Raw genomic sequence first — 288,358 nt, forward strand, 5'->3', positions numbered from 1 at the left:
TAGACGCTATAACTTTTGCGAAAACCAATAAATATACGCTTATTGCGATTTTTTTTTTTTACTAAAGACATGTGGCTGAATACATTTTGGCCTAAATGTTTGACTAAAATTTAGTTTATTCAATATTTTTTACTTTTTGTAAATCGCAGAGGCAATCAAATACCATCAAAAGAAAGCTCTATTTGTGGGAAGAAAAGGACGCAAGTTTCGTTTCGGTACAACATTGCATGACCGCGCAATTACCAGTTAAAGCAGCGCATTGCCAAATTGTAAAAACACTGTGGGTCTTTAGACAGCGTATTGGTCTGGGGCTTAAGTGGTTAATTGAATAAATGCTGAAAAAAACATCAGTTGCCATTTAAAAGCACATGCTAAACAATAACCATATACCAATTGTAATGTGTTACTAAAAATAAAAATTGACATCAAATTCAGTGTGTATAAATACTATTTTGGAAAATAAACAAAAATGTAGTCCATAAGTACTATATCAATGAATGCTGTACACCCGTGCTCTGTGCAAGGATCCAAAATCTATGGAAAACGTGTCCAAACAAAAGTGATGAATCCTCCACCAGTGAGTAATAATGGCTCCTTACCGACTTGCCATGATCCCTTATGACAGGTGCACCTTGCAGAAGGTGTAAGATGATTTTTAAACTGGTTCTGGTGCTGTCCATAGCAGCTGCTATTAGAGGGTACTTATGCTGGTGATTTGCAACTTTCGCTGGATGAGATCCACTGTTTCAAAGATTTAGTCTGCCTGAGCTACATAGTGAGATTCTTTGTCACACGCGCTTAACGATCCCCTGTCATAAGGGATCATGGCAAGTCGGAAAGGAGCCATTATTACTCACTGGTGGAGGATTCATCACTTTTGTTTGGGCACGTTTTCCATAGATTTTGCATCCTGGCACAGAGCACGGGTGTACAGCATTCATTGATATAGCACTTATGGACTACATTTTTGCTTATTTTCCAAAATAGTATTTACACACTCTGGGCCAGATTCATCAAGAGATACGACGGCGTATCTCCTGATCCGCCGTCGTATCTCCTGATCCGCCGTCGTATCTCCTGATCCGCCGTCGTATCTCTGAGATCCGATGGTCGGATCTATGCGACTGATTCATAAGAATCAGTTCCGCATAGATCTCCCTTAGATCCGACTGGTGTAAGTGACTTACACCGTCGGATCTTAGGCTGCAATCTCCCGCCGGCCGCTAGGTGTCGCCTCCATCTTTTACGCGTCGGATATGCAAATGAGGAGAACCGCCGATTCAGTAACGAACGCCCGCCCGTCGCTTTTTTTTCACGTCGTTTGCGTTCGGCTTTTTCCGGCGGATAGTTACCCCTGCTATAGCAGGGGTAACTGCGGCGTTTCCTATGTTTAGTATGGCCGTCGTTCCCACACCGAGTTTTAAATTTTAATGTCGTTTGCGTACGTCGATTCAGAATTCGGCCTGACGCAGGTTACGCTCACGCTGAAACCACTGACGTCCTAGCGACGTCAGTGTGAGCAATGCACGCCGGGAAATTTAGCCGGCCGCGCATGCGCATTTAAATCGGCACGGGGACGCGCCTGATTTAAATACTACACTCCCCCTGGCCGCGGAATTTGAATTCCGCCGGGGGAGTTACGATCCGCCGGTGCAAGTTTGGAAGTAAGTGCTTTGTGAATACAGCACTAGCCTCGCAAAAGTGCACCAGCGGATCGTAAATCACATAGATTACGCGGATCTAAAGATCCGCTAATCTATGTGAATCTGGCCCACTGAATTTGATGTGAATTTTTATTTTTAGTGACACATTGGTACATGGTTATTGTTTGGCATGTGATTTTTAAATGGCAACTGATGATTTTTTCATCATTTATTCATTTAATGGTAATACACTTGTTATGTTATCATAAGTTATTGGTTACATATCTATATATTACTGATTTTGTTCCTTTGACATTGTTAATTTGGTGATGTTTTTTATTTAAGTTTTCGCTTGGTTAAGGGGTCCTGTACATCTACCCAGCCGTGGGTCGCGGCAGGCGCGCGCCCGCGACCCGGTCCAAAGCTCCGGGACCGGGACCGTGGGGTGATCGGGTCCCGCGGTCCCGGAGCTTCGGACCGGGCCCCGGAACTGAAGAACGGGGAGAGCCACATCCCCTTTATAGGGAGACACAATCGATGACGTCACTCCTACAGCCACACCCCCTACAATTGTAAACACACACTAGGTGAAACATAACCCCTTCAGCGCCCCCTGTGGTTAACTCCCAAACTGCAACTGTCATTTCCACAATAAAGAATACATTTTAAATGCATTTTTTGCTGTGAAAATGACAATGGTCCTAAAAATGTGTCAAAATTGTGCCAAGTGTCCGCCATAATGTCGCAGTCACGAAAAAAAATCGCTGATCGCCGCCATTAGTAGTAAAAAAAGTTTTTTTATAAAAATGCAATAAAACTATCCCCTATTTTGTAAACGCTATAAATTTTGCGCAAACCAACCGATAAACGCTTATTGCAAATTTTTTTACCAAAAATATGTAGAAGAATACGTATCGCCCTAAACTGAGGGAATTTTTTTTTTTCAAAATTGTGGCTCTATTTTTGTTTATAGCACAAAAAATAAAAACCGCAGAGGTGATCAAATACCACCAAAAGAAAGCTCTATTTGTGGGAAAAAAAGGACGCTAATTTTGTTTGGGAGCGACGTCGCATGACCGCGCAATTGTCAGTTAAAGCGACACAGTCCCGAATCGCAAAAAGGGGCCTGGTCCTTTACCTGCATTTTGGTCCGGGGTTTAAGTGGTTAAATGAGCAGTATTTACTGATGCTTAAAGTAAAATAATAAAAGCGAAAAATTCCCTTAAATATAGTGCCTGGGGGGTCCCCTTAGTCTGCCTGTAAAGTGGCGCATCTGTACTGTGTATATAACCTGCTGCAGCAAAAATTACATTTATAAAGCCAAAAAAGGGACCATTTTCCCTGCAAGCTTACTTTATTTTAAACATTGGCTTAGAGAGCCAGTCTTTATGATGAGGCCACAATTTAGTGCACTCGGAACAAGATTAGAGATTTTTTGGATAAATTCTGCTGTCTGTTTCACAGACTTTGGATAGAAATAACAGTTGCAGAAAATTGGGCTTTGGGTGTTGGTGGTGCTGGGCTTGCTGTAAAAAAATTATAATAATTTGATGCACCTATCAAACAGGTGCGGAAAAATCGGTCCTTGTCAGGAAATGCCCTGCAGAAGAAATCCTGCTACTGGTGCACGTCTGCGAGCGCCAGTGTGATTGCACGTGTGTGTGCAGGAGTTTGGTGCGGATTATCTATTTGAACTGGACTTGTAAACAGAGCCAGTGCTGTCTGATCTGCAGTTTCCCGTGACCCCTGCTACCTGTAACCTGCTTGAGATCCTGTTCTTGTGTTCTGATCTGGCTTGCCTCTGACTATTCCTGCCTCCTGCCTGTACACGACCCTGGCCTGTCCCTAACTTTGATCCTGCCTGCTCACCTTGTTACTATGCTGTCCGCCTGTTGCCAACCAAGCTTTTTCATTGTATTGGCGTGATACTAAAACCCCTTTGTAGTAAACCTGCTGTAAATACATTTCTGTTGAGTAAAAATGTCAAGAAAACCCTTTTAAGATGCAGGTTGTGAAACCTCACTATATGAAAGATCCAAAATTTCTTTATCTAGTTGAACATTTCAACTAGAGGATAAAACACTTATATAAGTACATTACAGCTAAATATGTTGTTTTATAGCACTCACCCTTGAAAGAACCGTTGATTTGTCTCAGGTTCTTTGCCCAGATTGGTGCAATAGCAGCCAGGCACACTTCAACAGTCACTCCTCTGGCTCAGTAAACAGTCTAGGGGGTTGCCTAGACAGGCAGGCTGATCAGACCGATCATGTGAAAGGGTCCTAAGGCTGTTTTCACACTGATGCACATCGGTTTACCTGAACCTCAACTGACCTCGATCTTCACTATTTCCTCAGAATTCCTGCAGCTGGTTGCTGCTGTCCCCCAGGCGGTTATGGCTGGTGGCTGCTGCAGGCTGTCCTCCAGGGCTGGTAGTGCCAGTGGGTACTGCTGGCTGGTACTGTTGACAGGTGTTGGTGCTGCTGACAGCTGCTGCCTGCTGGTACTGCTGACAGGTACTGCTGGTGGGTACTGTTACTGCTGGCGGGTACTGATACTGCTGGCAGGTATTGGTACTGCTGTCAAGTACTGCTGGTTGGTACTGTTGGCTGGCACTGGTACTGCTGGCGGGGTTCTGGAGGCTGGTGTCCCAGGTCACGGGTTCCCATGCATTAGAGAGCAGAGCCGATTCTTTCTGTCACAGGCGGAGTACTTTTGGTATCCAGAGCATCGGCTCTGCTTCCTCTAGCGGCATCTCCTTTCTTTTTTTTTTTATAAATTCTTTATTTTAGTTTTTCTTTCACAAAGATATTAATACACCATTCATAAAATAAATCTATACAACAGTTCTGTTATTTTAAGCATAACATCTTCTTTTCCTTAACATTAGATACTCTTTCACCAACAATAACAGTTTTTTAGTTCTACTTCAACTATCTCATCATTTTAATCAAACTTTTATATAGGTCTACTATAGTCCCAGCTCTTTGTTCTATTTTCATTACCCTGTTCCTCACCCTGGTTACCCCCAGAAAAAGTATCATAGAAATTAAAACGTAGAACATAAATATAGAAAGAGAAGAAGAAGAAGAAAAAAAATACTCCACATCTCCCCTCCCTCCCTTAGCTCCTTCCCCCTCACGTCAATTGTTCTCTATATATAATATAGGGAGTCCAGATTTTGTGATAGTTGTCCTCCTGCTGCCTTAGGCCTTGTACACTCGATCAGTCCAAACTGATGAAAACGGACTAAAGTTCAGTTTGATCAGTTCAAAAACCGATCGGGTCAGAACGCGGTGACGTAAAACACACGACGTGCTGAAAAAAATGAAGTTCAATGCTTCCAAGCATGCGTCGACTTGATTCTGAGCATGCGCGGGTTTTGAACCGATGCTTTTGTGTACTAACCATTGGTTTTGACCGATCAGGCGTCCATCAGTCCGATTTTAAAGCAAGTTCTAAAACTTTGGTCTGAAGAACAAAAGTCCGATGGGGCATACACACGGTAGGTTTGGACTGATGAAACTGAACTTCAGTCCGTTTTCATCAGTTTGGACTGATCGTGTGTACAGGGCCTTAGCATCATTGTGAGATTTTCCATTTGTTGAATTTCTGTTATTTTAGCAAACCATTGTGGTCTAGTAAGAGAGAAAGTACTTTTCCATAGAGCTGGATTACATGCTTTAGCTGTCGTAAGTAGATGTCTCAGCAAAGATTTTTTATATTTTTCGGATGATAAAGGGATATCAAACAGCAAAAAGGCAGCAGGATTCTCTCCAAGAGACACATCTGTAATTTCTTTAATTGTTTCAGACACCATTTTCCAAAAATCTTTTATACCCGGGCATTCCCAAAAGATGTGTACCAGAGTGCCCACCGATCCTTGACATCGCCAACAAAGATTTGACACCTGTGGGAATATCCGATTCAATACTTCCGGGGTTCTATACCACGGCATCTCCTTTCTTCACGCTGATGCAGAGAGATGGCAGGTCTGGAACCTGCTATCTGGGCTTGCCAACCCGACATCTCCGAGAAAGATGTGACTACATCAGAGGGCGCCGCGGGCCACATGTAGCCCGTGGGCCAGCAGTTGGGCACCCCTAAGGCAAAGCAAGCCTTAAGCCTGGTACACACTAACAGTTTTTAAAACCTAAAAGCTCCAGGCGGAGCCACTGTACTAACAGTCCAGCGTTAGTACAGCGATCTCCCTCCCTGAGCTGTTGTAATCTGATAGGGGACACTGATCTGGAGGCAGTCAGCTGCTGGTTTTCCAGCATGCTTGTTCAACAGAAGACGGCTTTTGGACTGGCTGACATACACGCAAGCCAAATGTCGCCTGGGTTTTATTAAACTGGTCAATGTCTCCAGACATTCAGCTCGCATTAGTAATAGTGCACCAGGGGGTTAACAGCAGCAACAGTCACTCGTGTCCTGAACCAAATCTATACTCACAACCCCTTTTTGGATGACTCAGTGTCAGGCAGATGTTTTCCTTAGTTGACTCCTTCAGACTGGATCCTAGGTGAAATCCCCCTCCTTTAACTTCAGAATTTCTTATCAAATAGCGCCCCCCCCCCCCCCCCCCAGGTTTGGCATAGCTGGGACCTCAATGACCTCCTGGTAAATGTCAGCTGGGCTGCCTGAGAGGGCAGCAGTTCTACAGGTAGGGAACTTCAAGTCTTGGACAAGAACAGTGCAGCTCCAGGCTTCAGACTATTTATGCTCACTCCCAGCCACCATTTGGGCACCTTCCCCCAGGGATTGGCTGAGATAAATTTTCAGCTATTGATTTGCCTCATCCAGCCCACTACTTCTCAGAACTATCCAGAAGGCAGGGGGAGCAGTCAAATCCTTAGCCAGAGAAACTGAGAGCAGACCAAAGCAATCCCACACTGCTTCACTGTTTACAGAGGAGCCCCCCATAAAATTACCGGACAGCCTAGCACCTAACTCGGAGGATGCTACAGTCTTTTTAAACCTTTTTTCTTGACACAGGGTTTGATTTATATCATGATTGCTGAGTGCTTGGCATAATCTTCTTTGTTGCCAGTCTGGGAACTAGAGTAAGAGTGCAGCCAAGCATAAGTGTCAGCATAAGTGTCAGATTCTATTACAGAATGCCTCTAGCTTTGAAATGCAAAATTCCAAAAGCTTTTGGGGGGTGGTGGGCATTGTGATGTGGATCTGCATAGTTGAATGATATGGTGGATGTACAGTACATTGTGGGACATTTTGCTAAGGGCTTTGCTAAGAGAAGTGTGCAGTAGCATTGAAGCCCAGAGAAAGGAGAGAAAAGAGAAGACAAAAGACGTAATGCCACGTACACACGATCATTTTTCGGCATGAAGAAAACAACGTTTTTCGGCATGTAGAAAAAACGAAGTTTTTCCAACTTCATCATTAAACTGACGTTACCCACACACCATCGTTTTTAAAAAAATGCTCTAGTGACGTACAACACGTACGACGGCACTATAAAGGGGAAGTTCCATGTGGATGACGCCACCCTTGGGGCTGCTTTAGCTGATTCCGTGTTAGTAAAAGTTGATTCACGCTTTTCTCTCTGTTACAGCGTGATGAATGTGCTTACTCCATTAACCAGAACGAGTGCTCCCGTCTCATAACTTGCTTCTGAGCATGCGCAGGTTTTTAACGTAGTTTTAGCCCACACATGATCATTTTTTACAACCCGAAAAACGACATAGTCGTTAAAAATTGCAGCATGTTCGAAACAAAATTTTGTCGTTTTTCAGAACCCGAAAAATGATGTGAAGCCCACACACGATCATTTTAAATGACATTGTTTTTAAAACAACGTTTTTTTCATGCCGAAAAATGATCGTGTGTACACGGCATAATGCTTTTATAGCCTAAGATGAGGTTCAAGAAGATTGTGTTTTTCAAAGAGAAACCAGGAAATGTTTAAATTGTGGTAAAATTGGGCAACTTGCCAAGAGGTGTAGATGCAAAAGAACAGGATGATGGAATAACAGAATTGCAGTTGTGCAAGGAAAATGGAATATGTGTCCCACCTCAAACAGAGAAGACGATCATGCAACTAGCCCATGGCCCAGGTCATGTAGGCCCTAAGGCAATGGAGGGAAACATAAACAAGGCTGGTTGGTTTATTCAATATTCCAGAAATACATGTCAAGACTTTGTTGAGAGATGCATAATCTGTGCTAAAAATAACCCAGAAGAACAGACCAGAGTAACACAGACATTTGGCCAAGCCACTATTCCCTTTTCAAAGACTTCGGATTGATTACATCCAATTGCCCAAATCAGGCAAATATTGATATGTTTTGGTGTGCGTAGACATGTTTTCAAGCTGAATAGAAGCCTGCCCGGTGACTAAAGCAAATGCCAAGACAACAGCAAAGAAGCTCATTTTCTAAATAATATGCCGCTTTGGAGTCCCTGAAACCATAGAGAGTGACAGAGGAACACATTTCACCAGACAGATCATACAAATTATATGCAAGTACTTGGGCATTGAGCATGCCCCTATCATCCTCAGAGTTTAGAGAAGGTAGAAAAATATAATGGAATCATTAACTACTTCTACCCCGGAAGGGTTTACCCCCTTCATGACCAGAGCACTTTTTGCAATACGGCACTGCGTCGCTTTAACTGACAATTGTGCAGTCTTTTTTCACATACATAAAGCTTTCTTTTGGTGGTATTTGATCACCTCTGCGATTTTTTTTTTTTGCGCTATAAACCAAAAAAGAGCAACAATTTTGAAAAAAAGCTATGGGCCAAATCCACAAAGACCCGGCGTAACGGCGAAATTCTAATTTAAGTTACACTGCCTTAAAATTTCTACCTAAGTGCCCGATCCACAAAGCACTTACCTATAAATTTCTGGCCGTGTAACTTAAATTCCGCCGGCGCAAGGCGTTCCTCATTTCATGGGGGCGATTCCCATTTAAATGAGGCGCGCTTCCGCGCCGGCCGTACTGCGCATGCTCGTGACGTCATTTTCCCGACGTGCATAGCGCGAAATTACGTTACGCCGGGCTTTGTGGATTGCGACGGGTCAATAAAGTTGCGTCGAAAAAAAAAAAAGATACGGCGCGAAAAAAAAAATTCAAATTCGAAAAAAAAACGCGTCGCTAGACAGAAGGGTCTGCTTTTACATGGTGTACTAACTTTACACCATGTAAAAGCAGCCCTAATTTTGCGTATGCAACTTAATACTTAAGGAGAAAAAACGAAGCAGAAAAGCTTCGTGGATCTCCGTAAGTGCTAATTTGCATACCCGAGGCGGCATTTCAACACGAAATGCCCCCAGCGGCGGATGCGGTACTGCATCCTAAGATCCGGCAGTGTAATTCAATTACACATGCCGGATCTTCTCCCTAACTATGGAAAACTGATTCTGTGGATCAGTTCCATAGATAGAAACAGGGATACGACGGAGTAACAGTAGTTACTCCGTCGTATCTCTTTTGAGGATTTGGCCCTATATTTTTTGCTATAATAATTATCCCCCCCCCCCAAAAAAAAAAAAAAATATGTTTCCCTGAGTTTAGGCCGATATGTATTCTTCTACATATATTTGGTAAAAAATAAATAATAATAATAATAAAAAAATAAAAAATAGCAATAAGCTTATATTGATTGGTTTGCGCAAAAGTTATAGCATCTACAAAATAGGGGATAGATTTATGAAATTTTTATTATTAATATTTTTTATTAGTAATGGCGGCGATCTTTGATTTGTATCGTGACTGCGACATTGTTGCGGACACATCAGACACTTTTGAGACTATTTTGGGACCATTGTCATTTATACAGCGATCAGTGCTATAACAATGCACTGATTACTGTGTAAATGACACTGAATTCAGAAGGGGTTAAACACTAGGGGGCGATCAAGGGGTTAAGTGTGTCCTAGGGAGTTATTCTAACTGTAGGGGGGTGGTCTTACAACACAATGACACAGATCACTGTTCCCGATGACAGGGAGCAGTAGTTTCCTGTCATGTTGCTAGGCAGAACAGGGAAATGCCTTCCATGCCACGATCGCAGAACACCGGCAGACATCGAGTCCACAGGACCCGTGGGCACGGTCACGCAGTATGCTTGCATGCCCACTAGATAGCAAATTAAAGGAGACGTACAGGTACGGCCATTTCCCCACCGCTGCTATTCTGCCAACGTAGATCGGCGTGCAGCGGTCGGTGGCTAGCTAAATGAATACAGGAAAGGGAAGACGAGTCAGTAAAGAAACAATGGCCAGAACTGTTGCTTCTGGTTCTTTACAGCATCAGGATTACCCCTACTTATAGGTCAGAGAACTTTAGCCCTTGATTTTGTTTGGGGGCCCATCTAAGAGAGGGTTGTATTTTTGGATTTTTCATATCAAACTGCTATAAATGTATAATGATTTCGTTTTTTTATGCAGTTGTCTAATACAAGCAACTAACTGCAATGCACAAGCTTGTTTTTTTTACTTCCAGACCAAGTAACTGAAACACGTGGATTTACAACCAGGTGATTGGGTCCTAGTAAAAAAACATGTGAAAGTATCTTTGGGACTAGGGATGAACTTCGTGTTCAAGTCGTACTTGTTCAACTCGAACATCATATGTTCGCTCGTTCGTCAAATTACGAACGTTATTGGCCGTTCACGGCAAATTCGAGTGGCGCATCGCGGCCCATAATTCACTGCGGCATCGCAGTGCATTGCTGGCTGATTATTGGCCAAGCATGCACTATGACCCGCATGCTTTTGCCAATCACAGCGCACAAAAAAACAGAGAGCCATAATTGGCCAAAGCCAGGGTGGCTTTGGCCAATTATGCCTCAGGGGATTTAGTACACGCCCCACACTATATAAGGCCACCTGCATGGCCGCCTTGTGTAGTGTGTTGCGGCGGTGGTTAAAGATAGAGTCAGAGAGAGAGACAGTGTCATTTCAATTGAGTTAGATAGAGCAGGCAGGCAGGCTAGTCAGTTACAGTGTGCATCCCAGGTGTTGTATATATATTTATACATTGTATTGAGTTTACCTAGATCCGTTCCTGTATGCTCTTCCTAATATACTGACAGGCAAGCAGGTGATTGTGCTAGCAGTATTTTCACTTGTTGTACTGTGTCCTCTGCACAGTGTGCTCCTAAAGCTATGTGAATACAATTGCTGGTGTTCTCATATTAATACCACAGGCAGGGATCTGCAAGTATTGTCAGTATTTGTGCAGCTACATCTCCCTGCAGGCCATTAGTATGTCTGGAAGGACAACAAGGAGAGGCAGAGAGTCACGAGCCGATAAAAAGAGGGCAAGCAGGCTCTGCGTCAAGAGGCAACAGTGCTGGTCGTGGAAACGGTGCATCCTCATCAGCACGTGGCCATGGCACACGCTCGTCCTTTTTTTTGGCAGCTGGTCGTGTTGAGCCGCAACATGCCAAACACTTGGTAGAGTGAATGACCAAGCCGTCCTCATCCTCCTCATCCTCTCTCACCCAGGCTCAGGGTACCCCTGCAGGGATGCCCTGCAGGGGCCAGCTTAAGGGCAGCACACCGACTGCATCACACCGCAGAGCACCGCAGGTGCAGGGCGCTGCTGACTCTCCGCTTTATTCCAAAAGTTCTTTGGTGTGGGCCTTTTTTGAGACGAGTGCATCAGATCGCACCGCTGCTATTTGCAACATATGTCGCAAGCATATCTCGCGTGGCCAAAACATCACCCGCTTGGGCACCACATGCTTGACCAGACATATGTCGACCTGCCATGCCGTACCTCAAAGACCCACACCAAAGAACAAAGCGGACCTCTCCTTGCTCCTCATAAGCTGAGATCTCCAACCCCACTATACCTTCAGTCCTCTCTGAAGCCTGCACTGATAGGACTGAAGGTGTAGAATTAGGTGTGTCACAGCCAAGTACTTGCGGGCAATCTACTATCGGTACACCAACGTCAGATTGTACCAGGCAAATTTCCCTGCCCCAAAATAAGTTCATTCCCAGCCATCTAGCTTAGCTAAATTGCTAGCACTTTTCAGTTGGTAGACTCTGCCTCCTTCCGTGAGTTTGTGGAATGTGCGGTACTTCAGTGGCAGGTTCCCAAACACCACTTTTTCTCACGGAAAGGCGATTCCGGCTCTCTACCGGCATGTGGAAGGCAATGTCCATGCCTCGCTGGACAGGGCGGTCAGCGGTAAGGTGCATATTACCGCTGACTCATGGTCACGGCGCATTGGGTGACTCTGCTGGCAGCTGGGAAGGATGCAGGACAAGGTACAGTAGTGTTGGAGGTTGTTCCGCCACCACACCTACAAAATGCTACTACTGGTAGATTGTGACACACCTCTCTCCTCCACCTCCTCCTCTTCTTCTTCCTCTGTGTCCTCTTCTTGTGCTGATTTGTCTTTGAAACCAACGGTGCTTCTTAGGCGTTCAAGGAGCTATGCAGGTACGCAGTCAAAAAGATGTCATGCAGTGCTTGAGTTGGTGTGCTTGGGGGACAGGAGCCACACTGGGGCAGAGGTTCTGTCAGCTCTGCAGGGGAAGACTCAGAGGTGGTTGGCGCCACGCCAGCTTAAGCCAGAAATGGTGGTTTGCGACAATGGCACCAACCTCCTCTCCGACAGGGACAACTGACCCATGTGCCCTGTTTTGCTCACGTCCTTAACTTGGTGGTGCAGCGGTTCTTGGGCAGGTACCCAGGCTTAGAGGATGTCCTGAAGCAGGCCAGGAAACTCTGGGCCTAATCCACAAAGCAGATGCGCCAACTTAACTCGAGATACGCGGCGTAATAAAAATTTACACGGCGCGTATCTTTGCGCCTGATCCTCAAAACGAGATACGCCTTAAAATCATGTTTTTCCGTCCTTCCTAAAATAATTACACCGGGTGCTTTTTTCGTGTGCAAATTACGCTAGACACGCCGCTGTTTTGATAGGCAAAGATGCAAATGAGGGAGATAGGGCGATCCACAAAATTAAGTGTGTGCGCCGTAGATTACGCCCTGTGCGCTTCTGCTAGTTTCAATGTGTAAATTTACACTTTATAAAAGCAGCCCTAATTTTACAAATGCCGTGTAAAGGTCAGCTAAAGCAACACCATTAACCACTTCCATACAGGGCAGTTATACACACATCCATTCCAGGCCTATTCTGGCACTTCTCTCCTACATGTACAAATCATATTTTTTTTGCTAGAAAATTACACAGAACCCCCAAACATTATATATGTTTGTTTAGCAGACACCCTAGGGAATAAAATGACGGTCATTGAAAAGTTTTATCTTGCACGCCATTTGCGCAATAATTTTTCAAACGCCTTTTTTTTGGAAAAAAAATGTTTCATGAATTAAAAAAATAACAAAACAGTAAAGTTAGGCCAATTTATTTGTAAAATATGAAAGATGATGTTACACCGAGTAAATAGATACCTAACATGTCACTTTTTAAAATTGCGCACACTCATGGAATGGCGCCAAACTTCGGTACTTAAAAATCTCCATAGGCAACGCTTTGAAATTTTTACAGGTTACCAGTTTAGATTTACAGAGGAGATCTAGTGCTAGAATTGTTGCTGGCACTCTAACGCACGCGGCGATACCTCACATATGTGGTTTTAACGGCGTTTACATATGTCGGCGGGACTTGCGTGTGCGTTCGCTTCTGCGCGCGAGCTACTGGGGACAGGGGTGTTAAAAATAATATTTTTTATTTATTTTTATTTTTTTACATATTTATTTATTTTTTTACACTTTTTTTTTATTTTATTTTTTTTATTATCACTTTTATTCCTATTACAAGGAATGTAAACATCCCTTGTAATAGGAATGTGTGTGACAGGTCCTCTTTATGGAGAGATGTGGGGTCAATAAGACCGCACATCTCTCCTCCAGGCTGGAAAGCATGAAATCGGTGAAAAAAAATTCACCGATCTCATGCTTACGGTTGCTTAGCAGCCGCAATTGCGGCTTTGTTTACTTACGGGGACCCGGGCGTGACGTCATCACATCGCGCCCGGGTCCTACGACGGTCATAGAGATGACTGGTGACCATCTGGTCACCAGTCATCTCTATGCTTCCTGCCAGCGCCGGATGATTCGTTCTCCGGGCCCCCGATGGCACGGGAGAGCCCGGAGAAGCACCGGATGGCGGCGGGAGGGGGGGATGTCCCCTCCCGCCGCCTGTAAGAACGATCTAGCGGCGGAATCGCCCCTATGATTGTTCTTATGTTGTGCAGAATCGCCGGCAGGAGAGAAGGATATCTGAATGATGCCTCTAGCTGCAGGCATCATTCAGATATCCACCCGCAAAGCCCAGGACGTCATATGACGTCCTCCTGGATCGAGGAGGGGTTCCTGCCGCCGTCATTTCACAATGACGCGGTAAGGAAGTGGTTAAGGAAGAGCTGAGCACACACACTTGCTGGACTACAATCTGTATGCCAACATGCCAGGGGCATCCATGCGCATAGCTAGACTAGTGACTTCAGTGACCAAGGGTACCCCCTCTTCTGAGCAGTCAGGAGACGCCTCGCAGAATGCATCTTTGCACAGTAAACACACACATTAATTATGTCACAATGAGAATGCATGAATGCACACCACTGTGGTCCCTAGCACAGACATATCACATGCACATCTAATTGGATTAGATCCAAGTACCCCCCCCCCGGTACTTGGGAGCAGTAACGCCCCGCCACGGCGCCAATTCTGTTACCGTGCATTCATACACCATTCAGGGACCTGGGATCACTTCTCCCTGGTCCTGGGGATCCCTTCTCCACCAAAACTGAGGGTGACACCCTTATTTAATCAGGAATGCCACCCCCCCCACATTCACACATCATTCACACACATAAACCAAATCATAAGTACAGTATAATAAACAAAATCATAAAAATATAAAAAAAAATCATAAAAATAAATTAAAAAATCATAAAAATAAAAAAACAAAAGTACCCCTGCAAATTAATTGCGGCGGCGATTGCTACGTCTGGGCCGCCCACGGCCAACCGGAGTATCTTCATGGGGGGGGTGTTAGCAGGGGAGGAAGTATCTTCATGGGGGGGTGGGTGAGCACGGGAAGGAGGAGCCTCCCCTGGTGTCTGTCCTCCTGCTGGCCTGCCCTCCAAGGCCACTGCTATCCTTGTGAGACAGAGAGTGAGGGCAGCCGTATTGGCCTGGCCAGCCCTGGTATTGTCCTGCACAGCCTGGGTCAGGGCAGTCACCTCCTGGGCCACGCCTGTTGTGGCGGTCTGCAGCTCACACAAGCATGTGATGACCGCCAATGAGTTTGTGGCCCCATCACTGAGTGACTCCTTCATTACAACCAGGCTGTGCTCCATCTGGGTGAGAGTCTCTTTTATCTGACCCAGATGGCGGGTCTGCCGGGCATTGTCCTTCTGCAGAGTGGCCGGCAGACGCTCGGCCACCCCCCTGGTCTCCTGGGTTGCCATCCTGCCTGCCCCTGAGGCTTGTAGCCTGGGAGGAGGGGAGAGAGTGACCCTTGTGGGTTGCGGCCTGTTGGGGGAGGAGTGGGAGGGGCTACCCCTGATGGTGGCCTGACTGCTGCCAGCCTCTGGGGTAGCCTCAAGGGTCGCCTCAAGGGTCAACCTATCCGAGGCCAAAAGGACTTCCCGGCCAATCTAAAGATCTTCTTCCTCCACCCCCTCATCCTCCTCCCCCTCAACCTCCTCATGAGGGGAGGTTTGGCCACTCCCCTCCCCTGGGGACTCCTCAGCAGCCTCTTGTCCTTGGGGTGGTGCAGCAGCCTGGCCTGATGGCCAAGCAACCTCCTGGTCATCTGTGGAGGACACAAAACAATCACAGGTTTGAGGATGCACACACTTGGCACATCTTCCCTTCCCCCACCCACACATGCTAATCACCAGATAGAAAAAACAAAAACGTACCTGGCCTCACAGCAACATCTGACTGATATCCACGCAGGCCCACCACCTGCTCTGGATGGAAACACCGGGCCACTGCCCATTCCTCCTCACTGAGCCTGATGGGGGAGGCTGGGCCTCCTCCAGTCCCCGTGGTATGGGCATTGATCTTTGCCACCTTGTTACGGACCACGCTCTTTAGATCGTTGATCTTTTTTTGGATGCCAGCGGGGGGGTCCTCGTCTCCCCCCCCCCCGCCGCATTGATCTGATCCATAATCTTTTTTAGAATCGCCTTCCTTTGGGCCGGGGAGGTATTCCGGCTCTCAGGGCCATGTAAATATCGGCCATATAGGACGATGGCCCGAGCAAGAATTTGCTTCTCTACCTGATTAAAATTGAGCTTCCTGCGCTTGGGTGCCATCACAGACACCACTCAGCAACAAGAAGAAACTCACAGGTCAAACAAACAAAAATACACACACAACAAACAAACAAAAAAACTCACAGAAGAAACACACAAAAAGCAAAACACACAAGCAGACAGCTACTACAAATTCAAAAACAAACACGCAAAAAACAAACACAAAATACAATCAGCAAAAAACAAACACAAAATACAATCAGAAAAAAAAAAAAAATACACTCAGAAAAAAACAAACAGAAAATACACTAAGCAGAAACAAACACCAACTACAATCTAATACTCCTCCAAAACTTCTCTATCACACACAACTCACCAACAAACACCGACAAACGTTCAGAGCAGAAGCAACTTGCTCTAGGAAGGGTAACACAGGGAAATACTTTTGCAAGGAAAGTGTGTTTGTGTGGGGCTATTTATACACAGGGCGATCCTCAAACTAAGTACGCTTGGCCTTTTACCTATCTCACTGATTGCGCCAAGCCAAGTTCTGCACATGCCCAGTGAGAAGCAGATTCGTGCGCGCATGCGCAGTACGGCCGGCCCTTCATTTGCATGGGGTCACGGCTCATTACAATGAAGCACGCCCACTTCCTTCTCACTTGCAATAACCCCGCCTTACGACTCGGGATTTAAGTTACGCTTGCGCAATTTTGTGCGCATATGCGCTGTGGATACGGCACTTACGACACCAAATTAGGGCGCCGTAACTTAAATGACATAAGTTTTGAGTAACTTAATTTGCGCCGCTGGCTGTGAATTAGGCCCTCTGTGTGCATTTCCGACGGTCATATAATACCAATGCTCGGCTGGCTGACTATTCTCTGAGTGACAAGACTGAACTCCAAGATTATATTCTCTATCCACTGAATAGCTGAGCAATTTGATTGGCTGTCTTTGATCTGAAAGACAGAATCTACATCCTGTCTTTCAGAGTGCCAGGTAATTGTCACTCCCAGCCGGAGTCACTAAAAAAGAAATACAACCTGCCCAAGAACCGCCTAATCTGTGACATGCCCACCAGGTGGAACTCTACGTTGGCCATGCTGCAGTGCCTGCACATGCAGCAGAGAGCCATCAATAAGTATCTGTGCCAATATGGCACCAGGACAGGGTCAGGGGAGCTTGTTTTTTTCCCCCACACCAATGGGCCATGATCAGGGATGCATGCACTGTCCTGTCCTCATTTGAGGAGACCACGAGGATGGTGAGCAGTGACAGTGCATGCATCAGTGACACTGTCCCTCTTATCCACCTGTTGGGGCACACGCTGCATGGAATAATGGACAGGGCAATTGAGGCAGAACAGAGGGAGGAAGAGGAGGACTTCCTCACCTCTCAAGGCACCCTTTATCCAGACAGTGTTCCTGCTTGCCCGCCTATCACACAGGAAGAGGACGAGGAGGAGAATTGTTTCAGCATGGAGGTGGAGCCTAGCACTCACCATCAGCAGCAGTCTTCAAGGGATCAATTACAGTCCCAAGAAACCCATGGACTTGTATGTGTCTGGGAGGAGGTGGCTGCGGATGATGTCGTCCTCAGTGACCCAGAGGACTCCGCACCGAAGGCCTCAGCAAACCTACGCTGCATGGCCTCCCAGATCCTGCAAAACCTGAGGAAGGATCCTCGTATTCGTGCTATCAAGGAGAGGGATCATTACTGGCTGGCAACCCTCCTTGATCCACATTACAAGGGTAAGGTTGCGGACCTTATCTTGCTGGCGCAGAGGGAGCAGAAGATGAAACATCTTCGGGAGGCCTTGCAGAAAGGTCTGTGCAACGCGTTCCCAGAGACTGGGAGGTTACAAAATCCTGGTCCTGGACAACGTGTTGCTGAGGCTTCGGTCAGTCTAAGAAGGAGCGGTGAATAAGGTAGCCGTCTGACCGATGTGTTCAGACCAGTGGCTAAGGCCCAATTTTTCTGCCCCTAATTTCTGCGCTCCAACTAGAGCAGGGGTCCTCAAACTTTTTAAACAGGGAGCCAGTTTACTGTCCCTCAGACCGCTAGAGGGCCGGACTATAAAAAAAACTATGAACAATTTCCTATGCACACTGCACATATGTTATTTTGAGCCCCCCCTCACTGTCATTTCAGACCATCATTGCAAGACCCCCCTCACCACCATTTCAAATTCAAGCCATCATTTCAAGCCCCCCCCCTCACCATTGCAAGCCCCTCACGATCATTGCAGCCCCTCCCCCTTCATCATTATAAGCCCCTCATTGCAAGCCCCCCCTCACAATCATTAATTGCAAACCGATCATGATCATTGCAAGCCCCCCCCACCTCATCATTACATTATCATCATCATCCCCGCATTGCAAGCCCCCCCTTGCCATCATCATTGTAAGCCTCTCATTGCAAGCCCCCCCTCACAATCATTAATTGCAAGCCGATCAAGATCATTGCAAGCCCCCCCAATCATCATTACATCATCATCATCAGCCCCTCATTGCAACCCCCCCTCTCCTTTGTAAGCCCCCCTCACCATCATCAGCCCCTCATTGCAACCCCCCCTCACCATTGCAAGCCCCCCCACCTTCAAAATTACATCATCAGACCCTCATTGCAAGCCCCCCCCACCATCATCATTTCATCATCATCAGCCCCCCCCCACCATCATCATTACATCATCATTTCATCATCATCAGCCTCCATCACCATCGTAAGCCCCTCACAGCCTTTCTCCTTACTGTGCCAAACTGCTGTCATGATCCTGCTGTGTCACGATCCCGCTGTGTCATGAAGCTCACAGTGTTGGTAACAGTTTGGGCGCGCTGTGATAAATGTCCTGCCCTCCTCCTCCTAGACCAGCTTGTGTGATAGACAGAACACTGGCTCTATCACACGAGCTAGTCTAGGAGGAGGAGGGCGGGACATTTATCACAGCGCGCCCGAACTGTTAACACTGTGATCTCTGTGACACAGCGGGATCGCTGTGTTACAACCTGCCCTGTAACCGGCGTTGCCTGTCAGGGTCGGGTGGGCCGGTTAAAAGTCCTCCGCGGGCCGCATGTGGCCCGCGGGCCGTAGTTTGAGGACCCCTGAACTAGAGTATCTGTGAGGGGTTGCTGTGTTGTGGAACCAGTGCCTAAGGCCCAATTTTTCTGCCTCTGTTCAACAGGGGCATGTAATTACAATTCTTGACAGTGGCGGAACTACCGCCATAGCGACCCACGCGGGTGCTATGGGGCCCGCAGCCGAGTGGGGCCCGGTGAGGATGAAGAGCCCCGCCATGTCGTTCCGCCCGCTCCACTCCCCCTGCATTTATGTGTGTGATATAAATAATTGTTTGTGATCCTTGCCGCCGCGCAGTCCTGTGGAGGAAGAGGAGGCGGCGCTGGGAGGTTGTCACAACCTCGATCATCCAATTGTTTGGTCAATAGGTGGTGTGCTCCTCCCCTTCTCCCGCGCTCTGCGAATCTCCTAACAGCTGTACCATGTGCAGAGCGCGGGTAATGCGGAGGAGCTCATTGACCTCACCCAGGATGGACGTTGGCCATAGTGAAGAAGACAGACCTGCCACTGTGATGCTGTGATGCCACCTGCCAGAGCAGCGCGATCATCGGCGAGGTACTGTGCATGATGGTCCGCTGCCTGACACTGCTTGTGATGACCTCACACACAGCCCTAATGCCTAATGCCACCTACTGTTACTGTCTCCTGTCATCATCATGCTTCCTGTCATCCCCCTGTTCCTGGCATCCCAGTGGGATGCCAGGAACAGGGGGATGACGAGGAGCACGATGATCCCACCATCCTACTTCTGAGGCCTGTCATACATTTTATCACCCCCTGTCATCTCCATCCTCCCCGTCACCTCCCTACCACCCACCCATGTCATCTCCATCCTCCCCGTCACCTCCCTACCACCCACCCATGTCATCTCCATCCTCCCCGTCACCTCCCTACCACCCACCCATGTCATCTCCATCCTCCCCGTCACCTCCCTACCACCCACCCATGTCATCTCCATCCTCCCCGTCACCTCCCTACCACCCACCCATGTCATCTCCATCCTCCCCGTCACCTCCCTACCACCCACCCCTGTCATCTCCATCCTCCCCGTCACCTCCCTACCACCCACCCATGTCATCTCCATCCTCCCCGTCACCTCCCTACCACCCACCCATGTCATCTCCATCCTCCCCGTCACCTCCCTACCACCCACCCCTGTCATCTCCATCCTCCCCGTCACCTCCCTACCACCCACCCATGTCATCTCCATCCTCCCGTCACCTCCCTACCACCCACCCATGTCATCTCCATCCTCCCCGTCACCTCCCTACCGCCCACCCCTGTCATCTCCATCCTCCCCGTCACCTCCCTACCGCCCACCCCTGTCATCTCCATCCTCCCCGTCACCTCCCTACCGCCCACCCCTGTCATCTCCATCCTCCCCGTCACCTCCCTACCGCCCACCCCTGTCATCTCCATCCTCCCCGTCACCTCCCTACCGCCCACCCCTGTCATCTCCATCCTCCCCGTCACCTCCCTACCGCCCACCCATGTCATCTCCATCCTCCCCGTCACCTCCCTACCGCCCACCCCTGTCATCTCCATCCTCCCCGTCACCTCCCTACCGCCCACCCCTGTCATCTCCATCCTCCCCGTCACCTCCCTACCGCCCACCCCTGTCATCTCCATCCTCCCCGTCACCTCCCTACCGCCCACCCCTGTCATCTCTATCCTCCCCGTCACCTCCCTACCACCCACCCATGTCATCTCCATCCTCCCCGTCACCTCCCTACCACCCACCCATGTCATCTCCATCCTCCCCGTCACCTCCCTACCACCCACCCATGTCATCTCCATCCTCCCCGTCACCTCCCTACCACCCACCCCTGTCATCTCCATCCTCCCCGTCACCTCCCTACCACCCACCCCTGTCATCTCCATCCTCCCCGTCACCTCCCTACCACCCACCCCTGTCATCTCCATCCTCCCCGTCACCTCCCTACCACCCACCCCTGTCATCTCCATCCTCCCCGTCACCTCCCTACCACCCCTGTCATCTCCATCCTCCCCGTCACCTCCCTACCGCCCACCCCTGTCATCTCCATCCTCCCCGTCCGCAATGTGTGGCAGGTGATGTGGCAAGTGACAATCTGCTACGTGTGGCAGGTGACGTTGTGGCAAGTGACAATGTGTGACAGGTGGCTTCGTGGCAAGTGACAATCCTCAATGTCTGACATCGTGGCAAGTAACAATCTGCAATGTGTGGCAGGTGACAACCCGCATCTGGTGACTTGGCAGGTGACAATCCGCATCTGAAGGCAGGTGACGTTGGCAAGTGACACGCTCGAGGCTCGTACTGATTCTGCAATATGGTGAGTTGAACTATTTTATATAACAATGTAATAATAGAAATTATGCACTTCAAGCATTTTTATTATTATTTTTTTTTTTACTAGTAATGGCAGTGATCTTTTTTTTTTGTGAGACTGCGACATTGCGGTGGACAGGTCAGAAACTTTTGACACATTTTTGGGACCATTCACATTTATACAGCGATCTGTGCTATTAAAATGCACTGATTAATGTGTAAATATCACTGTCAGGGAAGGGATTAAATGTCTTCCCTGGGAGGTGGGACTGACTGGAGGAGGAGAGAGATCTCTGTTCCTAATCACTAGGATAGAGCCATGACAGGTCCTCTTTATACTCCTATACATGTATAGAGCCATAACGGGTCATCTTTAGTTATAATGATATCAAATAAAATCAAATAAAGGATGTGGGGCATTTTGGTGGGCGTGATTTTTTTTTCTGGGGGGGGCCCATACAACATTTTGCTATGGGGCCCTGTGATTTCTAGTTACGCCCCTGATTCTTGATCTAATATTTCACAGCAGGGCCCATTCCTGTGCCCACCAAAAATAACTGTGAGGGCTTACAGTGTTGTGACACCAGCACCACCACCAACAAAGACCCAATTGTTCTGCCCCTGTTCAACAGACAGGGGCATGCAATTACAATTCTTGATCTAATATTTAACAGCACGGCCCATTCCTGTGCCCACCAAGAGTAACTGTGAGGACTTACAGTGTTGTGGCACCAGCACCAGATGCCCAATTTTTCTACCACTGTTCTACAATGGCATGTAATTACAATTCTTGATATAATAGTTCACAGCAGGGCGTTCCAGCACCCACCAAGAGTAACTGTGAGGGCTTAGTGTTGTGGCAACACCTAAGGGCCAAAGTTCTGCAGAGCATATACGGCAGGCCCCTACTTTCAAACATCCAACTTACAAACAACTCCTACTTGCAAACGGAAGGAGACAACAGGAAGTGAGAGGAAATCTACCCCTAGTAAGGGAAATTCTCTTCTGTAAGAGGTGTCTCCTGTCCACTGATGCTTTAAAAAAAACATTTGTCATTGGGACAGAAAGTGAGGTGAAATCTTCTGAACAGATGCACAGACAGCAAAACAAATGTTACAGGGGTGATAAACCTTCTCTATGTTGGAGCTACAAACAGATTCTACTTAACAACAAACCTACAGTCAATGTTTTGTTTGCACCGTCTGTATACTGCTGTTCAGAGTATTTAGGGTCAAAGGGGCGGATAATGCCCTAGGGGGAGGGGGGGGGAACCATGCTATTTTTCTCAATGATTTTCATCCATATTGCAGGGATCAGACATTACATTAAAGCCGCAAGCAGTTTTAACCACTTAAGACCCGGACCATTATGCAGGTTAAGGACCCTGCCCCTTTTTGCGATTCGGCACTGTGTTGCTTTAACTGACAATTGCGCGGTCGTACAACGTGGCTTCCAAACAAAATTGGCGTCCTTTTTTTCCAACAAATAGAGCTTTCTTTTGGTGGTATTTGATCACCTCTGCGGTTTTCATTTTTTTGCGCTATTAACAAAAATAGAGCGACAATTTTGAAAAAAATGCAATATTTCTTACTTTTTGCTATAATAAATATCCCCAAAAAAGATATAAAAACATTTTTTCCCCTCAGTTTAGGCCGATACGTATTCTTCTACCTATTTTTGGTAAAAAAAAATGCATTTATCGATTGGTTTGCGCAAAATTTATAGCGTTTACAAAATAGGGGATATTTTTTTCGTGACTATGACATTATGGCGGACACATCGGACAATTTTGACACATTTTTGGGACCATTGCCATTTTCACAGCGAAAAGTGTTATAAAAATGCACTGACTACTGTGAAAATGACAATTGCAGTTTAGGAGTTAACCACTAGGGGGCACTGTAGGGGTTAAGTGTGACCTCATATGTGTTTCTAACTGTAGGGGGGTGGGGCTGGACATGTGACGTCAGTGATCGTCTTTCCCTATATCAGGGAACAGACGATCACTGACATTGCCATGGTGGAGAACTTTAACTGGACATCCGTTCCAATAGCTTCTCCAGCCCCTCTGTTCCAAGACACCTCTTCCATGACCGTGTCAGGATGAGGCTCCCTCCCAGCTCTCCCGGGCTCCTCCGCGATCGGCACACACCCCCCCCCCCCCCCAGATGGGGATGGCCACCTTCTGTTATCTAGTACTCCATTCTCCACGTCTCTTGTCTGACAACTCCCCCCCCCAGTAAGCTGTTACCTCAGCTATATGGGAGGCCTGCCCCCTGCCAATACCAAGTGGGATTGGTCAGGGCTCCTCACATGAGCTGCCTGTCACTCACGCTCCTGGCCCTGCCCCCTTCCAGAACATTCTCCCTGGAAGCAGGGGAGGCGCCTCATAACTTAAGCACAGGTGGTCACACCCACTGCTACACTAACCACTCCCTGCCCCCAGCTCCACTCTTCTCCCCCACTCTCCGCCGGCGCCTCCATTCTAACTGTGGGCACCCGGCCGTGACAGCTTTCGGCTTCACGGCTGGGCAGTCACTGCGCATGCCCGAGCGGCGCTGTGCTCTATGAGTGGTCAGGCGATTGCCTGGAGCCTGTCACGTGTCCCAGGCGATCGCCTACAGGGAGGGGCCGCCGTAGGCGATATGACGTATCGCCTAAGTGGTCCCTGGGCGGAAGGAGGAAGTAGGACAGGAAGTCCTACTCCTACTGAAGCCCCAACTCCCCCCCCCCCAAAAAAAATGAGATATGCCAAATGTGGCATGTAAGGGGGCAAGGAGTGGATTAAGCGGAAGTTCCACTTTTGGGTGGAACTCCGCTTTATAGGGGTTGTAAAGGTTCGTCTTTTATTTTCCAAATAGGTTCCTTTAAAGCGGTAGTAAACCCATCCTGTGCTATTTCCACCATATCAAGCTTCCCTACCTTATGAACGAGTTGCTCTGTGTAAAACGCTTCCTACCTTATCCCTTTCTGTGTAATCTGTCATTTTCGAATGAATGACGTAATCGGCACATGCGCAGTTAGTGCCGTTTTTCCGGCCTCCTCTTCTTCTTGCCGTAAAACTGTGTACATGCCAGGGCTGCGTAATTTCCTTTGGCTGACCTCAGCCCCGGGATCCCGCGATACTCCCTCGCTGAGAAGCTGATCCTAACCCCATGTGACTCGCTATGTCACAGGGGTTGGAGCGCAGAGCCGAGGACAGAACCTGTCTGTCTGAAACGAAAACGAGGCTTGGCTTCAGGAACGAATGCGCACATCCGGGATTATGGACACTGAAGGATTGTGAGGGCGGAAATAAAATACAACTGAAACGCGGAAGACAGGAGTCATAATGGCAGCGACTGAGTACAAGCAAAGGGGATCATAAAAAGTCAATTTTTTTCAAGAAAGAACGTTCTATTTGCATAATGTATGTGGCGCATAGCTGCTAAACAGCAAGATGAAATTGCATATTGCTGATTTGGGGTAACATTATATGAGTTTACAACCGCTTTAAGCTAGTGCATTGTTGGCTCACTTACCTTTTCCTTCCATTTCCTTCTAAATGTTTATTTTCTTTGTTTGAATTTCTCACTTCCTGTTTCTCCTCAGTAAGCTTTTCACCATAATCTGAGCGGTGGAAAGTCATTTAGAACAGCTTTCTGAACACCTTACTGAGGAGAAACAGGAAGTGAGAAATTCAGACAAAGAAAAAAAAACATTTAGAAGGGAAATTGAAGGAAAAGGTAAGTGAACCAACAATGCACTAGCTTATAGGAACCTATTTAGAAAATAAAAAACGAACCTTTACAACCCCTTTAACCACTTAAGACCCGGACCTTTATGCAGATAAAGGACCTGGTCAGTTTTTGCAATTCGGCACTGCGTCGCTTTAACTGACAATTGCGTGGTTGTGCGATGTGGCTCCCAAACAAAATTGGCATCTTTTTTTTCCCACAATTAGAGATTTATTTTGGTGGTATTTGAACACCTCTGCGGTTTTTATTTTTTGCGCTATAAACAAAAATAGAGCGACAATTTTTTAAAAAAATGCAATATTTTTTATTTTTTACTTTTTGCTATAATAAAAATCCTCCAAAAAGACAAAAAAATATGTTTTTTTTTTCTCAGTTTAGGCCGATACGTATTCTTCTACCTATTTTTGGTAAAACAAATCGCAATAAGCATTTATCGATTGGTTTGCGCAAAATTTATAGCGTTTACAAAATAGGAGATAGTTTTATTGCATTTTTCTTAATTATTTTTTTTTTTACTACTAATGGCGGCGATCAGTGATTTTTTTCGTGACTGCGACATAATGGCGGACACTTCGGACAATTTTGATACATTTTTGGGACCATTGTCGTTTTCACTGCAAAAAATGCTATAAAAATGCATTGTTTACTGTGAAAATTACAATTGCAGTTTGGGAGTTAACCACTAGGGGGCGCTGTAGGGGTTATGTGTGACCTCATATGTTTTTCTAACTGTAGGGGGGCGGGGCTGGACATGTAACGTCATTGATCGTGTTTTCCTATATTGGGGAACACACGATCAATGAAGCTGCCACTGTGAAGAACGGGGAAGCAGTGTTTACATACATCTCTACCTGTTCTTCAGCTCCGGGGACCGATCGCCAGACTCCGCCGGCGATCGGGTCCACGGGTCCCGTGGAGCTTCCGACCGGGTCACGGGCACGGCTGGGCATTATAAGAGGACGTACAGGTACGTGCTTGTGCCCAGCCATGCCATTCTGCCGACGTATATCTGCAGGAGGCGGTCCTTAAGTGGTTAAGTTTCTGTTGCAAATAAATATGCTTGCTTCAAAAATGTAAACCAAGCGGTGTTCTGCTACATTTCTTTGGTAAAAATAACATAAATCAGTGTATATTATTAGGCGCTTTCCAAAAATGCACCAAAGTTGGCTCCAAAAAAAAAAAAAAAAGGTATCGGAGCTTACGGACACGTTTTTGGAGTAGAGAGCTCCAAAAACGTGTCAAATAATGCGCTAAACCCATGGCTCTCTGCCATTGCTATATGTTACCAGGTCCTAATGTTATAAAGCACTGGGCTAGAGTAGGCTGCCAGGGGACAGGCAAGTCCAGTCAGGCTGTCCCTGCCTTCTGCAATGCATTGAGGCCTTGGCTCAGAGTCTAACTATCTTATTTGAAGGCAAAGGGCACCGAGGAGCCGCTCTAGACATCCTCACAGCATCTACGCCCCCCTCCCATTCTGGCCTCCTGATTGGTGTTAACCCGTGCGCGCACACAAGCCTGTAGCCCACAGCAAGCCGGCGCGCTCCCGTACCTCTGGCGCCACGGGTAGCACGGGGGAGGGAGGAGGAAGAGCCGGTCACGTGACGGAGCGTCTGTCTCCACGTCTAGTCCTCCTCAGGTTTGAACTGAAAAAAAAAAAAAAAAAAAAAAAAAGTGCAGCCGGCGGTCGGGCCTGTCTGCGGGCGAGCAGGTGAGTGAGGCCGGGGACTCCGCCGTGCACGGTTCCTCATTTCTTGCGCCCCCTGGTGTGTGGCGGGCGGGTGTAGAAGGGGTTAATGGACGCTGATGTGAGGCTCGGTGCGGCTGGCGCATTTCATCTCCGGGGGGGGGGGGGCGGCTATGGTGGTTTTGTAGTGTGAGGGGAAGGGGTGCACCCCTCTCTCCGGTGTGTGTCGGAGATCCCCGGGACACCCCGCCGCCTCACACACCACAAAAGGCAGCGCCAGCAATTATCCGCGGACAAAGGGTTCATTTTAGGTTTAGCTGTGACGGTTTTGTTTAGTCACGTGAGGCGGCGCAGCCAATCCCGGGCCGCGCAGGGAGAGAAGGGTAGAAATACCAGGCGGACGGGGAACCAGGCGGCCGCCATTGCTAGGTATTTGGGGAAGGTCTGGGCATGGGGAGTGAGAGGGGAATGGGGACGCTCTATTGGGATGACCATCGCTGGTGGTCTTCTGGGCTGGATGCCAGGCGGGGGCCCTGCCAGGGGGCTCTCTGTCAGCTCCTCAGTGCGGCCTAGTTGGGCCTCCAGTGGCCATCCCAGCAGACAGGGTGGGGGGAGGGGGTGTGCTTGTCTGTGTACTTCCATAGTGTTGGCTGCCTTGTATAATGTGTGAGAAGCTTACTAGTTTTGGGTCACCTAGGAGTGGACATTGGCTTTCCAATAGGAAGATCTGCCATACATGGCCACCTTTGCCTAGACAATCCCATGCAACTGGAAGGCTGTCACTTCTCTGTTTTGTCTGCTCACTCCCAATCAGGGGCACAAGAGACCCTCAGGAATGGCAGTGGCGGGTTGGCAGACCTGTTGACAATAGTTAATGCCCTGTGGGGTTTACTGTCCTAAAGAATCATACCATGCAAAACTGCCCTATGGGGAAAAACACAGGAGACGGTGACAGGTGGGCAGAGCAGTTGGGAAAGGCAATGTTCTCGCACCAGTGCAGTTGGAATGCTCACACTAGCTTGGCCTTCCTGACCCTCTTGTCATCATACTTTGTGATTGCATTACTCCCATTATTTTGCAAACCAATGGCATTGTATAAATCCTTTTATAACGTTCATATAATGCATAACCATTCAACGTTTAAAGAAAAATGATGCGGGTGTCAGCCCTAGATACAAAGATGAAACGTCACCAGTACTCCAAATGAGTGCATTTCACTTGTGATGCCAATGTCAGGGGTAAGAAACTGATGTTTGGGGTCCTTTCTCAAAGCAACATGAACAATAGCTTCACCATAAACATGTGAAATGTATTAGTTTGACATGGCTGGTGACGTTATATCTTTGCATGTCTTTCTGGCATGGGCACCATCCTTGGCATTCGCTTTGGGCACCCATCATTAAAGGGTTTGTAAACCCTCAAGGTTTTTCACCTTTATGTATTAAGGTGAAAAACCTCCTGTGATGCAGCAGCCCGCCTCTTATTTAGCTGAACCTGGGCTTCCATCAATGGGGATGAGCGCTCCAGCCAGTGTCTCGGGTCCTGATTGGATAGATTGATAACAGCGCAGCCATTGGCTCCCACTGCTGTCAATCAAATTCAATGACGAGGTTGGCCCTAGTCCTGCTGTCTGTGTTTTTGGACGCAGCACAGGACATGAGTGCCCCGAGGGAGAGAGCGACTTCAACAGGGCACTCAAGGAGGAGGAGCCAGGGGCACAGCTGAGGGACCCCAAGTAGAGGAGGATCGGGGCCACTCTATGCAAAACCAACTACACAGAGGAGGTAAGTATGACATGTTAGTGTGCGTTTTTATTTTTTTAGGAATCTTTACATATCCTTTAGCCTACTGCTGCGAATTCAAAATCGCGGTAAAATGCGCGATTTTACCGCGATTTCGCAGCGATTTTGCCGCGATTTCGGCCGCAATTTAATGTAAATCGCGGCCAGAAATCGCAAAAAGTAGTACAGGAACTACTTTTTGAAATCGCAGATGCGGCGTCGCACTGATTAGGACAGTGCCATTGCCGACAATTGCCGCCGATTTGAGATGCGATTTGACGTCAAATCGCATCTCAAATCGTACCCAGTGTGAACCAGGGCTTAAAGTGGTTGTAAACCGTTACAGACCACTTTATGCTACAAGTAAGCCTATAATAAGGCTTACCTGTAGCTACCCAGGATATCTCCTAAACCTGCACGGTTTAGGAGATGTCCCCTGCGTGTGCCGATGTCATTGGCAAATTCACACTGGGGAAAACTGAAGCAACGGCATGTGTGCCGTTACCGGCGGCTCCTATGCACATGCACGGGAGTGAGGTCATTAAGGCTCCGGCCAATCACAGCACCGGAAGCATGTGATATCCGGAAGTCACTCCGGGAGAGATGCCGCCGGAGGGGGGGTACAAGGACTGCTGCATGCTTTGATGTAATTCATAATGAGCTAGTATGCTATGCATACTAGCTCATTATGCCTTTGTCTTGCAACTTTTTTTTTTTCTGAGGGTTTACAACCACTTTAAAGTAGTGGTCATCAACCCTGTCCTCGGGCCAGGTTTTATGTATTTCCTTGGAGATGCAGATTAGAATACTGCAATCACTGAGCAGCAAATTATATCACCTGTGATGTATTTTAGTTATCATGCAAACCTGGCCTGTTGTTGGGCCCTAAAGACAGGGTTTAGGACCACTGCTTTAAAGTACAAGTTCAGCCCAAAACTAAAATCTCTAAATCTACTGGCAGCCACAATCTAAGGCTAACCTACCTTGCCTATTAAAGCAAAAATCGCTATACATACCCTTTCTGAAGCCAATCTGGTCCGGGCTCCAGTAGCGGAAGCTGTGTGCAGGAGACAGCTGGGAAATACCAGGGAAGTGACGTCACTCATAGACTTATTATGGGGCTTACTTTGTCAGCTGCCTCTCCTGCACACGACTACACAGAGAAGCCACTGCTGAGCATGGGACCAGATCAGAGCGGCTTCAGAAAAGGTGTATATATATAGCGATTTTGCTTTACAGGGTCAGATAGGTTAGTCTTGGATTGAGGCTGCAAGTAGATTTAAAGATTTTAGTTTTAGGCCAGCCATACACGGGTCGAATCCCGAATGAATTGTCTTTTTGAAAATCTTATCTGAGAATTTTAGTTTGCATTTCGCATCATTAGTGGGCCGCAGAAATGGCTGATTTTCGGGTGGCCATCGAATTTGAGTGATCGGGCATGTTGGAAACGTTTTGAAAAATTAACCGTTTTCTAATTAATGATGGAAGAATCAAAGAAAAGAAGATTCCCGGGCCATGGACATGAGGTTAAATTGAAGGCTTGATACAATTAAAAAAAAACACAAAATTCTTGATTTTCTAAAAAAAAAAAAAAATTGTTCGGAATTCGACCCATGTATGGCCTGCATTAGGCTGAACTTCTACTTCAAGCTCCATTTACACTTGAGTTTTTCTGCTTGTTTCACTACACCTGAACTCTGTAGAATCCCATTATTTTACCTGTGCCTGTTTACGCTTGTATTCTCAGGCCTTATGTTCCAAAAAAATTACATGCTCCTTTTTTGTTTTTCCTTTTCTTTGTATTTAGACATTTATGATGTCCTAGACTTCAATGGGAGCGCCTGTAAATGAATGATGCATGCATTTCCGCACACATTTTTACCTGAAGAATTCCTCTCCTCCCCTTGCCCAGCCCATTAAACGAACTTGATACATTTGCAAAAAAGCCTAAAAATGGCCTCCGTATCACCAGGACAACGCTCTGCTCAGGTGTTATGCAGGATAAGTGCATTTACTTATGTAGTTGAGTGCAGCATTTAAGTGCTGTGAGGAATGCATCTTATTTTTGGACTTTATAGGAGTGTGCAAACCTGTCGAACTGATAGCATTTCACACCAGTCTTAAGTGATGTTGCTGTGCAAGAAACCTCATACTGTGCATGACCATACCAAACAAAAAACTCTAAGGATGATGCTGGTGACAGATGGTAGACTTGCCAAGCACTAACTAGTTTCACCAATGCAGGAAATGTTGTGCAATGTATAGCTGTACAAAAAGATTGCCAGTGACTGATACTTTTGCATTAAAGGTAGATTAACACCAGTTGCCGCGGGATTGCGTTGACGAGCTATTACAGCGCAGTTCCACTGCATTACAGTATGACAGCAGCACTAGGCAATCCACCACCTCTCATAGTGAAGTGGGCAATTTAACTTTATGAAATATCGGTGTCGTTTCAATAAAGTTTTTTTATTGGAAAAAAAAAGGTGATGTGTACAGATCAGTGCATCGGGACTGTAGTGATCCTCCAGACCACACAGCACACCAGCCACTATGTTCTAATATAGCAACTGGTAAGGATGGACCATAAATTGACATTTGGGTGATATTTTAAATCTATTTTTGGTTGATTAGGCATTGTGGGCTTCAGCTTGTATAAGAGCAGTGTGAATCGCAAGCTTTTGCACAGTATATGTAGAGCTCTTGGCAAGCTTTGCTAAAACTTTTGACGTACTATTCAGCTCCAAGTTTATAAACATTGATGTTAAAGCGGTGTTCCACCCCAAAAAAATAAAATAAAAACCAGCAGCTGCACATACTGCACACTTGCCTGTTCTAGAGTCCAGCGATGTCGGCACCCGCAGCTGATATTTCCATTTCAAGTAAGGGTACCCGGCAGTGTAGCCTTTCGGCTTCATGCCCTGAACCCTACTGGGCCGAGGGAGGAGAAGAGAGCCCCGCGCTGATGTCCCTGGCCACGGCCCAGACTCCTGTCAAAGACAGGTATCCTGTTTCCCCTCCCCCCGAAAAGGTGTCAATTGTGGCACCGGAGGGGGGGAGGAATCCGATAAGTGGAAGTTCCACTTTTGGGTGGAACTCCGCTTTAGTGTGTGCGTGCGCAGACTGTCACTTTAAACATCCTGCTAGCAGGGTTCAGCACAACTTACAGTAAGTCTTTTGAAAGCATGCTAGCAGCTTTTCCAAAGTGACAGCAGTCTTCTTATGATCTATGCTTGCCATTCTAAAACTGGAGCTGAAAGGGTGCTTTAAAGGATTTAAGAAAGCTGCTCGAAGCTTGCCAAATAGTATGCATAGTGTCACCATCTGCTACACTTTTTTTTTTCCTTCAGGTATGTAATGTGATATAGTTTTCTGTGAGGCTCTGCCATTAATCTGGTGTGCAGTTTGTTGGAGGGATCATGAGGCCCTGAGATGTCCAGCACAATTTACCTATAGCAGGGGTGCTCAACCTTTTGAAAAGTGAGGGTCACTTAAGTGATTTGGTAACCGGTCACGGGCCTCAATGAAGAAAAACATTTCTGACTTTATTTTGAATAGCATAATGAACATTTTCCTCCTGCAGCTGCTGAATGCCGGCTGGAGGGAGAGAAAGAGAAACTGACTTTTTGCAGTTGCAGTGGAAAATGGAGACGATCAGTCCCTGTATATGGCGCCCCTCTTGTCCAAATGTAAAACGGACTGTGACAGGGAGGCTTCACAGGCCCCCTGGAGCATGGGGTGAGGTTGCCATTGCGATTCCTGTTGCTACACCAGTGGTTGGGAGTATGTGGTAAAAACACTCATGGGGTTTTATCGCCCCCCCCCCCCCCCAAAGCACAAATGTAAAAAAGCCCTTGCTGTACTAAGCCCCCATATAAAAATGCTTTCACATCCGTTCACGGCTGCAGTTTACATGCACTGCAGGGAAGTGCACCTACGGCGTGTTACCTGTGCTTTGCCATGGACTTCTATCTTGTGGGTGCAGTGCACTTTCTAAAAGCTCACCAAACCTGCATGATTTATTAGAAGACTTTGGCTTAGTGCAGGGAAGACAAGTGCGCTGCAGAGCAGTGTGGAGCAGCCTAATAGTTGACTCTCTTTTAAAGGTGCTAATATGCCCATTGCAAAAGTGCAGTGTGTGTTTAATAAAACCAACCTCTTCCTTTTTTTTTTTTCCCTTTTCCAGCTTCTGTTGACTTCACTCTCCAGGGTTCTAGGAAGGTCCCAGGTGAAGTGCACTTGGTATCACTCTGCCCAAGACAGGAGCCTGTGCTATAGATTAAGCATTGCCTTATGCAGCCCCTGCTCTCTCTGCAGCTACCTGCTTCCCCCACTGTTGACCCATGCTCCATACTTCTCATGGCCAGTCGGCAAGCCCAGCTTGCGCTCACTGGGTTGCTTACCCCAGGAATGTGCTTCCCTGGTTTGAGGTCCAGGGCCACATCAGAGGGCTCCAAGGGCCACAGTTGGAGCACCCCTGACATGCAGCTATCAGTTATGGCTGGCCAATACTGTTATGTCTTCTTTCAGTAAAATCTTGCTAAATGCTAGAAGGTATGGCTTTACTTATTGAGGTAGTTATCTGTGCTGGATAGTTTTAAGCTATTTTTGTTGGGGGGTGAAACACTAGTTTAGGTAGGTAGTACAGTTTAAGTGTGACTAAATCCTGAGCTATTAAAAAGTAATGTAATAACTCATTTGTCACATTTTCCAATGGTGGCACTATTCCTGTGTTAATACATTTTTTTCTTTAATGAAAGTCTGCCACCACACTCTGTGTTGGTTGATGAAAGCTGGCTTTACTCGTGGATTTTGTGGAGCTGTGTTGCTGTGACCCTTGTTGGTATTATCCAGAGGAAAAGTATAAAGACATGCTGATGAACTGCGTACCAACATGTCCACTCTCTACTCTACACAGAGACGTGATCTCCAACCACTCACTAGCCTTTGTATGGACAGTGCTTGGGGCGGTTTTACAAACTTTATGCTATTTATCTGCTACAGAGAACAGAAAGATTTAAACCCTGTCATTTTCCTGCCTGTTCTTCTAGTATAGTGTACAGATTTCTGAGTTTTTTTAATTTAAAGCAGTATAAGGCCTTTTGTTATTTATAGAGGAGCTCTAAGCAAACACTGTAGCTGCTGATTTTTATAAGGACACTTAACTGTCCAGAGATCCTGTGATGTCCTCACCCGAGCGGATTCAATTGACTTTGGGTGCAGGCGCCACCTGTTTCTACTGTGACTGTGTGAGTCGTGCTGCACATTTTGAATGGTCTCGTACTCTTCTGGGACCTGTGATGTATCCCAGAAGTCTGTGGGGAAGGAGAGGGGGCCAAACTTCTGGCTCCATTCACTGTGGCGATCTGAGCCAGAAGTGGGAGCGGGTACTTATCAAAACCAGGTTGGACAGCATCCCCTGAAGAAGCCCAACATGGGCGAAACATGTTGGGAAGTCCATCTCATATTGCTGTTTTGATCAAATTGTGAGATTTTTGCTCAAAATGGAAAATAAAATAATTTTTATATATTGGATATTTTTAAAATTTACTTTGCACCAAAAAAGTCCCAACTTTCTTCTTTCTCAACCTATCAAAACCAGGTACCTGCTCCCCCCCCCAAAAAAAAGGCCAAATGTGGCAGTGGAAAGGGGGGAGGATGCAAACAAGCTGAACTTCCCATTTTCCATGGAGCTCCGCTTTAATGTGCATAAATGGCTATTGTTCTCATTGGTGCTAGTTTACATTTATGCTCTGTGTTGACCAAAAAAGTGCAGGTCTGTTTTATAGTGCATTGTTGGTTATATGACCTATTGATTGCAACAGCAGCAAATGAAAATGCATCATGTCTTTTGGTACATGGAAACTGCGGCTCAAAATCAACTTTATTCAACATTTCATGGCTGACAGAATTCAACAGAGTATCGCAGAGTTAATGAAAACTCGTATTAAGAACACACACACACACAAAAATGCATAACCATAAACTTGGAGAGGCGTGAACAAAGCATCTAGCGGTCTGGTTGTGCACAGGCTCAGGAACTGTTTTGTCAATGGTTAAAGGGGAGTTCCAGCCATTTGTATGTTTATTAAAAGTCAGCAGCAACAAAAAGTGTAGCTGCTGGCTTTTAATAAACAGGCACTTACCTGCTCCAGCGACGCGCCGGCCAGGGCTCCGCTCCTCTCTCCCCCTCCCCGGCCGGCGTCTTCATTTTCAGTGTGGGCACCCGGCCGTGACAGCTTTCGGCTTCACGGCCGGGCACCCACTGCGCATGCGCGAGCGGCACTGCGCATGCGCGAGCGGCGCGGCCCGACGCCGCGCCGTGTAATTGGCCAGGAGATCGCCTAGGACCTGTGACGTGTCCTAGGCGATCGCCTACAGCAGCCACTTCCTGAAGGCGATTAAGCTTAGTCGCCTACAGGAAGGAGGAAGTGGGACAAGAAGTCCCACTCGTGCTGAAGCCCCCACTCCCCCCCCAAAAAAATTACATGCCAAATGTGGCATGTAAGGGGGAGAGGAGTGGGTTAAGAGGAAGTTCCAAATTTGGGTGGAACTCCTCTTTAAGGTAACATGCATGGCTTTCCACAAAAATACAAAGCTTTCACAAGTTCTCTTCCAGAACAGTTTGTGAGAATGAGGGAGGCTCTGTCCACTTAAAACCAGTAAACGCATCCTTCACATTAAATAAAAAACATGCAGACACCTAGCCACCTCAGTTTTTGTTTGCTCTGGCTTGGCAGGATCATCATACTGGTGTTTTTTTTTTGTCCTGTAAGGCCTTTATCGTGCTATTTTGATAAAGGAAAGAATTAGAATCTTCTCGTCTCTCAGTGTTACTAAATACACAATATGCTTATTAAACTCAATGTGGAACCTAAAGTGGTAATCCTCTGCATTGTGAAAAAAGGCTGTTTGATCATGTATGTACAGATCCTCCTCTTTTTCCACTGACTCCAAAACCAGTCCGGATAAGACCGTTACTGGAGTCATTCTGCACATGCTCAATTTAGTGTGTATTGCTGAAGGGGTTTTTTTTTTTCTTCAGACAGAGGGTCAGGAGTCCTGCATCCTCAAACGACAGTCCGAGGAGAATGAAAGCTCCTCCTACAAGCTTTAACCAGGCACTGATAGAAGTCACAAGACTATTTACTGCTGATGAGAAAAGGTATTTAGCAGTTTATATTTACTAAAATAATTGCATTTCCATGTACTGTGGGAGGCCATATATAGTGAATGAAGGGGCCTGAGTTTAACCACTTAAGGACCGCCTCCTGCACATATATACGTCGGCAGAATGGCATGGCTGGGCACAAGCACGTACCTGTTCCTCCCTTTTTAAGTGCCCAGTCGCGGGCGCGCGCTTGGGACCCGGTCCAAAGCTCCGTGACCGCGGCCATGGGACCCGCGGACCTGATCGGAGCTGAAGAACAAGGAGAGCTGTGTGTAAACACAGCTTCCCCGTTCTTCACTGTAGCGCTGTCTTTGATCGTGTGTTCCCTGATATAGGGAAACACGATCAATGATGTCACACATCCAGTCCCGCCCCCCTACAGTTAGAAACGCATATGAGGTCACACTTAACCCATTCAGCGCCCCCTAGTGGTTAACTCCTAAACTGCAATTGTAATTTTCACAGTAAACAATGCATTTTTATAGCATTTTTTGTTGTGAAAATGACAATTGTCCGATGTGTCCGCCATAACGTCGCGGTCACGAAAAAAATCGCTGATCGCCGCCATTAGTAAAAAAAAAATTATTAATAAAAATGCAATAAAACTATCCCCTATTTTGTAAACACTATAAATTTTGCGCAAACCAATCGATAAACGCTTACTGCGATTTTTGTTTTTTTATCAAAAATAGGTAGAAGAATACGTATCGGCCTAAACTGAGGGAAAACTATTTTTTTTTTTATATATATCTTTTTGGGGGATATTTATTACAGTAAAAAATATTGATTTTTTTTTCACAATTTCACTCTATTTTTGTTTTATAGCGCAAAAAATAAAAACCGCAGAGGTGATCAAATACTACCAAAAGAAAGCTCTTATTTGTGGGAAAAAAAGGACGCCAATTTTGTTTGGGAGCAACGTCGCACGACCGCGACGTCAGTTAAAGCGACGCAGTGCCGAATCGCAAAAACTGTCCGGGTCCTTTACCTGCATTTTGGTCCGGGTCTTAAGTGGTTAATAACACTTTAAATAAAAAAATTAAATGTATAGGCTTTATGGATAGTATGAGGAAGGAAATGTCAAATTATGTTTTAATTCTTCAGGTCACTATTGAAGGCCTCTCAGCCTCCTATTCACCCTTTCAGGGCGCTTCTTTACGTACATCAGCAGTGAGGAACAGGGCCACGGTAGAGTTGCTTACAGGAAGTTTAGAATTCTCAAGTCTGAAGAAGAGAGCTGTAGGTCTGATGTCAAGGCACAAAAAATCTTGCTTATTATGGAGGAGATGGATGAACTTCTAAAGGTCATCCATGATACTTTGGGTTTAAAGAGAGGGAGTACTGTTTCATGATTATACTGTATGCACAAACCCCTAGGAATTGGGGTGTTGAAAAATTTGCAGCAGGTACTTTGGACTGAGTGAAAATTAGAAATATTTGGCTATAGCAGGAAGCAGTTTGCTGAATGTCCAGAGAGAGGTACAAGTATGTGCAGGTAACAGTAAAGCATGGAGGAGGTTCCTTGCAAGTTTGGGGCTGCATTTCTACGAATGGATTTGGAGATTTGGTCAGGATCATTGGTATCCTCAGTGTTGAGAAATATGGGCAGATACTTATCCATCATGCAATACCATCAAGGAGGCATGCAATTTGGGTTTAAGGTAGCTTACATCCACAGAGGTACACCAAGTTGTTTGGAACAATCTATCTTCCCGAATTACATCAAAAACTATGCATAAGCACTTTGTGTTCCTAGAATCGGTGTTGGTTTGAAGCCAAAAGGTAGTTGCACCAAATATTGATTTGATTTTCCCTTCTGTTCACTTTCTATCTGGTTAATTGATAAAAATTAACTAACGCTTCTATTTCTGAAAGCATTCTTAATTTACAGCATTTTTTCACACCTGCCGATAACTTTTGCACAGTACCACATATACAAGAATGGGCATGTTTTTTGGATTGGTGCTACAGCTGTTTGTCCAGGAAGCTGATGTAGAGCTGAAGTAGCTCAGTACCTACCATCTCTTTTTAAAGGATAAGTTCACCTTTGGGAACATGTTCCCAGTGCTGTAGAGTAACCCCCCCCCTTTCCTGTCTGTGTATATGCTTGCCCGTACGGGTAAGCTGGTACACTGACAGTGTGCCGGAGACCTGTGTGGCAGCAGCGATTTGCTGATCCAATGCTTTTCAGGCTCCAGCAAAAAAAAAAATGCTTTAATTTTTATAAAAGTGAACTTGCAATGCATCGAAAATATTCACATTGCTTGACTGTTTCCACATTTTGTTATGTTACAGCCCTATTCCAAAAAGATTTAATACATTTTCTTCAAAATTCTACAAACAATACACCATATTGACCATGTAAAAGAAGTTTGAAATCTGTATGTGTGTATGTGCATATAATAAAAATATATATATACATACACCAAAGAGTGTTTTTTGTACTCGCCCCTACTAAAAACACCACTCTGCGCTTAGGATGGGATCACTGAGATGTAAAATATATATAAATAATGAGTGAATAAATAGAAGAATGAAGCAGCTGCTTAAAACATCATGAATATATATATAAAAAACAGCCAAAAAAAAAAGACGTATGAATCAACCAGAGTCCCTAAATCACTGTAGCAGCGCTGTAATCAAACCATCGTTTGAAAGATGTATAACATGTAAACCAGAGGAAATAGGTGCAGTAGACAGGGATGGTTTGTAATGGATCATAAAGTCTTTACAGTAGTGCTTCTTTCACCAGCGGATTAATCACCATGTGGGGGGATCCAAAAATCCCCTTTTGGGGATGCACTCACCACAAAGATGTAAATAAACTGCTCATCAAATCACTGACACTGACTGATATCTCTGCAATTTCCACCAACGCTACAAGATCCGCAGTGCATATGAGAGAATAAATAGCCACATAGAGTAGTACAGTTTTAAAAGTTTATTGCCACAAACCCTTGATACCCCCTTTAAAATATGCGTACCATAAATAAATCATAAGAATGCATAAAGTTGAATAGTAAAACGCTCAGACCGTGACGCTGAGGACATCTGGTATCCAATTCCTCCAGCAACTTCCTGGTTCCCAGTCTGGAGCGTATACATCACTTCCCGGTTGTCCGATGGGTAGTCACGCTCTGACGCGTTTCGTCACTTCCTGACTTCGTCTGAGCAATTTACTATTCAATTTTCTGTATTCTTATGATTTATTTATGGTACACAAGATCACTGCACTGCCCCCGCCTGTCTTATTCACACAAGGTGAGAAGCATGCCTGCTCTGGACAAAGGGCGGAACTTTTTAAGTTATGAAGCGGGTAATTGGTTGCGGGGCAGTCCCAGCAACCAATCGCTCACCTTTTAACATGAAAAGTACTGCCGTGCTTCTTGTCTTGTGTGAATAAGATAGGGCTCTGTGGGGAGGGGGGAGTGCTGTGCTGTTATGAGGACAGTAGTCTAGTCTACTATCGAGGAAGGTCTGTGATGGGGGGGGGTTTGATGCCTAACTTCAAGGTTAAAGCTAGGATGGGGTGTTATTTGTTCTTGTTCCTTCCTCTAGTTGGGGATATCCAAACTACGTCCCTCCAGCTGTTGCAGAACTACACGTTCCATTGTAAAACGCTGACATTCACAGACCAGACTAGGCATGATGGGAATTGTAGTTCCTGAACAACTGGAGAATCATAGTTTAAATACCCTTGCTCTAGAACAGGGGTCTCAAACCGATGGCCCTCCAGCTGTTGAAGAACTACAAATCCCATCATGCCTCTGCCTATGGGAGTCATGCTTGTAACTGTTAGCCTTGCAATGCCTCATGGGAATTGTAGTCCTGCAACAGCTGGAGTGCCACCAGTTTGAGACCCCTTCTCTAGAACAATAGTAAATACAGGACAGAAGCCTTTTAAACATTTAGCCTAGGGTTCCCCTCATTCTCTACTCTTTTGGAGTGTGTTGAGCTGAACCCTTTCTGGTGATGGCGACAGTGAGCAGGGAATAAGAGGGTTAATTTTAATTGGTGCCACTTGTGTCCTCTAGTCTGTGGCTACGTCTGTGCGCGCCCTTCTAAGTGGCACTGTGTGAGCACACCGTATGTTATCTTGTTTTCATTGGTTATTGATGCTGCACATTTTTCCTCCTCCCAAGCTTTGGGTGAGACTGTGGACCGATGGCATCTCCAGTCTCCCTGTTGTAGACACGATAGAGCATTCTCGGCCTTGGCCACTCTGTTTGAGATGCTGGCCTCTTACTCCCAAGTTAAGACCTTTGATTCAAAGTACATTTCTCCTGCTGGGAGCTCTCGTTCCTCCTAGGAACTTAAACCTAGTACACACAGGCCAGATGTCATGCTGTGTCGACCGGTTCAATAGAAAAATTTGGCCCGTGTGTACTGCAGCCGGTCCGTTTGGTCAGCTTCTAAGGGGCATGAAAAAAAGGTCTGCCGATCGACATCAGATCAGCACTTTCAGCCAATGGCTGAGGGCGCTGCCCGGAGTGTTCTGGTGGGGGGTGGTGGTGTTCGCCCCCTGTCAGAACACAATAGCACAGCAGGGGAGATCACTGTACTAACATCAGTTGGTTTAGTACAGTGGGTCCCCCTGAGTTGTCAGGGTTTTTTTTTTTCAGCCCTGCTGGGTTGAACAAAAAGTAAAAACTAGTACTGGTGTTACCATGCTTTAGTCTGGCTCTCTCTGCTCTGCAGAAGGTGCATTTGAACCTATTAGGAGTATTCCCTTGTCTGACCTTACCTTTTACTCGTAATGTGGCCTTTTTTGGGGCCTAAGGCCACTATCCTCACTGTACAGGAGCAGGAAGGAGGGGTAGGTAAGTTTAATACAGAAGAGAAAAAGCATGTCTCTTCTGCAATAAAAATACTGCCTGTTCACCCATATTATTATTATTATTATTATTATTATTATTATTATTAACATTATATATATATATATTTTTAATTACCTAAAGTTTCACTTTAACTCATTTATTGGCTTACATTTTGTCAAACAAAATCAACAATTACCTGGGCGAGCAAGTCTGGCTCATCCCATAAAACCAAGTCAACGATAATATTTGAATCTACTTTGTGCATTCTAGACTGATCCCCAACTGTGTATTAAAATTGAACCTACAGAAAGTGTTTGACTCCCTTTAGGATTGTTTGCAATTTTACGTTGTATAAAATATTTCAAAACAACTTTTTATCCTCCATCACATCCCTATATGTCTCTACCGCTTCCTTTTTTTTTCTCTAGACTACTATTCGCTGCTATCCCAAATCCTTAGGGCTACCAGAGAAGGCTTTCCCTGGCCCTCTTTCTTTATTCTCTGCCTGGAACTTCTTGCAATGCTAATCCGGGCCAACAACAATATACATGGCACCAAATATACGATTCAACACAAACGTTCTTTTTGCAGGCAACTGGCTAACTCTTTACAATTTTCCCAGTTTAGTAGACACTAGTACTCCAGTGATTTCCACTAGTTTTGGAGTCCAGTGCCGAAATGCTGCCATGCTGCTTTCTAAACACAAGGCAGTTGGCCACTCGGCATGGGCACTGTTTAGAAAACACTTTGCATTTTCCTAATGAACACAAGGCCTTTATAGATTGGACGAGGTGGGGTGGTGACATCAAGCTCTCTACCGATTTACCTTGCAATCATTGACAAAATGCAAATCATTCTCTGAATGGCATCCTTGCTAAGCAGTCAACCTTCTGTGTTCAGAAAGCAGCAGGGTAGATGCTTCTCATTAGCCCTAAAAGTTAGTGGAGATCAATGGAGTAGCAGTGTCTACTACAGTGATTTCTAGCTTCCAGAGGGGTCCAACGGAGGTGGTATATGCATAGTTTACCTTGGTCCAAGCCAGTTATGTAAATAATGCCAATAACGTGCACAAATTCTTAAATGTTTCTGTTTTTTCAGTAAATGAAAAAAAATTGGTGCAATAAATCTGAACTCTGGCCCAACTTAAAAAAAATATTTCTCTTTTCGTCCATGGACGGACACAGCTCCTTTAATCTTGAAATTTGGGTTATGTTCCTGTTCATAGGAGAGGACATACATAACATGTTAGTTATTTTAAAACCTGTAACTTTAACAGCGTTGAACAGCCCCGCCCAGGGGGCGGTCCCTCCGGTTAGAACACCTCACCCTGCAGCATGCAGCTCAGTTTATTTCTGCCTAGCAGAGGAGACGGACCTGGCTCCCGTTAGGCCCAGAGTCCAGAAGGAATTTTTATTTTATTTATTTCATTTTTGTGTTTCTTCTATCAACTGCCCGCTGGGTGACAGGCTGGATATTATAGATCTTTGTAGTCCCCCCCCCCCCCCCCGCTCCGGCCATCGAGCATTAGCAGACCTTGGCTATGTGCTGGGTCGGCCACGACATACCCCATGGCTCCAGGGGTGGCCGGTGAGCATATGCTCCGGGGTCCACATGTGACTGGGCTGTTGCTGTCTCACTCACAGTGGACCGGGCCGACAGCTACTCCATACTACTTGGTTGTAGGCCTGTCAGGGACACGCCAGCAAGTCCTTGCAAGGACGGGTAAGTATGGTTCCTCCTGCCTCGGCAGGATGTAACAGCTGGGCATTCCTGGGATTAAGGGGTTCTCCTGTCCTCCCTTTCCCTGCTCTCTGTGACCCCTTTCCCTTCTGTCCTTGGGGCCGCTGCAACCGGGGTGTACCTGTGGGGGGTGGTCTGGCTCCTGGGTAGTCTGCCACGGCCCTCCTGTCCATATCGCGGTGCTCAGGCGCCATTTTTTGCAGCGTCGACGCCATTTTTAGTGTGCCTACTGTTTCTATTGAAATTTCCATTGGTGCCCATTTTGCCGTGGACACGTGGTGACACAGGTCTGCATTGCGGGCAGCCATTTCCTTGTGGTCCGTGGCCATTTTTGAGTGTGTTTTGGCCTCCAGCACTGACCTGTACGGCACACAGCACAATTACCTCCCAGTTTGTTTGTTTTTTTCAGACACACACTGTGTACAGACGGAGGGCAGCCGCGCTAAGCGGTCTCTCTCTGGGTGGTGAGTCCCCTGGGTAACTCCCCCCCCCCCCCCCCCCCCCCCCCCCGGTCGGTGCAGCAAGGAGGGTGGACTTATTGCGTTTTTTCACTTAGTCCCTGAGGGCTGTTAGTGGGTTGTTATGGAGTCAGTACCTGGCCTTTCTTCCCCAAACATGCCAGAGGAAGCAAACGGTGCCCCTGCACCTACGGTTCCCATGGATACACTGTCGGCAGTCCTGGAGTCCTCTGTTGCCAGGGTGGAATCCGCGGACGGGCGTAGGGGACTGTGATTACGACGGATGCTAGCCTCACAGGTTTGGGGGGGGGGGGGGGGAGTCTGGGGGTCCAGTTGGCCAAGGGTCGCCGGACTCGGATAAATCCCGCCTGCCGATCAATGATCAAGAATAATGGTCGTTGCATCTGGAGGTGTTTCAACTCCTTTGCCGGAGGTGGGGCACGCCGGACGTGGATCTCCTGGCTTGACTCAATCGCAAGGTGTCGAGGTTCGTGGCCAGGTCCAGAGATCCCTGGGCAGACGCGTTGGTGGCCCCATGGGGTCAATATCAGCTCATTTATGCCTTCCCCCCCCTCCCACTGAAGTTGCTTCCTCGTCTGCTTCGCAGAGTGGAGACCGAGGGGTTTCCGGTGATTCTCATCGCTCCGGATTGGCCCCGGCGTCCTTGGTACGCCGACCTTGTGCGCCTAGGTCCCATACTTCAACCTGCTTTACAGTCACCGGCATGGCTATTGAAAGCCAGGTATTAAGGGACCGAGGTCTGTCAGATTCGTTCATCTCAACCATGCTGAGGGCGCGAAAGTCATCTTCTCGGAAGATCTACCATCGCACTTGGAAGGCCTTCATCTCTATGTGCGAGGAGAACTATGCGCCCGCCTACCTGAATCCACCTATTAGAGTGTGATGTTATCAGCCTGCCCCTCCACAACCATTTGTCTAAAGCCATTGTGCAGTGATCTTGTAATACGTGTGGAAGAATCTGTTTGTGGTCAGTCCTTGTTTAAATCCTCTGCAGCATGCTGTTACACCCCTTTCACACGGGGGACCTGATAAGTTCTCCTAGTCGGTGTTTTTTTTTTTTTTTTTTTTTTTTTTTTTAAGGAGGGATCGGATATTCCATGCATTCTTAGGAATAGCCCACCTCTGGTTCCGATCCAGTTCACTAAGAAAAAAAAAAAATGAGATCCTTCTCCATTCTATACAAAATAACAAAATTATTTTGCCTTAAGTTCTACTTTAACCGCTTCTGGACCCCACCGTAGCAGATATACTTCTAAAGGGTGTGCAGAATCTTGTGTGTGTGTGTGTGTGTGTGTGTATGTATGTATGTATGTATGTATGTGTGTGTGTATGTATGTATGTATGTATGTATGTATGTATGTATATATATATATGTGTATATATATATATATGTGTGTGTATATATATATGTGTGTGTATATATATATGTGTGTGTATATATATATGTGTGTGTATATATATATGTATGTGTATATATATATGTATGTGTATATATATATGTGTGTGTGTATATGTATATATATATATATATATATATATATATATATATATATATATATATATATATATATATATATATATATATTCCCTACAGATGCCTTTCTTCGGGTGTGGAACAGTGGATGTCTGCAGGCACCCTCCAATCGGTCCGATACATAGGCAGAGCTCCATTCTGTGTAAACATGGCAGATCTCTGTTCTGACGGGGGAAGTAATGGATTTTCTTTCCATGCAAAACAAGTAAAAAAATCCATCACTTCTCTTAGTAAAAGCAGCACATACAGTAAACAAAAACACTCACTAGGCACAACCCTTTGTCTGCCCTAGATGTTTAACACCTTCCCAGCCAGTCTCCCCAGGGATAGTGCAGCCAGGCAGGGTCCACCACACCCCCCTAGCCAATTGATCCAGGGTTGCACCGATCGCCGTTAAGGGGTCAGGAAGGAATTTTTTCCCCCGATCGCTGCAGATTGGCACAGCACGCCTGGGGTTTTTCGCCTTCCTCTGGACCAATCGGGGAGAAAAGACTCAACGAGTGACGGCTCACTTGGACAGTCTTCCACCCATCACGTCCGGCGTCTCGCGGCTCTTCCCGCATCCGCGCCAGACCAGGCCTCATTCGCGGCCGCCGCAATTAGGAAAGACTGACGACAATGTGACTGGCGACAATGGCTAATCTGCGATACTCTGCGGACTCTATTCGGGGTCTGAGACAATTCGCAACAGCATTACCAGCCGTCACCAAAAAGGCCTTAAAAATAGAGCAACTTTTGAGATTCGATCGAAGATCGACCATCAAAAATTTTAACTATTTAACCCAGCTCGAGCACATATCATGTGCTTTGATCAACACAAGATCGGCAGTAAAACACCGATTAGAAATCCACGATTTCTTACTACAAAACGATCTAGACTGCCTCTTTATTACAGAAAGCTGGCTCTCAGACGACTGCAACACCATTCTCGGAGAATTGGTGCCAGAAAACTATCGCATTATAACGGAAAACAGAATAGGGCAAAGAGGAGGAGGCCTGGCGGTGATCCACAAGAATCGCATTACAATCACTAAGCCAGCCCTTCAAAATCCTCTTCCATTCATGGAAACCCTTACTCTTCAACTTCAAACTTCCCCCCAGGAGACTGTTCACATTCTCCTCTGCTATAGGCCACCTGGGCCAAAATCGCAGCTTTTGCCATCATTAACGGAGTTTATATCCACTTATACCCTTAACAGCAAACACCTTTTGCTGCTCGGGGACTTTAATCTGTGGGCCAACTCCGCACAGGATCCCATTGCGGACGCCTGCATTGATCACCTGGAGGGATTAGGGCTACAGCAACTTATATGCGGGCCAACACATGCTTCAGGTCACACACTCGACCTAATTTTCAGACAAAATCTGAAAATAAGCATTTTAGAAAATGAACCATTGCCATGGACAGACCACCATGCAATTAATTTCATAATCTCCAAAATTCCCCCAGTGATAAAAGCACCCAAGCCGGTGACAATACACTGGGCTAGATCTCAGAAGAAGCTCCATTCGGAACTCTTCAAATCTACCTTGGGAAACAGAATCAAAACAATCCATCCACATCAAACAGCCGCAGATACACTGGATGCCATAAACGCAGCCCTGCTACAGTCAGCCGATTTAGTAGCACCGAAACGCAAAGCCTGCATCCGAAAAAGAAAGTCCGGCTGGTTCAACAACCAGCTGTCGCTTCTGAAGCAAGAGCGCAGAAGCCGCCTGGAAAAGAAGTCCTGCAGAGGATAACCTCATCATCTACAAGGCAATAACAACACGATATCATAAAGAAATCTTCAAAGCCAAGAAACATCATTTTTCTATGGCGATTAACAGCGCCCTAAACCGCCCCCGCGAACTCTTCAAGATGGTCACCCAGACCATGAATCCAGGATGTCTTGAAGTCCCCAACTCAGACACCCAAGAGTTCTGCAATGAACTATCGGATTTCTTCATCAACAAAATTGAAAGAATCCGGGAAAGCATCATGCAAAACAATACCCCCCTCAACCCCACCGTCAATCAACCACAAAACACCCACAGAAACGCTCTACAATCAACAAAGTTCACTCTGGAACCGATCTCCATCGATACCACAAAAAATATCATTGGTGCTTTGCGGAACAGCACATCGCCCAATGATATCATCCCCACCAAACTGCTGAAGGAATGTGCCGACATCCTGGCACCACCCATCACACAGCTTATAAACCAGTCATTTAAGGAAGGCACAGTGCCATCCCTGTTGAAAGAGGGCACAATCCAGCCCATCTTGAAAAAACCTAACTTGGATCCCAAGGACCCAACTCACCGCCGTCCCATAACAGGCCTAAATGTTCTCTCCAAGATAATGGAGAAAGTAGTGGTACAACAGCTGCAACAGCATCTAGATACCCACAATCTACTGGATCCATTACAATCAGGCTTCCGTCCCGGACACGGGACAGAAACGGCCTTACTCAAAATATGGGACGATGCCCTCGAGGCCGCAGACGAAGGAGAATCTTGTCTCCTGGTTCTGCTGGACCTAAGCGCAGCCTTTGACACGGTAGACCACAAACTGTTACTGATGCGACTAGCCAAGGTAGCAGAAGTCGCAGAAGGTGATTTACCATGGTTTTCTTCCTTTCTTGAAAACCGATCACAAACCGTTAAATTGGGTTGTTTCACGTCGGAAAAGCGCACGGTGTCATGTGGAGTCCCCCAAGGATCCCCCCTGTCACCGGTGCTTTTCAACATCTATCTTCGCCCTCTCTTTGATATTATCAGTAGCCAAGAACTACTCTATCACTCTTATGCAGACGATACGCAACTGTATTTTCGCATCTGCAACAAAAAGGATCATCATCTCAGTTTAGAGAAATGTCTCTCTTCGATAGAAAACTGGATGACTAAGAGTTATCTTAAACTCAACAGTTCAAAAACAGAACTCCTTATGTTTCACGCCAGCCGAAAGAGTCAACTGGCAACAACCTGGACACCCCCGCCCATTCTGGGCCAAATCATCACCCCTAGCTCCAAAGTCAAAAGTCTCGGGGTCATCTTCGACACCTTCATGACAATGGACGCACAAATAGGGTCATTAGTCAGCGGAGCGCACCATCTGTTGCGCCTACTACGCAGACTTATTCCATTTATCCCCAAAGAAGACGTAGCAGTCGTGGTGGGAACAATCGTGAATTCCAGACTGGACTATGCTAACGCCCTGTACCTCGGGCTCCCAAAGTACCAAATCTCCCGTCTGCAAGTCGTTCAGAATACGGCCGCCAGACTGGTGACTGGGAAAAAAAAATGGGAATCAATCTCACCTTCGTTGAGAACCCTTCACTGGCTGCCAGTAAAAGACAGAATTGCATTTAAAGCACTCTGCCTGACACATAAGTGCATCCATGGGAAGGCTCCGCAATATCTTTGCGACAAGATAGAACCTCACAATTCGAATCCCGTTCTGCGATCCACCGACCAAATTCTGGTCAGGGTACCAAAAACCAAATACAAGTCCAAAGGAGAAAGAAGGTTTGCTTTTCAGGGTCCTAGACTATGGAACGCTTTACCAACCAGCATTCGGTTGGAGGAAAACCACCTGACTTTCAGAAGACGGATCAAAACTCTGCTCTTTTGATGTCATGAGACACAAACAACTAGCGCCCAGAAGCGATTCAGTTCGCATGCGCCGCGCTTTATAAGTTTTTCATTCATTCATTCATTCAGTGTTATAAGTACAGTGAAAGTGCCTGTTTTTAGCAATGGTCACTGTATTGGTGTCACTGGTTCCCACAAAGTATCCAATTATCCACCGCAATATCACATTCCTGCTGTAAGTCAACGATCGATGCCATTACTAGTATTAAAAAAAAAAAAAAAAAAAGAGAACCATGTAACTCTCATAAATGCTAGAAGTGTTTAGGGGCGCTTGCATGTTAATGCATTCTAATAGCCAGAATAAAAAAAAAGATTCTGCAAATAAACGTGTGCAAAACACAGCTTTTGCCAGGTTATTTTTATGCAGCACAGTGGGTGGCAGCTCACAGTAGAAGGCTTCTTGCACATGGGCTGCTGAGCCTGTGCTATGTAAGTTGCTAAGTATTTCTACTGCCTGGAAAGCCCAGGTAAAGCGTACAGATGCCCATAGACATGAATGCTTGTGTGCAGCTGTACTCAAATTTGCTCACATGAATGTAAACTTTCTATTTTATACATATAGGGCCAGATTCTCAAAGAGATACGACGGTGTATCTTGAGTCTCTTCCCGCAATACCTTGGGGCAGGGCGACGGCAGCAGTGGGGATGACAGACCGCCGAGGATCCCCAGCTGGACTTCACTCTGCTGGCCACTCGTTCCTCCCGCCGTGTCAGCCGCTGCTATGCCGCTCTCTTCCTGCTCCATCCTGCGCTGTTCTGAGGTCTGTAATTTTTTTAATGTAGTCCAAATAGACATGTGCTGGGGGGTGCTGTGGGAGGTAAGAGTGGGGTCTGCATTGATGGGGGTCTGCACTGTGGGGGGCCTACACTGATGAAGAGAGGGTCTACGTTGATGGGGGGGATCTGCACTGAGGGGGGTGTACACTGATGGAGGGGGGATCTGCAATGATGGGGGTCCTGCACTGATGGAGAGGGGGGTCTGCACTGAAGGGCGGGTGCACTGTGGGGGGTCTACATTGATGGGGGGGGATCTGCACTAAGGAAGGTGTACACTGATGGAGGGGGGTCTGCAATGATCGGGGGGCTGCACTGATGGAGGGGGGTCTACACTGATAGATGGGGGTCTGCAATGACGGTGTCTGTACTTAGTGAGGGGTTCTATACTGCGGGAGGGGGGTCTGTACTTAGTGAGGGGGGTCTGTACTGCGGGAGGGGGGTCTGTACTTAGTGAGGGGGATCTACACTGCGGGAGGGGGTCTGGACTTAGTGAGGGGAATCTATTCTGCGGGAGGGGGGTCTGTAGTTAGTGGAGGGGGGACCATAGTTGGTGGAGGGGGGGTGATACCAACCCTAGTGACGTCACCAAACCTGGCGCCTAACTTTTTTAGCTGGCTCCAAGATTCAAAGCAAATTTGTCAAGCCCTGAATTATAGTACTCCCCAAATCGGGAAAAGACCCTCACTATCCTGAATCCTACTGGCCGATTTCGCTCCTACAGGTGGATATTTAAATTTTAGCTAAAATTCTGGCCTTCAGGTTAAACGCTGCTATCTTAACACTAATTCATTCGGACCAAACGGGCTTTATGCCGGGGAAAAATACAGTCATGAACATCAGGCGACTGTACATGAATATCCAGGCACGACACGATAATTCAGGAACGAGGGTGGTGGTGGCATTGGATACAGCCAAGGCCTTTGATTCAGTAGAATGGCCATTTTTGTGGGAATGTCTCCACAACTATGGATTCGGGCCGCGTTTCATAAAATGGGTACAGTTCCTATATCAGATGCCCAAGGCGAGAATCTTTGTGAATGGATGGCTCTCGGAGCAGTTCCCATTGGAGAGGTGCACCCGACAAGGGTGTCCCCTCTCCCCCTTACTGTATGGGTCCTTCACTCCAAGCTGCGTTATTACTCCTAGAACAAATAGGGGGATACTCGGGTCTGCGTATAAACTGGGATAAGTCCCAAATTCTTCCAATCGATGTGTTTTCCCCCATCCTTTCACAACCCCCCCCCCCCCCCCCCCCGCTGCCATAAGCAAGATTATCCAAGATTAAGTACCTGGGAGAAGAAGTAACTAGGGATCTGGTTGACTATACACTCTCTGTTTGAATTACCATATTTATACCGCGCCCCAGCGTATACCGCGCACCCCAAGCTTAGCAAGGTGAAAAAAAAGAAAACTTACATTTTTGCCCGGCGTCTGTCTGCGGCCTTGTGGGTGTCCGTCTGCAGCTTCCTTGCGCGGGGTCCGTCTGCGGCTTTGGAGGTGTCCGTCTGCGGCCTCCATCCAGGTGAGCATGTCCGGTGTTTGTTTTGGATTTTTGCGTGAGCTGGATTTCATGTGTGTTCGGCTCCTCTCGCGTGGCTGCGGGCGAAGCTGAGCGTAGCCGAGTGCGCAGTACACTCGGCTCTAGGCTGTGGCGGGCGGAGCCGAGTGCGCAGTACACTCGGCTCTCGGAAAGACAGCGGGGATCGGCGTATATCGCGCACCCACGATTTCCCCCTGATTATAAGAGAGGAAAAAAGTGCGCGGTTTACGCCGATAAATACGGTACTTCAAGGCAAAAAGCAGACATAGTCCAGATTACCCTTAGGGGTGATGGGACGCATATATTTTTTCAAAATTATCATACTACCCAAGATTCTATACATGGTGTGGCATGCCCCTTTATGCATTCCCTTAAAACTCTTTAAGCAGATGGAAAAAATGGCCAATGGTGAGAAAAATCAGGACAAAAACAATATGAACAGAAAAAAACCTGCAATTATCTGTGTATCTGTCTGCAGATTTCCACTACATTTTCCCTGAACATTTTTAACCACTTCCATACCAGGCACGTACGCACCTTCCTGCCGAAGCCAATTTTCAGCTTTCAGCGCTGTCGCACTTTGAATGACAATTGTGCGGTCATGCTACACTGTTCCCTAAACAATTTTTTTTATCTATTTGTTCCCACAAATAGAGCTTTCTTTTGGTGTTATTTGATCACCTCTGCGATTTTTTATTTATTTATTTTTTTGCGCAACATCTTAAAAAAAAACAGAAAATTTGGGGGAAAAAAAATTATTTTTATTTTTTTTCTGTTATTTTTCTGTTATTTTTTTTGTGAATAATTCTTCTTCGATTACGGGCACCGGTGAGGCGGCTCTGATGGGCACGGTGAGGCGGCTCTGATGGGCACTGATAGGCGGCACTCATAGGCGGGCACTGATAGGTGGGCACTGGGCATTGCTGGGCATCACTTGTTTATCCCAGTGCCCATGTTGCCAGTCAGTGCCCATATGTGGGCACTGATTGGCATCTTTCTCTTTTTTTTTTTTTTTTTACTGCCCCCTTCCCTGGTGGTCCAGTGTGGGCATCCGAGGGGGGGCTGCGCTGATAAACAATCAACGCGAACCCCCCCCTGTCAGGAGAGCTGCCGATCGGCTCTCCTCTACTTGCGTCTGTCAGACGCGAGTGAGAAAGAGAGCCATCAACAGCTCTTCCTGTTTACATCGTGATCAGCTGTGATTGGACTGACTGACTGACTGACACCCCGCATCACCGATCGCTGTGCGCCCCGGGATGAAATCCTGCAGGACGTCAGTAGACGTCCAGTCAGGATTTCACAACCACTTCCCGGACGTTAATTGTCTATTGACCGGGCGGGAAGTGGTTAAAGGTGTCTGTGTTGCAACTTTGAACATAATGGTGCAGTTTCTCTTTAAGGGCCAGTCCACACCACATGCAGTCCAGTGCTTTTTTTTCTGCATCAAAAACGCATAGAAAGTAGGTTATATGGTTTTCAATGGCATAGTTCACACCAGTGCTTGCAGTTCCAGTGTGTTCCAGTTCCAGAAAAAAAAGTAAAGCATGCTGCATTTCACCTGCACTGGACTGTACTGGAACGCTGTAAAACGCGTCAAAAACGCACTGGAACGCACCTAAATGCACCAAAAACACACTTGTCCTTATCTAAGGTTAGTAAAAAGGGGTGAAAAAAGCACTGGACTGCATTAAAAATGTACCAAAAACGCACTGGAACGCATCAAAGCGCGCATGCAAAAAAGCACCTGGAACGCATCCAGATTGCATTTCTATGGTGTGAGCTGGCCCTTGGGATGCCTGCAAGCTTTGGGGGTGTGAGGTGGGCATCCTTTTGTAAGTTAACCTTACAGATTTTTCTGTAAAGGTGAATTTACCCATTAAAAATAAAGTTGACAATAAAATGAGTTAATTATTGTGGCCATCTTTGGTAGGACCCTAGTAACAAAATTAAGTTTGGCGTGCAACTAAAGCTTTTATATATAATAACTAGCTGAATACCCGGCGTTGCCTGGTCTTCCTATCTTAACCTTTTGGGGAGGAAAATCATAGTAATCTAAATATACCCATCTTTTATATAAGGGTGTAGGTAAGGGTTAATTTAACTGTCATATATTTTTATTTGGCATATAAGTAATATGTGTACCAGGTATTATTGAAATATCTCCAGGCGTACAGAAGTTATGTGGGAACATACATTTCCCATTGATTTGCATGGGACTTTAAACAAAAACACAGACCCTCACAAATGGGGGTAGTTAAGGGATAAATTAACTATCCTATGTTTGTTGCTGACATATAAGTAACATGTGTGCCAAGTTTCATGTTTATATCTTTAGCCGTTTGGACGTGATGCTGGAACATACACACACGTTGAGTTTTATATATAGATGGCAGTGGCATCATGTGGTTTCTGCTCTTGGAATTTATACTAATGCACACGATCGGAAATTCTGACAAGATTTTCAGCCGCTAGAGGAGCGCTTTTTACCCTAAAGTCCAGTTTTTCCATCGCTTTCAAATCGCTTTGGAAGTGCTGCCCATTAACCGTAGCAGGCAGCATGCCCTCAACATGGGGGGGGGGGGGGGGTAGGTGCTTTGTCCCCATGTTGATGAGAAGGGCCTCTTCCCAACAACCCTGGCCATTGGTTGTCGGGGTCTTATCGGAATCTGGGAGCCAGTCACCCCCCTTTCCTGACCAGCCGTGCTCGGATAAGGGTCTGGTATGGATTCTGGGTGGACCCCCACGTCGTTTTTTTTTGGCGTAGGGAGTTCCCCTTAAAATCCATACCAGACCGAAGGGCCTGGTATGTTCCCCTTCACCCTCAGCACACAAGTCGCACTGTAAGTCGAATCTGACTTGCGGTGCGACTTCTATTCAAATCAATGTGGTCCCATAGGGAACCATTGATTTTGAATAGAGGCAGAGAAACGTGGATGAACGCTAGCGCCGCTAAACATGCATTGACGGCAATGCAAAACGCTGATAAAATCGCGTTTTTTAAAGCAGCGTTTTTCTGACAGCAATCCGACGTTCAGGATGACTTTTTTTGAGCGTCCTGTGTGCATGGAGCCGAATACAACATGCTGTGTCTGACAGGTGGCAACCGCAAACCAAACTCTTAGCCCACAGTTGGGACATAATTCCGCAGTAGAAAACCAAAGCCCAACTATTCATTGACAAAAATACAAGGCAGTTCTTGAATTGGTGAGAGACGGGAGCGCCGATGCACACTTGTTCCCAGCAGCAGAGGGAAGTCGATCCTGCCTATCGCCTAGGAAGATTACACATTTTACTTTATGTAGCCAATAGCCAGATCATTATAGCATGTGATGCATTGGATTGAATCAATCTGACCCACAGAGTATTTTATGTGCATATATTCCTGGAGCTCAGCTCTAAATCTTGGCTTTTTCTTGCCTTGCTTCTCTCCTGTCCCACACTACCTAATATGGTTGGGATGTGATTCTTTATATCAACAACTTTCAACTCAGACATTGCAGTGTGCAGTCACTTTTTATTGTATGAAGTGTAAGGTGCATGATAACACATTTGAAGTGTGTTCTGTTTTTTTTTTGTCTTCCTCCACAGCATAGTAAATTAAAGCTGGCTGCGCTCCAGTTGAGATAAATTTTGTCTTGGATACTTTTACCCCCCTTCCCAGTTCGTGTCTGCATAATATGCATACATTGAAGCATCTAACAAATGACAGGAGCCCTAACTGTCGGATGTATGCTTTGAAGGTGGCTTGGCTTGTTAATGTCCAGGCCACCGCTAATCCATTCTGTTTATTTAGTAGAGATGCTCTTTTGGAAGATGAGGTATTACATGGGTCGGCTAATGTCGTCCCAGAGTTGGAATTAGAGCAACTGTGGTCAGGTTTACCATTTTGCAGAAGTGGTTAACATATTGGAGTTTTAAAAGTGCTGGCAAATTGGATGGGCACAGAGCGACTTTGATTCTCAGTTTCTGTGGTCCCCAGCGGCGATCTTGGCTCCCCATCTTCTTTCTCCATCCCCATAGCAAGCCGTTTTCCATGGGGACGCGCTGTGCTTGCTCGCTCCCAACCTGTGTGTCGAAGGAGCTGCGCTACATAGGCTTACACAGTGGGACTTGGGCCTGCCCCACTTCCTCCTTACTGCATTTGATTGACAGCAGCAAGAGCCATTGTCACAGGCTTTACTAAGAAGAGTAGGAACGGTTGGCTACAGCAGCTGTCAATTAAATCCTGAGTGGAATGTGGGGCCAAGCCACGCTGTGTGTGTCCATGAAGCACACAGATTCAGGAGCAAACCTAGACAGGCGCCTCCATAGCAAGCGTCTTGCTATGGGGCACTAGTAACGAGAAGGAGCGGACAATGCCAGCAAGGTGGGTGATGATCCTGCATTCAATGATTCTGCAGAAAGAAAGTTTAAGCGGCGGGTAAAGGCTCTTGCAGGCCCAGCTCTACAACCATCTCTCATCACAAATATCAGTATGTTGAACCCAGCAGCAACCTGAATTAGGACAATGAACAACAAACATGACAATGTATTCATGCTTTGAATGAATGAATGAAAACTTATATAGCGCAACACATGCGAACTTAATCGCCTCTGGGCGCTTGTTGTTCCTGTCTCCTTTGGTATCAAAAGAGATGAGTCTTGATCTTTCTCCTGAACGTCAAGTGGTTCTCCTCCAACCGAATGCTGGTTGGTAAAGCGTTCCATAGTCTGGGACCCTGGACCGCGAATCTCCTTTCTCCTTTGGACTTGTAGTTGGCTTTCGGTATCTGGAGGAGATTTTGATTGGTGGATCGCAGAACGCGATTGGGATTATGAGCTTTTATTTTTTCGCATAGATAATAGGGAGCATTCCCATAGATACATCTATGCGTTAGACAGAGTGCTTTAAAAGTGATTCTGTCTCTTACTGTTAGCCAGTGAAGTGATCTCAGTGAAGGTGAGATTGATTCCCAGGGTTTTTTCACAGTCACAAGTCTAGTGGCCGTATTTTGAACGACTTGTAGACGAGAGATTTGGTACTTGGGGAGTCCGAGGTAAAGGGCATTTGCATAGTCCAATCTTGAGTTTACAATAGCTCCCACCACGACCGCTATGTCTTCCTTGGGTTTAAAAGGAGTAAGTCTGCGTAGCAGGCACAGCAGATGGTGAGATCCGCTGACTACTGACCCTATTTGTGCATCCATTGTCATGTAGGAGTCAAAGATGACCCCAAGACTTTTGACTTTGGCGCTAGGGGTGATGATTTTGCCCAGAATGGGCGGGGGGTCCAAGTTGTTGCAGGTTGATTCATACGTTTGGCGTGAAACAGGAGAAGTTTTGTTTTCGCTCCGTTGAGTTTAAGATGACTCTTTGTCATCCAGTCCTCTATCAAAGAGAGGCATGTCTCTAGATTGAGGTGATGATCCTTTTTATTGCAAATGTGGAAATATAGTTGCGTGTCGTCTGCATATGAGTGGTAGAGCAAATAATAATAATCTCAAAAAGAGGGCGAAGATAGATGTTGAATAACACCGGCGACGGAGGATCCTTGAGGGACTCCGCACGATAATGTGCGTTTCTCAGAAGTGAAAGGTCCTAACTTCACTATTTGCGATCGGTTTTCCAAAAAAGAGGAGAACCAAGATAAATCGCCTTCTGCGACTCTGGCTACTTCAGCTAGCCGAGTCAATAAAAGCTTGTGGTCTACTGTGTCGAAGGCTGTGCTTAGGTCCAACAGAACCAGAAGACAAGATTCTCCTTTGTCTGCAGCCTCGAGAGCGTCGTCCCATATTTTGAGCTTTAACCACTTCCCGACCGCCGCATGTACATATACGTCGGCAGAATGGCACGTACAGGCACATTGGCGTACCTGTACGTCCCTGCCTAGACGTGGGTCGGGGGTCCGATCGGGACCCCCCCCGCTACACGCGGCGGTCGGGTTCCCTCGGGGAGCGATCCGGGACGATGGCGCGGCTATTTGTTTATAGCCGCTCCGTCGCGATCGCTCCCCGGAGCTGAAGAACGGGGAGAGCTGTATGTAAACACGGCTTCCCCGTGCTTCACTATGGCGCTGCATCGATCGAGTGATCCCCTTTATAGGGGAGACTCGATCGATGACGTCATTCCTACAGTTGTAAACACACACTAAGTGTACACTAAATCCTACAGCGCCCCCTGTGGTTAACTCCCAAACTGCAACTGTCATTTTCACAATAAAGAATGCAATTTAAATGCATTTTTTGCTGTGAAAATTACAATGGTCCCAAAAATGTTTCAAAATTGTCCGAAGTGTCCGCCATAATGTCGCAGTCACGAAAAAAATCACTGATCGCCGCCATTAGTAGTAAAAAAAAAAATAATTAATAAAAATGCAATAAAACAATCCCCTATTTTGTAAACGCTATAAATTTTGCGCAAACCAATCGATAAACGCTTATTGCGATTTTTTTTTTTTTTTACCAAAAATAGGTAGAAGAATACGTATCGGCCTAAACTGAGGGAAATTTTTTTTTTTATATATGTTTTTGAGGGATATTTATTATAGCAAAAAGTAAAAAATATAGCATTTTTTTCAAAATTGTCGTTCTATTTTTGTTTATAGCGCAAAAAATAAAAACCGCCGAGGTGATCAAATACCACCAAAAGAAAGCTCTATTTGTGGGGAAAAAAGGACGCCAATTTTGTTTGGGAGCCACGTCGCACGACGGCGCAATTGTCTGTTAAAGCGACGCAGTCCCGAACTGTAAAAACACCTTGGGTCTTTAGACAGCATATTGGTCCGGGGCTTAAGTGGTTAAAGGGTCACTAAAGGATTTTTTTTTTTTTTTAGCTAAATAGCTTCCTTTACCTTACTGCAGTCCTGGTTTCATGTCCTCATTGTTCGTTTTTGCTTTGATGTTGCTGTAATTCCTCTCTGTTCTGGACACTTCCTGGTTGTCTGTTTCCTGATCACCACAGTACTGTGAGATTTCTCACTGCAGTGACTAATCAAGGAGGTGTGTCTAAAACCCCTCAGCACCAATCCAGTTTCGTTTTGCATAACCTTCACTGCCCTCTATTGGCTCTGTACATCAGAGAACCAGGAAACAACAGCAACAACGAAACTAAACTGCAGGCACATTATATGATTGGTTTTTATCTATTTTTAATCATTTTTAAAAGGAATCAGTTAACTATTATTTCTCTATGCCCTGTAAACTGTCATTTCAGCCAAAACATTTTTTTTCCTTTTAACTGAGCGTTTACTGAGATTGCCTTCCTCTCTGCTTTTCTTGTGTGAGTGCCCTAGAACAGGTTGTGAGATACCTTTCCAGTATGACCCTAATATCCATGCACATGCGCAGAATATTTTGGCTAAATACCTGGAAGGCTAAAGCCCTTTTGTAAAAGATGCCTCAAATGTATTCCTTGTTAAGGAAAAATGTCACTGGAGGGAATTTTTTAATTTCACATCGGAAGAATGGTACAATCACGCTATCAAGGCTTTAACCGCTTCAACCCCAGAATATTTTACCCCTTTTCTGACCAGAGCACATTTTACAGTTTGGCACTGCGTCTCTTTACCTGACAATTGCGTGGTCATGCAATGTTGCACCTAAACAAAATTTGCGTCATTCTTTTCCCACAAATAGAGCTTTCTTTTTGTGGTTCTTTATTGTGACGGTATCGGTATGATATCCCCGTCAACGTTCCCTTCTTCCCATAACGACAATCACCCCAATATTCCACGAGGAGGGATATCCCTGGAATCGCCCAGAAAGCCACACATGAGACAAGCTTACTGCTAGAACAAGACACTTTATTGACACAAAAACTCAGCTTATATGTGGTTACAGCCTGTTAGGAACGCCCCCCTCACACAGTGGGGTTTCCCATACAGATTATAGGAGACAAGTCGGAGCCGACCCTGCAGACACGTTTCTTTAGATAAAGACATCAGCGGAGTTAATTACTAGGTGTAACAGCCTGACCACAATGAAGCAATCAGAATAATTAACATGAGCCACTTATCTAATCATTGTAAACAGTAAGGCCGGTCTCCTTCCCACACACAATAAATCAATTACCTTTTGAACTAGGGAGCTGGCTGAGGAAGGGTCATTAACATGTCAATAGCTTGTAACACATGAATCCATCTAACCCACAATTTAACCAAGCAGGGAGATTTACACCGACATCCTTCACAATGGCCCCCCTTTTTCTCCCTGCTCCGGCAAACCCGGTTGGACCTTCCCTGGTCCAGTAGGGTTGACGGGTTCAGAGCTTTTAGTCCGAGGTTAACTCCGTTTGGCGTGACTGACCTCCATTGGTAACTGCTTCCGACTCAGGTATGCCACCGGGTCGTCAGATCACACGCCGGTCAGTCCCCAAGTCTTTGTGCGATCTGCAAAGTCACCAGAAGTCAGTGTGAAGACAGCGAATGGGTCTGTGCGCCGCCATCTAGGTGTCCCGCTATGGGAGGGGGCAGGTTATGGCTCTGAAGTGACAATCACAGGAGATTCATAAAAAGAAAAAGTTATATTTGTTGAAATGCTGTAGCACTGGTGCTCAGAGTCCGGGGGGGGGGGGGGAAAGAGGGGACTCGGAGCCCCATAAGGTCAGCCACCCCCTGCTCCCTCCGCAGCCGCCGGTTCTCCTCTTTGAGCTTCTCCAGTTCATGGAGCCTGGGGGGGTCAGCCCGCTGTGACCTCAGGTGGTTGTTCTCCTCCTCCATGCGGCTTATGCACTCCTCCAGCTCTATGTACTCACGGATCAGATCCTGCTTGCTCATGTCCTGCAGGCTCTCCACGTGGTCCTTCATCATCAGGAACTGGGTGGTGGTGTAAGGGGCCACCGGTGGGCCCTTGGCGAACATCTCGGCCCGCATCTGGGGCGCCCGCTGCGATTCCATCTCCTCCAGTCGCTTCTTCTCCTCCCAGGTCCGCTGGTTATATGACTTCCAGGACCTCTTCTTCTTGGAGGGTAGCTGGCGGTGCCTCTTTCTGCCCAGCTCCCTCCAAGGCCCCTCCGGCTCATGGCGGTCGCCCATGACCAGCTGACAATGGTGTTCCCTGTTGTCCGTAATAACAGATTGTACCATGAGGGCTTCGTAAGGGGTGCCCAATGGTTCTTCCTGACCCAGCTCCTGGGGATCCCAAGCCGAGTCTACACAATGGGCTGCTGCTGGTGGGCGGTTCCCCCGGTTGAGACCAATTTGACCTGGTGTTGTCGTTCATGGGGCAATTCTGCTTGAAGTGACCCAACTGTTTGCACTGGAAGCAGCGTTGTTCGTTGTCCTCCTGGCGTGGGTAGCGAGGGCTAGATGTCATCGGTCTGTTAGGCGGTTGGTATCTAGCGGCTGGTGGGTGTGAGGGCGCCGTTGGTTGTGGAGGTTGTACCCGTGGTGTGACCTGGTTTGTCTTGCGAGTATCCGCATATTCATCCGCCAACTTCGCGGCCTCTGGTAGAGTCATGGGCCTGCGATCTCTCACCCAATCTTTGACATCCGTCTGGATGTGATTTGCAACTAATGCTCCTGGAGCAATTTTACAAATGTCCTCTGCGGTGGTGGCCTGGCTGCTGTTAACCCAGTTAGAGGCCGACAGGGACAGCTGGCATGCCAATTCTGCGTAAGAGTCTTTCGTGGTTTTGCGTGAGTCCCTGAACTTCTGTCGGTGGGACTCTGGGGTTACTGCATAACGAGCCAGGAGCGCTTCTTTAACCCTGGCGTAGCTATGGATATCCTGATCTGGCACGGTCCGGAAAGCATCAGAAGCTTTGCCTGACAGTTTGCCTGACAATATTGCAACCCACTCTCTTCTAGCTATTCGGTGCAGGTTACATTGTCGCTCAAAATCCGCCAGGTAGTTATCAATCTCACAGTCCTTTTCATCAAAAGCTTTAAAAGCGCTAAACGGAATCTTCCTTGCGTCTGCTGTGCTGTACTCACTGTTCGTAGAAGGTGCGGCTGCTTGTTGGACTGCTGCCAGTTTTAACTGTAGCTCTGCGTCCCTTATTTGTTTGGCCTCCTCCGCTAACAGGTCCATCACTTTCAGAACCACATCCGGCGTTGGGTTCGGGCCGAACCACGCTAGCTTCTCTCTCATTAGCTTGTTGGTTGGTGACTCCTCCTGAATCACTGGTGTCTCCATCTCTTGTACTGCTGGCGTTGCTGCAATCCCGTTCTCCTGGTCTAGCTCCATTAATTCTGCTATGATGACCCGCTTGGTTTTGTTGCTAGCGATCCTTCCACGAACTTCCAGTAGTTCTTCCAGTGTCTGCTTGGAATCCGGGTGTGAAGGGGAATAGAAGGGAAGATCCCGCTGCTAACAACCAATTGTGACGGTATCGGTATGATATCCCCGTCAACGTTCCCTTCTTCCCATAACGACAATCACCCCAATATTCCACGAGGAGGGATATCCCTGGAATCGCCCAGAAAGCCACACATGAGACAAGCTTACTGCTAGAACAAGACACTTTATTGACACAAAAACTCAGCTTATATGTGGTTACAGCCTGTTAGGAACGCCCCCCTCACACAGTGGGGTTTCCCATACAGATTATAGGAGACAAGTCGGAGCCGACCCTGCAGACACGTTTCTTTAGATAAAGACATCAGCGGAGTTAATTACTAGGTGTAACAGCCTGACCACAATGAAGCAATCAGAATAATTAACATGAGCCACTTATCTAATCATTGTAAACAGTAAGGCCGGTCTCCTTCCCACACACAATAAATCAATTACCATTTGAACTAGGGAGCTGGCTGAGGAAGGGTCATTAACATGTCAATAGCTTGTAACACATGAATCCATCTAACCCACAATTTAACCAAGCAGGGAGATTTACACTGACATCCTTCACATTTATCACCTCCTGCGGTTTTTTTTTTTGCGCTATAAACAAAAAAAGAGCAAACAATTTTGAAAAAAAATATATATTTTTTACTTTTTGCTATAATAAATATCCCCAATTTAAAAAAAAATAAAACATTTTTTCATCAGTTTAGGTAAATGTGTGCTTTTGGTAAAAAAAATCGAAATAAGCTTATATTTATTGGTTTGCGCAAGTTATAGCTTCTACAAACTATGGGGAATATTTATGGCATTTTTCTTCTTCTTTTTTTTTTTTTATAGCAGTACTGCAACATTGCGGTAAACAGATCGGACGCTTGACGCATTTTTGGGACCATTAACATTTATACAGCGATCAGTGCTATAAAAATGCACTGTTTACTGTGTAAATGTCACTGGTAGGGACGGTGTTAACACTTAAAGGGGGGACGATCAAGGGGTTAACTGTGTTCCCTAGTTAGTGTTTCTAACTGTATGGGGATAGGACTGACTGGAGGTGGAGATATATTGCTGTTCCTACTTAAAGGGAACAATCTACTCATACAGGGTTTCTCCAAGCCATGCCATTCTGCTGAAGTATATCGGCTTGAACCGGTCCGCAAGTGGTTAAAGTGGATGTTAACCTGATTTATGAAATTTGAACTGGGCACATACTGTAGTTGTATATGTAGCATTTCCTTGGCCTTCTCCAAAGCACTGAGTCTTGCGTGTTTCTGCTGCTCAGTTCTATCTGTTATCGGCATGATAACTTCTAATCTAACAAGTTCTCAGACAGGAGATAAAAGCAGCCTGGAATGTGTGTCGTGGGAGGTTGCTATAAACGACACTCCTACTGCTGAATAAGGAAGTGAAAATTGTTACACGATGTAATAATTCTAAAGAATATAGCAAGATGAAGACCGCAGATATACATGTAAAACTTATATAGGGAGATTTGTTTTTTTTTTTTTTTTTTTAACAAAAATATGTAGAATAATACGTATCGCCTAGACTGAGAAAAAATATTTTTTTTAAAAAAAAAATTGGGCAATTTATTATAGTAACAAGTAAAAAATATTGTTTTTTTTTCAAAATTGTCGCTCTATTTTTGTTTATAGCGCAAAAAATAAAAACCGCAGAGGTGATCAAATACCACCAAAATAAAGCTCTATTTGTGGGGAAAAAAGGACGTCAATTTTGTTTGGGAGCCACGTCGCATGACCGCGCAATTGTCAGTTAAAGCGACGCAGTGCCGGAAGCTGAAATTTCACCTGGTCAGGAAGGGGTATATGTGCCCAGTAAGGAAGTGGATAAAGACGTCCTGTCATACCTGGGAAAAGCTTCTATACCTGGTGTGAACACTGGCATCTCAATCCCAGAGACAACCTCTGGGATTGCTTGTATTTTGGTCTTCCTTAGGGGTGCAACGGATCGTCACCGATCCGTGATCCGAACGGGTCACCCCGTTTTGATCGGCACTCCCCGCGATCCGCGGAGCGCTCCGGAGCCTAGGAAAGTCCCCGGCTTCGGAGCGGCGGCCATCTTGCTCCACTCAGTGTGCTTGCCAGAGCCCAGAGTGACACGCCTCCCCGCCTCAGTGTGTTGACTTCTGTAGTCAGCGCGCTGAGGCAGGGAGCCATGTCACGCTGTGCTCTGGGCTCTGGCAAGCACACTGGATGGAGAAGATGGGACTCAACTACATTTTAATTCTAAAAAGGCAAGTAAGTTGGCAACACAGCACAGTGTCATGATCATTTAGGTAAATGCAAGCACATAATTCAAAGCACATCCCTGGCTTTCTTCCACAGGCTTGCACTAGATCAACAAATGGTATGATTTTGGAAGATAAAAGTGCACCTATCCTTCAATCTTTCGTAGGCAAACTTTTTTTTTAATTTCCTTTTATTTAATTTGCCACCGTTTTTGGCAATAAGTGCAGGGAATGTTGATACTATTTATGGAGATCAAAGCTTATACGGTGTGGTCATTTTAAGGCAGGGGTCTTCAAACTACGGCCCTCCAGTTGTTCAGGAACTACAATTCCCATCATGCTCAGTCATGTCTATGAATGTCAGAGTTTTGCAATGCCTCATGGGATGTGTAGTTCCGCAACAGCTGGAGGGCCGTAGTTTGAAGATCCCTGTTTTAAGGAGATTACTTTTTTATCTGTACATTTGAAATTTTTTCTTTATTGCTGATCCGAAAAATGATCCGATCCGTGACTCCTGATTCGAGGATCGATCCGATCCGTGAGTTTTATGATCAGATGCACCCCTAGTCTTCCTACAGTCAGGACCTAACTAGAACATGGCCTTAAAGAGGATCTTCAGGCTGACCTTAAACTGTAGCTGCTGATCTTTTAATAAACAGGTACTCACCTGTCCAGGGATCCAGCACTGTCCTCACCCGAACTGATTTCTTCAATGGTTTTCAGGTCCTGGCACCAACATCTTAAAGCGGGGGTTCACACTATAAACAAAACAAAAAAATATTTTTTTTCTTCTAGCATAAAATTAGGCATAGTAGCGTGAGCTACAGTATGCCTGTCTTGATTTTTTTCGCCCGGTACTCGCAGTGCAATCCTCTATAGAAGATTCCGACTCCCCACGGGGAATGGGCGTTCCTATCCAGACGGAGGATGATTGACGGCCGGCTCTGGCACGTCACGCTTCTCCGGAAATAGCCTAAATAGGCTTGGCTCTTCACGGCGCCTGCGCATAGTCTGTGCGCAGGCGCCGTGAAGAGCCGAGACCTACTCCGGCTGTCTTCGGGGAGCGTGACGTGCCAGAGCCGGCCGTCAATCATCCTCCGTCTGGATAGGAACGCCCATTCCCCGCGGGGAGTCGGAATCTTCTATAGAGGATTGTACTGTGAGTACCGGGCGAAAAAAATCAAGACAGGCATACTGTAGCTCGCGCTACTATGCCTCATTTTATGCTAAAATGTTGCTATGGAGGGTGAACCACCGCTTTAACTGTGGGCAGCCAGCTGTGATTCATTGTGCCTTTGCAGTCCGCTGCACACTGCATGCGTGAGCAATGCTGTGCTTTGTGAATAGTCCCGCAGTCTCATGAGACCTGTAACGTGTCCCAGAAAACTGCAGGCTGGAGGTAAGGAGAACTTATTAAAACTAGGTACCCACTATTTTTTTGGAATATCCCCTTTTGGGTGAAGTTCTGCTTTAAGCACTCTGAAAAGACAAGTCTTGGACTTGTCCATTTTGTTTTTCAAAAGCCTCTCGCACAGTGTGCAGTTTTCATGTCGGAACCTTTGTTCCAGATGTATCCTATATGGGACCCCCTTTATAGCACACTGTGCTATCTTGGGATCTTCAGTTTCTTTCTGCCCTGGAAAAGCTTGGATGGCCTCTGCTGCAAAGTGGCGTTTGCCACTTTGGCCTCTGCTGCAAAGATGGCCTCTACTGCAAAGTGGCGTATGTCAGACATATCTGAGTTAGCAGAATTCTCCTATAGAGAGCCATTCCTTGTTCACAATTACAAGGTAGTCAAATGCTAAAGACCGTCCTTTATTCCTATAGTGGGATCACGTTTCCAAGTAAATGAAGACCGTCTTACCATCCTTCTGTCCTGCTGCAAAGAATCCAAAACAATCACACTTCATTGCCTGGACTTGGTTGGAGCTATTGGTTTACCTCCAAGTACCAGCCTACATCAGGGAGACTGAACACCAACTTGTCCTCTCCTCAGGGCCTCGCAAAGGATAAACCTGGTTCAAAGTCTACCATCCCTTGATGGATCAGAACACTAAGCGCCAGAGCTTACACTCTCTAAAGGACAAATCTACTGCGTTTTTACACGTTTATTTTACCAGATCGGTGGGAGTATTCCTGTCTGGCACCCGGCCTCTGTAGCCCGGCTTTGTAACGCTGTCACCTGGTCCTCTGTTCATCCTTTTTTTTTTTTTTTTTTTTAAGGCTGCTTTCACATTGCAGCGTGGAGCCGCGGTGACGGTATAGCCACGCTATTTGTAGCGCGGCTATACCGTTGTATTTACCGCGATATTCGGGCGCTAGCGGTGAGGTTTTAACCCCCGCTAGCGGCCGAAAAAGGGTTAATACCGCCTGCGTTGCGAGCGGTATTACCGCGCTTTCCCATTGATTTCACGATATAGATGCGGCTAGCAGGACTTTTGGTGCGCTCCTGCTAGCGCACCGCTTCAATGTGAAAGCCTTCGGGCTTTCACATTGAACACTGCAGGGCATGATTTTTCATGCGGTATAGCAGCGCTATTTTTAGCGCTGTACCGCATGAAAAACGCCCCAGTGTGCAAGGGGCCTAAAGGTATTATTGGGCTGACATGCTTCTGCGGATTCCGCTTTCAGCTGTAAGGTTTTTTAAAGATGAGTCTTTTAACCCTTGTTGGGTCTATGAATTATTTTGTTTCAGTCCTGTGCTGCAATGTTTCTTAACCTCAGTCCTTAAGTACCCCCAACGGGCCATGTTTTGGGAACTTCCATTAGATAAAATAGCTCTGATCAATACCATGATATTGTTTTAAAGCAGGTGTGCAAAGTAAAGGAAAACATGGAAGCTCTTGTGACAGATCTACCTGTTCTAGTGCTGATTTGAGCTGGCCCTCTTCTCTCATCCATCACACACAATGTTCTTAGATGAACTGTAGAGGAGGATCAGTACAATACACTTTAGGGATAAGCTCAGGCACCTTTTGGGCAAGAGCCCGAACCCGCCCAAGCTATCCTGCCTGAAAGCTGTCATAAACTGTACAGGCATTCCCCCGCTTCATAGCTGTACTTAAGAAAAGGATGTCCTGTGGGGTGGGGAATGCCTTTGCCATTTAAGATGAGCTTTATCAGCTTCCTAATGGCTCACCGCTTTCCTGCAATGCTCCGCTAGTTCAGGGTCGGCAAGGGAGGGATATTATCGTGATCTTCCTTTCACCTGTCCATGGTTGACAGGAAGATTGCGATCAACAATTTGCCGACCCCCACTGTAGAAATCCCTTCTTAAAACGGTTGTCACCAGCAGAAGTGTCCCCACTAGAAAATATTTCCCTCTTCTCCCTCCCTCAATTAAATTTCACCTTTTTGCCTTGCTTTTAGTACTGTAGAGATTTCAGGGCCACAAGGACCGTTTTATCAAGGCATGTCTTCATGGATCTTCACTGATGATGTTGGTTGTCCTAGCACTCACAATGTAATTATATGTAATATAATCGCTCTGTCTATTGTTCTGCCATAGACACCATGCCTGTTCAAAGATTTACATATGTTAGACTCATAAACGGGGATGTTTGCCAGTTTGTGATGTCTGCAAGCCTTTAGCTGTTACTAGTGGGTTCTTCTTTACCTCGTTGAGGATTCTGCATTGTGCCTTGGTTGTCAACTTGGCTGGGTGTCCACATCTAGGAAGAGTAGCCACAGTAATAAATAGTTTCCATTTATAGACAATTTTTCTAACTGTTCACTAGTGGATGTCTAAACACTTAGATTGCTTTGTATACCTTCCCAGCCTTATGCAGACCAATACTGTTAATTGTATGTCTTTTTGCGAGGTATGGTTCACATCAGCTGATGCTTCTTATGAACAGCAATCTTAAAAGGTTTGAGAGACTTTTTAATGAAAGTAGCTCTAAATCACACCTCCCAACTCCTTTCATTAATTCAACTAGCTAGTCTATGGGTTTGCTTAAAGCGGTTGTATAGTCAATTTTATAACTTTTACCTACAGGTAAGCCTATAATAAGGCTTACCTGTAGGTAAAAAATATCTCCTAAACCTGTACGTTTTAGGAGATATTCCCCTTGCAATGAGCCTCTGACTTCAGCGGCGCATTCGCACAGATATTAAAAAAGGAGGGGAACTAATGCGCATAACATGCGCACAGGGGATTCTCGGCTGAAAGACCGGCAGACACCGGACCTTGCTGGAAAGAAGTCTCCCGTGCGCATGCGCGGGAGTGATGACGTTGCGGCTCCAGCCACTCACAGCGCTCGAGCCGCGATACCCGGAAGACACGCCGAGGCAACATGTCGGCTCCCTTGGCGTAGACCAGGTGAGATACCGACGCCTTGTTCTAAGGTAAGTATTTCATAATGAGCTAGTATGCAGTGCATAATAGCTCATTATGGCCTTTTGCCTTACAGCTGTATAAAAATAAAGTGTCAGCGAGTATACAATCGCTTAAATTTTTCTTCCGGCGCTGTGAATGTTTGGGTGTGGTCAATAAAGACATGAGAAATTGGAATAAAGTCTTTGTGACTTACATGAGAATCGGATCACATTTTATGACAAATTACCACATAAAACTTGTTAATTCCAAAGGGGTTCTCACACATACACACACACACACTCACTCACACTGTCCAGGTGTAGAGATGGGCCAAAAGCAGCAAAAGTTTGGACCCGAATATGGAACCCTATTGAAGTCTATGAGATCGGAATGTGAAAAATTAAAAGTGCCTATTTTGAAGTCTTACGGTTAATCAGGTTTTTGTAAATTTTTTATTATATATTTTCATGTGACAATACTGAAGAAATTACACTTTCCTACAATGTAAAGTAGTGAGTATACAGCTTGTATAACAGTGTAAATTTGCTGTCCCCTCAAAATAACTCAACATACATCCATTAATGTCTTAACCTCTGGAAACAAAAAAGGGATTTTTAAATACAGCTTACCTGTAAAATCCTTTTCTTGGAGTACATCACGGGACACAGAGCGGCATATTCATTACTATGTGGGTTATATGGAGTACCTTCAGGTGATGGACACTGGCAATCTCAAACAGGAAGTCCCCTCCCTATATAACCCCCTCCCATAGGAGGAGTACCTCAGTTTTGTAGCAAGCAGTATGCCTCCCAAAATGGTCCCCATAAGAGGGGTGGGAGCTCTGTGTCCCGTGATGTACTCCAAGAAAAGGATTTTACAGGTAAGCTGTATTTAAAAATCCCTTTTTCTTTATCGTACATCACGGGACACAGAGCGGCATATTCATTACTATGTGGGATGTCCCAAAGCAATGCTTTAATGAGGGGAGGGAGACATCTTCCCAAGACAACAGGATTTAATCTAGAGATATACTCAAATAATAATAATAAATCCAACTTAGTCGAGAAAAATTAAACTTAAATTTTAACTCAAGGGTGCCCCCGATTCTGAGGGTCTTAAATCGCAGCCTGCAGCACCGCCTGCTCAAAGGCTGTATCAGCATTCCTTCTAACGTCCACCTGGTAAAATTTAGTAAACGTGTGGACTGAAGACCAGGTTGCCGCCTTGCAAACTTGAGCCATAGAGATCTGATGGTGTGCTGCCCAGGAGGCGCCCATGGCCCTGGTAGAATGAGTCTCTACTGACAAAGGAGGAGTCAACCTATTCAAGCCGTAGGCCTGAGTGATTAACTGTTTAATCCACCTCGAGATGGTGGATTTTGCAGCTGCCTGCCCTCTCTTGGGCCCATCTGGCAAAATGAACAACACATCTGTTTTCCGGATCTTCTCTGTAGCTTTAAGATAGGCCTTCATGGCCCTGACAATATCCAAGGTATGCAGCAACCCTTCCTTTCTGGAAGCAGGTTTAGAAAAGAAGGATGGTAATACCAAATCCTGATTTAGATGAAAACTGGATATAACCTTTGGTAGGAAGGAAGGATGAGGGCGGAGAACGACCCTGTCCTTATGCAAAATAAGATATGGTTCCTTACAGGGTAAGGCTGCCAGTTCCGATACTCTTCTGGCGGAAACTATGGCGACCAAAAATACTGACTTCCTTGTCAGTAAAACCAAAGGAATTTAAGCCAACGGCTCAAAAGGTTGTTTCTGTACACTTGACAGAACACGATTTAAATCCCCCGGACAAAGCAGGGATTTAACTGGAGGATTAATACGCAAGACCCCCTGCATGAAGGTCTTAACCAGCGAGTGAGTCGCTCAAAAGGTTGTTTCTGTAAACTTGACAGAACACGATTTAAATCCCACGGACAAAGCAGGGATTTAACTGGAGGATTAATACGCAAGACCCCCTGCATGAGGGTCTTAACCAGCGAGTGGGTGGCCAGCGGCCGCTAAAAACCACACTAACAAAGCTGACATCTGTCCTTTGATTGTGTTTAATGTCAGGCCTTTATCCACTCCTAGCTGGAGAAAAACTTAAACACTCGATCAACGGTATACTTGCGGGAAAGCCATTTCTTGGACTCACACCAGCCTACGTAGGTTTTCCAGACCCTGTAATAAATCACCCTGGAGACCGGCTTTCTAGCCCTGATCAGGGTAGAGATTACCTGCCTAGACAGCCCTCTACCCCTGAGACTCAGGGATTCAGCCGCCAGGCCGTCAAATTTAGACGCCGTAATGCAGGGTGGAGGATCGGGCCTTGTGAGAGTAGGTCTGGCCGTAGAGGGAGCGTCCAAGGGTCTCCCACTGGCATCTTTAGGATTAGTGAGTACCATGCCCTCCTGGGCCATGCTGGAGCTACCAGGATGACTGGTTTGTGCTCCACCCTGATCCTGCGCAACAGGCGGGGTAGTAATTGTAGCGGGGGAAAGGCATACAGAAGTTTGAACTGATGCCAAGGGCACACCAACGCATCGGTTCCGCAGGCCATCGGGTCCCTTGTCCGGGATATGAACCTGTCTAGCTTCTTGTTAAACCTTGATGCCATGATATGCACGTCTGGCACACCCCACTTCTGGCAGATTGTCCGAAAGACCTGGGGATGTAGAGACCATTCCCCTGGCGACAGAGTTTGGCGACTTAGGAAGTCCGCCTGCAGGTTGTCCACTCCGGGAATGAATATTGCCGATATGCAGGGTACAAAAGCTTCTGCCCATAGAAAAATTAAGCTCACTTCTCTTTGAGCGGCGCGACTCCTGGTTCCCCCTTGGTGGTTTATATATGCCACAGCTGTGGCATTGTCTGATTGTATCCTCACCGGGGACCCCTGCAATTTGGCTGTCCAAGCCTCGAGGGCTAGCCGAGCAGCTCTGAGCTCCAGGATATTGATGGGCAGCTGCTTGTCCGCCTCTGCCCAAGTACCTTGGCGAGTGCTACCATCCAAGACCGCTCCCCAGCCTTTCAGGCTGGCATCTGTGGTCACTATCTTCCAGGCTATGGGGGTGAAAGATTTTCCCTTTAGCAAATTCTGAGGGTTTAACCACCAGCCCAGACTTTGCCGGACTCTTGATGACAAAGTTAAAGGAAACTCTAAGGCCTGGGCCTTCTTGTTCCAAGCTGTTAGAATGGCTGCCTGTAGGACGCGAGTATGGCTCTGTGCGTAAGGTACCGCCTCGAACGTGGCCACTAGCTTGCCTAGTAAACGCATACATAGGCGAACAGTTGGCTCTCTTTTGCTTAGAACCATCGAATCAATTCTTTGATAGCTTTGACCTTTACCAGGGGCAAAAATACCTTCTGCTGAGCCGTGTCTAACCTCATGCCGAGATATTCCAACTGTTTTGAGGGTTGAAATGCTGATTTTTCTCGGTTTAGGATCCAACCGAACCTCTCCAGGTACTGAACCGTGAGGGCTACTGCTCGCTCCAAGCAAGGAGCCGAGTGATCTATGATTAAGAGGTCGTCCAAGTATGCTAGGACCGTGACCCCTTGGATTCTTAGATTGGCCAGAATTGGAGCCAGGACCTTCGTGAATACCCGGGGGGCCGTAGCCAGCCCGAAAGGAAGCGCCACAAATTGGAAGTGACGCTGGGCCACCGTGAAGCGTAAAAATCTTTGATGTGGCTGAAAGATCGGTATATGAAGGTAAGCGTCCTTTATGTCTATAGACGCCAGAAAGTCGCCCTTCTGGAGCGCGGCGGCTGCTGACCGAACGGATTCCATCCGAAATGACTGGACCTTTAGGTAAACGTTTAGACTCTTTAGGTCCAAAATGGGTCTGACATCGCCGTTGGGTTTTGGTATGACAAACAGATTGGAGTAGAAACCTAGCCCTTTCTCTTGGGCTGGTACCTCTACTATCACGCCCTGGCGAAGCAGACGATCCAATGCCGCTAGCAGCAAGGCCTTTTTTGCTGGATCGTTCGGAACCCTTGACTCCTGGAAATGAGGCGGAGGAAACTTTTGAAACTCTAATCTGTAGCCTGTGGCCACAGATGACTGGACCCATTTGTCGGGGATGTTGGCTTCCCAAACCTCTGCAAAGAGACGAAGCCTTCCCCCCACTCGAGTGAGTGGGGGCGCCCCTTCATAAAGTGGACTTAGGGGCTGGCTTTGTTGGTTTGCGATACCATGGCTTCTTGCCCCCAGGGGCCTGTCCCTGCGACTTATTGTTAAAGTTGGATCGCGCAGGAGGCCGTCGATACTGCCTGGAAGTTGAGGTACTCGGCATAGGGGAAAGTTGCCTTTTAAAGGCGGGCCCCCGGAACTTCTTCTTTACTGGTAGAAGGGTACTTTTGCCACTTGAAATAGTCTGAATGTATTTATCCAGATCTTCTCCGAAGAGTCGCCCTCCATGGAAGGGGAACCCCGCCAGCAGTTTCTTGCATGGTGGTTCGGCCGCCCAGTTCTTTAACCATAAGAGCCTTCTCATATGCACCAAACATAGAGATAGACGAGACGCCTGTTGGATGTAGTCCTTTATAGCATCTACCGCAAAGCACAGAGCTCTGGGAATATCAGATAACTCTTCTGCCTGCTGGGCAGGAATGTCTTTAAGCATCTGTTTTGTCTGGTCCTTTAAAGCCTGACAGACCCCGATAGCAGCCACCGCTGGCTGTACCACTGCTCCTGCCGTAGCAAAGGAGGCTTTCAAAAGTGATTCCAAACGTTTATCCACCGGGTCTTTAAACATTTGTATGTTTTCCACCGGGCAAGTTAATGATTTATTCACACAGGAGATGGCTGCGTCCACGGTCCACGAGTGCCCATTTTTTGGCAAATTTCTCCTCCATAGGGTAGATAATAGAAAATCTTTTGGGCGGCAGAAAAACTCTGTCCGGCCGTACCCAATCCTGGAAGATTAACTCCTCTAACAGAGGATGGACCGGAAAAACTGCGTTGCTCAAGGGCGCTTTCAAGGATCCCAAAGAAGAAACCTCCGGAAGCCGAGGCTCTGGTAAGGGCATCTTAAAGGCCGAGCGGACCATGTCTGTCAAATACTGTATCCATAAACCCTCCGCTTGGGAGGCTGAAAATGGTTCCTATACAGTAGATTCCTCAATCTCTGAACCCTCTAGGTTCTGGTCCAATTGATCCTCCTGATCTTCTAACTCTTCCGGGGAAAGAACCTCATTATCCGAGGATACACACTTAGGCGAAGGGGATCTAGTCCGCTTCTTGCCTGGCATGGATCTGGTGATCATAGCTGCCAATCTTTCCTCTAGCCCTCCTAGGGAGACGGCTAGCATCTCCTCTGTGATAAACACAGGGTTGGGTGGATCTGGGCCAGCCTCAGCACCAGACCCCCCTACTGGCTCAACCAAGGCACCCACCCCTGGGTTGACAGGTGGGGAGAGTACCGGCATAGCTTGACTCGTATCCTAAGAATCCGAGGGGGAACCCTTTGGTTTTTTGACCCCTTTTGCCCCTTTTGATCCCGAGCCTTTGGGAGCCATGGTACAATACCGAGGTACCCCTGTATACAACAACTAACTGTTGTAATCAGGAGATAATATATGTGGTTTAGGGAACAGCAGTACTACTGATGACCAAAAACCTGGTGGGGAACCAGTCAGTGCCTTTCCCTTTTCTTTTTTTTTTTTTTTTTTTTAAAGCACACTGTCCCCCACAAAAAAAAACTGCTAGTATCCACCTGCTGCCATAAGGATTTTTAGGCTGAACAAAATCAAGCTAGTTCTGAATTCCAGAACTGCAATACTCGCTTGCGCCCCTGGGTGTCACTGTCCTCAGCCGCAGCGCTGCCGCTCTGTGTCCTCCTGTTCCAAGCTCAGAACTGAATGAGCTGTACATCACAGAGGAAGGGACGCCCCTTCCTCCTATGAACCTGACGTCCCCGCCCCCCCCCCTCCGAAACAGCGCGAAATTTTGTTATATTCTCGTGCGCGCGCGCCTGCTATTCACGGGGGGGCCATGCTGGAAGACACCAGGAGTCCTGCTATGCAGGGAGAGCGTTTTGAAGCATCCCTTTACCGGACACAGAGCGGCATAGATCTCCAGCTGCCTGAGCGCTGCGGCCTGAAACCCAGCCAGGTAAGAACTCTTGATAGGTTAAGACCTAAGTTCTGGGAAAGGTATAGGCTCACAGCCCCTCCTTTACCCACCTAGCGCGCAGCCAGATGGTTACAGCAAATAGACCAGGGAATCCAATATTTGGGGGGTAAAATATCCAGACCATCCTGTCTTTCCTAGACATAGTGGCCCCAACTGCCAATGCCAGAGCATACACAGGCTAACTTCCCCATAGATCCCTGGAGGGCCCGCTGTCGAACCAAGTCCCGCAGGCCCCCCCTCTTACCTGCTCCATGCCGCAGGACCTTGCACAGCAAGCGGTCCAACCTTCACCCATCTCCGTGGGTAGCGTACTAGACCTTCAGGCCCTGGGGTCCTGGAAGGAACCCACTGTCCTGGACCTATACAGCACCCTGGCAAACAGGTTACTTTAGGCACTTTAACAAAAAAGGCTCTAAGTCCTGGGCCCAGGGTCCAGTTCTCTAAAGAGAGAAGCGTTATAGGCAAAACCCCTCGCCTTGGGGGCCCGGGTACTGTCCACTTTGGCACTGAGGCACTTTGGACAGATCCGGTTAGCCTGCCTTGATCCCAAGGATGTGGAGGCAAAGCTATTCCATGACCAACACCTAAGACACTGGCGAAAAAACTGAGGTACTCCTCCTATGGGAGGGGGTTATATAGGGAGGGGACTTCCTGTTTGAGATTGCCAGTGTCCATCACCTGAAGGTACTCCATATAACCCACATAGTAATGAATATGCCGCTCTGTGTCCCGTGATGTACGATAAAGAAACTTAAAAGCCTTCTACTTCTGTGCGATACTGTATATGCAAGTTTTGGGCCATAAAATGGGTATGGGTGCCCAAGTGTACTGCCCTGAGGGACATGTGTCAATGCAAATTTGTTTTTAAAAAGGATTGTTTTTTTTTTCCTTGAATGATATGATAAAAGTAGGATTCTGTCCATGAATGGACTACAAACAGGTGTAAGACATAACAGTAGCCAACATCAATTAACTTATGAATAGCTATGTGTATGTGGAAAGCAGGTATTTGACATAAAGAGCCATATCTAAAGGTCTGGTAGGCTCATTCGTTTGAAGCACACCAAGCATAGCAATAGTGAACTAATACACAAACAACATTCCCAAGTATAACAAATTGTTGGCCACCTAATAAAGGAAGTTTGGTTTTACAGGGAAAGATAGGAGAGATAGAGGTGGAGGGGAAGAGAGGGGGCGAGAAGAGGAGGTAATGAGGGCGAGAGAAGTGGGGCCGAGGAAACCCCAGGTGTCTCTAGAATGTGCTAAGCGGAGCACATCAGAGAAATTTCCATTAAGGGAACTATCATGGAAGCCGAAGAGATTCATTGAATGTGTTTTTTATAGTGTTTTGTATTTGGCGACTCTGTAACAACCGCTTAAATTTTCGCATTGATCGTGGCTTGTGTAACCTTCTTTTTGACTGCAAGGACACAGAGGGTAGGGGGACTTCCAAGATTTAGCAATGATTTTTTGCCTGCTGTTGTAATCTGCAATAGAAGTTTAAATTGGCGTTGTGTTAAAGCGGAGTTCTACCCTAAAATGGAACTTCCGCTATAAGCACTCCTCACCCCTGACATGCCATAATTGGCATTGATCGGCAACAGTCATCTCTGTCATGTCCCAGTGAACCCCCCCCCCCTTACAGTTAGAACACACCTAGGGAAACACACTTGCCCCCTTGATCTCCCCCCCTAGTGTAACCACTTCCCTGTCGGTGTCATTTTTACATTGATCAATGCATTTTTATAGCACTGATCATTGTAATATCACTGGTCCCCAAAAAGTGTCCTCCACAATGTCGCAGATTGCCATTACTAGTAAAAAAAATATATCGTCCCTAAATCTATCCTATAGTTTGCAGATGTGATAACTTTTGCGCGAACCAATCGATATACGCCTATTGCGATTTTTTTTTTTTTTTTAACCAAAAATATGTAGAAGAATGAATATCGGCCTAAACTGATAAACGCATATTTTTTTTTATTTTTTTTTTATATATATATAATTTTTTTTGGTTATGTATTCTAGCAAAAAAAAATGTTTTCTCAAAATTGGCACAAAACATTAAAACTGCAGAGGTGATCAAATACCACCAAAGGAAAGCTCTGTGGGAGAAAACAATGACAATTTTGTTTGGGCACAGCGTCGCAATTGTCAGTTACACAGTGCCGTATTGCAAATAATGGCCTGGTCATGAAGGGGTCAAATCCTTCCTGGGCTGAAGTGGTTAAATATAGTGCCTGAGGGGTCCCCTTACCTTAGTCTGCCTGTAAAGTGGCACATTTGTACCATGTATACAACCTACTGCATCAAAACTGACATTCCTAAAGAAAAAAAATTATATTTAAATTGCAGGCAATACAAAAATCTGAGTGAAAATAGCATGTCCCCAGGGGGCTTCCAGATTCAGATAAGCCCCCAGCCCACAAACCCTCACTACCACCGCCCAAGGTTGTTGGCAAAGGCCCTTGTCCCCATCAACATACTGACAAGGTGACCCAATACTCTGCCCCAAAACACCCACCTCCCCCATGTTGAGGGCATGTGGCCTGGTATGTTCAGGCCGGGGGAGAGAGGGGAGCTTGCTCCTGCCGAAGACTCTCCCCCCCCCCCCCCTCCTTGATCTGTTAAGTGGGGGCCAGCTTCCCGGCCCCGCTCCTTAATAACATATTGACCCTGCGTGTATCGGAGAACTTTTAGAAAAAAGCTGCGCTGCATAAGTGATGAAGCCAAAAAAAGTACTCAATACCTATTAGGATACTAAATGCATCTTAAAGCAACCATAAGTGATTAAAGTTCAAAATCAACTTATATAAAGTGACATGTGCATGCAAAAATTATTTTAAAGTGCAATCCGCATGAATATAGTCCCAAGAAAAATTCAGAAATATCCAAATTCCGTGCAAACTTCAAATGCCAGAAAAAGAAAGTGCTGAAAGTGTCCTCAGGGAAATCGTGTCCAAGTAGCAGGAATAGATGAAAACCACCACCTCTTATCTATATCCTGCTTACCAGAGAGACTGGATCCCTAAAAAGAGATCAAATGCGCATATGGCTCCGCAGCCCAGATGGTAATCGGTCAATCCAACAAGCAGAAAGGTCTTCTGGTCTCAGGACACAATATTGCTCTCCTCTACCTCCACAATACAGCTCTCAACGAATCACCATGTAGTCATTAATTCCAAAGAAAAGAAGAAACGACATAGAGCAGTATTGCTAGCATAAAGTGTTTAATAAAAAAGTCAGTCTCACTTACATTCAGTAGAAAAATAGTGGGCGTTAGTATATATTAAGCCGGCCGGCTCTCTTGTACCGCTCGCTCCTTCCGGATGGCAGTGAGGTACACACTGTAATGGCGTCAGCACGCCGCTCCTCCCTACGCCGTTTCGTCCTATGGCAGACTTCCTCCAGGGGCACGAGCGGCGTGCTGACTCGCCACTACATATTCTCTCGTAACAGTTCAAGGACCGCCCTGTTCTGACGTCCTGTGACCTGGCTTGCGAATCCGCCATCTTTGAATGGGGATCGCTTGCCCTTAATGATTTGCAATGTCAGTATAGTTATAGAGTTTGCTTAGTTAGATGTTGATTGATCCGTGGCGCTTAAAATGTATTGGGGGATATAAAAATGTGGCGGCAATGTTTAAAACCAAAATACAAAAAGCCCACGATCAAAACCTCTCTCTAGCAAAAGATTATAGTTGTCACAGCGCATCCACACTATTATAGTATGCTTACACCAACATAACATGAGGCATGTATATGTGACAAAATTAATATATAAAATATATCAATATATAAAAAAAAGATTCTCTTTTAATAATTAAGTATTATGAATAAAAATTGACAATAAGTTGAAAGATGGTTATCCGCCACTAGATGGCAATATACTCATCATCAACATTGTCTGCACAGAGAATGGTGTATCCATTCTCAAAATAACATATCAGCTCATCCAAAATAAATTAGTGATGAGCATTCTTAATAGAAATGATATAACTTTAATTAAAATACGTTGAAATAAAAATTAAGGTAAAATTTAACTTTAAACATGATAATTAACTGTGCACCGAGGAAAATTCACACATAAATATATGTGAATAGGGCACCTCAAAATCTACCATGAAAAAATTAATATATACATCCACATGGATGCATTTAAGGCCAAATGGCCATATTAAATAACTAAAAAATAACTAAAAAATGTTAGCTGGACAAAAATTAATGAATGACCCCATGAATGAATTTGCAGTCCGGGTTTACCAAGATGTCAGATCAGGTTCACATAACAGTGGTTATTAGCCATTATCAATAAACGCGTTGACATCAGTGTCAACGTTTAGCCCATATGGGACATATGTTCTGACCCGATAAATCCAGGCCATTTCGAGTCTCGACAGTTCCCTCACTAGAGAGCTACCCCTCCAGTGGGGGTCAAACTTATCTATACCCAGGAAGAGAGTGCCTTCCGGATTTCGATTATGATGCTGATCGTAGTGTTGTGACACTGAATGGTTGGGGAAACCTGACTTGATGTTTGTAATATGCTCCCCCAACCTCACCTGCATAGAGCGTTTGGTTCTTCCTATGTACTGTTGCCCACATGGACATTCCAGAAGGTAGACTATGCCCGTTGAGCTACAAGTAATAAACGGCTCTATTTTGTGTTCGATGGACGTACTAGTTGAGACAAAATTTAACGTTTTTTTAGATTTGCTTCTATTCAAAGTGCAAACTTGGCATCTCCTACATTGGTGGTAACCTGTGATACCCCTCTGAAAGAATGATACTTTTTTATTGGGAGGGTCCACCACATTAGGAGCTACTTTGTCCCTCAGAGACGGTACTCCTCTAAAGACTACCCGAGGGTTAGCAGGTAAAAAAGTTTTTAGAATCCTGTCGCTACCCAATAGATGCCAGTGTCTTTTTAATATTTTTTTAATCATATAATGCTGGGTGGAAAAGGTGGTGATGAAAGGCACTGTAGGCCCCACCTGGCTAATCTTAGGAATAGTTTCCAACAGCTTAGATCAGTGATGGCGAACCTTGGCTCCCCAGATGTTTTGGAACTACATTTCCCATGATGCTCATGCACTCTGCAGTGTAGCTGAGCATCATGGGAAATGTAGTTCCAAAACATCTGGAGTGCCAAGGTTCGCCATCACTGGCTTAGATCTATCAGTGCCGGCCACCTCCCTAACTGTCTTCTCCAACATTTCTATGTCATAACCTTTTTCAGACAACCTATCCTTGAGGATATTAGCCTGAATATTAAAGTCCTCAAGGGTTGTACAGTTCCTTCTCATTCTAACGATTTGACTTCTGGGAACTGATTTCAACCAATTAGCATGATGGCAGCTCCCTATGGGTATGAATGAGTTTCTGTCTGTCTTTTTAAAATACGTTTTTGTCTTAAGCTGACCCTCCTCGTTTCTTATTGTGAGGTCTAAGAAGTTGATCTCTTCTTGACTTGCTTCATATGTGAAACGTATTCCTCTATTGTTGATATTCAGAGCAGAAATAAATTCCTCCAGTTGGGGTCTGGTGCCTGTCCATAGGAGGAGGACGTCGTCTATGTATCTAGCCCATAGCTTGATGTGGGGGTTCAGGCTACTATAGACGACGTCCTCCTCCCATTTGGCCATGAATAAATTGGCCAGACTCGGCGCATATTTCGCGCCCATCGCGACACCACGTATTTGCCTATAGTAATTGTGGTTGAACCAAAAATAGTTGTGGTTCGCTGCATACTCAAGGAGCTCGATGAGATAAATTCTGTGGTTCAAAGAAAGATCAGAGAGGGTATCCAAATAATATTTAACGGCAGAAATACCCATATCATGTGGGATTATGGTGTATAATGAATTTACATCGGCCGTCACTAACCAGGTATTCTCATCCGTTTGTATTTGTGATATTATATTGATTACCTGTTTGGTATCCCTCAAGTATGAGGGCATTTTGCGAACAAGGGGTTGCAGAAAAAAGTCTATATACTTGCCCACCCTGGACGTCACCGAGTCAATACCACTGACTATTGGGCGTCCAGGGGGGCAAGTGAGACTCTTATGAATCTTTGGGAGGCAATATAAAATGGGGACCCTTGGGGCCCTAGGGATCAAAAAGGACTGTTCCTTTTCATTGAGAATCCCTTGTTCGGAGCCTTGTTTTATCAATAGCTCTAATAAATTTTTATATTGTATAACCGGGTTGCCCAATAAAGGTATATAGGTCTCTTGATCCTCCAGTAATTTGTTAGTTTCTTGGATATACATGTCTCGATCCATTAAAACAATCCCCCCCCCCCTTGTCCGCTGGACGGATAACTATGTCCTTGTTGGAACACAAAGAGTCCAATCCTTCCATTAGTCTTTGGTCCATCCTATCATTGGCAACTTTGATAGTTTCCAAGTCCCTTAGTACTACATCCCGAAATACCCTTAATGGTGGTGCCAATGTTCCAGGAGGGTTCCAGGTAGAGGCATTGGCAAGCCCTGAATGAGTATGGGCCTGCTGTGTCTCTACTCGGTCTGGAATAGATAGACCTGCAAAATATCGTTTGATATTTACACGTCTCACATACTGGTGTATATCCATGTATGTTTGAAATTTGTTTAATACATGGATATACACATGGATATACACCAGTATGTGAGACGTGTAAATATCAAACGATATTTTGCAGGTCTATCTATTCCAGACCGAGTAGAGACACAGCAGGCCCATACTCATTCAGGGCTTGCCAATGCCTCTACCTGGAACCCTCCTGGAACATTGGCACCACCATTAAGGGTATTTCGGGATGTAGTACTAAGGGACTTGGAAACTATCAAAGTTGCCAATGATAGGATGGACCAAAGACTAATGGAAGGATTGGACTCTTTGTGTTCCAACAAGGACATAGTTATCCGTCCAGCGGACAAGGGGGGGGGGATTGTTTTAATGGATCGAGACATGTATATCCAAGAAACTAACAAATTACTGGAGGATCAAGAGACCTATATACCTTTATTGGGCAACCCGGTTATACAATATAAAAATTTATTAGAGCTATTGATAAAACAAGGCTCCGAACAAGGGATTCTCAATGAAAAGGAACAGTCCTTTTTGATCCCTAGGGCCCCAAGGGTCCCCATTTTATATTGCCTCCCAAAGATTCATAAGAGTCTCACTTGCCCCCCTGGACGCCCAATAGTCAGTGGTATTGACTCGGTGACGTCCAGGGTGGGCAAGTATATAGACTTTTTTCTGCAACCCCTTGTTCGCAAAATGCCCTCATACTTGAGGGATACCAAACAGGTAATCAATATAATATCACAAATACAAACGGATGAGAATACCTGGTTAGTGACGGCCGATGTAAATTCATTATACACCATAATCCCACATGATATGGGTATTTCTGCCGTTAAATATTATTTGGATACCCTCTCTGATCTTTCTTTGAACCACAGAATTTATCTCATCGAGCTCCTTGAGTATGCAGCGAACCACAACTATTTTTGGTTCAACCACAATTACTATAGGCAAATACGTGGTGTCGCGATGGGCGCGAAATATGCGCCGAGTCTGGCCAATTTATTCATGGCCAAATGGGAGGAGGACGTCGTCTATAGTAGCCTGAACCCCCACATCAAGCTATGGGCTAGATACATAGACGACGTCCTCCTCCTATGGACAGGCACCAGACCCCAACTGGAGGAATTTATTTCTGCTCTGAATATCAACAATAGAGGAATACGTTTCACATATGAAGCAAGTCAAGAAGAGATCAACTTCTTAGACCTCACAATAAGAAACGAGGAGGGTCAGCTTAAGACAAAAACGTATTTTAAAAAGACAGACAAACTCATTCATACCCATAGGGAGCTGCCATCATGCTAATTGGTTGAAATCAGTTCCCAGAAGTCAAATCGTTAGAATGAGAAGGAACTGTACAACCCTTGAGGACTTTAATATTCAGGCTAATATCCTCAAGGATAGGTTGTCTGAAAAAGGTTATGACATAGAAATGTTGGAGAAGACAGTTAGGGAGGTGGCCGGCACTGATAGATCTAAGCTGTTGGAAACTATTCCTAAGATTAGCCAGGTGGGGCCTACAGTGCCTTTCATCACCACCTTTTCCACCCAGCATTATATGATTAAAAAAATATTAAAAAGACACTGGCATCTATTGGGTAGCGACAGGATTCTAAAAACTTTTTTACCTGCTAACCCTCGGGTAGTCTTTAGAGGAGTACCGTCTCTGAGGGACAAAGTAGCTCCTAATGTGGTGGACCCTCCCAATAAAAAAGTATCATTCTTTCAGAGGGGTATCACAGGTTACCACCAATGTAGGAGATGCCAAGTTTGCACTTTGAATAGAAGCAAATCTAAAAAAACGTTAAATTTTGTCTCAACTAGTACGTCCATCGAACACAAAATAGAGCCGTTTATTACTTGTAGCTCAACGGGCATAGTCTACCTTCTGGAATGTCCATGTGGGCAACAGTACATAGGAAGAACCAAACGCTCTATGCAGGTGAGGTTGGGGGAGCATATTACAAACATCAAGTCAGGTTTCCCCAACCATTCAGTGTCACAACACTACGATCAGCATCATAATCGAAATCCGGAAGGCACTCTCTTCCTGGGTATAGATAAGTTTGACCCCCACTGGAGGGGTAGCTCTCTAGTGAGGGAACTGTCGAGACTCGAAATGGCCTGGATTTATCGGGTCAGAACATATGTCCCATATGGGCTAAACGTTGACACTGATGTCAACGCGTTTATTGATAATGGCTAATAACCACTGTTATGTGAACCTGATCTGACATCTTGGTAAACCCGGACTGCAAATTCATTCATGGGGTCATTCATTAATTTTTGTCCAGCTAACATTTTTTAGTTATTTTTTAGTTATTTAATATGGCCATTTGGCCTTAAATGCATCCATGTGGATGTATATATTAATTTTTTCATGGTAGATTTTGAGGTGCCCTATTCACATATATTTATGTGTGAATTTTCCTCGGTGCACAGTTAATTATCATGTTTAAAGTTAAATTTTACCTTAATTTTTATTTCAACGTATTTTAATTAAAGTTATATCATTTCTATTAAGAATGCTCATCACTAATTTATTTTGGATGAGCTGATATGTTATTTTGAGAATGGATACACCATTCTCTGTGCAGACAATGTTGATGATGAGTATATTGCCATCTAGTGGCGGATAACCATCTTTCAACTTATTGTCAATTTTTATTCATAATACTTAATTATTAAAAGAGAATCTTTTTTTTATATATTGATATATTTTATATATTAATTTTGTCACATATACATGCCTCATGTTATGTTGGTGTAAGCATACTATAATAGTGTGGATGCGCTGTGACAACTATAATCTTTTGCTAGAGAGAGGTTTTGATCGTGGGCTTTTTGTATTTTGGTTTTAAACATTGCCGCCACATTTTTATATCCCCCAATACATTTTAAGCGCCACGGATCAATCAACATCTAACTAAGCAAACTCTATAACTATACTGACATTGCAAATCATTAAGGGCAAGCGATCCCCATTCAAAGATGGCGGATTCGCAAGCCAGGTCACAGGACGTCAGAACAGGGCGGTCCTTGAACTGTTACGAGAGAATATGTAGTGGCGAGTCAGCACGCCGCTCGTGCCCCTGGAGGAAGTCTGCCATAGGACGAAACGGCGTAGGGAGGAGCGGCGTGCTGACGCCATTACAGTGTGTACCTCACTGCCATCCGGAAGGAGCGAGCGGTACAAGAGAGCCGGCCGGCTTAATATATACTAACGCCCACTATTTTTCTACTGAATGTAAGTGAGACTGACTTTTTTATTAAACACTTTATGCTAGCAATACTGCTCTATGTCGTTTCTTCTTTTCTTTGGAATTAATGACTACATGGTGATTCGTTGAGAGCTGTATTGTGGAGGTAGAGGAGAGCAATATTGTGTCCTGAGACCAGAAGACCTTTCTGCTTGTTGGATTGACCGATTACCATCTGGGCTGCGGAGCCATATGCGCATTTGATCTCTTTTTAGGGATCCAGTCTCTCTGGTAAGCAGGATATAGATAAGAGGTGGTGGTTTTCATCTATTCCTGCTACTTGGACACGATTTCCCTGAGGACACTTTCAGCACTTTCTTTTTCTGGCATTTGAAGTTTGCACGGAATTTGGATATTTCTGAATTTTTCTTGGGACTATATTCATGCGGATTGCACTTTAAAATAATTTTTGCATGCACATGTCACTTTATATAAGTTGATTTTGAACTTTAATCACTTATGGTTGCTTTAAGATGCATTTAGTATCCTAATAGGTATTGAGTACTTTTTTTGGCTTCATCACTTATGCAGCGCAGCTTTTTTCTATATATTGCCTTTAATGTACGTCTAACATTTTGGCTGCAGCAGCAATTAATTGTTATTTATTTCATTATTTTTGTGTTATAATTTAGATTCATTTTATTTCACATATTTAGACCAGCGCAGTATTAATCCATTACATCGGAGAACTTTTGCCCGACCCGTTTGCCCAACACTATCCAGGTGCTACCAGAAACTCAAAACAAAAACATTGAGAATAGGTGCCCCAACATCAACTTAACGCCGTCCATATCATAGGTGGAGTCATGACGGTGGGCCTTATGCTATGCTGCCACATATGCATATGACCAGCATCATGGTTTTGTGCTTACAGCTCATAAAATAGACAGTGCTGGGGCATTCACCGATCAGTCACACAGTGAGGATCTGGAGCTGGGAGGACAGACTCTTGATCACGTGCTAACTAAGGCAGACAATCGGCAGTCACATGATTGAGAAACCAATGGAACACCTTTGGCAGTTTAAAGTGGAGGTTCACCCTAAAAACAAATTTTTACCATTAGAGCCAGCATAGTAAGGGCATATACTTTCGGCAGTTTTTTTTTTTTCTCCGTACTTACCTTTTATATTCTGATTTGGTCCAGGGCTTCCGCGTTCTGATGACTCCGGGACTGGGCATTCCTATCTCTGTCTCAGGGTTCCGATGACTGCGGGACTGGGCGTTCCTATCCTTCGGTTCGATGATTGCCGGCTTGTGAAACAGGTGACCTGTCGCACAACGCGCGTCACCAGATTTCCGGAAATAGCCGAGCTGCAAGTCTTCACTATACGGCGCCTGTGCCCGCCGAGCTGACTGCGCAGGCGCCGTATAGTGCCGACTTGCAGCTCGGCTATTTCCCGACACCTGGTGACGCGCGTTGTGCAACAGGTCACCTGTTTCACAAGCTGTCAATCATCGAACAGAAGGATAGGAACGCACAGTCCCGCAGTCATCGGAACCCGGAAGCCCTGGACAAAAACAGAATTTAAAGGTATGTACGGAGAAAAAAAAAAAAAACGCCAAAAGTAAATGCCCTTACTATGCTGGCTCTGCTAGATGTAATATTAAAACATTTTTTTTTTGGGTGAACCCCCGCTTTAAGGTCTTAAAGTGCCCATTCCTGCCAATGGAAAGGATAGATGATACACAGTGCTGCATGCCTAAATCTCTTGAATGTGTTTAAAAAAAATAGTTTGCCAAAGTTAACTAATTTTTGTTCTTGTTTTGACTTCTTTCAGGTTCTGTAAAGTTTTATCCTGATTTTCCTTGACTTTAAGAAAACAAACTGGTAAGTAAAGCATCTTAAGCCAACCTAGTTTCTGTTATGTAAAAAAAAAGCACAAATTCCACATTGTTGTCTATTCTATGCTGCTGCTGCTGCAGTGTGACAAAAAAAATGCCTCATTGATCATGATGCTGCACATCAGATTACCAAAGCAGACACTTTGACTTGAGATTCAGAGTGTATTTATATCTTTTGGAATATCCATCATGTTTTTTTGTGGGTATTTCTACCACTGTGCATGAGAACAAAACGCGTTGGAGCATTACTACATGGAAACCGGGAAGTGACGCGATCAGGGATCCAGGTAAAATGCGTGACAGCTCGGCCCACAAGCTGGTGGCTGTGTATCTGATGACAATATGTAGTTTTATGCACTTTGGCAGTTGGGATAAACAATATTTTATATGTTTTAATAGATTTAACTGGGTCTGAATATATTATTGGTAGTTTACAGTATTAGACTATCGCAGCTCTTTTTTCTTTCTGGTGCTGACTGCTTGAGAGACCCCCTTTAAAGGTGTAGCCATGATGCAAGTATGAGACTGATGAAAAATGTTGGGCGCAAAATCCTTTATACTGATCATATAATATAGAAGGCATAGATATTTAAATGAGTGTGATTGAGTACAGGGAAGTGGGTGACCACGGCTAACATTGTGAATTGTATGAAGAATTTTGTCACTAAGTGGTCAGCACTTTCACTTCGCAAGACTAGAGCTGTCAGCTCAAATACCAACCATTACACTACCTGCCTGGAGTTTGCATGTTCTCCCTGTGCATTCATGGGTTTCCTTCGGGTACTCCAGGTTTCCTCCCACACTCCAAAGACATGTCGGTAGGTTTCTTAGCGCTAGTAGGTTTATGTATTATTGTGAGTTAGGGACCTTTTAGATTGTAAGGTCTTTGAGGACAGAAACTAATGTGAATGTATAAAAATTATGTAAAGCCCTGTGTAAATTGACAGCACTATACAATTACCTTTTCATAAATAGCCGGTTGTGTGGATAATGAACAATTAACACCTGTTTAACACTGGAAACACTTTTTCACTTGTGTTGTAGACCAAGTTTTTATGCGGACACTTTTTTTGTGTATGTTGTGCTGAATTTTCTGTTTTGTTGTTATCATTATTAACTTTTTTGGGGGCAGGAGTCAAATCGCAGCGCTATCTCAGGTGTGTCATTTTTGGTTACGAATGTGTTTATTGAGTTTATTATTTGTTAACCACTTCCCGTCCGGCCCTATAGAAGATTGACGGCCAGGAAGTGGTTCTATTATCCTGACTGGGCGTCATATGATGTTCAGCAGGATAACATGGCGGCGCACACCCGCCGGGGCGTGCGGCATGTCAGTTTAACACGATGCATCTCCGATTGGGGTATGGAGCCTCTGACAGAGGCTTCTTACCACATGATCAGCTATGACCAATCACAGCTGATCATTGCGTGAACCAGAAAGTGGCGGTAAACAGAATTCCTCAGTTTGTGCTAAATGGAGAGCCGGTTGGTGGCGCTCCCTGTCAGAGGGGAAGGGGGATCTGTGCTTATTATCAGCACAGCCCCATCAGATGTGCCACCACAGCTGCCAAAAAGATGCCCATCAGCTGCCAGTCGGTGCCCCATCAGAAACTGCTGTAGGTGCCCATCACAGTTCCAATCGGTGCCCTACATTAACACCTGTCAGTACCTCATCAGTGCTGCTCATCACAGCCGCCTGTCAGTGCCCATCATTGCCACCTTATCAGTGCCGTCTCATCTGTGCCCTTCAGTGAAGAATAAAACAAAATGTTATAACCAAAACAAAGAAAAACTTTTCCTTGTTTGGGGAAAAAATAAAAACCGCAGAGGTGATCAAATACCACCAAAAGAAAGCTCTATTTGTGGCAAGAAAATAATTAATTGTTTGGGTACAGTATTGCATGACCGTGCAATTATCAATCAAAGTGTGACAGCGCTGAAAGATGAAAATTGTCCTGGGCAGGAATGGATCGAAAGTGCCCAGTATTGAAGTGGTTAAAGTGTGGTTCTAAAACCTTAAGGTGTTTTTTTTTTTTTTTTTTTTACCTTACTGCATTCTATGCATTACGATAAAAAAAAACCTTCAGAGCTGCAGGATCCCCCCTTATACTTGGCTGATCCCGTTCCAGCTATGTGTACAAGAGCAGCAGCTTTCACTGCTGCCCTCCCCCACCCAATGGGCAGATTGATAGCAGCGGGAGTCATTTGCATAATCAAATTATGTGACGAGGGGGTGGGGCCAAGCTTCTCGAACTATGTTAATGGACGCAGACAGAGCGGCTTGGGAGCCTGCACAAATTACCCCATAGAAAGCGGCTTTCTACTGGGGGCACTCGCCGAAAAGGAGGAGTCTGGAGTGCCAGCAGGGGACCCCAGAAGAGGAGAATCGGGACTGCTCTGTGCAAAACTATTGAAAAACAGAGCAGGCAAGTTCAACACGTTTATTTTAGTAAAAAAAAATGAAGGTTTAATGTTCCTTTTACGATGGCAGCTGTGGCAGTATTCACATAAAAATTGTTTTTACACAAAGAATTGATTTAGACAATGACATATATTTTATATACTAATTTGTATACAAAGAGTTATTTAATTTGTTACCTCCAAGGTCTACTGGTGTTATTGTGCTATACAAATACTGAGTGGTCTACTTATAGTAAATCTGTCCGGAGAGAAATACGGGCGCTGCTATTTCTGGCCGCCTTTTTGAAAATGTCTATTTTTCAGGCTGTTACAATGACATTACATTTTGTATCTCCATCTCAGCCCATATGTGTTCGGGGGTTTTCTACTTTTTATTCATTTTACCTGTCTAATTACAAGTTGTAACATTTTCATACAAAGTCTATTCTAGTCATCATCCCCCAAAATGAAAAGACTGCTTATGACTGGATGCTTTCCTCTGGGATTTTACCAAGCTATAACTTGGCATTCATGCAGAGCTATACCTCTTCTGTTATCAGAAGCAAGCAAAACTGATCTGTAGTGACCTCTAGTGGTGTACATACATGTTGCACTTGTGTATGCTAGCAAAGTGAAACAGACTGCAATAGCAGGAAAACTGGGTAAAGTGGTTTGATTAAATGTACGTGCTTACATTTTTTAGAATGTTGTAACTGAATGGAGATTGTAAAAGGATGGGTTTTAACCAGGAACAACTTTTACAGATATAATTCTTTAAACTGTCAAAAAAAATTTGTTTAAGAAAACTTGTCGTTAAAGCTGTCAACCAGGATTTCTCTGTGACTGGTTGGGGGGCAAACATTTTAGAAGGTTCTGCACACTTACGGTCTTCATGGCTGTATTTGTGCATATATACTGAACGTATACACTGTGTGCGTTTTGTGTATACATATAAATATTTTTACTCATTCACTCTCACATATGATTCCTGAGACCCGCTAGTGCTGACTACATCACCAGTGCCCAAGCTGATGACCTGGTAGGCTTAAGCACTTTATGCATCTGACTACTTTATGTCCCTTTGGAACTTAATTTTAGGATGACTCGCTGCTGATCTTGACCCCTTCCTTACCAGTGTCAGTACAATGGCAGTACATATTTTTAGCACTGGTCACTGTAGTGTCACTGGTTCCCAAAAAAGTGTAACAAAAGTCAGCTAGGTGTCAGAACTGTCCGCCACAATGTCGCAGTCTTGTTATAAATCGCTGATCAACGATTTTTTTTTTTTTTACCATAATTACAGTTGTGCTCATAAGTTCACATACCTGGGCAGAATTTATGATTTCTTGTTTTTTCGGAGAATATGAATGATAACTTTTGGTTAGTGTTTGACTGAAGTAATTTTTAAATCATAATGGCACCAACTGCCCAAATTACCCTGATCAAAAGTTTACATACCCCAGTTCTTAATACTGTGTATTGCTCCCTTTAACATCAATGACAGGTTTAAGGCTTTTGTGGTATTTGTGGATGAGGCTCTTTATCTTCTCGGATGGTAAAGCTGCCCATTCTGCAGCACTGGATGAAAGATGCAAGGGTCTGTCAGGAGTCCAGAAACTCATTGACCTTTTATACACGCACCCTGATTACAAACAAACAGATCACAGGTGAGGATGGTTACCTTTTAATAGCCATTCACACCCCTTTATGTCAACTTGTGTGCATGTTGTTAGGCCAAAATCACCAGGGTATGTAAACTTTTGATCAGGGTCATTTGGGTAGTTTCTGTTGCTATTATGATTCAAAAAGAGTAAACACAGTTGATTGATAATAAATGGCTTCAGTCAAATACTAACCATGAGCGAAAGAAGTTTTTGTGTTATCATTCATATCTCCTGAAAAATGGCCACGAAATCATAAATTCTGCCAGGGTATGTAAACTTATGAGCACAACTGTATGTAGCAGAATACATATTAGCCTAAAATTTATGAAGCAATTAGATTTTTTTTTTTGGGTATGTTTTTTTAGAGCAGAAAGTAAAAAATCTTGTGTTTTTTTTTTTTTTTTTTCTTCTTTTAATTTTATTTTCAAAATTGTCGTTTTTTTTAATTTTTTTTTTGTTTATGGCGAAAAAAATAAAAACCTCAGGTCATCAAATATCACCAAAAGAAAGCTCTATTTGTGTTTATAAAAAAAAAAAAACATTCTCAAAAATGTTTTTTTTTTTTATAAACACAAATATAGCTTTCTTTTGGTGATATTTGATGACCTCAGGTTTGTGCTAAATATGCTGAGTCATTTATTAGGCGTCCATAGGCGCCGCTTTATTTTTTACAGGTAACCAGTTTAGAGTTCCAGAGTTAAAGGGTCACTAAAGGAAAAACATTTTTTTGCTGAAATGACTGTTTACAGGGTATAGAGACATAAAAGTTAACTGATTCCTTTTAAAAATGATGAAAAATAGATTAAATTCTATCATATAATGTGCATTTAGTTTCACTTTCGGTTTTAAACTGATTTCATGTTTATGTGAAGTAGAGGTCGACCGATATGGGTTTTTCTCTGGCCGATGCCGATATTTAGAAATCGCGGCGGCCGATAGCCGATTTTTTTGGGCCGATATGTTAAGCCGATTTTTCAGGCGCTTTTGGGCTAAACAGTAAAGTTAGCCCATATTTTTATGTCCAAAAGTTTTCATTACCTGTTTTTGTGTATTACATTTTATATATATATATATATATATATATATATATATATATATATATATATATATATAAAATTATATTTTACACAAAAACAGGTAATGAAAAAAAAATATGGGCTAACTTTACTGTTTATTTTTATTTTTTTGTTAAAGTATATTTTTTCCCCCAAAAAAATTGTTTGAAAGACCGCTGCGCAAATACCATGTAACATTAAATATTGCAGCAATCGCTATTTTATTTCCTAGGGTCTCTGCTAAAAAAAAATATATAATGTTTGGGGGTTCCAAGTAATTTTCTAGCAGAAAATACAGGATTTTTACTTGTAAGCATCAAGTGTCAAAAAAGATTTAGCCTTTAAATGGTTAAACTGAGAATTCTCCTACACAGAGTTCAGTTAATTGATAAGTAGCAACATTGTATATCTTTTCTAAAACTTGGCAGGCTGCCCAGGAGAGAGAGAGAGAAGTCTTCTACGGGAAGCTTCAGGCAACTTGCATTGACTTCTATTACAGAAGCTTTTTGCAAGTCGCGGTGCTGAAGTTTAAATCGGCATTTTTAAAGCACAAATCGGCCGATGCCGATTAATTTAAAAACGCCAAATATCGGCTGATATATCGGTCGACCTCTAATGTGAAGTAAAGAGACACACAGAACAAAAACAAACAAATCCAGGGCAGTGTTTTGTTTTTAAAATGAATCTGATTGGTTCTGAGGAGTTTTAGACACACAGCTTAGACCACAGTGAGAAGCTCCCATGAGAAATTTACTATGGAGCCAGAGAACCAGGAAGTGAGGATTTCAGCAAAGGATTACTGCTGCTTCAAAGCAAAAACGGACAATGAGGACATGAAATCAAGACTGCTATAAGGTAAAGCAAGCTATTTTAGCCCAAAATTTTTTTTTGTTTAGTGATCCTTTAATTGACATCACTAAGGACCTGGCTTCTCTGTGTTCAGGACTAAGGCCTACTATGTTATACCAATAAAACATCCCTTATTGCAAACTACCACATTCTGATTGGATGGGCGAAGGAAAGGGGAAGATGGAGATGTGGCTTAGTACTAATTTCTGGGAAGTCAAGATGATGTCAAATTGTAACTGTGTCTAGGCTATGGGACATACAAGTATTTACATATTAATAAATTGTAAATTAACTTTAAAATAAGCCCTCGTTGACCTCTGTAGCTGCAGCCACTGTTAAGTAATTATTTGTAGAACTTAGTGATGCTAAATGCACACGGTTTAATTTACATTGTTCCTTCTATTACTGTATATAGATGATGGCACTGTAATTATTTTAATTGAAAGTACCTTTTTTCTAATCGATATAAAGCTGTCACATGACCTAGCTCTTTCCCAGCCTGTCTGTAGGGAAACATGAGGAGGAGCTTCTACTTCTCTGCTGCTGGCCACATGTTCAAAATAAAACCGCCTTTGGAATACAGAGTAAAAATAAATATCAATAAACTGTTTTAAATTGTCATACAAATATATATTTGAAATGAAATATTATTTTGTGAAAATAACATGGTGTTGGCGGTCTTCTGCCAGTCACAGACTGTCATGACCCTCCAGCCTGTCTTAGAATAAGAGGGAGATGAAGCCTCCATCAATGGAGATGTAATATCTCTTTTCCATTGTGTTTAGCTGGTTAGTGGGCATGGAGGAGAGGAGTGAGTGGGCTGTGATTTACCACTGTGTATACGACCAGATGTGTGACTCTCTAGTCACATTGGCAGTTAAGATGTGATGGGGAGGAAATTCTCAGCATAGAAACGCACTGAAAAATTATATGTACATCGCTCTAGGGCAGTTTCTCTTACACTGCTACTCCAAATTTTACGTGGAGGGTGCAAGACCTGTATGCAAACAGATACTTGGAAGAAAAGAAGGCTGGGCGGCCACACTCCTGTGCAAATTCTATATTCAAGTGCTGGATACAAAGGTGAACTACAGGTATCGGCTTGCGTGTTTCACACAAAGGTCGGGTACTTACTCATAGCTGTGCTATGATGTATCTGCCACTTGAATAAAGAAATTGCACAGGAGTGCGGCCGTCCAGCTTTCTTTTCTTCTACATTGAAAACTGAGCATGTGCAGAGCTGCCAATACTGCTCTGCAAAATCCCTAGCTGAATTTGGGAGGTAGAGAGCAGCAGTATTTTTTTTTATTTTTTGAAGAATACAGAGAACAGATCTCACCGTGACTGGGTATGAGCAGCGTGTAATAAAACATTTATTGATACTTTACTATGATGTGGGTTTAATGACACTTTTTGAAGCACTGGGTATTTTTTGAATATTAAGCTCAGTTGAGCAACGTATCTAGTAAATTGTTTTTATTTTTATTCGGGTAGTTGATAGATGGTTCTAGCTTTAGGTTAAAGTCCTTGTAAAGTCTGTATTTTTGTTGTTTTGTTCTATAAAAATAACGAATATGCTATACCTACCTGTTCTGTGCAGTGATTTTGCATAGAGCAGCCCAAATCCTCCTCTTCTCAGGTCCCTCTTTGGCACTGCTGGCCCCTCCCTCCTGCTGAGTGCCGCCACAGCAAGAAGCTTGCTTTGGGGGCACCTGAGCTGAGCTGCAGCTGTGTGTGTCCATTCAGACACAGAGCCTTGGTTTGTCCCTGCCCCCTCTTCTGATTGGCTAACTGACTTTAATTGGCAGCAGCGGGAGCCAATGGCACAGCTGCTGAGCCCCTGACATCGTGGTCCATTTGCGTGCCTTCGTCATCTGCAGCCCTGCTCTTCTGTCATTGTCTCATCTTTCCTCCTCCCCCCCTCCCCTCTCTGCGTGTCAGCGCCTGCACCACCCCCCACCCCCCCCCCCCCCACTCTCATTTCATTAAAAAGCATACCATCTGCATTCTAATAAACCAGTAAATGTCCCTGTGCCTGTGTTAGGTTAAAAAATATGCTTATCTGTATGTATAACAGCACGGCTCCCAGCGCTCAGCTTCCTCTTCGGGTCGCCTCTCTTTCCGACTTACAGTTCAAGTGGGCGGGGCTGTTATACATACAGATAAAAAAAATATGCTTATCTGTATGTATAACAGCACAGCTTCCAGTGCTCAGCTGAGTCAGCTTAGCCTTGGGAGCTTTCACACTCTCCTCCTCCCCGACTGACGTCAGCGGCAGCGCTTGGCCCCACCCACTTGAACTGTAAGTCCCAAAGAGAGGAGACCCGAAGAGACAGCTGAGCATTGGGAGCCTTATACATACAGATAAGCATATTTTTTACCTAATACAGGGACATTTACTGGTTTATTACAGTGCAGATGGGATTTCTTAATATAAGTGGGTTAACAACCACTTTAAGCTTGAAAGCGGAGTTCAACTACAATCAATAGTTAATTTTTTTTAAACCTTTCATAAGCATTTAAAATGGTATTGTAACACACGTCTTCTGTAAAATTTGTCCCCTGATGTCCGGTTTCATCTCATAAAATAACTTTGATAAAGCTGTGCAGGCCGTTTTCATTTTGCTTGTGGGCATGTGAAGCCCGCAAGCATCCAGTTCCGGGATATGGTTCTGCTGAGCAACCAACATGCACCACCCGTTCTCTCCCCGATCTCGCACATTCAGTCATTCTCGCAGCGCTGTCAACTCAGGTAAAAAAAAAAAAAACTTCTCCAAATATTTTTATATTATTTCATGCACATTAATGACATTTTTATTTTTTGGGGTGAAACTCCACTTTAAAGGGGTTGTAAAGTCAGAAGGTTTTTTTTTTATCTTCATGCATTCTATGCATGAAGATAAAAACAAAACCTGTGTGCAGCATCCCCCCTCGGCACCCCCCCCCCCAACAATACTTGCCTGAGCCCCATCTCTGTCCAGCGATGTCCTTGAGTGTCTCAGCTGTCCGGCTCTCTCCCTCCTGATTGGCTGAGACACAGCAGTGGCACCATTGGCTTCTGCTGCTGTCATTGAGTTATCCAATCAGGAGAGAGAGGGGGCAGGGGCGAACGAAATCGACACACAAGGAGCTGCAGCTTGGCTTGGGTGCCACCATAGCAAGCTGCTTGCTGTGGGGGCACTCAACAGGAGGGAGGGGCCAGGAGTACAGAAGAGGGACCTGAGAAGAAGAGGATCTGGGCTGCTCTGTGCAAATCCACTGCAACATAGCAGGTAGGTATAGCATGTCTTAAATTTTTGTAGAAAAGAAATCAGATTTTACAATCACTTTAACCACTTCGAGACCAGGCCTATTTCTGACGTATGTTGTTTACAAGTTAAAATCAGTATTTTTTTGCTAGAAAATTACTTGGAACCCCCAAACATTTATATATATATATTTTTTTTAGCGGAGACCCTACAGAATACAATTGCGGTCGTTCAAATATTTTTTCACACTGTATTTGCGAAGTGGTCTTTCAAACACAATTGTTTGGGGAAAAAATACACTTCAATGAATAATAAGTAAAAAACAAACAAAACCCCAAAGTTAGCCCAATTTTTTGTATAATGTGAAAGATGTTACACTGAGTAAATCAATACCTAACATGTCATGCTTTAAAATGGCGCACACTCCTGGAATGGCTCCAAACTTAGGTACTTTAAAATCTCCAGAGGCGGCGCTTTAACGGTTACCTGTTTAGAGTTGCAGAGAAGGTCTTGTGCTCGAATTATTGCTCTCGCTCTAACGGTCGCAATGATACCTCACGTGTGATTTGAACACTGCTTACATTGAAGGATGCGACTTTTGTATGTGTTTTCGTTGGAGCGCGGAGGGATGGGGCGTTTTTTTTTTGTTTTTTTTATACTGTCTAAAAAAAACAAAAAAAATGTTTTATTGCTGTCACGAGGAATGTAAACCTCCCTTGTTACAGGATTTGATTGACAACAGCAGGCCCCATTGCCTCCCACTGCTATCAATCTGCCCTGTGAGGAGTGGGAGAGCAGAGAGGGCCCCTACTCTAGGGCACAGCACTGGATTAAAGCGGTTGTAAACCGCATAAACATTTTTTTTTTCAAACCTGCAAGGCAAAAGGCATAATCAGCTAGTATGCACCGCATACTGGCTGATTATGAAATACTTACCTCGGAACGAGGTGAAGAACACTTACCTGGTCCACGCCGAGCGAGATATCATCTTGCTCCGGCGTGTCTTCCGGGTATCGCCGCTCCAGCGCTGTGATTGGCTGGAGCGGCGATGACGGCAAGGTCCGGCGCTGCCGGTCCTTTCGCCGTGGATTCCCCCCGCGCATGCGCCGCTGCAATCAGCGGCGCATTGCAAGGGGAATATCTCCTAAACCGTACAGGTTTAGGAGATATTCTTTATACCTACAGGTAAGCCTTATGTGAGAGGGATTAGAACACCTGTCAGTTTTTATTACTTTCTGTGCCCCCATTAGGGAGATTAATTCTCTGTATTTGTCTTGTTTACCATTATTGAAGGTAAAAGAAAACCCCAAATTTTGGGTTGTCCCCAGAAAAGTAATAGAGGGGAAATCTTCCAATGGGTACACTAGTTCTGGAGACCTAGGGGTCCCCAAGAAATTTCCTTAATTTGCAGGGATTTCCACTCGCTTCATGTTTCCCTATGGGACACAGATGGTGAAAAATAAAATAAAAATATTAATCGTACAGGGTTTATAACCCTCCCTTGCGCTATCCAAAATGGGTAAATAACAAAAAAAATAGTTCCACGTTAAGTTTAAGTGGGGCTGGCGGGGGGTAGGGGTGGCTGCACACAGAATGCATTAGGGTAAAACGCCTTCTACCTTCACAGCCGCTAAGTGGTCTAACAAGCTTGCTTGGAAGAATTATAGAATAATTATGTTAATATGCAATTATCACCTAATTTCTTTTGTAGTAACCTCAAGATGTAGAGTACAGGGGTGTTATATCAAGTGCTGATAGTTTTCAAAAATACAAATTTTAAAAATCCTGTGCATAAGAATAGCTTGGGGTGTTTAGTGATTGTCACATTTTAGGAAGTGTTTGACCTTTTGTTGCTTTTTCTAAATATCTAGTTTTTCAGTTTAGGATACAAATCAACTGGTCTAATAATGTCTAGCAAGCAGCTGGTCTCCGTTACATAAGCAGGTAACGTGGAGATAGATATATATATAGATATATATATATATATATATATATATATATATATATATATATATATATATATATATATATATATATATATATATATATATATATATATATATATATATATATATATATATAATATATACTGAGCAAAATTATAAATACAACACTTTTGTGTTTGCCCCTTTTTATCATGAGCTGAACGCAAAGATCTACGACTTTTTTTCTATGTACACAAAAGGCCTATTTCTCTCAAATATTGTCTAAATCTGTGTTAGTGAGCACAGGGGCGGACTTACAACTCATGGGGCCCCCCAGGCAATAGAAGATTATGGGGCCCCTGGGCTTACAAATGGCCACCACGCCAGGAAAATCTCTGGATTTTCACATCAAAAGCATGTCGGTTTCGGACATATCAGGGACAGATGTAAAAAAAACATAGATTTTTACATACTGTCCCTGGTTTTACTGAGCCTGGCAACCCTGATGGGGGCCCCCTAGTGGCATGGGGCCCTCGGGCAGTGTCCGAGTGACTCAATGGTCAGTCTGCCCCTGAGTGAGCAGGCCAAGATCCATCCACTTCACAGATGTGGCATATCAATATGCTGGTTAGACAGCATGATTATTGCACAGGTGTGCCTTAGGCTGGCCACATAAAAAGGCCACTCTAAAATGTGCAGTTTTTCACACAGCACAATGTCACAGATTCTGCAGGTTTTGAGGGAGTGTGCAGTTGGCATGCTGACTGCAGGAATATCCACCAGAGCGGTTTCCCCTGAATTGAATGTTCATTTCTCTACCATAAGCCATCTCCAAAGGCGTTTTCAGAGAATTTGTCAGAACATCCAACCGGCCTCACAACCGCAGACCACTTGTAACCACACCAGCCCAGGACCTCCACATCCAGCATCTTTTTACCTCCAAGATCGTCTAAGGCAGGGGTGTCAAACTGGCGGCCCTCCAGCTGTTGCAAAACTACAAGTCCCATGAGGCATTGCAAGGCTAACAGTTACAAGCATGACTTTCACAGGCAGAGGCATGATGGGACTTGTAGTTTCGGAACAGCTGGAGGGTCGCCAGTTTGACACCCCTGGTCTAAGGCAAGCCACCCAGACAGCTGCTGCAACAATCGGTTTGCATAACCAAATCATTTCTGCACAAACTGTCAGAAACCGTCTCAGTGAAGTAACCGACTTAAGTGGGCAACTGCTCACATTCAATGGCGTCTGCCACTTTGGAGAGGTGTTCTCTTCATGGATGAATCACAGTTTTCACTGTACAGGGAAGATGACAGACGGCGTGTATGGCGTTGTGTGGGTGAGTGGTTTGCTGGTGTCAACTTTGTGGATCAAATGGCCCATGGTGGTGGAGTTTTATTTACATGAGACACAAGCTTGGCTTCCTCAGCACATTTTGACAAAGGGGAGGCTCAGGGATCCCTTTCCTTAGGGTTCTTGGGTGGCATTGTATAGGACAACAGCACTTTTATCTTGGTTTAGCTCCGTCTAGTCCGTGAGACTATATTCAGTGCATTCCCTATTTTGTATCACACTGCAGTGTTATTTCTCCTTTTCTATGCTGTAAAATACTTGGTTGATCCTGCCTGTTCCTGTGTCCCCCTGTGTGTGCTGACCACAGTAATAATGGCTGCTGATTCCTGATACCGTGGTCAGTTTACGTGCCTCCGTCATCCTGCTGTTCAGAGTCTCTGCCCTCTCCCCTTCTTAGTGTGTGAGCCATCTCCTCCCCGCCCCTTACCTCAGGCCGCTATTACATGTGTTTGTGTGATTACAATTACTGCCAGCCCCTTTTGTTTTTGTTTTTTATTTAAATCATGCAGCTATAAATACCTTCTTTCATATCGCCAGTGTGCGGTCACGTGACTGATATTCCCCTCTGATGTCCGCTGGGAGGTCATGTGACTGGCTCCTGAGCGGAAGTATCCTCTGGTTTTGAGCTTATGCATCTAACACTGGCAGTGTTGCTCCAATCTACTTCGGACTAGTAAAGGATCTAATCTACACTTGGAAGCACCTTCTTGTATCTTCTTGACCTATTAAAACAAACCTTCATTCACTATTGTAGGTACAATCGTTTTTTTAGGCCTCATGCACACTGGTGTATGAATTTATGCTCCGGATATGCTGATTTTTTTTCTGCTACAACATGCCACACTTTTTTTTTATGCCTTTAAACACCGCTCTTAAAATACTTGTCTAAAAGCCTGATGTGCATGGTCACATAGCCTAGAGTCCAGCGATGAGAAGATCGTCCGGGATCCAGAGCGCAGCATCGCCAGCTGCCTGTCTCCACCGGAGACAGCCCGGCGAATGACGCTGCTGAAGATAGTGACATTTCTTATATTGGTGAGGCAGGGCCACCCGTCAAGTGACCCCGCACCCTCTGACGCAAGGGGGAAGCCTGGGCTTCCCCAGTGATGTAGCGGAGGTTGCGTCAGAGGGGGACAGGGTCACGTGACGGGTGGCCCCACCTCACCTATATAAGAAATGTCACTAGCTTCAGCAGCATCTTTCACCGGGCTGTCTCCGATGGAGACAGGCGGCCAGCGATGCTGTGCTCTGGATCCCGGACGATCTTCTCATCGCTGGACCGGAAAGGAGATCACCCGTCGCTGGATACTGACAACGTTGGAGCGAGGAGCCGGGACCGAGAGTGGATTACCACCGCTGGATTATTATATATTTATTTTTCTATTTAATAAAGGACTTTTTTCCACGGGGGGTGTGTGTGTGTGTGTGTGTGTGTGTGTGTGTGTTTTTACAACTATTTACACTTCCTTTGTGAAATGGTAGGGGTACAATGTACCCCATTACCAATTCACATAGGGGGGGGGGGCCAGGATCTGAGGGTCCCCTTTGTTAAAGGGGTATTCCAGGTTCGTATAAGCCCACCCGCCCACAAACCCCCCACAACCACTGGGCAAGGGTGTGGGGATGAGGCCCTTGTCCCCATCAACATGGGAACATCCTCCCCATGTTGAGGGTATGTGGCCTGGTATAGTTCAGGAGGGGGGTGGGTCGCTCTGTCCGACCCCTCTTTTCTGCGGCCGGCCAGGTTACGTGCTCGGATAAGGGGTCTGGTGTGGATTTTTGGGGAAACTCCACGCCTTTTTTTTTTATTTGGGCTGGAGTTCCCCACGTCATTTTTTTTTAAATTGACGGCGGGGTTCCCCTTAATATCCATACCAGACCTGAAGGGCCTGGTAATTGAATTTGGGGGGACCCCACGCTTTTTTTTTTTTTTTTAATGAATGAATTCTCTTTGAACTGCCGGGAGCCGACAATTCATTATAGCCGTGAGGTTTTAACCACTTGACAACTGGGCACTTAAACCCCCTTAATAACCAGACCAATTTTCAGATTTTGGTGCTCACATTTTGAATGACAATTACTCAGTCAAACAACACTGTACCCAAATGAAATGTTTGTACTTTTTTCCCCACAAATGGAGCTTTCTTTTGGTGGTATGTAATCACCGTTGGTTTTTTTATTTTTTGCGCTATAAAAGAAAAAAGACTGAAAATTCTGTAAAAAAATAAATGAATTTTTTTTTGTTTGTTATAAAATTTAGCAAATTTTGTAATTTTTCTTCATAAATTTTGGCCAAAATTTATACTGCTACATATCTTTGGTAAAAATAAGTACAAATTGGTGGATATTATTTGGGCTTTGTGAAAGTTATAGCGTCCACAAGCTATGGTGCCAATATCTGAAAATTGATCACACCTGAAGTACTGATGACCTATCTCATTTCTTGAGACCCTAACATGCCAGAAAAGTACAAATACCCCCAAAACGACCCCTTTTTGGAACGAAGACATTCCAAGGTATTTAGAAAGAGGCATTGTGAGTTTTTTTGAAGTTGTAACTTTTTCCCCACAACTCTTTGCAAAATCAAGATTTTTTTTTTTTTTTTCCACTAAATTGTCATATTAGCAGGTTATTTCTCACACACAGCATACCACAAAATACACCCCAAAACACATTCTCCTATTCCTCCCGAGTATGGCGATACCACATGTGTGAGACTTTTACACAGCCTGGCCACATTCAGAGACCCAACATGCAGGGAGCACCTTCAGGTGTTCTGGAGCACCCAGAGCAATTCTGACATTCCTCTCCTACATGTAAAAATCATAATTTATTTGCTAGAAAATTACATAGAACCCCAAAACATATATGCTTTTTTAGCAAAGACCCTAGAGAATACAATGGCGGTTGTTGCAACTTTTTATCGTGCACAGTATTTGCACAGCAATTTTTCGAACGTGTTGTGTTTTTTTTTTTTTTTTAAATCTGTTTTGTGCTTCTTTTTTTTTTTTTTAAAACATTAAAGTTAGCCCAATGTTTTTGCATAATATGAAAGACGAAGTTACGCCGAGTAAATAGATACCCAACATGTCACCCTTCAAAATTGTACATGCTCGTGGAGTGGCGCAAAAACTTTGCTACTTAAAAATCCCCATAGGTGACTCTTTAAATATTTTTACTGGTTACATCTTTTTAATTGGAGAAGAGGTCTAGGGCCAACATTATTGCTCTCGCTCCAACGTTCGCAACGATACCTCACATGTGTGGTTTGAACACAGTTTTCATATGTGGGCGGGACTTGCCTGTGCGTTCACTTCTGTATACGAGCACACGGGAACAGGGGCGCTTTAAAAAAAAAAAAATTATTATTGTTCATTTTACACGTTTTTCCCCAAAAATAAATGTTTTGATCACTTTTATTCCTATTACAAGGAATGTAAACATCCCTTGTAATAGGAATATAGCATGACAGGTCCTCTTTACAGTGAGATATGGGGGTCAATAAGGCTGGGAAGCCTGAAATAATAATAAAAAAAAAAACGATCCTGGCTTCGATCGTAGCCGTGAGTCGGAAGAAGCACCGGAGGGCAACGGGAGGGGGTGATGTCCCCTTTCCCCTCCTGTAAGAACGATCAAGAGGCGGAACAGCCGCCATGAACATTCCTATGGTGTAGAGAATCGCCGGCTGAAAAAGATGATATCCGAATGATGCCAGTTGCTGCAGGCATCATTCAGATATCCCTGCACAAATTCAAGGACGTCATATGACGGCCGGCGGGCAGGAAGTGGTTAAAACGCATTTTTTTTCCAGAGTATTGGTCGGGGGGGTATTGCATTGATGGCTGGATAGTCACAGATCCAGCCCACAGCGCTGCTGACACCCTCTCTCCTCTTACCCTGAACCGATCGGTACAGAGAGGGGAGGGAGGAACCGGCGTCATCAAATGACGCCGGTTTGTTTACATGTGATCTCTCCGTCGTTGGACGGAGCGATCATGTGGTAAACGGCCGCTATCAGCGGCAATTTACTGTGATCCGTGATGCGCCAGGTCCTCTGGATCCGGCTGTCACGGACACTCCCATGTGCGCGCGATTCTGGGAGGACGTCAATGTACGCCCTCCCAGAGTTAACGAACCGCCCTGTAGACGTATTTTGTCTATGGGCGGGTCGTTAAGTGGTTACATTACTTTTTTTCCCTTTAGAAATTTTTTTGCGTTGATATATGTCCCCTGGGGCAGGACCCAGGTACCCAAACACTTTTTAGGACAATAACTTGCATATTTAGCCTTTAAAATTAGCACTTTAGATGTCTCCTATTGACTTTCACAGGGTGTTGCACGGCTTTTCGAATTTGCCGCGAACACCCCAAATGTTCGTTATTCGCCGAACAGGCAATGCATTTCTGAAGGCATTTAAATTCCTAGGACAGCGCAAACATCTGCAACATCGGCCCGTTTTTGGACAGTAGAAACTCTAAGACATTTAGTTAGACGCAGATCTCCTTTCTTCAAAATTAATATGAAAACTAAAAAAGTAAATACATTTTGTCATCAAGTTGGCATTTTATCACGTTACTGAAGGCGTCTTTTATATTTTTATATATATAATTTTGTAATGGCGGCGATCTGCAAGGCTGACAGTATGGCACTGACACTTTGTGGAAACCAGTGACGCTAATACAATAATCGCTTTTAAAAATATGCACTGCCACTGTACTAATGACGCTGGCTGGGAAAGGGGTTAGGGCAATCGAAGGGTTATATGTGTGCCAAACCAGTGTTTGTGTACTATGTATTGTTGTTGTTTTTTTTTTTTTTTCTAATATGAAGTTTTTATTAAGCCCAACATGGGCGAAGAGAAAATCAATACAAACTTGTAAAAAGGAAACCTACAAAAGGCAATAGGGGGGGGGGGCACGGCAGGGTCCTGTGCATTCACCACATAGAGACGTATTGCATGGCAAATCAACAAACCTCACAGAACGTGTCCCTACAGGGCCGCATAAACCCGCCACCAGTGAGACCCCCGCACCCCTATGTATTGTTTTTACTAAGGGATGTGATAGACTTTATTCTCTACTTTGCTGGGAAACAAAATCCAACACATCCCTGCTGACAGGACGGAGCGCTGACTTGTTTACATAGGCAGAACTCCATCCCGTGTGTCCTTGTCGTTCAGCGGCTGCCTTTGGACATCCATTGGCCTGCATCCCCTTTGCCTATTCACAGTTAGACCCTTTTCACACTGGGGCGTTTTTTAGGTACTTTTGGGCTAAAAATAGCGCCTGTAAAGCTCTGCATAATCAACATTCTTCTGAAATGATTACTATATACTTCGATCCAGTGACATGCTTGATTTTTTTTAATTTTTTTTTTCCTATACATTGCAGGCAGATTATGGCTGGTAGAAGGGCGCCTACAGCTTTTGGCTTCAATTGGTTGCTAAATATTAATCTATTACAAAAAAAAATACAGCTGGGGAGGGGCTATGCATGCCTGATTGTTCATCAGTAAATGGTTTGGAGTCTTAGCGTCTTACCCCAACATTTCATATTTTTAATGTGTGTCTGTTACCATGTATTTGTATTAAAACGTATACTGTTCTCTTTGCATTGCTTCCTTTTATAAGAAAGACCTGATCTTCCTGCCTGTCTATGATTTCCTTTTTCAAACTGACCATGCCAATTATGGAAGCACATCCATCTCGGTGTAGTCAGTTTGGATCTTTACATTCTACTTAGGGGGCACTCTTTACGTCTAGAGGAAAAGAGATTTCACCTCCAAATACGGAAAGGTTTTTTCACAGTAAGAGCTGTGAAAATGTGGAACAGACTCCCTCCAGAGGTGGTTCTGGCCAGCTCAGTAGATTGCTTTAAGAAAGGTCTGGATTCTTTCCTAAATGTACAGAATATAACTGAGTACTAAGATTTGTAGGTATAGTTGATCCAGGGTAAATCCGATTGCCTCTCGGGGGATCAGGAAGGAATTTTTTCCCCTGCTGTAGCAAATTGGATCATGCTCCGCTGGGGTTTTTTGCCTTCCTCTGGATCAACTGTGGGTATGGAGTTGGGTGTATAGGATTTTACTGTGTTTTTTTATTTTGTTTTTTGTGGTTGAACTGGATGGACTTGTGTCTTTTTTCAACCTGACTAACTATGTAACTTAGGAGCACAGCCTGCTTGTACTCCAGAGCATTCTGAAATCTTTATCTATGTATTTTACAAAATGCTGTCAAAACAGGTGAATATACTTTAAAATAATATACAAAATTAATACAATAGTTGTGGAAGTGGTGTAATTTTATGATATGAAAATAGTTGCTAGCCGTTGCAAAGTATTTATAAATTTTACATATTTTTATTGAATTTTTTTTTTTTTTTTTTTTTTAAAGTGTGCCGTAGTTATGCAGGTCTCAGATTTTTTTCAGAGATCTCAGGATTACTATAGTTTGTCACCCTGCTGTTCAGGGGCACCAGTAAACTTGTTTTAAATGGGAAGCGTCTGTTCTTTCTTGAAACCTCTAACACCAGAACAGATGGATGAAGCATGTAAGGTTTTACCTCTGAGGTGGTAACAGTGAAGCCACTCATTAACACTGAATTTACCACTTCGTTAGCAACATTGCTTCCTGTTGAGAAACGCTAATGTATAATCTCAGATGGAGTAAGCATACATTTGTCTACCTCCTAGCTTGTAATCGGTGGCAACATAGACTTGATCGTTACCAGTTTACAGAAATTTCAATATAATTTTGTTTAATCTTTTTAGCCAATGTAGTAACTTTTCTCTAAAAAAAAACTTTTTGCCTACTCTCTTAAACCTTGTTCTAATGTGACCCATTTATAGCTTTTACAGGCCCTGCTTGATGCTTCTTTAGCACCATTTTGGGGTGCTAAAATTGTTTAACTATGCCCCCGGTAAACTTCTGCAAGTCTTGAATCATTCAAGGGAACTTGAAATTAGTATGTGCATTTTAGTATGTATAATGTAGGGCTAGATTGTAAATATATTTAGCCAAGGTTTCACTATGATTAAGTATTTTTAATGACACCGATTACCAGAGAATAATCTCAAGCCTGTTTCAGTATGTCATTTGTATCTTCCAGTGAAGAAGCAAGTTTAGTATTTATTTTATAGTTTATATTAGTATGCATTTTATTAATATATTTGGAAGAAGGACTTTCATATTTTTTTATTACATTTTGTAAGGAAATATGCAGGCTTTTAATGGCAATTGCCTGGCTGTCATACTGATCACCACACGTCCATCCCAATTTAACACCGAACACGTATGCTGCCAGTAAATTCAGAACCTATGCTTTTGTATACTTGTTTTGCCTTGGTGGTTGCAATGGCAGTCTGTGTTTTCCTGTATAACAGGCTATCTCTGAGTCTGCGATGACATCTAGATGGACTTAAGCCGGGTACACACGATCAGAATATAGTACAAAAAAAGTTGCTTTCGAAGCGATTGAACGATAATCTGATCAATGGTACACAACTTTCGAGAGACAAACACGAAAAAAAAATGTGTACGATTATCGTTCAATCACTACAATTTGCATATGAAAATACATTTCATCATCCTCCTGAATTTTTGTTCTGTCGTACGAGAATTTTCATACTTAACCACTTAAGACCCGGACCTTTTAGGCAGGTAAAGGACCTGACCAGTTTTTGCGATTCGGCACTGCGTCGCTTTAACTGACAATATTTTTTACTTTTTGCTATAACAAAAATATCCCCCCAAAAAAAAAAAAAAATATATACATTTTTCCTCAGTTTAGGCAGATATGTATTCTTCTACCTATTTTTGGTAAAAAAAATCGTAATGAGCGTTTATCGATTGGTTTGTGCAAAATTTATAGCGTTTACAAAATAGGGGATAGTTTTTATTGCATTATTATTTTTTTTTACTACTAATGGCGGCAATCAGCGTTTTTATTTTTTTTCGTTACTGTGACATTATGGCGGACACATCGGACAATTTTGACACATTTTTGGGACCATTGTCATTTTCACAGCAAAAAATGCATTAAAAATGCATTGTTTACTGTGAAAATGACAATTGCAGTTTGGGAGTTAACCACTAGGGGGCACTGAAGGGGTTAAGTGTGACCTCATCGGTGTTTCTAACTGTAGGGGGGCGAGGCTGGACGTGTGACGTCATTGATCGTGTTTCCCTATATCAGGGAACACACGATTAATGACCGCGCCACAGTGAAGAACGGGAAAGGTGTGTTTACACACAGCTCTCCCCGTTCTTCAGCTCCGGGGACTGATCGCGGGACTCCAGCGGCGATCGGGTCCGCGGGTCACAGAGCTTCGGGACCGGGTCGCGGGCGTGAGCCCTCGACCCACGGCTGGGCACTTGGAGGACGTACAGGTACGTGTTTGTGCCCAGCCGTGCCATTCTGCCGACGTATATCTGCAGGAGGCGGTCCTTAAGTGGTTAAAGAGATTGTAAAGGATCAAATTTTCGATCCACCTGTTCCGGGGTTCCTCGGCGGCTCTCACAGGCTCCTCCCTGCATTAGATAACCCCCTGGGTGAAGCGCTTTCCTGAGTTTGGTTGTATTTTAATACTAAGATGTACTGGAGGATTATTTTCAACATTTCCTGTTGTTTTTAAGCAATGATGTATACTTTTAACATTTTTTGTCTTTTTGTTTTGTTTTGTTTTTAGAGATTGTTTAATGGGAAGAAAAACAGTATGGAGGAGTCCCAAATAAGTGCTGATAGTACTGATGCTAATGAGCTCCTCAAAGAGGACACCAATTTCAACTCCATTGAGGATAATGTAATCTATAAGCAAGTACAAGCCTGTGAATCATCTATTCAAAAAAATAGTTCATTGACTGTGCCTGAAGAACTATTAAGGGACAGGTCTAAGAAAGCCTTAAGTAAAATCCAGGGTTCTCTTTTAATACACGAAGGTGCTACTACTGTTTCTAGTGAAAATCCTTTCTTGCCTAAAGAAAATATTAATGGACCAGTTTCTTACTCCTCAAATACAACTTCCATCCTGAATACAGACAGCATTTCCATATCCACAGACCACCCTGTGGTTCTGCAAACAAATTTGTGTTCAGCTTCAACGGTAGTTTATGATCTTCATCAACCTACAAAGAACTCTGTACAGATGTCAGGTCAGCAAGTTATATTCTTGATACCTGATGTAGCACATGCCAAGAATGAAGCCCATTCCAACCTTAAACATCCTACCTCCTCTTTAGTTGGTTGTGAAACATCTAATGGGAATAATACCAGATTGGATAGCACTTTAGTAGGGCCCATAGATGAGTTCAATGATAGAAAAAAGCTACCTGTGAATGAGATACAAAATCAGATGGAAAGTTGCTCTACCGCCGTTGATTCTGTAGGAGCAAACAATGCTAATTTCAGTGCCGAGAGGGACTCCGTAAATAATGAAAAAACAGAAGAGTCAGAAAAACACTGCGTTGTAAGGGTACAAAAAAAGCGTAAACGAAAAATGGATGGTAGTAAAATAACTAGATGCTATTCCGAAGATGCTTATAATGATGTGAATATTTCCAAGAAATCAAAGCTATTAAATGTCGATATGATGGAACAGAGTGATGAAGAGCAGGTGGTAGCTCCGCACAAGTATGCATTAATGAAGATCAAGTCTGAATCTTCTCTTGATGACACGGAAGAACACCTTCCAAAAGAAGCTATAGAGGCATTCAATCATTATATTTATAGCCCTGTTTGTGACTATTCTGGAGAAACCTCACCTGTTCACGTTGACCCATTCTTTTCCAGTGATGTACAAAGTTGTGAGTCCCAGTCACCACCAACATGCACTAGTGATCAAGAGCCATCGTTTTACCCCTGCACAAAGTGCAATGTGAATTTTAGGGAGAAGAAACACCTTCACAGGCACATGATGTATCACCTGGATGGGAATAATCACTTTCGACACCTTAATGTTCCAAGGCCATATGCTTGTAAAGAGTGTGGGCGAACTTTTAGAGACCGGAATTCACTCCTTAAGCATATGATTATTCACCAGGAACGACGGCAAAAACTGATGACGGAGATCCGTGAACTCAAAGAGCTTCAAGATGAAGGTAGAAGTGCCCGTCTGCAGTGCCCACAATGCGTGTTTGGAACCAACTGCCCAAAGACTTTTGTGCAGCATGCCAAAACCCATGAGAAAGACAAGCGATATTACTGCTGCGAAGAGTGCAACTTCATGGCTGTTACGGAAAATGAATTGGAGTGTCATAGAGGTATTGCTCATGGGGCCGTTGTAAAATGTTCCGTTTTAACTTCTGATTTACCCCAAAGGAAGTATCAAAAAAAGACCTTAAAAAATTCGTATTTCCTTTCATCTAAAAAGCCTACAACTTTTATCTGTAAGATGTGTTCATTTACTGCACCAACCCGCTATATTTTAAAAAAGCACATTGAATATGTACATCCCTCATCTACCTTAGACCAGTTTAATGGTCCCCTTGTAATTAAACAAGAACATTTTTCAGATAATGAACTTGAACTTGAATCTGAGAGTAAAGAGTTTGCAAAACAGCCCCCTTTTCCAAAGAATTCTGTCCTAAAGCAAGACTTGAAGAGACCGTATGGATCCATTGGTCAAAGTAACAGTTTTACAAAATTGTATAGAAAACACAAGATACAAAAAGCTCGAAAAAGCGCTGCTCAGTCTGTCGGTGGTCCTTCAATTTCCCCAAATAAAGCTCTACTTTTCACTACCAATGACCAAAAACATAGGTACTTTAAAATGAAACAAAAGCATGCAAGATTAAATAATGCCTACATATACAATCAGAAGTGGGATGGCTACAAAACCTTGAAAAAATCGCACATCTTCCCACTGAATTTAAAAAAGGAAGAGGGTAATTCTTCACTTCAGCTTTCCAGTTCACCAGATCTTCAGGAAGAATGCTTAATTATGGATCCTCATAACCGTCACCCAGGTAGGTTAGTTGGCTTTAAAGACAGGGTAGCAGTCAAAAGGGTACGACGAGCAGACCTGGAAAGACCAGTGACAGAAGAAGATATAGATAGTTATCCAGATTTCCTTCAAAAGGTGACTTATGTTGTACTCAAAAAACTTGACCCATCTGATGATAAAAAGGATGATTATGATTCCTGGGACAATAGTGAGCTTTGCAGTTACAACACAGAATCGCCAGATGATGCATACAACAGTCCACCAAAAAAAACAGTTTACCCAGTTTTTAAAGATGCAACTATAGACCAACAGCTCAATGAAGACCAGGGCTTGCATTACAATAATAATGATGGCTATTACTTTGAGTACTATGAAGATGGTGAGGGAGATGGTTACATGCATGAAATGTCTGATGTTGATTTGGAAAATGCAGAATCTGCATTGCCAGGCCACAGTTCTCTATTCCACTGGAGTGATCTAGCTCTTGAAAAGAAGTCTTGTCCATACTGTCCTGCAACGTTTGAAACAGGTGTTGGGTTATCAAATCATGTTCGCGGACATTTGCACAGAGCTGGACTAACTTACGAAGCTCGCCACGTAGTGTCTCCAGAACAAATTGCATCAAGTGATAAAATGCAGCACTTCAGGAGGACAGGAACGCCAACAAAGCGTGTAAGGAAAGGTGGGTTCTGTTTTTTTGTTTTTTTTTTTATTTCTTTTAGTAAAGCTCAAGATTGTTTTGCAAAGCTTGCTGTGCTTATTTCTATGTGATGAAATACAAATGTATATTTTCTTGAATTTCATATTGCATACCATTTAAACTTTTTAGTGCATGCTATATATTTTACTGTGAAGTAGAGAAATTTTAAAATCTTTTTGTAAAGTATCTTTTAAAAGTGGCTAATGTATTTGAGAAGACCTTACAGTGGACCAAAGAGAATTAATGAGTTTGAATCGGTTATATACAGTATGTATATATTTATCTGCTTGTTGCTGTTTTAAACTTTTTAAAATTGGCATTGTGATAATGCCCAAGTACTTTTCGCTTTTTTCTATTTTTCTTCTCACTTGTTAAAAAAAAAAAAAACCTGCATTTAATAACCATGCCTCCTCTCAGAATTGAGATAGGTGGATATCTATCTATGTGTGTGTGTGTGTGTGTGTGTGTGTGTGTGTGTGTGTGTGTGTATATATTATGAAGTATGTTATGTTTGTTATTGAGAACAACCGATAAACTAAACTATATTTTATGCACAATCGGCATGTATACAAATAATGGCAACACTGTCAAACTGGAGAGTTTAACATATGTGCCTTGAGGTTTTAAAGGATAAGTTCAACCTTTTAAAAACAACTATAATAAATGCACGTCTTTTTGCAGGTAAACAATGTGCATTTATAATTTTTTTCTTTACTAGGAGCCTGGAAAGCATTGCACCCACGATCAGCAGATTGCGGGTGCCATGTAGGAGTCCTGCACTGTCAGCCTGGGTTCACACTATAGCAATGCGGAACCAGCACGATTCCAGTGCCAGCGTCCGCATCGCATCTCTCACAGGCAGGTCACACTGCCTCCTGCGAACCGCTGCGGGTGTCAATACAAAGTCAATGACATCCCCAGATTGGTTTGCAGATCACAGTGCAAACTGTGAATTTGGACAGGAATCGGATAGCATGGGTGTGATGAACACACATGCGATCCGATTCCAGAGCGGGGGGGGGGGGGGGGGGGGGTTCCTGCAACACTTTCATGCAAATCCAATGCGAGTTCAGCCTTACAACTGTATGGTTGAATTTGCATTGCACAGACATTGCATGTGATCTGCGCAGCAATGTGGTGCGAATCACATGCAATGTTTGACATCGCAGTAGTGTGAAACCAGTCTCAATGTAAGCTGTCTGCTCATACCACTTATGAGCAGGCAGTTTGCACACTGACAGGAGAGACCATGAACTACCTAGAGCATTCAACAGCGCCCTGGTAGCTCATTGGCCGACAGCCACAAAGACTGTTGGTGATTTGTAGTCCTCCCATTCACAGAACCCTGTGAATGAATGACTCGGGCCAAGCCCTGTACAGCCGGGTTTTTTTTAAATGGTGATGGCGAGTTTGGGGAGAAGATGCCCGGCTTTCTGTCACTAGAGGCAGCGAGTGGGAACATGTTACATGTTCCCAAAGGGTGAGCTTATCCTTTTAAGGTTCCATTTTTGTGTTTTATTACACATAAAACTTTAGGTCATTTATTGAGTGTAACAATTTAGCCAACATTATCTGGCAGTGCACAGATGTAAAAAGTTAGTCAACGTTACCGGACACTGTGTGGGAAAACATTAATTCAGCAAAAATTTGGGGGAGGCGGGTTGGCCTCATCTCAAAAGCTTGGCAGTGTCCAACCTTGTGGAGGTGTGAGCCTAATAACCCATGGTGTATTTATAAGTTGCCGGTGTCCTGTATTGTACTCAAAAATATGATGTTTACAGGTAAGTAAAAACATTATTTTTTTCCCCCACATCCCTGCTTCTGGGTAGCTGAGCCTAGTCAAAGTATTTGCCAGTGGATTTCCTCTGCCCAAGCAGCACAGATGCAGTACTCTGCCTCCAATTAACATGCAATACAAAAAAGCAACCCTAAACGATTAGCTACGCAGGATTTTACAGTTCCACACCATTTAAAAGAAAAAGTAACACATTTTATTACAGCATATGGCAAGTACAATTTTCAATAGAGGTTGCACAGTTTGAATATTTTACATGATTTATCATAATGTTTGCAGACATGCACAAAGTTGGAATACCCCAAACACAGTTATCCACATAAGGCCATCTTGCTTGTTCAGTGCGTTTCACAGGTAAAGGCCTGTTTCTTCAGGAACATCACTTTTTTGAAGATCTGCAAATATAAAGAAATAATCAACAAATACTATTTACAACCTGCATCAGTGGGCCATTCATTTACCTGCTTAGGAGATAAAATGTGCAACTGATTAGAAATATCTTTTAAAAATGGAAAACCCTTAAGACCATGTGTCTACGAGATGGATCAACAGGAACGTGCTTCTGGACAATAGCTATTCTACAATATAACATCTTGAAAATTGTATTTATTATTACATGAATATAACATAATCTTCATAAATACAACTTCTTTAATTCAATATTCCATGTACTATGCACTCCATATTGTGGGACAATCTAGCATCCACTAACTTAACCCCTTGACGTCAACATAACACATGTATGCATCCTCACTGCACTGGGCTTTATGCCATGGGGCCTAACTTGGTGATTTAGGATTTTTTTTATCCTTAGGTGTGAAGGGGTTAATGGTCATAAGAATGAGGCTACACTGTTGCAACTCTACATATGTTATTAGGTAACTTACAAGGGTTACCATAGGTACTCATTTAATAGAGATACCAAAGGTATGTGTAGGATATTAATAATAAAAAAAAAATATATAATCCAGGAATATAATGGGTTGCACATGTTTTTGTTATATTTTAAGCAGGTAAATGAATGGTGAACGCTGTGATGAATGGCGCATTGATGCAGGTGTTAAGTTTTAAATAGGAATTTGCAGCACACAGCCATTCATGTCAATGGAAGGCTGTTTGCTGAATCTGGGTGATGGAAATTCTCTGGCAAATGCATTGAATTGGCTTAACCGCCCATGTGCAAGAGCCCTAATGCACATGTAAGGATTCACTACAAATGGGATACATCAAAATTTTTATGTTCTGATACTGTTTTTTTTTTTTTTTTTTTTTTTTTTTATGGTGCTCATCTTGGTGTTAAGTTTAATTGCAAAATCATTAAAGCATCAAAAAAAAAACACTAAGGGGTTTCAGTATTAATCACAATATGTGCCATTATCTCTAGGGTATATGAGATTTGAAAGCGGGTAGGATTATTGCCAATGAATTTGAAGATATTTAAAATTTGTTTGTTCTAAAGGACACTTTAAAATTCAGATTTCTTTCTTATTCATTTAGGGACATGATGCATAAAGTGGTTCTAAAGGCAGAATGTTTTTTTTTTTTTTTTGTTTGTTTTTTTATCTTGATGCATTCTACCTTCTGTGTACAGCAGCCCCCTAATACTTGAGCCCCATTTCAATCCAGCGATGTTGAACCAGAGTCTCGGCTATCCGGGATTCTCTCTCCTATCCAGGATGCTCTCCTGTGGCACATGCATCATTGGGCCAAATCAGAAAATTAGCAGGAAGATGTTTGCCACTGATGACCGCTTTCTATTAATTGGCACTGAGTATTTTTGAGTAGGGCAGAGTTTGGACCAAGAGGTGTAAATAGAAGAGACTTTGCTTCCATGTGGTCCTTTTACTGAGTTCTGGTGGTTTTGAAGGGAAAGGGAAGGTTCACTTTAACTTTTCTCTGTCTATTGCTGTGGAGGTTAATGTCGGGGGACATTTTACTGAACTATCGGGAACATACATAGACGGGGAACTCCAAGCAGGCCATGGTGATGAAAAGCAGATGTCTGATTAGGAAGTTTGTTTTTGTTTCACATTTTGATCAGGAGATGAATGGGCTTAATTTTGTGTTAGTATTGTATTTGTAACATGTTCTGATAAGCATTCAAAAATCTAACATTACTCTCTTTATGCCAATAGTAATAGAGAAATCGGAGAGCCCTTCTGAGCATACATGTGCTCTGTGTGGAGGCTGGTTTGATACAAAAATTGGATTATCAAACCATGTTCGAGGTCACCTGAAAAGACTTGGGAAGAATAAATGGGATGCACACAAATCACCAATCTGTGTTCTAAATGAAATGCTGCAAAATGAAGAAAAGTATGAACAACTCCTAAAGATTCTTAACAACAGGCGCCCATTTCAAAGACCTGCACACAGACCCTTCTCAGCACACAGGCCTTCCCGAAATGGCTTTTCAAAGACCAGTGTTGCACCTACCGAACACTGCAATGGCTTAAAAACTGACGCCGTATCTGAGCAAATGTTACAGGAAGGGCTGTGCCCAAGTGAATGTGATGGAATAAGTCCACCTGGTGACAAAGATCATTCTGCTTCATTGCCTGAATTTCTTAAAGTAAAAAAATCAGGTGAAGATAAAAACTTAGACTCTTCTCAAAAGGTCAATCAAACTGCAAGAAAGAGGTTGACGCAGAAATGCCTTCATCCATTAAACGAAGATTGTTCATTGATGTGCAACTCACAGAAAAACATTGATCTCGCCTTGCATTCGGGTAAGGAGACCTTTTTAAATATTCACATATATGTACCTGTTTGAGCTTTTTTACCACTTGTGTATAATATATTGTTGCTGTTTTTCTGCTGTGTGAAAAAATAATGCTGCAAGTAAGTGTAATAAAGTTAAAGTCTGCATTTATGGAGTTTGGGGTTAATCAAATCCAATTTTATCGTTGGATTTGCGGCGCATTTTGGTCGCTAGTGGGTCGCTTTTAACCCCTGCTAGCAGCCGAGAAAGGGTTAATACCGCCTGCAATGTGCCACTACAGCCCTTGGGCTTTCACACTGGAGTGAAAAGAGCAGCTGTTTAAGGGCGGATTGCAAGCACTATTTTTAACGCTATAGCGCCTGCAAAATGCCCTCAGTGTGAAAGGGGTCTAATAGTGCAACATCCCATATCTTTCTTCAGAATGGGTAAACATTGGTGCACTTAATGTTTTTATTAGTTGTGTCCCTGGTGGAGAGGTATTCACTCAGTTCCAATTTTCTTGACACAGCTGCTTCTCTGAAACATAGTTAAGGAAATCACCCTAGTGGAGACATAGTAGTAAATAAATAAAATTACGTTCTAATCCTTCACTTTCCAAGCTAAAAGGTTGTGTCCAGAGCTCCACCATAACCATTGCTGGACCCACTTACTGGCTCCGCTGTGTCCAATCACTGTGGGCGCAGGGCTTTTGGCGGTGCGCGCACCCCAGAGCCAAAGAAATCACAGGTGTCGAACACAAGGCCTGCGGGCCGAATTCCGGCCCTCCAGGCAATTTCATGTGGCCCTCGCGCCTCTCCTGCAGCTGATACTTTCTGCTTTCAAGCAATGCATATATCTTCTTCCCAGCAGCAGCATAAGGTAAGGGGGGTACACTGTGATGTAAGGGAGGGTGGGTGACTGAACTTCTGATGGTGGGGTGGCTCTTGACATCTAATGTAAGGGGAGGCGCTGGACATCTAATCTTACAGATACAACAGGCCTTTTGAGGGCAATCATAATGCTGATGCGGCCCACGATGAAATTGAGTTTGACACCCCTGACGTACGTTATTTTGCACTAAAGGGGCCACCCTGCTGCAGTATATGTACGTGGGGCAGTCCTTAAGTGGTTAGAGTAGTTCCACTTTTGTTGGGAGAAAAACAAAGGATTTCCCCTGGACAATCAATATAATATATAAGGATTTAAAAAAAAACTTTGTTGCAGATACTTACCCGTTTTTTGCTCAGATGAAAAAATTGTTCAGTCTACTTTGTGTCTTTGCATAGTGATTCTGAATGGGAGTTGCTACTTTATTCTAATCAGCTGGTGCACATTCATGGTTCTCATAAGAAATGTTTTGGTGTCTGCATCCCTTGAAAAAGTAATTAACCCTTCGGTAACCTCTCGCAAAGAGGACCTGTCTGCTGCAGGAGATGCCTAAAAACTTGACTGAGGTATCTTAGTTGCCATATTGCACCAAATTTTTCATAAAATAATAAGTTATCAAGTTTGAAAAATTAAAGATAATTTTAATAACATCAAATTTTTATTTGGCTTCTTTAGCAATTGCAGATATGTTAATTTTTAAGGTCTGCTTTAAAATAATACATTAAAAAGTTGGTTTTGTTTTTTATAAACCGTATATGTTGTGTGGTTTACCTCTCCAAAAAACAGTGTAGTTACTTCAGTTATTATTTACTATTTACCTCTGTTCGTTTGCGGTGAACTACAGAAAGACTTGCCAAAATGGTAAGAGTTACGGAGAAGCTACAGGTGTAATGAAGTATTGGAATCGCCACATTTAGAAGGATGTTCCACTTCACAATTTTGTGTTCAGATTGAAAATTAACACCGGAAAGTCATCTTATGTCATATCCATTTAAAAGATGTAAAGGAGTTGGAAGAGCGCTTTGGTTTGAGTTTTCTATGCATATGGGGCAGCCAACACAGTTCAGAGGATGTCATAAATGTGCCCAAATTGTAGATTAATCGATCAGTAAAGTTTCCAAACTAGTTAAGTATAACGGCCTCAAATTACAGAATGATTCCAGGACCATGTGCACCCCATGGTAGTAATTTCCTATTCTTCAGGCTGACCGTGCTTGGATTACTGAGGTTAGTATCAAAACCACAATGAAATCAAATGCCTTCCATTGCTTCCCCTAACCAACAGATTTTACTTATATCAACACAAAAAGAAGAAAAGCCAGAATTTTTTTTCTGCAACCTCAAATTTTCTAGGTACAAAATGAGACCATAACCAGACCTCTCTCTCATATGTATGTGTGTGTGTAATAAAAAACAAAAAAAAAATATATATATATATATATATATATATATATATATATATATATATATATATATATATATATATATATATATATATACATATACACAGGGATCGACAAATCCCGGGCGCCAGGTCGCCATAGTGACTTGGCTTGAAAGGTGGGCAAAATAAAAATTTAGTTTTTGTGAGCTGGCGCCATCTGGTGGTGGCCGTTGGTATTACAAGTTAAGCATTACAAGTTAAACAGCAATTCCAATGTCATTTTTCACTATTTTCACTCTAATTAGAAACCCCAAACATTATATATATTTTTTATCCTAACACCCTAGAGAATAAAATGGCGATCGTTGCAATAATTTCTGTCACGCCGTATTTGCACAGCGGTCTTACAAGCGCACTTTTTTGGGAAAAAATTACACTTTTTTAAATTAAAATAAGACAACAGTAAAGTTATCCCCATTTTTTTTAATATATGAAAGATAATGTTACGCCGAGTAAATTCATACCCAACATGTCACGCTTCAAAATTGCGTTTGAACACCGTTTACATATGCGGGAGCTGCTCACGTATGTGTTCGCTTCTGCGCGCAAGCTCGTCGGGACGGGGTGCGTTTTCTGGCTCCTAACTTCTTTAGCTGGCTCCTAGATTCCAAGCAAATTTGTCAACCCCTGAATATATATATATATATATATATATATATATATATATATATATATATATATATATATATATATATATATATATATATATATATATATATATATATATACATACATACATACATACATACATACATACATACATACATACATACATACATACATACATACATACATACAATCACTATACAGGTCCCAAGAATGCTAAAACCAGGGCTGAAACAATTTATCGGCATTATCAATAATGAAAATAGTCAAATATATTTTCACAATCGATTAGTTGGTCAGCAGATTAGTTGTCCTGCTTACAGTATGCGTTATTTTATTTTATTTTTTTACATATCCGAAAACACATACAGCTCATTACGCCATCAATACATGTCAGTAAGTCCCTGAGAGCTTGTGAATGTGCGAGGGCCAATGCCTCATGGGACATGTAGTCCAGGACAGGAGAAAGAAGGGAGTGGTTCTTAAGTCAGAAGTTTTTTTTTACTTTGCTGCACTATATTCTATACTTTGTGGCTTGCTTTTGGGGCACTCTGGAGGCAGGAGGAGCCAGAAGCACCGGTGGGGGACCCCAGAAGAGGATAATCTGGGATGCTCTGTGCAAAACCTTTAGAGCCCTTTCACACTGGGGCGGGCGTTGACGGTAAAATGCTGCTAGTTCTAGCGATGCCATTTGGCCGCTATTGGGGGCGCTTTTAACCCCCGTTAGCAGCCGAATGAAGGGTTAAATGCGCCCGTGTAGCGCCGCTGCCTCACCGCTCCAAAGATGCTGCTTGCAGGAAATTGTTTAACATCCTGCCAGCACAGCACCCAAGTGTGAAAGCACTCTGGCTTTCACACTGGGTCTGCAGGGGGAGGTGTTTTTCAGGCGCTTTTTTTTTTTCCCTAAAAGAGCCGGAAAAACGCTCCAGCGTGAAAGGGGTCTTACACAGCAGGTACACAGGACGCTGCTAAACGTGCGTTCAGAGGCAGTTGGTCGCTTTTTTCAACTGCTCCTGAACTCATTCAGTGTTATCCTATGTGACCATGTACACAGTCTTGTTAATTGCAGTTTTTTTAGCGTTTCTTTGAAAGCAAAAAATAGGTTCAGACGCAAAAGATTTCCAAGTTTCAGACGATAAATGCGGTAACCCACTTTTAGCAGCGTTTTGTTTATAGGCGTATTCCGTTTTTGGCCATTTAAAAAAAAATATATATATATATATATATATATATATATATATATATATATATATATATATATATATATATATATATATATATATATATATATATATATATATATATATATATATTATTTTAAAACGCTTCTAAACTCAAACGCTGCAAAACAGATGTTTTAAATATGGGTTACTATCTGTCAAGTTTAATCCTTTAGGAGCAGTTGTAAAAACGTCCTGTGTACATGGAGCCTAAGGATAACATCACAAAATTGCTACAATAAAATTATAACATTAGTAGCGTTGAAAACATTCACATTAGCATTTGTTACAATAGTGCATAATAAAATGTCCCATGAACCATCGAGTCAAGCGTATAGATCCAATCTTGTGTGGTGACAGGATCTAAATATTGGAGCTATACCCTGTACCAGAGATATGCAATTATTGGACCTTCCGCTGTTGCAGAACTACAAGTCCAATGAGGCATAGCAAGACTGATAGCCAGAAGCATGACACCCAGAGGCAGAGGCATGATGGGACTTGTAGTTTTGCAACAGCTGGAGGTCCGCTAATTGCATATCCCCGCCCTATACGAACCTTATCGGATGCTTGACCTTATTGGTTCTTGGGACATTTATTATGCACTATTGTAACAAATGCTAATGTGAATGTTTTCAGCGCTGCTAATGTTATCATTTTATTGTAGCAATTTTGTGATGTTTTGTTTTATGTATATACCATTATTTTATCAGTAATTTAACATTACTATAGTGTTTAGATCACTTCTTATGTTTAGTATAACATGTTTGTTTAAAAATGTAATATTTACAATGACTTTAAGGGCTCTGTGCAGGGAAGATCAGGTGGAGGCTGATAGACTGGAGGTAATATAAGGCATTACAATTACATTTACATTTATAGAGGAAGTAAAGTCTTCCTCTTTGATTGTACCTCCAGGTTAGCCTATTAAAAGGCTTACCTGTGGGTACTGTAAATATCTCCTAAACATGCACCGTTCAGGAGATGTTTACTATATCCGCTGACGTCATCTGTGCATACGCACTGAAAGAACAGCCCGCTCGTGATGTTTCTTCAGGGCCCGTGCCATGACTGGTGGCGCATGCGCAAGAGTGATGTAATCGCGGCTTCAGCCAATCGCAGCGCCTGAGCCCGCAAACCTTTAAGTAACTCTAGGAAACATGTCGGTCATGTGAGCGGTGGGGTGGCGTCGGAGGCAGGGCATCGTTCCAAAGTAAGTATTATGCCTTTGTCTTTTGGGGGGGGTTTTCTTTCGTTCATGGACAGACACAGCTCCTTTATTCTTGACAGTAGGGTTTATATGCCGTCTATCATGAGAGGACTAGGCAGACATGTTAAACAGTTAAAAACATGTAACAATAGCAAAGCTAAACAGTACCGCCCAGGGGGCGCTCCCTCTGGCTATAACCCCTCACTCTGCATCTAGCAGCTCATTTTTTTTCTGCCTAGCATAGAAGGACCTGGCTCCCTATGGAACCATTGGTCCTGGAGATTTATTTTTTATTTTTTTTATTTCTACTTTTTTGATGCTGAGATCTACTATCAATTGCCGTCTGGGTGACAGGCTGGAAAATTTAGATCCTTGTCTCCCCAGTCTGGCCATCGAGTGTGAGCAGGCCTTTAGCTACGCGCTGGGTTGGCCACGACATACCCCATTGCTCCAGGGGTGGCCAGTTAGCTATGCTCCGGGGCACACATATGTACGGGCTACTGCTGTTTGAGTCACAGTGGGTCGACTGTTCAGTGATGGGTCTGTCAGGAATGCGTCCAGCAGTCCCGACAGGATGGGTAAGTAGGGTTCCTCCTGTTTCGGCAGGATGGAATAGCTGGGCATTCTTGAGGTGGTCGATTAGGAGGTCTCTCACTCTCCCTTTCTTTTCTCCCTGTCCCTTCCCTACTCCCCATGCATCTGGGCTGGGCTTGCTGTGTACCTGACCAGGGGTCCTCCTGGGAGGGCTCTGGGTCCTAGCTGGAGGCTGCGAGGTGTGTCCGCTCTTGTTCGCGGCCGTTTCTTTTACCTCAGAAATGTTTTGGCAGCCATTTTGGATGAGCCGGCGCCATTTTCTTGTACCTGTGCTGGTTCTAATTCAGCTGGCGGTCATTTTCTTGTAGCTCACACTTTTCCCCCTGAGGTGGCCATCTTCTGTAGCCCTAGCGCTGGAAATGTCTTTCTGAACAGCACAGAACACCTCGGGCACAGTCTGCAGGAGACAGAGCGGACCACAGCGCTAAGCAGTACCTGGATCAGGGCGTGAGTCCCCTGAGGAGACCCTCGGTCTGCAGCAGCTAGGAGGGTGGGCCTTTTGTGTACCTTGCCTTTAGTCCCTGAGTGACTGTCAGGTAAGCGTGGGTCAGCATGGTGTCAGAAGCTGCTGCTTCTTCCCCAGACATTCCTGTGATAGCAACTGGTGCCCCTGCACCTGCGGTACCTGTGGACGCTTTGTCGGCGGTCCTGGAATTCTTTGTTGCCCGGGTGGAAGCGGTGTGTGGGTGCAAGGGGGGTTAAACGCCTACTCCCCCCACCATCTTCTAGGGAAAGCTCCGATTCAGACTCGGGCCTGCGCTGTGACACAGGGCCCCTGTTCTGATGTGTCAGAGGATGCGGACCAGGACCATTCGGACAGTGAGGAAGACTCCGTGTCTGGGTCAGCGCAGGAAAAGGCGCTTGTTGGAGCACTTATCACCGCAGTACGGGGAACCCTCAAACTGGACGGTACAGCGGAGGCAATTACTGAGGTGTCGGTCCCTTTTGGGTCCCACAAGCCGGCCCGCACTGCTAAGGTGTTTCCTTGTGTAACTTATCAAAATAAGTTTATAGACCAAGAATGGGAACGACCGCAGAGGGCCTTTTCGGTCCCAAAACGCATGTCGGTCCGTTACCCCTTTGAGGAGAGTCTCCTGAAAAAATGGACATTTCCCCCAGTTGTGGACCCCCCGGTATCCAGGTTAAACAAGGTAACCACGATTCTGGTAGAGGGGACCCCTGCCTTTAAGGACCCTGCAGATAGGGGGACCGAGGCGGTGGCCCGCTCCATGTTCACGGTGCTGGGGTCAGCATTGCGGCCAGTATTGGCCACAGCCCTGGTGTCAGACACTTACTGAATGGGCAAAGTTGTTGCACCGTGAGTTGGAGAAGCAACAGGCTTCCCCGGTCTGCATGCAACTGGCCGACCAGTTGGTGCATGGCCTTAAGTATGTCTGCGATGCAGCCTTGGATACAGCTCCCTTGCTTTCCAGAGCCTCAGTATCTGCTGTGGTGCTACGTCGCCTGATTTGCAATAGAGCAGGAAAAAGGCCGGATCCTCCGGAATCTGGTGCTCCGTAAATTTTTGAACGATTCTCTGGACTTCTCTCCAGTAATCTCTTACTTTTGCACATGACCAGAAAATGTGTAGTAAAGTTCCCTGCTCCAGCCCACATCTCCAACAATGCTCTGAATTTTCCTTGCTAAATTTGTGCAGCTTTTCTGGTGTATAGTACCATTGGGTCAATAGTTTGTAGTTGGATTCCTGTATACGTGTGGATATTGAGGAATATAATGCTAAATGGATTATGTGTTTACGCTGGGTCTGTGAGCAGAATTTGCTAGGACGGAAGTAGGCTGAGAGAAGTTGAAGAGGAGAAATAAGAGAGGACATATCCATCTCCGGCGGGGAGGGGGGGAGGAGGGGGAAGAGAAGGGAGGGGGGGGCTTGGTTTATAGGGGTTTCCTTTTTTTTTTTTTTTTTTTTTTTTTTTTTGGGGGGAGGTTTGTTTTGCTTATTAGATTAAAGGGGTGTTAGGTAGGGAATAAGGAAGGTCAAGGGAACAGAGTATGTATGAGGTAATACAGTGGTCTGGAGGAAATGGGGAAAACAGGCTTCGGATAGGAAGTTGGTTAATATAAGAATAGGGGAGGGGAGCCAGGATGGTATAAATCCGAGTTCCCTCTCCTTTCTTTTTTTTTTTTTTTGTTTATATCCGGCCGGTTCACCTGATGGTTTTCCATTAGACTGTATGTTGGATAGCTATATGTTAATGCATATAAGATATATGTTATGTGAACTCTCTGTAACCCTGATTATTTAAAATAAAGAAAAAGATTTAAATATGAAAAAAAAAAGAAAAATTATTGGGGGCAAGAGGGCAGTAGCACACACAGACACTTCTAGAAACCCTTTTCTCTTGAGAGAACAGTGGTGTTCTGAACAGCCTTTTAAGAAAAGAAAAGGAGGGCCTATAGAGTAGCCGTGACCTGACATCCGCCCGTTCCGCTCATTGTGGCCCTCGACTGGTTACCAAGTTGCTTAAGTGGCCCTCCCTCTTCAAAAGGTTGGGCACCCCTGCTGTACCGCTTCCGGAAAGGTTTCAGGGATTCTACTCCAATCTGTTTGTAGTCCCAAAGAATTACGGGGTCTGTCTGATCCTGGATCTCAAGGCCCGCAACACCTTTGTAAAAGCATGAAAGTTCAGCATGGAGTCAGTCAGTCCGCTCTGTGGTCGCTGCTCTCCATCCGGGGGATTTTCTGGTGTCCTTGGACATCAAGGACGCATATTTGCATGTCCCCATATGTCAGGCATCAATGATTTCTGTGCTTTGCAGTTGGGGACGACCACTACCAATTTGTGGCTCTCCCCTTTGGCCTGACATCAGCACCAAGGGTTTTCACCAAGGTGCTCGCCCCGATTCTGGCTCTGCTGAGACAGCGAGGAATCGCTATCGTGGGCTACCTGGACGACCTCCTCAGAGCCGCTTCAGGCTCAGAATTAGAGGAGGATGTGGCGATTGCCAGTCAGAACCTTTTAAGAATTTGGTTGGGTACTGAACCTCCAGAAGTCGGTGTTGGTGCCGACTCCGCGCATGGAATACCTGGGCTTAATTCTGGACTCCTCAGAGGTGGGAGTTTTTCTCCTCTTGGAAAGGTTGCAGACTCTTTGGACTGCGGTGAAGCTGTTGGCATCCCGCAGGTGGTCGTTGCTGCGCTTCTGCATGCAAATCCTGGGTCTCATGGTGACCACCTTCGAGGTGGTACCGTATGCTCAATTCCACACTCGAGTCTTGCAACGAGAGATCCTGTCCAAATGGCAGAAGTCCCCGTTGTACCTGGATTGTCTAATCCGGGTGAGTCAGCTAGTCAGCGCTTCCCTGGTCTGGTGGCTGAGATCTTCCGGCCCTCCAGTCTCAATACACATGTCCTATTGCATGGATCAGCCCAGCTCTGATCATAACCCCCCACCCCCCTCTTCTCCATCCCTCCCAACTCTGCCCACCCCTTTTGTCTCCATCTCTCCCAAATCTGCTCATCCCTCCATGTGATGGATAAAAAGTTAACCTAAAATTTGGGACACACGCCAGACTGAGAGCAATATGTATAGCACCAGCCCTCCTATTTGAATATTCTGGGCAGGAGGTGGTTAAATTTTATTTTCAGTTGCATACGTTTTTACGTTTTTTTACGTTTTTTTTTTTTGTTGAAAGAAAATGTATGAATCGGTTACCCCATCTACACACTGCTGATGGGGGAATCACTCCTGCAGTGCTATTATGTTCTATAATGAACAGTGTTGCTGGCTATACCCGGAGGCACTAATCGTTTAGGAAAAACCTGATAGGCTGGTTGTACACAAGTGGATCAATAGATCCATTTGTTTACATCTATCCCATCTATAGAGCGAAATGCGGCTGGCTTAAGATTTAACTGTAAGCCTTTTACTTTTGTGAGATCTAAAATTGGTTGCAAAAACCTCAGTGCTTGAGCTTAGTGTTGCTTTTTATCTGTGACACACTGAATCTAGTTTGTTGATCATTTGTTTAGCACAAAGATTTTTGCAAGAAACTTCAAATCATTAACTTTCATTATTGGTTTCGCATCTAGAGTAATAAACATAAGGCACTGAATAAAATGTTTTGTCTAACAGCTGTTTGGGTGTGTGTGTTTTTACCACCTTTTCTCCCAGCCTTCATCAGCAAACTAATTTAGTACTGCGCCTTTTTACAGTCTTATGGGTAAAACACTTTAATTACCACTTTGTTAACCAGATTTTTATTCTGTTCTGAACATTTAAATATTGTATGCTAAATAAGAAATCTCTTACTTATCTCATGCATGATGTTAGCCATATATTTGAACCTCTTTGTAATTACTTTTTTTACCACTTAGGACCGCCCACGTATATGTACTCTGGCAGGGCGGCCCTTAAGCGCAAAATTACATACCTGTACGTGATCATCATCTTCGGCCTCGCCCCTGCTGTGATTGGGCGCAGTTGGAGCAAATCAGCGGTTTCGGCATCCCGCCATCGTTCACAGGAGACATGTAAACAAGGCAGATCGCCATTCTGCCAGAGAGGAAAATGGAGATTTCATGTTTCTGCCAAGCTGTTTACCTTTAGTCAAAGCACTCCCCCTACAGTTAGAAAGCACATATAGGAAACGCATTTAACCCTTTTATTGCCCCCTAATGTTAACCCCTTCCCTGCCAGTGTCATTTATACAGTAACAGCGCATTTTTTAGTACTGATCAATGTATTGGTGTCACTGGTCCCTAAACAGTGTCACTTGGTTTCAGATGTGTCCACCGCAATGTCGCAGTCCTGATGAAAACTGCTCATCGCTGCCATTAATAGTTAAAAATATAAAAAAAGTCCTTAAATTCTAGTTTGAAATAGCCTGTCTTGCCCACCTTTCCAGTATTGACATTAATTTGTAGAACAGTGTCTGAATAGGTGGATTACCAAAAAGGACCCCTCCACCACTGTGGTAGGCCCAGGTTTCATAGCACAGATGAAATGAATTTCTGGAGAATTGTGCTTCAGTTGTGATGGCTAATTACAATTGTTTAAACTTGTGTTTTGCATGGGACGGATGTCTGTACAGATTTGCAGAGTGCTATGGTTATGTGGATGCAACATCTAAGGAGTTTGAGGGACGTTGCCTGTTTGATCCTGACCTTGACACCATGATTAGCAATGCCATGGGTGGCTATAATGTGCTCCTGTTTCAATGCTGATGGTCCCTGGAGGGGTAAGAGGAAGCCCACCCCTCTCCCACATCTGCTTTGCCTGTAGTTACTAGAAGGCCCTAAGAACCTGATTGCTTCTTGTACTACAGGCCTTAGAGCCAGACTTCTGTTAATCCCTGTGAAATGCCTTCTGCATGAAATGCCCATCCCCCCTGCGCCTCACCTCTACAAATGGGGAGCTGATTGTACATCCAGGGTATTTTTTATCTTTCAGGCTCTTGGGTGTATAGGTTATGCTCTTTAGCCCACGGGCCAACCCTTTGCAAATGGCACCTTTCAGTCATTGCCAATAATCCTACTTGTGCTCTTGCACAAAACAATGTATCGCTAATTATTTTGCTGGAATCTCCATATGCTGGTGCCCCTTACCATTGTACAAATTGAGTTTTGGGTGTTGGAAAAGGTTCCCTGTCATGACACTCGCTCCCTTCTTTAGAAGAATCCCTTACACTTGAATTTTGAACAGCCCCTGTGGTACATGGTACCTCTCAGCATCCCTTTTCTCTATAGGATTTCCTGATCTACAAGTCATCTGGGACTAGCATTGCCTTTCCCCTGTGAAAACTATGAGCTGGCACCTCATTGTCTTTAGGAGATGGCTACTACATCACAGAGTTGGCATTTTTCTTCATAATAGTGTCTTTTCCTCTTATTTGATCTTTGTACCGTTTGCACTCTGCATCCTCGACCTAACATTACCAAACCGCTGAATAGGCCCTCACGGGTGTCTGAGATGAGTACCCGCTTCTCTTCAGAGGCTTTCAGCCCCTTATTTGATAGCATTAAAGGAGAAGTCCAGCCTAAGCTCATTTGCCTAAAATTAATGTCTGTAAGGCAGACAGACAGAATAGTGTAATGATTCTGTTAAACGAGTAAATACCTTCATCTATATCACCTCCGGCATTCTAGTTTCTGTTCTCTCATTCACTTCCTGGTTTGCATCGTTTGTTCATGTAAGAACTAAATTTCCCAGTATGAATTGCGGCACACCCAGTAATTCACACCTCCTTGAAGTCTCTAACACGTAGAGAGCATCCTGCCACACAGATGTAGTTCCCAGGAGGGGGTGAGCATGTTACTGACCACCGCAGTAAAGCCTCCGATCACGGTGGTCAGTAAAATCAGACAAGCAGGAAGTGAACAGAATAGAGAAGAAATAGAGCAACTTCTGAGCAAAAACGAACAATGAGGAAGTGAAAAGAGTAATGTCTGCAGGTAAAGGATGCTTATTATGAAAACATTTTTTTTCCTTTACAACCCCTTTAAGTGCACTCTGCTGACGTCACAAATATCAGTCCAGGCACTGATTGACAGTCAGCAGCTCTCTGTTTGGGGAGCTGTGAGAACAGGGCTATCGGCGATGTTCAATCGCTCGGTTCTCAGTGTAGAGGTCCCGGGGACAGATGCAGCATCGAACTGATGCTACATCCACCTAGGTAAGTATGATGGAGAAAAAAAACCCTAACCCATTCTTCTCTTTTAAGTTAGTTTAATCAAATCAATTAGACGGTTTTAATACTCCACATATGAACATAAGGATGTACATCAGGTGTACCTACATATGAAGATTACAGTTGTGTTGCACATATTGGGTTTTATTAGGTATTCCCTTTTAAACTCATGACCTTGTGGATAACTTTGGGTATCATAGTTTATCTGTTTCACGTTTGCACACAGCTTGGCTAGTTTAATAATATCAATTTTTTTTTTACTGACATGGTTTGATAAAGGGTTGCGCTGATATGACATCAACAATTGCAACTACCACCTTTTTATTGTCCAGGGTCTTTGATTTTAGAAAATATGTTTAGGGTTATATATCAACTTCAAGCCTAAAAATGTGCGATTTAATATTAGTGCACCAAAAAAAAACTAATCTGGCAAAAAACAGAATAAACTCTCACTAAAATGGTCCTTTCCCTGTGTACCTTTTTTTGGATCCTGTATCAACAGTTAAGGAGTCCACCCCCTCCCTCAAGATAGGAGTGAGGGGGTGGTTTGAGAACCCTTTCCCAGGATGGCCTCCTCTTCTAGTGCAGACCTTTTTCGCTTGGTTCCTGGGATGTACACAAGGATCCTGTTTTGAGTCTGTATTCCATATTGGACTTTGTTTGACAGCACCTAGATGCTGCAGTGCAAAGGAAAACGGGTTGGACAGGACAAGTCACCTGGTCTTAACGCTGGATCTCACGGAAAATATTATTTCCTACAGTACTGTCTCTCCTGAACATGGTCATTTGCAATATAGCGCTCCTCCACCTGAGGTCTCCAAGGGAGAGGTTTGCGCACCGGGATACTTGCGGCACAGAAACCATTTCTGGAGGACTCTGTTCAGAAATGAACAAGTGACACACTGGGTTCCTGCTGCTTGCAGGACCTTGTGGCACTCATTTGTCTGAGCATAGATCCTTTTGGGGTTGTCCTGTAGCTTTGTGGGAAAGGTTCCCCTGAGATCTTCCTTTGCGCTGCCTTTAATCAGGTGAATGTGGATGGTAATGTAGCGCTACCTGTGAGCCAAAAAGCAATGGCTGTATACACCTAATGGGGTGTGACCATATATTGTGACACAAAGGATGTAATGGCAAAAATTGCACCATAACAAAATGTGAAATTAAAATCAAAGTGAACAATATAAACAACAATGTAATGTAGTGTACATAAACAATAAAACGATGAAGATGTCATGAGATGGTGAGGAACGTCCGAACAGAAATCTTCAAATATGAGGTGGAATACATATGCGCTTACCGCAACTGTTGGACCCAAATGTCGTACGACAGTGGATCGATCGAGCTTGGAATGTCCCACAGAGATGTCACCCGAAGTCCAGACGGAAATGGAGTCTACCTCCTAGGTAGTCAGATGTTGTCAACCCAGGAAAGGGCAGGGAGACCAGATGTTCATCGCCACCGACTACTCCAATACTGAAGATCCTAGTAAACCTTGGGTATGGCAATCCTAAAAGATCCTCCAAGCATCCAAACATGATCTGGTTCAGGTAAGTGAGAACCCTGGCATGGGTACTGGAAACCAACTGGAGAAGGCTCAAAAAAACCTTATCTTCCACAAATTCCTGTGTAAGCTGCAGGCCAACGTCAAGGCACTCCGCAATCAGATGAATGTTTGTTTGTTTTAGCAGTGAAACTTTCCTAATCGTACATCAGAGGACGCTGCAATGGTAATTCTTAGATCATGGGGTTATGTTCCACTTCCAGGTGATTGAACACTTCTGCTGTTAATTTTACATTTTTTTAACTAGTGTCTGCTGAGAGCATTTTCTGCTTTAATGCACGGATTTGTGCTTCAACTGCCCTTCTCTGCTAAGTCTCAGTGCTCTATAATACTGGCAGTATTCTGGACCAGTCCCTTTGGATGATTCTATCCCAGAGGGACAGTGCTCAGGACAGGTCCTTACTGTTTTGTGCTACTGGGGGGATGCTGTGAACATCCATTGACCGAGCCCAGCTTTCTTCTCCTGTGCAACTATGCCAGCCCATTTTGGAATATGCCATTTTCTTTAAGGACAACAGTCAGCAGGACACACTTTGCTGATCTCCTAGAATGCACCGACCACATCACTTCCAGGGGACACTGCAAGGTTGCCATCCTTGGTGCTGGTGCTAAGGATTGTATATTGCGCCCCCTTGTAGGACTTTTAAGCATGGTGCATTTGGCACCAAGGGTATTGAGACCTGGTAGACTAGGCTCCCTTTTTTAGGAGACAGTCTTGCCTCCATAAATAAAATGATGGGTTGGCAAATCAGATCTTGGGCAGTATCCGATTTCTTTTGAACTCTCTCAGGTTTTCCATCTTCGGGGACCTTGGTGTGCAAGGAGGAATTCTCAACTGTCTTTTTTTACTGTATTGGAATAGATGGCAGATATCCCTATGAATTTGTGGAGAGATGGCTGTAAGAGGGCCCGTCTGTCTCTACAGGAGATAGCTTGTGACTTTCCCCTTGCACCCTGGAATAAGGAGGAAGTGAAGGAGACAGTGTCCGAGTAAGCGGTCTTCTTGGAAGCAAATGAATCCTCCTCCTGAAGTGGGCTCGCAAGGCTCTCATGCATCTCCTTCTCCATCTGTGGTGGCCTGCAAGAACATGAAATTGTTGCTACTGTAATCATCAGGGCCTAAGGTGTCAGAGATGGCTGTACTCTGTGCTCCTTTTGAGTTTGCATCAGCTGAGACTGCTTGAGCTAAGATGTCTATCTAGTATGCGATAAGGACCTTTCTCCAAAAGTATTCCATTAAAAGTTTCTTTTGAAAATGGACAGTACCATGGTAGATCCAGCCTTTCTACCCCAACAATACCTTCATGGCCCCTGTGGAGGGTAATCTTATGTTTAAAGATTTATGACTGGAACGTGTGCAGGGAGGGCTGTTATTGGAGGGGGAAGGCAAGTCTTATGGGGGGCTTGTGGAAGCGATGGGGCGGCTGCACAGTTGCCAGTGTGTATAAACCCCCCGCCCCCACCGACGTTGGGCTTACAGAGGAGGTGGTAAAGAGGTTAAGCATTTATGTTCTATAATATATGGTGGATGTTTAAGCCTCCTCTGATGCAGTTTTGAGTGTAAGGTGCTACAAGTTGTTTGAGTCTGTTGAGCTCTCCTTAATTTACGTGGGCCTGTTGCAGCCGTTTGCTATGTTGCACACCCCTCAGTTTGACTGTCATGATTTGAGAAGGGTTAGTACACCTTTTACCAAAAAACTGCCTGTGTAGATAAGGGGTCTTAGTCAATATTCCAATCGGACACCTTCCTGGAAAAACGGCCAATAAGTGCAAAAATGGGTGCTGAAGCGATCACCAGCTGGGAACTGAAACAACAATCATGCGATCATATTCGCCAGCACACAGCGGATCATACAAAACGTCCAAAAGTTTTGTACGATGCAGACCCGATCGCCGCCGGTGTCCCGCGATTGGTCATGGGAGCTGAAGAACGGGGAGAGGTGTGTGTGTGTGTGTGTGTGTGTGTGTGTAAACACACCTTCCCCAATCTTCACAGTGGCAGTGTCATTAATCATCTGTTCCCTGATATAGGGAAAGACGATCAATGATGTCACACTTCCAGCCCCGCCCCCCTTTAGTTAGAAACGCATATGAGGTCACACTTAACCCCTACAGCGCACCCTAGTGGTTAACTCCTAAACTGCAATTGTAATTTTCACAATAATCAATGCATTTTTATAGCATTTTTGCTGTGAAAATGACTATGGTCCGAAAAATGTGTCAAAATTGTCCGATGTGTCCTCCATAATGTCGCAGTCACGAAAAAAATCGATGATCGCCGCCATTAGTATTAAAAAAAATATTATTAATAAAAATGCCATAAAACTATCCCCTATTTTGTAAACGCTATACATTTTGCGCAAACCAATCGTTAAACGCTTATTGCGTTTATTTTTTATTTTATTTTTTTTACCAAAAATAGTTAGGATACGTATCTGCCTAAACCTGAGGAAAAAAATGTTTTTTTACATCTTTTTTTGTGGATATTTATTATAGCAAAAAGTAAAAAATATAGCATTTTTTTTAAAAAATTACGCTCTATTTTTGTTTATAGCGCAAAAAATAAAAACGGCACAGGTGATCAAATACCACCAAAAGAAAGCTCTATTTGTAGGAAAAAAAGGACGGCAATTTTGTTTGGGAGCCAGGTCTCACAGCCGCGCAATTGTCAAAGCGACGCAGTGCCGAATCGCAAAAAAGGGGGCAAGGTCCTTAACCTGCATATTGGTCCGGGTCTTAAGTGGTTACTATAACATACATGTTTTTTAAAATATGAATCTTGGTGTACTTTGTATATTTTCTTCCACTTCTGTGCAGTAATTCAGTGTGAAACGTTTCCTCTGTGCAGAAGCTTCCTGTAATAAAGACCATTCAACGCTGCTCTCTCTACTTGTGCAGGGTAACCAGGTTTTGTTTGCTTCTCCCTGTAGTTTTCAGTAGACAGCCTGTAGTGAGTAGGGTCTACTGGGCCCCTCCCACTGCAGGCTATGTACTGCATATTGATTATGTCATAGCTACATTTACAAGGTAATATCTGGGTTTTCAAAGGCATTGGGTGCACACAAAGTGGATTCCTATCATTTGTGGAATATGTTTAGATTAAATGTTTTTTGTGCCCAAAGTTCAGATTCAGGTCCACAGGAGGTTACAGGACCACAAGATATCTGACCAGATGAACAGATGTTTTCTGTATCTGCAGACAATGTAACTTATGGTGCCACTGCATCTATAGACCTGCATTGCAATTACATTTTTTATTCTATTCTGTCTTTTTAATGTACTTAGACTATACCTGAATGTAACGGTATCATATTGTAAATGTTTTTCAGGATCGATGTATTTTTGCATATTTTTTTATTTTATAAAATGTTATCATATTATAGATGTTTTTGGGATATATTTGTTTTTAAATGTTTTTTGTTTTGTATGATTTGTAATTTGTAGGTATTTCGGCAAAGCATAAGACTTGTTTGAACTGCAATACAACCTTTACAAGTGCAGTTAGCCTGTCCAACCATTTGCGTGCATATTCCCGAAAGAAGAGTGCTGGTCTTTTGACTGGAACAGGTATGTTGTGCAAAGAAGAGTCTGGCAGAAGTAGTAACTTACAACCATTAAAAAAATAAATTCCAGTGGGCAATGAGAAACGACTTTACTAAATAGTATGCATCTAAATGACCTGACGACGTTGCACTATTATACTGTCATTTGGAAACCTGTAACCTTTGCACTAGAATTGTTTAAAGTGATTCTAAAGGCACAATTTGTATTTCAGAAAAAAACAAAACGCTAACATGTTATACTTGCCTGCTCTGTGCAGTGGTTCTAGAGCCCCCATAGTAAGCTGCTTGCTATGGGGGCACTTGTGCATGCTCACTCCCAAGCTGGCTTTGTGTGTCCATTGACACACAGAGCGTGACTTGGCCCCGTCGTCCTCTTTTTCTCACTGGCTGTGATTGACAGCAAAAGTGCCTCTGTCCAATAAGGAGTGGGAACTGCTGTTCACGTGCCCATTGCTGGATCGAGATAAGGCTCGGATAAGTATTTAGGAGGTGTGGGGGAGGGAGCTGTATGCAAACGTAAAACAGGAGCCCTGGAACAAACTCTTTCTCTTGGGGAGTGTGCAGGCTCAGTGATCTAATCCAGCAGTAGTGAAGGTGTTTGATATATTAAATTATCACACTACTTTTAGTCTTCGATTGAGTGACTTGCAATAATACCCTGTGAATGCTGGTTAAAGGCCCAAAGTTTAATAATCATTGTTGATGGCATTAAAAGGGGTATTATCCTATTCAATGGTGACAAGTTAAACCAGCATGGATAAATTCCATGCAGATGTTTAATTGTTAATGTCATTCCTACTAGCTGTTTCCCTGCAATGATACTACACAGACCACTGCCGCCCATTTTCACACAAACACAATCGCATTTAGATTTCATGGGTACTTTTTTGTAATCCTGCTTTGGCAATGGGTTGTTGCTATTTATAGAAATGGATGGCAAGTTCAATGGCAGTAGAAAGTTTAACTTTAAAATAGCCATACATATTCATACATACAGTACTTTATTTCCATTTTTGCAAAGATGTGTTAATATTGTGCAGATCTGTCCCCATTCTAAATGTTACTTTTTGTGTACTAGTTTTTGACTGCAAGCAAAAGAAGTCAAGATCACGGTCTGGAAGCAAGAAGAAAGTGCTACCTTTACCGCACAGTGCAGAGGAAGTTTATGTTTTGAGATGCAGGTATATTTTACAGATGTGTACAGTATTCATAGGTCTATAGAAATATTTGAACTAATCTTATTGACTTTTATCGCTAACCATTGACCAGGCAAAAGTATGCAGGAGTACTGACTTCACTGCTTGCCTCAGTTTTTTTGCATATTGGCTTGATTTTATATTGAAATAATGAACCAGTCTGGTTCAACATGAATCTCCCTTTAAAAAAAAAAAAAGGGAATTTACTGACACTAAGCTAGAGTATTCAATCGACAAATCATTTTTCCTACTGATTAAATAGCTCTAGCTGTGACCGCATGTCAGACCACTGGCGAAAGGCTGCTTCTGCCTCACAGATAGCATTGGTCCTCTGCAGTGTTTTGCAAGGAATGATGTTGGGAGTAGTACTTACAAATGTAAGATGCTTGCATGTGAAGTGACTCTCTAAACGGCATCCAATTTTTTTATTTTTTTTCAGTTTGCCCTGGTTACTGTTAATATGGGAATTGAAAATGCAGGGTAAATCTTCCATTGGGCACACTTGTTACAGTGACCGCTGTTTGAGTTAATTTCCTCTCACATTGATTTCATCTACAGGACAGGAAGTGAGTGGAAATTTCCCCAAAGGGACACAGATAGAAAAAATCTCATGGGTTGTAATCCTCCCCTACTCAATAGAAAATGAGAAATGTTTTGCTCGATACCCTTTGCTCATTATTCAATGCCCTTTTTTTTAAAGTGATTGTAAAGACAGATGGTTTTGTATCTGAATGCATTTTATGCATTCAGAAACAAAACCATCTGTGCAGCAGCCCCATCTCTATCCAGCGATGTGCACGAGTGTCTCGACCTTCTGTGATTTTCCCTCCTGATTGGCGGAGACAGCAGCGGCGCAATTGGCTCCTGCTGCTGTCAATCAGTCAGTTGGCCAATCGGGAGAGAGAGGGGCAGGGGTCGAACTGCAACTCCGTGTCTGAATAGACACACAGAGCTTCGGCTCGGGTACGGGGGCACTCGACAGGAGGGGAGGGGAGGGGCCAGGAGCACCGAAGAGGGACCCGAGAAGAGGATATTGGCTGCTCTGTGCAAATCCACTACACAGAGAAGGTAAGTATAACATGTTTTTTTTTCCATACATAAAAAAAAAGATTTTACGTTGATTTGAAGGCACAATTTAGGCTTTAACCACTTTAAGACCAGGCTTTTGTTTACAAGGTTTAGTAAATGATAACCAGGCCTACTATGGAGAAGGGCTTATCAATATACAGCAATTTATTGAATCATAAACTTTTCTCTTCATTTGAAAAACACAGCGAAGATGAATGGATCTTGGCCAGGGCCGGCCTTTGCGTTGTGCGGGTTGTGCGACCGCACAGAGCGCCATTGACTAGAAGGGCGCCGTGCGGCCGTCACAGTCCGCAGTCCATTTACTGTGATGGTGACTCGTGAGTGTGCGGGGATGTGTCCGGGACTCTGCTCAGGCAGCCAGCACGTCTGCACGGCGCTGCAGAGGAGGGGGGGGGGGGGTTTGGCGCCGACGCGCCCGAAGTGTCTGCCACTGGTCCTCTTGGCACGCACACAGTGACGCACGCACGCCCTTCCTCCCTCCCTTCCTCCTCCGCGTCTCAGTCAGGTCAGGTGGTACTGTCTTGGGGGCTGGGTAGCGCGGCGCCGTTGCGTGCATGCGTAAGGCATGCAATTCAAATTCAAAGGCGGGACCAGGACGGGACTGACAGACTGCACTGAAGAAAAGTAAAGGTAAGGCCGCCCGTCCCCTCCACCTTACCTAGCAGGTGTCATCCCTCCTCCCACCTCACCTGTACTCCAATGAGATGTGAGCTAGTTTATAAAAAAAAACGTAAAAAAAAAAAAAATGTAAAAATTGGTCTTTTGTTGGAAAAAAATAAAACGCAGAGGTGATCAAAAACCAAAGCGCAGTTGTCATCTTAAAGTGGAGGTTCACCTAAAAATAAACTTTTAACATTGCATTTTCGAGATTAATGACAATTAGAATCAGCTGTTTTTTAAAAAAAAAATACGTCTGTACATACCGCATACCGTTTCCTATATGTGTTCTCACCGCCGCTTCCGGGTATGATGGCCGGGCGTTCCTAATTGATTGACAGGCATCCGACCGACGCATACAGCGCGTCACGAGATGCCGAACGTCGGTTCGCAGGCGCCGTATAGAGCCGCACCGACGTTCGGCTTCTTTCGGCATCTCGTGACGCGCTGTATGCGTCGGTCGGATGCCTGTCAATCAATTAGGAACGCCCGGCCCCGACCATCATACCCGGAAGCGGCGGTGAGAACACATATAGGAAACGGTATGCGGTATGTACGGACGTATTTTTTTAAAAAAAACAGCCGATTCTAATTGTCAATCTCATAAATGCAATGTTAAAAGTTTATTTTTAGGTGAACCTCCACTTTAAGTTACGCAGTGCACATATACAAAATAGCCTGTCATGAAGGGGGGGGGGGGTAAATCACTGATTAACCACGTGACCTCTGGAAGATTTACCCCCCCTTCATGACAGGCCATTTTTTGCGATGTGCACTACGTAACTTAAGCTGACAGCCGCACGATCATGCAACGATGTACACAAATAAAATTTGTATTTTTTTTTCCTCGGTGGTATTTGATCACCTCTGTGTTATTTTATTTTTTCCGTGTTTTTTTATTTATTTTTTTATTTTATTTTTGACAAAAGACCAAATTTGAAAAAAATAACTTATCCAATTTTTTTTTTTTTTACGTTTTTTTCATAAGTTTAGGCCAGGTGTCTCCAAACTTTCTAAACAAAGGGCTAGTTTATTGTGCTTCAGGAGGGCCAGACTGTGGCAATTTGGAGTACAAAAGGTCCTGATGTCAGTGGGGAAAAAACAATGCTCCATCTTTGGTGTCAATGGGAGAAATTGTGCCCCATAATTGGTGTCATTAAAGCGGGGATTCACCTTAAGAATTTTTTTTTCCTAGCATGCCATCAAGCATACTAGCTCGAGCTAGAGTATGCCTTTATTTTATTTTTTGGCCCCGTACTCGCAGTTTAATGCCGTAGTGAAGTTTCAGACTCCCTCTGGGAGTAGGCGTTCCTATCAAGAGGGGAACATGATTGACGGCCAGCTATGGCGCGTCACGCTTCTCCGGAAATAGCCGAAATAGGACTTGGCTCTTCACGGCGCCTGCGCTTAGTCTGTGCGCAGGCACCGTGAGGAGCCAAGACCTACTCTGGCTATTTTCGGGAATCGTGATGCGCCATAGCCGGCCCTCAATCATCTTCCCTCTCCATAGGAACGCCCATTCCCTGCGGGGAGTCTGAAACTTCACTATGGCATTAAACTGCGAGTACGGTGCCCAAAAAAATAAATAAAGGCATACTGTAGCTCACGCTAGTATGCTGGATTTTAAGGGTCCATTGAGATGCATGGATTGTTTGCACATGCACTTAAATTGTCTGTTTGTTTATTAAAACAAATTATTTGTAACAAATATTGTTGTCCTCTTTGTGTATGTTTAGGTGACCAGGGGGCGATGGGTGGGGGGGGGGGGGGGGCGCCACAGGATTAGCTCGCACAGGGCGCCTGAACACCTAAGGCCGGCCCTGATCTTGGCCACTGGCTTATAGTGCCACCTGCAGAAGCTGTAGAGGCTAGGTACAATAAACACAGACAGCTTGGGGCAGCCCTTGATGATGGAAACCCCCCTCATCCCTTCCCTGTCTCATTGCAGTCTTAGGATTGCACTCCTTTCTATCTGAGCGACTCCCAACCCCTTGCGTACGACTCTTGTTCAGCAGTTGCCATGTCTTAAGCTTTAGACCCCTTGGATACTTCAGGAACCCAGTATATTACTCTCTCTGGAGGCCTTTTCCACACCTTTTTAAAGATTTTATGTGCTGCCTCAAGCAACCCTTGTCGTGTGCTTTTATGAAGCGACTTATTATTTCTTGGCCCTGTCAGAAATGTTTGACTTTGAAAAGGATATATCCGCAGGCCCAGACACATCCTCACTCTGTGACCCCGGGTTCAAATTTGTGCGATGCGGGAACCAGCGCAAATGCAGCGCTGGTTCCCCCATCCCTCCTGCAGGCAGTTAATACTGCCTTCTGCGAACCGCTGCGGGTGTCATTAACAAGGTTAATGACACCCCCAGTTTAGTTTACAGATCGCAGTGCGAAATGTGAACTCGCACAGGAATCTGATCTCATAGGTGAGAACACCCATGCGATACGATTCTAGTGTGGGGAAAAACAAGTCCCTGCACTATTTTCTGTGCTAATCCAATGCAAGTTCATACAACTGTATGGCTGAACTTGGATTGCTCAGAGATCGCATGTGATCGGCACCTGCGGTGCGGGTGCGAATCACATGCGATCTTTGAGATTGCGCTAGTGTGATCTCAGGCTGAATCTGCTTTTTTCTTGTGCTGAGGAGGCATTGGCAATCCTCCACAAGAAAGAACTTGTCTAGGCTCTTATCAAATCTGTGAGACGAGACCCTCTTAGCTTGAGGATTCCCTAGTACTTCTAGTGAGCCTTTGGTACCCTAAAACCTTGTCACCCTGTCATATGACTTCTATTTTGAAGACTCATATGCAAGAAGTGGCAGCAGCCAACTAAGTTTGTTTTTCTCTTTAGTTCATTGATGGACACAGTGCTTCATTAATCTTGACTATAGGGTAATATTGCCTTCTGTAGGAGTAGGACTAGGCAGAACAAAAAAACTTGTCTACGCCCATGGACCATCCTCAGCTGGTATATAACCCCCTCTTTGCCATAGGCATTCAGTTTGTTTTTTGTCTAATCAGGAGTAAAGACATAGGTTCCCTACTGGGATCTTTTGGCCCTAGCAATTTTTGCTTTTTTCTCCTTTTTTGTAACTCCGCCTGTACGGTCTTTTTTTGCCGCCGCAGGATTTAAACGTGGTGCTATCTGTTCTCCAGGAACCTCCATTTGAGAATATTCGGGAGATTCCCTTGCCTACGTTGTCCCAGAAGGTGGCATTCTTGGTGGCTATTACATCTGCCTGTAGGGTGTTGTAGTTGGTGCCATTATCCTGTCATACTCCCTATTTGGTGGTTCACAGAGATAAGGTGGTTCTTCGGCCCTGTCCATCGTTCTGACCTAAAGTTGTCTCGGACTTCCGTTTGAATGAGGACATTGTGTTGCCTTCCTTGTGTCCCAAGCTGGTTGATCCAAAGGAATTTGCTTTGCATGCCTTGGATGTGGTTCAAGCCATTTGAGTGTATCTGGCAGCCACGGAGTCCTTTCGGAGGTCAGACTCACTTTTTGTGGTTCCACAAGGACCAAGTAATGGGCTGGCCGCTTCTTTGGCTTCTTCTGCATCAGGCAGACAGTGATTCAGGCCTATTCTATTAAGGGTCAGGTTCTAGCTTTTTCCTGTCATGGCGCATTCTACTCAGGCACTTAGTACTTTTTGGGCCTTCCGTCATCAAGCGTCAATATCTCAGGTTTGCAAGGCAACCACTTGGTCGTTGGTGCATACTTTCACCAAATTCTACAAAGTAGATATTTTAGCATGCTTCTTTTGGCTGCAGAGTTTTTTTGACAATGCACTGGCCGTGGCATATGTCAACCATAAGGGTGATGCCAAAGCTCTGCTGCCACCAAGGACCTGTCCGACGTTCGTTGGGCAAAGGGGCATGCTCCAACTCTCTATGGCGGTTTATGTTCTGGGTGTGAACAACTGGCAGGTAAAGTACCTAAGCCATCAGTGGTAGGTTTAAGGAGATCCTTCACTCGGAAATCTTTTACCTTCTATGGCTACATTGGGGAACACTGGATGTGGATCTTCTAGCATCTCCATTCAATTGAAAAGTCAATTGCTTTGTGGCAAGGATGCGGGATCAGCGGGCAGATACAATGGATGCCTGGTAACGTCCTGATATCAGTAGAGTTTGATTTATGTGTTTCCACCACTGAACCTCTTATTTTGGCTTCTTCACAGGATCGAGACGGAAGAGTCATTCTGGTGGTTCTGGTCGCAGATACCCCTGGCGCTTACCTCTTCATCTTCTGTCCCATGGGTTAATCTTCCACCCTGCTTTATGGTCACTTGCTTTAATGGCCTGGCTGTTGAGAGCCAGGTGTTGAAGGACAGGGCTTATTGGGGTGATTTTGAGTTTATATATTCTCCTTTTCACCTGAATCACAGATCTGCTCCAGGCTGTTGAAGAGTCCCAAAAATGTCAGGATCTACCCAGATCCATGACCTGCAGCTGGCTCAGCCTTGGTGTGCCACTGAGAACCTGAGCCAGTCACTCTCTTCCCCCCTTTCCAACCCAGCGCTCCAGTCTGCAGTCATGTGATCACTCAGTTCTTGGTGGTAGAGCAGGTGGAAGGCAGACCAATGCTGCAGCCATAAAGGCGAGTATGTTGTGTTTTTTTTTATAATGGCCCATACCTCTTAAATTTGGCTTCTGTATCAATCTGGGAATTACAAATGCATAAAAAGGAACATATTAATAACCTTCAACTTGGCTCCAGAGGTTGTGACTAAGCACATTGAAGATTTCTTGTACAAACCCAATTTCCAAAAAGTTGGGACGCTGTGTAAATTTTTTTCTTAAAAACAGAATGCAATGCTTTGCAGGAAATAAAAAACATTAAATGTTTGAACTAAGAAAATGTACCATTTTAAGAAAAAGGTAATTTTAGAATTTGGTAGCGGCAACGCGTCTCATAAAAGTTGGGACAGGGCAATAGAAAATTGGCAAAGTAAGTGGTAATAAGAAAGAGCTGAAATAATAACCTTTGGTAACAAGTCAGTAACAGGATTGGGTTTAAAAAGAATCTTCGAGTCAGACTAAAGCCCCGTACACACGATCGGAATTTCCGATGGAAAAAGTCAATTCCGACCGTGTGTATGCCCCATCGGAGAAATTCCATCATAAATTTCAATGAATTCCAGTTTAAATATAGAACATGTTCTATTTTACTCCGATTGAATTCCGATGTGCTTTTGGCCGGGCAAAAGCCCGATTGTGTGTACGCGGCATAAGTAGTAAAGATAGGCAGATATTCATTCACCAGTCTGTGAAAAAGCTGCCTCTAAAAGATTTTGAGAGTCTGGAGAAATCTTTGTGCGCAAGGGTCAGGGCTAAAATGCAATACTGAATGTCCATGATCTTCGAGCCTTCAGTTGGCACTGCATTAAAACAGGCACTGTCGTGCTAGCCCCCTCCCTTGGACTACAGGAGAGTCAGGACGCCCACTAACAAACAGCTCCTTTCTCTATCTGCAACGTAGGGAGTGTCCTGACTCTCCTGTAGTCCAAGGAAGGGGATGAGCACGACACTCCACACCAGGGAGAAAGCCTTGCATTGCTGTGTGGAGTTACAGACAGAAGAACAGGAAGTGAGGATTTCTCAGAAGAAATAAGGACATTTAAAAGCAAAAACGAAGGATGAGGTAAGTGAAGGACGACTGCACTAAGGTAAAGGAAGCTATTTAGGGAAAACAAATTGTACCTTTTCAACCCCTTTAACTGTCCTGCCTGCTGTCGAGTACCTTCACAATTTGAAAATACTTGGCGCATCTTGAAACAAAAAATAAGACAAAGGAGGACCCTGGACTATTTAGCAGAATCCTATATTAAACAAGAGTGGGACAACATCCCTCTCTAGCAACTGGTCTCTGTTTCTAAAAGGAATCGGGATGCTACACCGTGGTGAACGTGGTCCTGTCCCAACTTTCTTTAAGACCCCTTTCACACTGAGGAGTTTTTCAGGCGGTGCAGCACTAAAAACAGCGCCCTAATACCGCCTGAAAAACTCCTGCCCAACCATTCTCAATGTGAAAGCCCGAGGCGCATTGCGGGCGGTATTAACCCATTAACAGCCGCTAGTGGGGGTTAATACCGCACCGCTAGCGGCCGAATCCCACGGCAATTCCGACAGTATAGCGCCGCTTTTTTTAGCGGCGCTATACCGCCTCCTGCCTCAGTGTGAAAGGGGCTTAAGACATTTTGAAACAAACTTATTTTTTCTTAAAATGGTGCATTTTCTCAGTTTAAATATTTGATATGTTTTCCTATTTTCTGTTGTGAATAAAATATGGGTTTATGGTTTGCAGAATATTGCATTCTGTTTTTATTTCGATTTTACACAGCGTCCCAACTGTTTTGAAATTGGGGTTTATACTTTGGGCAATTTTTCTACATCTCCACTCAGACACAGTAGGAAGAGAGGGGAAATTGATGAGGGTATATTGACCATTGACAGTTGTCACTGAAATTGATTTCAGTTGGTGACAGAGTTGGATATTTTATTTCTACCCCTGTGACAGCTATAACATTTTAGAATTCCAATTTTTTTTGTCCTGATGTGCAGATTTTTAGCTAGATTCAGTAAGAGTTAGGCCGGCGTATCAGTAGATACGCCAACCTAACTCGGAATCTGCGCCGACCTAAGTTTAAGTGTATTCTCAAACAGAGATACACTTAAACCTATCTAAGGTACGACGGCTTGCACCGTCCTATCTTAGGGTGTAATATTTAGGCTGGCTTCTAGGTGGCGCTTCCATTGCGGTCGGCGTAGAATATGTAAGTCACTAGATACGCCTATTCACGAACGTACGCCCGGCCGGCGCAGTACAGATATGCTGTTTACGTAACGCATTAGCAGGCCTAAAGATATTCCATCACATAGCTGGAATAGTAATGTTAAAGTATGGCCGCCGTTCCCGTGTCGAAATTCGAAAATTTTACGTCGTTTGCGTAAGTCGTCCGTGAATATGGTTTTACGTCCACGTCGAAATCAATAGGACCGCGTGGCGTACTTAGCCGCAATGCACACTGGGAAATGTAGGCGGACGGCGCATGCGCCGTTCCAAAAAAACTTCAATCACGTCAGGTCAAACCAAATTATCATAAAACACGCCCCCTCAGCCTATTTTGAATTAGGCGTGCTTGCGCCCGCCGCATTTACGCTACGCCGCTGTAACTTAGCAGGCAAATACTTTGTGAATCATGTACTTGCCTCGCTAACTTACGGCGGCGTAGTGTAAACACGATACACTACGCCGCCTTAAAGTTAGGGCGGCCTACCTGAATCTAGCTATTTGTCATTTGAGACCAACAATACTAGTTAATTGAATCCTTGCTTGCTGTATGAAAAAGTAGAAATCCTTTTCACTGGAGTTCCTTTTTAGACTGGCGCATGCTTTGGATCCTTATCTTCAGTTTTAGCCACTTCAGCTCTGAGAGTTTTACTCCACTTCCTAACTAGGCTGTTTTTTGCTATACAGCACTGCGTTATTTTAACTTACAATTGTGCGGTCGTGCAGCACTGTACCCAAATAAAAAAAATTGTCCCTTTTCCCAACAAATAGAGCTTTCTTTTGGTGGTATTTAATCACCTCTGCGTTTGTAATTTTTTGCGCTATAAACTGACCGACTATTTTGGAAAAAAAAATAAAAATGTTTCACTTTTTGCTTTAAAACATATCCAATAAAAAAAAATTTAAATATCAAATTTCTTCATCAATTTAGGCAAATCTGTATTCTGCTACATATTTTTGGTAAAAAACAAAACAAATGGGCATATATTGGTTTGCGCAAAAGTTATAGCGTCTACTAACTATGGGATATATTTATGGAATTTTTATTTGTTACTAGTAATGGTGGCGATCAGTGATTTATAGCAGGACTGTGATATTGTGGCAGATGCTGACACTTTTATGGGGACCATTGACACTAATACAGTGATGAGTGCTAAAAATATGCACGGTCACTGTACTAATGGCACTGGCTGGGAAGATTTTAACATCAGTGGTGATCAAAGGATTAACTGTCTAGCTGGTGTTTTACTGTAGTATGGGAGGTGCTTTTACTAGGGGAAGGCACAGACCTGTGTCCCTGCTTTGCAGGGACACTAGATCCATGCCTTCCTTACTGTACTGACAGAATGGCAATCTGTCTGTGTACCAAACGATTAGCAGGTGCTGGCTGACATAGGGTCCACGGGACCTGATGATCAGCTCCTGCTGTGTGAAATCATGGCAGGAGCTATCCGTCGACCTCATGCCCAATACCCGGAAGCGCAGGATCACATATACGTGGTTCTGTGCAGCTGCCCTATAGCAGTAAAATTGCTATAGGGCCGTCGGCAAGTGGTCAAACTATTTTTAGTGGTTTTGTTTGGTCTGAAATGTCATTGTATTGTGTGTAACTTGATTTTTGAAGCATTTGTATTTAAAGCTCATTATTAAAAAGCATTGTCTTTTAATAGGTTTTGTGGACTAGTCTTTCGTGGACCTTTGACTGTACAAGAAGATTGGATAAAACATTTGCAACGTCACATTGTCAATGCAAACCTTCCACGGACTGGAGCTGGAATGGTTGAAGTGGAACCGCTACTAAAGAAACTCCCTTCAATCACTGAAACAAATTCCCCTTTATTAATGGCTGAAGCTGCAACATAAAAGCAATTCTAAAAGACAATGTAGTTACCATGGATGTATATTAGGACTTTTTTTTTTTTTCTACAATTGTTTATAGTACAAAGGACAAAGAGATACTGATGTGCCGCAATCTTAAACTGAACTATCACAGACCTAACAGTCTACACTTCTCTTCCTACATAATGTGCTAAACACCCATGAATTTTAAGCCTTTTTAAACAGTTTTAAACCAAGAATCAAATACTAAATATCCTTCAATCATGGAAAAGCATCCACTTTAAATTATAAAAAAAAAAAAAAAAAATCTAATTGTGTTTATACAATATATTTTCTAAATACCGTTCCTAAACTTTATTGGTTTGTATAGGGCATTAGGTATTACCATTATACTGCAGAGTTCCAAGACTGTTCATTTGACTAGGGCAATCAGTGCTATTCTGTACAGAAGATACCTGTGTTGAATTTTTTTTATTATTATTATTATTACACAAGGCTTTTGTACTAAAAAGTGGAGGGTGGATTGTTTAACCTATTTCTGAAAAAAAAAAGTGTAAATAGTACTGGAATTTATTTGTTGTAAGAAAATACACTCTATTTCAGTTGCATTTCTCACTAACTGGTGCATCCATGCTACCTCCTACTTTGTCAACAAAGATGTATTTACCCGTGACATTTCTTTTATGTAGGTTTTGAGCAAGCTTATTTTGCTTGGCAAGAAATTCACTTATGTTTTTTGTTTTTCTTTTTAATGAATGTTCTTAGCCATTTTGTCTACTTAGTATTTTATTAAACCCCATTTCTGTACTAGTAGATTTTTTTTTTTTTTCACCACACACTTTTTAAAGATTTTCAGTTACGCTCCACACTTGAGCATTTTAGAAAAACGTTTAATATTTCAACATATGAGAATGTTTACAATTGCAATTTTAGAGCTCTTTTGGATGTGATTGTGTATGACAATTGTGTAACACTATGCTCGTGCTAAGGGCCTACTTACAGAACTATTGAAATAAATGTGTTGTGAGGATGGAATTTTGTCATTCTAATGCCTTGGTGGGTAAGAAGTCATTCTTGGATTTAAGCTTTCATAATTTTTCAGTTTTTGCAGTAAAAATTGTACATTATACTTCACTTCATTTGTGTTTTTTAATTTTTTTTTTTTTTTTTTATTTATATATAATCTTTCTATAATGACAGGAAAGATGAGGAATACATTCTGCACAGTACCGTTTATGACACAACTATTAGTTCACAATGATAGCCAATGTTATTACAGTCATAGTCGATAAACGCGATAAACTTTGGCAGATCACATTTAAGAATTCAAAACTGAGCATGAGAATCTAAGCAAAATGTCTCGAGTCAATGTATTTTTTCATGAAGATCTTCTCTTTGGTAAACGGTTAACAAACAAAAAGTCCAACAAGGGAAGACGGCGCTGGACCCCAATAATGAAATAAGACCGGGCCTCTGGTAAATAAAAAAACAATCTTTTATTCCATAAAGGTGGGGAATAGAGTGCCGGGTATACAGCAGCCTATGTAACATGGGAGTAGACCAAAACTCTGAGTACCTGGAGGCTGGTACCGCGTGGATGACAGAAGGCTCAGATGGAAAACAGATCCGGAAGATCCGGACCAGGGGTAAGGGATGCAGGAAGGAGCTGCAGCAATACACTAAAATCACAGTTTCCAGAAGTAATATAGAAGGACCTGTTGGCTATGGGCAAGAACTGAAGCTGTGAAAGGTGCTGATGAGACTGGGGAAATGAGACAGCTGCCAGAAGGACTACATGATTCGGGGTCAGGCCCCTTCTTCAGGTCAAACAAAAAGAGCAAAATTATCCTGATGGTCTTTACTCATGGCTAAGATTATGTGTAGTGGGGTCTTATTAGGGGGGGGGGGGGGGGTCCCAGGCTATTTATTGAGATCCTTCTTAAAATATGCATAAGTCAAGTGTATCCTGATCGCCCAGATGCTATAGAATGTATTTTACTGATCCTTCAGCCTTTAGGTCCACTGCTCATTCCCATTATCTCGTTTACCTTGATCCAATCTTTTGGCGAAGGCACCCTAGCATTTTTCCAAAGACTAGTACCTACATTTAGGAAATGAGGCACCAACAACTTTTTGTACGGTTAATCAAAATAGGGGTCATTTGGGGATGTGGAGTTGCAGGTTTTAAGTGACGCCGCCACCCCCCCCCCCCCTCAAAAGGGTTTAACATTGCAGTTGGATGAACGTACCTGTCACTCCACTGCCCTTCTAGTGCCATGTCACATTAGGATACTTTAATAGCAACCATGCTGGGTCCTTGTACCACCTAGAATAAAATTTATAGCAAATCTCCTGTGTTTGGAGCTAATGGGAGGATATACAGTGGATATAAAAAGTCTTCACACCCCTGTAATAATGTCAGGTTTCTGTGATGTAACAAAATGAGACAAAGATAAATCAGAACTTTTTACACATTTTTAATGTGACCTATAAACTGTACAACTCAGTTAAACAATAATAAACTGAAATATTTTAGGTGGAGGGAAGTAAAACTAAAAAACTAAAATATTGTTGCATAAGCGTGCACACCCTTAAACTAATACTTTGTTGAAACATCTTTTTTATTTTATTACAGCACTCTGTCTTTTTGAGTATGAGTCTTATCAGCATGGCACATCTTGACTTGGCAATATTTGCCCACTCTTGCAAAAACACTCAATCTGTCAGATTGCTAGGGCATCTCCTGGGCACAACTCTCTTCAGATCACCCCACAGATTTTCAGTTGGTTTCAGGTCTGGGCTCTGACTGGGCCATTCCAAAACTTTAATCTTTTGGTGAAGCCATTGCTTTGATTTGGATGTATGTTTTGGGTCACTGTCATGCTTAAAGTGGAGGTTCACCCGGAAATGACCATTTTTAACCTTAAGTACTTGCCTCCTAACTTACAGGGGCGTAGTGTAAATGCGGCCGGCGTAAGCGCGCCTAATTCAAATGAGTATGGGGGGGGGTGTGTTTTATGTTAATTACTCGTGATTACCCGATGTGATTGTCGTTTTTTACGAACGGCGCATTGCTCCAAAGTACGCCGCAAGGACGTATTGGTTTCGACGTGAACGTAAATTACGTCCAGCCCAATTCACTGACGACTTGCGCAAACAATGTAAAATTTTCAAATTTCGACGCGGGAACGACGGCCATACTTAACATTGACTACGCCTCCTAGGGGCAACTTTATCTTTACGCGGCGTATCTCTTACAAAAAACGGTGTATCTTTACTGCGACGGGGGAGCGTACATTCGTGAATCGGCGTATCTAGTGATTTACATATTCTACGCCAAACTCAACGGAAGCGCCACCTAGCAGCCAGCCTAAAAATTACACTTTAAGATACGACGGCGTAGGAGACTTACACCGCTCGTATCTTAGCCTAATTTAAGCGTATCTGGTTTCCAGCGTAACTCGCTCTGAATCTACCTAAAAGTTCCTCTTCATGTTAAGCCTGGAGGATTTGTGCCAATATTAAAAAACAGGAAATTACTGCGCTAAAAATAAACAAAGTAACATAAGCTGCAACAACTAAGTGTTATACACACAAAAAGTACAAAGGAATAGAAAATGAAGTTGCGCTGTGATTAATTAATAACGAATACTAAACTAATAAAAATACGTTAAAGGGACAATGTGTGAACAGAATAACCCTTATAAAGTGAATAAAAAAAAGTTCAAATGGCAAGAGCAAGCCAAATCGGACACTTGGTTTACTTGTCAGCCGGCATCAGCGTTCGCTCCCTTCCTCATAGCTGGATCAGCAGGGAGTGGCCAGAGTTGTGGATACACTGACACTGCACCTGACAGAGGATCTGTAGGACATCAGAGTCAGCAGTCGGTCCATACAAAGGTCCTGGCTAGGCTGTATAGCCACAAGCTCATATAATTTACTAGGTGATCTGGTGGTGTGGCACTCTTGCTAGTGACAGTCATATATGTCTATGTTTATTTTGCAATACTTCACTATGCATATATTTTTTTGACACACACAACCTGCTGACGATCCATTTGGCGGTTCCCTCAACTGGTTCCTACCCGGTGTGGACTTCATAAAGGCCCAGGCTGGGGTTTACAGCCGCAGGCTCGTTATGCTTGCCTTCTGGTAAGCCTCCATCTTTTAAAGGTGTTATTTCTGGTGGTGGTTGTTTGTTTTTTGGACCTCCAATAATCTGGACTGGTTTCAACACAAGATTTGTTTCACAAAATCCTTTCAACTGGGAGTACAGCTGCAAGCTGATTTGGCTTGCTCTTGCCATTTGAACTTTATTTTCACAATTGGACTTTTTTGTATTCACTTTATAAGGGTTATTCTGTTCACATGTTGTCCCTTTAACGTATTTTTATTAGTTTAGTATTCGTTCTTAATTAATCACAGCGCAACTTCATTTTCTATTCCTTTGTGCCAATATTGACTGGTATTTGGAACTGTTCATAATTCCCTCTACCTTGACTAAGGCCCCTGTTCCAGCTGAAGAAAAACTGCCCCAAAACATGGTGCTACCACTGTGGGTATGGTGTTCTTTTGGTGATGTGAAGTGTTTTTTTTTTTTTTACGCCAAACCTATCTCTTGGAATTATGGTCAAAAAGTTTAACCTTGATTTCATCAGACATAACACATTTTCCCGCATGCTTTTGGGAGACTTCAGATGTGTTTTTGTAAAATTTAGCCAGGCTTGGATGTTTTTCTTCATAAGAAAAGGATTCCGTTTTGCCACTCTACCCCATAGCCCAGGCATATGAAGAATTGTCACATGTGCTTGGCAGATATTCCTGCAGCTCCTTTAATGTTGCTGTAGGCCTCTTGGCAACCTCCCTGACCAGTTTTCTTCTCGTCTTTTCATCAATTTTGGAGGGACGTCCAGTTCTTGGTAATGTCACTGTTGTGCCATATTGTCTCCACTTGATGACTGTCTTCACTGTGTTCCATGGTATATCTAATGCCTTGGAAATTCTTTTGTACACTTCTCCTGACTGATGCCTTTTTAACAATGAGACCCCTTTGATACTTTGGAAGCTCTCTGTAGATTGTGGCTTTTGCTGTAGAATGAGACTAAGAAAATACCTACTAGAACAGATGAACTTTGGGGTTAATCAGAGGCACTTTAAATTATGGCAGGTGTGTTCTGGCTTCTATTTACCAAGAGTCTGAATATGATTGCTTAATTCTGAACACAGCTACATCCCCTGTTATAAGAGGGTGTGCACACTTCTGCAACCACTTTTTTTATTTATTTTTTTATTTTTACCCCCCCCCCCAACTTAAAGATTTTAGTTTTGTTTTTAATTGAGTTGTACAGTTTATAGGTCACATTAAAGGTGAAAAAAGTTCTGAAATTATTTATATTTGTCTAATTTTTTTACATCACAGAAACATGCATATTTGTCACACTTAAATGATTCAGCTCAAATAAATTTTAATATTACATAACCCAAGTAATTACGGAATGCAGTTATAAATGATGATTTCATTTATAAAGGGGAAAAAGCTGTCCAAACATGCCCCTCCCCCTTGCTAAATCGTGAATGAACTGTGATTAACCATCGTTTCTGCAAAGCAGAGTTAAATTTCACTTGCCACACCAGACCTGTTGAATCAAGGAATCATTTAAATAGAAGCTGTCTTAACAAATTGAAGCATGCTAAAAGATCTAAAAAAGCAACACATCATGTGGCGATGTAAAGAAATTCAAGGACAGATGAGAAACAAAGTAATTGACGTGTCCGACCATCAGTTTGAGGATTACAAAGCCATTTCTAAGGACTCCAGCGAACCACTATGAGAACCATTATCCAGAAATTGAATAAACTTGGAACAGTGGTGAACCTTCCCAGGAGAGTCCAGCTTACCAATATTACTCCAAGAGAACGATGACAACTCATCCAGGAGGTCATAAAAGAGACCAGAACAATATCTAAAGAACAGCAGGACTCGCTTGCCTCAGTTAGCGTCAGTGTTCATGATTCAACAGTAAGCAAGAGACTGGGGAAAAAAATGGCATCCATGGGTTCCAAGTTGAAAGCCACTGCTGACCAAAAAGAACACAAATGCAGCTTCCGGACTTGGACAACATGCCATAATTGATGGAACCATAAATTCTACACCTTACCAGAAAACCCTGAGGAAGATTGTACAGCCATCAGTTTGAAACCTCAAATGCCCTTTGTGTTATGCAGCAGGACAGTGATCCGAAACACAGCAGCAAGTCCACCTTTTGGCTCAAAGAAAAACAAAATTAAGGTTTTGGAACGGCCTAGTCCAAGTCCGAAACTTAAATTTGAATGACCTTAAACAGGCTAGTTTGTGCTTGAAAACCCTCTAATGTGGCTCAATTTAAACAATCCTGCAAAGAAGTGTGGGCCACAATTCCTCCACAGCGATGTGAAAGACTTATTGCCAGTTATAACAAATGCTTGATTGCAGTTGTTGCTGCCAAAAGTGGCACAACCAGTTATTAGGTTTAAGAGGCAATTACTTTTTCCCCCAAGGGCCAGACTGGTTTGCACAGTTTTGTTCCCCTTAATAAATTCAATCATTTAAAAACTGCATTTTGTATTTACTCTGGTTATCTTTGTGTAATTATTTATTTTGCCATCTGTGTCCCATTGTGGAGATTTTCCCCATAGTCAAACAGGAAGCTAGAGAAAATCCCTGCAAATTAAGGGAATTCCGTGGGGACCCTCAAGTCACCAGAACTAAAGTTCCCATTGGAAGATTTCCTCTCCTACTTTTCTGGGGACAACCTAAAATTTGGGATTTTCTTTTACTTTCACTTTCAGTGATAAAAAGGACAAATAGAGAGGATGAAGCTCCTTAATGGGGGCACAGGTAGCAAAAAAAACTGACTGGTTCTAATCCCTCTCCACTATCCAAAACTAGAAAAAAACGTTTGTCTTCAGTTATACTTTAATCTTGAACTTGAGCAGAACATGAAATTTTGTCAACTCCAGCATAATATATAAGAGTGCGAGTCCAAGCCTTCGTTATAAGAAATAAAATATCCACAAAAGCTTAAACTTTATATTGGACCAAGCTAAAAAAGATAGCAGCTATAGTATGTCTGGGTTATGTCTAATTTACCATAATAAGGCTTCTGGTAATAGCACAAATATCAAGAGGGAGAGAGGATACCTTGTCTTCTACTGTCTTCTACCTGAAAAGAAAGAGGTCCGCTATATAAAGTATGATATGTTGAAATACTAACTTTTCTTTAATCCCGAGATGATTTAATCCCCCCCAGATCAGAACAAAAACGGTCATAAAGTTTGCCAGCACAAAAATATGAATAGTATGTCAATAACGCATATCAGTAATATGCCACACTGTGTAGATATGACTTTTAATGTACTATATATTTTTTTAGCGCTGGTATAATGGATACAACTATGTAGTGTCAATCCATCGAAGCATCACCAAAATCTAGGTCAGTGTAAAACCTGCCTGTCCAAGGCGCCCACGATGTCCTCTCCCGGGTGCAGGCCCTGGCATCTTCAGTAAGGGAATCTTAATTAAGTGAAGCCTTGCATATTAGAGTTCACGGGTACATTACGTATAGATTGTTGAGTTCAGGAGTGCACTAAGCACAAATTGCAGCGTTCATGGGTACACTAAGCACATATTTCAGAGTTCAGGAGTGCACTAAGCACAAATTGCAGCGTTCATGGGTACACTAAGCACATATTTCAGAGTTCAGGGGTGCACTAAGCACAGATTGCAGAGTTCAGGGGTGCTCTACATATTGCAGAGTTCGGGGTGCACTAAGCATAGATTGCAGAGTTTAGGGTGCACTAAGCACAGATTGCAGGGGTGCAATACATACAGGTTGTAGAGTTCAGGGGTACACTACATATTGCAGAGTTCAGGGGTGCGCTGTGCAGATTGCAGGCTTCAGGGGTAAACTACAGATTGCAAAGATCAGTGGTGCACTACGCACAGATTGTAGAGTTCAGGGGTGCGCTACACACAGAGTTAAGGGGTATACTACAGAGTTCAGGGGTGCAATACACACAGGTTGTGGAGTTCAGGGGTGTGCATAGATTGCAGGGTTCAGGGGTACACTACAGATTGCAAAGATCAAGGGTGCACTACGCACAAATTGTAGTGTTCAGGGGTGCACTATGCACAGATTGCAGAGTACACTAGACACATCTGTAATAGAGAGTTCAGCTCTTTTTCACAGTCTTGCCTCTGCATCTCCCATCCAAATTTCATTTTTACCCTGCCTTAGCTCACACATCCTTTCACTCCACTATCCTCATCTTCCCCCCCAAAAGCTCCACCATCTTCCACATGTCCTAGTCCTACGTTTGTAGCTCAACCACTGGCCAACTCCAGTACCCCGCTGCATAGTGTAGGTGGTTCCGCCTCTCTGCTGCAAGATCATCTAGCGGTGGTGTTGGCATCCATCCAGGCATTAGGCAGGGGTCCCAAAGGATGCATGCAGCCTCCTCTCCAGCTCATGACTGCATTGCACCCAGGTCACCTGCATCTCCCTGCACTCTTTGGAAGCTGCTCTGTAAATGAGATCTGTGGGAACTGCTGGAAAGCAAGCTGTCCCGTGTAAATTGAGAAACCAAGTTTCTTTGTTTACAAGGTTGAATATTTAGGAAAGTAAAAGTGAGGTTTTGGCTTTCTTAGGAGAATATCTATGTGTGCACAATTATTGGGCAACTAAGGATGAGCCCGATACGTTCGACTCGAACATCGGGTGTTCACCCATTTGTCGAATACCAAACATTATGGGGTATTCGCAGGAAATTCGAGCGCCCGTGGAATGCGCTATAATGAAGGGCGAAACCGTCAATGCACTGCGAGATTGCAGTGCATTAATGGCTGCTGATTGGCCAAAGCATACACCTGACCTGTTTGCTTTGGCCAATCACAGCACGCTCTGCTGTGAGAGCCATGCCCTACACTATGTAAGGCTGCTTAAATGACACGGGAAAGATGCGCTACTTTACAGCATACTAAGGTCACCCCCCCAGGCACAATATTTAAAGGAATATTTCATTTCTATTGTTTCACTTTAATCATTTTTAACCACTTCCCGACGGCCGTACGACTATATACGGCCGCAGGGTGGTCCTACTTCTCTGGGGCGCCGTCAATTGACGTCCGCCCCTTTCCGCGTTCCCCGTGCACGCTCCCGAGCGCGCAGCGGGGAACTTCTGTGCTGGCCGTGTCCCTTGGACACAGCCAATCACAGATCGCCGTGAACAGCCAATCGGAGTGGCCGTTTGCTAGGCGATCTGTGCAGCCAATGAGAGATGATCTCATATGTTTACATATGAGATCATTTCTCATTGCCGGCTCTCACAGACAGCGGTGCTGTCAGGGAGAGAGGAGACCGATCTGTGTCTCTTGTACATAGAGACACAGATCAGTCACCTCCCCCAGTCGCTCCCCTTCCCCCACAGTTAGAACACTATATAGGGAATACATTTAACCCCTTCCTCACCCCCTAGTGTTACCCCTTCCCTGCCAGTCACATTTATACAGTAATTAGTGCATATTTATAGCACTGATTGCAGTATAAATGTGAATGGTCCCAAAAATGTGTCAAAAGTGTCCGATGTGTCCGCCATAATGTCGCAGTCGCAATAAAAATCGCAGATCGCCGTCATTACTAGTAATAAAAAAATAATTCTGTCCCTTATTTTGTCGCTTATTGCGATTTTTTTTTTTACTAAAAATATGTAGAATACGTATCGGCCTAGACTGAGGATAAAAAAAATAAAAAAAAATAGAGCTATTTATTATAGCAACAAGTAAAAATAATTTTTTTTCAAAATTGTCGCTCTATTTTTGTTTATAGCGCAAAAAATAAAAACCGCAGAGGTGATCAAATACCACCAAAAGAAAGCTCTATTTGTGGGAAAAAAAGGACGTCAATTTTGTTTGGGAGCCACGTCGCACGACCGCGCAATTGTCAGTTAAAGCGACGCAGTGCCGAATCGCAAAAATTCCTCTGGGCAGGAAGGGGGTTTAAGTGCCCAGTAAGGAAGTGGTTAAAATCACTGCTGAAAAAAACATCAGTTTTTAAAACTTTTTTGCATTGATACATGTCCCCTGGGTCGGGACCCGGGTCCCCAAACACTTTTTATGACACTTACTTGCATATAGGCCTTTAAATGAGCACTTTTGATTTTTGTTGTCCGTGTCCCATAGTATTTAATGGTGTTCGCACACATTTTTTGCCTGTTCGCATTTTCTGGTGCGAACCGAACCGGGGGGTGTTCGGCTTATCCCTAGTTGACAATCAACTTTTTTTGCAGCAGCAACCACAGCCTCCCAGAAGGGCCCATGTCATTATTCTTTCATTTTTAAAGTGATTGTAAAGTCAGAAGGTTTTTTATCTTAATGCATTCTATGCATTAAGATAAAACGCCTTCTGTGTGCAGCAGCCCCCCTAATAGTTACCTGAGCCTGATCTTGCTCCAGCGATGTGCACGAGTGCCTCGTCTGTCCGAGACTCTCCCTGCCGATTCACTGAGGAACAGCAGCAGCACCATTGGCTCCCACTTCTGTCAATCAAAGTCAGTTAACCAACTGGGGCTCCGTGTCTGAATGGACACAGGGAGCTGCGGCTCTGCTCAGGTGCCCTCATAGCAAGCCACTTGCTGTGAGGGTACTCGACAGGAGGGAGGGGCCAGGAGAGTCGAAGAGGGACCCGAGAAGAGGATCTGGACTGTTCGGTCCAAATCCACTTCAACAGAGCAGGTAAGTATAACATGTTTATTATTTTTTTGGGAAAAAAAATGACACTTTACAATTACTTTAAGGCCTTTACTGGCTAGCCATTCATTGGGTACTTTGATGCATGCGATGGAGCACTTTCCTGCATAAATATCCTTGCCTTCTTTAACCACTTGCCGCCCGCCAATGACAGATTGACGGCGGCAAAGTGGTTGTACAATCCTGACCGGACGTCATATGACGTCCTCAGGATTCTAAGCCGCTGCGCGCCCCCGGGGGCGCGCATCGCGGCGATCGTTGTTGCGGGGTGTCAGTCTGACACCCCGCAACACCGATCTCGGTAAAGAGTCTCTCACGGAGACTCTTTACCACGTAATCAGCCGTGTCGAATCACGGCTGATCACGATGTAAACAGGAAGAGCCGTTGACGGCTCTTCCTCACTCGCGTCTGACAGACGCGAGTAGAAGAGAGCCGAACGGCTGCTCTCCTGACAGGGGGGGTTCGCGCTGATTGTTTATCAGCGCAGCCCCCCCTCGGATCGCCACATGGACCACCAGGGAAGCCCACCCTGGACCACCAGGGAAGGGCAGATCCAAAAAAAAAGGCTAAAAAAAAAAAAAGGCTGTAAAAAAAAAAAAAGGGCAGATCAAAAAAAAAAGGCTAGAAAAAAAAAAAGGCTGTAAAAAAAAAGCATTAAAAAAAAAAATGATGCCAATCAGTGCCCACAAATGGGCACTGACTGGCAACATAGGTTAATCAGTGCCGCCCCAGTGTCCATCAGTGCCGCCCCAGTGTCCATCAGTGCCACACTACAGTGTCCATCAGTGCCACCCCACAGTGCCCATCCATGCCCAGTGCCCACCTATCAGTGCCCATCTGTGCCACCCATAAGTAGCCATCAGTGCCACCCATAAGTGCCCATCTGTGCCGCCTATGAGTGCCCAGTGCCGCCTGTGTGTGCCCATCAGTGCTGCCTATGTGTGCCCATCAGTGCCGCATACAAGCGCCGCCAATCAGTGCCACCTCATCTGTGCCCGTCAGTACTACCTCACTGATGTCCATCAGTGCCATCTCATCGGTGCCCATCAGTGCCGCCATATCAGTGCCCGTAATTGAAAGAGAAAACGTACTTATTTACAAAAAATGTAACAGAAAAAAAAAAAACTTATTTTTTTTCAAAATTTTCAGTCTTTTTTTAGTTGTTGCGCAAAAAAAAAAAAATCGCAGAGGTGATCAAATACCACCAAAAGAAAGCTCTATTTGTGGGAAAAAAAGGACGCCAATTTTGTTTGGGTACAGTGTAGCATGACCGCGCAATTGCCATTCAAAGTGCGACAGTGCTGAAAGCTGAAAATTGGCTTTGGCAGGAAGGTGTATACGTGCCCTGTATGGAAGTGGTTAAAGATGCAGACTTTTCCCTGTACCACTGCTTGAAGAAAGTGTCTTTTAACAACTGGCAGTAGGTTTGGGAGTTGATTTTGAGTCTATCTTCAACCGAAAAGGTCCAACCAGCTCATCTTTGATAATACCAGCCCATACCAGTACCCCAACTCCACCTTGAAGTGGAGCTCTGTGCCTATTACTGATCCAGCCATAGGCCCATCCATCTGGTCCGTCAAGAGTCACTCATCTCATCAGTCCATAAAAACTTTGAAAAAAATCTCTCTTCAGATATTTCTTGGCTCAGTCTTCACATTTCAACTTATGTGTCTTGTTCACTGGTGGTCGGGTTTCAGCCTTCTTTACCTTGGCCGTGTCTCTGAACACCTTCTACTTCTGGGCACTCCAGATAGGTTTCAGTTCTAGAATATGGAAAAAGAATGGCTGCACACCACAGGAACGTTCCAACGATTTTATTCCAAAAATAGCAAATGACAGCCAACAAAGACAGAGTGTCCGAACCCAGGAGGTGACGCATGCCTTTCACACTAACCTCAGTGCTTCTGGAATATGACAGCACTGGAGGATAATGGGTTCTAGGTAACAAAACGTTTGATGGATCTGTGATTACGCCCCAATATCTTAGCAATTTCAAGAGTGCTACATCCCTCTGAAAGACTTTTTTTTTTTTCAGAGTCAGTTAAATCAGATTTTGGCCCATTTTGCCTGAGGAAAAAGAAGCTGCCTTTTAATTATGCACACATTGATATAGGGTGTAGATCTCTTTAGGTCACACCCTCCCTCATTACACAAATACACATCATCTGATATGCCTAAATCCAATAAGGATTCAAGTTTATACAGCTTGGCGTTGGACACTATGCATTAAAATTATGATTTGGCCAAAATTGCCAAAAATAACAGTGTATATCTGGCACCCAAGTACAGTCAGAGACCTCATCATCATCGCCCTCCTCATCGCTGGAGCCAACTTGGAAGTAAGCTGCAGCTGCAGGAACACTCCTGATCGGTTCTTCCTACCTGTTGTATTCTCCCTCTATGCTCCTGTTGCTCTCCTCAACCTCAGATACAATTAATTGCAGCACAAGTAGCTGTTGCTATGCCTAACTAATTCAAACAAATCCTCTCTTCCAGTTTGTGGTGCAACAACTGGAGTAGCTGTGGATAAGGAGGAAGAACAGGGCAGCTATCAATGACTTCATGCCATCCTGTTCTTTCTCCTCTGCCTGCCTCTTGATGCTACTTCATGACCATTGCTCGGCCTTTACGTACAGAAAAAACTGCAGATAGCTGCATGGGAACCTTTGCCTCTCCCTTTAGGCCTTTCAGAAATTATGTTAATGGGGGTGGTTATTTTCCTAGTTTTATTAACTGTTATGGTAAGAGCTATATAGGGGATGTAGTGCTGTGCAGCACTTCACAGTGTGGTATAAGGGTGAGCCAAACACCCCCCGGTTAGTTTCGCACCAGAACTTGCGAACAGGCAAAAAATTTGCTCGAACGCGCGAACACCGTTAAAGTCTATGGGACACGAACATGAAAAATCAAAAGTGCTAATTTTAAAGGCTTATATGCATGGTATTGTCATAAGAAGTGTTTGGGAACCTGGTTCCTGCCCCAGGGGACATTTATCAATGCAAGAACAGGTTTTAAAAACTGCAGTTTTTTGGGGAGCAGTGATTTTAATACTTCTTAACCACTTGAGACCCACGCTATTGACAAAAGACGTCAACAGCGCGGCTCTCAAGTGCCAACTGGACGTCATTTAAAAGCATTACCCGCGCGCGCCTCTGGGGGCGCGCAGCGGGTAAACACTGTCCCGGCGCATTGCTGGGAAGCCGATGCGTGTACCTGGCGGCCGCGATGTCCGCCGGGTACACGCGATCATCGGTAAGACAGCAGGGACGTGGAGCTCTGTGTGTAAACACAGAGCTCCACGTGCTGTCAGAGGAGAGGAGACCGATCTGTGTCTCTTGTACATAGGGACACAGCATCGGTCACCTCCCCCAGTCACCCCCCTCCCCCCACACAGTTAGAACACACCTAGGATACACATTTAACCCCTTCCTCATCCCCTAGTGTTAACCCCTTCACTGCCAGTCACATTTATACAGTAATTAGTGCATTTTTATAGCACTGATCGCTGTATAAATGTGAATGGCGCCAAATTTGTGTCAAAAGTGTCTGATACGTCTGTCGCAATATCGCAGTCCCAATAAAAATCACAGATCACCGCCATTACTAGTAAAAAAAAAATAATAAAAAAAAATCATAATTCTGTCCCCTATTTTGTAGGCGCTATAACTTTTGTGCAAACCAGTCGCTTATTGCAATTTTTTTTTTTTTTTTACAAAAATACGTCGAAAAATCCGTATCGGCCTTAACTGAGAAAAAAAATCGTTTTTTTTTTTTTTAAAAATTGGGATATTTATTATAGCAACAAGTAAAAAAAATATATATTTTTTTTAAATTGTCGCTCTTTTTTTGTTTATAGCGCAAAAAGTAAAAACCGCAGAGGTGATCAAATACCACCAAAATAAAGCTCTATTTGTGGGGAAAAAAAAACGTCAATTTTGTTTGGGAGCCACGTCGCACGACCGCGCAAATGTCAGTTAAAGCGACGCAGTGCCGGAAGCTAAAAATTCGCTTGGGAACGAAGGGGGTTTTTGTGCCCAGTAAGCAAGTGGTTAAAGTGAAACAATAAAAATGAAATATTCCTTTAAATATTGTGCCTGGGGGGTGTCTATAGTAGGTCTGGTATGGATTTTAAGGGGAACCCTGGGCCAAAATAAAAATGTGCAGTGACGTCACCGCGTTCACCGCTATCTACGCAAGGAGGAAGGGCTCCTATTGTACCGGCCGGCATTTGTTTGTACATGCCTACATTTCATGGATGTCTGCGAGTAGGTTTTTATCTTTATTTTTAAACGTTATCACGCTATGGTCCGGTTTCCTATGGTATGACTCATGGATTGGTCGTCTGACACGCATCTCCATCACTCTGAGGATAATCCCACTGTGGTTCCATTGACCCTGGTTTCATCTTGCTGTTGGACCATTATACACTGTGCTGTTTATCTGCAATCTGGTAAGCTGCTCTCCATCTGGTGGTGGTTTCCACGGATGTCAAGTGCACCTGGGTGTTGTTCGTCCTGATCTCCAATATCTGAGGCGTTGGTCCATTATTCAACCTTTATTTGGACTTTTGTTAATTTTTGTTATATTTATACCTGCCTTGTTTGCCGAGTATATAAATGAGTTGGCGCAGTTTTTCTTTTTTCCATGTGTATTTACCTGCAATCTTTAAATTGGTGACATGATCTATTTACATTGTATTTCAATGCCCCATTGGTGCTATGTATCTTTATTTTAAAGAAGTCATCTTGCATCCCTGTGCTCTTGTTTGGTCTTTGGATCTGTAACTTTGATGACAGGGGTTCTTTATGTTAATTCAGAGATTTGTGGGCTGACATTGCTTGGTCCTTTTGCTTATAGGGGATTTTGACCTAATTTTCTGCATGCTTGTCCCAGGGCTGTCACTCAGAAGTTTTGAAGCCAAGATCCAAGCATCTCTAGGAAGTCAGCATTGACAGTCCCCATCATTTTCATAACAGGTATACCTAAATTCAGGGCAGCCATCACAGATTTTGTGGCCCCTTACACAGCTTTAGGCAGGGCCCCCCTGGAGCAGAGAACGGGGGCCCTCCTCTCTCCTGCCATGAGATGATAAGCGGGGGGTTTTGGTAACGAAAGTGTCATCTCTTCTGCCATTTTTTTTCCCATCTGACCACCCCACCTTTATAAACTCGCAGCAGGGGACCCCCCATTTTTCTTTTTCATTTTTTCTTTCATCTGACCCCCCCACCTTTAACAACCCACGGCTGGCCCCTGCCGCGAGCTTCTAAAGGTGGGGGAGGTCAGATAAAAAATAATAATGGGGGGGCGACCGGGGCCCTGGGGACCATCGGGCCCCTTACAGGTATAATGCCTGTACCCCCCTGATGGCGGCTCTTACTGTATAAGGAGAGAGAGAACGGTCATTGACTGAAGAAAATGATCACAGTTTTTACTGGGAAGGAACAAGAAGAAATATGCTGACCTCTTTCCAATCACTGCTTCAATATTCTTTGAATCACTAACCCCAAACAAGAAGGCAGACAGAGAAATCAATGCCAAATCTGCATCCCTCATTCTCTCTATCTCTCTCCCTCCTTATTTAAAAATTCATTTGAATCTCAAATCTGAAGTGTACAGTATAGCCTAAAAGCACCCACTCCAAAATACAGCGATTCAGCTGCTGTGTCTTAAAACACCGCCCTAGTGCTCTCACCAATTATATATATATATATATATATATATATATATATTTATGTATATATATTGTGACGAACCCCCATACTCAAGATGAGTATATCCGCCGTATTGCTCCTCTGTCCGGTACCACACAATCCAAGACCCCTTAGCTTTCCCATTCACTAGTCGTAGCTCAGTGTAGGGTAAAATATCAGACAGTTTATTAGAACCAGAATACAAGTCTTATATACAGTTAAAGAGGAGGAAGTTCCTACCGCCTGCTCATATTACTCTAACAATACACAGAAACATAAATTAACATGAGATAATTAACTAATCCCTTAACGCAGCCGATGTGACTTCCTAACTACAATACACATTATCATACATATCAACACAGAACTCCTTCATACAATTTGTAGGGTTAATTAGAACAAGCAACAATGGATGAAAGACTCTTGGAAGTTATCCTAGACTTATTTACATTATAACAGACAACAGACAGGTGGATGGAGTTGACATCAGCTTATTCTAACAGTATGTGTCTGTCACGGGAACTCCGTGTTGCTGGAACAGCAGGTGGAGGCGTAACTGGAATGGAAGCCAGTGGGTCATCAACAGCCTAGCAGAGAGGGTACCAAGACATGAGGCAGAGACTAATTCAGGATACAGGCCGGGTCTGATACACAGTCGGGCAGCGAGGTACAGCAACATAAGGCAGAAGCAGAGTCAACACAAGCCGAGTTCCCAGGCAGGCAGGCAGGCGGAGATCCAAGACAGGTACAGATGAAGCTGGGTCAAGCACAAGGAACAGGTCTGGTAACAGGCAGGCCCGTCGGAACAGGGCAAGCAAAGCAAGCAATTGCTTGGGGCCTCCAAGCAGGGCTGTAGCCCCGAATATGTGACCCATATAGCCCTGAGTCTATTATCGGATGCTGTGTGTAAATATAGAAGAGAGAGAATCGCTCCCTATTCTCTAATTGCAGGGGAGGCTTCCACCTTTAATTCACACCCCTCCTCTCTCATTGGCTCCAGAGAAGCTGAATTTGTGGCGCCAAATCTGAGTCCTAAGCAGGAGAGGAGCTAGCTGGAAGAAGGATGGGAAATGTCAGTGCTGACAACTAGCGCTGCACATTGGAAATTGAGCTGAGCGAGCGAGGGAGGAGGAAAATGTCGACCCAGGAGCCTGGACATTATCACTGCTCATATAAGACACCCCTCCGGTAAATGGACAAGTGAGGAGCAGGTAGCAAACATGCAGAGGACTGTCCAGAAAGGAGAAACTCGATTCTCTTTCATGCCTGTGTGTGTGTCAGGCAGCACCCGAGTCTCCTTCCCCTCCCGGGGGGAGGACAGAGCAAGCAGGACAACACAGTGCTTTACCCATAAAGTAGACACCGGAGCTCCCCAAGGCAAGATAACAGGACGGATGGCAGACTGCATTCTTCTCACACTTGTTCTGCCTTCCACACTGTATAGATCTGTACTTTAAACTTGTCCTGTACCCCAGCAGGGCAGGCATGGTGAAAGTGAAAGTAAAATTCTTGAATATGTTAGAAATATAATGGGATTTTTCAGGTACTACATACACAGATGCATTTTTACAAAATAATTATTTTTAATATATGTGTATGTAGAATACCTCTGTAGCACCTCGAAAGCCCCAGTATATTTCTAACATATTCATGAATTTGTGCAAAAACAGCAAAGGATGTGGTGCCGTAATACAGCCCCTCTCCAGGAAATTAGGATAAAGTCCATTCTTGCAGTATGTGGGGGGGAAGCCTCTTTCACCTACCTGTTTTCATGCTCCAGCCAGCTGCACTGCTCTCTCCCTCCACTAAAAACCCAGCCTCGTCACATACCATAAAGTAACAATGACCCTGTATGTTATGAGGGGGGCTGGAGTGTTATCTGCACATGCGCTGCCACCGCTCGAGCTAGCCCATACATCATTTTCGAACATACATGCACAGTGACATAATGGCACCATTTTTAAATGTAAGGCAGCAGTGACACTTTGAGGTCTCAGCAGTGGCGCACACCTCTCATCACAACCCAGTAAGACCCCTCCCAGCCTCTGACCCCTGTACCATGTCCGCAGCCTCTGACCCCTGTACCATGTCCGCAGTCTTTGCAATCTATGTATATATATATATATATATATATATATATACACACACACACACACACACATACACATGCGTATGACTTTCTTTTACTTCGCTGCTATGGGCTCTAGCCCCAGATCTTTTGTAGACCTAGCAACGCCCCTGTCTGCAGCACTGCTGCCTCTCTCGCCACTTCCCCTTCCCTGTATCGTGGCCGAGCTCCTCTTCCTTCCTCCGGTCAGTCCAGCCGGGTACCGCGCGGTACAGAAGATTCAGTTTTATTTATATAAAGTGTGGGTGAACTTAAACTGTATCGCTATGCTGTGGTTCCTGTAGGCTTTGCGGGGGGGGGGGCTCCATGTCCATTTTGCTTGGGGCCCCCGAAATTCCTTCAAACGGCCCTGGTAACAGGAAATAAGCTGGAAGACCACTTAGCAAGGTGTGTTTGTCATTGTCTGGTTTAAATAGGTGCACTGGCGCCAATGCGCGCACGTGTGCGCTCATGCATGCGCTATTGCATGCCCTTTCTTGTGCACATCCTTGTATGCCCATGCCTGTGTGCCAATGTGCTTGTTGCCCGGATTTCTCTTACATATCCCCCCAATGGGCAACCTCCAGATGCCCCTTCGTAGCATTTTGTCGAGGTGGGTCTGGAAGAAAGTCTGTATTAACCTCTTGGCAAGGAGATTGGATTCTGGTTCACAGGAATTGTCTTCTATTTCCTATTTTTAATAGCCTATTTCACTTAATTAGATGCTGGATGGTGCTCACGCATTCGTCATTGCATGCCCCTTCTATGAACATCTTTGTATGCCCGTGCCTGTGTGCCAATGCGTGCTTGTTACCCGGGTTTCTCTTACAGTGTCCCCACATTCACTATTTCCAATATGACATATATATGGTTCCCTGAGTCTGTGTGTCTTGGGGGGAGATGGACCTGAATCCAAAGTATATACATATATATATACAGTACAGCTGTCTCCTCAAAATAACTCAACACACAGCCATTAATGTTTAAACCGCTGGCAACAAAAGTGAGTACACCCCTAAGTGAAAATGTCCAAATTGGGCCCAAAGGGTCAATATTTTGTGTGGCCACCATTATTTTCCAGCACTGCTTTAACCCTCTTGGGCATGAAGTTTACCAGAGCTTCACAAGTTGCCACTGGAGTCCTCTTCCACTCCTCCATGATGACAATATGGAGCTAGTGGATGTTAGAGACCTTTCGCTCCTCCATCTTCCATTTGAGGATGCCCCAAAGATGCTCAATAAGGTTAGGTCTGGAGACATGCTTGGCCAGTCCATCACCTTTGCCCTCAGCCCTCTTTAGCAAGTCATTAGTCGTCTTGGAGGTGTGTTTGGAGTTGGTATCATGTTGGAATACTGCCCTGCGGCCTAGTCTCTGAAGGGAGGAAGATCGAGCTCTGCTTCAGTATGTCACAGTATTCATGGTTCCCTCAATGAACTGTAGCTCCCCAGTGCCAGCAGCACTCATGCAGGTGCCGACCATGACACTCCCACCACCATGAATGGAGGGTGGAAGTAGGGGTGGCGCTAGCTTAAATGATGCATAAACATAATACAAAAAAAAAGTGCAAAACTGGTAGTGTTGATGATATATTTACCCTAATGGTATAAAGTGCACCTGTGCTTAATATGTGCAAAAAATAAAAAAATGAATAAATAATTAGATTAATTGGATTACATGTACAATTGTGCACACTAATTGTTAGTGTTAAACGTCCATATACAGCAGTGGCGGCCCGTCCATTGGGGCGCCCCCCCCAAAAAAAATGTATTTAAACATGTCCCTTTAAATAAAAAAAAATCGAAAAAAATGTCCTTACGTGCACTGTGTTCGGGCGCTGGGCGCCAGGCACAGTACAGTGTGAGTAGCGCCACGTCTGTGCAATCACGAGATTGCAGACGTGGCGCTACATTGGCAGCAAAAAAATGCCTTTGTGGCTATGCCCATAGCGCCACAGCTTCCGGTGCAATGGACGTGCACTTTGGCCATGCGGGTGCATGACACCCAGTATATTACCGTGCCTGTGCCGACGTCAGGAAGTGACGTCGGCACTCTCTAGCCCAAAGGAACGCACCTCCGTGAGCCAAGCATGGAGGTAGGTAAAACATCTCAGAAGCAGTTTCCCCCTGTTTGGCTCTGCGCCGGCATCCCCCATCCACCCACCCGCTCATTAAGTTGTTATTTTTAAGGTTCGGTGGATCGTCGGAAATAGCATCCACGGCACCACCCCCCCCCTTACTCTCTTCTTTTAGGCTGCGGAGGAAATAACGAACGGCCAGCATCCCCCATTGAAATAGCAGCTGGATTAGTCACCCCCCCCCCCGCTTATTACAGTTCTTTGATTATTGTCTAGAGCATGGAAACCAAATGTCCCCCCCCCCCCCCTCCCTGCTTATTAACTTTTTTTTTCTAAGGTTCGGCGGAACTAGCTGGGACACTTGCATTGGTCCCAGCTAGAGCAATACCTAAATTTTAGCTTTAGGGCTCAGTCAAACCATACATGCATTTTTTTTAATGTTCAGCTACAAACAGCCCCATAATGCATCCCCCCACTTATTATGGGGCTGTTTGTAGCTGAACATCTCTACTTACACACTCCATTCAATTCATTATTTCACCTAGGTGAAATAAATTACATAGAGGTAGCTGCTTTAAATTTTCTAAGGGTGTCAAAACCCTATATACACATACATTACTAATCATTCACTGGCAATGTTTGTTTCCGTTGCGCGGATTCATTCACACCATTTCACTCCCACCACCATGCTTAACTGTAGGCAAGACAAACTTGTCTTTGTACTCCTCACCTGGTTGCCACCACACAAGCTTGACACCATCTGAACCAAATACGTTTATCTTGGTCTCATCAGACCACAGGACATGGTTCAAGTAATCCATGTACTTAATATGATTGTCTTCAGCAAACTGTTTGCAGGCTTTCTTGTGCCTCATCTTTAGAAGAGGCTTCCTTCTGGGACAACAGCAATGCAGACCAATTTGATGCAGTTTGCGGTATATGATCTGAGCACTACCAGGCTGACCCCCCACCCCTTCAACCTCTGCAGCAATGCTGGCAGCACTCATACGTCTATTTTCCAAAGACAACCTCTGGATATGACGCTGAGAACGTTAAACCGCCATATGGTCTTGGCCACCATGCTGCAGCTCAGTTTCAGGGTCTTGGCAATCTTCTTATAGCCTATGCCATCGTTATGTAGAGCAACAATTCTTTTTTTCATGCCAGCCAGCACACGTGATCTTAGCCCAGCAGGGCTTCACCACCGTGGATACAGTCGGCTCCCCCTGGCTCCCCCCGGCTCTGAGCGGCTGCAGAGGACTGACGTAGATGTCACATCTTCCGTTCCTGGCTTTACTGATCGTCAGCAAAGACTACACCAGCTCCCCGAACTACACCACTTGTACTATGATGTAAGTGCTGGATATTTTTAAACCATAACAAATTTATAACAGATCACTCAGAGGCGCTTTTCTGTTTGTTTTTCTTTAACAATTCTTTTTTTCAGATCCGCAGAGAGTTCTTTGCCATGAGGTGCTCCCCATTCACACCTGAGACCTTGAAACGGGGGGGGGGGGGGTGTAATTGGGCCCAATTTGGACATTTTCACTTAGGGGCAAACTCACTTTTGTTGCCAGCGGTTTAGACATTAATGGCTGTGTGTTGAGTTATTTTGAGGGGACAACAAATGTACACTGTTATACACGCTGTACACTTACTACTTTACATTGTAGCAAAGCGTAATTCCTTCAGTGTTGGCACATGAAAACATATAATAAAATATTTACAAAAATGTGAGGGGTGCACTCACTTTTGTGAGATACTATATATATATATATATATATATATATATATATATATATATATATATATATATATATATATAAATCGATATTTTTTTAAATCGATTAATCGACTAATTTCGATTAATTATAACGCACATACAGATCCAACTACTTTTAGCTGATCTTCTCCTTGCAGGCTGATTCCCAGTGCAGCTACCAACCACTGGAAAAATGGATAGCAGGATACAAAAAACACACAAAGGCAGCCCCGCTCAATGGGAATAGCATTAAAACTTTTATAGTCTTCAAGTAGGTAACCAAATAAATATTGCACTGGAGATAAAATTAATGTAGCTACATAAACTGTAAAAATGGTGCGAGTAATACCAAACGGTAGCAAAAGCAGTCATAAAAACATGTAGCTAAGTATGATACTGGTATAAAAATGTGTACAACGATGCCACTGCTGAATCCAGATGAGGAGAGGTTAACATCAGTCCGTCGGCATGTAGATGTCCCGTGAAGGGAACTATCACAACTCCCAGTGGATGGCTGTAGAATCCCAGGTTGATAGAGGGAAGTGATAGAGGGAAGTGTAACAGCCCTTGCATGTGGCAGATAGTAAGGTCCTGCCGGCATGCAGATATGAAGGCACAGCAAAGGAGCCCTTCAGATGGACACAGCAAGCCCCGTCGGTGTCTGTGACGTCACCAGATCTCCGACTCCTTGAAGGGCCGGAAGCCGGCAGAGAGGTGAGTACCAATCAAAATAATTTTGATCGATCAAAAAAAATTTTGATCGATCAAAAAAATGAAAGATTAATCGATGAATTAATAGTTAATTTCCACAGCCCTAATATATATATATATATATATATATATATATATATATATATATATATATATATATATATATATATATATATATAGTAAAACCATGGTTTGAGAGTAACTTGATTTGAGAGCGTTTTGCAAGACGTTTTGAAATACAAGCAATGTCTTGATATAAGAGTAGTGTCATGTCACAACTGAGTATAAAAAAGAAGAGAGGAGCCTCTAATGCCGCGTACAGACGGTCGTTTTTTGTGATGAAAAAAACCGACGTTTTAAAAAACGTCATTTAAAATGATCGTGTGTGGGCAAAACGTCGTTTTATGTCTTCAAAAAAACGACAAAAAAAAAATTTGAACATGCTTGAATTTTTTGTGTCGTTTTTCAAAACGTCGTTTTTTGTTTCACAGAAATTGACCGTGTGTACCAAAAAACGACGTTTAAAACAACGTTTTTAAACCCGCGCATGTCCAGAAGCTAGTTATGAAACGAGCTTCAATGGAAAAAAGTGGTGAACGTAACCTCGCTTTGCTAGAGCATTGTGAAAAAACGATGGTGTGTAGGCAACGTCGTTTTTGAAAATGAAGTTTCAAAAACGTCGTTTTATTTCATGATTTAAAACGTCGTTTTTTTTCATCACAAAAAACGACCGTCTGTATGCGGCATAAGTGTAACAATATGGTTAAATTTAATGAAGGTACAACATTTAGCAACTTATTGCTACACTTAGAGGCGTCTCTCTTCTCTTTAATACCCTGTAAAAAAAAATGCTTTCATATACAAGTGCTTTGGATTACAAGCATGTTTCTGGAACGAATTATGCTTGCAAACCAAGGTTTTACTGTGTCCAGTGCTCCAGACAAAGTGCTTAGTGCTATGCCTCTTCATGTGCAAATTTCTTCTCCAAGATTAGATAAACATGTTCCCAGTGCTTCACACCACTCATGTGCCTCCACCTTCACATTTGAAAATTGAACTCCATGACCCATTATTAGCCAGTGGGTCATTAAATGCTTATGTCCTTCATGGGAAAAAGCATTCAGGACCAGTTTTACCAGTTTTAGTCTTCCTCCAGTTGTTTTTACATCATAGCGTAAATAAAGCAAAGAAAGAAAAAAGATTCTCTTCCGAGCAGGTTCAGCCTCTCCTGTAGTGCAGTCCCTGACCTTGGGGACCTAAAGGCTCTGATAAGGCAGGGAACCCTTTCTGTAGATCTTTTGGGGTGAAAGGTTGGTTCATAAGTAGCTCCACATACAGCAGTGCAGCCGGGTGTCAGGTGTGTACTTACCGAGACCGAGATGCCAAGAGCGGTTCACCCTTGCGACTTGACGCACTCCGCCCCCTGGAGGTGAGACAGAGGGAGGATGGTGCGAAGCGGCACTGGCTACCAGCAGGAATGGTAGATCTTGCCAGATGATTTGCTAGAGCTGAACCGCAGGAGCAAGGCAGAAGGGAAGTCACCAAGAGCAGGCTGAGGGTCAAACACCTGGCAGGTGCAGCCCTTTGCGGGGCCCCTGCTGAAGACACAAGTCCAGAGCACAGCAGGGTTTTAGGCAGGTAGGCAGAAACTGAGTCCGGGTACAGGCTGAGGTTAGCTGCTAAAGGTGCAGGTTGAGGTTCTAGTACAAGAGACAAGGAATCAGTCGGTGAAGTTCAAGCAGCAGGTCAGGGGCTGGAGACAAGTAGCAGATCCAAGGTGCAGATCCGAGAAACAAGCCACGGGTCAGGTCCAGGAGAGAAGAGCAGAGTAGTCAAGCCTATCCGGGTCACAACAGAGGTTCAGGTACAGGTAAACAGGAAGTCAGGTATAAACAGGAAGCTGACAACAAACCAGCAACCTGTCATGGTGCCTGAGCTGTCTTATATAGGGCCGCCAGAGTTTTGACCGGCATGCACGAGCATCGTTCTACCGGCCCGCGCACGCAAATGCGCCGAAGCGCCATTCTACCGCGCTGACAAGATAATTTCTCTGACACTGGGCTATTTTCCCCAGAAGTGCTCTCCTTGTCTGTAGCCTGCTTTCCATCCAAGCAGTACGTGGATCCATGGAGCTGTGACACTGCATCATGGCTTAATTGACCAACAGGCACACAGCTTTCACTGATTTCCCTGTTTCCTGGTTTACTGCTGGAGCATGAAGGTTGTCACTCTGGCCCCTGGACATTCACTGAGCCTAGGTTCCTTTCTAGATTGCTTTGTAGATGATCTGGCTCTGCTATGAAACATTTTGCAAGTATCAACGTTTGCATTTCTGATACTTAAAGTCATTGCTTGTGACCCCATAGGTCCTTGACTGAATCAACAGTGCCAGAGGGTATGGGCACTTTTAAATACATTTTTTAAGATGATGATTGAAGAAAACATGTTCTGTGCAAGAAGCTCCTATATGTTCTTTGTTACACTTAGCACAGGATGCTTAAAGAGGAAGTAAACACTAATGGGACTCTTTATTCCCCTGCAAAGTAAAAGCATAATGGGCTAGTTTGCATTGCATGCTAGCCCATTATGTGGCACCTACCTGCAAACAAAGCTCGCAATGTCCCCACTGGGGGAAGCATCCATCTTCGCCCCTCTTCCTTCTGGGGCCACGGACTTCGGCTCTGTAACTGGCCCGGAGCCGTGTGACATCACTCCCCTGCATACGTGCGGGAGCCAACCATTCATGGCACATGCTGGGGAAGAAACGGCACTCAGGGCCGTTTCTTCACTGGGTATGCGCCAATGACATCATAAGTGTAAAGCAAATATCTCCTAAATGGCGCACATTTAGGATATATTTTCAGTACATATAGGTAAGCCTTATTATAGGCTTACCTATATGTTAAAATTGGTCAGGGGTTTACAACCACTTTAAGAAAAAATCAAGATGGGTTCTTTTTGTTTATAGTTGAGAAAATTTACTATAAATTACGTTTCTTGGCTTGGAACAAATGTCGCCAATAGTCCAGAATTGAAGCTTTTTAGCTACCTTATGTCATTCTGATGATAGTGAAGGAAATAGGATGGGAATCTGAAAACTGGAGGGCACTGCACAACACCATAAATTACGTCTGGCAGCCTCTGTGGCTTCTATACCTCTGCTCATGTCAGTGTTGTCATCATGAATCCATGTCCTTGCAATAAGACTTGTTAAAGCTTAGCTTTTATGAATTGGAAATTGAGTGTTTCAGCAATGAAGTAAAAATGGCCATAAAGAAAACCTTAAAATGGGAAAAAAGAATATTATCTATAATTTTGCTTTCCAAGTTTACTAATTTTGCTTTCACTGGAAATCATATGGAAAACCGGTACATAGGTGATAGAACAACTTCACATTCCTCTTTGTTTATGAAATACCTTTTAAAGTGGACCTAAACTAAAAAAAAATGAAGGTTTACTATGTCATAGGTTACATCTAAAAGTATTAATTGTGCCTAAGCAGTGCCCTGCAAATTTACCCTTTGTCTGGAATTCCTCCTGAAAAATAGCAGTGTACTTCCTGATATGTAAGTGTGCCTAGGCACTCCTGTTCCTACAGCCTCATAGCTGTAAATCTGCAGTGTGAGATCTAAGTCACTGCTGCCTCTGACTGCTAGTTTCAGGAGAACTGGAGTAATATTTGATATTCTCACTACTGTGCTGCTTACTAGGGAGCCGAACATACCCGGTTCGGTTCGCACCAGAACGTTCAAACAGACCGACCGTTTGCGCGAACATTTAGAACCCCATTTAGAACCCCATTGAAGTCTATGGGACTCGAACGTTCGAATTCAAAAGTGCTCATTTTAAAGCCCAATATGCAAGTTATTGTTGGAAAACGTCTTTGAGAACCCGGGTCTTGCCCCAGGGAACATGTATCAATGGAAAAAAAGTTGTAAAAACTGTAGTTTTTTCTTGAGCAGCGATTTTAATGATGCTTAAAGTGAAAAAAATATATATTTTTCCTTTAAATATAGTACCTGCTGGGTGTCTATAGTAGTGGCACGTGTTTAGAAATGTCCCTGCACAACATGAGATTACTCTCAGAAAAAAAGTAATTTAATACTGCTTGCGGCTTTAATTTAATGTTTGGTCCCTGCAATATGGATAAAAATCATTGAAAAAAATAGCATGAGTTTCCCCGCCACCACTCCCCCCAAGTCATTACAAGACCCAGTGCTGATCCTGACCTCCCTGGGGCCCTAAGCAAAATGACATGACACATTAAAAATGAGAATCGGGGGGGGGGGGGGGGGGGTGTTGACGACAGTGACATGTCACATTAAAGAAAGTTGAGAAGCGGGGTGAGGGGGTGTTCTGCTGTCGGAAATGACTCAGCCAGCGAGTTTAGAAGTGGGGTGAGGGGGCGAAAATGACTTCTCACCAGACGGGGCCTCTAGTAATTTGGGGGGCCCTTTGCAGCTTTGCGGGGCCCTAAGCGGCTTGCATAGTGAGCCTATAGCGAGGATCGGCCCTGACAAGACCGTTTGGCCCTATATACTTTGAACAGCAGTATACAGGTGGTGCAAACAAGATAAGGACTGTAGGTTTCTTAAGTAGAATCAGAACCATGTCATACTTTGCTCCTGCATATTGCACAATTTCCTAAAGAGACCCTCAACAAACTACATGACACTTGTGTCTGATGAGGCCACTGATGTTCCAGTGGTGGTGGCCCGTGAGACTGTCCATACAGGCTTGGCCCCCCAAAGTGCACGTGCTGTGTGGCAACAATATGTCGATTATTTTAGGGGTGGGGGGGGCCATTACAATGCCAGATCTTGGCTCAATAAATTATTTTTTTGGGAAAGAAAAATTCTAGAAAAAAGGGGGGTTGCCATCCGGGGCCCCCTTTGAACAAATTCTGTGAAGAACTCCTGTTCTCTGAAGGTCTCCATTATTTCTGCAAGTCAAAATGTATCAAAAAAAAATAATGTCAGTCAAGCCTTAGCTTTCTCCCCATTTCAAACCCACAAACTCATCCACTGATCATAAAGTCCAAAAATCAAGTTTCGTATCGTCGTACTGCATGATAGTTTTCACAACGTTTTCTACCAACTGCGAACGACGTTCTCACTCACGCAATATCCCTTTATACACTATTAAATAGCCCACGTGCAGTAACAGCTAATTAGTTTATGGGAAATTAAATAGCACACGTCCACTAACACTGAGTACTATGTTTAGGTGTAAACTAAACACTATGGGCCAGATTCAGGTACATTTACGTTGCTCCGCGGCAGCGTAACGTATCTGATTTACGTTACACCGCCGCAAGTTTACAGCGTAAGTGCCTGATTCACAAAGCTCTTACCTGTAAACTTGCGGGGGTGTAACGTAAATTCGCTCGGTGCAAGCCCGCCTAATTCAAATGGGGCGGGCACCATTTAAATTAGGCGCGTTCCCGCACCGAACGTACTGCGCATGCTCCGTCGGGAAAATTACCCGACGTGCATGGCGCTAAATGACGTCGAAAGGACGTCATTGGTTTGACGTTAACGTAAATGGCGTCCAGCGCCATTCACGGACGACTTACGCAAACGACGTGATTTTTAAAATTTCGACACGGGAACAACGGCCATAGTTAACATTGCTTATACCACCTAGGAGGGAGCCTTAACTTTATGACGCGTATCGCTACGGAAACAACGTAAATTTAGATCGACGGGCATTTGCATATTCTACGCCGACCGCAATGGCCTCGCCACCTAGTGGCCGGCCTAGAATTGCATCCTAAGATCCGATGGTGTAAGTCAATTACACCTGTCGGATCTTAGGGCTATCAATGCGTAACTGATTCTATGAATCAGCCGCATAGTTAGGACGGGCGGATCACAGAGATACGACGGTGTATCAGGAGATACGCCGTCGTATCTCTTTTGTGAATCTGGCCCTATGCAGGCAATACAAAACGTTAGAGCACTGCATCTAGCACAATCTACTGCCAAACAATAGGAATAGCTGATCTAGCTAAGCTATACAGTGTATAAATATATGTACAACGCTAGGATGTATATATATCCTCTACACACTGTAAATTTAACTAAACTGACTAGCCTTCCTGCTCTATCTATCTATCTATCTATCTATCTATCTATCTATCTATCTATCTATCTATCTATCTATCTATCTGGTAGAAAAGACACTGTGGGCCAGATCCTCAAAAGAGATACGTCGACTTAACTCGAGATTTCTAAATTTACACGGCGTGTATCTTTGCGCCTGATCCTCAAAACGAGATACGCCTGAAATTCCGGTATTTCCGTCCGACCTAAAATAATTACACCGGCGCTTCTTCGGGCGCAAATTACGCTAGACACACCACTGTTTTTGATAGGCAAAGATGCAAATGAGGGAGATAGGGCGATCCACAAAATTAAGTGTGTGTGCCGTAGATTACGCCCTGTGCGCACCTGTTAGTTTCCCGGCGGGAAGTTACACTTTATAAAAGCAGCCCTAATTTTACACCTGCCGTGTAAATGTAAAAGAGCTGAGCACACACATTTGCTGGACTACAATCTGTCTGCCAACATGCCAGGGCCATCCATGATCATAACTGCACTCGTTACTTTAGACGCGCAAAGAAGGAGGAGGGAACAGAGGAGGAGGAGGAGGGCACAGGAGAGGGTATACCGCACACGCCGAGATGTCTTTGGCATGACTGCTTCTGAGGTATTCCGCAACTTCCGTTTCAACCGTGAAGCCATCCTGGAATTAACCACAATCCTGCAGGATGACCTCACCACCCCAACACAACGCTCACATGCACTGCAGCCTCTCATCAAAGTACTGGCAACACTGCATGTCCTTGCCACTGGCTCTTTTCAACGCACAAGTGGAGGTGTGGCTGGGATGGCACAATCCTCCATGAGCAGGTGTGTGCACCAAGTAGTCCCTGCAATACTGAGACGCATGGGCAATCAATTCCAAAAACCCACCCAGGAGGACCAGGGAATAAATACAATGACAGATTTTTACCAAATAGCCAGATTCCCACGCACCATCGGGGCCATTGATTGTACCCATGTGGCACTACAGCCCCCCCATGAGACAGAGCACATGTTCCGTAATAGGAAGCACTGGCATTCCATAAATGTCCAGGTCATAGTGGATGCACAATCCCTCATATGGCACGTCTGTGCGAAATTCCCTGGATCCTGCCATGACAGCTACATCTTCCGTCAGAGTAACATCTCAAGAGATTTGGAGCTGAACGTGTATGGGGACAGCTGGCTGGTTGGTGAGTGACATGGGTGTCAGGTATGACTGTCCCCCCCCATGATGCAGACATCACGAGGGGCACATGCATGACTAACATCCTCCTGTCTTTTCCCTTCCAGGTGACTCTGGATATGCACTGGGACCCCATATGATGACCCCATACCGGAACCCCCAAACCCCAGGAGAGCAAAGTTATAATGAGGCTCACATTCGTACCCTTGCAGTTGTGGAACGCACATTTTGGCTCCTGAAGTCCCGCTTCAGATGCCTGGATAAGTCTGGGGGGTACACTGTTGTATTCCCCAGACTTTGTGTGCCAGATAATCGGTGCATGTTGTATTCTGAACAACTTTGCAGTGAGAAGGGGCCTGGAGATTGACATATGTGCTGACCTGACCCCCGACCCAGACAATCCCCCCCTAACCAACTCTACCCGGTCTGCTGAGGGAACAGCAGCCAGGAGACGCCTCGCAGAAGGCATTTTTTCACAGTAAACGCACATTAATTATGTCACAATGAGAATGTTTTTTTATCATAGTAAACACACACATTAATTATGTCACAATGAGAATGCATGAATGCACACCACTGTGGTCCCTAGCACAGACATATCACATGCACATCGAATTGGATTAGATCCAAGTACCCCCCCCCCCCCTTTGGTACTTGGGAGCAGTAACGCCCCGCTACGGCTCCAATTATGTCACTGTGCATTCATACACCATTCAGGAACCTGGGATCACTTCTCCCTGGTCCTGGGGATCCCTTCTCCACCAAAACTGAGGGTGACACCCTTATTTTATCAGGAATGCCACCCCCCCACATTCACACATCATTCACACACATAAAACAAATCATAAGTACAGTATACCAAAAAAAAATAAAAAAATCATAAAAATAAAAAAACAAAAGTACCCCTGCAAATTTAGTTGCGGCGGCGAGTGCTACGCCTGGGCTGGCCACGGGCACGGCCACGGCCAACCGGAGGATCTTCATTGGGGGGGTGTGAGCAGGGGAGGAAGTATCTTCATGGGGGGAGGTGTGAGCAGGGGAAGGAGGAGCCTCCCCTGGTGACTGTCCTCCTGCTGGCCTGCCCTCCAAGGCCACTGCTATCCTTGTGAGACAGAGAGTGAGGGCAGCCGCATTGGCCTGGCCAGACCTGGTATTGTCCTGCACAGCCTGGGTCAGTGCACTCACCTCCTGGGCCACGTCTGTTGTGGCGGTCTGCAGGTCATTCAAGCATGTGATGACCGCCACTGAGTTGGTGGCCACATCACCAAGTGACTTCTTCATTACACCCATGCTGTGCTCCATCTGGGTCAGTTTCTGTTTTATTTGAGCCAGAGTGCAGGTCTGCCGGGTATTGTCCCTCAGCAGACTGACCGGCAGAAGCTCGGCCACCCCCCTGGTCTCCTGGGTCGCCATCCTGCCTGCCGCTGAGTCTTGCGGCCCTGGAGGAGGGGAGTGACCCTTGTGAGTTGAGGCCTGTTGGGGGAGGAGTGGGAGGGGCTACCCCTGATGGTGGCCTGACTGGTGCCAGCCTCAGGGGTAGCCTCAGGGGCAGCCTCAGAGGTAGCCTCAGGGGTAGCCTCAGGGGTATACTCAAAGGTCGTCATATCAGAGGCCAAAAGGACTTCCCTGCCAAGCTGCAGATCTTCTTCCTCCACCCCCTCATCCTCCTCCCCCTCATCCTCCTCCCCCTCAACCTCCTCATGAGGGGAGGTTTGGCCACTCCCCTCCCCTGGGGAATCCTGCCCTTCTTGGGACTCATCAGCAGCCTCTTGTATTGGGGGTGGTGCAGCAGCCTGGCCTGATGGGCCAGCAACCTCCTGGCCTGATGGGCCTGCAACCTCCTGGCCATCTGTGGAGGACACAAAACAATCACAGGTTTGAGGATCCACACACTTGGCACATCTTCCCTTCCCCCACCCACACATGCTAATCACCAGAGAGAAAAACCAAAAACTTACCTGTCCTCACAGGAACATCAGATTGATAGCCAGGCAGGCCCACCACCTGCTGTGGGTGGAAACACTGGGCCACTGCCCATTCCTCCTCAGTCAGCCTGACGGGGCAGGGTCCCTCTCCTCCAGTGCCCATGGTATGGGCATTGATCCTTGATCCTTGCCATCTTGTTCCGGACCAGGCTCTTAAGATCGTTTATCTTCTTTTGTGTGCCTGGTCTCCCCCCCCCCACCGCATTGATCTGATCTGTGATCTTTTTAATTATCTCCTTCTTCCTGGCCGGGGGGGTGTTCCGGCTCTCAGGGCCATGCAGATAACGCCCATATGGGACGATGCCCCGAGCAAGAATTTGCTTCTCTCCCAGGGTAAAATTGAGCTTTCTGCGCTTGGGGGCCATCACAGACACCACCCAGCAACAAGAAAAAACTCACCGGACAAACAAACAAAAATACACACACAACAAACAAAAAAACTCACAGAAAAAACAAACAAAAATCTAAACACACAAGCAGACAGCTACTATAAATTCAAAAACAAACACGCAAAAAAAAAAAAAAAATACAATCAGAAAAAAAATCAATCAGAAAATACAGTCACAAAAAAACAATCAGAAAATACACTTAGCAAAAACAAACACCAACTATACTCTCCAACTCCTCAAAAACTTTTCTCACACACACAACTTACCAACACACACCAACAAACGTTTAGAGCAGAAGCAACTTGCTCTAGGAAGGGAAACACTGGGATATACTTTTGCAAGGGAAGTGTGTTTGACTGGGGCTTTTTATACACAGGGCGATCCTCAAACTAAGTACACTTGGCCTTTTACCTTTCTCACTGATTGCGCCGAGCCAAGTTCTGCACATGCCTAGTGAGGTCCAGATTCGTGCGCGCATGCGCAGTACGGCCGGCGCCTCATTTGCATGGGGTCACGGCTCATTACAATGAAGCACGCCCACTTCCTTCCCACTTGCAAAAACCCCGCCTTACGCCTCGGAAATTTAAGTTACGCTTGCGCAATTTTGGGCGCAAATGCGCTGTGGATACGGCACTTACGATAACAAATTAGGGCGCCGTAACTTAAATGACATAAGTTTTGAAGAACTAAATTTGCGCCGCTTTTTGTGGATCTGGCCCTGTGTCTCTATCTATCTCTCTCTCTCTAACTGTCTGACTGTTCTTTTCTTTAACAAAGCTGGAACACACTACACGCGGCCGCCTTACAGACGGCCTTATATGGTGTGGGGCGTGTACTAAACCCCCTGAGCCATAATTGGCCAAAGCCACCCTGGCTTTGGCCAATTGTGGTTCTTCGTTTTTTGCGCCTTGTGATTGGCCAAGCATGCAGGGTCATGGTGCATGCTTGGCCAATCATCAGCGCGCAACGCCGCAGTGAATTATGGGCTGACGCGCGTCACTCGAATTTGGCGCGAACGATCCGTTTTGTTCGAAATTCGACGAACGTACGAACAGACGATGTTTGAGTCGAACATACGTTCGAGTCGAACACAAAGCTCATCCCTACTGCTTACTATTTTTCTTGCTATAGGCTCCATCTTGAGGAAGCAAAAACTCCCTTCTTTTAACAAAATCGCTGTTTCCACCCAGAAACACAATGTGGAGAAAGGCATGGTAAGTCAGTAATATGGGAAGATTAGTTATAAAAAATCACAAGCAATAAGAAGGACTATGTAAAAAATAATACTGATGCCCTTCTGGCATTAAATTGGGTTATTAGCCAAAGAGATGACCTTTCTCGCAATCAAAACATATTTCTTAGACATGCCCTTGACTTTTGTTTATCCAACAGTTATTTCTGGTACGGAAATAATTATCATTCGCAACAAAGCGTGTCTATGGGTGCAAAATTTGCGCCAAGTATTGCGAATTTATTCATGGCAGAGTGGGAGGACAAAGTAATTTTTAAAGAGAAGCGAGTTGAGTTGATCTTTTATAAACGTTTTTTAGATGATCTTTGCTTTATCTGGGCAGGATCAACAGAGTCTCTACACTGCTTTTTACAGGAATTAAATACAAATAACAATAACATAAAGTTGACCTCTCAATGACACAATGAAGAAATCAACTTCCTGGATGTAAATGTTTATCATCGAAATAATAAATTAGAGACAAAGGTCTATTCAAGCCGACAGATAGGAACAGCTATCTTCCTACTTCCAGTGGCCACCATCCCCTCTGGCTTAAAAATATCCAGAAAGGGCAAATCATGAGGGTAAAGAAAAATTGCTCTGAGGCTGACAACTTTATTGCACAGTCTAAAACCTTAACTGATAGGTTTGAAGCCAGAGGTTACGATCCACAATTTTTGGAAAAGGTGGTTATAGAAGTTGAAGAAAAGAACCCACTGATCCCCCTTGAATCTAACAACTATAAAGAATGGGGGTTCATTTCGGGGTTCCATGCCCAGTATAAAGAAGTAAAGTCGATCTTCAGACAACATTGGCACATCCTACTCATGGATAAGAAACTGAATACTGCACTCCCATCTACACCACAGTTTATATACAGAAAGGTGCCCAGCTTTGGGGATCGGGTGATAAATAAGGTCTTAGAATCTCCAACACGGCCTCTGTTATTTTGGGACGGGAATGGCTTTTTTCGCCTGTAGGAGGTGCAAGGCATGTAAGGAGGTTTTCGAGCCCAATCAGAGGTCTGGATAATTTCAGATCTAGTGCCAATAATAGAAGTTTCGACATTAAACAATTTATTACCTGCAACAGCACCTATGTTGTTTACGCTTTGAAATGCCCATACGGCCTTATTTACTGTATATAGGATGTTGAGGGTGAGGATAGCCTAACATATTCATAACATAAAGATAAGGGTTCAAGGACCACAATGTGTCCTTACATTTTAAGTTGAAACATAACCAGGACGCATCTAGTTTAGAATATTGGGGAGTAGAACACCTTGAGCCACATTGGAGAGGTTCTAATCTTGTTTGAGAGCTGTCAAAATGTGAGAATTAGTGGATTTTTATTTAACAGATGTGCTTTCCCCCAAAGGACTGAACATAGAATTGGACATTAATTGTTTTATTAGCGACACATAACACGACTTATCAGAATATTAACTTTGAGCTTTTTTCAATAGTTTAGCCATTTGATTGTCTTTACACCTGATGTAAATGTCCAATAGGTAGATACCACTTTAACATCTGACCCTTTGTGGATGATTTTCAATGATTTTAATGATATGAGGTTTGATATCTGTGTGGAATCATTTTGGACTATTGTCATTATTCCATTCCCATTAATTATTTTTTCTCATACATTTTCGTAGTCTTGATATTACTCGATCATGACTATGTCGGTATTATACATTAGCATGGAAGATTAGGGCGATAGTATAGATAAGTATTTGTCCCATTTTCACAATTTAAGATTCACATCTGTGGCCATGTAAGTGCATTTTTCTAATTTATGGCTGGCAGTTTGCTGTATTTAAATGATTGATTTCAACCTTTTTTCTATTTTTATGAAGTAATTATTTATTTTAATTATGTTCAGAAATTGTTTTAAATGAATTAGGTTTTATATGAGCATCTATATGATTGTTTTTTATTGTTACCAATATTTGCTGAACTCTGTCAGTCCTGCGGCTGTGATGGCTTCAAGCTGTGTTTGTTTACCTGCCAGTACACTCAGTGCGTGGTACGCGATCATACACAGTTGATACCACAATTGGCTAACAGTTCGCGGGGCAGAGACATTGTTCTACATAAATGCCGGTGGTTACGTGGTAAGATCACGCCCTTAGACGAAGTCAGGAAGTGACGAAACGCGTCAGGTTCGTGATCTCCGTGATTAACCAGAAGTGACTCGTGCGTGTCACGGGCCACTGAGTATCCAGGAAGTAGATTGAACGGCTGATGTACACAGATGGCTCTCCTTACTATTACTGGTGATTGGGTGACTACGCTTGCACAAGCACTTTATTATTGCTTCAGATTAACTTTTTTTAGTACGTATAACTTGTAAGGGGGTTCTATGGGCTACATTAAACTTATATACAGTATTACACTATGTGGACAATTCGTTTTGTTCACATGATTATACTGGATCCTTGCACAATGTGACTAAAGTTCAGTGGAAGTTCTTTTGGAGCGGTGGAGATTCAGTTTTGACAAAAGGTGCATATATTCGTCTATGTGGTGGAGAGATTCCCATTACTCATTACTGACATCCTTCGCATCATTATCTTATATATGAACATTATATGGAAGCTTGTCATTTTTTTATATCTGACAAGAGCGCTGCTACAATATTACAAAGGACTCCTTTAAGTTGGAGTGTTTTTTAGTATTGTTTTTTTACATTGTATTACCTTTTCAGCAGCTTCTTTTAATATTATACGATTAATGTTGTATTTTATTATTTGTATGACACCTTACATTACATAGAGACTTGAATTGCTTATATTCTGAGCGCTGAGCGGTGCTTTCATAGGTGGGCTGTTTTCAAGCATCCTTTGTTTTTTTACCTACTTCTTTGGGCACAGCTTTTGGAGTTCAGTTCCTCTTTAAGAAATCCTCACTTCCTGTTCTTCTGTCTGTAACTACACACAGTAATGCAAGGCTTTCCCCCTGGTGTGGAGAAAGCCTCTTGAGGGGGAGGGGGCGAGCAGGCAAGTCAGGAAACTCTCTACGTTGCAGATAGAGAAAGGAGCTGTGTGTTAGTGGGCGTCCTGACACTCCTGCTCGCCCCTCCCCCCCTCAAGAGGCTTTCTCCACACCAGGGAGAAAGCCTTGCATTACTGTGTGTAGTTACAGACAGAAGAACCGGAAGTGAGGATTTCTCAGAAGAAATAAGGACATTTAAAAGCAAAATCAAAGGATAAGGTAAGTGAAGGAGGACTGCACTAAGGTAAAGGAAGATATTTAGGGAAAGATTTTTTACCTTTACAACCCCTTTAATTTTGCAGATAACCCAGCTTTTTCTTTCATTTTTGAGAAATCTTTTAAACTGAACCTGAACAAAAAAATAATGAAGAATTGCTATGTCATGCAATAGGAAACATTTAGAAGTATCAAATGTGCCTAAGCAGTACCTTGAAAATGTACCTTTTGTCTGGAATTTCTCTTGAAAAATAGCAGAAAACTTTCTGGTTTGAGAGCTTTATAGTTTATATCTGTGTGAGATCTAGGACACTACTGCCTCTATAGTCCTAGAAGATGTATCTGGGTACCCTCCATTGTTATATGCTGGCTTATATAAAGGTGAGTTGGTATTTTGCTATGTTTTCCCCTGAAATTGCAAAATCAGGGGGTCCTGTCGCTGCCATTTCATGATTATGTCCTTCCCCTAATAATATAGTATGCATATTTTCAGAAAATCTGCCATTTGGACACATCATCTCTGCATTAAAGGAAGTTATTCCCTGATTGTAATAATGGGATCTTCAGGCAAATCAAAAAGACAAAATAGATATCTCCTATGTGCAGGGCTTTTTTTCAGGGGGAACACGGGGGAACGCAGTTCTGACACCTCCTGGACTGACTGCATGTAATGTCAAGGAGTGCTGGGGTGTGCTGCAGGGTATTGATGCTCACTGCTGGCGTATCTATTCTAGCTGGAAGGGATCTATTTTTTCAGGGGGGTCTATTGTTGCTGAGGAGGTCTAGTGTTGCTGAAGGACATCTACTGTTGGGGGAGGGGTTTATTGTTGATGGCTGCCAGAGAGTCTATTAATGCTGGCTGTGCTGAGATCTGTTGATGCTGCCGGGAGTCTATTGTTGCTGGGGGGGGGGGATTTTGTTGTGGGTGGTACATTGTTAGGGGGATCTATTGTTGCTGGCTGAAGGGGAAACCAAATTCCATACAAATTACTTAGCACAACAAAATGATACTTGGTTCTGTATTGTCTAAAAGAGGCGGTACTGGGAGGTGGGTAGGGGATGGAACCAAGGGACGTTGCTCGGAGGTGGGTAGGGGCGGAGAAAACAAGTGGCTCGGAAAATGGGAGTTCCTGCACCTATTGTCTGAGAAAAAAAGCCCTGCCTATGTCACCTCCAACAAAGTGGAGAGTAAACTTAAAAATTCTATTTTTAGCTTGTACCATATATATATATAAAGAGAGTGCCTGAAGCATCCATAAAGTTTTCTTCATTTATATGATATACTGTTTTTGATTTCCATTAACATTTTAGAAAGAGTAGCTAATTTGAGGATTCTTTGAGTATAATACTGTTAAAGTTGGGGTTTGTAGATTTTGCATCAGTCATCTTTAAAGTGGAGTTTATGTATCTTATTGAGTTGAAAGCTGAGTGCATGTGCAAGCTATACTTAAATAAGAAGCAGTTGGAATGATAACAGGCTTGCCTAGTTCACTGAAATATGAATTTCTGTTTTTGGTAAGTAATGTGAGTGATTGTGGGAACAGCATATTTCCCCTTAAGATATCAGATCCCCCAGGGCTGGAGATCTAAAATATGAGGGAAAAACTTTTAAAAGTTCTGCATGGACAGCTCCCCAAGAACAGTGTCGCAATATTGTGTTTAGAGCCTATATCTTTGCATTTTGAATCCCCATAGAAAGCTGGCCAGCTGGCAATTCATGGGCAAAAAACAATTTGAGAATCCAGAATGAACAGTTTGGTATAAATAGGTGAATCTGAGAAATATCCTTATTTCATTATTTGGGACAATTTGTTTTAAATGAGTATCAGATTATATCTATGGACTCCACAATATAGTTATTTCCAATATGACTTTCAAATAAATAAACACATTTAAAAATTACATTTTTTATTTCAGAGTCAAGTTATCTTTTATGTTAAACAGTGTTACATACATTATTAATATTTAAAATGTATAGTATTTTATTATAAATGATATAATAGAATAAAGCATCAAAACAATGTCTTTGAGAGGTATATTTCTGTGTGCAGTTAGAATCTGTATAACAGGCACAGGCTTGTTATAGCAAGGCTATTGTCTTGTCTTGTCATGTGTGTCTGATTAGTATAATGTGGGTTTTAGAAAGAAAAACATGTTTTTTTTTTTTTTTTTTTGCATTTACGTTAAGTTACATATTCAATAGTTGTCAGTCCCCCCGATTTAAAAATGCCCTTATTTCCAGCACTGTGAAGGAATATAAATTGAATTTAGCAATCAGAAAGATTATTTATGTGATCAATCACAAGACATAAAACAGAATTTTGGACATTATATGCATGAGTTGGAGCTATGGTCCCCAAAGGGATTAAATTCACCTACTAATTCTAGCATATCCTACCACTGGTTGTAAGCAAGCACATTCATTGTATCCAGAAAATAAAATCACATGGGGGTATATGAATAAAAGAAAGCTTAATGTGATTTAAATACCATGGCAGAGTTATATTGACAGCCCAGACAGAAAATAGAGTGCAACATCATCTTGAATAGAGATGTATTTCAGCAGAAGATTCTGCATCAGCCATCTGGCTTCTCTGCTCCAAGCGCTATTCACATCGCCCAGTGGGAAATACTTCTTTCTTATATTACCACCTCCTCTCACAAGTACAACTTCAATGTGCTCTTACATTAGACCAAGAGGAAGCAATGCTGAAAACTTACACAGCAAAATGCAATTTCAGCTGTAAAAAACACTATGCCATGGGTATGCCTGGTAAATGGTTATATTATTGCGTGTGTTTAGAAAAATATAACTGCATGGCTTCTGGTTAGACATGTGCAGTTTTTTAAGTTACGAATACGTTTTCCGTTATTTTTCGTTATTTTCGTTGATTCGGTAACCAACGAATGAACGAACGGCTTAGCTAAAATTATAACGAATAACGATATTTCCCTAGTTAACGAATATGGAAAACAACGAATATACGAAACTGTTAAATGTAAAAAAGCAGAAACAACGAAAGAAAAAATGAACGAAAACACAGAATTAACGAAAACACCGAACACCCCCCATAAAATCATAATTACGAAAAAATAAACGAAAATGCAAACTTACTATTACTAATAGTCGAATAACGAAATGAAAACAACTAAAATGCCGAACAAAGAATAAAATACGAAAATCGAATCTAACGAAAAATAACTTACGAATCTTCGTAAAACGTAAATGAAAACAACGAATTTTAATAAATAAGGTAATTTCAGTTTCGTTTCTCCTAAAATACTTCTGGACATTGACCAATAGCCACTCAGCCCTGTCCCTTCCCCTGAAGAGGTTTGTTCCTTCCCCCAATGAGCTTCTTTCTCATTATCTAGTGGCTCCTTGACCTTGTGTCTTTTTCTAGGCTAGACTGCATTTCATTCCATCCAGAGTCCAGATAGGGTGTCTTTGGGTAGGTTGCACCGGTTTTGTGGATCTTAGAGCTAATTTGTAGTTGTTATAGAGAACTTCTTAAGCATACTCTTGATTCTCATTCCTAGATTTGTAATTGTAATATCTCTGACATATTTTAGTTTTCTCCTACGTCAGACTGCATTCTAGACAGGGTGTGTGTGGTGTTGGATTTGTGACTCAGTGACTCACTCATTGGTGACACTTAGAAATTATACATTTATACTTATTATGCAGTGCTCACTGATTACTATTCATTTTTTCTCATATTTTCTGCAGTTATTTTTTCCCCTTTTGTGAGACAGTGTAGGACTGTGTTTTATTATCTTGCCTATATATTTTTTTTACTTTAGCATAGCCACCAGTGCCATTATAGTCTAGTACTAGGCCAGCCCAGGCAGCAGCCAGTACTCTACTAAGATATAAATGGTGGTGGTAGAAGTTGATTAGTAGAGCTTTGTTGCATTTTAATCCTGACCAATTGTGTAAGGCCTGATAAATCAACAATCATACTCCGTCCTCAATACCTTTATTTTTCAGAATACATTATCATTTGTATTTTTTTCTGAAAAAAAACACAATAATAATATTTCTAATATAAAATTTTTTTGTACTTTTCCCACTTATTCTCACATTCTCACCATGAGGAAAGCAACAGAGGAAAAAGTTGAGTGTGACACAGCAACAACAACTTCTGAATATAGGCCAACTGTAACCCCAGATGTTTTTTACAAGACATGCCGGTCACGGGCAGTTCCTGCAAAGGTTGTTGCTAGTGTCCATAATTTTAGGCAGCCAAAACTTGAAATTTTACAGCTTGAGGAGGAGCAAATTGCTCAGCCTCCAGATGTAAAAACAGCACACAATATATTGGAAACAGATAATAGCAGCATCTTTTTTCATTCTCATAGTTCAGTATCTAATCCTAATCCAAGTAGGCACCTGGCAGAACAGGATGCTGCTAAAGTAGAATTACCTGAGAGTCTGACCCTTGAAGGCCTTGACCTTGAAGGAATTGATTTAGATTTTAATATAGAGGATAATGCACAACTTGTAAACCAAATTCATGAGGATATTATATCTATGAGTCCTTACTCCTCTGCCCCTGAGTCCCCTCTGTTATTTCCTGACTCCTCACCTTCAAAAAAAAAATTGCCTGCACCATTACAAACCTCTTCAGGCTTAGTTGTTTTGCCTAAATGTCTTTCATATCCAAGTAGTGCAACTGCCACCATTGTTAGCCCACCAAATTCCTCCAAAGACACGGAAGCTGCACATACCCATCAGCCAGAGGCAATTGTAAAACAATCCTCACCGGCCACTGGGAACCGCAGATCAAAAATATGGGAACATTTTGTTACTGTTGGTGACGGGCGCATGGTGAAATGCAAATTATGTGGCAGGGAAGTGAGCCGTGGGAGAGACATAGCCCATTTAACCAATGCCGGGATGAATTACCATTTCCGTGCACACCATACACCGGTGCTGCTGAGAGAAGAAAGTGGAGTTGCAGCTCCACCTAGTAAAAAGAGAGGAAGCAGCAACACTACTGCTGCCATTAACCCCAAAAGGCTCAACAAGGGGCAGGAAGATGAAGGGACTTCTTGTGTAGTTGACACATGTCGCCCCATTCCTTTACAGCAGCCCACGCTGCAACAATTTCCCAGTTTCCAATCAAGGGGTATGTCTCGTCAACAGTCCCTTAAAATCACCCGTCTGATAGGGGAACTTATAGCAGTTGGGGGAGCACCCTTTAATATAGTTGAAGGACATACATTTAAAAACCTCATGAAGGTGGTTGCACCTCACTATGTTCTCCCCTGCCGTACTACCTTTAGTAGGAAAATTGTACCCTCTTTATATAATTCCTGTGTTGGATTACTGAAAGAGGAGCTGGGCAGAGCAGCTGGCCAGTCTGTCCATTTTACTACAGACTTGTGGAGCGCTCCCAGTGGGCAACATGCCTTTTTGTCATTGATGGCTCACTGGTGGCAGCCCAAGGAGTCACAACCAAACAAACCAAAAGCAGGAATGAGAAGCACAGGTGCTAAGGCAGCAGAACCTCCTGAGCATGGGCAACGCACATTCTTGTTGCATGCTGAAGTCATGGACGACCAGCACACTGCTGTAAATATTTTACGTGCACTTCAGAAAATGGTGGCGCAGTGGCTTGGGGAGGAGTCAGGCACACGGGCAAAGATGGGCTTTATAGTCACTGATGCTGCAGCAAACATGCTCAAGGCAGTGCGAGATGGCAGATTTGTTGGCATTCGTTGCTCTGCACACGCCCTGCATCTCGTTGTGAAGTCTGCTTTGGACGATGAAAGTGAAACATCAAAATTGTCTGCTATCTTAGACAGTTGTAGAAAAATAGCAGCCCATTTTCATCGTAGTGTGAAAGACAGTCACATACTCAGACTTGAGCAGAGTAAGGCTTGCGTTCCACAGCACCGCTTGAAGGTAGATGTAGCCACCCGTTGGAACTCCACTTTGGAGATGCTCGAACGTATCATGGAACAGCAAAAGCCAATACACGTCATGTCAAATGAACATGTTATTGGTGTAGCAAGGCCAATAAGCAGGGAGGAGTGGAAAATAATTAGTCAGGTGGTGGCTGTGCTTAGCCACTTCCGAGATGTAACAGAAAAATTGAGCCTAGAGAATGCAAGTCTGGCTCAAGTAATCCCTCTCTACATCTATCTTATCACTAAGATGGATGGCTTTCTAAACAAAAGCGAGCCCTTGCCTGGCGGCATAGTTCAAGATGTAGCTGCAATTATAAAGAGACTGAGGGGACAATTGAATAGAAGGATGAACGAGCTCATAGAGGCATGCCCTGAGCTAATGCTTGCCTCTATGTGCGATCCACGCATTAAAGGAAAAATGGCAATAATTCAGAGTTCCCTTACCACCTATAGGGATCTATTAATTCAGAGGGTGTTTGACAGTCACCGAAAATTGTTTAGGCCGGCAGAGGGTGAAGAGGAAGAAGATCAGGAGGAGCCTGATAGTGACATTGTGCCACCATCACCTACTGTTATTAGTACAACCACTGCTGAGCATTCCACTAGAAGACCTGACGTTTGGAGTTTGGCATTACATACTTTAGTTGGACCCACAAAAATGCCCACCATGAAAAGAAGCATTGTGTCAGATCATGTTAAATTATACTTGTCTGAACCCCATTTGGCCTCCACTACAGATCCATTAGAGTATTGGGATGAGAAAAGGGGTATTTGGCCTGCTCTTTCTGTGGTGGCACAAGAGCTACTTTCTTGCCCCCCGACCTCTGTGCAAAGTGAGCGTGTATTTTCTATCACAGGAAATATTCTGTGCCCACAGAGGTCCCAGCTGGCCCCACAGCTGATGGAGCAGATGGCATTTCTGAAAGTCAATCTTCCAAAGCTGGGCTACCCAGAACTAAGCTTTACAACAGAATAATTCTAATTATACTACTTCTTAAGTTCTTATGTTTATCAAATCGATAAAGATATTGTTAATAATTTACCTGTTCCAAGTATAGATGGCGATGCCAAAAAATAAATACAACAAAACCAAATATAGTGCATGTCATGATATACTGTATGTACCAAAAGTAATGTTACATGAATACAATATACGATAAAGTATCAATCACAATGTAGATACAGCAAGCATGAGAAGCTGTGATCAGCCACAGTCTATATAATTCAAAGATTTATTTTTTGTTGGGTGGGCAACATTGATTACCTCAACATTTTATTTACTATTTTTGTTTTATAATTTCCTGACCCCAGGCCCCCCCCCCAAATAATTCAGAGGTTGTAAACATGAAAAAAGAGTTTATACTGTAAGGGTGATCCTAGCTTGTTAGGCTCTCAATCTCTAACTTTGAGATTTTAGCTTTTGAAATACAAATATTTAATAATGTGGTTGCAAGCCCACTTTAAATAAAATACAAAAATAAAATACATGCAAGACAAAGGCAAATACCTGCATACTATATCATAATGAGCTAGTATGCATAGCATACTAGCTCATTATGTAATACCACTGATCGGCGAAAACCTCGCTGCGGTGGCCGACACAACGGCTGGCGACATGTAATCCCGCTGTTAAACGTGCAGGTTTAGCGTCTCTGGGCAATCACAGCGCAAAACCCGGAAGTAACTCCGGGCCTACATGCTGCTGCCCGATGATGTGTCGGCCACTGCAGCGGGGGCTTTGATCGCAGGTGAGTATTACATAATCAGCTTCTATGCTATGCACGCAGGTCTGCCAGTCCTGGCATGACCACCTTAAGAAAATGCACGATCGTTCTAAATTATCCCCTAAACCATGAATGGAGGTATTTCAAGCACCTACATACAGGTAAGCATTAATATAGTCTTCCAGGTAGCTAAAAGTACTATATATTTATTCATTTCTGTTGATATATCTATTTTGAATCCTGACATGCACTATGTTTGTTTTTGTTGATTTTATTATTTCCCATCACATCTTACAACTTGCAAACGTTTGAATTGAAGTAGATCTATGCATAAGGGTAATAATAATAATAATAATAATAATAATAATAATAATAATTAATAAATAATAATAGTTTTTGTTTACATTCACAAATCCAATATCTACTACCACCGTTTGCAAGAATGTTATCAACCCAAGCTGGGGTTAGTTTGTTTATTTTTCATTCGTTTTTGGAGTAATGTTTTGACTCCTTGGCTCTGAAATTAAGCCACAAAAAAAAAAAAGCTACCATTCCATAAAGAAACCTACTCCACAATTCCACGGCTCGCAATACTCCCACAAACACTGGGGCTCTCCTCCTACTGTGCTCTTGCTGCAGTGCAGACTGCTGCCACCTGCCCTCAAAGAAGAAATATTACAGTTCACGTTTGGAAGACATCTCACCACACTATGGATTTAATCCTGGTTAAGTATGTTGCCTGTGGCACCCTTAAACACGTGAGTGGCTTATCAATTTTCCCCTACTCACCTTCCATCATTCCATTAATTATTTCTTCTAATTTATATCCCTCTCTCTTTTTTTGCAGTTGCAATTTACTGACGTCATGTCTCACATGCATGCCTAACATTGGACCTGGATGTGGATGAGGAGGAAGCAAATAGAAAAACACATGAGGTTTTTTCAGCACTTCATAGTAAGTATTAAGACTTATGCCGCGTACACACCATCGCTTTCTGCGATGGAAAAAAACGTCATTTTCAAAAACGTCAATTTAATTGACCGTGTGTGGGCAAAAACGTCGTTTTATGTCTTCTAAAAAACGACAGAAAAAAATTGAAGCATGCTTCAATTTTATGTGTCGTTTTTGGCCGACGTCGTTTTCTGTGTTCTAAACATTGACCGTGTGTACGTAAAAACGTCGATTTAAGCCCGCGCATGCTCAGAAGCAAGTTAGGAGACGGCAGCGCTCATTCATGTAAAACGACTGTTCAGAATGGAATCAGCACATTCGTTAAGGTGTTTTTCAGCTTATAGACAAGAAAATAAAGCGCTTCTTTAACCCCTGCTTTTAACTGCTACCCAGAAATGGACGTTTGTTGCGGCTGATCTTGTTGCATAGTTATGACAAGCTTTTAATTAGTTTCTTTCTTGTTTGATAATGTTTATGTTTGTGTTCTGTTATTTAGTTGTATCTTCCATCTTAAACATTTTAAATATATATATTGGTCCACCTTTTTTTTTATTTTTTTATTTTTGTCACCAATTTGATTATTAATCTCTATTTTGTTTTTATTTAGGAGTGTGTGAAGTGTCTGCAACAACCTAATTTTTTAGTTAACTCACCCACAAGCATGTTTTTTTACCTTGTTAATGTTTGCATTATTTATTTTGTAATGGGTCTGCCCACTCAATACTGATCTCTCAAATCTACAATAAAGAAACATGTTGAAATTTGGCTGAAAAATTTATTTTTATTTTAGTCTTCATAAAAATTTCAAAAACAAAAAGTGGCAACCCAAAAACACAACATAATAAAAACAAAGATGCCAAGGTAGGCAGCACTTTAGAGCATGCTTGTTTTTTTTCTGAAAACAAGGGTCCCCGAAGCCACAAATACAGCCTGTGAGTCCACATTAAAATTCCATCAGGGGCACCGTATTATTTCTTCGCCCTTTTCTTCCCAGCAGCCTTCCCTGCAGTCTTCCCTGCAGCCTTCCCGGTAGCCCGAGTCCTTGGGGGCTGGGTTCCTGGAGGAGATGAGGTGGCAGGAGCCAGAGCAGCCTCATGAGGTGGAGGAGCAGGAGCAGGTGCAGGAGCAGGAGCAGGAGCAGGAGCAGGAGGAGCAGCAAGGACAGGAGGAGCAATCCGCACAATGTGGGTGTCGTCATCGAGCTGCCCCAGGGATGCCATGGTTATGGCTTGGAAGATGAGGAGTTCGCAGCGCACACGCTGGCTCTGCTCCAGATTGTACATCTTGGCTGCAATGAGCGCTGCGAACCCCTCAACTTCACTGGGTGGCTCTCGGATGGCTGCAGTAGCTTGGCGAAGCAGGCCCTGGGTCTCCTCCTCCATTTGTCGCATACTCCTGAGCCGTTTATTGGGATTGCGGAATGGAGGGATCCGGGAGATGGTATCCCGCCGGCGTGCCTCCTGGGTCCCACTGGGGCCTGCCACCTCCTGGCTCCCAGTGGGCTCTGCCACCTCCTGCCTTGCAGTTGGCCCTGGCTCCTCCTGGCTCCCTGTGGGCCCTGTCTCTTCCTGGCTCCCTGTGGGCCCTGGCTCTTCCTGGCTCCCTGTGGGCCCTGGCTCTTCCTGGCTTGGGTCTGCCTGTGTATCAAAAAAAGGAACATATGTTATTTGTGTTTGTCATTAATCACACACATTTTTACAATCATGAGTGATGCAAATTGAATGTCAATATATATTACACACAGGGTCGCCATCCTTAATTATGTGGCCCCTTAAACACCTTCAGACATGGTCCCCCTGGAATTATGTGGGTTGTTGCATGCCTAATTTAGTAAATAAGTGGCCTTTTCCCCAAAAATTAATTTATTCAATTTAGTGTCAACTAGATAGTACTCAAAAAGGGTGTCTTCCATCTGGGACCCCTTGCAGGTGTATTGCGTTACTCCCCCCTACTGGCCTATCTGAAAATGCCACCCACTCCTTCATAAACATTATTAATTTGCCCATTTTGACCCCATCATGTTTTCCCACTACTGACTATTGATCCTATCCCTAAACTTACGAGATTCACATAGAATTTAGAACAATAGTAACATACATTTACCATTATTACTATACTTGTCATATACTAACTAAATTCATACAAAAAACACATACCATTCTCCATGGCTCACAATTGGGGTCCTCCAGGAACTCTTCCTCTTCCTCCGAGCTTGCCTGCTCTTGTCTGCAGGGAACACTGGAGGATTGGCTGCTGGGAAGCTGGGAGCTACCTCTTGGGGGAAGGGTAGACATGGATGTCCTGGTCTCAATGTGGTCGTCCAGGAACTGCAGCTGACTATAGTACCACAGGGTTGGTTTGTATATGGAGTCAGCTGCAGCCCCAGACCTCATTGAGGCCAGGACTTGGACCCGTTGGGCCCTGTAGGTGCCCCTGATGGAATTGATTTTACTTTTCACAGTGGCTGTTGTGGCGTTGGGGACCCTTGTTTTCACAAAAACAAGCATGCTCTGTCTAGCTTTCTCCCTGGCATCTTTGTTTTTATTTATTGTGCTTTTGGTTTGCCACAGAACTGTATGTTCCTTCCATTTTTGGATGAATTCTGTCAGGAAGTCCGCATCCTTGAAGGCATCCATTCTTTCTGCACATGAAACAGAAGCCAAAACATAATGTAATTAAAGGCACTAGCTTACTTCCCCTAACTAGCCCACAAACTCATTCCCTATTCACTATAATAAAGTCGGAATAAAAAACTTACGTCTCGTCGTTAGGAAAGATCGTGATTTACGCCTTCTTCCACAGACTATGCACGCCGTTTACAAACACGTCCCATCCCTTTTACACTACGCACGCGTGACTCTCTGCACGACACCCCGCCCCTGACGTTCGGTATCGTCCTTTCCACGCCCCTTCTCTGTCGTTTGGTGAGTGAGAAAAGATGGACAACATGGAGGTGTATTCTAGCTCAAGCCAGGAGGCAGGCCAGGCCCAACCACGCCGCAGATTCCGCTGCAGAGCCTCCAACATGAGCTTTAATGAAATGGTGGAGATGGTCACCATATTGAGGAGGGAGGACTATGATGCCAAGCATGGCCCCTACATGCATCCCAATAAAGTAAAAGCCCAAATTATGGAGAAGGTCATCCGTAGGCTCCAGCGGAAGTTTGGGAAAACCAGGAGCAGAGAGCACCTGCGCAAAAGGTGGTCGGATTTAAAAAAAAGGGAACCCCACCAACTTTACAGAATTAATAGGGTGATTCGAAGAAGAAGTAAGTTTTTTCCATGTGTATTTAATTATTTTGGTGTGTTCTTTGTGCCATTTTTTTTTTTTGGCCAGGTTGACCATAAAATGAATATTATGAATGTGGACGCATGATGCAGTCGTCGTAGTCGTCGTTCATTCGGTGACTTTCAATAATCCAAGACCATATTAATGAGAAATGGCATCATGCCTAGTTTGCATGTGCAAAGGGGAGTTGAAGCACTGTATCTGAACAAAAATCGTAAATTTATGAATTGTGGGCGAATGAACGACGACTCCTATGACCAATTAGTCGACACAAATATGAAAGTTGTGACATTTTTGGGGCTTAAAAAAAAGGTGTATTCAATTCTGGAATAGATGGAAATGTGTTTCAGCTTATTTTAGAAGAAACGTAAATACCTTGAGATTCACAAAAAGGAGCGTTTGCTACTCCTTTTTTTATTGAACATGTGTACTCAGTAGCACAATTGTTTGTCACAATCACAACCTATGTTGGGTCACACACAGGGGTGAGCAGATCCAGGGGAGACTTGTTTAGCTTACATATCTAAAATTAAAAATTGGGTTAACTGATTTGACATTACTTTGTGAATGGATTAAATATTGGTCTATTTTCTTGATAATTGTTTAAAAATCAACAATAGTGACCTTTTGTTTATCATTTATTAATTTTTGGGTGTCATTTCATGCCGCTCGTAATGGTTGAACCTCATGTTTTCCCTTTCTTCAATCTTGTAGGGCACAATGAAGCAGAAAGGCAGGAGGCACAAGCCAATCAAGCCACACCCCCGAGGGATGTAGAGGAAGAGGAACCTGCCTCAACATCCGGTAAAGTAACATCTACCACATTTTCTGTGAATATAGATATAGGCATACAATCTTTTAACACATGTTTTGGTTCCACATTTCAGGAGGAAATCGGGCTGGTCAGGGACTGGACACGTATAGTGCCCAGCTCCTCATCGGCGAGGTTCTCACCTGCAGGGCCCAAGTCGAGGACATACGTCTGGCCTGCCGTGAAATACGCCACAAAGCAAAGACGCTGGAACGGCAGCTTAAAAATTTTATTAATGTTTTGGGGAGGGTTTAATTGTTTGTGTATATTCTTTTTTCCTTGAATTTGAAAAAAAAAAAAAAAAAAAAAAAATAAATTATATTTTGTACTAATCAAAAAAGACCAAAAAAAACAAAAAAAATATATTATATTTTGTACTAATCAAAAAAGACCAAAAAAAAAATATATATATATTATATTTTGTACTAATCAAAAAAGACCAAAAAAAAAAAAAAAAAACTAAATTATATTTTGTACTAATCAAAAAAGACCAAAAAAACAAAAAAAATATATTATATTTTGTACTAATCAAAAAAGACCAAAAAAACAAAAAAAATATATTATATTTTGTACTAATCAAAAAAGACCAAAAAAAAAAAAAAAAACTAAATTATATTTTGTACTAATCAAAAAAGACCAAAAAAACAAAAAAAATATATTATATTTTGTACTAATCAAAAAAGACCAAAAAAAATAAATAAATAAATTATATTTTGTACTAATCAAAAAAGACCAAAAAAACAAAAAAAAAATATTATATTTTGTACTAATCAAAAAAGACCAAAAAAAAAAAAAAATGATTTGTTGTACTAATCAAAAATAAAAAAGTAACAAATAAATAACATTTTGGACTCCAAACAATTTGTGTGTAGTTATTGGTATCAATGCAGACTCATTCAATTACTCAGGCATATTTGTAGAGTTATTAAGATTTAACTCTCATGGGAATTTATGACATCCCAAACACATGGCTGGATGAGAACCTAGGAAAAAGAAACATTACCCCCCAAAACTTACAAATAACTAAAATCAAACAAATAAACACTGTTTCATCAAACAAAAAGTAAATTTAATTATTTAATCAAGATCAGGCATTGCAATGGCCCCCCTCCCCATAAAATAGTCCACATAGGATTGACGCACTGCACGTGCGGTTTGGGGGGCCAAGCCTCTATGGCTAGCCTGATGTCCCGGCTCTGGAGCCACAAGATCAGCCTCATCAGGCAATACCGTCAGGTAAGTTTGAGAATTTCGTTTCAAAAAATTGTGCAAAATGCAACAAGATAGGATGATGTAATTCCACTTGTATTCCGCCAGGTTTATTGCTGTTAAAAACAATCTGAATCGGCTGGCCATGATTCCAAAGGCATTCTCTACCACACGTCTTGCTCTGGCCAGCCGATAATTAAAAACCCTCCTCTCATGGGTGAGGGTGCGTACGGGAAATGGCCTCATGAGGTGGGGACCCAAACCAAAAGCCTCATCTGCTACAAACACGAAGGGCAGACCCTCTTCGTTCTCCTCCGCAGGTGGCAATCCTAGGTCCTCCAACCGAAGCCGTTGGGCGAACTCCGTCTCAGCAAACACACCGCCGTCCGACATCCGGCCATTTTTCCCAACATCCACGTACAAGAACTCGTAATTTGCAGAGACCACCGCCATCAAAACAACGCTGTGGAACCCCTTGTAATTGAAGAAATGGGATCCACTATGGGGTGGGGGCACAATGCGGATGTGCTTGCCATCAATGGCTCCTCCGCAGTTCGGAAAGTTCCAACGCTGGGAGAAGTCCGCTGCCACAGTCTGCCATTCCTGTGGCGTGGTGGGGAACTGGATAGAAAGAAAAAAAAAAAAACATTATAACAAAGATTTTGAACAGAATATAGCTAAAATTACAAGGGATCCCACCAACAATTCCACAAAAAAGGTTAGTATTAAAAAATAACATGTGAACAATTAAGCATATTAATCACCCCCCTCTGATGTTGAAAAAATATATTTAGGGGGAGTGGGGCTCAAGATGAGTTTCTCACATGAGAAACAACCCCCCAAAAAAAATCTAACTAAGAAAAATAATTATTAGTATGTAGTTCAAAAATCTAGGGGGGGGGGGGGTTTGGACAATGGAGGCCACAAATAAACGGGGATATAGGGACACACAAAATGCAGCACTACAATGGAGGCCACAAATAAACGGGGATATAGGGACACACAAAATGCAGCACTACAATGGAGGCCACAAATAAACGGGGATATAGGGACACACAAAATGCAGCACTACAATGGAGGCCACAAATAAACGGGGATATAGGGACACACAAAATGCAGCACTACAATGGAGGCCACAAATAAACGGGGATATAGGGACACACAAAATGCAGCACTACAATGGAGGCCACAAATAAACGGGGATATAGGGACACACAAAATGCAGCACTACAATGGAGGCCACAAATAAACGGGGATATAGGGACTATGCTAGGTGGGTTTGGCCACAACATAGAATGATGGACAGGTTGGCTAAATTAAATAAACATGTAGGGCTTTACTAATTGTGTAGAACAGCATACATAGAGACAAAGTGAGCATTCTGAGCATATTAGAAATTTTTTTTTTTTTTTTTTTTTTGGGACATAGTTTGACCATTGAAAGAACACCACTTACCTTAACATAGTCCTCCTGAAGAACCTGAATGATGGCCGAACAGGTCTCAGGGATTATGAGGCCCAGAGCCTGGGGGGAGATGCCCGTCGAGAACTTCAAGTCCTGCAGACTTCTCCCTGTTGCAAGGTAGCGCAACGTAGCAACTAGCCTCTGCTCAGCAGTGATGGCTTCCCGCATAACGGTGTCCTGCCTGGTGATATATGGCGACACCAAAGCCAAAAGCTGCTGAAATACGGGGTCAGACATCCTAAGAAAATTCCTGAAATCATCAGGGTTATTTTCTCGGATCTCCCGCAGCAGAGGCATATGAGAGAACTGGTCCCTGCGTAGCAACCAGTTCTTGGTCCACAACCTCCTCCTCACCCTGTTCATGGACCGTCGCTGGGATGCAGCACACATCCTAACAACAAGCACAGCACGATCTCGGCGACGAGTTCGTACCCGCAACATGGCTAGAAAACGGTCGTCAAATCAGATCAGACTAAAAATTACGCCCTGAAGTAAAGAATGGCCTTTGAAGAACGACCTGCTAAACAGCACCGTGCACACAAAACGTAATGCCTAAACAAATACGTCCTTAGTACAAGCACTGTATCACAGATCCGACAACAAATAGACAAACTGTACGACAGAAAACGAAATTTAAAGCACAGTCACTGAAAATCACGAATCGTATCTCACCAAACTTTTACTAACACGCAGCAACACGATATCAGCAAAAGAGGCCGTCTTCCGCATGGAAACGACCCTTTATAGTGACGTTGTGCGTGATTGACGGAACTGCGCTGTGCTAGAGCGTTGTGAAAAAGCGATGGTGTGTATGCTACGTCGTTGTTCAAATTGAAGTTTGAAAAATGACGTTTTTTTAAAGCACATAAAGCGTCGCATTTTTCCATCGCAGAAAGCGATGGTGTGTACGCGGCATAAGAGTAAACCCCACTTAGGATGTTATAATGATATACTTGTATGACTTTTTTTTTTAAATAAATCACATTTATTTGTCATTGTGTGTGAGTGAGTATGGGGTTAGTCTGTGTGTTTAAGGGTCAATGTGAGTATGTCTGTGTTTTTCTGTGATTAAGTGTCTGGGTCAGTCTGGCTTTGTTTACAAGGCACTTCATTTATTGGCCAGTGTGTCTGTCAGTTAAAGTGTGTGTCGTCTTTATGGGTCAGTGTGTGTCACTGTGTATATGTATATTTTAAGTGGGTGTGAGTAAGTATATTGGTGTGTGTCATGGAATGCATAATGTGCAAAAATGTTATTTTGATGTATATATGGAATACAGTTGTGTTACTTATTTTAGGTTTTTTGACATCGAAATAATTTCTTCTATGCCATTGTCAGTGTATCACCTCCACACTTCCCAGAGCTACAAATCTAAACTCATGCTCTATCTTGGCCCTGGTATTTTGATTCCATTCTGACCACCAGGGATCTGAATGCTGCTCAGCTCCATGCAAGGTAAGAACAGGGAGACTGGGAACTGTATTATCTTTTGGAATAGTGATTAAAATTCCATTGCAGCGAAAGCAGATATTTTCTCATTAGTTTACCGATCGGCAGGGATGGACTGGCCATTGGGACTACAGGGAGTTTCCCGGTGGACCGATGGCTCAGTGGGCCGGCTTCAGTGACAGCAGACCGCCGCCCCCCTCAGCTCCTCTGTCTCTCCCTACCCACAGCGCTCACCTGGGGGGGAACAAAGAAGCAGAGGGAGGACCAGAGGAGCAAGGGGGGACGACAGAGGAGCATGGGGGAGGGGACGGACAGCTGATTTAACAGCTATGGCCTGGGAGTTTCTCACTTCTGCCTAATCTTGTCCCATAAGGGGGGGGCACCAAACTGATTCTTTGCCCCGGGTGAAATAATGTCTAGCTTCCCCAGTGGTACTGCCTATAAGAGTACCAGTACCAGCCGTTCTACTCTAATAAAGTAGAACGGCTAGGGGCTAGTGAAGGGGGAGAGGGGGCTTGGGTGGCCGGGGGGGGGGGGGGGTGCGGGAGTTGTCCTGTCAAAGTGGGCCAGTCTGGATGAAGTCCAGGGCCAAATTTTTGTCCCAGTCCATCCCTGCCGATCGGGTACATTCTCTGCCTAACTCAGCTCTGCTGCATACCATTTGAAGATACAAAATTGCAAAATGCCTCCACGTGTCTTTACAAGATGTGATAGTGGGATACATGTTTTTCCCTAATGTCTACTTATATTGTCCTCCGCTACCTCCCTAGCCCCTCGGTCTATATTTTTCACCCTGGCTATCTTATTCCAGTATCCACACTCCCACTGCTGTTAGTATCCCCCCCCCCTGCTTCCTGTGTTGTTTTACTGTCCAGTGTCCACTAACAGTGGGGAAACATTAAAATATAAATGAATAGTTTAAGGTAGACTGTGTGGGCCAGATTCACATAGAAGAGCGGCGGCGTAACGTATCATAGATACGTTACACCGCCGCAATTTTTCATCGCAAGTACTTGCACTTGCGATGCAAACCTACGCCGGCGGCCTCCGGCGCAAGGCGGGACAATTTAAATGGGCGTGTGGCATTTAAATTAGGCGCGCTCCCGCGCCGGACCTACCGCGCATGCTCCGTTTCCGAACTCCCGTCGTGCATTGCGCGCCGTGACGTCATTTTTTCGAACGGCGACGCGCGTAGCGTAATTCCGTATTACTGGACGGCTTACGCAAACAACGTTATTTTTAAAATTTCAACTCGGGAACGACGGCCATACTTTTAGACAGCAATACGCTTGCTGACTAAAGTTAGGGCACCAAAAAAAAAAGACTAACTTTGCGACGTGAAACTAGACTAGCGGCGACGTAGCGAACGCTGGATCAACTGTGGGAATGGAGTTGGGTGTATAGGATTTTACTGTGTTTTTTATTTTTGTTTTTTTATTTTTTGTGGTTGAACTGGATGGACTTGTGTCTTTTTTCAACCTGACTAACTATGTAACTATGTAACTATGTAACGCGAAAAACCGCCGTCGATCGCCGTAACTCCTAATTTGCATACCCGGCGCTGGTTTACGACGCAAACTCCCCCCCAGCGGCGGCCGCGGTATTGCATCTTAAGATCCGACAGTGTAAAACAATTACAGCTGTCGGATCTTATGGCTATCTATAGCATAGATAGAACAACAGATACAACGGCGAATCAGCAGATACGCCGTCGTATCTACTCTGTGAATCTGGCCCTTAGAGTTTGAAGTTCGGAATAAAATACTATTGTGTGTGGGAAATGAATACATAATAATTTAGCAGATAATGTGATGATGTATATAAATAAATAATAATAATAATAATAATATTAGACCAAAAATAGTTTTATATTCACAAAAAAAAAAATATTTTCATAGAAATTACAAACACACATGCTGGGTAGGTGTAACTTGGCAGCATAAGAAAACGTTTCTACCAAAATCAAGGAACAGTAAAAAGATCGATTCTGCATAATAATTTGCGATGAGATGGGCAGAGGAAGGTCTAGCCTTCATTTTTCAAAACGTCTTTGTTGGTTATATGTTCATCGTAGCTCCCAGGCATTGGAGCAATGTGTCTGGAAATATCTTCAAGTAAACAAAATATACTCTGTCCAATGCCTAATTGTGTTGTTGGCTTGCCCGGGCCAAAATTATTTCAAAACTCTCAGTTTGCTGCCTGCTCAACTGATGGGTAAGCCGGGTAAGCCTTTTGACCTTTCGTTGTAGTTTTCGGTTGTCACACCTTAATTCTATAAGCTCCCTCAGAATGATCTCCTGCACAGTTGGGAAAGGCGGTACAGCAGTAGGTGGCATCAGGGCATGGGGTGGCTGAATGAATGAACCTTGTCCTCTGTGCTCCTCCTCTGGGCCGGGGGAGAAATCAGGAGTCTGGGGAATGATAGGGGTAATCTCTGGCTGAATCTCCAGCCTCTCCAAAAGAAGAACAGGAGAGTGCGGGCTGCACTGTACTCTCCTCTCAGGGTGGTATTGCTGATCTGAAATAGATAAGATAGGCAAAGTTTGATGAATGATGAAAGCGTTCATAGTAATGAATTTATTCAGATTAGACTTTTATGTAGTAGTAATATTGAATAATGGAGCAAATGAAAGATTGAGTTGGGGAGGGGGGATAAGTTGTATTAATGATTGAGAGAAAACAAAAAATCAATTTAAACTTATTTAGGTAAATCTACACATTGCATTTATATCCTAAAGTTAAAAAAATTTAAAAGGTTATTTAATAAAATAACCTTTATAGAAGTAAATAAATACAATATAAAAATTGCAGAAACAGAAAATGCCTTAAACAGAAAATCTTTTTTCTTTATTAGATAACATATTTATCAGCATATGACACGCACATTTAACTCCTGAAAAGCTTTCTGTTAAAGACGGAAGAAAGAGTGAAGATAATGTTGAAGATAAAGTTCTTAAAGGGTCCCAGTAGGTTGAAGGTAAAAAGGGCATATGTCTTCTAAATTTATTATCGTAGTATTTTTGATATCCTACTGCAAAAACCTTTGTAGCGCTTTTATACCCACTAAAAGATAAAAAAATACCTGTAAAGCAAAGGCATAATGAGCTAGTATGCACAGAATACTAGCTCATTATGAGCTAATAACCTTGTAAGTAATTTAGTGTGCCGTGCTAGGTTTGCAGGGCGAATATCTTCTAAACCATACAGGTTATAGAGATATTATGTATAGATATTATAGGCTTAACGGTAGTTTAAAAAAAAAGCGCAAAAGAGCTGTTGAACACCTTTCAATAAGGGCTACTAAATTCAAAATCATTAAAAGAACCAAAGGCAGAAAAATTTTTTCAACACGGTGGAGTTCAGCAAAAAATCTTTGTGATAGGAATGAATCTCTGACATCACAGCCACTCTCATTTATTTCCACAGTTTGCGCAGTCCTCCTTGATATATCAATCCCCCTTCAAATCACAGTGTCCCTTTCACAGTCACGTTCTAAAGGTATGAGGTGTCATTTTTGTACGAATTTTTAAATTGAACTTTTAGGTGTATTACATGAAAATGCCTATGTGTAAATAGGGTACATGATGATAATGGAGTTAGTGCTGTGTCCTGTTTCTTCCCAGATCATGCACTTACCCTGAGGAGGAGCAATGGTCCTGCCAGAAGCCGATGCTGGAGGGTCTTGAATGCAGCTTTCTGTTAAAGACGGAAGAAAGAGTGAAGATAATGTTGAAGATAAAGTTCTTAAAGGGTCCCAGTAGGTTGAAGGTAAAAAGGGCATATGTCTTCTAAATTTATTATCGTAGTATTTTTGATATCCTACTGCAAAAACCTTTGTAGCGCTTTTATACCCACTAAAAGATAAAAAAATACCTGTAAAGCAAAGGCATAATGAGCTAGTATGCACAGAATACTAGCTCATTATGAGCTAATAACCTTGTAAGTAATTTAGTGTGCCGTGCTAGGTTTGCAGGGCGAATATCTTCTAAACCATACAGGTTATAGAGATATTATGTATAGATATTATAGGCTTAACGGTAGTTTAAAAAAAAAGCGCAAAAGAGCTGTTGAACACCTTTCAATAAGGGCTACTAAATTCAAAATCATTAAAAGAACCAAAGGCAGAAAAATTTTTTCAACACGGTGGAGTTCAGCAAAAAATCTTTGTGATAGGAATGAATCTCTGACATCACAGCCACTCTCATTTATTTCCACAGTTTGCGCAGTCCTCCTTGATATATCAATCCCCCTTCAAATCACAGTGTCCCTTTCACAGTCACGTTCTAAAGGTATGAGGTGTCATTTTTGTACGAATTTTTAAATTGAACTTTTAGGTGTATTACATGAAAATGCCTATGTGTAAATAGGGTACATGATGATAATGGAGTTAGTGCTGTGTCCTGTTTCTTCCCAGATCATGCACTTACCCTGAGGAGGAGCAATGGTCCTGCCAGAAGCCGATGCTGGAGGGTCTTGAATGCAGCTTTCTGTTAAAGACGGAAGAAAGAGTGAAGAGTCAAGGTAATGTTCATGAAAAAGTCAACAGCTGTATTTACAATTTTTGCCTGAGATATGTCGTATAACTACAATATTTTCTACTATGAAATCAAATATTCAACCAAAAATGGACTGAGGAAATGTAAAATATAATCAGAAGTTGCTGATGTGTTAAAACAGATGTTACATTTCTGGCAATTTTTAAGATTAACAAAATATATGTAAAATATGCTATCAAGTATCTACATATCATTTACTACAACCCCCATATACATAGTACCAGGGCTAAATTATCTACTAGCCAGGCCTCAAGGGTTACTAGCCAACAGTTAGTTGCCACACCCAACCCTTAGCTTGCCCCACCCCTAATTCAACCCCTAAACACGCCCTCATAAATTATCTCATTAAATGACACAAAATTGTTTTATGCAGAATAAAATATTAAAAAAAAATATTAACACCAACTTTATCCAAAACCACCAATGAAGCCTGCCTGTGCCCACCTATGTATCCTGTGCCCACCAATGCACCCTGTGCCCACCATGCAGCCTACATGTGCTGCAGGTAAAGAGCGATAAACGCTTTCATTTCAATTGATGTTTTCCCGCTACTAAACAGCCCTGCCCCATGGCCAGGAAACTTTAATTTACAGATCGCCCGTCCTGGGATTGGACAGGATAAAAGTCCCGGAGGAGGGGATGTATGTGGCAGCAAGCGGCGGGGAACACGGCAATGTCAAATCAAAGCTGTTATCGATGTGTTCTCCTCTCTCTTCCCCCCCTGTGATCGATGAGAGAAGGACTCCCTTTCAAACTATGCTGTTGGCGGAGCTCTCACCCCTTTCTCGGCATCCCTCAAAATCTAGTCACAAAATGAAAGCAGGCAAGTTTGAATTTGGAAGGGTGCATACATACTACTACTATACCCACCTTTTGATTTAAAAATCACATTTCTTACATCAGCTTCCTCAGAAGCTGATGTAACCTTCAGAACCTTCAGAACCTGATCAGAACCTTCACATGACAGTTTCCCCTTCACAATTATGTTCTGATCTGAACCCCCTTCACAGTGGTAAATTTCACCCACCTTCACAGCACATGTGAACAGCTGTGTTCTCTGTCCCACCCTGCAACTTGACCCACCTTCACCTAACAGCCCCCCGCAGCTCTGCCCCCGTCACAATTCAGCATCCACAGCTCTGACCTTGCTACCTTGCTTGGGCACACAGAACCGTAGACACAATAAATACTATAGTGGGTGGAGCAGAAGTTGCTGAAGTTATCCAGCATAATGTTGTTTGTTAGGGCCGCATAGCAACCAACCAATCACCTGCTGGTTAATTTTAAAAAGTTCTCTTCAGCTGCTCTATTGCTGCCCACTATTTTGCATTGCTATTTTTTCGGCTCACTGTGCATAACGAGCCTTCTGCTCTCGACTGTGATAGTGAAAGCTGAGTAGCCAGGGAGACAGAAACGGCACCTAATTGTCTCAACTGTGACGGTCTGCATGGCACAGTGACTTGGTCCAAGTAGTAAATAGCAGTTCATTAGATATCCTTTGTGTTGGGTACTCACCACCAGAATGTTGTTGATAGGATGTACTTGGAGTTGGAGCTGATCCTTCCAAGGATGATGTTTCTTGATCTGGAAAACATGAATGTAAAAAAATAAAAATAAAAGTCATACATGTGTAGTCATCATAAACAATAAGATAGCTTTACAAATATATTATAACTGCAATATATATAAATTATAATGATATATTTAATTTTCCTCACCACCAGCTCTATGATTTTGACCCCTGCTGCTGAATCCAGGGACATCCTCTGCCAGAAGGACATCTCTTAGCTCCGCCTCCCACTCTCGCAACTTGATAGGCTTTCCTCGGTTTTGTCCTAGTCGAAGCCTCTGCATCTTCTTTGTAACCGTTGCCCGACAATCATAGAACCTGCAAATGTACATAAACATTACAATTACATTAATAAAAAAACAAATACTTAGATTAATGTTTTTTGAAAACCACATTTCTTTTCACATTGTGATGGTTATATGTATACTGTTCAGCATGTGGCTGTGACAAATAAATTTTTTGGTTACGTTGAACTGTAACTTTTTTGTTATTGACTACAAAACTGTGTATTTTTTACACAAGAGTGAAAGAATATTTTAATATTAATTACCTGTGTCTGACGCCATTGGTGGGCCTGTGAAACTTGGAGACCGCATTCACGGAGTCCCGGACTCGTTCCCAGGCTGCTGACTTCTCAGATGCTGGCACGTATTGGCAGAAGAGTGTCACTTTTTCTTTTGATACTGCAGCAACCAATGCAGCATTCTCCTCTTTGGTATATATGGGTCCCCTTGATTTCTGTCTCTTGGTTCGCTTGTTCTGCTGCACATCTGAGTCCGCACTATCTGACATAGGAGGGGCCACATGTCTCCTTTCTTTGCCATGCTCCCGCTCCACTACACCTCCACATTCCCTTCCATGCCTCGGCTTCACTCCACACCAATCCTCCCCTCCCCGCCTCCTCTCCCCTCCATGCCTTTCCTCCACTACCCTCCTCTCCTCCCTTTCACGCCTCTTCTCTCCTCCACGCCTTTCCTCCACTACCCTCCTCTCCTCCCTTTCACGCCTCCTCTCTCCTCCACGCCTTTCCTCCACTACGCTCCTCTCCTCCACTCCACTACTCTCCTCCACGCCACTCCTCTCTTCCCCTCCATGCCTCCTCTTCTCTCCATGCCTCCTCTTCTCTCCATGCCTCCTCTTCCCTCCATGCCTACTCTCCCCTCCATGCCTCTCCTCGACTCTACTCCTCTCCTCTCCTCCACACCTGTCCTCCACTCCACTCCTCTCTTCCCCTCCACGCCTCCTCTTCCCTCCATGCCTCTTCTCCCCTCCATGCCTCTCCTCCACCACACTCATCTCATCTGCTCCACACCTCTCCTCCACTTCACTCTCAGTCACACCAACAAGTCTCACATCAACACACTGACTAACACCAACATTCTCACTCTCAGTCTCAACACTCACATGTCCATTCTCACTCCTATACATGATTTTAATTGCCCAAAAGATAGCAAACCAGTGAAACCACCACACAAAAACAAGTCGAAATTCGACAAGCCCACCTCTGCCCTGCTCTCTGTTCCTCCCTCGCCAAACCACGCACTCATACACCGTCTCAAAATGGAGTCCAGGGGCGGAGGCTATAAGCCGCGCATCGAAAACGAAAGTAAAGTATGAGATTTTCGAATGGTTAAGATTTGCTGCGATGTACTTACGAAAGTACGAATGATTTACAACACACATTAGCAGCGTTAGCGGAGCAATTCTGACACATTGCGTAAAATAACGAATTAAGGCCCGATTACAAATTTACTAAAACAATCTTACGAAAGTAATAATCAGTCAGTATCAGTAAGACCGTCAAGTAGTCTATCGCAGCCAAGTTAGATTTACAAAATTACAATGAGTAGTGTGTTGAATCAACGTAAAATGTATTTTAACTGAATTACGAATGCACTAAGATCTACTAAAGCACGTTTTTACAATCGAATGAAACAAGACACGAAAATACGAATGATGATAAAACAACGAAGATCTATTTCCTACGAAAATACGAATGCGGCACGATGGTAAATATAATGTAAATACGAATCTAAAAAAACGAAAAATATACCAACGTAAAAACGAATAAACAAATAAATTCATTCAAAAAATACGAACGAAGCAGAATACAAAACATAACGAAAATACGAATCTCGATTCAACGAAAAATAAACTAACAAAAAAAAACGGAAACGGAAAAAAGAGTGTTACGAAAATACTAAAGAGTACGAATACGATAACTAACGTCTTACGAAATTACGACTCGTTACGAATCACGATAAACGAACAGAAACGAAACAGAAATAAACGAAAATTTTTGCTGTGCACATGTCTACTTCTGGTTGCTTCAAGAGAATGTAGAGACACTTCAATTATTTTTACATATATATGTAAATAGATTAGCTTGATGTAAATAGTCTTACCATTATGTGTTAATTTTGTAAAATACCTTTTATTAATAGTTGTTTGGAGCTTACATTATATCAAACTGATAGGCCAGTTAGGATTAGAGATAAGCTCAGTGTTTGGATGTTTATCTGAATGATGAATGTTTAGGGCAATTGGCATGGACAAACATGACAGCTTCTGACTGTCAATGGTTGCTAAGAAAGCAGTGGCTTCTTGCAGCTGCCAGGTCCTTAACAACCACATGATGTCACCCGGGCCTTTTATTAATTGTCTGGGAATACTCGGCCACATAGGAAAATGGGTGCGGAACATACCGGGTTATGTCATTGTCCTAATGTGGCCACGTGCCCATATTTGGGCAATAACATATTTAACCAATGATGTTACCACTGTCCCCCAGCTTTCCATTATATAGCTGATAACAGCTTAGGGAGCTTGGTTGTGTGATCAGGTTTTTCTTCCACGAGTCAACAGTGGACATAATGACTGACAATGGGTTTAAAATGAGGGACTTTTTTGGAGATTTTTATTTTTTAAGTAAAGGTCCGGACTCCAATAAGCCCCCCATCTGCAGACACCTGTGTGGCCTGGTGTGTTTCATTTGTACAGATTCCCTGCTGTTAGTAGTACTCTTCCTCTGTCCTGACCCCTCTCATCCTGCCACCAAAATCTTCCACTGTGGTGGGGTTAAAGAGGAAGTAAACCCTGATGGGTTTTACTTCCTCTTTTGATCACTGCAAACCCTGCAAATTAAAAGCATAATGGGCTAGTATTCATCGCATACTAGCCCTTTACGTAAACATTTATGCTTTTGCAAAATCCAGATGCACCACATCTATGGACCTTCTTTTATCTAGATGGCAGCTCACCTCCTCATAGAAGGTTAATAGATTGGTTTGGCAAGAACGTTTCTTCATAAATTACTTCTAATGATACAGTTTTCATTACTAAAATCTTGTATATAGTCCCTTATCAACCCCTCCAAGAGCTTGCATACTATTGATGTTAGGCAACTGGTCTGTAATTCCCAGGGATGTATTTTGACCCTTTTTTTAAATATTGGTTCTACATTGGCTTTTCTACAATCAGCTGGTACCATTTCAGTAAGTAGACTGTTAGTAAAAATTAGGAACAATGGTCTGGCAATTACTTGACTGAGTTCCCTAAGAACACTCGGGTGCAAGCCATCTGGTCCCAGTAAATTATTAAGCTTAAGTTTTTCCAGTCTATTTCTAATTCTGTTCTCTGTTAGCCATGTACTGACACTCCCAGCGGTTCGCATAAGGCAGTGTGAACTGCATTTCACCAATGTGAACTGAGCCTGAATAGGTAGATTTAAAAAAATAATGACACAGTTGGACATTTCACCTTTATTTCTTGGCCCTGTTGCAGCAGGCCAAGAAAAGAGAGGGGTGAGAACTACACACACAGCAATAAACAGTAATAAATAGGGAACTCTCCCCCATTGTTTTGAAAAAAAGTGTTTTGTTGCAGTCAGTCTCAGCCTAATTTGAAATATTTTCCATTATTTTTATGTACAGTAGTATTTTTATCCAGCCAGCATGTGGAGCTCTTCTCACTTTTTCACATAATTAGCCAATTGGTTTCAGAACTTAATGGGGTTGGTTTACAAATGGTAAAGACTGTGCACTTTGCAGGTGCAGTTGCACTCATTTTTCCTAGAGCTTATGGGTTGATTTACTAAAGGCAAAAAGACTGTGCAATTGCACTCTGCAAGTGCAGTTGCTCCAGAGCTTAGTAAATGAGGTAAACCGTCACTTTGCAAAGAATATTCAATCATATGCAAGAAAAAAATTTTTTTTTTGCTTGCACATGATTGGATGATGGAAGTCAGCAGAGCTTCTGCTCTGTAACAACCTCAATGGGTCATTAGGGCAGTAACTCATCCTTTATCAGAGAGCTAAGTCTGAGGCCCCGTACACACGACCAGTTTCCTCGGCAGAATTCAGCTTCTGACCGAGTTTCTGGCTGAATTCTGCCGAGAAACCCGGCCGTGTGTACACTTTCGGCCGAGGAAGCCGACGAGGACCTCGGCGAGGAAATAGAGAACATGTTCTCTATTTCCTCGTTGTTCTATGGGAGAACTCGGCCATCCGAGGTCCTCGGCGGCTCCAGGACTGAACTGGCCGAGGAACTCGATGTGTTTGGCACGTCGAGTTCCTCGGCCGTGTGTACGGGGCCTGAGATTTCAATAAAAAACTGTGCTTTCAATTTTTTTAACTTATAGTGTCATGGGAATCCTTTATTCCTGTAATTTATTCAATATTTACTTTAAACACAAGATTATCTAGTGGAAAAAAATAAAAATCTGCACTATAATCATAAAATAACCTGTGGGTAAAAAGTTAGTTGAATTGGTTGTACAGGCTAAATGTTATTTACCCTAATGCATTCTCCGCATTAAAGCGGTGTTCCAGCTGAAATTTTCATTTTTTTTAAAGGTCAGCAGCTACAAACACTGTAGCTGCTGACTTTTAATAAGCACAGTTACCTGCCTATGAACCTGGCGATGTCGGCCGCCCGAGGCCAATCCGTTGTGTGCCGGCGCCGCCATTTGAACTAAGGGAAACAGGCAGTGAAGCCTTGTGGCTTCACTGCCCATTTCCTACTGTGCATGCGCGAGTCGCATTGGGGCTTTGTGAATGGCCGGCTGTCTTCTGGAACACACACAGGTCCCAGAAGACAATGCGAGGAGGACGATAAATAAGTTATCCGCGGTATAGCAAGTGGCAGATTTGGAAGACTGCACAGCCATTTTTGGCAAGTAAAATATGTTTTTTTTCTTAAATTTTTTTATTTTTTTTGGAGCCTTTTTATGTAATTTTTTTTAGGGTGGACCTCTGCTTTAAGTTAAACAAACCTTTTAGATGCAGCTCCCCTTTGCCCCCCTAAATGCTTTCCTGAGCCCAATTTCAATCCAGCAGCACTGATTTCTCTCTCCCTCCTCACTGGACACAGTGAGAGCAGTGGGAGCCATTGTCTCCTGCTGCTTGTAATCAAATCCAGTGACTAGGGAACCTTGAGGGGGGGGGGGGCGAGCAGCACTGTGTTTGTCAATAGACGCACACAGTGTGGCTTGCAGGATCGAGTCCGCACAAGTGCCCCCATAGCAAGTGGCTTGTTATGGAGGAAGGGGGAGTCGGGAATGCTGGTGGAGGAACCCAAAAAAGAGGACTACTCTGTGCAAAATCAAAGCCAGTGATGAGGGAGCTGGGGGCGGGGTCCTGTAAAGACGCAGATAGCAAGGCTCAGAAGCAAGCCCTCATGAATGCCCCCATAGAAAGCTGCTAGCTGGAGAGGAGGAGCCAGGGGAGCTGGTGGTGGACCATAGAGGTGGGAGTTCAGGGCTGTTCTGTGTAATATTAAAATGAGCAGGTAAGTATAAACCTGTTTATTATTTTTAAAATTAAAAATTGCTTTTACAAACAATTTAAAGGCTAAATGAAGCCTTAGTTTATATTAGCTAAAAATATTCCAGGTACATAAAAAACTTTTAACCCCCCTGGCGGTATTCCCGAGTCTGACTCGGGGTGAGATTTTCATACCAAAAGCGGTAACCCCGAGTCAGACTCGGGCTTGCCTTTCGCTGGATCCACAGACTGTGTTTACTTACCTTGTCCCTGGATCCAGCGATGCCACCGCGCTGTGTGAGCGAGCGGGACATAAAAAATGCACACCCCCCTTGTCCCTAGTGGTCTGCCCAGTGTCCTACATGTACTTTTATATAATAAAAACCTTTCTTTCTCCCTGCAAACTGTAGATTGTCCATAGCAACCAAAAGTGTCCCTTTATGTCAAAAATGGTTTTAGATCAGCTAGAAAACAGCGATAATAAATTATAATCACTTGCAGAATTGTGCGATAGCGATTTGTGGGGAAATTCGTCATAAAAAAAAAAAAATAATAATGACAGCAACAATTCTGCAACTGAGCAAATTTCAGTGATTTTGAGTTGATTACATTATTGAATAATTTTTATTATGATTATATTATTGTTTGTTATAATTATTTATAATTATTTATTATATTATAATTTATAATTTGGTTTTTAAAAAAATGTCATACCCGGGATGCCTACTAGTCTCTTGTTTGGTCAGATTTAAGTGAGTTATTCCTAAAAATTACAGACCTACAGTATTAAACACCAAATTTCCTTGCAAATAATGGTACCGCTTTCAGCATTTTTTTTCTGAAAGAATCATACCGCCAGGGAGGTTAAAGTAGAATTCTGGGATATATTCAACTAATCGTTCAACTAATGTTCCCTCTACTCCTCTTAACACCTTACTAACCTGTGTTAGAAAAATCGGTATACTTACTTTTTTTCAGGCTACTGCAGTCTGGTCATGTACTATGGCCCCCTTGTGTCAGCCAGCAGAGGCTAAAGGGGAAAGAGGGGAACACTAAAAGCGCATGTGTCATAGTAAGCCTATGGGTGATGTCACCACTACCAGGCAGCCATTGTCAGCCATTGTCAAACACTCTCTCCTGCCCTGGCACTGGCTGAAACATGGGTGATCATGTGACTGGACCAGCATGGCCTGAGATTAGATAAGTATACATATTTTTCTTACATAAGTTAGTCAGAATGGGTATTAGGAAGAAGGAGTGGACATTTTTAAGATTAGTTAGGTCTATTCCAGAATTAGACTTTATTGTCTTAAGCCTCGTACACACGACCGGTTTTCCAGTCGGGAAAACTGCCATGAGAGCTTTTGGACGGGAAAACCGGACATGTGTATGCTCCCTAGCAGTTTTCCCAATGAGAAAACTGCCCGGGAAAAATAGAGAATCTGCTCTCTATTTTACCGTCGGGATTCCCGTCGGACTGTTTGCCGACGAAAAAAACAGTCGTGTGTACAGGGCTTCACAGTTTGTTCTCTGCTGATTGAAGATTTCTGACTCTGACCTCTTCAAATAGGTCACTACTGGACCACATAAATCAAAGGTATCACTCTGCAGTTGATGGCAGTGGATGGGCTTCATTATGTAGGTGGTTACTGATTTTTTAAGAAAACAAACTATAAGGCTTTGTGCACCTTTTGTTTTGGTGGAATCTAGTACCTGTAATGTATGTAGCTAATGTTAACCAATAGTTCATTTGGGCTTTAATATATCAACTTTTCCCCCAGCTACTGACTGCAGTGGGTGACATTGGGTGACATCACCATTCTATCAACAAGATCCCAGAAAATACTAAGTAGCTCAAATCTCTTAAAAAAGACACTTCTGAACTGTACTACAGAAACTAAAGATTGAAGTTGGTGGAAAGTATATTAGCTATCTTTTTTTAACTCCACAATTTGTATTTTTATTTTAGAGTAGTGTTTTTGGCCATGAGGCTAAACAAGCTGACCTTACATTTTTAGTGCAAGTTTATTTTTAACATGGTTCATTTTTTACCTTAAAGTGGAGTTTCATGCATTGTTTAAATGTCCAAACATTGTCATACCAATCCAGAATGCTATTATAAATGGCACTATTTTTTATTTTTATTTGTAAAGACCTTATTTCCAATTATTTTCTGCAACACTTCTGGCTGCGACCTCCAAGGCCATTTTGTCACTAGGTGATTTGCATGGACTCCTTGGATATTGGCGTCATCTATCTCGGGGTCCATGGGAATCGCCTAATTCAGAAATCTTGCGTTATTTCCACACCGGAAACCTCTGATTGACAGGTTGCTGTAGCAATGGGATGAAAACTTCCACTGACGCCGCCATTGCTTTGGCAACCTGTCAGGAAGAAAGAGGGCCACGCAATGGCGTTACTGTGAGATCGGGAGTTGCATGCTGGGTAGTTAGCTGCACCGAATCCCAGAAATGAATACAAGAGGGCTTCAGATGCCACATAAGAGATGGCCAAATTCCGAGATCAGGTTAGTTTTGCAAGATTTAAACATTAAATAAAAAGACCCCATTATTGACATTATCTAAATGTTGCAGTTGAAGTGGACACTGTTACGGCAGAGTATTTAAAAAAAAAAGAATTGGGGGACTGGAACTCTGCTTTAACCACTTGCCCTCTAGAAGATTTTGCTACTTAAACTGACAATTGCAATCATGCGATGCTGTACCTAAACAAAATTTATATCAAATGGAGCTTTTTTCTTGGTATTTGATCACTTCTGGGTTCTTTATTTTTTATTATATAAATGAAAAAAGACCAATAATTTTGGATTTTTTAAATTTATTTTTTAACTTTCTGCTATTAAACATATCCCATAAAACAAAATTCTTAATACATTTTGGCAACAATGTATTCTGCTACATGTCTTTGGTTAAGTAAGTAAATCCCAGTAAGTTTAATAATTGGTTAATTCGTTAATTGGTTTGTGTGAAAGTTATAGCGTCTACAAACTATGGGATATGTACTGGAATTTTTTTTGTTTATACTAGTAATAGCAGCTTCCTGAGGACGCAATATACCTTGCGAAACATGTAGAGGCTGCTGACATCTACGGAACCATGCGCTGATCGTGAGATAGGCATAGGGGGAATACGAGAGGAACGGCTTTTATCCTTCACCTGTTTTGCATACACGGCTGGAGAAGCTTGGTGCCGGCATACGGGCACAACCAAATGTGAGTGCAATACTTACTTGTTTTTAAGAAACCAATACATTTGTTACGTATTACACCATGAGGGGCACTCCTCTTTTTTTGTGAGCCTTTGTAGGAAAAAAAGAGACCCCACTAGTATATCCAAGGTACCTGGCAGTTGGTGGAAATACGTATAAAAGGAGTGGTTATCCTGGGAATGAACCAAAGGCATTTATTGAATGAGATCCGGTGAGTGGCCATTTCTAACGGTGACGGGAATATCACTGAAGTGGTGAAATTTCATTGTGTTTTAACATCTCACAGGAGAAGCATTCATATAAGTACTTGATTAGCATATTGGGACTTTAATGAGAAGAGGACCAATCTAGAAATCCTCTATCTAATTGTCACATGTTTTCTTCCATATATACATTTCAAATTTCTTTGTGGTTACTATAATATTTGTTTGTTTTTGTGGTAGTGATTCTTTGAATCTGGCATAGGGGAACACATGCTTTATAGGAGCACTATTTAATAAGTTTATAGCATATATATGTATGTTTTTTTGCATTTTTTCTGAGAAGAATATCTGTATATAAGCACTTGGAACTGGGCACTTGGCACACATTTATACATATTTATATTTATTCGGTGTATTGTCAAATGGAGGTGATATGTATTGGGGTTAATAATTAAAACTATTGCCCAGAAGTAGGTGGCGATAGATGAACCACCAGGGGAGTGCAATTCACATACCACATTCATTTTTTTAAGGACTAGACACCATAGGTTGTCTTGCTCCTTCGATTCTGATTGCAGCACACCCACTATTATAGAATAATTTCACTTGCGCCAGCAACACTCGTATTGCATATAATAGCGTTAATCAGTTACTTATAATGGGACTGTGATAGTGTGGCGGGAAAACTGACACTAACTTAGAGTTGCCAAGAGACAGCCCAGAAACCTTAAGGATTTAGGGACGATTTGTAAAAAAGAATGAAGCAAAATCCCTTCTGAGATGTGTGCAAACCTGGTCACCAACAACAAGAAGTATCCTACCTTGCCAACAAGGGTTTCTTAACCAAGTACTAAGTCATGTTTTGCTTGGGGATAAAATACTTGTTTTACTCACCGAACTGCAACTTAATTTATAGCATTTGTTTATGTGTTTTTTTTTTTTTATGGATTTTTGGTTGCTATTCTGATATTCTGTCTCACACCTAAGATAAACATTATAGACCCTTCAATTCTTTGTAAGTGGGCAAACTTACAAAATCTTCAGGGGATCAAATAATTATTTTTCCATCTATCTATCTATCTATCTATCTATCTATCTATCTATCTATCTATCTATCTATCTATCTATCTATCTATCTATCTATCTATCTATCTATCTATCTTGTTTATTGTGTGGTATATTTATTTTTGGTAACTTTTTTAAATGTAAATATTGGCTTATGTTATAAACGTGTAGCTTTATTTTTTCCTTTCTGTGAGTTTTTGACAAGTATAGGGTAGCAAGAATGTAAAATAGATTATTGCTAGCTCTTGTAACTATATGAGATTCAGAAATTGTGTCAGGTCAAGAGCTAGAGGCCAGAGCTAGTTGTAAAATGTTCCCTTAAGCTGCTACAGACAGAACTGCTTTCTTCTTGTTGTCTCAAGGGAAAGACCAATTTTCTTTTTTAGAAAGGAAGACACGATAATAACCCAGCAATTTAGCAATGTGAGCTCCTAGTAAAGACCAGTCCTCAAAGGACCTTGAATGGTCACCCAATGCTTTAACAACATATTTATGACAATTCACACACATAGGTATAGATCTATATCCTTAAAGCCTAACTCCAGCAAAAAATGTTTTATTTTTTTCTGCAAAGTTTTCAAAATATTCAAGCAGGCAGGAAAATTGTTGTCATGATAAATATTGTTACTGAGGGTAGGTATTAAATAGCAGAGAAACTAGAACTTTGATAGGGAACTCTTCATCTACTGACACTCACCCTCGTCTTCCTCCTCTGCCATTCTATTTGTCTGCGGGTCCAGTGTTTATGAGTATGGATGCATGATACCATCTCCCCTTTCCCCCAGGCTGCAGTGCTTGGCACTGGTTTGTGCTGAAGGGGAGAAGTCTATTAAACCTGTGTACAGATACACAAAGATGAAAGTGCGGCAAAGGTGAATATCAATGGGTGGGATGTACCTTTAACAAGAAAACCTGTCAAAATTGGCAAAGTCACATAATTTTTTTAAAGTGGGAGAAAACCCTGGATTTTTATTTTTACCTACAGGTAAGCTTATAATAAAGCATGGTGCATGTTTAAAAGATATTCTTGGGAGCTGCAACCAGTGACATCATGGGCGCATGCTCTCTGAAGGAACAGCATACTTGTGTTCCTTCAGAGCTGTGCGCCACAGTCGCATGTGCATGGGAGTTTCGTCTTTGCGGCTTGGCAAATCAGATGCTTGGAGTCCTCAAGCCCGGAAAGAAGACTGGGTGAAGATGGAAGTCTCTGCTGCTGGAGGACTTCGTTTTAAGGTCATGCTGCATACACGCGATCGGATTTCCGATGAAAAAAGTCAGATGGACTTGTTTCATCAGAAATTCCAATTGTGTGTGGGCCCTATCGGACTTTTTTTCCATCGGAGTAAAAAAATAGACCATGTTTTAAATTCTTCCGATGGAAAAAAAATCCACGCATGCTCAGAATCAAGTCGACGCATGCTCGGAAGCAATGAACTTAATTTTCTCGGCTCATCGTAGTTTTTTACGTCACCCTGTTTTGGACGGTAAGAATTTAGTCTGAAGCATCGTACACGCGACCAAGGAACTCGACGGGCGAAATACATCGTTTTCCTCGTTGAGTTCCTTGTCAGACTGTCGAGGAACTCGACAAGGCAAGTTTCTCCATTCCCATCGAGGAAATAGAGAACTTGCTCTCTTTTTGGCTCGTCGAGTTTCTCGACAGATTCCTAGACGAAAATGTACACACGACCGGTTTCCTCAGCAAAAAATATCTCCCAGCAAGTTTCTTGCTGGTTTTTGCTGAGAAACTCGGTCGTGTGTACGGGGCCTGACAGTGTGTATGCAAGACAGCTTTAACAGAATTCCGATGAAAAAAACCATTGGATACTCTGATCGTGTGTACGCGGCATCAGTCTTTCATAATGTGCTAGTATGCAGTGCATACTAGTACATTATGATATTGCCTTGCAGGTGGAAACTTTTTTTTCTTACAGAGTTTACTTCTGCTTTAAGTCTGGAAAAAAAGTTTAGAACATTTCCAAAGGCTCATCAATTTCTGGCAAAGAGCTTACACAAAGAATAAAGTGCAGCCAAGGTATCTGTATGTATTAGTGGGTGGGAGGTGCAATCACAATTAGTGAAATATTTTCTTTACTTCTAGGGCAAAGTTTAGAACATTTCCATAGGCTCTTTGCTTACATTTTCAAAAAATGTTACCTAAATTTACTCAAACCTCTTTAGTGGACTCTTCTATATGTATCAAACCACATTAGTGAAAATTTGTCAGAGATTTACCCAGTAAAAATTGAATTTAGTGACATTTGGCAATATATGTTCTTCTATAGGAAACAATCTTTACTGTAACATTTACCCTGCACTGCTGTCATTCCCTCAATGTATTTTTCTCATTTCTAAATTAGCATGGTTTGAATCTACTGAAAGTGGAATGATTGTCTATGGAGAGTACTGAACCAGTCTTTTTAATATAGCTCCAGCACTTTCAAAGTTACATTTTTTTTTTATATTTTTATGTTTTAATATTTAAATATATATAAAAACAATCCGTTCCCCAGAGTTAACCCTGTATAAGTTTTAAATTTTAAAAGTTTAGCCACCCTATTCTTGAAACAGTTTCAGCACCATGGAGAGCTATTGTTGATAAATTTGCCTGCAGGGAAATGTATTCTTCACAGATTCTGTACATTTAAGATTCGCTGGCTGTTTGTTGGGAGCTGCATTCACATGGTGCACATTCAATATATTGTAAATAGGATACATATGACTGTGGATTGCAGGGCAAATTTCATGAAATGTCAGTTGAGCAAATACCTTTTAATTATTTCCTGGGCAAAATGCCAAGTGAATGTTTGCTAAACATACCCATATGTGTAGGAAACTTACTTTCCCCTGCTTCCTCTCAGTATCTAGTTTTGCTATGCATGTGAATGACAATAACATGGTCATTTTATGTAATGATGTGTTTTTATTTTATTACTTCAGAATTACAAGCACTGGTTTTGATTTTGATGGTTGTGTATTTTATTCTGTTTTTAGCTGGTCATCAAACAACCTTCTGTTTCATATACATTAGTTTCTTCTAGTCACAGGTAAAATTCTACGTTTACATAGTAGAGTTAGCTTTAAACAAGAAATGAATTGTAAACTAGCTAGGGCAAAGAGTTTTAATCTTCAAAAAGTCTGCATCTTTTAGCCAGGGGCTTCCATCAAGTAGACATCTATAGTAATATTTAAAATAGGAGATAGATCACAACCTGGGAATTGTATACCAGCAAAGCTTAACATTCATAGCAGGAACGTATTTTGAAGAGTTGCTGAGAAATATATATGCACATATAAGTCTGACAATATGATCACAGGTGGAATTTTGTAGGGTCTTATGCAAAGTAAGGCTCAGCCTCCTGGCTTTATCTGACCTTGAGATGAATACAGCAAGCTTGCAAGCAAGCTATGTTTGAAAGCACAAAAAACATTCTATTTGAATTGACCTTCAGTAAATATGAACAAATATTGATCTTCTACTGCATAATATGTCTCAAGTCCACTCACTTGTCAAATAAGTCCCAGTAACGATTAGCCTCAAGTGTGGTTCTTTGCTCAAGGTTAGGGATAAGATTGGGCTTGGCTTGGATTCGAGCACTTCGCCCTTCTTCATTAAATCTGAGAAGAACTGGCTCAAAATTGGTTAATGTAGCTATGATGAAGTGATTTTCAGTATAAATGATTGTGGCTTATTTATACAAGTTGGGGCCCAAAAAAATCTAGGGTCCGGCATTTCAAAACTGGCGGTTGCCTTCAGTTTCTTTTCAGTTGTAGGAGATTTGTGTTAGTAGGGTCCATATTTATTTTTACCATTTAAAGTCTCCTAAACCTAAAAAGCTAAAGGCTATAGGCATGAGATAATTTCATTTATTTTTGAATCACTTAAAATAAAATGTTATTTGGTTCACAGAACACAAAAATAAACATTTAGTAGAGAAACAAAAAGCAGAAAGACAAGTTCCATTCCTTATAGAGATCAGAAATGTTCAGAAACATCACAAATACATCTACATATCACAGTTTACAATAAAATATGTAGAAAGCTACAATATACATAGCATAATATATAAGACTGGAAGGTGACCCAAAGAATACAGAGATATAGACTTGATGATGGCCCAAGCAGCTCTCACCAGTAGTAAGTTTAACAGATTATTCAGATAAACATATCTAGAGAAGAAATAGAAGAGCAGGGGGCGATAGCCAAGGGGATCACATTTTGTAATACTTCTTAGGGCAACCCCTATGTTGATATGTTAGTTTTTCTCTTTCCAAGATAGAATTGACTTTGTTGCACCATTGTAAAAAGGTGAAAGGACCAGGAGACAGCCAGTGCTGAAAACAAAGTTTGTGTGCAAAAGACAGTAAACTCAACAGCAGCAATTTAGATGATGGCGGTACTACATCCTTAGGGAGAATTCTCAGGAGGTCAATCTTAGGGTCAAATGGCAATTGAATGGGGCATAACTCTTGGATAGTTTGAAAGACATCTGACCAATATTGAAATAATTTAAGACACTGCCAGAGCATATGAAACTATGTACTGGTAGTCCTAAAGCACCTGGGACAACAATGTGAGTCAATCCTGCCCCAGGGTACAGTTTTTGATGGGTATAATATGCTCTGTGTAGAATAAACAGCTGTGTCAGTTTTTCAGACGTAGAAATAGATACAGCAGGTATTGCTTCTAGCACTGCCATTCACTGATCCTCACCTATATCACCTAGATCCTGCCTCCACATCACAAGGGTATCTTAGGACTCACTGCCACTAAAAGTGTAGAGTATATGTACTTGAGTGCGCCACCATTTTGAGAACTACAGAAGGGTTGTAAAACATCAGGGATGAGCTTGATTGCATATACAAGGCGTTGTGAAGTTGTAAGCAGCAAGTGGCTCTAAAATCAAGGCAAAAAGGAGGGGTAATGGGGGCACCCCTGTCTAGTGCCACTAAAGCGGGTAAAGAATTCCAATAATATACCATTTAACTGAATATGGGCCTTAGGAGCAGAGAATACCCTAAGCCAGACTTATGGAGGGTATACTATAGAAAATGTCATGTTATACCATCAAGGGCCTTGGCAGTGTCTAACAATAAGATAGCTCTGTTGTCCATATTATTAGCTGGAACTTGAAGGTTGAGGAATAACCTCCTAATGTTCAGGGCCATGGAGCTAGTTGGAATGAAGTCTGTTTGATCAGGATGAATAGTATTACCAATAGCTTTAGATAAACAGTTGGCAACTATCTCCGTGAGAAGTTTGACAACAGCTACGAACGTCACATCGTTTCCAGGCATCAGACTTTTGTCATACAACATTGTACCCATATGAAATTTTTGTCCTTTTTTTCCACACAAATAGAGCTTTCTTTTGGTGGTATTTAAAAACCCTTGGGTTTTTTATTTTTTTGCGCTATAAAAGAAAAAAGACTAAAAATTCCGTAAAAAAAATGAATTTTTCTCGTTTCTGTTATAAAATGTATAAAAGTTTTAATTTTTCTTCATAAATTTTGGCCAAAATTTATACTGCTACATATCTTTGGTAAAAATAAGTACAAATTGGTGTATATTATTTGATCTTTGTGAAAGTTATAGAGCCCACAAGCTATGGTGCCAATATCTGAAAATTGATCACACCTGAAGTACTGACGGCCTATCTCATTTCTTGAGAACCTAACATGCCAGAAAAGTACAAATACCCCCTTAAATGACCCCTTTTTGGAAAGAAGACATTCCAAGGTATTTAGAAAGAGGCATGGTGAGTTTTTTGAAGTTGTCATTTTTTCCCCACAATTCTTTGCAGAATCAAGATTTTTTTTCTTTTTTCTTTTCACTAAATTGTCATATTAGCAGGTTATTTCTCACACACAGCATATGCATACCACAAATTACACCCCAAAACACATTCTGCTATTCCTCCTGAGTATGACGATAGCACATGTGTGAGACTTTTACACAGCGTGGCCACATACAGAGGCCCAACATGCAAGGAGCACCTACAGGAGTTCTGGAGCACCCAGGCCAATTCTGACATTTCTCTCCTACATGTAAAAATCATCATTTATTTGCTAGAAAATGACATAGAACCCCAAAACATTATGGCCCGGATTCACAGAGAACGGGCGCACATTACGCCGCCGTAGCACTGTACGCTACGCAATGTACGCTACGCCGATGCGGAATTCAGGAAGCCAGTGCTCCCAAAGCTGCGTCGGCGTAGATTTTGAAGGCGCAGGCCGGCGTAGGTGGAAGTGGGCTTGCCCCATGCAAAGCCATGCAAATGAGGCGTGACCCCATGCAAATGATGGTTTGAGAGCCAGACAAGAACGTTGAACTAACTGCGCATGCGTCGTGGAGGCATCCCCGTGCGCATGCTCATAACCACGTCGGAACAACTACCTAAGATACGCCGAATTACTGCCTACGCCATGAACGTAATCTAGGCCCATCCAGACACATGTCCAACGTAAACTACGTAAAAACCGCCGGCTTGTGTCCCCTGATGCAGACCTTTACATGTCAGCTGCTGAGTTACACCTCCTTTATGGGGCTTAACTTTATGCCGGACGTACAACTTATGCGCACCTCTTGTAGCCTGCGTCGGGCGGGCGCTGGTTCGTGAATCGCCGTATTTTCCTAATTTGCATGGCTAATCAATGGCATCGCCACCATGCGGCCAGCGTAAATGTGCGCCCACCCTACGCCGGCGTAGGCAAGTTACGTCGGCGGGATTAAGCCTGCTTTTAGGCGTATCTTAGTTTGTGGGTACGGCGCACAGATACGACGGCGCATATTTGCACTTACGCGGCGTATCTCGAGATACGTTGGCGCAAGTGCTTTGTGAATCAGGGCCTATATATGCTTTTTAAGCAAAGACCCTGGAGAATACAATGGTGGTCATTACAACTTTTTATCTCGTATGGTATTTGCGCAGCAATTTTTCGAACGCATTTTTTTTTTAAAACTGTTTTGTGCTTATAAAAAAAAACTGTAAAGTTAGCCCAATCTTTTTGCATAATGTGAAAGATGAAGTTACGCCGAGTAAATAGATACCCAACATGTCACGCTTCAAAATTGCACACGTTCGTGGAATGGCGCCAAACTTCGCTACTTAAAAATCCCCATAGGCGACGCTTTAATTTCTTTTTATTGGTTACATGTTTTTAGTTACAGAGGAGGTCTAGGGCTCTAACGTTCGCATCGATACCCCACATGTGTAGCTTGAACACCGTTTTCATATGTTGGCGGGAATTACGTTTGCGTTCGCTTCTGCATGCGAGCACACGGGGACAGGGGCACTTTAAAAATATATATATATAATTTATTGTTCATTTTACTTAAATAAATAAAAAAAATGATCCTGGCTTCGATCGTATCAGTGAGTCGGTAGAAGCACTGGAGGGTGGCGGGAGGGGGGACGTATTGCAGGGTATTGGAGTATTGTGGGGTATTGGAGTATTGCGGGGTATCACAGAGTATTGCACATGGTATTTGCAGAGTATTGCACAGGGTATTTGCAGAGTATTGCACAGGGCATTTGCAGAGTATTGCACAGTATTACACAGGGTATTTGAAGAGTATTGCACAGGGTATTGCAGAGTATTACACAGGGTATTTGCAGACGGCACGCGGGAGCAGGATTCTGGGAGGACGTTCCATGGACGTCCTCCCAGAATAACTCGACCGCGCTGTAGACGTCTTTTGTCCTTAGCGCGGTCGGCAAGAGGTTAAAAGTTAAAAACATTATTTTTTGCTAGAAAATTACTTACCCCATACATTATATATATTTTTTTCTACCACCCTAGAGAATAAAATGGCGGTCGTTGCAATACTTTCTGTTATACTGCATTTGCGCAGCGGACTTTCAAGCGCACTTTTTTTGGAAAAAATACACCTTTTTTAATTAAAACATAAGACAGTAAGGTTAACCCATTTTTTTTATATTGTGAAAGATAATGTAAAGTAAATTGATACCCAACATGTCATGCTTCAAAATTTTGCCTGCTGGTGAAGTGGCGACAAACCTTTACCCTTAAAATCTCCATAGGTGATGTTTTAAAAAAATTCTACAGGTTGCATGCTTTGAGTTACAGAGAAGGCCTAGGGCTAGAATTATTGCTCTCGCTCACATGTGTGGTTTGAACACCGTTTTCATATGCGGGCCCTGCTCACGTATGAGTTCGCTTCTGCACGCGAGCTTGGTCGGACGGGACTCATTTAAAAAAAAAAAAATTCTTATTTATTTTACCTTTTAATCAATTTTTTTACTTTGTTCTTTTTAAAAAAAATGGTGTCACCTTTATTCCTATTACAAGGAATGTAAACATCCCTTGCAATGGAAAGAAAGCATTACAGTACCACTTAAATATGAGATCTGGGGTCAAAAAGACCTCAGATCTCATGTTTACACTAAAATGATTTAAAAAAAAAATGTAATGTCATTTGAAAAAAAAGTCTCTTTAAGAGAATTGGGCAGAAGTGACGTTTTGACGTTGCTTCTGCCCTGCAATGATATGGAGACGGATGGGGGGCCATCTTCCCCTCACTCGTCTCCATACCAAGCCAGCAAGAGGAGACGATCGCCTCCGCCGCTACTGATAAATCTGGCGAGCGGCGGAGGGCACCAGAGCACCGCAGAGATCAATTTTATCGGAAAGTGGACAACCTGCTGAAGAACAGGATACCAGGGTTATGCAGCTAGCTGCTGTCATAACAACAGTATTCCTCTTTGTGACAGACTCACCTGGGACAGAGGCTTTTGGAGGGGACTGAATGCTAGCCTCTTGCCTACCGATCATGGGCCCTGGCATTTGGGGGAACGTTGACAGTATTCCTCTTCAAAGTACCGACGTAAAACAACAGCGGGCGGTCTGTGGTTAAAGATAATCTGCTGTAAAACTGCTTTAAAAAGTGATTTCTACACTGAAATATCTTTAAAAGTCTGAGAAGAGATAAATTCCCCCTCTCTTTACAACAATGTGCCAGCACAACTGAGCATGCTCATGCAAGCAAACTACTCTCATTTTAACTCCCATACCTTTTTTACAGGGCACTATAGTAAATACCAAAATTAGCGCTGGGCTAAAATGCATTTTTGAGAGTGAAAATTTGCGCTATATAACCAAATGCAAATTTCAACCATTAATTATATTTGTAACTTCCCCAAATAAATACTTTTAATGTTGAGATGAACTGTATCTTCGCTCAAATAAATTGTCCTTGTAACAATGTTGCTTCTTCTTTATCTATTTTGTTTTTAAGAATGCTAGAATATGTAATGTTTTCAAGTTTTGGTAAAATGGATTTTTCTCTGTCTCTCTCACTTGTTGCTGTCCATCTCACAAAAATCTTTACCCAAACCCACACAGGTGTCTTTACAAACCACAAACAATACCATTGCTGTTTCAAATTTAAAATGAGTCACAATTTTGTATGTTGTTTAGTATTTCCAAATGATTATAATTTGAGCCCAAAATATATGATATGTGTACCAATATCAGAAATAAAAATGTACTCTGCGTTTGCGGATTACATGATGCTTTATGTGTCAAATCCTAGGCAGACATTACCAAAGATTATAACTGAATATGAAAAATATGGTGAGATCTCAAATTTAAAAATCAATAAAGAAAAAACTGAGATACTGAATATATCTCTGAGTCCGAAAGAACGGAGGGATCTTGGGGCCCTATACCCATTTACATGGAAACAGAAGGGGATGAAATACCTGGGGATATTTCTGTCCAATACAGAAAGATATCTATATGAAGATAACTATATTCCCTTTTTGAATAAAGTAAAAACAGAACTTAAGGGGTACCTAACAGATAAAATATCCTGGTGGGGAAGAATAAGTACCATTAATATGATGATATTACCTAAAGCTCTGTATGTCTTTCAAACACTTCTGATAAAAATACCAGACATATACTTTAAAATTCTGGGGGAGATAATAAGGAGGTTTATATGGAAGGAAAAAAAACCTTGAATATCAGCTGAGATCCTGATTAGACCTAGGCAGGAGGGAGGAGTATATCTACCAGACTTTAAAAGATATTATGAGGCAGCTGTATTAAAGAGGATAACTGATTGGTGCCAGGAGGAGGGACAAAAGAAAAAGTGAGTGGAAGTAGAAGAAAGTTTAAGTACAAAGGATCTGGGAAAGAGAATATGGGTTCCAAAGCAATATAGAGGCCTATCTCATGAGATATCATCAATAACAAAAGAAACCTTTAGGATATGGGACAGAGTATGTAAAAATAAAAAAATGGCCCTATAATAGTACGCTGTTGCCCCTTACGGGTACAGACTACTTCTCGCCAGGAAAGGGAGGTGGTGTGTATCTGAGATGGACAACCTCGGACACATTAACATTGAAGGATTTAATGAAAGATAATATTTTATGTTCCTTGTTAGAACTACAAAGAAAATATGTATTAATCCCAGGAGATGAATGGAGGTATAGACAGGTCCAACACTTTGTAGGTACACTCCAAAAACCCCTACGAGCTACAGTATGAATGAACTGAACCCATGGGAAAAACTCATAGTGCGGGGAGGAATAGGAAGACAGGGGATATCAAATATATATAGAATATTGATACCCTCTGGAGAGATTGGTACATTGAAAATATTAGAAAGCTGGAAACAAGAATTAAATCCAACTATATCTGAGGATAGGAAGAGACAGGTTTTAGACCTTGTCCATTCTAAAAGAGATAAATTACAAACTCCTTACCAAATGTCCCAACGAAACTCCATAGAATAAACAGCAAGACATCATCCCTATGCTGGAGAGAGTGTTGGATGGAGGGAACTCATGCCCATATATGGTGGCATTGCCCCCTGATACAGGCATACTGGAGAGAGATATTAAAAATGATAAAGAAGATAAGTGGATGGGAGGTGAAACAAGACCCCTGATATTCTTTGTTTCATATTATGGGGATGACTAGGCCAAGATATGATAAGATCTGGAGTAAATGGAGAGAGTTTAAGGAATTGGGGGTTTAAACGGACGAGGTTGGGGATTGAGGAGGGGAGGAGTAGTTTTTTTTTTTTTTGTGTTTGTTTTTTTTCTTCCCCTTTCTCATATATATGTATATATAGGCTTGGATGGGAATGCCTTCTTAAATAGTAATACACACTTAATTAGATATCAATTTTATGGGGGCTCCCCCCCTTTTTTTAAATCTTTTTGGTAGTTTTCTTTACACATTAGAATGCTCACTTGCACTTCGAATTCTTTCTCTTTTTTTCTCCCCCTTTTATTTTTTTTTCTTCATACATATATATATATATATATATATATATATATATGTATATATATATATATGTATATATATATATATATATATATATATATATATATATATATATATATATATATATATATGGGCTTGGATGGAAAAGCCTTCTTAAGGTAATAAATACACTTAATTAGTTACTCACATTTTGGGTGCCCCCCTTTTTCTTTTTTTTCTCTTTTTCTCCCTTCCCCTCCTCCCCCTTTAAGGAGGGGGAGGGCGAGGGGGAAAAGGTTCCTCTCCCCAGTATCTCTCTCTCCCTCATCCCCTTTTTCTTATATCTTCGGCCCTGTCTTGTCCCGATCTCTCTCTAGTCTATTGATCATGCAGTACCAAGATACTATGATATCTCCTTTATTCATAGTAACTATTGTATGGATGTCTTTGGGAAATGCAGGGAACTGGAGAAAGAAAGTAATGAGCTTATTAGGTTCTTCAGAATCAATCCGCTATATTCTTTGGAGAAGAAGCCTTTGGTGGTCCATCTCTTTAACCCTTACACAGACATTGCTCTAAATGTGGCTTTCTTGAGAAGGTACTGTTTCTCTGTGAAAGGAGGTTTCAGGCTAACTGTTTCAGAATATTTAACTGTAAAATGAATTTTTTTGGTGGAGTGTGCCACCGCCGGCTAATTTTTCAGTGGCAGGTAATAGAGCATTCCTCTTTTACCTGGGACAGCCTGCATACTGCAGGAAATGCTTTACTTTTGGCCACACTAAAGAGAAATGTAATGTCCAGAAAAAGTGACAGAATTGTGGTGAGGAGGGACATGAGGCAGTGCACCTGCGATGTGTGTGGGAAGTGTGACCACATAGTCAAAAACTATCAGCAGGTATGAGGGCCTATGTTTTGTATGCAGATGCTGTTAAGTGCACTTCTAAGAATGGGTGGCCATTGTCCGCACAGGTGCTGTCTGACTCCCCCCGAGCGGCCAGAAGAGGAGGTGGTGGCTGAGGAGGAGGAAGCAGATTTGGACATTGAGGAAAAAGCATAAACCTTGGGTGGTAGTGGTGGGCCAGTGCTTGCTGAAGTCATAGCTGAGATGGAGAAGGGAGTGAAGTCCCTTGTGGGCGAGTTGGAGGCTGAATTGCAGTGGGAATCAGAGGAGCAGGAAGATGTGGAGAAAGATCTGATAGAGATAGTTGGGGCTAAAACAAAAGTAGATGCACTGGTTAGTCCCAAACACAAGAGAGACAAAAAGAAGATGGAGGCAGCCCCTGTGTTGAAAATAAGCAGCCTGTTTGAAGTACTGGGAACGTTGGGGGCTGCCTAGTGCAAGTGCATTTTCAGTGCAATTTCAGGTGCACTTTGCACTTGTAGTCTGCACTTGTAGTGCAAAGTGGATTTGCCTTTTGTGAATAACCCCTATAGGGTATCAACCTGAAAGTTGTCTCTAGATGAAGTTTACTGAAGTGGTTTTGAAAAACAAAACAAAACAAAAAAATATTGGGTTACAAATAGATATGTTTTTTGTGTTTGGGAGGGGGGAGGGGTGCATAATTCCCGACCCACACCCTACAAAGGCTGTGGTTTGATGATTGCTTCTAAATCTTACATGTTAGACTTACAACTGCTATGTAATGATTTAGATGAAAAGGAAGGTTCCTGCTAATGCATTCCTCCTGTGTGTATCAATGTAGTTTGTGCTCTGCATTTTTGGCTTTTGTATTCATTTTGTCTGTTTTTGCTTATGATAATCCTGCTATTTAACTTTTTAGGGGTTTGTCATGGTTGTTATTAGCTTGATTTGTATTCCTGCCATGTAACTTTTATTTATTTTCTAAGTGCAAACGTCCCCCCTCCTGAACAATACCAGGCCACATGCCCTCAAAGCACCTTGTCCCATGTTAATGGGGACAAGGGACTCTTCCCAACAACCCTGTCCGGTGGTTGTCGGGGTCTGCGGGATGGGGGCTTATCTGAATCTGGAAGCTACCTTTAACAAGGACCCCCAGATCACAGCCCTCTCCCATGTGAATGGGTATCGGGTACATTGTACCCCTAACCTATAGACTGGGGGGACCTAATGACGTTTTTTCCATTTTGTTTTCTAAAAGCCAATGCCACATCAGCATGAGCATGGTTGTTTCCATAATATTAATTGCTCATTTGCAAAACAGTATTGTATAGAATTAACTAACTAGATCAAACACTAGTACATTTATTATGTATGATAGTGCTCAGCCAAATAGGCTAGTGGTCAGCACTCCTATCTTGAACGACTCAGGCCTTGAAGAACTCATGAGTTCAAATCCCACAGAGGGTACCACCTACTAAAAGATTGCATTGAAAAATAGGCAAATGCCAATGCACTTTAGTTTGGTTGATTCTATTATATTAACTCTTCAAATGCAAGCAATTGTATTCAATAATATTATGGTGTGGCATTCCAGACATCACACACTAGTTAACAGGCGGTTTAAATTATTTTGTTTGTTTATTTTAATTCGCTTGTGCACTGGAAAAATAATACAAATAGCATACAGATATGTAACTATAATTGTTCAATACTTATAACTTTACAGAATAGAAAACATTACGCCGTAATATTAATAACGGCATTCGTTGGCAAAAGAAGAAAACAAACTAGGAATACTAATTGCAATAAACATCAATAGATGCAAACAAGGTAGAGCACATCTCACATAAAAATGTTTTCTTCGCATACATGGATCATGGTTGCAGTGCAGTGCTATTGAATAACTTGGCACTTGCAGATGTGCAAATTTACTAAGGCATGTTCGCCGCTACTAGCGCGATTTTTCATTTGCACGTTCGCCTAGTTGAACTTTTAATTGCCTAAAATGGGCGCTATTACATGTAGAGTGCCCAGTACTTCCCGGGAATCTTAGTACATGAATAAGTGTGTTAACTATTGTGCCTTAATACACAGCAAATATATAAATGGGCCAGAAAGCTCTCTGTATTGGTTTGGGGAAAACCCATAGACCCACAATTTGTTTTAACTCAGATTGGGTAAGAATGATTTTGAATGACAATGAATATGGATAATAAAAAATTCTGAATATTAAGGCAAACAGAATCTACCAAGCGCTATGTCATAGGTGTTATAGGTGGAAAATAAACGCGGGAACGACGGCCATGCTTAACATGGCAGGTCTAACTATACGCGACGAAATACCAGCTTTAACTATACGCCGGAAAAAGCCGACTAGAGACGCCGTAAAAAAATGCGCCGGCCGCTCGTACGTTCGTGGATCATCGGAAATAGCTAATTTGCATACCCGACGCGGAAAACGACGTGAACGCCACCCAGCGGACGCCAAAGTATTGCATCTTAGATCCGAAGGCGTACGAGGACGTACACCTGTCGGATCTAACCCAGATGCCGTCGTATCTTGGTTTGAGGATTCAAACCAAAGATACGACGTGGGTAATTTGAAAGTATGCCGGCGTATCAGTAGATACGCCGGCGTACTCGCTCTGTGGATCTGCCCCTATGTGTGTCTTTACTTTTTGTGGAAATCTTTAGTTTATACAGTAAAATCACTTTATCACTTTAAAGAGTAACTCTAATGTTTGAGGTAAATTTTATTATATTAAATTTTATTATATACTGTATTCTACTTATGTTATATTACATATATATTATATAACATAAGTATGTATTATGTGTTTTGTATTATGTGTTTTCTGTTTTCAGGCGCAATCTCTCTGTAATCTCGGAGGAAGGCATTGGAAGACAACAAAATAAACTACTATCCTGACTTATTTACTTGGAAATGTAACATTAGTTGAATTACTGTAAACTTTTCAAATACAAGTTTTTTTTTACATGGCGCAAAAGGGAAACAACCTTAAGCTCCATCTGCCGGCTAAAAAAATATTAGTAATATTTAACATTTGTCTGATTAGGAAAAAGTTTAACCATAATTAGGTAATAAAAGAAAGAAAATATGTACAAAACTACTGCTCATTTCTTTTAATAATGGTGGATAGTTACCAGTGTATGCAAAATTTTGTTTTTATTATTGTTTTGGGATAACTCAAACTTGGGATTAACTCGATCTTTTTGCAACCAGATCTGTCTGTAGGAATATTCTATTGTATACACACTTACGAGGCATTTTTTGTTTTCCTTCTTTATACAGTGATTCATGTACATAAATGTCTCCTAATTCTGTTTGCATCGACTCCATTATTAAATGAAGGGAAGGATTAACATCTGAAAGGCTAAGTAGATCTCCATCATATCTATTCTGCCTCTACTGAAAAAGGTGGATAATCCCTCTGTATTCCAAATCGGGAAGCCATTGTCCATCCCAAATACTCTTTGAGTTCCAATCAACATCTCACGGAGGAATACACAAGCAGCTGTCTCACCAGACCAGAACGCAACTGCAAACAGAAAAATTTCAGAATCATCTGTGTATAACAGAAGGTCAACCTTTCTGTTAATAATTGAGATAACACTGCATTGCCGGTCCCCTGAGTATGTTAGTAAGTGGATTAATATTGAGGTTGGATAAAAACCAGGTCTAGACTTCAACCTTGTTGAACCCTGTGGGTCCCTACATATCAGACCTGTCAATTAACTGATCTTATCACACCTGCTTTAATGCTTTTACATACTTCTCACAGTGAAAATCAAACACTAGACCACAAGGACCAATAATGCCTTGGAACCATCCTCAGACTGCTTAAATATCCATTATTCAGCACTGTGCATATACTTCACACATCTAAAGAATTGGTAATTATTTACTTTTTGAGCACATATATTGTGGCATTGCATTTACATGCAATGGCCTTGACCATGCCGTGAACTAATATTTCAATGAAGCATTGGGAGAAGCAGTGTAACTGCCATGAAACATACACCTATGTAAACCGTAGTGCTCTAGTAAACAGGTGTTTGTTTAGACTCATTTAAATGCATCTGTCTTAAAAATACATTTGTTCTTTTTATTATAACTCAATAAATTGTATATTTTCCAGCATGTGACCCAGAAACAACTCTTTCCTTGTGTATTGTATCCTGCATAAAATCAGCTTACATCTTCAGTGTAATTCCATAATGCATTCAAATTTTTTGTCACTTATATTTGACAAACAGACTGTTATGCCAGACAGACGGTCGTTTTTTGTGATGAAAAAAAACGATGTTTTAAATCATGAAATAAAACAACGTTTTTTAACCACTTACCCCCCGAACCATATTGCTGCCCAAAGACCAGAGTACTTTTTGCGATTCGGGACTGCGTCGCTTTAACAGACAATTGCGCGGTCGTGCGACATGGCTCCCGAACAAAATTGGCGTCCTTTTTTTCCCACAAATAGAGCTTTCTTTTGGCGGTATTTTATCACCTCTGCGGTTTTTAGTTTTTGCGCTATAAACAAAAATAGAGCGACAATTTTGAAAAAAATGAATATTTTTTACATTTTGCTATAATAAATATCCCCCAAAAATATATAAAAAAAAAATTTTTTCCTCAGTTTAGGCCGATACGTTTTCTTCTACATATTTTTCGTAAAAAAAAATCGCAATAAGCGTTTATTGATTGGTTTGCGCAAAAGTTATAGCGTTTACAATATAGGGGGTATTTTTATGTCATTTTTATTATATTTTTTTTACTAGTAATGGCGGCGATCAGCGATTTTTTTTTCGGTACTGCGACATTATGGCGGACACTTTGGACACTTTTGACACATTTTTGGGACCATTGGCATTTTTATAGCGATCAGTGCTATAAAAATGCATTGGATTACTATAAAAATGCCACTGGCAGTGAAGGGGTTAACACTAGGGGGCGGGGAAGGGGTTAAGTATGCCTGGATGTGTTCTTACTGTGGGGGGGGGTGGCCTCACTAGGGGAAACACTGATCCGCGGTTCATACATTGTATGAACCGAAGATCAGCATTTCCCCTGCTGACAGGACCGGGAGCTGTGTGTTTACACACACAGCTCCCGGTCCCCGCTCTGTACCGAGCGATCGCGTGTGCCCGGCGGCGATCGCGCCCGCCGGGCACACGCACGGGAGTCGGGGGTGCGCGGGGGGCGGCTGGGAGAGAGGACGTCATACTACGTGCTCTCGCCCAGCCGAGCCACCTTGTGGACGTATAACGACGGTGCGCGGTCGGCAAGTGGTTAAACTTCATTTTCAAAAACGACGTTGCCTACACACCATCGTTTTTTCACAATGCTCTAGCAAAGCGAGGTTACGTTCACCACTTTTTTCCATTAAAGCTCGCTTCATAACTAGCTTCTGGGCATGCGCGAGTTTAAAAACTTTGTTTTAAACGTCGTTTTTTGCTACACACGGTCAATTTCTGTGAAACAAAAAAACGACGTTTTGAAAAACGACACAAAAAATTCAGGCATGTTCGAATTTTTTTTTTTTGAAGACATAAAACGACGTTTTGCCCACACACGATCATTTTAAATGACGGTTTTTAAAACGTCGTTTTTTTTCATCACAAAAAACGACCGTCTGTACGCGGCAATACACACAGCTATGGTTCTATGCAGAATAAAGGAATGTGCAAAGTGAAGAACACAGCAGAGAAGTATACCACTATGTGCGTGCTATAGGCCAGCTGTAGATGGGCAGATCCGAGTCATAGGTGACTGTAAACATTTGGTGAACGTCATGGCACTAGTGGTGGATGGGCGATAGCATGGTTGCTGGTGGAGTAACTGCCTTATATAAGGAGGAGCCAAAATCCATGAAATGTGTTGGCTGTATACTACTATTTTAACCATTTAAGACTTAAAACAAATTACAGAATTATAAGCCGTATAGACTAGGCACTCCTCACCACACACCCACAGATTGAATATCTGATAAACAACATCCTCACAGCAATCCTCAGGAGTCAAGCAGCCCAGAACATGCATCTAGTGTAGCTAGATCTGACTGCAGGCTGTTCCTGGTATACGTTTTCGAATATACTTCAGGCAGGCAGGTGACTCAGTGAGCTGTAGTGCATTTAATATATATATATATATATATATATATATATATATATATATATACAGTCATATATATATATATATATATATATATATATATATATATATATATATATATACACTGTATCCAGTGTAGCTAGATCTGACTGCAGGCTGTTCCTGGTGTACTTTTTCTAATATACTGTCAGGCAGGCAGGTGACTCAGTGAGCTGCAGTGCATTTAATATATATGTAGTGAGGCATCACCTTTTATGTGATCTAAAGACTACCATCTGCTGATCAAGAAGGATATCAGCTCCCTCCGATGGCCAAACTGTGATATAGCCACCTTCTATTTACATTGCACTGGTACAACAAGGAATGTTGGGAAATTGAGTGCAGGGAGAAAGAGACTCTATTGCCCTGGTTTAGTTATAGACTACAATACCCAGAGAGCAACTGTACAACCCCAGAATGCTTTGCTCCCCGCACAGACTGCTGGGGGAGGTAATTTAAGGAAGAGGGCGTTTTTGGTGCGCTCTCTTGGGACCGCCTCTCCAACCCAGGAGGACGTCTGTGTTGAGGTGTCTCACTGTAAACCTAGGCCAAAGCCTGAGGCCTACTCATACCCGAGCGGATCACCATCCAGCGACAGAGGGAGCATCCCTGATGTAGTGATCGGACGGTGTCCCAGCACAACGGTGACTTGTGAGAGAACCGGAGAGTGTCATCCTGAAGGACTTTGAATCGGAGTCCGCAGACGGAGTGCTCCGGGAGGACAAGGCCTAATCTGGTTGGGTAAGACGGGCACCTGCCCAAACCTACTGACTGTGTTGCAGGAGGGTGGATCGTTTACCTTCACCACTGTGATTTAACTGTTCCGCCATTTTCCACCAGTTGATTTATTCCCTTTTTTGGATTACAAATTAATCTTTGCGTGCCAACGTATGCCTACGCGGGAGTGCACGAACTGCTGAGTTAATTTGTATTGAGGTTTGGTCTGGCCCACCAAACCACATTAGTGAAGTATATTATCTAGAGACTGCCTACTAGATATAGTAAACTGTTGATATCTATTCACATTGGCCCGGATTCAGGAAACACTTACGCTGACGTATCTTGAGATACGCAGCGTAAGTGCACAGATGCGCCATCGTATCTATGCGCCTGACTCTTAACACAAGATATGCCTGAAATGTGGCTTCATCCGACCAACGTAAGTCTCCTACGCCGTCGGAGCCTGGGCGCATATTTACGCTGGTCGGAAGGAGCGCTTTCTTTGATTTACACGTTGAATATGCAAATGACCGAGATACGCCGATTCACAAACTTACTTGCGCCGTCGCAGTAGTATACGCCGTTTACGCAAGGCGTACGTCCGGCGTAAAGTTATTCCACCTATAGGAGGCTTAATCCCATGCAAAGGTATGGACGACGGAACAGTCGTCGTATTTTACGTAGTTTACGTAGTACTACGTGAATATGGCTGGGCGTAGGTTACGTTCAGTGATCCGACGTATCTTAGGCGTTCGATCCGACGTGATTCTGAGCATGCGCACTGGGAAGCGTCAACAGGACGGCGCATGCGCCGTTCGTTCGGCCCTTCATTTGCATGGGGTCACGGTTAATTTAAATGTATCACGCTCACTACCTTCCTACTTTGAATTAGGCGGGCTTACGCCGGCCAATTTCCGTTATGCTGGCGCAACGTAGGGAGCGAGTGCTTTGTGAATACTGCTCTTGCCTCTCAGAGTTACGTCGGTGTAGCGCATATGAGATGCGCTACGCCGGCACAAAGATGCACCGATCTACCTGAATCTGACCCATACTCTTTAGTTAGGTAATTGGTTAGATTAGTACTGTACAACATTGTTATTAAGAAGAGCTGGGTGAAGCTTGGCTAGGAGGTGCTTTAGTGTGGATGTCTTACTGAAGGAGCCCCTTTTCTGTGTGCTTACACAGGTCCGCATAGTTATTATAATTTATTTTGTATTTATCCGTTACCACTAATTCTGACTCTTGTAGGGCCCTGCAAGAAGTCCACTGTTGTTTTACCTTTGTTTCTTTGCTTTTATTTTAACAAGTAAAGAGTTACTAATTGGTTAAGCTGAATTTGTGTGCAGTCCATCCATCATCCTACGGGATCAACACAACTCAAGGTAACCATTTGTTTACATAATTTAATGTGGTGTGATAGGACATTGTGCCCTCCAACATCTATTGGGGTTCAAAATTCCCACTGATACCAGTTGTGCCAAGGGAGGGTTCGAGCCAGTTTCAGGGGTTGATAGCCAGAGTAACAAACCCAAAACAAACCAGCAGCTCCTTCCGGGGTAGTGCTACATATATATACAAGCTTATGTATATATATATGTAACAGAATGGCCCGTGACACCCAGAGATGGGGGGTACTCCTGTGCCAGCGTCACTAATGACTCTTGGGTCTAGGGTCACCCTGTGCCCCTTTTGGGCATAGGGTGACTGATAACTGATAATTCATGTTTTGCAGGATATCTTGGAATATTACAAGTTGTAAAAGTCTGACTCCAAATGGAGTGTTTTCATTCAATGGGGGGACACATGCTTTTGAGGTGTTAATTGCGTCTGCTCCTAGACATTCCATTGTGAGATGCTAACTAAGTCTGCTACTGTGGTGATGTGGAATGTGATTTGTCAAGCTGTATGCAGAGACAGGCTGTCTGGATAATGACTAATAATTAACTCAACTGAATGTCATTGTCTAAGAGAAGGTGTATTGAAGCCCCCCCATTGTGTGATGTGTGGGCGGAGTGTGTCTTTGTCCCTGTGATTAACTGTAACATGCTTGTACTGTATATAAAAAAGCTAAGATACCATTAAAAGTATTCGTTCATAATGGACATAGAGGACATAATGGAGCACAGAGAGGAAAAATTGAATGTCTCGGAAGGGCACCGGTTACAGGAAGATTTGAAGTTTCTGGCCATTCAGGAATGGGAGCTGGAGATCGCCTACAGACAGCTGCTAGACTCTGCTCAGCAGCAGGGTGGGGCTCCCGTTGCCTGGGACTATGAGTAAATTTTAGGTGACAACTGTGAAAGCCTGGCTGATGAATCGGCAGTGAAAAATCTGAAGATTGCCATTCCCAAAGCTGAAGAGGATGATGTGGAGTTCCAGGGGGCTAGGGCAGTTTGCTCATCCCCCCAGCCACAGATTACAGAACGTATGGACTTAATGGACCATTCAGAGGATGTTACGGTTTATGCATACCCTGCAGAAGAGCTGGCAACAGAGCAGAGTGCCACGAGCCTCTGCTCCCAACTAGCAGGAGAGGGAGTTCCTGTGGTAGTGGATGGGACTGTGGTCTCCACTCCGGGCAACCCAGCAGAAGAGCTGGCAACAGAGCAGAGTGCCACAAGCTTCTGCTCTCAACTAACGGAAGAGGGAGTTCCTGTGGTAGTGGATGGGACTGTGGTCTCCACTCACAGCAACCCAGCAGAAGAGCTGGCAACAGAGCAGAGTGCCACAAGCCTCTGCTCTCAACTAACGGAAGAGGAAGTTCCTGGGGTAGTGGATGGGACTTCAGTCTTCACTGACACAACCCCAGAAAATGGTGCGGCACTGAGACAGGAGGATGTCAGCTTTGCTTTGCAAGCACCGGGGGATTTTCACCTACCACCAATCTATAATCCTGCATGTCAGAACAATATATCTCAAAAAAGGTAGACTAGAACGCAGTGGATATATATATGTAGGAGACTGTATATATAATTAATGCACTGCAGATCACTGAATCACCTGCCTGTATTTGAACACATACACCAGGAATGGTGATTCAGTGATCTGCAGTGCATTAATTATATATACAGTCTCCTACATATATATATCCACTGCGTTCTAGTCTACCTTTTTTTTAGATATATTGTTCTGACATGCAGGATTATAGATTATAGCCAAGCCTATATCTGACTGTAGGCCATTCCTGGTGTATGTGTTCAAATACAGTGATTAGGCAGGCTGGCAGGTGATTCAATGATCTGCAGTGCATTAAATATATATACAGTCTCCTACATATATATATATATATATATATATATATATATATATATATATCCACTGCATTCTAGTCTAGCCAAGCCTATATCTGACTGTACGGCATTTCTGGTGTATGTGTTCAAATACATTTTCAGGCAGGTGATTCAGTGATCTGCAGTGCATTAAATATATATCCAGTGTCTTCCTGTCATGTACCGGGGTGTATTTGAACCGGGATGTTCCTGGTCCCACAGATGCAGCCTTATCTGTTGTGCTACGGAGATCTATTAAGCATTACCTTGGACTCACTAGCCCCACCTGCTGCCAGCTGTGGACAATTTTCAATCAATGCCTGCTGATTTTGTACTTCACCGCCAGCTCGTGTATGACCTTTGCCTGCCTGACCACTCTCTGGATTTCAATCGTGTACCGCTTTGCCTGATTTGTTGCCAACCTAATTTGCCTGACTACGTTTCACCTGAATCCTCAACACACAAGTTCCACTTCGGACACTACCAATCACAGGTACCTTACAATTATAAACAGGCCACAATGGCAGTGGACCCTGCTAAGATTGTTAAGGCCATTTCACATTAAGGACACTTGATTGGAGCTCATGAACAGCATCTTTCTTCCCTGGACGCCAAGTTAGATGAACCTTGTACTATGCTTAAATCTTGTTTGTCTGGTTCCTCTGCAACGGTCCAGACTCTGGATCCTATTCCTGCTACGATCCAACCTGCCTCTTCTGTACCACCCAAACTTCCCTTTCCTGACAAGTTTGGTGGTGATACTGAGGACTGCAGAGGCTTTTTAAATGTTTGTCATTTGCATTTCCACAACAACCCTGGGACTTTTAGCTCTTCGTCTGCCAAAGTGACTTTTGTAATTTCCTTGTTAAAGGGGAAGGCCCTGGCCTGGGTCTCTCCTTATCTGGAACGCAATGATCCTGTGCTACAAGACGCTGACAAATATCTGGCTTCTCTCCAGACTGTATTTGACAAGCCAGATAGAGCTTCTGCAGCTGAGTACTCACTCTTGGACATGCAACAAGGCACCAGGTCTGTGACACAATATGCTATCTAGTTCCGTACCCTTGCTGCTGAGACTAATGGGGACTCAAGGGCATTACGTGCAGCTTTCCGAAAAGGTCTTGCAGATCGCATCAAGGACAAATGAGTCTATAAGGATTCCCCAGAAGACCTTGAGAAATTCATTGAGCTGTGTGTTCGTCTGGATGTCCGGTACCATGAAAGGTGCCCAGAGAGACTTAGAACTCGCAAGTTTCCTAGGCCAGTTTACCGTTTGGCCCATAACTTCCAAGCACCACCTCAGCCAGAACCTGAAATCTCAATTGAACCCCAGGCACATGTGGAACCCATGGATGTAAGCCGTCTCTACCTAACTGAGTCAGAGAAACAAAGGAGGCATGCATTGGGCCTATGCCTGTACTGTGGACTTAAAGGACATTTATATTCTGTCTGCCCTTCCTTTCCAGTAAAAGGCAGGGTCTTACCAGTGTTGGGGGAGCTGGCTTAGACCTTACAGGTATATCCTCCCAAACCAAGATTACCGTTCCTGCAATTATCCATTTACCCTTTAAACTTGTCTCTTGTGAGGCTTTTGTGGATTCTGGAGCTGCTGGCATATTCTTGGACTACACTTTTACTAAAGAAAATAACATCCCATTTGTTTCAAAGTCTAGACCACTGAACATTACCACCCTGAATGGACAACCCTTGGGAGATGGCATTGTAAAATTTGAGACTACGACAATCACCCTTCAGGTAGGCGTACTCCACAAAGAGGAAGTTGTCTTGTCTCTTATTGATTCTCCACTTCTGCCTGTTATCCTTGGTTACCCATGGTTACAACATCATAACCCTTCTTTTGATTGGGAAAATGGAGAACTAACCTCTTCTGTCATCCAAACTTGTCTCAACCCAAAAGACTTTCTGCTTGTATGTTGGCTTCCGTGGCCATCCCACCTACCTTGCCTTGTGAATACCATGAGTTTGCAGATTTTCCAGTACTTAGTGGAGGTTGATGCCTCTGAGTTAGGAGCAGGTGCCGTGCTCTCCCAGAGACAGCCTAAGTCCTGTAGAATCCATCCAGTAGCATTTTTTTCTAGAAAGTTTATTCCAGGGGAGATGAATTATGATGTTGGGAATCGAGAACTACTGCCCATCAAATTGGCACTGTCTGAATGGTGACATCTTCTGGAAGGGGCTCCCAAGCCTTTTTCTATTCTCACTGACCCTTAAAACCTACTGTATCTTCAGACTGCAAGACGTCTGAACTCACATCAGGCTCAATGGGCTCTGTTTTTCTCCCGTTTTAATTTTGTTCTTTCTTATGTTCCTGGGCATAGAAAAAAGAAAGCCAATGCTCTTTCCAGACAGTTCGCTACCTCTGAAGAAGATCAACCTACTGAGCAGTATCTAATCCCACCTTACAAAATTGTCACACAGATATCTATGGCTCTTTCCCAACAGTTACAAAAAGCCCAGAATCGTGTTCCCCAAGGCTTGAAGATACCACCAGGTCACCTGTTTCGTAGCCCCTTGCCTCAAAAAACCTGTACTCCTCTGGGCACATGATGGTGTGTTTTCCGGTCATCCTGGTGTCACTATCACTCATAAGACCTTGCAGCATCATATCTGGTGGCCTCATATGAAAAGGGATGTTACTCACTATGTGGCTGCCCGTCCAACTTGTGTTGCTAATAAATTATCCTGCACATTGCCTACTGGTCTGTTACAACCATTTCCGGCACCTCGTCAGCCTTGGACCCATTTGACTATGGACTTCATTACAGACTTACCCAAGTCCGAGGGCATGACTGCTATATGGGTCATAGTGGATCGCTTATCCAAAATGTCTCATTTTGTGCCACCTACAGTGGAAGCACTGTCCACTCTCTTCCTTTCCCATATTGTGAGATATCATGGCATACCTACCAATGTTGTCTCAGACCGCAGATCCCAGTTTGTTTCCCGATTCTGGTGAGCGTTCTGCAAGAAACTGGGAGTAACGCTCTCACTCTCTACCTCCATATGTGGTGGGGGACAGAGTTTGGCTATAAACCAAATATGTGAGACTGAAACAACCTTCTACCAAATTGGGCCCTCGATTCATTGGTCCTTACAGAATTATTGCTCGAGTCGGGCCAGTCTCCTATCGGTTGAAATTACCCTCCTCTCTCTAGATACATGCCCTGTTCCATGTTTCCCTCCTCAAAAAGGCAATTTTTAATTGCTACTCCAGAACGCAACAGCTACCTCCTCCTATTCTTGGCTTGAGGAAAGAAGATTGGGACAGCCGCACTCCAAAAAAATCCTGGTTTATTAAAAGTTGATCACAAAACATGCCACGGCCAAAAAAACAGAAAAAAGCTGACGTTTCGCACTATGACTCAGTGCTTATTCATAGCTAGGATTTTTTTGGAGTGCGGCTGTCCCAATCTTCTTTCCTCAAGCCTGCATTACTATTGCATTGCCTGCACCCAAGGTTCGGATCCAAGGATAGTGGCTCTCCGGTTTCCCTGAGCGGTTATCTTTCTCTTTTCATCTTGTTACGGACTTTGCTCCTCCTATTCTTGTTGATGGACAAAATGAGTTTGAAGTCTCCAAGATTCTTGATTCTAGAAGACATGGTCGTGGCCTTCGGTATTTGGTTAATTGGAAGGAATATCATGTCACAGACCTTTCCTGGGTTCCAGCCAAAGATCGGCATGCCCCTTCTCTTATTCGAGATGTCTGTGCCTCCTATCCCACCAAGCCCTGCTAGGCCCCCGGAGGGGTCCACTGGGGAGGGGGCCCTGTCATGTACCGGGGTGTATTTAAACCGGAATCTTCCTGGTCCCACAGATGCAGCCTTACCTGTTGTGCTACGGAGTAGATCTGGACTTTTGGAAATGTCCTTGCAGTATTAAGCATTACCTTGGACTCACTAGCCCCACCTCCTGCCAGCTGTGGATAATTTTCAATCAATGCAGCCCATAAATAGGAAGTGATGCTATCAGCGCCCGTTTATGTGGATTAGCTCCCTGGGTGTTCTGACTGCTTGTGATCTTGATTGTCGTCTTGAACTTCTGCCTGAATCCCTGACTACTCTCTAGCCTGATGATTTTTAACTTCACCGCCAGCTCGTGTATGACCTTTGCCTGCCTGACCACTCTCTGGATTTCAATCGTGTACCGCTTTGCCTGATTTGTTGCCAACCTAATCTGCCTGTCTACATTTCGCCTAAATCGTCAGCACACAAGTTCCACTTCGGACACTACTAATCACAGGTACCTTACACCTACATATATATATATATCCACTGCATTCTAGTCTAGCCAAGCCTATATCTGACTGTAGGCCATTCCTGGTGTACTTTGTCTAGTAAACTTCAGGCAGTGTTTTGCTAATCCAATTTTACAGCATCTCTGGAAGGCCACCAAAGAGGCAGACGCTCCCAGGCCACTAAAAGAGGGCAAGCAGGCTCTGTGTCTACAGCCAAAAGTGCTGGTAGTTGACACGGTGCATCCTCAGCACGTGGCCGTGGGGCATGTTTGTCCTTTTTTTTGGCAGCTGCCCGTGTTGAGCCACAACATGCAGAACAGTTGGTAGAGTGGATAACAAAGCCATCCTCATCCTCCTCATCCTCTTTCACCCAGGCTCAGAGTACTTTGCCTTAGGCATGTGCATTTCGTTTCGTTCCGAATCGAAATTCGGACGAATTTTTCATTATTCGGACATTCGGATGCATACGAATTCCCGAATTGCAATATTAATGAATTTACCGAATCCGAACGTTTTCGATTCCGAATCGAAAACCCGCGGACGAAATTCGATCGGAATTCGATTTTTTTTTTTTTTTTTTTCGAATTCCGATCGAATTTCATCCGCGGGTTTTCGATTTGGAATTCGAATTTTTTTTTTTTTTTTTTGAATTCCGATCGAATTTCGTCCGCGGGTTTTCGATTTGGAATTAGACATTTTTTTTTTTTTTTTTTTTTCGAATTTCGTCCACAGGTTTTCAATTTGGAATTCGAATTTTTTTTTTTTTTTTCGAATTCCGATCGAATTTCGTCCACAGGTTTTCGATTTGGAATTCGAATTTTTTTTTTTTTTTTTCGAATTCCGATCGAATTTCGAAATTATATTCGAAGAGAGAATTTTCGAATTCGACCGGATTTTTCGAAATTCGGTCGAAAACGAACGAGTTCCGAAAACGAATTTAACACATGTAACGAACCTAACTTAACGAAATTAATTAAATAACGAATTAAAACGAAACGAAACGAAACTAAATTTTCCCTTTTGCACATGCCTACTTTGCCTGGCAATGCAGCTGCCAAAGCAGCTGTAACGAAATGTCCCACACTCCGCTTGAGTGCTTTCGTCATATACCACTTCCTTACAGTCTGGATATAGATATCAGATATTCCAACTGCTGACAACTACACACAAGACGATACTTGCTTGATTGCTGAACATGGACTCTTCTTTATTAGAACTGGAATACAAGTCTTATATACAGTAGAAGAGGAAGGAGTTCACCCCTCCTGCGCATATTACTCTAATACCAGAAACATAAATTAACATGAGCTAATTAACTAATCCCTTAACACAGCCGATGTGACTCTCTAACTATAATACACATTATCATACATATTAACACAGAACCTCTTCATTCATTTGTAGGGTCAATTAGCACAAACAACAATGGGTGAAAGAGAAGCCACACTAGACTCAGACAGGTGGCTGGAGGTAATGACATTAGCATCTCCTTACAGTATATGTCCCAACATTATGAATCAGTCACTCTTTCTAATATGACATACACAGGGTTCCCAGAGTCTGTGTGTCTTGGGGAGACATTTAACTGAATCCAAAGTAACACCACCTCAAGGGTCCCCAGGCATACAGCTGACAAAAAGCACCATTCCCCCAAATGCCAGGGCCCATGATCGCAAGGCAAGAGGCCAGCATTCAGTCCCCTCCAAAAGCCTCTGTCCCGGGTGAGTCTGTCATCAGTCACTCCTTCCCTAGCCCCACCATCATGCCCTGAGGAGTCCCCCGAACTGTTCAACCGCAGAGTTGGGTACATGCTGCAGGAGGGTGCACAGCGTTTTGAAGGCTCTGATGATGGTACCCAGGTTGAGGATGAAGGCAGTAACGTGAGCCCAGAGAGAGGTGGTGCCCTAGAAGGACAAGAAACTGGCAGTCATGTTCCCCCAGCTGCAGCATATTGCCAATTTTGCTCCAGTGATAAGGAGGGAGGGGATGATGAGGTCACTGACTCTGATGCTGATAGAAGAGAGGAGGAGGCACATCTCCAACAAGGCAGTATGCCCTCCAGGGGCCAGCTTATGGGAAGTCACCCGACTGCATCACACCGCAGAGCTACGCGTGTTCAGGGCGCTGCTGACTCCCCGTGTATTTTGAAAAGTTCTTTGGTGTGGGCCTTTTCTGAGACGTGTGCAGCAGATCACACCATTGCTGTTTTCAACATATGTCTGAAGCATATCAAACGTGGCCAAAACAGCAGCTGTTTGAGCACCACATGCTTAACCAGACATTTTTCAACCTCCCATGCAGTCCGTTGGCAACAGTACTTAAAAGACCCAGTCAAAGAACAAGGCGGACCTCTCCTTGCAGACCTCTCCTCTCCCCTCTCCTAGTGGGATCTCCAACCCCACTATACCTTCAGTCCTCTCAGAAACCTGCACTGAGAGGAATGAAGGTCTAGAATTAGGTGTCCCAAACACCAAGGCTCTCTTCCTTGCATGTGGAAGGCAATGTCTTGGCCTCACTGGACAGGGCGGTCAGCGGTAAGGTGCATATTACCGCTGACTCATGGTCCAGCAGGCATGGACAGGGACGTTACCTTTCTTTCACTGGGTATCTCTGCTGGCAGCTGGGAAGGATGCAGGACAGGGTGCAGTATTGTTGGAGCTTGTTCCGCCTCCAAAATGCTAGTAGTGGTGATTCTGCCACAGCTCTCTCTTCTTCTTGCTCTATGGCCTCTTCCTCTGCCGATTTGTCCTCGAAACCAGTGGTGCTCTGTAGGCGTTCAAGGGGCTACGCAAGCACTAAGGCAAAAAGATACCATGCAGTGCTTGCGTTGGTCTGCTTAGGGGACAGGAGCCACACTGGGTCAGAGATTCTGTCAGCTCTGCAGGGGCAGGCTCAGGCCGCATACACACGGTCGGTCCAAACCGATGGAAACAGACTGAAGAACCGTTTCATCGGTCCAAACCAACCATTTGTGGGCCCCATCGGTCAGTTATCCTTCGGTCCAAAAAAATAGAACTTTAAAATTGAACCGATGGACGCCTGACCGCTGGGTCAAAACCGAATGTTAGTACGCACGACCATCGGTTATAAGTCCACGCATGCTCAGACTAAATGAGGGGACGGGAACGCTCTTTCTTGTAAAACTTGCATTCGTTTTTGACATGGCACATTCTAAATTTTTAAAATTAGTGTCTCGTTTATTGCAGCGCATTTTTTTTCTTCGTTCTCTTGCTAGAATAAACACGTTGTTTTGCTGATGCTATTTAGACAGAGTTCTCCCATACTGACTTATTTTCTTTTTTGCTTGTGATCTCATTTTTAATTATGTTTTTTTAGAAAGCCAGATCTCCAAAATAATTATTTGGACTCCACATATTTTTTTTTTGTCAAGTTATCACCAATGTTTTTTTTTTCTTTTGGTGAATTTATTTTTTCTTTTGTGTCAAGTTATCACAACAATGTTTTTGTTTCACCCCCCCTCAAAGAGGTTGTGTCCTTTGTTAATTACACATTGTATTTCGGAAATGTTTGATGGCTATTCACCATAAAAACGCAATAGACAAGTATTAAACTTAAATTAAATCTCCATTTATTTTGGATAACAAAAAAACAACAAAATGAAAGGCAACAATTGCCCAATCAAGCAGATATATGACGACTTTGGACATCAAAGACAAATTCCACCATGATCAACACCAAAATCAACTACATCAGGAGTCCCTCTAAATCACAGAAATCAGAAGCAGCAGCAGATGTCATACATGACCCCAAGCTGTGTTACTATAACAACCACAGTTTTGGTCCCAAACAGCTAGAATCCAGGGAATCACTTTTTGGTCTTGTTTATAGCCTTCCTTCCAGGCAGTGGCGTCTCCAGCTTTCATATTTAGGGGGGGCACATGGGGGGACAGGGATAAAAGTAGGGGGGCCAACTATAAAATGCAATTATATATGTATATATTCTGGGGCCCTTTACTACGATCCCACTATGTGCCCTTTCACATGTTCTGCAGTGAGCTCCCTTCCTACTATACTGGGCCCCCCCCAGGGTGGCAGAAAACAAGAGATATATGTCACCAGCACACCAAGAAAATATAAGGGTCCAAAGCAGTGGGAGAACTCTCAGGGTTGCAAAGGTTGTCTTGCCACCGGGCCCTGGTGTTCTGCCACAGTGGGGATCCCCAAATTGGAGACATCCTGCAAGGACGTTATTCCACTGCATAGCTTGGTGTCATCTGCAAAGACAGAAATTTTACTTTTGATCTCAGACCCAATATCATTTATAAATATATTAAATATATGCAGTGCACACACTTAAACATGGCCCAGGCTAGAATATCTGGTTGTGTGAGCGCTCGCATTATGCAGTGTCGGCGAGCACAGGGAGGGGGAGGAATCCCCCGCAGAGCTGACTGGGGACGCTCTCCCTCTCGGGGAGCAAAATACAAAAATTGCAAAAAAATGGGGGGGCACATGGTGGGGCACAGCATGATGTTGGGGGGGTCAGGGCCCCCTCTGGCCCCCCCCTAGGGATGCCTCTGCTTCCAGGCTCCCTCCATGGCCCCTTGCAGGTGGTGACAATGTGGCAGCAGGAGGAGGAGGAGGAACCTGGGCCGGGTCCCACAATTCTGTGGTTCCAGTCAGCATGCCTCTTCTTCCCCACCGTATCACAGATGCTATCAGGTCTTGGGCCAGGCCCCGTTGTCCCTCCCCCAAATCTTGCAGCTTGTGTGAAATGTATGAGCTGTAGCTCTCAACTGGGTTAAGGGGGGCACACATGATCTCAGGGGAGGCACCTGTGATTCAGTGCTGCCACTGGGCCTGGGTACCTGCTGACTGCCACTCACCCCTTCCTCCTCTTGTCTAAAAAAGGGACCGGCCTTCTTTTTTTTTGGGGGGGGGGGGGGGAATTGGACAGACTCTCATTCTGACCCCTGCAGTTGGCATCCCTGTCACTATATTTTCTGCACTTGACTTTTGTTTGGGTTTTCCAGCTTTCAATTTGGTTCAAAAAATATCGCGTTAAACCATCAATAATTTGAGGCCAAGAAATATGCTGTAAACAACAGAAGATGTTCAGATCTGGCTCCTCAATCTCAGCCAGCTCTGCGGCACCCTCTGCAGGGGTGGGGGGCACTGGCGTAGGAAGGGGGGGGCAGGGGGTGCTGTTGCCCCGGGCGAACCATTTAGGGGGGCAACTTTCCGTGCCTCCTCCTAATTGTAATTTCCTGTGTCACCGCGACACGGATGTCCCGAGCGGCCAGCGGCCACCATGTGTATTGTCCAGCGCCCTGTGATTGGGCATATGGGGGTCATGTGAGGAGTGGGGCTGTAAGTCCTGCCTCCGCACATGACCGCCATACGTCCAATCGCAGAGCGCCGGGAAAGTCTGAAAATGGCGGCGGCCGGCGGGAGACGTCAGGCATTGAAAGTGTGAGCCGCGGCGCCGTCTTCCCCTCCGCTCTGGTGCTCTGCGGTACGGCGCTGCCACTGTGTGGAGGGGAGTTGCAGCATGGAGCGGGCTGCGGGTGGATGGTGCTGGCGGCCGGCTGGGAAGAGAGTCGGAACTCCGTCCGAAGCAGTTCTGCACATCCAGTGCTGGGGTCCTGTCCGTCCTGGAGGAGTCTCTGGAGAAGAGCAGACACAGCCAGGTATGGAGGACTCAGAGGATGGACTTCTACTGTAGGAGTTAGGTGGGTCAGTGTCAGTGCAGGGGTCAGTGTCAGTGCAGGGGTCAGTGCAGGGGTCAGTGTCAGTGCAGGGGTCAGTGCAGGGGTCAGTGTCAGTGCCAGTGCAGGGGTCAGTGTCAGTGCAGGGGTCAGTGTCAGTGTAGGTGTCAGTGTAGGGGTCAGGTCAGTGTAGGGGTCCGGTCAGTGTAGGTGTAGGTGTCAGTGTCAGTGTAGGGGTCAGGGTCAGTGTAGGGGTCAGTGTAGGGGTCAGTGTAGGGGTCAGTGTAGGGTCAGGTCGGGGTCAGTGTAGGGGTCAGTGTCAGTGTAGGTGTCAGTGTCAGTGTAGGGGTCAGTGTCAGTGTAGGGGTCAGTGTAGGGGTCAGTGTAGGGGTCAGTGTAGGGGTCAGTGTCAGTGTAGGTGTCAGTGTCAGTGTAGGTGTCAGTGTAGGGGTCAGTGTCAGTGTAGGGGTCAGTGTAGGTGTCAGTGTAGGTGTCAGTGTAGGGGTCAGTGTAGGGGTCAGTGTCAGTGTAGGTGTCAGTGTCAGTGTAGGTGTCAGTGTCAGTGTAGGGGTCAGTGTAGGGGTCAGTGTCAGTGTCAGTGTAGGGGTCAGTGTAGGGGTCAGTGTCAGTGTAGGGGTCAGTGTCAGTGTAGGGGTCAGTGTCAGTGTAGGGGTCAGTGTCAGTGTAGGGGTCAGTGTAGGTGTCAGTGTAGGGGTCAGTGTCAGTGTAGGGGTCAGGTCAGTGTCAGTGTTTTAAAAAAAGCTCCAAAAGTCCCCCACGTTTATGCACATATAAACGTGGATGTTTATATAGGGGGGGAATTTTTTTTTTCGCCCCGGGCGCCCATAACTCTGGTTACGCCACTGGTGGGGGGGGGGGACAGGAATGGTGGAGGGAAGGGTGGAAGGAAGACTATAAAGTATGATTCTCTGGCCTCGATCTGATCATCCAGAAAAAGGAGGTGTTTATAGTACCACAGCTTGGGCTCCTATACTTCATCTGGTGCTGCTCCTGACCTCCGAGAAGCACAGACCTGTCTAAAACGTTTCTTGTAAGCATTCCTCATATTTTCGATTTTCTTGCTTATCATGTTGGAAGTTTGCTCTGGTATCCAGGTCTGCATATAAGTGACCAATTGGTCATTTGTTGCCCTTCGAACATTATTGTTAAAATAGAATGGATTTGTTATATCTCACAGGATTTTTACATTGCGATATTTAAAAATGAATCACATCATATTCTCGGCCTAAAATATCCTCTGCCAGGGCCCGTTATTGCTCCTCCATTTTTTGCAGCTGGTCAGCAAGGTAGGTGCTGTAGTCCACAACAGGGTTTTAAGGGGGCCCTCATGATGGAAGCTGCCTCCCTAATGACCTGCAGACACTCTTCCTCCAGCAGGGACATGCGCCTCAGTCCTTTTAAAAAAAAAATATGGTCTGGCATAGCAATGGCCCCCCTACCAGTGAAGTACTCCACGTATATATCACGGGACTCTCGAGCAGTTCAGGGGGCAAAGCCAGTACGGCCAGTGTCCAGGACAGTCAGGTTATCAGATGATTGTCTGGCCTCATGCCCAATGTTTGAAAAGTATGTCTCTGAATGCCTGTGCCAAAAAATTAGGAAAAATGCAGCAGGTAAAATGACAGTGTTCAGTTTATAGTCTGCCATGTGGATGGCTGTCTGGAACAGGCGGAATTGTCTGGCCATTATCCCGAAGGCATTCTCGACAACCCTCTGGGCTCTGGCCTGCAGGAAATTAAAAATAGTCCTCTCCGGGGTGAGAGTCCTCTGGGGAAACGGCATCATCAGGTGTAGTCCAAGCCCGAAAGCTTCATCTGTGACAAAAAACACATTGCCCACATTGTCTACATCCCCTGGCAGGGACAGGCCACCAGTCTGGAGACGTTGGGCAAACTCCATCTTTGCAAAAAGACTCCGCCGTCGGCCATCCGGCCGGTCTTCCCCACGTCCACATACAAAAACTTGTACTGTGACGACACCACCACCATCAACACAATACTATGAAAACCTTTGTAGTTGAAATAGTATGACCCCGAACAGGGTGGCGGCACTATGCGGACGTGTTTTCAAAATATTGCCCCTCCGCAGTTAGAGAAGTCCTTCCGCTGGGCCAATTGGAAAGCCACAGTCTGCCATTCCTGTGGCGTGCAAGGAAACTGTGGAGTCAAACAAAAAAAAAATAATTAGGACTTTGGCTCCTAAACATTGCAATCACAATACAAAAGACATCCTTGTCCAACATCAGTATAACATTTATTAGTGTAGTGAGAGAATTTCATTGCAGAACAAAAAAAGGCCCACTTATCAGACTACTCACCCCTCTGATGGGCCATTAAACATTTTAGGGGGGGGCAGAACTACAATGGAGCAGACCAAAAAAAATGGAAAAAGACTAGGCTAGCTGTGTTTGGGCCTAGGATAGCATGATGCAGAGGTTAGTGTTTGGAAATATGCATGTAGGCAAAAATAAGGACCATTCAAAGCTTACAACATGCATGGGGACAAAGGGGACATTCATAGCATATTACTATCATGGTAATTAGGGAAGGATGCAAGAAATACAATACATTAGCATACATTTAAGACATATATAGATTGTGATATGAAAGGAGACAACTTACTTACCTTCTGTATCACTTGTATGATGGCAGAACACTTAAAACAGAAAGCAACCAAGTACAGCAAGGTCTGTAAAGAACGAACTGACAGATGCACTGCAAAACAGATACGACCTGACTGGAAGCACTGAAAAACAGATGCGAACCCACAAGCACTAAATGAACCCGAAAAAACGATGTGCAAAGCACAGAGACTAAAAAACGCGAATCGGCTCTAACCAAACTTTCACTAACACGCGGTTACACAGAATTAGCAAAAGCAAAGGGAAGGGTGGCGCCAAAGGCTTTGGCCTTCCCCTTTATAGTGACGTCGTACATGGTTTACGTGTCCGCGTTCTGACACATTCGGTTAATGAACCTATGGTGTGTAGGCACATCAGACCATCAGTCAGCTTCAGCGGTTAACTGATGAAACGGTCCTTCAGTCCGTTCTCATCGGATGGACTGATCGTGTGTACAGGGCTTCAGAGGTGGTTGATGATACATCAGCTTCAGCCAGGAATGGTGGTTTGCGACAATGGCACCAACCTCCTCTCCGCCTTCCAACACGGACACTTGACCCATGTTCCCTGTTTGGCTCATGTCTTTAATTTGGTGGTGCAGCAGTTCTTGTGCATTTACCCAGGCTTACAGATCTCCTGAGGCAGGCCAGGAAAGTCTGTGGGCATTTCCACCAGTCATATAATGCCAGTGCTCGGCTGGCTGACCTTCAAAAGGAAAGCAACCTGCCCAAGAACCGCCTGATCTGTGACATGCCCACCAGGTGGAACTCAACGTTGGCAATGCTGCAGCAGCTGCACACGCAGCAGAGGGCCATCAATAGTACCTGTAATAGAGTACATGTGTGAGTATAGCACCAGGACATGGTCAGGGGAGCTTGGCTTTTTTTCGCCACGCCAGTGCCTACTGATCACGGAAAGGACCCTTGGATTCGTGGTATCAAGGAGAGGGATCATTACTGGCTGGCAACCCTTCTTGATCCACGTTACAAGGGTAAGGTTGCGGAACTTATCCAGCCTTCACAGAAGGAGCAGAGGATGAAACATCTTTGGGAGGCCTTGCAGAAAGGTTTGTGCAATGCTTTTCCAAAGCCTGGGAGGTTACAATTTCCTGGTCCTCCTGGACAACATGTTGCTGAGGTTTCGGTCAGTCACAGAAGGAGCAGTGGAGAAGGTGGCCGTCTGACCGATGTGTTCAGACAATTCTTTAGTCCGCAGCCCCAAGGTATGATCAGTTCCAGCAACCATCACCTGATTTACATGGTGCAGAAATACATAGTGGCAAGATCAGACTTGGAGACCTTTCCAACCGAAAATCCACTGGGTTACTGGGTCTTGAGGATGGATCACTGGCCACAGCTTGCACAATATGCAATTAAGCTACTGACCTGTCCTGCATCCAGCGTTCTTTCTGAACACACATTTAGTGCTGCTGGAGGTTTTGTAACCGATCACAGATAGTGTCTGTCCACAGACTCAGTTGATCGACTTACCTTTATAAAAATGAATCAGTCTTGGATCACCAGCGACCAAGCACCTGATGCTGATGTAACCAATTCATTTTTCTATGAATGTGAGATCCCTTGAAGACTGCCTATGCTGATGCTGAGTGACTATCCTGTTATGATGATTGACTATCCTATTCCTCCTTAATGTGCATGTTGTTAGCTTCTAAGAACTTTTTTGTTTCAGGGCACCACCACCAGTGCCTAAGGCCCAATTTTTCTGCCCCTGTTTAACAGGAGCGTGTAATTAAAATTTTTGGTGTAATATTTCACAGCAGGGCTCGTTCCTGCGCTCAACTAGAGTATGTGTGAGGGGTTGCAGTGTTGTGGAACCACCACCAGTGCCTAAGGCCCATTTTTTCTGCCCCTGTTTAACAGGGGCGTGTAATTAAAATTTTTGCTGTAATTACAATTTTTGCTGTAATATTTCACAGCAGGGCTCATTTCTGCACCCACTAAGAGTAACTGTGAGGGCTTACAGTGTTCTGGTACCAGGGCAGGCCATATAGTATATACAGGCGGTCCCCTACTTTCAAACATCCGACTTACAAACGACTCCTACTTACAAACGGAGGGAGACAACAGGATGTGAGAGGAAATCTACACCTAGGAAGGGAAATTCTCTACTTTAAGGGTTAATATGGGAAAAAGGTGTCTCCACTGATGCTTTATCACCAATCCTTGTTTCCCTAAGAACCCCAAATTTTCAAAATTCAATTGTCATTGGAACAGAAAATGAGCTGAAATCTTCTGAACAGGGGCGCAGACAGCAAAACAAATGTTCCAGGGGTGATAACCCTTCCCTATGTTATCCAAAAAGCTTAAAAAATTATTTTTTGGCTGGAGCTACACTTACAAAATATACCTATTCCAAATTACAAACAGATTAAACTTAAGAACAAACCTACAGTCCCTGCTGTTCAGAGTATATAGGGCCTGGGAGCCCCACGGCTTTTCTTTTTTTAATTTTGGGTGCAGGGTTCCCCTTAATATCCATACAAGACCCAAAGGGCCTGGTAATGGGCTGGGGTGGTACCCATGCCGTTTTTCCCAATAATTTTAATCCATATTGCCAGGACCCGACATTACAGCCGCAAGCAGTTATAAATTACTTTTATTCCTTTAGAAATGTCATTTTGTGCAGGGACTGTTCTAAACACGGGAAACATGCGCCACTTTACAGGCAATACTATAGACACCCCCCAGGTATGATATTTAAAGGAATATTTCACTTTTATTTTTTCACTTTTAAAATCACTGCTTCCGAAAAAAACGGTCGTTTTTAAAAACTTTTTTTTGCATTGACACATGTCCCCTGGGGCAGGACCCGGCCCCCAAACACTTTTTAGAACAACAACTTGCATATTAGCCTTTAAAATTTGCACAGATTTTTGAAGTCCCATAGACTTTAATAGTCTTCGAATGTCCACGCAAACTTTCGGCCCGTTCGCATGTTCTGCCACAAACCAAACCGGGGGGTGTTCGGCTAATCCCTAATAACAACCTGACAGTGGTCCTAACTCTTTGACACTATATTACAAACTAGAAAACATTTTCTTTTTCTTTTCTTTAGATACACTTGCAACCTATGGTCCTATTTAGTAAGGACGAACATGTTTAACATGCCTATTACATTTTAAGCAAAGGCGTACTGATTGTGCAACATGCAAATAATTTGCCTAAACAGTGTGTGTAGTTTGTTAATAGTTTTATTAATTCCCTTATCTGAATGTACTACAACTGTAGAACAAATGGTTTTGTGAGCAAGGCATTTGTCAGTATGATTGTGGTGTTAGAATACAGTACTTCAAAGGGAGGAGAGTATTGTTGCCAGGATGTAATGATGTAGCCATTGTTGTAGTAAGCACTGATAGCTCTATTGTTTAGTGATTACTAAAATTCTGCAGAGAAAAACATCAAATAAAAGGGTGTGTAATCAGATGATCTCTTGTCACTTCTCTACATAAAGGATCTAACAGACCTGAATAATGCCTTTGTTATGTATACATCCCAGCAGCTATTGTTTGGTGCACTGTTGTTGAATTGCCTTGTATAGAGCATTTAAGGGTAAGATAGGATTTGTCTCTTGAGCTGTTTTCTGTGAGTTGTTTTGTCAGCAGTAATAACAGATCATTTAAAGGTGATTTTATTGTCACATGCCTCATATTTTTAGCCATTCTACTAAACACTGGGGCTCCATATCCAGCCTTTGGGATTTGTGTTCTTAAGAGCTGTGAAATTGTGCTCCTATCGCTGATATCCTCGTCAATTGTTACTTAAAACCTTTTCCAGTAGAATGAATTGCAAGGGGAATAATCCTTGGAGTGTCTGTGGAATTGGTATTGATGGGGTTAAATAAGGAACAAGGGGACAAGATTTACAGTAACAGGATAGAACTTCCAACTAAATGGACCTGAGCCGAGCAGTGGTTCTGGAGGTAACTATTAATACGTTGGCTTTTCACATTTGTTAAAACAATATTGTATTATTATATTTAGATGCAAGGGATATTATCTTTTGATATGGTTTCAGCAAACTCTAGGCAAAATCTTTTATTTCAGTTTCCCAGAAGGTTGAAGAGACTTAAAACGTCTGTCAGCTTTTATTACTGTTTATGTCCCTGCTGGTTAGATTAATTTCCTGTCCTGGTGACTAGGGATGAGCCGAACACCCCCCCGTTCGGTTCGCACCAGAACCTGCAAACAGACCAAAAGTTTGTGTGAACTTTAGAACCCTGTTAAAGTCTATGGGACTCGAACGTTTGAAATCTAAAGTGCTAATTTTAAAGGCTAATATGCAAGTTATTGTCCTAAAAAGTATTTGGGGACCTGGGTCCTGCCCCAGGGGACATGTATCAATGCAAAAAAAAGTTTTAAAAACTACAGTTTTTTTGGGAGCAGTGATTTTAATAATTCTAAAAGTGAAACAATAAAAGTGAAATATTCCTTTAAATTTCGTACCTGGGGGGGGGGGGGGTGTATAGTATGCCTGTGAAGTAGCGCATGTTTCCCGTGCTTAGAACTGTCTCTGCATAAAGTGTCATTTCTGAAGGAAAAAAAGTCATTTAAAATCACTCGTGACTATAATGAATTGTCGGCTCCCGGCAATTCAGAGAAAAGTCATTCATAAAAAAAAGCGTGGGGGTCCCCCCAAATTTCAATTACCAGGCCCTTCAGGTCTGGTATGGATATTAAGGGGAACCCGGCCGTCAAATTTAAAAGAAAAAAGACGTGGAGTTCCCCCCAAATGTCCATTCCAGATCCTTCAGGTCTGGTGTGGATTTTAAGGGGAACTCCACCCCAAATTTAAAAAAAAATGGCGTAGAGTTCCCCCCAAAATCCACACCAGACCCCTTATCCGAGCATGCAACCTGGCCGGCTGCAGGAAAAGAGGGGGGGGGCGAGAGAGCTCCCCCCTCCTGAACCATACCAGGCCACATGCCCTCAACATGGGGAGGATGTCCCCATGTTGATGGGGACAAGGGCCTCATCCCCACAACCCTTGCCCGGTGGTTGTGGGGGTCTGCGGGCAGGGGGCTTATTGGAATCTGGAAGACCCCTTTAACAAAGGGGACCCCCATATCCCTGCCCCCCATGTGAATTGGTAATGGGGTACATTGTACCTCTACCATTTCACTAAGAAAGTGTAAAGAATTTTAAAAAATCGCAGCTGGTGGAGACAGGTGGCGATGCGTGCACTGGATCCCAGACCTGGATGAAGAGATCTTCTCATCGCTGGACCCCAGCGGAGAGGAGATCACCCGTCACAGGATACCGACACCGTTGGAGCGGAGACCGAGAGTAGATTACCACCACTGGATTTTTTTTTTTAATAAAGGACTTTCTCCACGGTGTGTGTGTTTTATTTTTACAATTCTTTACACTTTCTTAGTGAAATGGTAGAGGTACAATGTACCCCATTTCCAATTCACCAGGGGGGTGGATTTGGGGGTCCTCTTTGTTAAAGGAGTCTTCCAGATTCCGATAAGCCCCCCACCCGCAGACCCCCATGGGGGTTGTGAGAATGAGGCTCTTGTCCCCATCAACATGGGGACATCCTCCCCCTCTTTTCCTGCAGCCGGCCAGGTTGCGCGCTGGGATAATGGGTCTGGTGTGGATTTTTGGGGGTACTCCACTCCACTTTTTTTTTATATTTGGGGTGGAGTTCCCCTTAAAATCCACACCAGACCTGAAGGGTCTGGAATGGATATTTGGGGGGAACCACCATGTAATTTTTTTTATTTGACGGTGGGGTTCCCCTTAATATCCATACCAGACCTGAAGGGCCTGGTAATTGAATTTGGGTTGACCCCACACTTTTTTTTTTTTTATGAATGACTTTTCTCTGAATTGCCAGGAGCCAATACACCCCCCTAGGTACAAAATATTTCACTTTTTTTTGTTTCACTTTAAGCATTATTAACATCACTACCCCCGAAAAAAAGGCAGTTTTTAAAACTTTTTTTGCATTGATACATGTCCCCTGGGGCAGGACCTGGGTCCCCAAACACTTTTTAGGACAATAAATTGCATATTAGCCTTTAAAATTAGCACTTTAGATTTCTCCTATAGACTTTTCGAATTTGCCAACACCCCAAATTGTTCACTGTTCTCAGAACAGGCGAACAGGCAATGTTCGAGTTGAACATGAGTTCGATTCAAACTCGAAGCTCATCCCTACATATGACCAAAAAAAGGACATTGGGGCAATCTTAAAATAGGGACACAGAAAAAAAACCAAACGACATTGTGGGGTTGATTTACTAAAACTGGAACATGCAAAATATGGTGCATGGTAGCTTCTAACTTCAGCTTGTTTTATTAAGTTTTGACAAAAAAAAAATCTAGAAGCTGATTGGATTTGATGCAGAGTTGCACCAGATTTTGCACTCTCCAGTTTTAATATTATTATTATACAGGATTTATATAGCACCAACAGTTTGCTCAGCGCTAAACAACATAAAGGCAGACATTACAGTTACATAGCAATTTGGTACAAGAAGAATCAGAGGACCCTGCTCATTAGAGCTTACAATCTAAAAAAGAAGGGTCAATTTATACAAAAGGTAATAGCTGTGGGGGATGAGCTGATGGTGGAAGTAAAACAGTGTATTAGTTATAAGCAGGATAGGCTTCTTTAAAGAGAAGGGTTTTCAGGGATTGTCTAAAGATGGATAGATTAGGGGACAGTCAGACAGATTGGGGTAGGGATTTCAAAAGGATGGGAGAAGCTCTGGAGAAATCCTGGAGGCGAGCATGGGAGGAGGTGACGAGGGAGCTAGAGATCTGGAGGTCTTGGGAGGACCGACGAGAGTGGCATGGTTGGTATTTAGGGACTAGGTTAGCGATTTAGCTGGGGGCAGAGTTATGGATGGTTTTATAAATTATTGTTAGTACTTAGAATTTTATTCGTTGGGTGAGTGGAAGCCAATGGAGGGATTGGCAGAGAAGGGTGGAGGACACTGAATGGTTGGTAAGGTGGATGAGTCTTGCAGCAGCATTCATTATCGACTGAAAGGGGGAAAGTCTATGTAAAGGTAATCCAACGAGAAGTGAGTTGCAGTAATCAAGGCGAGAGATAATCAGGGAGTGAATTAGAAGCTTGGTGGTGTCATTAGTAAAAAAGGGGCATATTTTGGAAACGTTGCGGAGGCTAAGGCAGCATGATTTGGACAGGGATTGCATAGTTTTAGTAAATCAACCCTCATAACTCTTCCTCTTTATACCAACATTGTTGTTGCTGTACATGTTCCTTTTTGAGAAATGTTTTCTTGCTTTCCATGGCTGTGACCACCTGCCAAGATAAAAAGTGTAATCTCTCTAAGGGTCTGTGTCAATAGATTTCAGGCTTGTGTCAATTGCATCACTTTGACATGTTTTGAAATGCTTCTGAAATCACTAAGAATTCTTTGACAAGTGCAATAGACCTGATGCTAACCTCCTTCTGATTTGCATTTTACATGGTTCTGGTGGGTTTTGCATTCCCATGAACTTGTTTAGGAATGGGAATCCCATATGAAGTGAATAAAAGCAATTTTTTGGCAATTACCCTCTTTTGTACTGCATATCCAGATCTCTTTTCCTGTCAACCCTTCATGCTCAGATTCAGAACCCAGGTAGTCTTTTACCTAGTTACCGTGGGCTGTGTGTATTTGCAAGGGTGAGCATACATCTCTGCACTATGGACTCCAACCAAGGTAAGCCCTTACAGCCACTCAGCACACAGCACTTCCCATTCATTCCCTGTCCCATGCAGCTGAGGCTGCAGAGAAAGGCATGTGTGTTTGAGGTTTTGGGTGCACACCCTAATCATGCAATAGGCTCCACGCTATTGTTTCTGTCGTTATTTGTTAACACTAGACTTTGTCATGCATTTTGCTGCCATTTTTCAACAGTGTCTGTCACTGCCGGTGGGACAAAGTCCTGCATGTTGCATTTTGGGTGCATTGCCCTACATTTTCCAATCAGGCGAACTTAAACCCAACACATCTAACTTACATTTTAATTTCAACTTGCCTTTAATATGCCCTTACAGCTGGCATGTCAATCTCAAATGAAACACTGGGGTAAATAAGGTGGAAAAAAAGGAGGCACATTATTTCTATAGAGGGCCGCCTTTGGGCCAATCCCAAAACAGGTGCCTTCTAATACATCCTGAAACATTAAATTGGTAAATTATGTTAAGAAATGTATTAGAAGGCACCTGTGTGCCTTCTAATACCAAATCCAAGTAAAGGGGGTATTTTGTTTGTACACAGGTCAGTGGTGGATGTACAGTACATAATATCCTTGAGTTTCCTGTAGTGCTCGTGGTGGTGTGGTGTATCAGTCTGATATACTGCATCTCTGATTCCTATAAAGAGCCTATGATGTAGGTTGTATACCATGTGATCAGCTGTGTTCAATCACAGCTCATCACATAGTAACCATGAAGTACCGTTTATTGGCTTTTCCTTTACGCTGATGAGACGCGAGTAGAAGAGAGTCGATCGGCTGCTCTCCTGACAGGGGGAACTGCGCTGATAATCAGTGCATTGATTATCAGTGCAGACCTATCAATGGTGTCCCCTAGATCCCACAGGGATGCCCACTAGAGACCACCAGACATTCCCACTAGATGCCTGCTCTTTAGCCCACCAGGGGTGCTAATCAGTGCCCATTCAAAATGCCAATCTGTGCCCATAAGTAATGCCGGTCAGTGCCCATCAGTGCCACCCATCAGTGCCTATCAGTACCACCTATGAGTGCCCATCAGTGCCACCTATCAGTGCTGCTTATCAGTGCTTCATATAAGTGCCTTATCATAAGGGCTATCTCATCAGCGCCCATCAGTGCAGCCTCATCAATGTTCACCAGTGAAGGAGAAAACATACTTATTTACAAAGTTTTATAACAGAAACATTTTTTTCTGTATTTTTTTATTTGTAGCACAAATAAAAAAAAAAACTGTGGTGATCAAATAGCACCAAAGGAAAGCTCTATTTATGGGAACAAAATGATAACAATTTTGTTTGGGTATAGTGTGGCATGACTACGCAATTGTCATTCAAAATGCGACAGCGATGAAACCTTAAAATTGGCCTGGGCAGGAAGGAGGTAACAAATTGATATGTGAACTGTTCAATTCCCTTCATGCAAATCTGTATCTATTTATTCAACAGAATAAAGGAATTCATGATTTTTCTAATTAGCTGATCGATTGGCTCATCATTTTTTATAATGATATCCATATTGTATGAAAACAATCCAAATCATAAACATTTGAGTGCTTCCATTGCAGATAGTGTAGACCGCAAAATGAAAGGTGTCATTAAAATGTGTTCAAATTAAGAGCCAACATTTTCAATTCAGATCCCGTTTAATCTTTTTTTTCTCATGTAAAAACAATTGTGCAATGTGTCAGGATTCTTAAAATAGCAAAAGTGGCTGATATCACGTTCCTGTCTGGGGATCAGTAAGAACAATGATGATAAATAAGTGTTAGAAAATACTCTGTAGATTTTGACAGCTTTTTTTTTTTCCCCTAAACAAAGATGTACAAATGCAGAAATGCCGTAGTATTACATCTCATTATAATTACATTACTTTGAACTGATTAGCTCTGCTTTTTACCAATTGCCTCTATTGTTGTTTCTTAGAATATATGACTCTAGGAGAACCACTTTATTATACTTCAAAGTGGAACGGATTTTAGGGGCATTAATCTGCTAACTGGATTTGGAACTGCAAGTGGTCTTTCTGTTCATGAACTGGACTAGAAATCTGCTTCCTTTCAATAACCCAACAGTGAAGCAGTCAAGCAGAATATCCTATACGCCAACTTAACATATATAAGCTCAGTTTTAAGAAGTGGAGTTTAGGAAAAAAAATTAGCGTTACTCACAACAACATATAAGGCGCTTGCCAATGACAGATAGAACCTGGCAGGAGCCATAAGCCATACCTTCTCTTTCCTCTATCCTAATTTCTTTTAAAGCTGAACTCCGGGCAGATCTGAAGAGACAAATCAGTTCAGCTCAGGATTCATTAATACATTATTCAAGCTGAGCTTTTTTTTTTTGAGGGGGTATGGGATAGATACACCACCTAACACATTAGTTGCATAATGGTGTGTATCCCATTACCTGCAGATGGCTGCTCTCCTCTATCTTCATATGCTGAGCTAAAGTTCAGCTTTAAATATAGTAACATAGTAGGTGAGATTGAAAAAAGACACAAGTCGATCATGTCCAACCTATGTGTGTGATTATATGTCAGTATTACATTGTATATCCCTGTATGTTGCGGTCGTTCAGGTGCATATCTAATAGTTTTTCTAAACTATCGATGCTCCCCGCTGAAACCACAGCCTGTGGAAGGGAATTCCACATCCTTGCCGCTTATACAGTAAAGAACCCTCTACTCAGTTTAAGGTTAAACCTCTTTTCTTCTAAGTTTAATGAGTGGCCACATGTCTTATTAAACTCCCTTCCACAAAAAGTGTTATCCCTATTGTGGGGTCACCAGTATGGTATTTGCAAATTAAAATCATACCCCCTATCAAACGCATCTCTTCTCCAGAGAGAATAAGTTCAACCTTTCTTCATAACTACTTGCCCTACTTAGCTTAACATTGTCCGCAAATACAGAGATTGAACTTTTTACCCCATCCTCCAGGTCGTTTATGAACAAATTAAACAGGATTTGTCCAAGCACAGAACCCTGGGGGACCCCTCTACCCCCCCCTGACTATTCAGAGTATTCCCCATTTATCACCACCCTCTAAACTTGCCCTTGTAGCCAGTTTTCAATCCATGTACCCATCCTATGGTCCATGCCAACAGACCTTACTTTGTACAGTAGACGTTTATGTGGAACTGTGTCGAATGCCTTTGCAAAATCCAGATACACCATGTATACAGACCTTCCTTTATCTAGATGGCAGCTCACCTCCTCATAGAAGGTTAATAGATTGGTTTGGTAAGAGCGATTCTTTATGAATCCATGCTGATTACTGCTAATGATATCGTTTTCATTACTAAAATCATTAAATCTGTATATAGTCCGTTATCATCCCCTCCAAGAGCTTGCATACTATTGATGTTAGGCTAACTGTTCTTTAATTCCCAGGGATGTATTTTGGCCTTTTTTTTTAAATATTGGTGCTACAGTGGCTTTTCTCCAATCAGCTGGTAACATTGCAATCAGTAGACTGTCAGTAAAATTTAGGAACAATGGTCTGGTAATTACTTGACTGAGTTACCTAAGTACCCTCGGGTGCAAGCCATCTGTTAAGTTTCCCAAGTCTATTTCTAATTCTTTCCCCTGTTAGCCATGAGGGTGTATTTTTAATGAAAGTATTGTAAGGAACCTGAATTTTCAGCCTCTTGCAATCCATATGCAGCAGGGCTCAAACTGGAAGAGGAAAAATCGGCACAAGGAGCCAATCAGGTATGTTGCAGTGCTAATGTGTTAACAAGAAACATGCTGATAAATGGCGTAGAGCACATCAGCCTGCTGTGTCTCTCTTTACTATCTAGTCACATGCTGGGAAAGACCGTAAGTGCCTGACAGTGCATTCAATTAGGTTATTTTCATCTGTTTTGGTGTATGGAATGCTGGACATCATGGGGTTGATTTACTTAAACTGGAGAGTGCAAAATCTGGTGTAGCTCTGCATAGAAACCAATCAGCTTCCAGGTTTTTTGTCAAAGGTTAATTGAACCATGCACAGCTGCACCAGATTTTGCACTGGTCCTTAAGCCTACTACACACGAGCCGAATGTCGGGTGACATTAGCCGTTCAATAAAAACCCATTTGTATGGCTGCTTGTCTGACAGAAGCATGCTGAAAAACCAGCAGCCGACTGGCTCCTAAACAACGTTCGTTCAGTGGGGGGCTGTCCCCCTGTCAGAACACAAAAGAATAGCAAGGGAGATCGCTGCACTAACGTCGGATCTGTCCGTTTTTCTTTTTGTGGGTTGAACGACAAAAAAAATTAGTTGTGTGTACCAGGCTTTAGATAAGGTGGCTAAAGATTTTTTTTTAGGCCTTAAAGGGGTTGTAAACCCTCGTTTTTTTTTCAATAACAACCCCCACACAGTTAGCAAGCACTAGCTAGGCACACAATTAACCCTTTGATTGCCCCTGATGTTAACCCATTACCTGCCAGTAGCATTAGTATAGTAACAGTGCATATTTTTGGCACTGATCACTGTAATAATGTCACTGGTCCCCAAAAAAGTGTTAAAAGTGTCAGTTAGGTGTCCGATTTGTCTGAAGTCCCACTAAAATTTGCTGATCACCGCCATTACTAGTAAAAAAAAAGTAAAGTAAATAAAAATGCCATAAAAATATTGCATAGTTTGTAGACACGATAACTTTTGCGCAAACCAATCAATGTACGCTTGTTGGGATTTTTTTTACCAAAAATATGTAGCAGAATACATATTGGCTTAAATTAATGAAGAAATTCGATTTTTTTAATTTTTATTTTATTTTATGTGTTTTATAGCAAAATGTAAAATATATATATATATTTTTTTCAAAATTTACGCTCTTTTTTTGTTTAGAGCACAATAAATAAAAACCACAGAGTTGATCAAATACCACCAAAAGAAAGCTCTATTTGTGGTAAAAAAAAGTTAAAAAAATAAAAATAAAATGTATTTGGGTACAGCGACGCATGACCACGCTATTGTCAGTTAAAGTAACGCATCGCTGTATCGCAAAAAATGGCCTTGACGTGGTCAACATGTTAAATCTAGTATATATATTTATATATAGATAGACATCTACATCTATCTATCTATCTATCTATCTATCTATCTATCTATCTATCTATCTATCTATCTATCTAGATGTATATCTATCTATCTATCTATCTATCTACTATCTATCTATCTATCTATCTATCTATCTATCTATCTATCTATCTATCTATCTATCTATCTATCTAGATGTATATCTATCTATCTATCTATCTAGATGTATATCTATAAAACAATGGATTTTACAGGCAACTGTATATGAGAATGTTTAGAAAAAAAATACCTGGAGTTGAGAATCTCTATATGGTCACTCATTTTTTACAGATTGATAAAAGTCATTATCAGAGATACACATAGAAGTAAATGGGTCTCACAGAGGAATTTGCTATACAGATAGTTATTCTGTATCAGAGTTGAAAGTGTTATACAGTTATTTTAGGATAGGGAAGTACATTTGTTTCATCTTCATTACACCCTTCCAATGACAGTCTTGGCATGTACGTACATGTATGTGCTTTAACACATTCAGTCGAGAAAAAACAGATGTATATTTTTCTACAGGTTATGTTTTAAAGGTATCTCAGCTCTTAGAGCCAGATGAACTCCAAATTTTGGAAAGAGATCTGCTTGCTTTGAGAGACCATTGAAATTTTGATGTGTCGTGGGTGTCATGAATCTAAACAATTGATAACAATACATATGGTTTGTTTTAGAACAACCAAGCCTACAAAAATCAATAGGTTTCTATTATCAGGTCCAGCTGGGTCACTGTTCTGTCAATGAGCTGTTGTAATTGCTGTACAAGGGTGAATCTGACCAGTCAATTGCTGCTGACAAGAGGGAGGCATGCTGTCAGGCATCAGAACAAGTCAGAGCACAGAACTGAGCTTACAGCATCCCACCCCGTGTGATCCTGAACAAGGCCATTTGCGACAAGTAGGGGCTCACAACAGGAGGGTACCAAAGGCCTTGCTTCATTTACTGGGTGTGATCGACACTCTCCAGTAACCACAGAGACATCTGCAAACAAAAAAGCTGGTTGTTCCATCGTGCCTACAATAAAACGACTTTTCAATCTCGGGCTTTACATTTTATGCGAAAATTACCACTTACACTGATGATGCCACTATATCTAATGCTTGCCATACACTCTGCTCTAAAGAAGATTCAAGCCACCCAAAATGTTTTACATCTACAGACAGTGAGTGATTAAAAAAGGCATTTTGCTTAACAAAACTCTGTAACATAGGTTAAATATATCTTCTTGTACAATTGGTCTAAGTCTAAATAGTTGGACAGCCAGGAGTGTAACTATTTTTGATTGGCCTGAAGCCAAAATTTGATATTGGCCACTTTAACCTCAAACTAGACCTAGACTGATGTCACTCTAATACAGTGTTTCTCAATTCCAGTCCTCAGGCCCCCCCAACAGGTCAGGTTTTCAGGATTTCCCTCAGATGAAAAGGCTGTGGTGATTACTAAGGCAGTGAAACTGATCAAATCACCTGTGCAAAATAATGGAAATCCTGAAAACCTGACCTGTTGGGGGGGCCTGAGGACTGGAATTGAGAAACACTGCTCTAATAGAATAAAATGCTACTTTCATGGGAATCTGTTACAGGTGCATGAAATGTATATATATTATGGAGTTGATTTACTAAAGACAAATAGGCCATCCAGTTTGAAAATGCAGTTGGAGTCTGCAAGGGAACTATCTACAGAGCTTAGCGAATTAGGTCAAGCCCTGCTGACTTCCATCATCCAATCATATGCAAGCAAACATTTTTCTTTATTTTTCTTGTACACGATTGGGTGTTTTTTGCAAAGTGAAGCTTTACGAAATTCACTTTTCCAAATTTATTTAAAGAGTGCAATATTACTTGCAAAGTTATCAGTGCATTTGCCTTTAGTCAATTAGCCCCTATGTTTACCAAACGATTTACCAGATGTGGGTTATTGGCTCAGTGGGAAATCTCTACCAGGGAAAGCCTATGGCCTCTTCCACACAGGCGGACTCCGTCGCTACCGAGTCCGCCAGCTCCCACCGGCTCAGCGGGAGATCTCTCCGCTGTTCTCTGCTGAGCCAGCGGATGACAAGTCCCTTTCTGCTCACTGGGGGAGATCTGATGAAAACTGATGAAAACGGACAGCGTGTCCTTTTTCATCAGATCTCACCCGATCCGCCATGGACGGATGGGGACGTATCGCCATCCGTCCGATTTTGGTGGATCGGGTCGGATGTCAGCGGACATGTTTCCGCTGACATCCAACGCTTCATAGGACTGCATGTAGTGGCCGTTCAGGTCCGCCGTCAAAACTGACAGGCGGACCTGAACGGTCCGATCATGTGAAAGGGGCCTATCAATTACTTTATAAATATTGTATCACAATAGAGCCCTCTTAAAATAAAATGTCTCTACATATCTGACTTTCATTACAAATCCAGAAAATAAAAGGCTCATCCCTCATTATAATACAGAGAGTAGTGTCATACAAATCTTTTCCTTTTTCTTCTGAACTAACTGTGTATATTAGAGCCCCTGGTTTCAGGCTTGTTGGCCATCATCAGTGCAATGTATGGAAAATGGCTTCTATAGTATAGGTTTTCACCATGAAATAGTATAACCAGACCAGTTGTGACGAAGTGGGCTAAAAGGTACTAAAAATATCTAAACCAGTAAGGAGGACAAAGGATTCTGAAAAAAAAAAAAAAACATGTGCCAGGAAGACTCACCTACAGTGAATGTTTTGTAAATACCACATTCAGTGCTTTAAAAATATACCCCTATGTGTTGACAATAAGATCTAAGGGCCAGATTCACGAAAATTTGCGACCGTGTAACGTAACCCGTTTACGTTACACCGCCACAAGTTTTCAGTGTAAGTGCCTGATCCTCAAAGCACTTACCTGGAAACTTGCGGCGGTGTAACGTAAAGTCGTCCGGCGCAAGCCCGGCCAATTCAAATGGGGCGGGTACCATTTAAATTAGGAGCGCTCCCGCGCCGGACGTTCTGCACATGCTCCGTTCGCAATTTTCTCGACGTGCTTTGTGCAAACTTACGGCGGCCCGACGTGTTTGTGAATCGCGACGTGCGTAACGTACTTACGCCGGGAAAAAAAATAAATTCAAAAGCGACGCGGGAACGACGGGCATACTTTAACATGGTGGAGTAATTTTACACCATGTTAAAGCACACCTAACTTTGCGACGGGAAAAAAAGACTTGCGCCGACGTAACGACAGGAAAAACCTTTGTGGATCGCCGTAACTGCTAATTTGCATACCCGACGCTGGAATACGACGCAAACTCCCCCCAGCGGCGGCCGAAGTATTGCATCCTAAGATCCGATGGTGTAAGTCAATTACACCTGTCGGATCTTAGGGCTATCTATGCGGAACTGATTCTATGAATCAGCCGCATAGATACGACAGGAGATACGACGGTGTATCAGGAGATACGCCGTCGTATCTCCTCTGTGAATCTGTCTTTGACCAACTTAAGCCATCTAATGCCTGTGACCAACGTTAATAGATAAGGGCCAACTAACATTTTTGTCTCAGTTTTGTGAGGAAGTTGGCAGATTCCTAGAACTGCTGAGAACCCTAGTGTGAATACCATTTTTAAAAGATACTGGCTCCACATGCTGCTGTAACGGTACCTCATTTTTGCTTAAAGTGTTACTATACCCAGGACCTTGCATTCACTATATCTGGTCTCCCACGGTACACAAAACATGGAAATGCAATTATTTTAGTAAATATAAATTGCTAAATATTTTTTCTCATCAGCAGTATATACAGTGAGGAAAATAATTATTTGATCCCCTGCAGATGTTGTTAGTTTGCCCACTTACAAAGAAATGAAGGGTCTATAATTTTTATCATATAAATGATAGAGACCGAATATCAACCAAAAATCCAGAAAAAACACATGATACAAATGCTATAAATTAAGATGCAGTTCAATGAGTAAAATAAGAATTTGATCCCAAAGCAAAACATGACTTAGTACTTGGTGGAGAAACCATTGTTGGCAAGTCATTCCTTGTAGTTTGTGACCAGGTTTGCACACATTCCAGGAGGGATTTTGGTCCACTCTTCTTTACAGATCTTCTCTAAATCCTTAAAGTGGATGTAAACCCCCCAATTTTTTTTTGATGTCACAATGTACAGTATAAGATTTCCTATCATCTGTGCCCAGTCTTGCCACACAGAGTTAATCCAGCTCTGAGCAATCATATTTTATTGTTCAGTGAAATACAACAGACTTCCAGATAAAAACCAAAGTCCTTACTTCTGAAAAAAAGTGCACAATTCACATCCCCTACCCTGTGTTTTGATTAAATGTTTTCAAAATATGGGGCGAGTCACAGTTCACAAGATATGTAAATAACCTGTCACTCAAGCAAGGACTTTGGTTTTTATCTGTTTTATTTCCCTGAACAATAAAAATAGGATTGCTCAGAGCTGGATTAACTCTGTGTGGCAAGACTGGGCACAGATGATAGGAAATCTTATTCTCTGCATTGTGACATAAAAAATAAATAAAAATAAATTGGGGTTTACATCCACTTTAAGTTTTTTTGGCTGTCGCCTGGCAACTTGAAGTGTCAGCTCCCTCCATACATTTTCTATAGGATTAAGGTCTGGAGACAGACTAGGCAACTCCATGACCTTAATGTGCTTCTTCTCGAGCCACTCCTTTGTTGCCTTGGCGTTATGTTTTTGGTCATTGTCATGCTGAAAGACCCATTCATAACCCATCTTCAGTGTTCTGGCTGAGGGAAGAAGGTTCTTATCCAGAACTTTACAAAACATGGCCTGTCCATTGGTCCCTCAATGCGACAAAGTCAGCCTGTAAATTAAGCAGAGAAACAGCCCAAAAGCATCATGTTTCCACCTCTGTGCTTAACTGTAGGGATGGTGTTCCTAGGGTGATAGTCAAAAATTTCTATCTCTAAACACAGCGAGTCGAGTTAATGCCAAATAACTACATTTTGGTCTCATCTGACCACAGCATTTTCTCCCAATCCTTCCCTGAATCATTTAGATGTTCATTGGCGTGACTGTAGATGTGCCTCTTGAGGAGGGGATCTTGCCATGTTTGGAAGAAGAAAACTGCTAACCATGACCCTAAGAACACCATCCCTACAGTCAAGCACAGAGGTGGAAATATAATGCTTTGGGGCTGTTACTCTGCTAAAGGTATAGACCGACTTTGCCGCATTGAGGAGCCAATGGATGGGGCCATGTATTGTAAAATCTTGGATGAGAACCTTCTTCCCTCAGCCAGAACACTGAAGATGGGTCATGGATGGGTCTTTCAGCATAACAATGACCAAAAATGTACCACCAATGCAACAAAGGAGTAGCTCAAGAAGAAACACATTAAGGTCATGGAGTCACCTAGCCAGTCTCCAGACCTTAATCCTATAGAAAATGTATGGAGGGGGCTGAAACTTCGAGTCATGTTTTGCTTGGGGATTAAATACTTATTTTACAAACTGAACTGAACTTAATTTATAACATTTATATCATGTGTTTCTTGTTTTCCAGAATTTTTGGTTGATTTCTCTATCATTTACAATACCCCTATGATACTAATTACAGACCCTTCATTTCTGTGTAAGTGGGCAAATTTACAAAATCTGCAGGGGATCAAAGAATTATTTTCCCCACTGTAGAAGTCTTGTGATTTCTATCAGTTCCTGGAAAAGCTTGTAGGAGGAGTTTTCATAATGCACTGAGCTGTCCTGTGAGGCTGCAGGGGTCCTGACCTGCTGTCTGGGCATGTCTGGACAGTGCTGATTGGCCCTGTGCTAATCACATGCACTCTCCCAAGGAAAAAAAAGCCTCTCTAGCAATACACACCAAACTGAGCATGTGCAACCTGACTCCAAAGACTCTGTCTAATCCAGACTTGTCCAGGGGGACAGTGCAGGGAGGGGAGGATCTGTGCATACAAGATTAAGCAATCTTTATGCAGAGGAATAACCCCTTAGGTTCCACAGTGAATATAGCGCATGCTTTACTGCATATGCAGACTGATTTTACTGTTGTAGGTTTAGTAACACTTTGACCTTTAGTCAGGCAGTCATTTCATACTACCATTGCTAGATTACATTGGTATGCAGGTGTAAATGTGTGTCGGTGTGTATGTGAGCGTGCACACACTTTTCTCACAGTGGCATCAAACAGGCTATTTGATGACCTTGGTTTGTGTCTTCACCTTTTCTAATTTGAGAGCTACACCTCCTTGTCACTATGAATATAAATTCTTTAACAACCGATCTCTCAAAGTTGCTGGGACACTAACATCAATCACTTACACTTGTGCCACTCCGTTATCCCTATACTCTCTGTCTCCCTTTCCAGGGATGACTGGATTGGAGCAGTAAGAGAAGCCACCTTTGTCATTTTATGGCCTTATTCAGGTATGTGACAATTGGAATTAAAAGACAATTATAGTAGTATATTAGGTTGTATAATATAGGGGCAGCATTTACACACCATAAACATGTGTTATGTCATGGAGAACCGGGAGGGACCTTCAAAGCCATATCTCGAAGAACGACTGATATCAGTTGTGGGTGGACTTGTCCTTTAACATTTGTTTGTACAGTGCCAGCACAACAGCACTTGGTCATCATTACAATAATATTTGCATACCCTTTATATAATTACATGAAGATAATTTTTTTTCTTACCAGTACAATTTTCCTTTTATTTGATGACACATTATATTTATGACTCAAGTCATTTCCAATTCTCCTAAGCAACATAAGGGTTTTCCGAAGCAAATTAATACATAAATAAAAATACACAGTCACCAGAAGTCAGAAGGAAAACTGAACGCTCCTCTTGCCGACAAAAGCAAATGCTCATAGGCTCCTAATTAGATGAAACAGTCTTGTGACTCTGAGCACTTGATGTGTCAATTCTTTTATAGCATTAATTAAAAGGCATGTATTTTTTCTCTTTAATAAATTACTGCATGTTTTAGCCTCTGCGGCACTACCAATTGTGATTGCATGCGCTGATTGGAATTCAGGTTAATATGTTGACACACTTACAATGTAGGGTCATGTTGCACGGTACGCTTGGCTGGTTTGGTAGAGTACACCCCCTGACAGGTCCTAATCATCCACTGCCCTGAAGGCAGAAGCAAAGACAGCATTTTAATTACACAACTAGACAAGAGTTTGCCAGCATTAAATTGAGACATAATTAGGCTTCCAAATTTTAATAATTGTCTTAGCTAATTGGGTAGACATGTACGTTATACAGTGTGTCATGATTAGATAATTAGTAATGCAAAATGACAAAATTATGCTCTTGATTACAAATTATGGATGTAAGGGGGGAGAAAGGAGCATCTCTCTCCAAGCTTGTAAGGAGTTTAGTAATAATGACAATTTGAAGTCCATTAGGAACAATAGTTCAGCCTTGTAACCCATGGATGACTGTTGTCTGCCTATACTGTAGCTTCTATGGTTCTGAAATACTGTTAGTTATATATATATATATTTTTTTAGTCTAATTGTTTACAATTACCCTATAAAATGTATATTTTATATACATTTATTTACCACTTACAGAGGAATACCTTGACTTTATGTTGTTTTTTTCTTGTATGTGCCATGTCTTTTACCATGAATAGTACCTAATTACGGAGTGCTAAATGGCACACAAAGTGGAGGAAAAATAATTGCAACTCGTTTCCACTTAAAGGAAGCACAACGTTTATTATTGTTGTGATGTATAATTGGTTTATATTATGATAAATAAGTAGGTGGTGTTTTACGTAATGTCTATATTGTGCTCATCCCAGTGTTCACCAGATCTCAAAACAAGGCCAAGAAAGAGAAAAGATGGTCTTTCTCTTTAATCCCACACCTCACTGGAGTCTTTCTTTTCTTTTATGTCTGGGTGAGCCTTATGTCTGATTCAGCCATCTTTAAGCAGAGCAGATGGACAAGGCTTGAGGCAAAACTTTATAGTGTGTATATGAAATCAGCCATCTTTATTCAGACCACAAAATCAAGCAAAGAAAAAGACATTGGAAGCGTACGTTATATCTGCCTAAAAATTTATTTTATGAAATCTAATAAAATATATGTCGTTTTACATATTTTTACTTTATCTGAAGATATTCATGTAAAAATTTACTTAAATGGTAATAGAAATAAGGGGGAAAAACTGAAAATGTATTTTCTTGTGTGCATGAACATCACATTAAATCTACATTTAATACCTTAACCACTTCAGCCCCGGAAGAATTTCCCCCCTTCCTGACCAGAGCACTTTTTGCGATACGGCACTGCGTCGCTTTAACTGACAATTGTGTGGTCGTGCGACGTTGCACCCAAACAAAATTGATGTCCTTTTTTTAACCACAAATAGAGCTTTTTTTCATGGTATTTGATCACCTCTTAGTTTTTTTTTCTCGCTATAAACAAAAGAAGAGCGTCAATTTAAAAAAAAAACAATATTTTTTACTTTTTGATTTAATAAATATCACAATTTTTTTCCTCAGTTTAGGCCGATATGTATTCTTCTACATACTTTTGGTCAAAAAAAATTGCAATAAGCGTTTTTTGATTGGTTTGCGCAAAAGTTATAGCGTCTACAAAATAGTGGATAGATTTATTGCATTTTATATATATATTTTTTTACTAGTAATGGCGGTGATCTGCAATTTTTATTGTGACTGTGATATTGCAACGGACATATCGGACACTTTTGACACATTTTTGGGACCATTCACATTTATACAGCGATTGGTGCTATAAAACTGCACTGATTACTGTGTAAATGTGACTGGCAGGGAAGGGGTTAACACTAGGGGGCGCTGAAGGTGTTAAATATGTTCCTTAGTGAGTGATTCTTACTGTAGGGGGAGAGGACTCACAAGGGGAGGAGGCAGATCTGTGTTCCTCTGTACTGGGAACACACATCGGTCTCCTCACCTCTGACAGGACATGGATCTGTGTGTTTACATTTACAGATCCACGGTCCTGCCATAACTGCGGGCAATCGCAGGTTCCCGGCAGACATCGCGGCCGGCAGGCATGCACATCGGGTCCCGAGTGATGCCGCGTGCGCCTCTTAGACGGCCGGGAATCCCAGGATCCCATCTCTGGACGTACCTTAACCAGATTCCATCTGTGGACGTCATATTACTATGGGTTGGATCTGAAGTGGTTAAACTAACATGTTTATTAAAGCAGACACACCTGTGGAAATGTGTTATTCGGACAGTCCAGGCTGACAGGAGATTGATGCAGAGAACCATAGCCTCATCACTACATGGGTACCATTCTCTGCCTCATTCATTCCCGCCCACCAGTAAAGAAGAACAGAGCTAGAGGACCCAGTGGGGTTGATTTACTAAAAGCAAATAGAATGTGCTCTTTGCAAAGTTCAGTTGCACTCTGCAAGTGCAGTTGCTCCAGAGCTTAGTAAACGAGGAAAAGCTTCACTTTGCAAAGAGTACCCAATCACGTGCAAGGAAAAAAAAAAAAAAAAGCTTTTTTGCTTGCACATGATTGGATGGTGAAAGTAAGCAGAGCTTCTGCTCATTTACTAATCTCTGGAGCAACTGCTCTTCCAGAGTGCAACTACACTTTGTAAAGTGCACAGTGTATTTGTCTTTAGTAAATCAAGCCCAGTAAAAAGGTGCGTGTACTGATTTACCGTATTTATCTTCCTATAACACGCCCCGGTGTATAGCGCACACCCCCAACCTAGAAGAAAAATTCCTGGAAAAAAAGAAATACTTACAGTTTGGATGCCCCTCGTCTGTGTCTTGCCCGGCGTCCATCGCGTCCATCAGCGGCCTTGTCCGGTCCGGCGTTCTTCTGTGGCCATCGTAGTGTCCTCCCCGCTGTGTTCTTCAGCCGATCCCTGCTTCCCGCACTGTGTTTGAAGCACTCCGCCGACATATACCGAGCGCAGTACACTCGGGTATACTCGGGCAGGCTCGGCTCCTCTCGCATAAAGGACGTACAGGACGCACAGGACGTGACCGCGGTATATGTCGGCGCAGTGGTTCAAACATGGCGCGGGAAGCGGGTATCGGCGTATATCGCGCACTCACGATTTTAAGGGCAAAAAAGCGGTATACGAAGATAAATACGGTAAATAAAGACATAAATAAATTATTACAGCAGAGGAGGATTTCAGAAAACTAGAGTTGGTAGTCCAGGAGTTATGTTTTTAGATGTTTACAACTTTGCAATACAAGTATTTTCATTGTGTGCCTAACCACTTCAGTACTGGAAGGATTTACCCCCTTAATGACCAGGCCATTTTTTGCGATACGGCACGGCATCGCTTTAACTGACAATTGTGCGGTCGTGCGACACTGTATCCAAACATTTATATCATTTTTTCCCCCACAAATAGAGCTTTCTTTTGGTGGTATTTGATCACCTCTGCGGTTTAAATTTTTTGCACTGTCAACAAAAAAAATGTAAATATTGAAAAATATATATATATATATTTTACTTTTTGCTATAATAAATTCCCCCCTCCCCCAAAAAGTAAAAAAAAAAATGAATTTCTTCATCAGCTTGGGCCAATATGTATTCTTCTACATATTTTTGGTAAAAAAAAAAATAGGGCGCTCAAAAGGTTAAGTGTGTACTAGGGAGTAGCTTTCTAACTGTGGGGGGAGTGGACTGACTGATCACTAGGAACAGACAATCTCTCTCTACTCCCATCAGAAGGGGGATCCGCCTTGTTTCCCGTTCTGCCTCTCTGTGGAGCGATCGCTGGTGGCCAGTGGATTGCAGATGTTGAACTGCCACTACAATGACGCCGACTTTGACGATACTGCCCCGTTGCAACTCCCATCACAAAAGATAGCTCCCAGCACTGTTGAATTGTAAACACAGCATCCAGGATCCCGGTTGATTTAATTCACTAAATATGGTCATAACCCAGGATTCTGTTATTTACATGCTTATGCAATTCCAATTTAAAGTGGTTAATTTTCAATTAAGTTTACTATATGGATCAAACCACCACCCCCCCCAACTTTGCAAAGTAGAAAAAATTAATGACAGTTACACTTTCCTTAAATCTTAGGACCTGCATGTCCTTAGTTGGGGATGGCATTAGTTTAATGTCCATCTCTGCACCCATTCTAGTTCTACAGCATGCTTTTGTGAACTTTCCTAAACTGTGACAGATTTGGATAAATAATTTGGAGAGATTTGGATGAATGATTACAAAACTGTGGTGTGTGGTAATCTATAACAAGCAATCAGATTTTAGTTTACTCTAATGTAATAAGTGAAAGATGAGTACTATTTACTATCCTTAACCACTTAACCCCCGGACCATATTGCTGCCCAAAGACCAGAGCACTTTTTGCGATTCGGGACTGCGCCGCTTTAACTGACAATTGCGCAGTCGTGCAAACAAAATTGGCGTCCTTTTTTTCCCCACAAATAGAGCTTTCTTTTGGTGGTATTTGATCACCTTTGCGGTTTTTATTTTTTGCGCTATAAACGAAAATAGAGCGACAATTTTGAAAAAAAATAATATTTTTTACTTTTTGCTGCAATAAATATCCCCCAAAAATATATAAAAAAACATTTTTTTTCCTCAGTTTAGGACGATACGTATTCTTCTACATATTTTTCGTAAACAATAATCGCAATAAGCGTTTATTGATTGGTTTGCGCAAAAGTTACAGCGTTTACAAAATAGGGGGTATTTTTATGGCATTTTTATTAATATATATTTTTTACTAGTAATGGCGGCGATCAGCGATTTTTTATCGGTACTGCGACATTATGGCGGACACTTCGGACACTTTTGACACATTTTTGGGACTATGGCATTTTTATAGCGATCAGTGCTATAAAAATGCATTGGATTACTATAAAAATGCCACTGGCAGTGAAGGGGTCAACACTAGGGGGCGGGGAAGGGGTTAAGTATGTCCCTGGGTGTGTTCTTACTGTGGGGGGGGGGTAGCCTCACTAGGGGAAACACTGATCCTCTGTTCATACATTGTATGAACAGAAGATCAGCATTTCCCCCCCTGACAGGACCGGGAGCTGTGTGTTTACACACACAGCTCCCGTTCCCCGCTCTGTAACGAGCAATCGCGGGTGCCCGGCGGTGATCGAGCCCGCCGGGCACACGCACGGGAGTCGTGGGCGAGCAGGGGGGCGCGCACGCCTCCGGCAGCACGCACGCGCCCCTAGTGGCCGCTCAAAGACCCGCCGTATAGCTACGGGCTCTCGCCCAGGAGAGCCGACCTGCCACCGTAGAATGACGGCGGCTGGTCGGCAAGTAGTTAAAGTGTTATTAAACCCAGCATTCACTATATCTGGTCTACCACAGTACACAGCACATGGAAATGCAATAGTTTTAGTAAATATTAACTGCTCAATACCTTTTCTTATCAGCAGTTAGAGAATTATTGTGACTGTATCAGTACCTGCTTAAAGCTTGTAGGAGGAGTTTTCATTCTCCCCTGATCCTATGTCTGGACAGTGCTGATTGGCCCTGTGCTGTTCACATGCACTCTCACCAAAACAACAAAAACAATCTCTAGCAATACACACCAAACTGAGCATGTGCAGCCTGACTCCTAGTGCTCTGTTCTATCAGGAGATGGGTTGGAGTCAAAGAAGAGGAGGATTAGAGAAGCATGATCAAACAGCCTTTTTACACAATGCAAAGGATTAACTCCTTAGGGTCCACAGTGAGTAATAACAAGAATGCTTTACTGCATATACAGACTGATTTTACTGTTGTGGCTTTAGTAAAACTTTATGTGCATTTTTCTGCATAGCTGCTTGCCTTTTCAATACATCCCGTATGGTGTAATGAAGCTCACTATTTGGAATTACAAAAGAATGAAACATTGTTCTCCAATTAAAATCAATTTCTTTAAATAAGTCTAGTGTGCATTAAGTCAATTCAAACTTAACATTGTCATATTTTGTTTTACCTCTATAGTCATTATATATTATATACCTGTATTTTATAAATGCTCTGCTAATTTGTTTTATATTCGTGTTTTTTACAGGTTCCCTTTCAGCAGACTTAGTAAAAGGGAGTTTACTGTTAATAAATTCTAAATTTTGTTAATTCAAATATGTTAGTAATTGCAATATCCCTTAGTTGTATGTTTAATTGTCAATCCTGTGTAGTGCCAGCCTCCCAGAGTCCTGGCAGACAAGGGGACAGAGTTGGTGTCATCTACATCTAAGTTGTGGTGTTGAAGTGCTATTTGAAATAATCAAAATGCTAATTATGTGCAGAGTCTTGGTCGGCTTGTAATGTGCTTGAGCGGGTGTTGCTCCTCTAGCAATGCTATTATTTAGTAATAATTACTCACTTAAAAATGCCCAGGAAAGAAGTAAGGTGTGACAGAGAGCTGGTCAGCAAACAGCTGCCCCATCTTGCCTTTGCACCCCCAGGGCCATGTCTGACCTCCTTTTTCATCCTGCTCGTCCTCCTTTTGTTACACACTCTATGTTATCCGGTATTTGACCATCTCATCACCTCTTTTCTTCCAATTCAAATGTCATTTCAATTTTCTCCCCATATCTGCTGCCTTTTTAGTCTACCACTTTAACTATGCACGTGGATTTCATGGAACTAATTCCAAATAGGAAAACATGGCACAGTTTGGTCAGGGGAAAATGTCTTTGTCATCAGCACAGAAATGCTTCTTCAATACAATGTTGCTTTTGATAAAACTGTATAAAAGCAAAGCTTTTGTGTTGCCTAGAGTGGCCAATCAAATTTGATCTTTAGTTTTCCAGACTGTATTCGAAATGACAGATACTTTATGATTTGCTATGGGCTATGAAAACACTCTTTTTTGTTTTATCTGTAAAGTAAGCAAAATGTTTAAAAATATTACTTGTTTTTTGTTTGATGTAAAAGCTCTGTCCACTCAATTTTGTAGAGTCTTTTTGGCATTTAGATAATACTGAACTGGTAGTACAACCTGATTCCAGCAGAAATCCTACCCTGGTAATTATGTGATGTTTGATTTCTGTGATCTCTCTATGGAATAGCCACAAACACTTCCCAGCTTGCCAAGACCCTGAAACTAAGCTACAGCATGGTGGCCAAGACCATACAGTGGTTTAACAGGACAGGTTCTACTCAGAACAGGCCTCGTCTTGGTCGACCAAAGTAGTTGAGTGCACATGCTCAGCGTCATATGCAGAAGTTGTTTTGGGGAAATAGACGTATGAGTGCTTCCAGAATTGTTGCAGAGGTTGAAGGGGTGAGGGGGATCAGCCTGTCAGTGCTCAGACCATGCGCTGCACACTGCATTAAATTTGTCTGCATGGCTGTTGTCCCAGAAGAAAGCCTCTTCTAAAGATGATGCACAAGAAAGCCGGCAAACAGTTTGCTGAAGACAAGCAGACTAAAGGCGTGAATTACTGGAACCATGTCTTGTGGTCTGATGAGACCAAGATAACCATATTTAGTTTGATGGTGTCAAGCGTGTGTGGCAGCAACCAGGTAAGGAGTACAAAGACAAGTGCGTCTTGCCTACTGTCAAGCATGGTGGTGGAGTGTCATGTCTGGGGCTGCATGAGTGCTGCCGCCTCTGGGAAACTACAGTTCGTTGAGGGAACAATGAATACCAACATGTACTGTGACATACTGAAGCAGAGCATGATCCCCTCCCTTCAGAGACTGGGCTGCAGGGCAGTGTTCCAACATGAAAACGACCCCAAACACACCTCCAAGAGCACCACTGCCTTGCTAAAGAAGCTGAGGGTAGAGATGATTGACTGGCCAAGCATGTCTCTAGACCTAATCCCTATTGAGCATCTGTGGGGCATCCTCAAATGGAATGTGGAGCGTAAGGTCTCTAACATCCACCAGCTTGGTGATGTCGTCATGGAGGAGTGGAAGAGGACTCCAGTGGCCAGCTGTGAAGCTTTGGTGAACTCCATGCCCAAGATGGTTAAGGCAGTCCTGGAAAATAATGGTGGCCACACAAAATATTGACACTATAGGCCCAATTTGGACATTTTCACTTAGAGGTGTACTCACCTTTGTTTTCCAGCGGTTTAGACATTAATGGCTGTGTATTGAGTTATTTTGAGGGGACAGCAAATGTACACTGTTATACAAGCTGTACTTACTACTTTACATTGTAGAAAAGTGTCCTTTCTTCCGTGATACAAAGATACAATTTTTACAAAAAATTTAAGGGGTGTACTTTTGTGAGATACTGTTTGTACAACATTACAATATGATCACTTTAACACTATGAACAGCTGTGATCAAAAATGTTATCATATGAAATTCATGCTATGGTGTGTCTGTTACTCTTTTACAAATATTTCTATTGCTTTGTGTACAATATGGGTATTCCGACCTATGTATAACAGCAATAGATGTCAGAGTTATAAATTAAAGTGATTGCAAAGTCAAAAGTTTTTTTTATTTTAATGCATTCTATGCATTAAGATAAAAAGCCTTCTGTGTGCAGCAGCCATCCTCAGTCCATCTAATACTTACCTGAGCCCCATGTCTATCCATTGATGTCCACAAGTGAATTGGCCATCCGGGACTCTACCTCCTGATTGGCTGAGACACAGTAGCAGAACCATTGGCTCCCGCTGTTGTCAATTAAAGTCAGTAAGCCAATCAGGAGAAAGAGGGGTGGGACCGAACCACAGCTCTGTGTCTGAATGGAGAGACAGATCTTTAGCTTTGCTTGGGTGCTCCCATAGCAAGCTGCTTGCTGTGGGGGCCACTCGACAGGAGGCACCCGAGAAGAGTAGGATTCGGGCTGCCCTGTGCAAAACCACAGCACAGAGCAGGCAAGTATAACATGATTGTAAAGTCTCATTGTTTTTTTTATTAAAATAACAATCACTTTAACCTGAAGGGCTAAATATGTTCCAGTTTAGTATACCTGCAATCAAAGTGATCCTTATCGGCAGGTGTATTTCTAGTTTTGTTTTGATTATAATGTAAAATAACTGCAAGGGAGGTATTGTGATGCAATCATGCTAAAGTACGAGAACTATTATAACCCTTATTCTAGAAATTGTGTTCTTTCAAATATTTTGTCCGATGTTGTGCTTGTTCTGATGATACCAATCATGTTCAAGGTTTGAAAACTCCTCTTGGTCCAGATGTAAAAATATTATCTAGGGCCTAAAACGATGTACCATATCCACAGATGGCCGACATGAATACAATACACCTAATGAACCTCAAAGAAAGAAACCCTTTTTCTAGTTAATGCAGGCCTGCTTAGCTAAGATCTAACCCCATGCATTTCCTTTAAAGGACAACAATATTTTAATATGGCTTAACAATAGCATCCCCCACCCCCTTTATGATATTTAAACCATATTGTACATGCCCAGGACAGAGAGTGATCTGGATCTGGGGCTGCAGCCTACTGTACAAGCATAGCCTATTCTCCTAAGGATCATAGTTTGAAAGCCATAACCCCACAAGCATGTACGGTAAGTTGATGCTTTACCTTATGGGGTCTATTAGGAAAAGGGAGTGATTGCATAGTACAGTGCAACCCTGCCATAGGTTGAAGCTCCCAGAACAGGTTGCTCCGCTGAAAAGTATGTAATTGGCTTAAAGCGTAACTCCACTTTTGTTGAGAAGAAAATAACATTCCCCTCTGTACATTACAAGGATTTTACAAACTTTATTGCAGATGCCTACTTTTTCCTGTTTGTTCCTCTGTGCTCCTGTGATAAGTGAGTCTAATGGGAGTGGTTTCATAATTATTAACCAGCTGTGCAGAATATGGGCTATAAGGGGGAAAATTGCAGGGTCTGCATCCCTTTAGACTCCTATTGGGAGTATTTTACCTAAAATTACATTTTTGTTGCAGGTGAAGCCAAAAATGTGACTTGTATCTTAGTGTAGACTTCTGGGAAAATTACTGAGCCAATCACACAAGTAGGAAATTATGTTCCTGGGGGGCGTTCTGTACACATTCTGTGTACAGAACACCTCCAGGTAGCCATATTGCATTGCACTTTACAGAAAATCACAGAGCTGCAGATTGCATAGGAAATGTCATTTTTAATATCATTCAATTACAATGTGACTTATGTCGCAATTGTATATGATATATTATATGATATATTATTTATTTTTTTTCCCCATGAAAGTGTAGTTACCCTTTATAGCGGTTGAGAGGGGCTGTTTGAGTTAAAGTGATTGTAAACCACTGGACGTTTTTTTTTTTTTACCTGCCACGCAAAGGCATAATGTGCTATTGCATACTAGCATATTATGTGAAACTTACCTGAAAACAAATCCTTCCAGCAATACAATGTCAATGCTGGAGGCAGCTTCCATCTTCACCCGTCTTGCTTTTGGTTTTGCGGACTCTGTGAACGGCTGCAGCCGCAATGACGTTACTCCCGTGAATGCGCGTGGGAGCCACCGGTCACAGCACCGGGCTCTGCTGAAGGAACGGCACAGGTGGCCGTTCCTTCAGAGCGCAGGCGCCAGTGATGTCACTGGCTGCATGTACAGTAAATATCGTTAAAATGATGAATGTTTAGGAGATATTTACACTACCTATAGGTAAGCCTTATTATAGGTTTACCTATAGGTAAAATTCAAAGATGGAAGTTTACTTCCTCTTTTAGTAATATTAGGGCATCTCTATCCTTTGTGCAAGTCAAAACTTGTAGATGGCAAAGCAAGTTTTCATGTTTCCCACTTGACAGCATTTAGGCCTGGTGATTGGCCCGCAGGTACTGGCAACTGCAATGTGGAAGACAGGGAGACTGTACATTAGTGGCAGTGGAACAATGCAGAGCAGATAGCAATCACAATTCCCACTGGGGAAACCTTCCTTGTTACATCACTTCATAGTGTTTGCTATATAATGAAGACTTATTTTCCTACAGGTTATTTGTAAGATTAACCACTTGACATCCCGGCAATTGACAAAAGACGGCCACAAGGTGGCTCTCAATTGCCGGGAGGACATCTATAGACGTCCTCTGCTCCTCCGGCCACTGGGGGGGCGCGCGAGCGACAGCCGCATCACTGAAGTGCCAATGCGCTTGCCTGGCGGCCGCGATGTCCGCCAGGCACCCGCGATCGGCGGATACACAGACAAGGACGTGGATCTGTGTGTGTAAACACACAGATCCACGTCCTGTCAGGGAGAGGAGACCGATGCTGTGTCCCTTGTACATAGGGACACAGATCGGTCACCTCCCCCAGTCAGTCCCCTTCCCCCACAGTTAGAAACACTATGCAGGGCACACATTCAACCCCTTCCTCGCCCCCTAGTGTTAACCCCTTCCCTGCCAATCACATTTATACAGTAAACAGTGCATATTTATAGCACTGGTCGCTGTGTAAATGTAAATGGTCCCAAAAATGTGTCAAAAGTGTCCGATGTGTCCGCCATAATGTCGCAGTCCCAATAAAAATCACAGATCGCTGCCATGACTAGTAAAAAAAAATAATAAAAAAAAACAACATAATTCTATCCCCTATTTTGTAGGCGCTATAACTTTTGCGCAAACCAATCGCTTATTGCGATTTTTTTAACAAAAATACATAGAAGAATACGTATCAGCCTAAACTGAGAATTTTTTTTTTCTTAAATTGGGATATTTATTATAGCAACAAGTAAAAAATATTGTGTTTTTTTCAAAATTGACGCTCTTTTTTTGTTTATAGCACAAAAAATAAAAACCGCAGAGGTGATCAAATACCACCAAAAGAAAGCTCTATTTGTGGGAAAAAAAGGACGTCAATTTTGTTTGGAAGCCACGTCGCACGACCGCGCAAATGTCAGTTAAAGCGACGCAGTGCCGGAAGCTGAAATTTCGCCTGGGCAGGAAGGGGGTATATGTGCCCAGTAAGCAAGTGGTCAAAAATAAATTTAATTAGGAACACTGCCAGTTTAAAAATAGAGAAAATAACATTTGTTCTTGGTCCACTGAAAAGGCAGGCAATCAATGAGCTGATAACCTGATAACTAATATTCAGCCATTGGCTACATTTATTTGCCAATTCCATCTAGCATTTTCTAGAATTGTTATATTGCATCTCTTGTTACAAAAGAAAAGAAGCAAAAAAACAACATGGTAAGCAGTGTAGTTGCAACAAAAGGGGGGAGGGTGGGACTTTGAATGAAGCTCATGGTAACAATTTGAACAAAAGTGGTGAATAATAAAATATTTAATATTGCATAGATACATGTTACAAAACAGTGAATTCCATATACAAAGAATTTCACACTAATTGGTGCCCGTTCCTCACACGGTAGTTTCAGGCAGCAACATGTTTGTAAACAATATACTCATAGTAAGATTTGAGGGTCCACCAATGTTCATGATAGGGTATACATATTGGAAGCATACAATATTCACAGTCTAATATCTTGCTGATCCCTGTAAATTGTAGGTTTGATAAGCACATAACATGGTAAGTTTGTAAAATGTTATGAACAACGTCTGGTAGCTTGACGCGTTTCGTGGCTTTAAACTGCTCTTCAGGAGCAGACATGTGATGTTTCTGCAATGAAAGAGTAAATGGCTAAGTGAATTAGCTTGTGTCAATATGAGGGTGGATAAGTACAGAGAAGCATCCATCCCTCTGATGGAAGGGTATCACTTACATATATATGTGCACTAGGTGGCACAATGGCAGGGAACTGTGGACCAATCGAAGAGATCAGTGTCGGGAGCTCAGGGGGCCTGCTCAGCGGTGGTTACAACAACCAAAGGATGTATTTCCAATGCTCCTCAGCTCTATCTGGTGACCACAATAAAAGAACATTCAGAAGAGAAAACAGCCTAAAGAATATTTTTTGTTTTCCCAATCTACATAGAACTAATGCAGATGCAAATTTGCTGAATGAATAGCTATGATTTTTTTTTTGTAAATATCCCCTCTCACCAAATGGTTTAGCAAATTAATGTAATTCAACTAGGGTTTACATCTAATTTAATCATTTGTACACAATACTTTGCTTTCTACACCCTTGAGAAACATGTTAAATACTTCTAATCAAATTACAATAATAAGTGCAACGCAACAACAGTTATGATTCCAATCAATCCATACATAAAAACTTAAATACTCTAATGTGATGCTAAATGAATTTCTGCATACAATTTTGTGAATCAATTTTCAGGGATGATTATTCTATTAATAAATATACAAAAATTGAAAAATATGGCCCGTATTCACGTAGATCGGCGCATCTTTAGAGCGGCGTAGCGCATCTCATATGCGCTATGCCGACGTAACATGGAGAGGCAAGAACAGTATTCACAAAGCACTTGCTCCCTTTGTTGTGCTGGCATAACGTAAATTGGCCGGCGTAAGCCCGCCTAATTCAAAGTAGGAAGGTAGTGGGCGTGATTTAATAAAATGAAGTGTGACCTCATGCAAATGAAGGGCCAAACGAACGGCGCATGCGCGCGCATGCTCAGCATCACGTTGCATATACCCCCTAAGATACGACGGCTCAATGCCTACGAAGTGAACGTAACCTACACCCAGCCCCATTCATGTACGACTTACGTAAACAACGTAAAATACGACGGCTGTTCCCTGGTCCATACTCTAACATGACTTACCCCTGCTTTATGAGGCTTAACTTTACGCTGGACGTACACTTTACGTAAACGGCGTAGATTACAGCGACGGGCGCAAGTGCGTTCGTGAATCGGCGTATGTCGGTCATTTGCATATTCGACACGTAAATCAATGGAAGCGCCCCTTGCGGCCAGCGTAAATATGCGCCCAAGATACGACGGCGTAGGAGACTTACGTCGGTCGGATGGAGCCAAAATTCAGGTGTATCTTGCTTTAAGAATCAGGCGCATAGATACGACGGCGCATCTGTGCACTTACGCGGCGTATATAAAGATACATCAGCGTAAGTGCTTTCTAAATCCGGCCCTATATGTTTATACATATATATATATACAATCCAACACCCTGTGTAAAAAATTGAATAAATATTAAAATAAGGATAGGAAAAGTTAAAAACCATGTACACAGTCCAGCACCCTGGTGACCCTCACTTCTTCCAGTGACTTGTGCACCGCCACCAAACAGGCTAAAAACCTGCTCACCTTAGATATAATAGGCTCATCTGTATCATCTAAATGACTTTAATCATGGAAAAAACTCTCCACACCCCTCCTCAGATACAGGATGGATGGACTTTCCAATTCCACGTACTCTCATACATCATTAAATATATTTCACATGGAGCAAGAAGGTAGAAAACATAGTGCTCTATACGTCTAAAATGTATTAAAAACCCTCCAGCAGGACACTTACAAAAATAAAACAACAATGCGCTTTATAATATTTTGTCCTCAACCTGCTCACCACTCCACACTTAGATGGTGGCAGTGTGACATCATGAGCTCGGCTCCTCCCACCTAGATGTGTTGTGCCCTCTGATTGGGCTTTTTCAGTAGGTCTGTTGTAGAAGTGTTTTGATTTTATCATTCATACTTCATATTCCCATTGCACACATTCCTGGATAAGCTCTTGGGTTTGGTGCTCGTAGCAACAACCAGCTGGATACTCGATTTTATCATTGCCACAGGTACAAGTCCTTCTTTCTCTACGTCTAGATTAGGTGATGATTTCATGTCTCAGTCTCAGAGGACCATAGGCGTGCTCACAGGGTGTGCCAGGTGTGCCTGGGCACACCTTAATCTACCAGTGCAGCATAGATGTCCCCTAATGCCCTGGCTCCCCCCTGCATCACCTCCGGCTTCCTTCCTTTCCTCCCTACCGGATGCTGCTGTGGACATACACAGGGGGATGTTTTAGAATGAGTGGAGGAAGGAGGCGGTAAATATTTAATTTACCGGCCCCTTCCCTTTCTGAATGAACACAGTTTAAGGATCAGTACCATGTCTTTGAGCTTCGGGGTGCACACCCTAATGCAATAGGCTGCACACACCTATGCAGAGGACTAATGTATGATCACAATTGAGAAGAACAATTCATTGGTCAGATTAGAAAATTACTCCATTGCTACAGTTTCCCACAGTGTTAAACCAGTATCAGTGTTCACCAATCCACCCTTCTCTATTGTAGCTAAGTGAAAGCTTGACAAATCACTCTCTTGAGCAATCTACTGTATAGATGGCTTGCCCTGACAGTGGCCAGATCATACTTGCATAGTTGACTGCTCTAATGGTTCTAGTGGCCTTGCCTACAGAAACAAATTATCCAATGCAAGGAGAATGTTTTTCTGCAGTATTGTAGATGAATTTATTGCCTACTTTTCATTTGCATAATAATACAGCTGAAAGGAAAAGGTGATGCCATAAAGAGAATATAAACATTTGCATCTAGCTCACGTAATAAACTATTAGGCCTTGTACACATGATTGGACAAAACCGATGAAAACGGACTGAAGTTCAGTTTCATCGGTCCAAACCGACCGTGTGTGGGCCCCATCGGTCAGTTATCCTTCGGTCCAAAAATTTAGAACTTGCTTTAAAATTCAACCAATGGACGCCTAACCGATAGGTCAAAACCGATGGTTAGTACGCAAAAGCATTGGTTCAAAACCCACGCATGCTCAGAATCAATTTGAAGTGAAAGCATTGAACTTAATTTTTCTCTGCACGTCGTTGTGTTTTACGTCACTGCGTTTTACTCGATCGGTTTTTGAACTGATGGTGTGTAGGCACATCAGACCATCATTCTGCTTCATCGGTTAACTGATGAAAACGGTCCTTCAGGCCGTTCTCATCAGATTGACCGACCGTGTGTACGCGGCCTTAGACATATATTACCTGTTTATGTCCAATAAGCTATAAGTGGGAGCAGTGCAGATTATAAAGTGAAAGAAGACATTAAAGATGTGAAATACTCATGCCTCCTGCTGCCTGTTCTGCCAATCTCTGCAGTGGTGAAGAGAAAGCACTGTATGAAGATCCTGCAGAATCCAACCCCATTGGGAAGGTGAAATTCTGGTTCCTTGCTATACCTAGTTTAATCCAAGGGCCCCTATGTCAAAACTGTGTCCTGTGGTAACATGGAGCCAATAGGAAGAAGCAAAGTAGGCAGTGGGGGAACCCAGAAGCTGACACTCCTGGAAGAGTTGGATTTTGCAGGATTTTTGTAGTAGTTTTCTTCACTACTGCAGAGCTTGGCAATATGGGCAGCAGGAGGAGTAAACTTTTAGTGTCTTATTTTCAGGGAACCTTTTATTGTACATTTTTATTTTAGAGATAGAAAGGCTTTAAAGATGTATAATAAAAATACAAAGGATTACAGTATTTAACGTATTATCACATTAGAAGTATTGCGTTGCCTAGATGTTTGAAAATGCTGCCAGTAACAATAAAAGCAATATCATTCTGAAACCCAGCTATGTGTGGTGGTGTGTTATGAGCTGTACCTGGATTGTAATAATGACACTTTGTTTACACTCAGCCATCCTATCTATTTCCACCGTTTTGCGCACCATAACGCTTTCATTTTGTCCCTTAACAAAATCTCCTCATATGTTAACAAAAGGTGTGAAATCTGTCTCAACAATTTCCTTTTCTGTATCTTAAAATGTGACTGTTTTTTTTTTTTTTTTTTTTACCCCTTAAAGAATTTCATTTACAACTGGATAGCTCAACACTGTTAGTTCTGATTGCCAGAAATGCACCTTATAAATATACGATAACCATTCTGTAATAGAGAGTGCGACAATTTAGTTCACAGCATGTTTTAAACTGCTAATTGATTATTTCAGTCCATGGACTGTATGGAATAAATTAAAGTCATCAAATGGATATCACAGTTCATTTTAGGATAATGCTTTTCACGCTAAATCTTATTTATCTTGCCAAGCTCCTTAGCTTTAACCCCGTGGGTTAGTAGCTTGTGTTTTTTTTTTTTTTGTCTTTCTGTCCACTAGACAAAATGCATATCTCAAAAGGAACACCAGAGGACACTGTTCTAGCATATTCCAGAATTAAGATGTACTTTGCATCTAAATGTTTTACAATATCAGAGCATGCAAAACACACCAGAGTCAATCTCTGAACTGATAAGATTGGAGTAGTTTGAGAAGCACTTAAAAATGAAGAATATGTTGTCCTATAATTATTGTAAATGATTGGGTCTTGCTTGATTTAAAGGTACATAAGCTCATTCTAATTAAACAAGACATGGAACAAATTAAAATTTTGCCGTAAACAATGTTAGGAGGAAATGACCAACAAAACGACAATAAATGTTTTCATTCTGTTCGTTTTAAAATTTACATGATACATAAAAAACAATCTTTTCAAATACATTTGAAAACATATATTCTTTATTATTAAAATTATATTAAATTGGAATTTAAAGGCTTGTGCATTTTGGAGAGTCTGTTTGTTAAGGTTGAAATACGATGAATGTTTTTGAGACCTAGTTAGCAGTTACAGAGAGGAAAATCCTGATAGGTGGCTTATTCTGACCCGACCCGACCCATCTGTTTAGCCCAATGTCATTGCATATACTGCATGGATGAGAATATGAGCACTCGAGTAAGTGTGCACTAGCATCAAATGTATAATCATTTGTTTGTGTGAAATGATGTACTTAGATGATGAATGTTACACTCAAGCTATGTATAATTTATGCATAATTGTATGATTCCATACAGCACCTCCTGATGAAGCCTCTCACAAAGCACGTTGAACAAAGCCATCTTTACCTTACTACGTATACTACATCAATATAAGGAGAAATCATTTTTGTGTGTGCGGTAATGCAGTATGAGAGATGTATTATATTCTTAGATCTAAAATAGGAAAATATCCTTTTTTTTATAGCTGTACACCCTTATGCAGTTGGATAATATTACCTATATGAAATCTTTTATGGTGATTTTAATGTAAATAAAATTGAAAAATTCATTAAAAAAAAAGTTTTTTTTGTTTAGTGTTACCAGTTGTATGTGGCACCAAAATAGGTAAAAATCATATTCATATAGTAAACAAGCAAATAAGAGCCGGTTCACACTGGGGCGATCCGACTTCCAGCGCGACTTCCAGAGGCGATTCCAACACGACTTGAATGTGAACCACAGGGCGATCTGGGGAGATTTACAACACGACTTGAAGTCGTCTCCAGGACAGGAGACATTCCAGTGGCCAATAAAACAACCATCAGCTCTGGGGGAGGGAGGGGTTTGCCTGAGAAATGTATGTTATCTTCCTGGAAAGTAGCTTCAGATAAGACAGTGATCCAACTTCTGAGGCGACTTCCATTGAAATCAATGGGTACAAATCGCCTACAAGTCGGATTGAAGTAGTACAGGAACCTTTTCTGAAGTCGGATCGCCTTGAGTCGTGTGTATTAACACCGCTCCCATTCACTTCCATTGTTTTTCTCTACAGCGCGACTTGGGACGACTTGAGGCGACATGAAGTCGGATCGCAAGTCGCCCCAGTGTGAACCGGCTCTAAGTATCCCAGGTGATGTAATTGACCATATATTTGTCAATAACGTCAGCCAGGGTCCCTGGTGTTGATTTTTACAACTGCAGAGGATTTTCATGGTTATGTTGTTGAGTTCCTGTTGGCAGCTTGTTGAGGCATCCTTCATTGTAATTGATGAAAGATTTACATCACTAAATGATGTGACTGATGTCAAATTTACTCCATAGGATGTTTTCATAATATTAAAATACTGTGTCATTGGTGTTTGTGTATTTTACACATCGTTCATTTTTGTCAAGGAGTAACAAAAACTGCTATGTGTTTACATATTCACCTGGGGAAGGGGGTGTAGAAATGTAGGGCTCCTTTTTTGGAGGGGGGCACCAGGAAAAAAATGTGTCCCTGCAAAATAATTGCCAGACTTATAGCCAGGCGTTTATCTTGGTTGGACAGTAAAGAGAGGGGCAGTGAGTGTGCCTCCCCTCCCCCTGAACCACACCAGGCCACATTTCCTGAACATTGGCAATTGGCAAAGCATCCTGTCCGATGTTTATGGAGGAAACTCATCCTCACATCCCTGGCCAGTGTATGTGGAGGTCTGCAGATATCAAACCCCATGTGAATGAGTAAGGGGTACTTTGTGCCCCTTATTACTCATTCACAAATAAGTACAATGTCAATTAACACACAAACACTGTTGACAAAGGGGGTTATTTACTAAAGGCAAATCCACTTTGCACTACAAGTGCAAACTACAAGTGCAAAATGCTCTTGAAATTGCACTGAAAGTGCAGTCGCTGTAACTCTGAGGGTTAGATCTGAAATGGGGGGAAGCTCTGCTGATTTTATTATCCACTCATGCCCTTTCAACAGAAGCCGCCTTCTGGCAGACTGGCTGCCATGCACATGGGCTGATTGTCGGCCGGTTTCTATTGAACTGGCCGATACTGCCCAATATTCGGCCAGTGAGCACTAGGCTTAAATCCATTGTCAATCACGTAGTTTAGTGACGTAGATTTACTGTCATTTACAATGGACAATTCCCTGTCAACAGGAACATGATGACCCACACACTGTTATCCTCTCCGACCAGACTCCTGTCTCAACTGACAGCAACCTGGCAGGTTGCTGAATGTCAACAAATTTGCCTGTGATGCAGTTTGCCAGTATTGGCTAAAAAAAGTCAAGATCATATGTGGTGAATGATGTCAGCTGGGATCCCTGAACCATTTGTTTACAAACAGAGACAGGCAAGGCAAGGAACTTTTATTTAGCAGAATACTTTTTCTTTGTAAAAATCTCTTTTGCTGTAGTACATCCTACATGTTCATCACTTCATGTGCAGGTTTAATGCAACCCTCAAGCATGTTATTTAAATGACAATTGCGCGGTCGTGCGACGTGGCTCCCAAACAAAATTGACGTCCTTTTTTTCCCACAAATAGAGCTTTTTTTGGTGGTATTTGATCATCGTTTTAATTTTTTGCGATATAAACAAAAATAGAGCAACAATTTTGGTAAAAATAAAAATCGCAATAAGCCTATAGTGATTGGTTTGCCCAAACGTTATAGCGCCTACAAAATAGAGGATAGAATTATGACATTTTTTTTACTAGTAATGGTGGCGATCTGTGATTTTTGTCAGGACTGCAATATTATGGCGGACACATCAGACACTTTTGACACATTTTTGAGACCATTCACATTTATACAGCGAATAGTGCTGTAAATATGCACTGATTACTGTATAAATGTGACTGGCAGGGAAGGGGTTAACACTAGGGGGCGAGGAAGGGGTTAATGTGTGCCCTGCTAGGGGATTCTTACTGTGGGGGGGGACTGACTGGGGAAGGTGACCGATGGTTATCCCTATATACAAGGGACACACCATCGGTCTCCTCTCCCTGACAGGACGTGGATCTCTGTGTTTACACACAGAGATCCATGTCCCTGTCTCTGTGACTGCCGATCGCGGGTGCCTGGCGGACATCGCGGCCGCCAGGCACGCGCATCGGCACCTGAGTGACGCGGCAGGTGGCGGCGCTTGCGCGCCCCCCAGTAGCTGGAGGACGGAGACCATATATAGATGGCCTCCCAGCAATTAAGAGCCACATTGTGGCCGTAAAAAGTAATCGGGCGGGTGGGAAGTGGTTAAAAGACCTAATTCCCAGAGAAAGGTATTTTTTTTGTATTGGTACGTGTGCCCTATTGCACTGCC

The 288,358-nt window shown here is 43.2% G+C and overlaps 2 protein-coding genes across 3 annotated transcripts; one reads left to right on the plus strand and one right to left on the minus strand.

Moving 5' to 3' along the window:
- Positions 1-26,516: 26,516 nt before the first annotated feature.
- ZNF644 (zinc finger protein 644) lies at positions 26,517-143,860 on the plus strand. 2 transcript variants are annotated; one of them, XM_040360058.1, is made up of 7 exons: positions 26,517-26,698; positions 84,726-84,775; positions 105,966-108,900; positions 112,849-113,442; positions 131,030-131,152; positions 132,227-132,329; positions 142,558-143,860. In XM_040360058.1, the coding sequence occupies exons 3-7, from the start codon at positions 105,993-105,995 to the stop codon at positions 142,748-142,750; spliced, it is 3,921 nt and encodes a 1,306-aa protein (XP_040215992.1). In that variant the 5' UTR covers positions 26,517-26,698; positions 84,726-84,775; positions 105,966-105,992; the 3' UTR covers positions 142,751-143,860. The 2 variants fall into 2 exon arrangements, with proteins under 2 accessions (XP_040215992.1, XP_040215993.1); XM_040360059.1 differs by lacking the exon at positions 26,517-26,698 and adding an exon at positions 26,951-27,103.
- Positions 143,861-198,602: 54,742 nt separating this feature from the next.
- Positions 198,603-203,671, minus strand: LOC120946218. The gene is made up of 5 exons (XM_040361038.1): positions 203,430-203,671; positions 203,028-203,197; positions 202,825-202,893; positions 201,181-201,240; positions 198,603-199,271 (listed from the first exon to the last, which is right to left on the minus strand). Exons 1-5 carry the CDS (start codon positions 203,669-203,671, stop codon positions 198,895-198,897), a joined length of 918 nt encoding a protein of 305 aa, XP_040216972.1. The 3' UTR covers positions 198,603-198,894.
- Between the last annotated feature and the right edge of the window lie 84,687 nt (positions 203,672-288,358).

This window comes from Rana temporaria, chromosome 7, assembly GCF_905171775.1.
Source record: "Rana temporaria chromosome 7, aRanTem1.1, whole genome shotgun sequence".
Taxonomy (NCBI): Eukaryota; Metazoa; Chordata; class Amphibia; order Anura; family Ranidae; genus Rana; species Rana temporaria.

Excerpts from the sequence above, each read along its gene's own strand:
- ZNF644 (XM_040360058.1), top strand. The coding sequence starts at position 105,993 with ATGGAGGAGTCCCAAATAAGTGCTGATAGTACTGATGCTAATGAGCTC. Across the intron at positions 131,153-132,226 it reads TGGTCTTTTGACTGGAACAG|TTTTTGACTGCAAGCAAAAG; the intron begins GTATGTTGTGCA and ends TTTGTGTACTAG. Across the intron at positions 132,330-142,557 it reads GTTTATGTTTTGAGATGCAG|GTTTTGTGGACTAGTCTTTC; the intron begins GTATATTTTACA and ends GTCTTTTAATAG.
- LOC120946218 (XM_040361038.1), bottom strand. The coding sequence starts at position 203,671 with ATGTCAGATAGTGCGGACTCAGATGTGCAGCAGAACAAGCGAACCAAG. Across the intron at positions 202,894-203,027 it reads TCAAAATCATAGAGCTGGTG|ATCAAGAAACATCATCCTTG; the intron begins GTGAGGAAAATT and ends CATGTTTTCCAG. Across the intron at positions 201,241-202,824 it reads CTATCAACAACATTCTGGTG|AAAGCTGCATTCAAGACCCT; the intron begins GTGAGTACCCAA and ends CGTCTTTAACAG.